Raw genomic sequence first — 288358 nt, 5'->3', positions numbered from 1 at the left:
GTTTTAAACACACATCCATGAATCGTGTGGGCTTGTTCTCAAATGGAGTTACTTATAAACTGGCCATGCAGTCTGCCAAACTTCCCTCAACAAAGCTAGCGTTAGGCACAATCAAGATTGGTTGATTGCACCCATTATGTCCTAGTTGTGAACTGTGTTAGTCCGGTGACTTGGAAAAAATATAGTCATTGCAATGTTAATTAAAAATGGCTGAGTTTGGTTGATAGTCAATGAAATTTGATGAATCAGAGAAACTGGGTTGGTATGGGGAAAGTCAGATTTTCATGTGTTGCCCAAGTCTTTTGCTAATCCAAAACAGCAAAATATCATCATGTAGACTCTGTTATTAGATTATTTTGAGTAAAATTTGGTCACATCATACTGAATATTTCAACCATTTGAATGTGAAAGAGAAGAAATTGAGAGATTTAGGAAGAACTTAATTTTTTAAAAAAAAGGAATGCAGGAGAAAGTGAAATGAACAGACTAATCCATCCGTATATGGTATTTTGTCATTGTCACAATTTCCCCACAGTAACCATTTTAATTTTTGCAAAACCATAGAATTGCAACATAGCTTTATCTCACCAGCTCTATTAGAAACCTTCTCTCTCTAAATTCTGGCTGATGGTAGCAGATGGCTGACTGCTTCATTTACTACTGCATGAACCAAAACACAATCTTATTTCACTACTTCAAGTTTTGTGATGTAATCCAAAATGGCAGCTATAAATGTATATTTTGGGGAAAAGCATGTAAAATTCATGCAAGTAAGGGACGGAATAACATCACACACTAGGCATGCTTTTTTCAGCAATGTGAAAATTTCAGGTATATTTGCATCCAAAATCAGGATAGGTGAATTTTTCACAATATCTATTTCAGAACAGACATGCCCCATGCCCCAAAAATAAAATGGTGGGGAGGGAGAGGTAAAAACTACAGATTTATAGTCTCAGGTGCTTTGCTTAAAAAACATCTCTTTTGATCGTATCTTTCATTTGTTGCATTTCCATGGTGAGAATGAAAGCAGCGTAAGCAAACTTTTTACTGAAGAGTGTGAAATTAGCATCTCTGTGGCTCAAAGCGAAACCTGAACGGCATCATAATGTCATGGACTAGAAACAGATGGATGTATTTTGTTTTTTAAACAACCCACCTCCATTCAGCTCTTCTACATGGAGGAATGGCTTAAAGGAATACTTCTGTGTTGATACGATGCTTCTGTTTTTCAGATTACACAACGTACTGAAGGAAGGTGACTGTAGCAAGGTTTCTGGGCCAACTTTATTCTTTAAACAGCACTTCTGACGGTTGGTTGTACTGTTGTACGAAATACTTTGTATGAAATACTTACGCTGCAAATCAGAATGTGAATGGAGATGTGGACCTTCACTGATTAACCTTCACCAATGCTGCTTCCCCTTGAAATCTGCAAATCTCCAAGGAATCTAGGCAGATACTAGGTGCTTTATCTGGCTTCCAGGTAGCTAGCCCCAGTTGTGAACTTACATCATAAAGCCTGGTTGCTCAGTGTGAACAAACCATCACCTTAAGAAAGGCCTAAACCATGTCTGCACCACTCTTGTCCTGTTCATTTGTATTGCCAGCTTGGATGTGCTTTGTATCCAAAGTGAGCTGCCAGCTGTAGGAAATTTAACACACAAACATCCCCTTAGACTCAGAAATGTATATTTAGGACATCTAACAGTTGCTGACAGTTGCATCCACATGGACTTAACACATAATACACATCTGTTTATTGGGGAGATGTGGCTAACCTAACCTATTATGCAGAGATCATAGGATTCTGTTGGGCTTCCTTTGCCAACCACGCTAACAAACCTTACAGGAATACCAATTGGCAAAGCAAATCTGTTTATTCATCAACTAGGGTTCAAAACACCTGTTGTTACTAATCAATCTCAGAAACATGCTGAGCAGTGCTTGATATTGGCACATTATTGTGCATGACAATAGCTTGTCACATGCAGCAGACCGAACAGTTAGCTCTTAAGATTAGGTTAGATAATAAACCCAATGTTTTATGTCAATGAAAAGACTCCCCTTACCAAGAAAACATATCACCCGAAGAGGTAATTTCTGTATTGGGTGCCTGAGGTGACTTCATCTGCTCATACTTTTCTTGTTCAAGTGATGCAACAAGATTAACTACCAGATCCAATTTCTCTGGTTGAGTCTGATTCTACCAGGGTTTCCTCCATTTTGTTGACAAGAAGGCTTGGATCTTGCATTTTTGGTACAACCTAGAATCACCAGGAGACACCATATAATAGATGCCCTGAATATCATGTCAGTTTTGGCCTTGCTAAGACATTTCATCTTGTGTCTTTGAAAGAGCTATGTATTATTTGTGAGAGAAAATCATAGCAACCTGCATTGTGTCTGTAATCTGTGTGTCTACGGAGGAGACATTAATTTATTTGGCCTTTTTGTGCATTTGGAACAATGATGATTAGAAAACAGTTGCCTAAGATAATGTCTAACTGGGGTGGGGTGGGGCTCAGAGGATCTCCTTGAACTTTCAGTACACTTTTGAGAACATTTCAACAATGAACCTCATTCATGCATGTGTTTGTTTAGCAGACAGGTACACACCAACGGTCTCACTTGTAAACATTCCTGTATTCTTCAAAATGTTCATAGAAATATTAGCCAATCAGGTTCTGAAAATACTGGGTCACAAATAAAGGCACCTGAAATCATCTTGCACAATAAAATGGATCCTAGCTCACCAGCCTTGGCAATACATTAATACATTATTGGCTCAAGAGTTATCCCCTCCAGAAATGTTAAGCTGCACGTACTTTGCCTTTCAGAATAAAGGAATTCTCTAATGAAAATAAGAGAGGCAACACAATTAGTTTTATATGATCTGAAGAAAAACCAGAATATATTTGTTTGAATATACAATTAGTTTTAGGTCCTTATTCTTCTCCCTCTAAAAACAGTTCTAAACTAAAGCCATCACTACATAATAAGCATCAGTAAAACAGCATCAAATAAAGCATTACCATCTACAGAATAAAGCCAGGAGAGCAATTTAATTACTGTAAACCCTGAAATCTGCTTGGAAACAGGGTACTTAAACTGTATGTATGAAACTTGGGGTCAGGATAAAATTATTTGCTGAATGCCTTCCAGAATGCTTTCACTTTTGTCTTCCTCACTATTCACCCTATAGAAGACACAGCAGCTTTAAAATGATTCGGTAATGAAAATAATCCAAATTAAAATAAAAGCCTTCGCCTCCACTAATGGAAGAGCTTGATCTCCAGCAAGCCCTAAATAAGGGAGTAAGCCAGAGTAATTTCTTCATCCTGAGATTCCCAACTGGAAGTCCTAAGGCAAAAATGGTCCCTCAAACCTTGGCTAGAGTCTCAAGAAGTGTCTAAAACGTGTTACAAAATTTTAATTTTTTAATGGGATAAAAGATAACATATATTTTTTACAGTTGGAGAGTCCTAATATCAGTTGAAGACTCAGTTGTTGTCCTAAACATTGAGGACAGGGTGATTGTGGAGCTCCCTTTTTGATTTTTTTTTTTTTTGGTTTGCTTTGTTTTTTTTTTAATCTTGTTTGGATTGCTTTGCTCTTCTGGTCGGTCGGTCGGTCGGTCTGTCTGTCTGTCTGTCTGTCCGTCCGTCTGTCCGTCCGTCCATCCATCCATCCATCCATCCATCCATCCATCCATCCATCCATCTATCATCTTTCTAGTTTTAGTTTCTAACTTGCCCCAGAGTCATATAGGGTTTGGGCAACCTATGCAACAAAGAAACAAACAAATTTAAAGATAAGTTAATGCAATGAAAACAAAGGTGACTTTTGTCCACCACCCACCCCTACCCCCATGGTGTGTCCCATGGCCTTGCCACTCAAAGGCCTGGAAAAAAATATGTGTCCAACTTTATGGTATAAATGTACATCAGATGTCTGAATGTCTCCCAAATTCAAACGATAATGAGCAGGCCCAGAATCTGGACTCGGTAGTTAGCCCAAGATGCTTTGCTGCCTGAAAAAGAGTCCAGGTAGCATATGAGCCTCTGTGCACAGATAGCCACACACGTGTCTGTGCACACCAAAGCAAACCCTTTAGATGACTTGCTTCCCCATTCCAACGCTCTTTGTTGCCATCTTCAGGATGGTGCTACCCTCCTCATTGCTTCAGTCTGGGGCACAGCCTGTCCTGACCAGAAGCTACCATCTGTCTGGGATTCATCCATTTGGTGGCTTTATCTTATTTATTTAGAAAAGTTACATTTCACCCCTTCAATGCATTTGCATTGCCCAGGGCTGCTTGCAACAATTAAGAACAAAATCAATCCCATAAGAGAGATAACACAACAGCGTAAAAACAAATGGAAACAGACCAGGCAGTAAAATAAAAGTACATCACAGAAAAACCATCTGCCGATGAAGACACATGCTTTCTAGAACAGTTGGCTTAAAAAACAGAAAGAAGAAAAAATGGGGCCAAATGGACCTCATGGGGTAAAGTATTCTATCACTCAGCATCTCCTTCATACTTGTTTCTTGGGTGTAGATGTGTTAGGACCAGCCCAAGAACAATGGTGAAGCAGTCCAGTTGAGTAAAGTTACTTCATTTGCTTACACCTTATAGACAGATCTTGCCAGACTAAATCTGTACTACTGCAACTAGTGGATATACCCTTGGAGATTCTAGGGAGTAGCTATCTTGAACCTCTTATTCTCCTCACGCTCCCCCTGCAGACTGTATTGTCTCTTGTCTCCTTTCCCCTCCTGGAATGCACCCCACTCCTTCCTGATAGCCTTGATCTCCCCCATCACCCTCCTCTTCGTAGATACGTTCCATCACAAGATGACAGCTCTAGAATTTCTAATCTGGGAATGGCTTAGCTGCTGGTGGCAACAGGTTGGGATTCTAAGCCCTTGGATGTTGACATGTTGATCATGTGCTGCATTACATCTTAGAAAATGGCCAGCATTCATATGAAAGTTGTACATATTTATCCTAATGCACATATTTTTGGATGCATTATTCTATTTGTGTATCCCCAAGTTATACACTTTTCCCAAGATACACTTTTCCTGACTGTGCACTCTAACAAATAAGGTTTTATGTGCACTTCTCCCTATAGTGTGCATGTTTTGAGCAACCTACTGTATATGTTTTCAATAAGAAAAAGGGTTAAATTGGACACATTTCCCCGGTGTTTAAGTGACACCCTGGGGCCACTCTCCAAGCTTCTTATGCACTTAAAACATTTTTTTGACCTTGCAAATCACATCACACATTTTGGGAAAGACAAATGCCAGGGCATAACCTGTGGATCTTCACTTATAGGATTGGGAAGTATGAAATTAAAACTTTATTTTTTTCCCCCAATGAGTCTGATTTCCATTCAGGTACCAGACCAATCATGATCAGATAAGAAGCATTTGCTCCTTCTGGAAGTTTTATTGACAAGTATTGATAAGCATTGCAGATAGTTGGGAAAGGTGTACTGTAGATCTTTTGAAACAGAGGGAGGAAATGAGAATATGTTAACGCTGAATATAAGGAGAAATTGTAAATCTGCAAGTAAAAAGTTACACCTTTAGGGAAACGATATACTCTGATTTTATCTTGATCTACAGAAAATGACCTTTGGTTATTACACTAGGGGAACTACCTTGATTTCTCAGGATGCTCAGTGTAATATCTTAACAATCTGGACAAATGTCCTTTTGGCAGGTGCTTTACTATGCAAGGAAGGATCTCATTCAGCTAATCAAAGCCAATCTTGATATTTCCTTTTAAGCAAATGAATCATGAATTAAGGAGATAACATGAAAAGGAAGCATGCTGGGTATCTTCAACTTTCAATTTATTTAATGTGAAAGAAGCTTATAGACAGAGACAGGAACTCAAAGGACCAAGCATGGTCTTTTATGCCCAAAGACCATCTTGCTTTTCCTGCCATTGTCATTAGGCAAGAAGGTTAAACATCCAGAAGAATACAGTACAGGGGAAGGGGAAGAAAATATGTGACTAATGTCTAAGCTGTATGTGTAGGAGGCTGTATTCTTAGAAGGAAGAAAAGAGGGAGTAACGTGGAAACTGGAAGGTGGATCTTATCAGGTTCAAACTTGCATAGCTTACACCAGGGATTGTCCCAAAGCTTTCTGGGAAGAAGAAACAACCAAATATAGACTCCATCTGTTAAAGTAAAATCTGTTTCCATCCTTGATGAGATGCACAGGTCCCTAGATAGGAGAAAAAGAGAAGAGAGATCAATTAGGCAGTCTTTACATGAACAAAACTGGAGATACTTTGTAATTTAAACTAGGTTTAAAAAACCTGTGGGACGATGTTTCCAGAATACAATTACAGCACAGATGGTATAAAACCCCACCTTGAACTGTATATCAACAAACATACTTCTGAATTCTGAAGATTGTTTTTAAAGCATTTACGTTAACACACACACACACACACACTCCTTTTCTTTCTTTCTTTCTTTCTTTCTTTCTTTCTTTCTTTCTTTCTTTCTTTCTTTCTTTCTTTCTTTCTTTCTTTTTAAAAGAAAATGGTGGTGACTGTCTATGAAGCCCATTTCCTTTTTTACACTTCTGGTATCTTGGGTAATCTTGAGTCAAGACCCAATATAAGGAATGTTGGAAATTACAAAGGGTAAGACAAAGGAGCCCGTTGAGTAAATGATAGGTGAAAGGTCCATTATGAATGTTATTGCTGATGTTGGCTTGATGTTGAGCTCCAGTTATTGGTACTCTGAGGCAGACAGAGAGCTTCTATCAAATCCAATTTGCTCACCCATTTGGTGACCTTCCTGCGATCTGCGTGTGGTGAGAGCTACCCATAGGTGGCTGAATATAGCCAACTTCAAAGGGCAATACTCAGAAGGAGATTCTTCTTTTCTGAATCTCAGATGGCAAAATGAGTCTTGATCTCTGGGGAGTAAATTAAATATTGGGAAGGCATCTGACGGCAACAGCTTGACTGAAATTAATGTGTCTTGCTTTGCTGGACATGACAAGAAGGAACTAGAATCCCCCTCTATCGTACTGTCCAGATTTTATCACTGCTACTGTCATGAAAAAGAGCAACATTTCTGCTTAATGAAAGGGAAAATGTAATTCAGGTGAGATTCTAAGGCACACCTAGCTGATATTGTTTCTGTAGACAGTTCTGACCTCCAGAAAAATGTATGGGATCTTCTAAAATAGGGCCGACCAGCCAGGAAATATCTCCCAAAAGAAAACCAAATGTTCAGCTAAATAGTTTCTGGACAAAGCCAAAGAGGGATGGGATAATATGTGACTGACATCATCTACAGAAGGAGGAAGAGAAGAAGAGGTGGTCACCACCATACTGTAGTCTAGCCTTTTCAAGCCATGATGAATAGCAATGTTTCCACCATCTTCATCCACTGGCAGAAGTTTATAGGAGTTCTAATTTGGCCTACTGTGAGTGAAGATCCTCACAACCTCTTGTCTCAGTTATTTCAGGTCCCTAAGCAAATACCATATTATTTAAATAAGGAAATAAAATGCAACTGTGCAAATTCAGCAATCAAACTACAATGAAATGAGAGGAGACTGTGAATGCACAGATAATGAGAACACTAGCTTGTCAAGGCACACAATGGGATAAAATGAAAAAAATAATAATGTACAAGAATTCTGTACTACAAGAATCCATTGCACATTATTTTCAACAAGGATAAAGACAGAGATGGAGAGATAAGTATTATCAGGTGCATTGTCCATATCCTTCTAGACAGAACATATCTGGAAAAAAAAAATCACTAGAGAATAAGCTTCATCTTTCAATAAAAAGAGCTTGGAAAAAGTTTGCATTTTCCTTTAGGACAAACTATGCAGCATCTTTTGTCTTATCTTGAGTACTTTTGCTCGCAATACAAAGAATAAAAAGATGCTGAGGGAAGGGAAGTGTCAAGGGTGCCCACATCTTTGGATTTTTCTTTCATTCATTCATTCATTCATTCATTCATTCATTCATTCATTCATTCATTCATTCATTATCAGATTGGAATGCTGGCCAACTCCCAATGACTCCGGGCAGCTTGCAACAACTAAAACAAGAGAAATACAATAATAACCAATAAAAAATGAAAATGGCTAAAATAACAAACTGGACAGGAGTGAGATAAAGGGGCTTCGTTATCCCTTGCCAAAGGCCTGGGTGAAGAGCCAGGTGTTCAAGACCCTTTTAAACAACAGCAGGGTAGGGGCCATCCAAATACCAGGGGGGACTTCATTCCAGAGGGCAGGTGCTGCTTCAGGATCCTGATAGGTGGCATTCTTTGATTGAAGGAACGTGGAGCATGCCAACTTACAAGATTGAATCAGCCAGGCAGATTCTATAGAAGACAGGCAGTCCTTTAAGTAACCAGGCTCAATCAAGGAACCAGGCCTATCAAGTAATCATCACTCTTCCTTTTGTAAAATGTGGTTGAAATCCCTCAAAAAATCAAAACTCAGGAGTCTGGTAGCACCTTTTCAGAACGTATGCTTTTTAATAAAATGTGTTAGTCTGAGAAGATGCTACCAGACTCCTGATTTTTGGCTACCATAGGCTATCACAGCTCTGCTCCTACATTGTCAAAAAATCAAAGCAAGATGAAGGACAAAAGAGAAAACATTTCACCTGAGCCCTGAAATGGAAGGTGTTCCATTTCCACTGTTCCACTGCTGAAGTTTATTGAGACCCAATCTATTTTTAGCCAGGCAGATACTCTTTTGGGGCAACAAAACTAGTTGCTTAGAATGATGCTGCAAGATATTGGCTGGATTTACATCTTCCACTAAGCACAAATTGCTTAACTGTAGCTTACTGAATAGGTCAGAATTGGCTAGGTTCAGACAATAGGCCAAAATCATCATTAACCATCTATTGACTGAGTTTATTGGGTGAATCAGGCCATGGTCTGGGTTCAAACTGTACTAAGCCAGAATGTGGTTACTTTGATTTTGGATTGGCTTAACGCATTGTTATTTGCAAAATCATGGTCTGTGGCTTAGCATTATTACGAACCATTGAATTATGGTGTATTCAACAATCTGTGGTTAAGCAAACCATGTCTTAGTGGGATGTGTGGACTATATACCACATGGATAGGAATTATAATTATTCTGACAATGACCAACGATGACAAGAGGAAAAATGAAGCCAAATCATGCAGCTTATCCTACCACACACCAAGGCCAAACCGAGTGCTTTTTAGCAAACCGAGTAAAGTAGCTACTTCCAATTTCATCAGCGTCTAAGCACTCTGAACAAAAAATGCATTCCTTCCTTTTTGAAGAAAAAAGAATAGCTCATTTTTATGACATTTACACTTCCAAGCAATGGATTCCTGCCTTTGAATAAAGCCAGCAGTGTGACAAAGCTGGAGAAACGTGGGATTGATTTCCAGTGATTAAGGTTGTTTCTGCAATTCTTGCTGTTGGCAGGCATTAGTTTTGCTTGTCTAAATGCTAACGTGCCCAAATGTTTAACGAGTAAGTGGGACCAGCTAACATTGCCAGGGCTGAGCTGAACCCCAGTCAATCCATCTCTGCCCCTGTCAGGGGCAGAGAAAGCTATACGTCCTATACACCGGATGTTCGAGTGAGCAGGGACTTGCCATTATGAATGTTTCGAGCATAACTCACAACAAGAACTGTTGTGTGAATGAACATTCAGGAAATGTAGTGATTCTACCGCAAGCCCCATTCTAAGGGATGCGGGTGGGTTAATGTATACTAATTGATCAGACTGACCTTGCATTTGTTGATCCGGTAAATTGCTCTGGCCTGACACCAGGAATCATCTAATATCATGATAAAAGCTCTTTGAAAAGCTCAACCAATGCAGCTGACAAGCTGGCAATTATTCCCACAGACTTGCCAATCCTTTTTTTTAAAATTCAGCATTAGTTAAAACATTCCAGCTCTACCCAGATGGTGAACGCTACAGTATCCTCCATCCCGTGCTCCAGATTGGATGGAATTGGAACTTGTCTAAAAAGCACCAAAAAAATGTTAGAGCCACAAAGTCTTCCTGCTGCTATGAGTAATGGCCATTCCTTAAGAAACCAGCTGACTGGGCGTGTCCTTAAATTTGTTTTTAATTCACATCTGCGTCTGTTGTTATTTTTTTAAAAACACCATGCTCCGTGGTGTTTTCTACTCCGCCTGGTTATGAAGCATCACTTGTAAGCCATCAACAGCCAAGGGCTTGCACCCAGATGACAACCCTGACAGCAGCCGATTCTAACAGAACACAACGAATACACAAATGCAGAGGGGGACACATTTGGTTGGGATCCTCTAGAACAGGCAATTGCACGCATTCCCTATTGTCCCATTTCTGAAGGCCATAAGAGCCACCCAGTAGTTGCTGATGCTTAGCTGTGCCTTGCTGGGTGTTTTGAAATAAGAGAAGTAAAAGAAGTGAAATAAGAAGTCAATAAGCCAAAGTAATGATTAAAATGACCCTCCCATTCTCTAAAAACTCCTCCATGGGCACTGAACGTTTTTGTCTCTGCTTCCTCCAGCAATGGCATCTCATTAACTCCCAGGGACCTTGGAAGGGGAAAATGAATGAATATCGGTGACCTGTTTCCATGCTACGGCACTGGGGAACGACCCCCCCCCCCCCCGCACATTACAATGACTTTTCTTTTTCATTTGGAAGAAACAGCTCTTATTTTCTTGTCAAAGGGAGCCATTTAGGGAGACATTTTGTTCACAGACTTATCAACAGGCTAATTTGAGAAGATACGTTTTATCGGATTCAACCTGACATGGAGATGAAAGTAGATATGCCCATTGAGCTTTCGGTTTGAAAACTAAGCCATGGGAATAATAAATATTTTTTTAAAAAATCATGCTTACCTACATACCTGAGATTTCATACAATCATGACCTTTCTGATCACAGAAGTAGCATGCCGTAGTGCCGGCTAGCTTCTAAACTCTCTTTCTGTTTATCCTAAAATCAATGCGTCTTTGATTCAATGGAGCTTCTCACCCACCCTTCTCTATACCTCTTTGATTAAAGAGAGTGATAAAACAAGCTGGAGTCAAGTACCAGTCGAATAATTGAACAATCAAAGGGAGAAACAAAAGCCATTGTGTAATCTTGAGCCATTAGCTGCATTAATTCTTGATGGCCCTCTGCCATGGCTAAGAAAGATCAAATTATGTTGGACGGGAAATTGGTTTGTATAAAGTTCCATCATTGCTTTGTCAACAAAACCGAAAGTCCCTTCTTTGGAAGACATAATATTCTTACTGTAGATGCTTCGTTTCCTTAAATATTATGAGTCATCCGGCTTTCATTCTTTGACACATCAATTTCCATAGTAGTGCAGACCTTTTCATTACAAATCCACCCATATTTAAATACAATTATCCCTGTTTGTATGCAACTTCCAGTGGCGTGTTTGTGGAGATGCTTTTATCATTATTTTTTTTTTTTTTAAACTGGGGAAAGACAAACTTTGGCCCTTTGCAAACTTTTTGATTGTGGAACGCCCAAATTTTCTTTGTGTACAATTATTTCCATACCTATACCTGGGTAGAAGTCATTCTTACTGCTCCTTACCAGAACCTTTATATCACAAATATTTACGGTTGGGAACTGAATCTAGAAATCATGGAAAACCTTGTTACTGGACTACGGTTTCTCCACAATTTTATCTAGGTAGCTTTCCCATTGCAAGTTTTTGCACACCATTCAGTCGGTAGCAGACGACTATTTTTATACCACTGAAAATCTCTCATGTTGGCAAGCCCTTTTGGATAAACAGGAATAAAAATGCAAATTTGTTCACATCAATTAAACTCATTACCTAATGAACCCCTGTCTTCTGTGCTTTTTAATTTCCTGGCTATTAAAAGAATGACTAAAGACTGACATGAAGGAGAAACAAATGCAGATGGAAAATACTTTGGAAGGTTTAAATGAAGCATTCTTATCTTTTAAATTTTTTAAAGCTTAATGGTAGGATTAAGACATTAATTCAAAAGAAAGAATGCCAGGCCGAAAGCAAGGAGTTTTTTTTCCTTGCATGAAGCCTTTCATAAGTGATAAACAGGCAGGTTAACCAATTCATTATTTCAATGCACTTGTTTAAATGTCACCATACTGTAATTAATTTTGAGCATCGTGGAAAGAACATGTCAAATATTGTTGCATGTGGGGAAACTTATGTTTGTGGGTGCTTGTGTGTGATGCAGCAATTAGTTCTTTGAATAAGCAACTGTATTAGATAACAGGGGAAAAGCTTCAAAAATGTGATCTCTGAAAGGCCTCGCCTATCAATTCCCCATAAATTGGGAAAATATATGGCCTTCTGAAAGGATGATTTTTTCCCCCTCTTTCTCTAGTTCTCTGATCCAGGTAACAGGGTAAAATAAAGGCTGAAAGAGTTGAAGAGGGGTGGACATATTTTGCAGGAGTGAGAGACGAGTACAGTCCTGTTTTCAGTTTGGAAAACAGGACTGTTTGTCCAGTGTCTCAAAAACCAGAGGGGCATCGTCCCTTTTACACCATCCAAACCACTGAGCAAGAATAACACTGCTTCAGGCGACACTCTTAAGCCAGAATAGGCCGTGCTTCTATGCGGAATATTGTGCAAAATATTCACAAATATCAAAAAATGGGCTTTGTAAATGAGGCTTATGGTTTGGTCTGTTATATGAATGCAGCTCCTTCTGATTTACATAGTCAATTTTGGTTAGATCTTGACTTAATGTGTTCTGCAAATTCAACCCATTATCTTTAAAAAAAAAAAAAAAACCTTTCGAGTCAGTTTTGACTCTGGGGGACTACATGGATGTGTAGTTTTCTTAACAACCTTTTTGGGAAGTGCTTTCCCATTGCCTCCTTCCTAGGGCTGAGAGGGAGGGACTGGCCCAAAGTCACCTAGTCCTTCATGCCTAAGGCAGGACTAGAATTCATGGTCCCCTGGTTTCTAGTCCTGTGCCTTTAACCTCTACACCAAACTGGTGCTCCCATCATCTACTGAATCAGAGTTACTGAGGTTTCATTGGCCAAATCCTAGCATTTCCGGAAAGCAAATTACTTTCGGAATAATTTTCTACACCATGAATAGTTTTATTAATCTTTAGAAAATATTACTTAGACTAGGGGCGTACAAACTTTTTCAGCCGGAAGACCCCACCATTTTTTTTCAAGTGCATTCTCCCCAAAAGTATGGGACCAGAACAAATGTGAACTTTTGACTGAAGTTAATCAAGTAATTCAATATGACTGTTCCTCATAATGAATAGTGTTCCCCTTCTGGTGCTGTAAAACTTGCATTTTATTGGCACAAGAGTTCCAGATCCAAAGCTTTGTAGAATTGCACATGTCTCTTAGCTTAGCCAGTGCCATCAATGGGTATGTATGGTGTTATACTGAAGCCACAATCTGGCATGTTTCCTAGAATCCTCTATCATGTGGAGAGATACTGTGACACAATTAGGACTGTCTAGCCTCATGATTGCTATGACAAGTGTAGGGAAATCTGATATAAAATCCCAGGCTGCAGCCTAAAGCTCTTATTCAGCTTTCTCTATTGGCATTTTCCTTGAGCTCACAAATGCCGTTTAGCAAAATAAATAATTTGAGGAAGGGGTGATAGTTTGCCTCTCGCCATCTTGATGTAAATTACATGACCTGCAGTGGCCCTATTTATCTGACATTCCTCATCTCATCTGTTGTTGGAACTGATCTGAAATCTGGTAAAGATGACTCTTTGAGGGTCTTCAAAAATAAGGCATTGACAATCCTGATATTTTTATGACAACATAATTAGACTTGGTGCTAGACTGTAAAAACTCAATTTGCAGAGAGCTGGCTGGGCTGGTTTAGGGCCAAATTCCGAGTTACAATTCATCTCTTAGTCCAGGTTCTATTGATTTCATTGTCCAGCTCAAAACCTTTCTCTAACATGCACTGTTCTACCTATGATCCCCATGGTGCAATTCTTTTTCCTTACTGCAGATTACTTTCAGAAAGAGCACGTAGTATAGCATAGATGTATCTGTGCTCATTTTTATTTTTATTTTTGGCCTTATGCTAACCTTGCTGTTTTTGGAATGTGTGAATTAATTAAACTGACCTTGACATAGATGAGAGAGAACTTCCACGCTATCCAGAGGCAACAGCAATTAAAGTGACCTCTATTGTCTTCATTCTCAGTTTTCTCACAGAATTTGTTATTCAAGGTGTTGTAAGCAACCGTTCAGATCTACATGAAAGGTAGAGCGGCACAATCACATGCACGTTACACTGACACTTCTCCCATTAGTGGCTGACATAACAGAAAGACCTTGAATGGTATATTGATGTGGCAAACTTTTCATGGAAAAGGCAACACTCCTTGCTCAGTGGCCAGAACATGTGAAGGCTCTCCCAGATGGTGTTGGAAAGAGAACTTCCTCTGATTCTTTTTTATACCAGGCTTCAATCAGCGTGATGGGAGAGAATCAGCTTCAGAAATTCTTCCAAAGAAAAAAGTGTTGTAGAAGTTCTCCTTGGTGATGTTGTACTGTATTTATTGAGTTATTACCTAGCTGTGTGAAAGGCATATCTGTTTCTTATTGTGTAATCATCTCTCCAGTGGTCTGCAGCCTTCTTGCCTCCCATGTTCCAATTCAATCCAAAAGGAAGACATCATGAAGGACCTCTTCCTGTTGCCCATTTAGCAGTGCTAAATCCTAACTCCCTCCCTATTTTTATCTCTCATCCTTCTGTGGGAGTCTTAATAAGCATTTATTCCTATGTGAGCTCATGTAGAAAAGACATGAAGTGTAAAAATATTCTCAATATGTGTCCCATTTCCAAGAAAGTTGAAATCTGTGTAAGGGCCTATCTGTTTTAGCTGGAGGTAATGCATCATGGTATGTCCTTCTGTAGTATGTGGTATCCTCCAGATTTCTTGGGTTAAACCTGCATCACATCTGCTTCCTGTGCTGACAGGCTGGGGTGGGTAGAGATTTTAGTTCTGCTCATCTGGAAGGCACCAGGCTGGAGCAAGGCCCTTCCAAGGTTCTTATAATTCTAAAAGAACATCCAAAGATGCTCTAGATTGTCTGGACAGAATGTATGACCTGGCTCTTCTTCACAATGGTATCAGTCTAGTTTCCATGGAAGGTTATGCTGGCATGGGAAGGCACCCTTACTGACCATTGGATTTAGCAAGAGGCTAAATCAGCTGCAGTTTGTCGATGTTGTTGCACCAAGAGGCAACTTTAAGAGTCACAAGTTTTTAATTGAGCTGAAAATGCTATAAAGCTCTGGCCCATTCTTCCATAATGGTCCTGTGTATTAAAGATGGTGACGCTTCAATGGAGGCCAAAGCAATTTATAATGAACTCAAGAGGATACATCTTCCACGTCAGCAATTGTTCAGTTTTCAAGCACTTTCAAGCATATTTTTGACTGTTTCTTCTTCATGTATAAGAAGTATTGAATGCCTGTTGAAATGGCAATACATATAAAGGTTTTAGCTGATGGATAGACAAGGGTTGAGCAATTTATTCCAAAGAGGGCATCGTGTTTATGGTGCTGTTCACATAGCCCATGACACACCAACACAAGAGTTAGGTGAAGAACGCCCCAGAGCACAGCATCCTTTCCTTGCAATTCTTTTCTAGCATTTTGTCATTCCTTGCCAAGAGGTATATGCTTATAGATCAAGCTGAGACAAATTTATTTATGCCCTGTCTAAAGATTTTACAGTGGGCAATCCTGGTATGGGTGGTCTATAGATAAAAAGTGCTATTGACAGAAAGCTATTGATTTGTGAGAAATCTGGCTTACTCTTGTAATTGAGGTGGCTGAGTGAAAAGATAGGAAGGATGAGGGCAAAACCATTTAGAGAAAGCTTCTGAGGACATTAAAGGAGGAAGAACAAACCAGCATTCTGGCACACACACACAACTCTTGTTTGTGGAAGTTTGCTTATTATGTCGTTCCAACCAGTATCCCTGATTTGCCTGTCCTAAAAGAGCCAGAGATCACAATCCAAGAACAAAGTACAGCTTTCTACTCAAGCAGAGGCACCATGAGGGGCAAGATTTTGAGGAAGAGCTATGGGAACCCTACCACATGAAGAAAGGCTACTTTATTACCTTTTGCTGTAAACACAATAATATGCAGTGCTGTAAAAAAGGCCAGCTTAGTTGTACCACGGAACCTGTCTCCAACATGATAAGGAACAGATCAAGGAGCTTCTGTGGTCTGCTTATCTATTCCTCTAGAATAGAAGTTATGTTGTGCTCCTCTAATTTCTCAGAAATGTTAGCTTAGTGTGAGGTATAAATAACACTGTTTTATTAAAAGTTTTAGGAGTGCTGAAGGACCTTTCAGAGGTCTTCTAATCTTGCTGGTCCCCTACCCTTTTGGTGACTCAGTTTGATCTCCCCAGAGAAAGGACGGCTAGTTGGAGATAGAGAGCTCCTTTGAAATTAGGAGAGCTGGCCAAACATCTCCTTTCCCCCAGCCATTTCCAAAATGGAAAGTTTGCCATCAGCGTAACAATTCTGCTTTCATCTCTTTCAGCCTGGGTTGGTAGAATCAAAACTCTGAGCTCATGCTTGTTGGCTTTACACCTTCCAAGACAGATTCTAAAATTCTAGGCAAGCTTCCTCCAGCCAAGCTAAATAATTTATGAATACATTAATTAATAATTTATCTGATGTCTTGATCCATATCTCAGCGTTTCTACTTTGATCCCATTGTGAGATTTTGAATAAGCAGCTCCAATCAGGAAGTGAATGCCACGACATTGATGATTTTATGCAAAGGCACTCTCTTGTTCTAGATAGAAACATTCATTTTCCCCTGAATGGCTGTGTTTTATCAACACAGGCGTCTTAGTACGTTTGTCACATTATGGAATGAGTTTGCTGTTCACTACAGATCTCCACGCACCCTCCTTTTTAAAAAGAAAATGCTAGAAATCATGTTGCCATGACAATGTGGTAAGTTTGTCAGATGAAGTTGTGACATTTTTTCACAGTGCAGTGTGTTGGCAGTGTAGTTGTAAGGCTTTCCCTTTCCCCATATCTAGCATATGCTGCATTTCAACATGCTAGGTTTAATCCCTCCCCGCAAAAAATCATGGGTGGGAACCACTGTGGCCAGCTCTAATGAACCAAAAAAGGGTGGGGGAATTGGGATGAGAAATTTGGCGTGTGGGAAGGTGTTAATCCTGGAACAGCTCCTTAAGTGCAGTGGAATTTTTACCAGAAGAAAGAATAATACAAACTATCATGAGAGGTTGAAGTGAAAAGCTTGGTGGCCCAACAGAAAGGCCTAATTCAGACCAAAATCCATAACCGGCTGATATGCAATTCCTTCTCCCTGGAAAGCATGGTGCAGTTTCACAAAAGTGATTTTTTGCTTGTATTCTTCCTGCAGAAGTTCTGAACAGAGTCTGCTCACTTTGGCCACAGTGCTAATCTGAGTAGGCTTTTCAAACTTATTAGAAAGTTCTCTTTTGCTGCTTATCTCTTTTTCCACCCTACGGTTGAAATCTGAGTTGGCGGTCTGGCAAGACATGTGCAAAACCATAAAATAAATTATTTACTAAGCTAGTACATGTTTGATGCTGTGGCTGCTGCAATCTATTTTGGCATAATTTTAAATTAAGCTGATTTGGAATTCAAACTGTAGGTGTACAGGATTAATTCAAACTATCTTCTCCCAGTTTGGCCATCATTTTCACTGGATGTGAAGTTGAAGGTGGTGCTTAAATGAGCTGGAAGGGATGAAAAGGGCTGGCACCAGAGGTGGTGGTCTTTCCCAGAGCTTGAATGATTCTAAACAATCTTTTATGGTTCAATGGCCCTGTTTCATGGATGGAAATTCTTCTGTAAAAGGAGTTCTCCCTCCTCCTGTCCCCCAACTTATTCTCAAAGTGTGCAAGAATTCCTTCTTTTATTACTGGGGGGGCGGGGGGAGCTTCTACCATGGCTGTCTTCTGTCACCCATCTTACCAGTGTACTATTGCTTCCTTGACTGCCCATATTTTGCAGTCTGAAAAGCCTCCCAGGAAGACCTGTGGTGTCTTGTCCTTCATGAAAGTGTCGGAAGTCAGAGAGGGAACAGATTGCTGAGGAGAGAATTGTGAAATGAAAAGCAGCACATTTCCACACATTCCTTGGCCCCTCCATACTTCTAAAAGTTCAAGAACATCATCTTGCTACCCATGAGAATATTTGTGACATTCTTCTGCCCTTTTAGAAGTCCTAGAAGAGAATTCTAGGTATGGGCAAATGTTAAATTTCATGGATTCTGGACTATGCTGACCCAATTGTTCTGGAGTCTGATCCATAGTTCTTCCAGAAGGTGACTTTGAGATGTTCCAGATGTGAAAACATTTAGCCAATGTGCTGAAACTGCTATGGAAAGTGAGAAAGGGAAACCCATTGGCTGTGTGGACTTCTGATGGCTAGTGACTACTAGCTAATGAACCTGACTTGCAAAGGAGAGCTGCTAGAGCAAATCGTTTAGGGTATGAAATAGGGTCAGAAGCAAAAACTATCAGAAAATCTTTATCTATTGTTAGAAAAATCAAACGGCTATAAAGTACAGCCAAAAAGAAGGGTTATACTCCATGTAGGCTCAGTAGCGGGGACTCTATGCTTGAACAATGACCTGAAGCTAGATATCTAGAGTTCATCCTTTCTTTTCCACAATATTATTTTCTCTTTCACCTTTTGAGAAAAGGAGTGGCCAATAAATTGTTTACTAGCAGAACAGATGGTAAACAACTCAGGTATTTCTATGTGCACCTGAGCACATAGGTATGCAAATGTGTTTAAACTGACTGCAAGTTTTTAGAGCTAATGAGCCTTGGTGAGCTTAATTTAAATCAATAGTGAGTTTAGGAACAAGTAAACAAATTAGCACAGTAAATAAAAATAACAGCAGAGTAGCAGAAAAGTGACTGAAGGTGCTGAAAGGCAACCCAATACTTCCAAAATTGTGGGAAATCTGCCAAAGAAAAGTGTGCGAATTACTCTTGATGAGATTCCAAGGTCGTTCCAAGGGCTTGATTTTCAAAGCTTGTTAAATCTTGCTCAGTTCAGTTCAGTATATTTTTTTATTTTCTGTTTGCAACAGAACAACGAACAGATAAGTAAATACCCAGTTAATTTTAAATGCGTATGGAGATAATTGGAGTGAACATAGATATTATATATGTGCTGATCCCAGCTAGTGATTAAATAGTGCATGTTTAAATCATGATAACCTCCTGGGTTCATACATCCCATTAACTCTCAATGTGGCTTGCTTAGTTGTGGTTTATCATATTATATGAACTCTGTATATCATAAGATATAAAATATACCATAAACTGTAGCTTATGGTTTAGTATAATGTGTGAATCCAAGTGTGGCTTATTAAACAAACCACAGCTAAGCAAACCATGCTTGTTAGAAGTGTGCAGGGAACCCTTCTCTCCTGTTACATTCATAGACTGATGTGGGTGGATAAATACATATGTAGTTATGCTTATAAATGATAAGCATGCCTAGGCACACACATTCATGCTCACACACAAAGCACATCTTGATTCTTAGTGAAAATTCATTGGCTCAGAGACTCTGTAGAACACCAGTAGACTTCTTATTACTGTAGCTTTAACACACACACACACACACACACACACACACAAGAACATAAGTTGAATTTTTAGAGCTGAATTTATGAAGCTTGCCATGTCTAGACTCATGTAGCCTGTCTGTCAACTTCAGATCAATATATCTCATACCTCAATCCATCCTATTACTTCTTGATGATCATGCTACTTTTTTCATGTGATTATACTAGCTCAGTGAATCAGTCGAGGAGGACCTTTCCCCCAAGGAGAAGGCAATTCCAGCACAATATACAAAAATGCATACTTAATTTGTGGAGAAAAAGCAGCTTAATCTTTGATGGGACATCACTTATGAAAATACTTTAAACCACAAATGAAAGGGAAAAAAACATAGAATATATTTCCAGCATACAATGAACAATTTAGCACAATGAACTATCTTGTTAACAAACAAATCCTTGATTTTTCAAAGTTTTAACTTTCTTGCTTTTCAATCCAAATCATTTTTGCTGCAGGTCATGCCTTCCTCAAAGCATGTCCAAGAACAGATGTTTGAGAGGAGCACTCGTACCAAGTCACTGTCAGTCAACTAAGGGTGACCTGTCCCCATATCTCCCTTTGCAGTTATTGCTGCAGCCGCCAGATTTCTGTTTCATGGCCTTTCTACAAAACCAAAGGACAGGTATGAATCCCCACATTTTGGGCCTATTGGGATTTTCTTACCCAAGGATAATTTAGGGGTGTGTGTGTGTGTGTACCTTCAAGTCAGTTTTGACTCCTGTCTGGACTAGGAACTGGCCCAAGTTCACCCAGATGGCTTCATGTCTAAGGTGGGATTAGAACTCACGGCTTCCCAGTTTCTAGCTTGGTGCCTTAACCGCTACACCAAACTGGCTCTCAGTTTAGGCATAGGAATAATTTTAAATTCTTTGTATTGGTTCTGGTTCAGAGTGTTTCCTTTTGATGCCTAAAAATTAATTGAAAATTCCCCAGGATACTTAACTGCGATAGCTCAGAGAAATACGGAGCTGAAAGCATGCATTTGCCACACTATTTATTTATACATCTGTCTGTGTGTTATACCACTGCCATTAAAAGTGATCCCTGGATGATGTTCATAAAATTGTAAACAGTAAAATTATACAGCGGTTTTAAAATCAGGAAACCAAAAAAGTCAACCTATGTTGCCCTATAGTTAATTTTAAAATAGCATTTTATTCTTCATAATTCCTGGACAAAGTGGGACATTTTAAATGCATGGCATAAAATAAAAATAGCACATTGGCATGGATTATGGTTCTTTTGTGGTATTTATGGTTTTGCTGGAACAAAGGATTCAATCAATTTAAAGCATCAGGAGTCTGTAAACCTTTAATAGATGTACAAGTAGTTATAGCCATTAAGCGGGGAGCTGGAATTTTAAAGCAAGGTTGTGGAAGATATAGTGGATAACTTAGATGGTGAAAAATACAGAATGGTTGCTGAAAGAAATGGTGAAAAAATTAAATCTCATAAAACTGGACTTGAAATTATATATTTCATATACCTGGGTGGGAAATGGATGGAAATGGATGGAGTTATATTAATAAAAGTATAATGTAAATGTTAAAAATATATCAGTGAGACTGGGTGCTCAATTGTGCTGTGCTTTTCTTTCGATTTGAATGGATGTGGCCCTCATTTAGGAATGATGTTTCACTTACTTACAAATTGCTTGGCCACTTTTCTGAGCAATTTTGGATTAGCAATGAAGAATTTTGAGCGAGAGCAAGAAGAACTTGCTGTGCATGGGAATGTATAGAAATGTCATTAAATGACATTTTCCCTCGACTTGGGAAAAGCACTTATTGCTCTGGGGTGGGTGTGCAGTTGCATTGCATCCAGGGCAAACAGTGGCAACAGGTGAAGGAGATGGTAAGCCTCTCAGAAGTGGCCTCTTTCCTAGATATCTATTGAAAATATAAATAAATAAAGCTGAAATGGGAAGTTCCTTATCTTTAGGTGTAATGGGCAGAAGGAAAAATCTGAGCAGGAGGAAGAACCATGGTCAACCAAGACAACAGTCAGATAAAAGACACCTGGGTCCGGACCAGAACTGTAATTTGAGAAAGCATCTCAGACGTGACCCTCTGTAGTTCTCATGCAGATCAAGGGAGGAAGGGGGAAATGCATTCAGACTTGCAAGATTCTGTTACTGTAACCTTATAATAAAAGTAGCATTAGCATTCATAACTTTGGTTTCCTAGTCTGGCCTACCCTGAAGGGTTGACATCAGGCAAAGAGACATATTTGTTGGTTGAAGGTGGTTATTAATCCTCTCTTCCATGTAGAGTGTCCTCTCTCTCTGGCCTTCCAGATGTTGCTGCACTGATTTCCAGCAGTCTTAGCCAGCATAACTAATGGTCATGGATCCTGGAAGTCATAATTCACCAACAGCTGGAAGGTCTTTAGTTCCAAAGACTGAAGAAATAATATGGATCAAATATATATCAATCACAGAGGGTGATTTTTCTGAAGGAGGTCCCTCAAGGAATATTGGGATTAACAGTAGGATGGATAGCACAATGGAATGTTCTGGGCAACATAGGAACGGGACCATTTCCAGGAAGATCTGAACCTAATGGTCCAGGAGGGGAAAAAATGTTATTTTGTTCCCTAGAACATTGACTTCAGACCAGCAGGTTTTGTATGTCCCTAACTGGGACCACTGTGAAGAGAGGACTCTTTGGAAAAGACCCTGATGCTGGGAAAGATGGAAGGCCAAAGGAGAAGGGGACGGCAGAGGATGAGATGGTTAGATTGCATCACTGAAGCAATGAGCATGAAACTGAGCAAACTCAGGGAGGCAGTGAAGGACAGGAAGGCCTGGCGTGATACGGTTCATGGGGTCACGAAGAGTCGGACACGACTTAACAACTGAACAAAACTGGGACCACAAGGCCCAGCGTCCTAGCCAGCATGGGAATATAAAGATAAAAAAATAAATAAATAAAAATAAAAATGTATTGCATAATAAATTAGCTGCTCTTGCAGGACAATTACTAGGAGCTGCCTGAACCATTGTCTGCTTCTGCCTCGAGATAGGGCTGGCTTGAACGCTCCGTATCCGCACCTGCGGTTAGCAGCCAAAGTCAGATCTTTCGCAAACAGGAAGCTTTGGAAAGGCGCAGTATTTTATCCAGTGTTATTCAGACACACCTATAAAATCTTAATGGAATATTGGACTTCCTGTTGTTTTCAGGCGTTCGCTTCGCACACATAAACAAAACGTGCCATCTGTCAAAAGGATGATATAAAGTAGGGCTGGAACATTGTGTTCTTGTTGAAAAAGCTACTTTTGGCTCAGAGGAAGAGTTATTTGCTTTGTCATCCCAGATGTCTGCGACGCAAACCCCAGAAAGAGCATAACGTTCTTCTTTTAATCACAGATAATGTTACTTACGAGTTGCATTTTCAAAGGGTGCATGCTTTACGGATTACATCTTCAGTGCAGAGGATGGCCTCCGTCGCATTGTTTTACTCTTATAAAATACCATCTAGGAAGCTAGCTTGTCTGCTAAACATCAGAGTTTTTAAGAACAAAGCGATTTGCCTTTCTTGAGGTTCCCAAAAATCAGCCCCCAGATTGCCCAAAATATCCTAAAACATTGTCTTTGGTTTCCAGGGAAAGAGAAATCTAATGTTATAAACCAGCTCCCTGAAATCTGTTTTTTTTTTTAAATATCAAAATGTTTGTGGCTCAAGGATGAAGGAAGCATGATAGAAGAAATTACATTGCTAATTCATTTTGTTAATATAGAAGAAAATTAATATGGGGAAAAGTGTGCCCATGGATTCCTATGTATATTTTCAAAGATACAGTACAATGCATTGGCTTAGCATATCTGTTTGCAAAAAACAAAAAATATGAAAGTTGAAAAATATGCCTCAAACACCAAGTTGCACAAACACCAAGTTTCCTTTTAAAGAAAAGGAAAATCTCAAATGAACTGGGAATAAACAGATAAAATTTTGAATGGAAAAGAGAAGCTGAGATAATCTGTTTTGGACAATAATAAGGAGCCTTAATTGACAGAGAATGCCTTGTGTTTGCATTTCAGGGAAGTATCTGCTGGTGTAATTTTATTTATATTTGGTAGTGAATTGTCCAAATCCTCAAAGAGAGACATCCCACTGTGTATCGCAGCTTGTTGCGAAGCGGTTTTGCAGTTCCTACCACAGGTATTTGGTCACCTGGATAAGATTTTTTTTAACACATTGCACTAAAGCATTATAAAAGATTTTCATAAATCACTTTCAGAACCTAACAAAATCTCATGATGTTCCATTTGGAGTTAACAAACCTGGCATTCAATTCCTTGTGGAGTTTTAACGGAGTGCAAAACAGTACCCAAGAGAGCCAGTTTGATGTACTGGTTAAGGCACCAGGTTAGAAACCAGGAAACTGTGAGTTCGAGTCCCACCTTAGGCACACCTGGGTGACCTTAAGCCAGCCACTCTCTCTTAGCCCTAGGAAATAGACAATGGCAAACCACTTCCAAAAATCTTGCCAAAAACACTGTAGGGACTTGTCCAGGCAGTTGGCAGGAATCAACACGGGCTCAAAGTGTAGTGGTTTAAGGCACCAGGTTGTATCTCCTTCCTTCCCCTTCCAATCAAATGTTGGTCAGAGTTTCATCAACAGGCTTGCTTGAAAATGCCATGGTTCTCAAAAGAGAGAGGGAGGCATGCTTAAAACCAACCTGTGAAAACCCAGGCTTCTTGATGCTTAAAAACTCATGCATTTTTACTCAGCCGGGTTTAATCAGAAGTCAAGTCATAGCTTGTGCTGTTCACAGACATGCCCTGAAGTGCAGAATCTTATTTCAAGCACTTTATCCAACATTTTATTTATTTGCTTGTTTACCAGATTTATAGTCTGCTGAAAACCTGGAGGACTCTTGGCAGTTTACAAGTTAAATTACACAATAAACAATGAAAAAATACACAAATAAAAGGTCTACAAACCAATTAAAAACACAGAATAACATTAGTTAACAAGACCAAACTGTAGCTCAACCAAGATGGAATCAAGTAGCTTTTGTATCAGTAATTTATTTCAATTATTAAAAAAAAAAAAATACTTGCCAGAGTGAAGGCATCAGGTTCCCAAAGTTGTAATGAAAACACCAAAGAAATACAAAAATCACCTAGTATCTCCTTTTGCGAATATACAAATTCTGAGCTTATTTTTTTCCTACTTTCACCATCATAGATTTGAAGATGTTTTTAAATGTGGGATCTGTGTGCATGGAAGTGTGTCAACGCTGAAGTCTCTCCAAATTATCTCCAATCAGTGACAGCCGGGACTGTTTGCAAAGATTTCAGCCTCTTCACCTGCTGAGTAGAGCAGAACCCAGATGGGGAAAACAGACAAAGTGCAATTCAACATAGAATTAAAAGATTTCTACTTACAGCTTTTCCTCTCCTTTTCTGAATTCTCTTCAGTGATCTTCTGAAATTCTCAGCCACGTGAGCGCTTGAGAGTATCAACCTGTCTGGAAGGAGGACATTGTCGCAACTCACTCCTATGACAAAAGGCAAACGTTCGGACTGCAGAATTGATGGGATTCCATAGCTGGTTTGGTGGATGTCAGCCTTAGTCAAGTTCAGAGATACACATATTTATTCATTAGATGTCTGTTCCCATTTTTGTCTGATGCTCAAGCTGGTGTACTTACAACTTAGTTCTGGTTCCCCACAACAGGACCCCTGCAAAGTAGACTGTACTGTGAGATGACTGACCCAGTTGTCCAGTAACATTCCGCGGCGGGACAAATAACCACTCACATTTCTGCTTTTTCGTGAAAACGCGGTGCCTAAGGCAACTACCTCATTCTGCTAAATAATAGAGAGAGCTCTGACATTCTGGAGGGGGTCTGGTTTTGATACAACATTCTGTAGCTGGAGGAGTTACAGGCAATGATGTCTTCAAAGATAGACTGATAGCAAGTTTGGGGTCAAATGGAAAAAGAGGGCAAGGGCCCAAGGCCAGGGAAGATACAGCAACTTGAGGGCCACTCCCTCAAGTTGCTGTATCACACATTATACAGGCAGTCCCCAGTTTAAGAATGAGTTCCATTCCCAAGGTCTATCCTTAAGCTGAATTTGTATGTAAGCTGGAACAGTATTATTGTACAATAGTGTATAAGTAATATTGTGAACCATTATAACTTGAGCCATTGTGTATTTAATTTGAATCCTTGTGTTTTAAACTCAAATTTTGCTACAATGGGCTCTGTTCTTAACTATGGGTCATCCTTAAACTGGGTGTTCTTAACCTGGGAACTCCCTGTATACAACCTTTATATGGTTGGTGTGGCTTAGCATTCTATGCAAACCCATCTTTGTGATTAGTAAACCATGGCTTATGGTTTATCATGGTGTGTGAACCAGTCTAATTGTGATTAATTCAAGAATCTGTGTTTAAACAAAACATGGCTTTGGGCATCAAATGTACTGTGCCCAAAGATAGGTCTAACAGACACCCCCATACAGTATCTCTCTTCCAAAGTTTGTGTTTTAAACTGCTAAATAAAGTCCATCTTATCAGGAAAGGGGGGAGCAAAAATACAGAGAGTGATCTAGCCAAGTTGGAAGAACTCATACAGGGGTGTGTTCTAGGCAACTTTTTAAGCTGGGCTTTGCTTGGTTATAATTTATTGAATAATCCACAGATGGAGTTCATACAGCAAGCAAACCACTTTATGGTTTGTGTGTAGCTAGGTACTGGGAATGTTGGGGTCTTTAATTTTCTGTTGCCCTGCTTTGTGGCACAATGTTGTAACCAGCATTACTTCCTTCTACTGAGCTGATTAATCACACTTTAAAATGTTCTGAAATCCCAGAATGCTAAGTTGTTAGAAATACCTTGACTGCAATAGTCTGAAAAAGGAGAAAGGGGAACTGTATTTTTTTTCCACTCATCATGTAGCTTTTCTGAAGCCAGCTGTGGTTTAAAAAAAAAAAAAACTTGTGAAGGAATCAACACTTTTGGGCATCTCCCATACCAAATTCAGACTTTTTCTCATCTTTGGTTTGTGTGTGTGTGTGTATATGTATTTTCAAGTCCATCTTGACTCCTGACAACTGCCTGCACAAGTCCCTGAAGTTTTCTTGGCCAGATTTTCAGAAGTGGTTTGTCATTTCTTCTTCCTAGGGCTGAAAGAGGGACTGGCCCAAGGTCACCCAGCTGGCTTCGTGCCTAAGGCAGAAATGCCATTAGACTGTTCATAGTTTAGCACGTTGTATGAACCCCTTAAGGCTTATAACCACGTGTCATGCCTTAGCGTGTTGTATGAATTCAGTCACTTGTGCTTTATTCAATGACCAGGTTAAGCAAACCATAGCTTGCCATGTTGTGAGAAGGCAGCCACCATCTGAACTCATGGAAGGGTGGCAAATCTGGTAAAACCATCCTGTATAAGATCAAGCTGTGTGAAAGGGTATTTAATGCTTATTGTCCATGTTGCAAAGGTGAGGATTCTCTATCCCAAAGGGATGGGCAGACTGGAACTACATGCAGATTTTGCTGCTGTTCTCCCATCTAACTGATCTATAGCATCCTCATGTATTGTTTAGCATCTACTGAAGTACCTACAACAATTATCCAAAGACATGAACTCTCTGTCACAATGTAATGCCTTTTCACTGCCCATCCTTCAGTTCTTCTGTAATGGTAATGAGATACTAATGGAGTTCCCCTAAGATCTGCGCGTCTGCTGCATGTCTTCTTCACTTTTTTCAGCCTTTACACGTTCGCTATTAGGCTGGTCCATTTGCTCCAAGAAGTCTATCTACAACCGCCAAATTCTAACTGACCAGCTATGCCATGAAATTGTGCCAAGTGTATCACTTTGAACAGGCTTTCGAGTGATTTGGTCTTGACCTATTGTTTAGCTAACAAGATCTGGGTCCAAACAAAGAAAAATCAAAAGAATTGCAAAGTTCTATTTATCTTGACATAGAAGGAATGCCAATGAAGGTCAGTGGGACTTACTCCTAGAAGAATGTATATAGGATTGCAGCCTAACACAAATTCTGTGAGGGAGGGTGCTCAGTTCTACTTCCCTTGGAGTATGACAGCTTGTTCAGGTACCATCTGGTTTAAAATTGCCATTCACTTGGAGAAGCATGTTAGCTCTTATTAGAATGCCGAGCAACGTCACTTATAAATCATCATATTTTCTCTCTGTTAAATATTCTCAAAGTAAATTGTGAAGTGATCATGCTATATTAATTCAACATAATCATTTCTCCAACTTTTCTAAAAGATGTGTGTGCATGTATATATATGGAAGTGGCTGGATAGCATAGTGGTAAGAGTGCAGGCATCATAGCCACCAGGCTACAGGACCATATGGGCTAGTACATGAGCACAACTCAGAAGGGCATTGGGAACACCAGAGGCTCAAAACACCAGTTGCTCATACAGCAGTTGCCCGAGACTCAAGGTCTAAGACAGGTCAATCTGAGCACAGCCTTGATTGACTGCAAGAAATCCTAAAGTCAAGGCCAAAGTGGTCCCAGTGGTGGTAGGAGCACTGGGGGCTGTGACCCCTAAGCTGGGAGAGGGGCTCCAACAGATCCCAGGAACAACATCAGAGCTCTCTGTCCAGAAGAGTGCAGTGCTAGGAACAGCTCAGATACTGCGCAGAATCCTCAAACTCCCAGGCCTCTGGTAGAGGACCCAAGATTGAGGAAGACATTGACCACCCATAGGGGTGAAAGAGGATTTTTTATATATTCCAAATTAACAATAGAGCACTCAGAAATATAAATAGGAGGTAGAGCTATGCTTTTATATTCCAGCCTTACTAGGCATTTGGATCTTCAGAAGTGCAATTCCTCTCAGCTTTGGGCAAGCACAGTGGTCTGAAATAAAGCCCCACTGAATTCAATGGATGAGTTTGTGCTGGTCACTGTTTCTCAGCCTAGATTATTTCCCAGGGTTGTGGTGGGGATGAAATTAAGGGAGGCCTCCACGAAAGCTTCCAGATGAAAGGCAGGATTTATTCATTTATTTGCTGCATTTCTATTCTGCCATTCCTCCTGGAGTTCAAAGCAGCATATGTAGAACTCTCATTTTCCCCATAGCAACAACCCTGTAAGATAGGTTGGGCTGAGAGAGAATAATTGGCTGAAAGTCATCAAGGAAGCTTCTATGGCTGAGGATGGACCTGAATCTGGATCGTGATGGTCATAGCTCAACACCTTCACTGCTATACCACACTGGCTCTTGAAGGTAATGCAGTAAGAATAATATAAAGATTTTTCAAGGAGTTACATTTGCATAAGTGTAGGCTACAAGGGTCATGTGCCTCCTTTTGCTATCACCTCTTTTGCTCCCTAACTTAGAAACTCCTTGAAAGTAATTTCTCTCCTCTAACTTCTTGTCCTTTATATAGCTGAATGAAGTTCCTCCCCCTCCTCCAGTTTTCATGCAGATTTCTAAATGTATGTCCAAGTTGCCCATTCTCATTGACACATTTAAATCTATCATTTTGCACTTCATTTTTTTCACTGCTGTCTTATTTATCTTTGACCCAACACTCGTTGTTTGTTTCCACTTGAATCATGGTGTTCATGGCCACAGTGTGAATGGTTACTTTAACCTTCTTCTGGGGGTAGCCTTCAGCAATTGTGTAGTGTATGTCACTTCTTCAATCATCTCACCACTGGAACGTTGGATGACACAGGAGGTATTTACCAAGGTTAGTGGGAGAAGTTTGTGCAAAAAATCTCAGTTGCCAAGTCTGCCGAGAACATATTTATCATTTATTTAATTACATTCTTCATTAGGTTTTTGATTAACCCAAATAGGGTAAAAGACAGGACGCATATCCATTCCTCTTTCCAAATAGGGAATCAGCATTGTCACAAATATGGCATCTGTTCCCAAATTGGGGAACAGAAATGTAAGAAATAGGAAAAACAATTTTAAAACCACGTCCCCATTTAGGATGTTTCAAAGACCTGCTCAGACCATCTTTCATTTAAGATGAGAAACCAAATGTATTTATTTCTTAGGTTTATAAAACTCCAGATAGAAAATGTTTCTATAGAAAGAAAATCCATAATTCACAAACTGAGCTAGGAAATCAGTTTTTTTTAAAATTAGAAATAGCTTCACCCTGCTATCCCACATGCATATTTTTTCCATAGAATGATTTCACACAATCAAATCATAAGGACTTTTGTGATGCTCAAAGTACATTAAGCACTCCCCAGGAGATACCAAGGTTTCTGGGGAACATAAACAAATTGAGTTTGGTGGCTAGGAAAAAAATAGTTGGAAGTTATACAAGTTTGGAGCAATTTCAGTTATACACCATATTCTTTATCCTTCCATGTACAATTAATTTTCATTTTCCACTCCACTGCCATATGTATTTCCATAATTTATTGTTGTCTAAATAAGGAATACAATTTTCCAATGACAGAAAAATGAAAATGTACATATTAATTGGAGCAGAGTTGGAGAGATCTTGCCTGCAGCATGTATATGAGTAAGCGATTTCTAATGAGTGGCCTGGCGGAACTAATTGTAATGCATTTCTGATCTGCATGATGTCTCTTCTTCACCCCAAAACCCATCCTACAACTTGATTCATAAGATGTATTCATGAATCTTCTTGATATCAACAGCAGTTGGATGGAAAATCCTGGTCAGATAAAAGGATTTTTTTTCTTTTTATACAACTTTATTAAAAATTTTAAAGAAGATAAAAACTAACAAGAACTAATATTTAGAAAAAAGAGAAGAGAAAAGGAGATCAGAGATAAGACAAAGACAAAGACAAAAGTGCGAAAAAGAAAAAGAGAGAAAGAAAATATAAAGAAGTGACTTCTGATTTTCTTTTACATCAGTTATAAGTAAAAATGTAAGTTGACCTCTTACTGTATGGTTACAGCATTACTTACATTTTTGTCTATAAGCTATTTTTTTCTAATCATCAAAAGCATACATCATAATTTCATTTTTTTTTCTGTTTCACTGAAAAGTCCACAAGGGGCTTCCAGTCAGCATTAAACTTAGACAATATCTTTTCTGTAATCAAAGAAGTCAATTTGGCCATCTCAGCAAGTTCCATCATCTTCACCATCCATTCTTCCATTGTGGGTAAGGTTGAATCTAAAAGGATTTTTTTTCTAATTACCACTAGTATATTAGTCTCAGAATCAGGACTTCTAAAGATAGGATGTCAGCAGTAAGAAAGTCCCATCTCAGCTTCACTTCCTTTTTAAATGTTTATGGTTCAAATAAAGGATTTGGAAGCTGTATAACTGGGTTCACGTGTTGACTTAAATGAGCGTTAAAATCTGTAGCTTGACCTACCTTCTGAAGGGTCAAGGTCTGTAGCTCAGCCTTACAATTTGCCGGTGCTGGGAGGCCATCTGATAAAATCACCAGAAGAATGGGTGCCACTTTTTGCCCCCCCCTTTTTTTTGGTTCTGGGGGGACTTAAAAGCAGTCAAGAGTTCCCATACCCATCTTACCTCAAAGCTTTAAAACAAAAGGTTGAAATTGTACCACTGAGATGTGGCTATTTCTAAATATCTTTGTGGATTCCTCACCTCATTGGATGGTTTCTAATTCCTGTGCCATTTTTCTGATTAGTTTCTGTTTCTTTGGATTCTTTTATTAAACTTCCCATCCTTAGTGCATCATTTTAGCTATGGTGGAAAAGGGTAATAAGCAACATTCTAACCATTCCTGAGATGCATAGAATTAATGCTGAAATGGATATATCCCTTATCCAGATATAAAGAAGGGACTTATAGATCTACTACTTTTGAGTTCCTAGGAATAAATTATTTGAATGGCTGGTTTCTTGCATTTCCTTCAGTTTTCCCTAGGGCTCTGTGCAAAGAGATGCAAATGGTGAGAGAATTGAAATAATGAAATCCCTTCCGTGTTTATTTATTTACACAATGCAGAAAAAACAGGGTTAAAGTGATTCAGAGGACAGCTATTGGGAGTGTGTGTTTTGTATGTATAGGAAGATCTCTTGTGAAGATCATGTCATTGTGTCTTCAACCATCATTGTAAAAATAGTTCCAAATGAAAACTTATTCAAGCTTTCATACTCTTCCAGATTGGGAAGAACTTCTACATGATGAAACCATCTTCTGTACTGAAATATTCCCTGTGCATATAGGAAACTGCTGTTCATCTAACCAACCTAAGACCTTCTTCCTAACCAACAGCAAACTAGAGTTGAAGGGACACCATGGCCAAGGACACTCTAGGACTTTCACAAAATCTCCTACACAATCGGACCCTTGATTTCTCTATTTTTCTCTATTCTTTCATCTCCTTTTCTTCCCATCCCCATGAACACATTGTCTCTCTTTTTCTTGCCTGCCTCCATAAGGAAATAGGATCCCCCTATTTTTCCTCCCTTCTTTTCTCCAGAGGGCAAAGCAGGGCTTCTGTGAAGAAGAAAGCAGAAAGAAGAGTGTGATGCTGAATTTGAAATTCCTCTAGGCTGTGGAAGTAAGAACTTATACCCAATTGTAAAAGAGTTGTTTAACAATTACTTGGAGAGCTAAAATGAAGTCATAATACACACTAGAGCTTTTTTCAGAGCTGGTAGGATGGGAACTGCAACTGTATGCTGCTCTATCACCAAGGGCCAAACAAAGCTGATTAGGTTATTTTGTTCCCTGCAAAAAGCACAACCAGTTGTACCTGATGGTGTTCCACACCTCTCAAGTGACTAGTTCACTTCACAGATTTAATGGCTCTCCTGGTCAAATTAAAAAAAAAAAAAAAAAAGGAGAAGAAGCGTAGGATGGTGCCTTCATCTGTCAAACCCATCTGTTTTACCACTTCGTCTTTCTCAGCGGGCCTCTGAGAACTTGCATACGAGTCAGAAACAGGAAGCTCATATTCAGCTCTATCAGAGGCTATAAATGGTCTCTAGGGAGTAGACCGCAAATTAATCAGCTCTGCCTTCCTTCCCTGCAAAGCAAATCTATCAGTGTTGAGGCAGGTACATCTCATTAATGGCAATGGTAGAATGAATATTGGGTGATTTTTTGTGCTGGTTGAAATGTTCAAAGTTGGGTTGCCCCTCCCCTCCTTTGATTGCATTGGGATTGCCTCATTTGGTAGCTTATTGTAAGAGAGAAGAAAAGCGAACCTAGAGATGAATAGCTCTGTGAAAGTGTTAGCAAGGAATGTACTGCAGTACTCTGATTTTCTGACTAATTTTTTTAAAAAATGTCCAGGGTTATGGAGTTGCTGAGATACATTTTTTTGGTTTGGATTTTTCTGCAGCTTGTGAGTTTTGCTGAACAACCTGTGTGACTACTCCAATTTATTTATTTTTTTTGCATGCAATGTCTCCGAATACATTTCTTCTCCCTTTATAACTTTTCCTAAGGTAGCATTTTTTTCTGCACCATTTCCCTTATTGGCAGACTTCATTTCAATATACCTTTTGCCCTTTTGCACAACGTTCCAGAATGTATGCTGACCTTTAACAACTTTCCCAAAGGTACACTGATCTTTAATATTTTTTCCTACTCAAACATGATGACCACAGCACACTTTCCTCTTTATTACAGTTCAGGTTGTGACCAAGTCCAGTTTGGGTGAATCACAGCACTCTGAATGGTAGTTTAAAAAAAAACAAAAAAAAAAACTCTAGGAACAGAAGAAAAATAGTGATTCCTGCTCATTTTGAATCCTCCTTACTATTTATTTCAATCAGCTTTGCAGGTTCTTCAACTTGTACATATGCTAAAAGGAGGATCCCAACTCAGCTGAAATTGATTGTGGCTAAATCCCATTGAAATCAAGATCAGGAGAACTGGACCATTCAGAGTTAGAAACAGTGCTGTGCTACTTACTTATCCTTGGCTTGTAGCCATACCAGTGTGTGTATCAGAGAGAGAGAAAGAAGGCTGGGAGGCAGACAAGGATGGTGAATTCAGTGTCTGCTCCTGCTTGGATTTTAACCCTATCCAAGAAAGATTCCAGGACCAACCCAAATGTGTATTTCTGAGTTTGGAAATATGCACTCCAGCAGCATCTCTAATATGAACCCAATTGCATCATTCCACCTTTGGGTATGTTGCTTTCAATGATATCGAGCAGTGTTTCTCAACCTTGGCCACTTGCAGATGTGTGGACTCCAGCTCCCAGAATTCCCCAGCCACATTGGCTGGCTGGGGAATTCTGGGAGCTGAAGTCCACACATCTGCAAGTGACCAAGGTTGAGAAACACTGGTATAGAGAGCTGATTAATTTCAGCCAAGTTACTACCATTGAAGTTTATGAGGATGAGAAAATAGTAGCAATGTTCCCAATGGATCTGTCTAGCTCTGGCACTCTTTTGTTTTCCTCTTGAAATGTTTGGGTTCACCCCCACGGAATGGGCCAATCCAAGTAAAAACCTATTCTTTAGCCGTTCTTTTTGCATATCCCTAGGAAACAGCTTTTCCTAGTTTACAGAAGTGTTGTAACAGCTATACAAAAGTACTCATTACTGAACATTACAACACACAGCAGCTTACAAACACTAATAAACTCCTTGCTTAGTGGGGGACCGAATGCAACCCTCACCGTTTCTAATTCCACTGGTAATTATGCTTGAAATCAGAACCATATTTAAGTGCGCACCCTCTTGAGGAGTGGTTCAAAATTATATGTTCTCCTCACTCTTAAAATTCAGTTCTATTACTTACGACACATCTTGGTTACGGTCTTTCAATACAAACAGAGGAAACATGGCCTAATGGTGCCTCCCACTTTTTGTGAGGGTGGGAGACCCTCCAAATTTAACTATGCAACCTGTCACTGTTTTCTGTGTGTAACTACAGATTAATTGCCCCGTATTTGTAATGATCCCACTTTATTATGCCTTCTTCTTTTGTACTATCGAAAGAACATGGAATAATGTTCTCCAAAGTCTCTGCAGATGGAACCAAGGGTGTTATCTGATCACCTTGTTCAGCTGACATGTATTATTCTGTTTTTGATTGGATTTATATTGATGTTGAATCTTATTACATCACATGATTGAAAAACATACCTTTCCTTGTGGAATCATTTCTCTGGTGGTCTGAATCACGTTGACATCCCATGCTTCAGTTAAATCTCAAAGGAAGACCAAGGAGAGTCCTTCCATTGGACTAAATTGGGGAGCAAGACAGCCATGGAGACTGCAGAATGATAGGGAGATGTATAACAAACCAGCCACCAATCTCCACCATCTCAAGCAAAGTTTGTTTGAAAAGACCACTAAGGATGAAATAAGAGGCCTCTTTTGCAGAGGGGAAAATTGGGTGGAAAAGCTGAGTCTAAATTTAGAATTGCTTCCCTGGGAAAGTAGATCTAGTGAGGGGGACTGATGCCTGATCAGCACAAAGTCCACACAGGGGTGGAAGGAGCTGGCCGTAGATATGAGCTTCCTGACATATCTGCTCACAACAAAAAGCTATCTGGATGAGTTATGAATAATTATTAATTGGTAACAGTAAGATAAATGATGGAGACAATCTGAGAAGTGTGAGCTGGTAAGAATAAAAATGCATGCTATGTCTCTAGGAGAAAAGAAAAATACATTCAAGAGAAAGAATGAGATAGAGAGACTTGTGCATAGAAAGATAAGTTCCTACTTACCATACTGTAGTGTATTAAACACAGTGTGTCATCAACAGTAAAAAAATATACTGATGTTACAATGGAAGCTGCAGTTGATCAGCATCTCTGATTTGGTTGTACGTTCTTGTGATGTTTTCTAAAAATCCAGGGGAAATGTTAGCCTATGAAGAAATACTACTAGGAAGGAAAGAACATTGGTTGCTCTTTTCTTAAGCAATGCTTGAGATGGAGCATTTCATCTAATGGATGAAACAACGTGAACCTGTGATTGTGGCATCAGACTGAGTCTGAGAAGACTTACTGTAGGATCAGATCAAAACTTTGGGCTCATTGGATGTCCTTACTTTTTCAGCCTAACTCAGCCTCAGAGAATACAACCAATAAGGACTTGTGTATGATGTCCCAAATTCCTTAAAGAAATCTTCCCCCAACCTGCCATTTTCTGGATGTAATCAGACAACAATTTTCAACACTTCCAGACAGTTTGTTCCAATTTGGTCCTCTCCACATATCTTTGAGAATTAAACTTTGAGAATTTCAAGTCAGCACATGTATATTTGGAGTTGTAGTTCCAACACATCTGGAAATCATGAGATTGCAGAGTATAGATCCGTTTTAAAAATGCTAACATTCAGATTCTTATTAATAGGAACAAAGGAAGCTCACACCAAATAGGTCTAATGGTTCATTTAATATGCAAATGTATATGTCTCTATGTGGAATGTATCTTATTCAAATATGTGGTGGTGATATCAATAAAATCTTATCCTCTGAAGCAATAGAGTAGCACTTACAAGAAAATGAAGAAATCAACCATTTATATCTTTATCATCATCTGTTGTTCATTATGTTTTAGAAGATAATAGGACCAAGGTAGAATGCTGGAGCTGAATGATCCAAGGGTTGTCCTACAATGTAACCATCTCAGAGAGTATTTACTGTCTTCTATTATGTTCATTATTTGATTCAGGAGAATAAAAAAATACACCTTTTGTATCTGGGAGTAATAGTCAGAGGAAATAGATGGAGGAAGGACTATAGCTTAGTAGTAGATGGTGTATCTTTGCATGCAAAGGTTCCTAATTTCAGTTGTTGGCCTCTAAAGTGAAGGCTGGAAAGAAGAAGCTATATGAGAACCAATTAACAATCACTATAGGCATTGCTGAGTTTGATGGACCTTTGATCTAACTTGGTACTAGTGAACTTCCTGTTCCTATATGTCTTAAGGGGAGGCATGGTGTCTGTGAAAGGTCTTGACTTTCCAGCTCCAGCACTACCAGTACAAAAAGATAATGAAGGAAGTGATGGAAGAGTGTTTTGCCTATTTCTCTTAGCAGCTGTTGCTGGTCAGTGCGTGTGTGGGTGACACTACTGGGACTTCCAGATGAAGACAAGAGTTGTCCTAGCGAGGTGTGACTGAATGGTCCACGACTTAACCAAAGTTGCAAGCCAGGGCTTGCAACTAGGAACTATGTTGATATTTTCTATTGTGCTAATGGCTTTGTGTGCAGAGAAATGTCATTCAAGACAGCGAATGTTGCTTTGGAAGGGCCAAACTGTCATTGCCTTATGTCTGAAGGAGTGGCCTGTTCTCCCACTGCAGAGGATTCTGGCCTTGTCTCAGTTCCTGGACCTCATTGTAGCAATAGGCTGGGATGGTTAGGAAAAACATCCCAAATACTGATATGCCAGCATTAGGAGTTCTGAAGGCCACAGTGGTTTGCCACCATGGTGAGTACAGAAACCCATGGGAACATAAGCAATATGTTGTTTTAATTTGAAGAAAGCTGTCCCGTTTCTTCTTTCTCCTGTGACTAGAGCACTGGCAAGATTGCAGCTTTGGTGCTCTCTCAGAGGGGAAAGAGAGTGCTCTTCTGTACTTTTTCCGAGGACCAATTATTTATTTTAACAGTTACCGGGCCATAACTATATTTTGGAAAATGCTGGTTGCATCACGGCTCCTAGATTAACCTCATGATTCCCTCAAAACCATCCAGGTGTCATCTTGTAATGACTTCTCTACTACATAGACAGTTCACATTTATATTGGCTCAGTCCAGCTTGAATCCACTCCCAATACTTTTGGAAGGAACCAGGTTGGGAAAGGCTGTTTAAACAAAATTAGTGTCTGCCCAGCTTGGACAGAACAGAGAAGGCAGTTTGTTTCAAATGGGGAGTTTTCTTTTATGGCCAGAGAGCAGCAGAGAAATGGGAGGACAGGGAGCACCTAATGATGAAGTCTGAACAAGCACATTCACAAACTGCTGAACTGTAGCTTACTGTTAAGTCTAAACAATGTCTCTGCATTACGACTGTTGTGAAACTCATAGAATCATGGAGTTGCAAGGGGTATTGGGGTCATCTAGTCCCATTTCCTTCTGGGTGCAATTCAGAGTGCTGGTTATTCCCTTTAAAGCCCGCTATGGCAGGGGCCAGTAGGTTATTTGTGGGACCGCCTCTCCCTGAGGGTATCTGCCCACCCTACCAGAACAGATAGGATAGACGTGCTCCAGGTTTCTTCCTTGTGGAGCCTTAGAAGTATGCCTTCTCCATTGCAGCTCTTGGAACACCTTCCCCCCAAGATCTGACAGCCCCCCCACCCTTTTAACTTTCAGGAAAGCATGTAAGATCTGGCTCTTTCCCCAAGTGTTGGGATAGGGTGAGGTCAGAGTGGGATGAGAATGTAATGAGTGGCATCAGGGAAGTGTGGATGCGGTGCCAGGTTTTTCTGTTTTGGTTTTACTGGTTCTTAGGTTTTTATTTATTGTGTTTTTATTGTTCTATATGTTTCAGTTTTGGATGGTAAGCTGATGTTAGCCCTTCAGGGATAGCCCAGACAAGAAGCACAACAGTGAATACCAGCTCTAACTTTATTATAAGGTTACAGTAACAGAATCTTGCAAGTCTGAAAGTGTTTCTCCCCTCCTCTCCTTTAACTCTCTGGAAAACTAGGGAGGGTCCCTTCTGAAATGCTTCCCATGCCCCTTTTCCTTCTGAGCTGAGATACATTTTACATTATGGCTGTCTGGTCTGTGGCTCTTCCTTCTGTCTCCCAAAGTCATTCCCACATACCATTACAGCTGACCAGAGTTTGGCTTTAAGATGGGCAGCTCTACAAATGTTTTAAGTGTAATAAGTGCATGACCACTCAACCCCTTACAGCTCAACCAAAAGACCCAATAGCCCAAGAATAAAAAACAGGAGTCATCTACAACATACAGTGTAAGGACTGTAAAAGCAGCTCTGTAGGACAGGCAGGCAGAAGACTAGCAGAGCGCATCCATGAACACCAACTAGCAGTCAGAAGACACAATGAAAAATCTTTAATCTGACAACATATGGACAGACTCAACCACAATTTTAACTGGGAACGTGTGAGCATCCTAGACCAAGCCAAATCCAAAAATGCTAGGAATTCCTGGAATCCTGGCATTCAAACAAATCAGCCATCAATAGACACATAGAAATAAACCATATTTACACACCATTCAAAAGAGACAACAAAAAGCTAAGAAGGAAACAAAAAGACCAGAACACATCCCCTCCAGCAGCCAACACCCAGATAACCAGACAAACAATCAAGCAGAAAACAATATCCTAATCAAGGAACTACCAAGGAGAAAACCACACCCCCACCAACACTGGCAGGGCAAGCTACTGTAGATAAACCAAGAGCAAACCCCACACTCACTAGCACTGATGATGTTACCTAGTTGGGCAATGAAACATTTGCAAGCAAGGAACCAAGCTCAGAGAGCACCAAAGACTCCACAATAAATAAATGAAACCACCTGCCCAGGACAAGGTCCACCAGAACATTTTAAGGAAATGATCATTTGGCCTCTGTTTGAAGACTTCTGATGAGCTGACAATTACATATAGCAACCTGACAGCTCATTCAATCAGGATATCCAGGCTGAACCTACTGCTTTGCAACTTGCTTGTCCCACTGTCTGGGGCAACAGGGAATAAATCCGCTCCTTCTTCTATGCAACAGCCCTTCGGATCAATGCTCTTTTCCTTCTGCTTCCCTTTGATGACTCTCATAATTAGCAGAAGGAATTATTAAGTGCAACCAGAAAATGACTCTGGTATGCATAGCACCACCGTCCTAATTTTTCTTTCTACCGACACTGCTGAAAGCAGTTCTAGCCTTCTGTTTCAGCAGTAATGCTGTTAAAAAGGGGGGGGGAAAGGCTTTTCATTTTCTAGGATGGCTGCCTTTGAATTATTTGTATTTAAATTTCCTGGCTTGGAGAAATAGAAGCATTAGCCAAACTCTCTGTGTATCAGTAGAGGAGTTATAAATATTTGATCATGTTAATTGGCATCAAGACAGAAGGAAGCTGAGCCATGTTGCATAAAAAGGGTGTGTGTTGGGCTTGTGCTGTTTTGCAACAATTTACTTTGTGTTAATCACGTTTGAATGTTTTGAAGGCTCAATGTGTTCAGCTTAAAAAAAAAAAAGACACCCCATCATTCTGATTAATGGTGGGCCAAAACTAAATCAAGAGATGGGCCTTGAGGAGGTTGGGCAATGTTAGGCAACATTTTGGTGGCTGAAGAGCAGATTTAAGATTTTTGGATGGTCCAAGGATTGCAGTTCAGTGTAGTGGTTAAGGTATTAGGCTAGAAACTAGGAGACCATGAGTTCTAGTCCTGCCTTAGGCATGAAGCCAGCTGGGTGACCTTGGGCCAGTCCCTCTCTCTCAGCCCTGGAAAGAAGGCAAGGGCAAACCAGTCCTGAAAACACTGACAAAAAACCTTCATGGATTTGTCCAGGGACTTGCCAGGAATCAAGAGTAACCTGAAGGCGCCAAAAAAAGAGGGTGAAAGATGCTATAGAGAGGGTGATAATGCAAACTGGGGGGGAGCCAGTTTTACTCCTCTGAATTTTGAAGGAAAGTCTTGTTTCTTTGTCTCTGTTTCTGTCTCTCCTTCTCTAAGATTATTAAAATTATTTAGGGTGTACTCCACAATTGCTGTGTTTCCTGCAGGAAGCTGCCACTGATTTATGACCATCATGGTTGGAGGGAACTCCAAAAAGTGGAGTTAGGGGTGGGATGCAGTTCTGGGGCCAAAGGTTGCTTATCACAGATAGTGGAGGTGGGGAACAACAGACTCTGCCCCATCCTGCCTGTATGCGTGTGCTAGAATGGGGATGTAAGTGTGCACAGGATTACATCAGTCCCAGAATTCTGGGAGTTGAAGTCCACACATCTTCAAGTCGCCAAGGCTGAGGAACCCAGGATTAAAGGATTGCTACTTCTCACTTTGAACTGCACTTGCTTGGATTTCAGTTTGGTTGGATAGCATTGGATGTTGCGTCATTCCACTTTCTATCTAAATTCTTTGGCTGGAACTCGCTAGGGTGCAGGTGAGGAATGAAGACAGAATTACAGTCCAAAGAAAAAAGTGCTGGATCATTGGCTCAAGGAAATATAAGTTCGCGCATCACCCTTGTAAAAAAAATCAGTAACGAGTTAACTGATCTTCTGGTCTGGCAGAATACTTTGAACTGTAAATGAATGCATTGTCTGAGTTTGCAAGAGGCAGATGTTTGGGAGTCCTCTGGCCAACCTAAACTCGCTCTCCCCTGGATTACAGCCTTGTTTCTAAACCTGTTTACCTGAGAATAAGCCACCTTCTACTCTCAGTGAATATACCTGGGAAAACTTGCTATGCAGCTGTTTTTGAGATGTGCTGTTCTCAGACCTGACCTTGCAGATGCTCCCAGCAAAATGCTGCGAAGCTTAATGTTGATCTTGGTCATCCCACAAAGACAAAGCAGACTTTTCTAGATTTTTATCTGGTCTCTCCCTTACCCAAATCCCTTTCTTTGAAGGCTTGCTTTGTGTGGTCCTCTTCAAAATCCTTGGGTCCTTGCTCTAACTCTCTGGAATCCAGCAAACTCACAGCAAGGATAAATTTAGTCTCTCCAATCCATTTCTCTTAGTGCCAACGGTTTCTATTTGGACACTTTGGAGACACACATTCAGGTGTTATCAAGGCATGTGTCTGCTTTCGCACTGTGGCAGTTTATCAGTCTGCTGGAGATTAAGTTGATGACCCTACGCAATATGAGGTTCCCTTGCAAATCCCTCTCTGCTCAGAAGATGCTGAAAAATGGTTCTGCCTTTTTCCTGGCCCTGTTTCTGAGCTGAGCTGGCTTTGCAATAATATGCAGAGAACATCAAAGGAAATCAAACTCATTTGTCAATTGGTAACTCCCCAAAGAGGAAGCAGCACTACACCTTATTTGTGTGGGTGTCTGGGGCCTGTTAAAAGTGCAGTTCTTAAACAGAATAAAGCAGAATATTTTCTACACAGTAAGGCTCAGCAATCCGTTTGCCAAAACTCAGGAACCCGGGGTAGTTTGGCAGAGTGAAATTGTGGAGAATTCCAATTTGAGAAGGGCCACGGTTTAAGTTATGTATTGATGACTTAAACAGCTGTGGTGGAGAGGGAGAGGTTTTTTTTTTAATCTCGTAAATCTTTTCCTCATTTTGATATGAAAAGGCTAAGGTTGAACAATCGTATATCTTTCTGAGAGGAACGAGCAAATTAGATACTATATAGATACTATACTGCTATTTATGCTTTTATTCAACTTCAGGATGTAAGACATTTTGCTTGGGAAGGTGATAATGGAGATGACATTTAATATTTATTATTATTGTGGTTGTTGTTATTATTACATTAGGCTGGAATCACATGTTATATAATGGCCAATGCATCTTCTCAACCAGCTTCTGTTTTTCCTTTTCACCAAACAATAGTTTTCAGGGAAGATGCAATTGGCTTTTTCTCCCTTTTATCTTCTTTTGAGAAGTTCTTGTTCTTTGAGTTGCACATCCAAATTGGAAAGATGGAGTTGTGGGTACAGAAGTTTTGAAATATTAACAAGGAGTTGAGAAGGTTACAAACCCTTCCTCCAGCCTACGGCTTCTTGAATGAAAGTCATTCCTTCATAACAGAGCCAGCCTGATCATTAGTGGGAATGAAGCAGCTGCTTTAAGTAGAAGAACAGATGGCGAGCAAATCAGGCCCAATCCTCATCTTGAGATAGGTCAGTGGGGGGAAATGGCCTGGGTTAACAGTGGCTTCTCCTCCCCTATGATGCAGTAGGATCACCTTGAACTGTTCCTCAGTGAGATAATGAAGCTATTTGAAATTTGAAAATCCTGTGGGCCTTAAGTTGCATGAAGTTATAATGATGTGTTGTGTGGGCTCCCCAGCATGTCATTTGAAGCCCTCAGAGCTCCCTGGAATGGTTGGCTTTCAATATAGAGGAGAGACTTGGAAAATGGTTGAGGGTCAAAGCAAACCCTTTGAGGCTTAAGGTATTCATTTTGCTTCCTAAAAATCTTACCTCTCTCCCAAATTGGATCTCTTTTCACCATTTTAAAAGTTTTAAAGCGACCAAATCTTAAGGTACCTATTTTCCTCTGTTAACTCTCCCAAAGCAGTGTGGCTTGGCTATCCCCAGAGCAACCAAGGAGGTCCATCCCAGTCCATACACCTGAATAACATGAAGGATATACATCCTTATGGGAAACTCTGAGTAATTTTTCGGAGCAGATAGTAACAAATGCTTCCATCAGGATGAAGCTGGTTCTAGTCAGACACTGAAGAATATGCTCTCACTCCTCTTTTAAAAATTGACCCCCTTGTCTAAGTGTGATGCAGCAAGCCTGTGTTGACCCTGCTTTGGCTCTTACAAGACCCTTTCAGCTGTTCTGCATAATGGGCAAGCATAGTTAAACATAATATGGAGAAAATTGTTCAGTTGAAAAGTCAATATATGGACAAGCCATGAATATAATCCATGTTTTGGAGTCTTCTGGGAGGGCAGATGTCCTATTGTGGTTCACAGTTGCCTCCTCTCCCCCCCCCCCACTTTGTTTGTGGGTGTTTATTGAAAGTATCATCCACAAGTCATGCCTTGAAACAAAATGTTTTATGACTTGTTTTAAAACAGGATAAGAATAATTCTAATGCCTCTAGGCTCTTGTCTGAGAGAGAAAGAACTGGCTGAAATATCCAGAAGGATAGAAAATTGACTGGTCATATCTAATGCTGAAATGGACCTACAAAGGGAGAGTAAATTAGATTGAGGATCTAATGGCTATAACATTGTGAAGACGAATACAAGCTAATTCTGTGTTGACAATTTCCAGGGTGGGGAGGGGGATCACTTGGATGGAAAAGCAATTACTTTTGATTTTCATGAGTGGGATGTGATTTGCATTTTCCTTTGCTATGAGATAGTCAAAGGCTGCCTTGAATGGCCTCTCTTTCATTGGACGAGCCTCTGACCAGTGGTGTGCAACCTCCCAAGCTTCCCATGATTCCATTCACTCACATGGGAACACATCAAGAGGAACTCACCTGCTTTAGACCCGGATGTATAGGCAGCTGCATGAAGTAGGATAAATGTACAGCAGAAAATGTTACCAGAAGACTCCGGTGCTTGTATCCTTCATCACTTTAGATTGGAAAGTGATCTAAAAACCACCCCTGAAGGATATTCTAGAGAAATTTTAAAGCATACTGAGAATAAGAAGAAACAGAAACATCATTGAAAGAGCAGTTGAAAGACTAGTCACAAGACTCATTAGATACAATATGTTTAAATAGAAGAGAATATCTGTAGATTGGGGTTGAACTGTGGAGTCCTTGGTGCTCTCTGAGCTCAGTTGTTTGCTTGCAGATGTTTCATTATCCAACTAGGTAGCATCAGTGAGAGCCTGACGATGTGATTCATCACTGGTGATGTTACCTAGTTGGGTAATGAAACATCTGTAAGCAAACAACCAAGCTCAGAGAGAACCAAGAACTCCATAAACCAGTGATGGCTACTGGTTACTTTTTGATTTTTACTTCTGTACGGAGCACCCATTTACTAATTTTAGAGAGCTGTTGTTACTTCTCCAACAGTAGCTCCACCCTCCCATCTTGTTTGCATATCTTAATTTGCAACAAGTGATGGTCAGGCATCCCAGGTCTTGGAAGAGGGAGCTTTCCCTAAGGATGATTCATTTCCATTAAAAATAAATAAATAAATAAATAAATAAATGCCATGTGTGTTCTTACGAGGAATGCGCTCATGTGAAATATTTGCTCTGAACATCTTTCCAAAAAGCTGTCAATAAACACAAAAGCAATAGCAAATGAAGCTTTGAAATTGGATTAGAGAAATGGTTGGGGTTGAAACTTGATGTATGTGTAGTTTCCATTCAATGCTTAAGGCCAGTTTCCTTTGAGGAAGTAGCCATTGTCAGACAATTGATCTATTAGACCTCACCATGAAAGCAATTTCTGTCCTTTAGTTTCCTAATACACATGTAGTCCACCTTGCCTTGCAGGCTAAATTCCCTTTTTGTGTGTGTGTGGATTCTCAGTCCTCCAGTCTGCCCCGTTCACAAACTGTACCATCTTGGCAGTCTGATTTTTGTGCTTTTTAAAAATCTCCCCCAACCAAGTTTCTATCCCTTCATTCAAAAGAACTCTCTTGAGTCACCCCACTTCCCCATAAGGTTCTGCAAATTTCACCCCTGTCTCCTCCACTGATTTCATTGAATCACCAACAAGGCTGTACAGATTCTTGGCAGAAAAAAAAAAAGTTTTAAAATGTAATGTGGCCCCTGGCAGAAAAAAAAAGTGATTCCTTGTATAGTATGTCACAAAAAATATGACTTTTAGCTGGGTTTTTCCTCCCAAGGGCTCAATATCTGAGATACAGACTCTCTATCCATTGTTAGGGAAAGCTTACCTAGAGAGGGGAAAGAATACTATATAGTCAAAGCTTTATGTTGGCTAAGAAATAATTCTCTGGACACTTCATAATTTAGTATTACAAAAATGAAACAGATCTGCCTATGTACCATAAATCACCTTTATGATAATGGAAGTTTGAGGTGTTATTGTGGTTTATAATTTGATCATAGTACAAATTCTCAGCCCTACAGAGGTCAATGATGCAGTACTTTGCAGCTTTCTGGTGATTTAGGGGCTCCCCCCAGTTCTTCCTCTATTATGTGATGATTTTTTTTAACAGTTACAAAGCTTGCTTCATCAGAAGCTCATCTGCCGAGCTGCCTCTCCCCTCCTTCCTCTAGAGTATATCCCCCTCATCTCGGTAACTTCCAATCGAGTGCTTCAATACCATTGGAGAAAGGAGCATTTATCTTTGAGTCCCTGCGGGAAAGGATTTGGAACTGAGAGTGAAACTAGCAATGCATAAAAGGGATGATTTGGACAGCTTGTTTGTTTATCTGCAGGGGAACAAAGAGGCGGGTGAATGAAAAATATAAAGAATAAATTAGATATTCATTCAGAAAAGCAATGTATTGATGAACTGGCTGCATAAGAGCAGTGTTTCTGCACCAGGAGCTTGTAAGGCCCCTCTGACATACGAAATCTGTGAACTGTTCGAGTGCATTATCCATTTGTGCAAGATGTAAACTTGCAACAAGAGATGTATGGATGCATTAAGCTCCTGGCTTCCCACGCAAGGAAGCTCTTTTTTTCAGAACATAAAGGGCAGAGCTCTCCCTGACTAGTGCTCCTCAACAGTTCAAAGTGACTTATCAACATAATGAGTAAGAAGGCTTCCAGATGAAGGCACAGTCCTAGCAATGATGTGAGCTGAGCATCTCCCCACCCCCACCCTGCAATTACATGATGTTGTAACCAAGGCTTTGCAATTGCAAACAATTTCTATATATCAATAGAGGTGAATATGTGTAGGTCAGGGTTCAACTGTGGAGTCCTTGGGGTTTTCTGAGCTTGGTTCTTTTCTTGCAAATGTTTCATTCAGTGCTACTGAAGATGTTACCTAGCCGGATAATGAAACATTTGCAGGAAAAGAACCAAGCTCAGAGAACCCCAAGGACTCCACAATTTCTATATATCCCTGTCCCAAGGGTGGTACTGTATACCCATGAAATGGGAAATGTCACATCAAGGCAGAAGGTGCCATTTCAGAAATGGCAACCTTAAAAGCAACTCCAACTGAATTGGACTCATCCTTTTCTTACCTCCTCAAATCCCTTGGAGTAGCATGATGACATGAAGGAACCCAAAAGCAGGACAGGGACCAGGATAAGGAGTTTTGAAGGTAACAGAGATTTACCAGCACAGCAAGATAGGGATTTTTATTTTGATTTTTGTGAAATGGAGGCATGGGTCTGAAAATAATAAAAGCTCCCAGATCAGTCTTGGGTGCTTCTCAATTCAGAAGAGTTGGGGTGAGGAAAGGTTTTCTAGAAGAGCTTTAAGACTACTTCTTAGATGCCATTTGCTTCCCATATGCCTTTGAGCCTGCTTGGGTGTTTCTTGGGCTCTTCTTTCAAACCTTTTGGTGTTGTGGAAGACATGGGGAATGACTGTGAAGGGGAGGAGAAAGAGCCACAGCCAAGGCAATGGTCTGATAAACGGGGCATGAGCCCAGGCCAAGAAAATAACTTGAGAAAAGACAAGCCCCTACATAGTTCAAATGAAGATAATGGGAGGGAGGAGGGAAACACATTCAGACTTGCACGCTTCTGTTATTGTAGCTTTTACAATAAAAGTAGTCCTGACCTATATGGCATGGGTTTCTTAGTCTGATCTACCTTGTTGGGCTGGCAGTTGTCTTGCAATGGTTTGAAAATGGAAAGTGTTCATATTTGTATAACTGGAACACTGATTGAGCCCCCTGATATCTAATTAAGACTGAAGATGTTAGTGGACTGCATCTCCCTCTATTCCTCACCAATGACTATGTTGGCTGAGATTGATAGGAGCTTGAATTCAGTAATTCTGGAAGGCCAGCTTGATTTAGGAGGTCTTTCATACCCAAGTGTATGAAGATTAACCAATGGACTTCATCTTCAGAAATTTCAGCCTGTAGGACCACAGCTGGGGAGATGGCACGTATGAATGGTCCTCCATGCTCTTTGCCACTAGTGCATAATATTTTTTGAGGAGAAGACCACACTTGGCCTTGAGGGAATCACATTCCAAAACCGAGGACAAACGTGATGTGGAATAGAATGTAATTATACTTACATTCTAGGATTCAATTTAAATTAATGAAATACAGTTAACGTAATTGCTCTCCACATATATTCAACCATTGACCCCTTTCCCTTCTGTGGCATTACAAATCACAGTTTTGCTCTATTAGAGGAGCTCCACCGAGCAAAGGCTGTCCCCCATCTCTGCAAAGAGAACCCACCTCTTTAGAGAACACTAGCCAAAATCATCTTGATGGGCCATCTTTCCACTGACATCTCTTCATCCCTTTTACAGAATAATTCAGAGTGAACTGGATTCCAGTCAGCTGATCTTTATAAAGTATTATGTATTATCTTGTTTAAGGGTGCCAGGGAAAAGAAAGTAGACTTATATGAGTGCAGCTGGAAAGCTAGCAAATTTGGTCATTGGCCAACACAAAGGAAGTGAGGATTTTTGAACATAATGGGTGATTTGGAAAGAAGAGAGTAAGATTTGAGTTGGAGGAGGGCTTCTGATGCTGTTTTAAGAGACATTCATAAAAGAAACACAGGCAAACAATCAGAAAAAGGAAGTGACAGGAAATGAAGATTTAAATGTTAAATATTTCAGGCATAATCTCTGTAGGCAGCGTTGCTGAATCGGCTTGCAAAAGACGCACAATAAAATAAAGCTTGTGGGAGCTAAGGAAGGGTTTTGTATATTTTAACAGCTGAGTTTTGGGGGAAAAAAGGATAGTGATACATCATGGCTAATATTCTTGTGCTTCCTGCATTTGTAATTGAACTGCTTTGGGGGGTTTTGTTACCCGAGTGTAAAATAACAGGAAGGGAGGTGGGAAAACAAGGTTTCCAGCCATGGCTAGGAAAGATTCCAGGGCAGGTAAACATCTATCAGTGTCTGCAGATTGAGGCAGAAGAGCAGGTTCAAATTCTAAAGCTTGGCAACTTTAATAAAGCAGGGCATTAAAGCTCTGGACTAGTCCTGGACTAAGTTGATCTTGAGGTAGGACATGCCAGCAGTTGCTTTGAGAATAGTTATAGTGGCTTTCAATTTTTAGAGAGTAAGCAAAAGGGGAAAAAATGAAAATGAACACTTATAGTTCACGATCTCATAAAACCTCTTTTCCAAATATTTTCTTATTATTATCTTCACAAAAATAATGTGTGCTTAAAGCTGATCCCCAGAACCAGTAGAAGCAGTGACAGAGGATGGCTCCAAGTAAGTGTTCTGAGTTTTTTGTGAACCTAAGAGCTGCAAGAAATATTTTCACAATTATATCACACTTTTTTTTCCTTTGCATTAAGGTAAAAGCCACTTGACTGAAATCAAAACAACACCCCAATATAATAAAAGTAATGTGGGTTCCTTAAATGCACTAAGCCACAACCGAGCATTATGGCTTAGCATTAGGGGACTCCTACAGAGGATTAATTGTGAATGAGTCTCAGCCATTATGCAAAATTTCATACCCAGTAACTGCATTCAAATAACACATTTAACCTGATCGCCAAATTAGTCTGTTGTCTGGTTTGCACACTAATTGCACCATAATTAGCTGAATCCTTGCAGCATGGTAAATAAATAAATAAAAACCAAACCAGACCCTAAACAAGATTAACCATCACAAGCTTAGTCGTTGTGCAACTGTAGCAGCCTGCTATATAACTTAGTTCAGCGGCATTCTTACTCTGATCGATTTTACTTTCCTCTCCTTCCAGTTCTGTTTTTTTAATAATGTTTTTATTAAAAGTTTTAACTACAACAATAAAAGAGAATACAAACTAAAAAGAGAAAGAGACAAAGAGAATGAAAGATGCAAGAAAGCAAAAAAGAAAAAAAATAGAAAGTGAGAAGAACAAAAGAAAAATAAGAACGTGACCTCCCACCCTCGTCAATGCAAGGATAAACAGTTTCACTTCCTCTTAGTTAACAAATAAAAAACTCTTCATCTCATAACTCAACTCTTAACTATAGGCAAGTCCAACAAACAACTTTTTTTTTTCCAATCCAGGGGTCAGCAAAAAGACCAAGCAGAGCCTCTCCATCCTGTTCTAAATAACATCCCCAAATAATCTCATGATGGGTTTGGTTGACTTTTTTCTCAGAATTATTTTCACAGAGAGAATTGCCCTGTCAAGCTGCAAAACAACTTCATTTTGTAGAGGTGGAATTGGAGAAAGGCTATGCGTGGGTTGGGTTTGCTTAAAGTAATGGAATGGCTTTAAATTAAGAGGCTAAAGGTCTCAGGCAACCAGCTGCACCTTATTTCTATTCTTTGATGGGAGTGTTGATACAAGAGACAACAACAGTGCTGAGCTCTAAAATCTTCCCCATGTATGCCTTTGTCTAACAAAGAATGAATAAAGCCACACATTTACCAGGTGGTAAATTACCATACTTTGCATAATCCAATCAGTTGCATTGTACATATGTTTCATATAAGTATTTTGGAAGAGAATGTTCATATTTTTATTTTTTATTTATACCCTTGCTTTCTGATTAGGAACTCAAGGCAGCCAGCAAGGGAAATCATAAATGTAACCATTCACATTTTTAAGAACAAAACCCACTAATTTAAAAAGAAAAAATAAACTGCAGAGAAGCAAAAATAGCAGCAGACGATGAAACGTGGCCAAAATATTTAAAATATTCAAATCAGCTGTGGTTTCATCAGCATTACAAATCTGTTTAGTGGCAGGGCAGTCACATTTCCTGTGCACTGGTGAATTGGCTACATTGTACCTGTGGTTTTTTTCTTTTCCTTAATTGCCTGCAATTTATGTTTTAGGTTAAGGGTGACAAGGGGCATTTTAAATAACCACGGAGCTTTGTGTTAAATTTCCTGAGTTGGAAGTATATTTAGGATGGCAGAATTATTGACTGTACTGGTTAAAATGCATTTTTTTGTGGAAGGAATATGAAGAATACATTTTGCAGGCTTCTAGTTCAGGCTTCTAGGGCTAAAATGACTTGGTTCAGGGATAAGCAGTCTCTAGAAACGTCATGCAGAAACAGTTCCTGGGATCCCCAGAGTTTCTTGTGAAGCCAAACATCAACGAACAGTGAAAGAATAGGCCACTGATCTTGGTAAGAAACATCCAGCTTGCCCACCAACATTTGTAACATTGAACATACGACAGCAAACATGCATACGTATCTGTTTCATTTATTTAATACTTGTGATATCTTATCCCATTTTTTTGTCTGGATCTTAAAGAACAAAAGGTAATATATGAAGCAGTGTATGGAAGTCTTGGAAAGAATGATGGTTTAGGAGGATATGAAGAGCCATAGTGAGTGGTCTCGGTGTTCACTAGTTTTAGTTATGTTTCTTTTCCTTTTTTCCTATTTCATATCTTTAACTCCTTCAGGTTACTCTTTCTGTGTCTCTCTTCTCTGCTGTTCACAATGTGGCTTCCCTGAAAGGGAATAGTGTGATGGGTCTGTTTATGTGCAGATCCTTTCCAGGAGCTCAAGGCTGTTTACAAAGCTATTTATCATACACTCACAAAAGCTCACTGACGTATGTTAGGTTGAGAGAGAAAGCAAACGATGCAAAGTCATCTTCTGAGTTTTCATGGCTGAAGTGGACATGAATGTCTCCTGTCCTGGTCTAACATCTTCACTACGTGGCATTCCAGTTTCCAATGGCATTATCCCATCACTGTTCTGTCTACTGCAATACTTTGGGTGTGTGTGTGGCTTCAGATCAGTCTTGATCCCTGGCGACTGCCTGGACTAGTCCCTGCAGTTTTCTTGGCAAGATTTCAGAAGTGGTTTGCCCTTGTCTGCTTCTCCTTCCTAGGGCTGAGAGAGAGGGACTGGCCCAAGGTCACCCAGCTGGCTTTGTGCCTAAGGTGGGACCAGAACTCATGGTCTCCCGGTTTCTAGCCAGGTGCCTGACGATCGTGATGGAATAAAGAGCTGGCGAATAAACTGGCTATTTGATAACTCCTCTCCAGACAAGAAGAGGACTTGAGATTGCCCACAGGTGCTCCAGACAGTTGCTCCTCATGAGGAGATTGCAAGATAGCAGTCCCTGGTGGGGTTAGAGCTCTGGGAGTTGAGGGACTAGCCATCTTGCTCAAACCACGTCAGCACCTTTGAAAGAACACTAAGTTCCAATATAAATACAAATGAGGAATGCCCCCTGAACTGAAACCACTATGCCTTAATATTCTGCTCCCCCAAGGGTTCCTTTTTATTTTCCTGTGAGTCAATCTTCCCCAGCCTGCATGACTTCCAAATTTAGCTCTCCAAATATTTCGGTCTTGGCCATATTATTTAGCTGGGAGATGAAATCCACACAACAGAATAACTCCCATATTAAGGAAGACTGCTGGAGGGCAGTTGTTAAGCCTGAATGAGTTAACACTCTGAATTTGGTGCACAGCGAACCAGACAATGGAAAACATTCCCACCTTCCCCAAGTATTTGCTAAATGAATGAAATATCGTTTGGGTTTTTCTGAAGGCAGTCAAAGCACCAGGGTCCTTTCATATAAATTTGGAAGGCCAATGAAGCTGAATCATTGCTTGAACTGCTAGATGCTCTCAACCCACAACCATAACGATGCTTTTAGAAGTGGAAAAAAGATAGATGAGATCAATTTTGTCCTTAGCTGAACTCCAGGGAACTCAATAATCTAGTGGCAGTTTCTTTAAAAAAAAAATGAAAAGGAAGGATAAAATAAAAAACACAAAACACCGAAAGCCACACTGGTTATAGCGTTCTCCAAGGCTCAACTAATCTAGTGGTGCAGTAAAACAGAAACTGCTTCACAATGAATTCATCCTGTGGTGTTCCCATAATGGCTAGAAAGAGGGCAGAATTACATTAACTCTCCATTTCAAGTTTAAGGTAATTTCAAGACTATTTTACTAAGTTTACTACATTGGTAAATTTTCCAAGTTCTGATTCCCAGCCATAGAGATTTACATGGAAGAAAATCTCATTGGGCTTAATGGGGTTTACTCCCATGTTGGTGTGCCTGGGCTTCCATGGCTAGTCTACAGAAAAGAGTGCCTTCTAACAAAACTAGCCATCTATCATATGTTGATGAAATTATTGTTAATGGAAGTTTAACCTAGCTGGAATATAATTAATTTCTACTGAACTTCAGTCACTCAAAATACGAGCATTTAATTGGCTTGGTCTGTAGTTTAACAGATTGCTTCAGTTTATGTATTTCTACAAGCTCTGCCAAGTTCTGCCAAAATTCGGCATCCAGTTGAAATGTTTTTCGTGTTCAGATGCCTCCCAAGTTAATGCGTTGGCTGTAATTGATTTATTAACCTTTTTTTTTTTTAATACGACTCATCCGCTCATATAGAAGCTGGGTGGTTTGCAAAATAAAAAAGAAATGCCAACATAAAATTAAAATAATCCTGAACCATAGCTCCCCCCCCCCCAATTAAAATGACATCAAAACAACCCTAAATGTCTACTCAGACAGTATTGGATCAATAACTGAATGCCCACTGAAACAGAAGTGTCAGCAACTTTTGGAATGCCAGGAGTGCGAGACTGGGTGCCTTCTGCGGGCAGCACATTCAATAACATTGGCACTGCAGGAGAATTTTCTCAGGGGTACCTTTGAGCCAGAGACCAGGACACGATGACAAGGAAGCACAATTTGGTTTACTGGTAGCACCGGAGGTCAAGACAGGCCTAAAGAGAGCAGGGGTTCTAGTCCCTCTTTAAATGTTTATGCAAATAAGAGTATACATGCAATTGGGTATAGCAGCGAAGTAGTTGACCAGGTATCAACCACAGCAAAGGGGCCAACTGGAGGCAGCTCATCATTAATCTAGTGAGGTCAATTAAGGCACAATTATAAGGTAATGAGGTAGGACTACAAAGGCAATGGGGGTTCTGAAAGAACAAAGAGGCAGTATTTCATAACAAGTTTTTTTTAGAGAGTTACTGTGATGAAATTTATCAAACTGTCCTGGGGTCTGAGAGTCTAGGTTCACATCCTGGTTTTTTCCCCAGCCTATCAGCTTTCCTTGGCCTTCTAAACATATTATGGATGAACGGACACATTAGTTTCCCTGGGAAAATGGATTTGGGGAGGGTAATTGCCTAATTTGACACCATTGCTTTGTTTTCTCTGGGAAGATGTATTTGGGGCTTTTTAGTTTGACCCCCATCCCAATTCTCCTCCAGTGAGAAGGCTGCCTTCTGGCCCATCTCCTTCCTTTTCAAGAGGGGGGACTCCTAACAGTCTGTCTCTGGGTAACCTGACAATCCTAGGCAGAGGCAGGATCATTCTGAGTATTATCTGATATGGTAATATGAATTTACTACAAAATTATTTGAAAGGATACCAAATTATTCATACCCAAAGATCACAGCCCCCTAAGGTCACTGGTTTCTCAGCAAGAATGCTGTGACATGGTTCTGATGTAGCCGAGCTGATTTTCCAATCCTAGAACTCTCCCCCTATTCAACTTCCAACTATTCCATTGAACTTTCCATCTTTTAAACAAAGCCTTCAGAGGCTACAGATCTGCTCCAAATCAATCTGGAGGGGAAAAAAATAAAACAAAAGGTATGTTTTAGTCGCTTAGGAAGATGGTATAGACTTTTGACTGTCAAAATCAAGCTTGGGGGAGTCATATCTATTTTAACATTACAGGTGTAGCTGAAAGATAGGGTAGACCCATTTTCTCTTCCATCAAAAATGAATAATCCAAGGCCCAGTGAAGTTTCCTTGAAGCTCCAGAGCATAGCCCCCAGAGACTATAAAGTTGTAACCAAATTATATAATTGTTAATGTGACACAGAGGGGAAAATATTAAGCATGTGGGAAGCGGTTTTATTAACTATATTTCATTTCTACTAAATTAAAGTCAAATGTATTCTAGTTCTTGTTCCTTTCCTCTGGCATGCCATCTAAAGAATTTGGAGCAAATCTCACCCCCCACCCCTTGCATGCCCTAGATATGAATGTTGGGTTTCACACTGTCATCCTACTAGATATGAAGGTTGGGCTTCATGCTGTCATCCTACTAGGGATCACTATGATATTTCATCACTAAACCATGGAAAATGAACAAACCTGCCAATGATGTACTTTTCAGTGCTAAATGGGATGGGAATGGAGCCATGGAAAAATCCAGAGATGCATGGATTTGGTTTCAGTAACCAACTGGGCGCATTATATCAGCTTTGTGAAAGATTCAGCAGTGCTACAGGAGAGGTGGGGGGAAAAAACCTAGGGGGTGGGAGTAAAAAAAAGTATCCATGATGAAATTGTTTAAATCTGATCTTATGGAGAGTTGACCTGGGGGGGGGTGCTCCTTGAGGTTTTAAGCAACAAGGTTCCTTGTTACCTAATCCTGCTCTTCATTCCTGCAAAACAAACAATTGAAAGTCAGTGGGCTGAAGGTGAACCTCCTTTTTGAAATGATTAAATATTAAAGATTTGTAAGCAATCATTTATTTCTTAGATTTAGATCTCATTTTCTCCTCCAGTAATTCAAGATGGTTTATATCCTCCTCCAGTAATTCAAGATGGTACTTATATCCTCAATGTTTTTCCCCCACCTGAATTCGGTGAGGTTGGTTAGGCTGGGTGCTTTGACCAAAGTTGAAATGTGAATTTCCATTGCGGAGGGTGAATTTGAACTAGATTCTTTCAACTGAATAATTCAGGTGATCAAAGCAAGATTGGTTCCAGTGATCAAAGGAGTTTTGGTCAGGCAGTCACAGATATTGTTCCAGCACTTGAATCAGCCTAAGCAAAGACTTTTACCCAGGAGATCACCACCTCCTTCAGATTCTCTTTGTAAGATTTGTTTTCTACCCCCCCCCATCATCATCCTTGTTTGCCCTTTTCTGCACATTCTCAGAATCATAAGACTTGCTACCCAGAATGGGACAAAATATGAAACAGCACATCTGGCCAAAGCAGAATAAAACGGAACTCCAGTTATTTGAAAACTGAACTTCTACTGCTCCAGCCTAAAATAGGAAAGGGAAGGATGAAAATTTATGGTCATGTTAAAAATGACTAAAAGCAGCATGGAATGAAAATACTTTCACTGTCTCAAAGAAATTCTTCTAGTTTAATTTTCAATAGGAGGAAATTTCATAACGCAGTGCTTCCAGCAAAAAGTTTGGTCTTGTATTATTGTCAATAAGCCTTTGAGGGGGCGGGGAGAGGGACATAGACAAATTGTCTACAAGGTTGATTGCAAGCTCTAGTTAGGTTATATGGGAAGGAAGAGTATTTCTGATAACCCAGTATTTCATTATTTAGCACTCTGAATAGAATCTGGAAACAAATCAAAAGCCAGTGCAACTAAAATTTTACTCTTATGGCTACTATGGTTTGTCCAAGTATTGCATAAATACATAGCTGTGGATGAATCCATATCAGAAAGTCATCCCTATCCAGTGTCAGATGCCAGTAATGATCTACACAATGACATATTTCATAAGTGCTGGAAGTCACAATATAATATTTCACCCATCCAGTGGAATTCTATCCCCACTGAGTGTTGCTAATGGATTCAAACCTTTCACATAAAGGGCATATTTTGTCACACAGAGAAGATAGTTTTATGTAGCAAGTGCTTTGCAAATGCTGATTGAGAATTCATTAACCTTGGGGATGTCAGTGACCCAATCCAAAGTGTCTCTTTCATGCAAGTCGCAATGTCTTTTCAAGTTTATTTTCCTCTAGTGGTACCATGGACAGCGACCAATCGATGGCCTTCTATCAAAATGTTCAGTAAAAGTTTTCTGATAAAGAAACACTGACAGGCCAATACACTGTTGGGCTGCTGCTGCTGTACTCAGCTTTTGCAACTTTTTTTTTTTTTAATTCTCCAGAGGATTCTTTATTTTAGTAGCCAAGGCCTACACTTAACACTTTTCAAAGAAAACGTAAAAGCGACAGCAATTTTGATGGACAGAGCCTTATGAAACTGGTCAACAAAGCTGGGATTTTTTTTTTCTTTTTCCCTCTTTGGGTTTGAGGAGATTAGGGGGAGGAGGATTATTATGATGTGCTTATTTCAGAGCATTTACTACTGTTTTCATAGGACAAGAGACAAAGGTCTTTATTTTCAATCATCATAGTCAGAAGAGAATCTGGGAGATGCAAAAAGGGATTTTGGGGGACATGGTTGAAATGTCATTGAATAGGCGCAAAGCTTCTCAAGCTGGTGGAAGACTGTAAGGTAGCCCTTCCAAACCCAGGCTTCTGTAGACTGAAGGCTCTCTGATTCTGAGCAGAGTGTTTTTTCCCCCCAAAGAAATAACTTCACAGCATCTCCAGAGGGCCATTTCTTGGTCTCGGTTGGGAAACAGGAAGTGGCAGTCATCTGTAAAGGAAGCCAGAAGTGGATGAGAACCAGAAGGCAACACTTCAGGACTTGAGGCAGCCAAGTGGCCTTGTTGCTATCTAAAATAAATAAATAAAAGCAAAATTGCCAGTGAAAATCCCTTCTTTTTAGGAACTCACTACAGTTATCCTTTCACATTTTTAAGCTTGCAAAAATCTATGTCAGTTCTAATTCAGAAGTAAATATTTTGCCTGAGTCATCAAAGGTTATATAAATTGATGTGCTACGACGTCTGATGTGATGTTTTTGGAGCAGAAAGAACTACATAATAGTAGCCAAGCCTCTTTTAATGTCCAAGGTAACAAAAGGCTGCTCCATTATGGCCTGGCAGTTCATCTTATACATTAATGGAATCATATGTTACAATATGATTGCTTAGGCATAAGCGACTGAACTACAAGTGCTCAGAAACAAGGACAAATGCACACTTTGGAGACAAAGCAATCTGGAATGCAGAATGTATATGATTCCAGCATTATTTTATGCCATTATGCCACAATGTATATTAATATTTTACTAACAATATCCACTCACCCTCTAGGATGGAAGGGGAATTCAGACCAACTTCAGTGCCATGTAGGGATAGGTGAGACCTATCATTGGCCACCATAGTATCAAAGATGTTTTCTGCAATGTGCTTAAGCGTGTCCATGGGGAAGATCTGTTCAAATTCTCAGTGCTGGCCCATGTTTCCATTAAGCATGAAGTGAAAGACTCTGCGATGATCTTATTGCTGTTTTTGGAATGGCTTGGAAGGTCTATGGAAAGCTTTCTTTGTATAGATCCACAGCCAGAAAGATTGCTGCCAGAAGGAGGCCAGCATGCAAGACATCATTTCTCTTGCAATTCAGAGGCTGAATCCCCTCCCCAGGATCAGACCTTTTCCCAGGATCAGATCCTGAAGCCCCAGGATCAGATCTTTTTCCCACTGCAGGTTCCCAACTTTCTGACAAAATCTTCCTCTCTTCATCTCCTGCCATGAGCAGTATGAATTGGGGGCTCCTGTCACTTCAGGCACACTCAGAATTGCTCTTATCCAACTAGGTTTTTTCATAATTTTCATGAGATGTTAATCGTTTGGCTGTCATTGTTTAGAAGCTTGAGATTGAGAGATTTTTTAACTCAGCAAGAAAGCAAACACAAAATTAAATTTGCTAATCTTTGCCTGTCAAGCCTGTTGTCCCCTGCCAAACTGTTTTAACCAAAACTGCATTGAGGGTATGGCGAGCCAACATTTGTCCTTAATAATAAAGGATCCTATCTCAAATTACAAACAGTTTTTGAACCAAGCTTTTGAATGAGGTTATATGTCTCAAGAGTGTTACTAATTAACTCCATCAGTTGGGCATAGAATGGTTTTTTAAAGAACAGCAGCAAAAAATCATTGCCTTACTGAAAACTGACCTTTCTATCAACAAACATACTACTTAATTTAAACAAGAGCCAAAACCTTCAGTGCTGTATGTTTACTCAATAGCTGAAATAAAGGTCAAGCAGTAACAATTATAAATGTGGCATTTAGCCTTTCATATTTTGGAAAACATTAATTAAATCTACACACACACACACATGCACACACACACACAAGATCACTTTGATTTGACCAGGAAGCTTTTAAATAAGAAAGACAGTGAACAGAAGAAGAGTTCTGGATCAAACCAGTAGTCTCTCTAATCCAGAATCTTGCAGTGGCTTCCAAGTGCTTATGAGACACCATTAATGGCACCTTACATTCATGCTCTCAAACAGCTGGTATGGAAAACAATGTGTCTCTGATCTTGGACAGGCTATACAGCTCTAATAGCTGGTACCCATTAATGGTTTTATTGTTCACTAATATACCTACTGAAACTATCTAGTTTGGTGGCCCATCAAATTCCGTTTCTTGCCTTTTGAAAGCATGATGCCTTCTACTGTTAGACAAAGGACATGGTTTGAATAAGAAGCTTTTGGGTAACAAGCATACACTAAAAGAGCATGTTAAGATGGTTTATTGCATTAATTTATCCATTTACAACTGTTGTAACCTGCCCTCGTCCTAAAATCTAGGGCAGCGTGCGACAGGCATCTTAAAAAGAGCATGATTAAAACAAATCAATCCATTCCAGAAGGAATCCCCAGAAAGAAATACATGAAGTTAAAAGCACAAAGGAATATTAGACCAAAGTATCCCTGCAAATATTCCAAGGAAAGCACTTGTGAAAGATGGGAATAAAGACTGGGACAAACAACTTTATTTCAACTAGATACTTTGTCATCCAACTGCTTTTTGCCAGATATGTACCCAAATTGGACCAAAATAAGAAATTGCATGACACTGATGCTGAAAGACTTGTCCAGCTTGAGATAGCATTCCTAAGTGTAGCAAGGACAAGACCAGAGAGAGAGGTTTCCCACACACAGTGCTGTTGCCCACCAGCTACTAACCCACACTCTCTCTGCTTTTTATGCCTCCTATTGCCTGCCTGCCTGCCTGCCTGCCTCTCTCTCTCTCTCTCTCTCTCTCTCTCTCTCTCTCTCTCGTACCTTTAAGTCAGTCTTGACTCCTGGCAACTGCCTGGACAAGTCCCTGCAGTTTTCTTGGCAAGATTTTTGGAAGTGGCTTGCCCTTGCCGCCTCCTTCCTAGGGCTGTGAGAAAGGGACTGGCCCAAGGTCACCCAGCTGGCTTCGTGCCTAAGGTAGACTAGAACTCAGTCTCTCGGTTTCTAGCCTGGTGCCTTTAACCACTACACCAACCTGGTTCTCAAGGACATAGTTTAGACAAAGCTAAAAAACACTGCAGAGAATCATAATTGAGAACCATACCAAGGCCCAGAGGCCATATTCATGGTCCTCATCTATTAGATAGCACAGCAGCACTTTCCTAAGCATTAGCTCATCCATGACAACTTTGTGCCATCAGCTCTTCATGAGTTTATATTTAACGTCACGTCTTTCCAGGGTTAGAGATGTGATTAGCGACTCTGGGGCAGGTGCAGAGTGATTGTTCCCCAAACTATTTTGCAGCCCTGAAGAAACAATAATTCAGCAAACAGACCCCCCTCCGTGAGCAGCCAGCAAAGGATGGATTTAGAAAAATCCAATAAAAAGCTTAAGTTTTTGTCACCATGTGATAACATTTCAAAGCGGTTTTGGGGAAGGGGAGAGAGAGAGAGAGTTAGAAAGTGCTTAATAGAATTAGCCAGGGAACTGGGATGCCCGAATATTTCAGTCAGATTAATGTTAATCATAGCATGATTTACAGCATAAAGGGAGCTTAGAGAATAAACACAGCTGACTTAATACATCCCCGGAGTAACTTCATTAACTCCAGTGAAGCTACTTTGGGCATAAATCAGGCCTGGGCTTCCAAGAGGAACTTTGAACACAACTTATTCCAGTGAGATCTTCTCTTCTCTTCTCTTCTCTTCTCTTCTCTTCTCTTCTCTTCTCTTCTCTTCTCTTCTCTTCTCTTCTCTTCTCTTCTCTTCTCCCCTCTCCCTCTCCCTCTCCTCTCACCATCTACCAGTACTGATCCCAACCCAGACATTACAAAGAAAAAGTCAGATAGATGGTCTCTGAAGGAGATAGAAGAGAAGTGAAACTCGCTGGAGAACTTGACACAGGTGCTTTGCTGCACCTTTCCATATTGACCCAAAAAGCATCAGTTGGGACCAGAGATTTCCTCAAGAAGAAGGTGCTGAACAGAGAAAGAGAACATCAAATGCAATCCAATCTCTTTGGGGCAGTCTGCAACATACAGGTTGTGTATAACCCAGATTTTATTTTGGCAGTCTCCAGACTTCTGAGCTTCCTGACCTTGTACTATGTAATTCTATGGCAAACTGCTGAATAGTGAGCACAATTATCTTTGCACAAGAACAATCTATGACGCTGCATTAAATCTCATTCAAGATTTTGGAGAGTGAGTGCATGCTGCTTAGAGCTTATGCAGAGTTCTCAACTGGGAAAAAACATTCTTCTCTTTCAAACCCAAACTTCCCTCCACTACTGTTCTTGCCTCCTTTTACACTTAAAAGGTGACGGAATCCAGCTGAGGTCATCCTCCTTCAAAGTTCATTTTATACTCAAGAATCTTGATTTTCCAGTATTCTAAATCGATAGGATGTTTCTGCCAAGGTCATCCTTCGGATCGGATATGGCTTTTTGAAATACACATATGTGTGAAATCTGTTGACATTTCTTTTGCGTGCTTTGTAGAGTTATTAGCACTCTGCAGAACTGGGAGGGGTGGCTTAACTTGGACGATGCCTGGAGCAAAACAAGTGCTTGAAACTTTGTGTAGCCAAAGGACTCTAGGATTTCTAACCTTGCACTGTGTGGTTTGACTTTGTCAGCTCCGATGGCCTCACCCAGCAGTTTCAGTAGCTGGAAAAAGCTTCTGCAAATGTATCTTCTGCTGGAGGTCTCCAAACTGTGCAAAGGAGAATCATGTTGCTTTTTTGGCCTGGATAAGAACAATTAAGCTGCCTCTGCAGTGCAGTGCATCTTGCTGAAGTGAAGGCAAGCTGGCTTGCGCAGCCCTAATATTTATATTAAAGTGTAACTTTTAACTGCCAGATTCTGATTTGCTGGACTCAGTCTTGATTGGTCTTTTTTCTTAACGGGATAAATGATGGCCCGTTGTTACCATTGCTGTGGACTTTTTTGTGACCTTGAAGGGTTAAATGTATATGAACCCTGGTAAGACGGAGTGGCTGTGGATACGGGGAGCCTCAGGATCTAGGAGTTTGTCATCCTTGGTTCTTGACGGGGTTGCACTGCCCCAGACAGACCCGGTGTGTAATTTGGGGGTTCTCCTGGACTCACGACTCCTGCTCGAAGAGCAGGTGGCAGTCGTGGCTAGGAGGGCCTTTGCACGACTTTGTGTTGTGTGACAGTTACACCCCTTCCTGGATCAGGAGGGCCTCCACACAGTCACTCATGCCCTGGTCACCTCCGGGTTGGACTACTGTAATGCGCTCTACATGGGGCTACCCTTGAAGAGTATCCGGAAGCTACAGCTGGTACAGAATGCAGCGGCGCGGACAGTTCTTAATGCCCCTAGGAGGGCACGTATAACACCCCTGTTGCGTGAGCTGCATTGGTTGCCAGTTTGTTTCCGGGTCCAATTCAAGGTGTTGGTCATCACCTTTAAAGCCCTTCATGGCATGGGACCAGGTTATCTGAGGAACCGCCTCGCCACGGTCATCTCAGCCCGCCTCACTCGGTCCAGCAGAAGGGGCAGATTGCAGACCCCACCGGTCAGGGAATTTCGATTGGTGGAGTCTAGGCAGAGAGCCTTTTCTGCTGTAGCACCCGCCCTATGGAACATCTTGCCGCCTAAGGTGCCCCCTCCCTCATGGCCTTCAGGAAAGAGATCAAATCCTGGCTCTGCCAGAAGGCCTGGGGGCCAGAGGGGGGCCCGCATCTGTGGAGATGCCTGGTGGGGTGAGGGATTGTTCCCCCCCCAGCATCTTACAGGTTTTTTAGGGCCAATTATAGGAGGTTTTTAGGCCATTTTTTATATATGTTTTTAACTATTTATAGATTATGTTTATGTCTGGAGAGTCCTGTGTTTTTTTATTACTATTGTGAGCCGCCCAGAGTCACCCATTGGGGAGAGATGGGCGGCATACAAATTTGAAAAATAAATAAATAAATAAATATGTTCTAGGTAAAACTGGGTGAAAATGTTGGAAATAAATAAAGCAATACAACCGACTGCATTCTACATATTAGATCCCTTGATGTGCTCTGTCTGATTGCAAGTACATAGAAGAAACTAAAAAGCGAGTGAAGGATGGTGCGAAGTAGCAATCATATCTCCTTGTACAGGGAAGTGAAAGGCATTTGATGTTCCTGCTTGCTGTCATCCCCTGACATATAATTCTCTAAAGTTATTCCACCACCCCTCCAAAGCCCTGGTGAAAAACATGAGTTCGACCTAGCTGCAATGGGAAATAAATAACAGTCCACCTTCCTGAAAATCAGCCCTTGGAGATGGACGTATTGCCTTTATTCTCTCCGGTCTACAAGGCTGAATATACTTCGTTTTTCTAAGGCGTCTGTCTCAGTGAAGATGCAGTCTCAGTTGCTTATGACAGATGGGGGAGGAGGAAGTTTAAAACCCCCCCAGAGCTCCGAGAAGCCGAGAAGCATCCGGACTGTCCACACTCTTGATACCAAGGGTTCCGTCTGGATGCACACACGCTGAAAGGCCTGTTTGGCATCTGGGTTTTCAAAAGTGTCAGGTATAAGCCAGAGGTTACGGCTTTTTAAATATACAATTATAATTATTACAATTATTTATTAAGCACCCTTACTAAGGTGTTCTACGAAAAGCAAGCAAGCAAGCAAAGGAAACCCCAAATTAGAAATCAATCCAATTTGACACCAAAGGATAATGCTTGTATTGTTAGGATGGAAGGGGAACATGGCTAAATATATGTGGGGAGAATTAGCCTCTTCACCACAATGACAGGGAGTCCCTGTTGAAGGACTACTCATTCAGTGACCATTCAGTTACAATGGCACTGAACGAGGGGGATTTATGATGGGTCCTCGTAGTTGCAGCCGTCGCAGCATCACCACAGTCACATGATCAAGATTTGGGTGCTTGGCAACCGGCTCATAATTATGACATCACAGCATCCTGTGGTCACATGATTGCCATTTGCGATCTTCACTGTTGGCTTCTGATAAGGAAAGTCAATGGGAAGCTGGCAGGAGGTTGCGAATGGCGATCACGTGACCGTGGGATGCAGCAACTGTGGGGGATTCACCTAAAGACGGCAACTGGGACTGCTGCAACTGCTGTTGTAAGTCAGTGTGGTCATGTGACATCGCGCTTTATGACTGCATTGCTTAGCGACGGAGTTGCTGGTCCCAGTTACCATTGTTAAGCAAGGATTACTTGCAAATGTTATTTTCGGTTTAATTGCATTTCGTTGTAAATTACATTAAATTCACCAACTACTTCTTTATCTTGCCCTCCTCCCCTTCAAAAGGTTGCCCATTTCTGCCCCGTCTAGAGGATAGCAATCTAGACAGTTATAGTTTGACTGGATGCAAGCCAAACTGCTATGAATCCCAGGTTAGTTTGTCCGATTATTGTCACTTTTTTAGCAAGGATGTCCACCAAGAGTCTAAAATGTTAAGATGGCAACATGTGGTTGCATGATTGAAGCCCCACCCCATTTTAAAATGTGCTGCCATCTTGACTTTTAACTTTTAACTTCCCCAACACCTCTGATTTTTAGCAATCCTCAAAATATACTTTGGTCCGCACAACAGAATGTAACTTACTCAAGTTATATCTGTGATCAGCTTCATGGTAAATGCAGTAGTTTTAAAGAAGAGATCCAGCTGTGCAGGTGAGGCTCATTGGCCAATGAAGGAATTGCCATTTTTAACGAAAGACTAAATGATTTCCATTTCAGGGTTAGAAATCTCATTCCACGGGTTGTAAAAATGCCTTCTTCACCCTCCCCTGTGACTCGATGGCTGCGGCCTTGGGTTGACAAGAAAGTATAAACCTCATATCTGTTGAAAAGATTGGAATAAGCATTCTGGGATTCTAAGAGAGGAAAGGAAAGGATTGCTATTATTTTATGAAGCCCATAAGACTCACACTGTAAAATGTATTCGACTGTACCACTTCAGCCCAATCGGTAAATAATACATTGCCATCTCAACTTTCATGAACTGTAGAATTCTGAAAGACCCTTATTTACATGACGGGCTGTTGGCCAGTTCTTTCAGAGTCAAAATTTGTAGAGCGGTGTTATAAGGAAATTTCAAACATGGCAGAAAACTATGGTCATAAAAGGGCTAATGAAACACAGTTCCAAGCTTCAGCCTGGTCACGGTCCAAGTCCTGATAGCTGGAGGGGTAAAATGAGCAGATGTTGGGAACATACAAACCCAAAAGCAAATCCAAGGCAGAAAAAAAAGGGAAACCTTTCCGTGGTTTTATCCTTTTCTTAGGATAAACATTTATTCTTTTGTGTTCCTTCTCTGTAATGAAAGCAGGTGGAAAGTAAAGATGTTTGGTCCAAGAAGGATTTTGAGGACAGCCAGCTGGTCAGAATTTCTTTTTCTTTCTTTCTTTCTTTCTTTCTTTCTTTCTTTCTTTCTTTCTTTCTTTCTTTCTTTCTTTCTTTCTTTCTCTCTCTCTCTCTCTCTTTCTCTCTTTCTCTCTTTCTCTCTTTCTCTCTTTCCTTCCTTCCTTCCTTCCTTCCTTCCTTCCTTCCTTCCTTCCTTCCTTCCTTCCTTCCTTCCATTTCAAATTTAGATACCGCCCACCTCACAAAAAGTGACTCTGGGCGGTTCACAATAAAAAGCAATAAATATTAAAATACAATAAAACAATATAAAATACAATAAAAACAGAATAAAAACCAAACACATACACAAATAATGTCTTCCAAGATGTTGATGGTCAGTAAGATGTTAACATATGGGAGCATCTTCAAGGTGCTAACCACCCCCAGAGTTGATTGCCCTTTTTTGTGCCCCATGCCAGTTGGCAGAGCCAGCTCTTGACTGCTTTCTGGAAGGACAAGAGAGTTGGGGCCTGCCTCACCTCTGGGGGGAGATGATATTATGATATTAAGCATGTCACACTGAAGTCGTGTAGTATTTATGCTTTGTCTGTTGCTTCCTGAGCAGTTCTGCGCTTTCATCTTCATCTTCATCTCACTTTTGATGAAGGGGTCTTGCGACGTTCCAGTGAAGGCCTACTGAATCTCCCCAAGGCAGTCTGAACTGAAGAAGAGAGGTTGTGCAGCAGAAGCAGATGTGGGCGATGTAAAGCACATCTCTATATCACAGCACATTGAATAGGGAGACAGCCTGCAGCCTGAAATACATTTCACGTCTTCCCAGACCATCCCTGGTTACTGTAGAGGAGGCACTTCCTTGTTACTCTAATAGGACAAGATCTTCTGCTTTGTGGTTCATCCTTTCCTTGGGTGATATTGGCAGAGACCCAAGGCAGACTTCTCAGTCATGATCCAACTTCTTTCATTCCACCTCCTCGTGGAGTGCTGAAGGGCCTTCTTTCACGCTTTTGAGATTCTATTACTATACCCTACAACAATAAAATACCATTCCTGAAATCCTTGTGGTCTTTGTTTCCTGACCTGGCCTACCTCGATCTTGAAAGCCTGTCAGAGTTTCCCTTAGCCCCCTCTTATACCAAACCGAATCAAGGTGGGGTTATTTTGGGTTTCTTCTCACTCTTTCTACTTTCTCAGGAGTAAATTGTTGGTTTTCCTCCCTTAATAGCTCATCCATTCCTTCATCAAGTTGATCTTGACATTTCTTTATCTGGTGAACACATCTGGAATGACGAGAGCTTGTCATGGGTGCAGTCTCAAAATGGCAATCAACTGAGCTTGTCCACCCACCTTCTTCACAGTGCTCATGTTCATCAAGGCCAATAAATATACCCCTAACTAGATCAGATTAGTAAAGATAATCTTTAGATCAGAACTAGATCAGATTAGTAAAGCTAATTACTAGACCTCCACATTCTCTAGCCCTTGGCAACAGATGCAGATAATAAGCTGGAGGGGCAATGCCTGGAAGAATGGAGAATGAAGCGCTATGGGAAACAGGTTAACTGTTAAAGAAGAGAGCTCAGTGTTGTAGGCTCCGCAACATCTTGTAATAACTTTTGACCCAAACACACAAGACTTATAAGCTGTGCCCAAATTACACAATTACATACAGTAATACTGTATGACAAAACACTCTTTGCTGCCAGCTAGTGGTCATTTAGATTTTAGCGGCCCAGGAGAGAGGTGCCCTAGGAGAAGTAGGGAAGCAAGACACGTTTTGGTTAACAAAATCTGGAACACAAAGGAAAGAGAGGTCTCTCTCTCTCTGATCCTCTAGGTGGCAAGCAAACTTAAGCTCCTGAGTTTGATTCTGAGAAGGACAAAGTGGTGTTTCTTGTTATAAGATTATATGGCCCAGATCTCTGAATGGGTCATTTCTTTTTCAACCACAGCTTTAAAGTGGTAGCCGAGTACTTGAAGTTCACAACAACCATTTGGAAAGACAGTTCTCTCCCTTCACTTGGTGGATACTTTGTCCTAACATGGCTAAGATGAACTTGATCGTTTCCATCTTGCACTGCGCAAACTTCCCATAACACCTATGGCTATACCCTTCATCAACCATAATTTGAAAAAATTAGCCCCCCTGGATGTTCCCATCTGATTTTTACTCTTCATTTACCTTTTTTCTTTTTTTGCCAGGCAGCCGGGCACACGTCCAGCCAAAGCGCTGAGCTGTAACCACCCACCTTTTTGTTATCTAAGAACGCCTGGTGGTGTCTAATTCTGAAGTTTGCAATTTGCTTTACAGTCTCTCAGCTTCCCATTTCCATAAAATAAAATAAAATAAAATAAAATAAAATAAAATAAAATAAAAGTCGCTAAACGATTCTGTAAGGCAGGGAGCCTAGCCGACACCAAAGGAAAGAGAGGTGGCCAGCAGGCTTGGGAGTTCAACCGTAGCCATCCGTGTATAGCTCCCCACGTTTAACAATAAAAGCATTTGATCTCTTTCTTTTGATGCCAGATCTGAGGAGTCAGAAATCTTCCCCAGACCTTTTTCAGGGTTCAGAGTTTTGCTTTAACATATGGTTTAGCGATTCTCTTCTCGGTGATGAGGCTCACAGAGCACCGCAGTAAGCCTGCACCTTTGTGCTAATGTGTGCCTCTGGCAACCTGGATGTCTACCTTCTGCTTGGATTTTCAGCAATGGGCAGGTTGTAAATCGTACTTTGGGCTTTAACTAAAGCTGTATTCCTGTAATCCAGAAGTGTACCTAGTTAAGGACTGCAGCATTTCCTTTCAAAGCTCGGCACCCCTGCCTAGAATAACACAGCTACCTACTTGCTAATCCAGAGATTCTCTCCCAAATTTGCAGCATATTTAATGTCTGTTTTTTCCCTGGTCACATAATTGTGCTTGAAACAAAGATAGTTCTGGGGCTTTCCTTGCCTAATTTAATAGGCCTGATCACTTTGCTAAAACACTGCAGCAGATCAATCGGAGTTAATTATTGTACAAGATTAAACAGCCAGGAAGGGCTGGGCATCGAAGAAGCATGACACAAATGGGAAAGGGGATTCCAAGGGAAGCCTGTTGTTGTTTTTAACTTGCCCCATTGCAACCAAGCAGCTTCAAGGGTTCATCTGATTATCGCAAAACTGAGGCTGAGATGTCATGCCTACCTTGCAAGAATAGTCTTCCTGATTGCTGAGAAAAGAAGAAAGTCAGGTGGAGGTCTTGGATAGATTATTAAATGCTGGGCAATCTGCCCAAGAATGTCCACAGGGTATGGTCAAAAATGTCAAGTGGGCAGCTGTGGTAGTGTGATGGAAGCTCCACCTGTTTTGTATCACACTAAAAAATAGGCAACACTTTGATCGCACCAGCATCTTGACTTTTTTGACCATACCCTGCGGACACCTTGAATCATCCGGAAGGGGCTGAAACCATTTTGGGAGACCTGAATTTAAGTCCCTGCTCTACCACGGAGCTCACTTGGTTGGGGACTTTGGATCTTTGGTTCAGATACTCTCTCAGCCTAACTTATCTCACAGGGTTGTGGTTATAAGAAGAAAAATGAGGGGAGATCTCATGTAAGTGAACTTGAGCTCCCACTGAGCGTGATATAAATATTATGAGTACATAAAGAAGAGAACTCTGGATTTAATTACAGGTAGTCTTCAACTTATGACCACAATTGGGACTGGAACTTCTGTCACTAAGTGTTGTGGTCGTTAACTGAGTTGTGCCTGATTTTATGAACTTTTTTGCTGTGGTTGTTAAGTGAATCACGTAGTTGTTATGAGAATCCAGCTTTTCCCATTGACTTTGCTTGTTGGAAGCCCTCTGAGAAGGTCACACATGGCAATCACATGACCCCAGGATGCTGCAGCCATCATAAATACATGCTGGTTGCCAAACGCCTGAATTTTGATCATGTGACCATGGGGATGCTGCAACGGTCATAAGTGTGAGGACCGGTCATAAGTCACTTTTTTCAGTACCGTCGTAACTTTGAATGGTCATTAAACAAATGGTTGTAATTCAAGGACTATCTGTATTATAGCATTTCCATAAACTGATGAAGTCTTTTTTTACCTTTGCTTCTGTTTTCCTATTGACTGTCCTATTAAAGAAGATGATAGGAAATGCTATCCTCTTTAAGAAAAATAAATAAATATAACAAGTTTTTGAATTAGTATCCATAAAATGCCAATTAAATGGGAGACAGGTTAGAATTAATGTCATGGTTAATTAGTTAATATATGTGATTATAGTAGCTCTAATTAAAACCCTAATTGACTTTTCATCACTTATCCTATGTTGGCACTTTGAACAATTAAACTCATAAATTTATACCTCATTTCTATTTGGGGATTTTCATGCTTAGATTACCCCCAACTCCCTTCTGGATATACTAAAATTATATTCTCTATTTTATATAAATGTATCATATATCACCACCATTTTTCTTATACTTTATTTTCCAAGCTATTTGGGTCATGTACGAGTTAGTGTTACAGCTAATATTATCAATGGGAATATTGCAAGGAGAAAAAAGGGTTATAAGGGTGATCCCAGAATGCTCATTTCATGTAGGTTCATTTGTGACTCAGCGCATTTCTCCAGGATTGCCCTGCAAAAATTTGTGCATCACGTTGCATTTTCGTCAAGAAGGCACACCATTCCTGAGCTGCAAATATTCCAGAGGACCTTCAGATGGCCCTTTGTTGCCATCTAACTGTCTTCTGGATTTCTGCGGCCTGGATAGAGCACGCCTTCTTAAAGGCCTTGATGTATGATGGCTATTAACTACCACACACCACCATCCCGTTTCTTTAGATGGCAATTAAAAGGAATGATTTAGTGGTGGTTAATGGCCGTTCCAATTTTTTTTTTCCCCTTCCTATGATTTCAGCTGGAACCAAACTAGCAGGATTCTTTCTCTGGATGTGTCAGTAATGTCAAGCTATTTGGAGGCAGCATTTGTGCATTGGTGTGGGAAGGATAATGAAAAATATGGCTGGAAAACAGGGTCCTCTGGCTGACCTACTCCTCCATCTCTGCTCCTTTGCCAGACTGCACTTGCAAGGCTCCGAAGCTGGAAAAAATTCATTTGGGTTTTGATTTCCCAAATGTTCAGGAACCGTGTGGACTTCATTCCCAGAATTCCCCAACCAGCACTGCCATTACTGAGAATTCTGGGACTTGGTTCATAGTCAGCCATATACCTAGATTGGAGAACGCTATTCTCAACAAAGTCATAAGAGGAGGAGCTTGCTGAGTGGGTTTTTCTCCAGGTTGGTGGTGGGGGATTATATTAAGGAGACCCGAAGAAACAATTCACTTAACGACTGAATCTCTTCCAGGGAGCCAGGTGGGAGCCCCAAAAGAATGACAGAAAGATGGAGAAAAACCTTCCCTTTCCAGCCACGTTTTCTCTTAGGCCCCCACTTGAAGTATGTTTGTGTGCACACACACAAAAGGAGTGTGATCAATGGGATGCTCAAGCTGGACCCCTGAGTCAGATAAATGTTCCTTCTTCCTGTTAACTAATTTTGCTCCCTCTGTTCATGTTGTTCTTTCTCCTTAATTCCCTTTCATCTTTGTTATTATCATTGTTCCCAACATGCCTGACTGCAAAGCCTGGCTTTCTTTGGAATTAATCAAGTTGTAGCTAATCAAACGGCTGGCATTAGCATAAAGTTCAGTTAATTGTCTCCCTTCCACTTTATGAGGAAATAACCTCATAAAGCATATTTCTGATTAGATGAAAGGCTCTTTCAAATAATAATAATAATAATAATAATAATAATAATAATAATAATAATAATAATAGTTGTTGTTGTTATTGTTGTTGTTGTTGTTATTATTATTATTATTATTATTATTATTATTATTATTTTAAAAAGCAGAAAGATACATCCACCAGCTATGGATGGTTTTAAGGAGAAATAAAGGAAAAAGATGACTCTTGGCTTCACTAATTTTTTTCTTTCTTTTCTATTTTTCTTCTAGTTTTTCTTCCTTTTTTGCACTTTAGCTTTCTCTCTCATTTCTTCCTTTTTCCTTCTTACTCTATTTTATTTTGTATTCATTTTTTCTCTGGTTTTTAAAACAATCAATAAAATTATGGTGATCATATCTTTCTCACTCTATTTTAGTGGGTATTCATTTTTACTCTGGTTTTTAAAACTTTCAATAAAATTATGGTGATACTTCATATCTTTCTCACTCTATTTTATTTTGTATTCATTTTTACTCTGGTTTTTAAAACTTTCAATAAAATTATGTTGTAAAAAAGCCAGTCTTTACCACTCAAGAACAGAAATAGGGAGAGGATATGGCGATCTTCTGAAATGCAAATCAATAGATTGCATTTTAGCCTAGTTAGTGTACTGGGTGTATTAACCCATAGAGTTTAATTTATGGTTCAACATGTCATGCAAACCCAGTGATGTGAGTTCACCATAAAACAAGTTGTACAAACAGAAACATGAAGATAGCAGACACCTTGTGTGCATTACACGTTTATACCCCTTTCTTTTTGACCCTTTCCCACAGTCAAGAGTTTTTGACGGGGGCAGCCGAGATTGTAATGTATACTGTGAGAATTGTGTCATTAAGACAATGTCCAATTTTTGTCTCTGAAATGTCAGAGCGTATGTAAACATGGACCAGATGATCAAAGCCAGGTTTTCTTCTCCAGGCAGACATGGTCAACTGTTGTCATGTGGGGGAGACGTAAAGGAAGGAAGGCCATGTCCAAAACAACTTCTTTGAAAGCCTTCCCACATGTACATACATACATACATATATTCCCATATATACGTCCAATGCTTTCAAACAGACCTGCCCTGTAATCAAATACTTACCCCCCCCAAAAAAGAAAAGAAAAATCTCTGTCATTCTGGATGTATAATTAATTCATTTTAAATGATTTGCCCTTAAATTCTAGTTGATGGTGAATTTCTGGCTTGGGCAAAGGGGTGGGTTCTATGGAAAAGCCCACCAAAATGTTCCATCTGCTATTGGGTATGTTTATGAAACAGATGCCATGATGTTTAAAGATGATCAGAATGACTCTCTAAGTAAAATTTCTTTTTTCAGCGGGCTTAGAAAGTCTTGAGCTTCCAGAAATCCAGCGTGATTTTTCTTTTGTTAAGGTAGAAAGGGCAGGGTATTACTTTTTCTAAAGAAAAGTTGGTGTAGCTAAGCACCGAGTACTCACCGAAGACGCCATGGAGAAGTCTTCCAGTTGAAGCTCCATCCTCTTCTCACATTCATGTGAAATGCAGCCTTCATCACAAGAGGCCCAAACATGTGTGTGTTGCAATTATGAGCAATTTCGTTATAACCCTAAATCAGAGGTGAAAAGACCATCAGTTCCGGGGGCGTCTGCAATCTGCAAAAGGACATTACGAGCTTGTTGGGAGAAGTCAACTTCTTCCATTTCTGTCAATGGGGAAAAAGTTTGCACTTGCACAAGAACAAGAGATGACTTGAGAAAGTGATCCTGTCTGCATCTTTTAAATTGGCTGCAGTTGTTAATAATAATAATAAACTGCTCCTGAATGTGTTAGTTATTTTTACTGTTTCCCACCATATCTATCTCTTGGTGGCAAACATACCTAATACTCCTTCCTCCTCCTCTTTTTCCCACAACAACAACCCTGTGAGGTAGGTTGGGCTGAGAGAGAGGGACTGGCGCAAAGTCACCCAGATGGCCCAATTCCTGAGTTCACACACAACACGCTAATTTAAAATCAAACCTCATGATGAAACTGAAATCCTTCATTTTTCTGTGGTTTACTCACTAGGCCAGCCCAACTGAGCAGGAGGTAAAAAGTTTTTTTTTTAACTGGTTTTAACTGCAGCTGGATTGCATGAAATCAGCATCTCCGTTTCTTTCAGAGCTCTAAAAGGTTCTCAGGAACTAATGTTCCAACTGCAATTAAAGACTTGTACCAATTAAAAGAAAACAGACCTATTTTTCATTGGGAGATATGCACAACACAGGTTGAATTTGTATGCCACTCTGGGTGTTAACCGGAATTTGTTCACTATTGGCTGGATTATACATTAAACCTGTGTTTCTCAACCTTAGCAAATTTAAGATGTATAGACTTCAATTCCCAGAATTCCCCAGCCAGCCATGCTGGCTGGGGAATTCTGGGAGTTGAAGTCCACACATCTTAAAGTTCCCAAGATTGAGAAACACTGCATTAAACAAACCATGTTAGCGGCTCAACATGCCAAAAGCCAGTTTGGTTCTGTTTAGTGCTGGGGTAGCAACATGGACCCATACCTTTCTTTTGGTATGCATTACCTTCCTAGTCCCGATTTTGAGTTGTTTTTTTTAACTCATATGGGAAGTTGGTAAACAGCAAAGCAAAATAATTTCCTCTGGCATCCTATTTATGTGCCAGAATGCTTTTGGGCTCCACAGAGGAATCACTGGGATGGGACAGATCATTCTGTCAGTGAATCATAGAAGATAACAGTTGGGGGGGCCTTAGAGATCACTTAGTCCAACCCCTGCCCTTTACAGGAATCCATTGTTGGGGGGTGGGGGTGGGAAAGAGAGCTAGTTTGTCTATTGGCAACTGGCCGTGACCACCACAGTGGACATTAAGTGAAAAGGGAAGTCTCCCAAGAAAGCCATTTTACAAGTGAACCCACTAGATCAGTGTTTCTCAACCTTGGCAACTTTAAGATGTCTGGACTTCAACTTCCAGAATTCCCCAGCCAGCATGGCTGGCTGGGGAATTCTGGAAGTTGAAGTCCAGACATCTTAAAGTTGCTAAGGTTGAGAAACACTGCAGTAGATGTTCTCAAAATTTCAAAGGTGGCCTTCTTTGCAGCCAGCCTTGTTCGTTTTAGCACAGCCAAGAGGTCCTTTTACGATTCAGAGGCAATAACCTCACCAGGGAGTGCAGGCAATGCAATAGCAGTTTATGTGATCGAAGATTGAAAATGCAGAGAGCAGCATATGGGAAATATTACCCAAATAGATGCTCATTCTGCTGCCAGAGGCTCCTTCAAGGCAGTACCCCCAGCAATACCCCCAGCTGATCCAACAGAGCCCCTTCTCAGCTTCTTGATGGTCTATGCTGAAACCCTCCTCCCACCCCTTGTGCCTGTCCTCAACAGCCTTTTATAATTTAAATCTTGTTTTCATCTCACCTTGGCCCAAGTGCCACACACATCCTTATCTGTGTACAAGGGGGTCTTTGCAGGGTGTGCTATTTGTGAGCATCCTGATGCTAGGCAGTAGATTCATCTACGTAGCTTTGTGCCAATTTTCTACATTGGAAGAAGTCCAAGTACAGACAAACAGGAAAAGAAGGGAGTTACCTTCAACCTGTTCATGTGAGGTGAACACTGATCATAGAGCTCTATGCATTTGCCAAATTAAACAGGTGTTTCTGCACACGTTTAACCTGAAGACTGAACTTAACCCAGCTTTGGGATTTATGCAGTCTACTGAATCCGTAACTAAACCAACAGGTTGGGTTTGCAAGACATGGGAAGTCACCAAAAACGAAACAAAACAAACAAAAATTGAGTTTAGGATTTATTTATTTATTTATTAAATTGATATAGCCGTCCATCCCACGCTGCTGACTCTGGGCGACCCATGTGATGAAAGACACAAAGCCCCCAAATCAACATAATTAGAACAAAACCATCAACATACAGTGAAAACAGTGAAATCCCATCAGAACGAAAAGATGGAATGGGTAGATGTAACCGGGGAGAGGTGGTCCCTCAAATAACCTGGCCTCATGTCATGTAGGACTTGAGGCATAACCAACACCTTGAATGTTACATACCCACCACTGCTAGCCTTTTTAACTAGCTTGGGCCGAGCATGCTGAAGAAATTCACCCACTGTATGGTGAGTCAGACCTATATGTCTTACCAGAACCTGCTTGTCCAATGTGACCTTTTTCTCTCCACCCTAACTTCCATTGTCCGTGCTCCCTCTCATCTTCCAGTTCTCCTTTTCAGAGATCTCACCTGATCTCTTGGATCACAAACTGGCTGATCAACATGGGAGTCCAACCCGTTGTGCAAACTCAGCTCTCGTGGTCCATTTCTGGTGTAAGGGGTGGAGAAGCTGCTCTGAATGGGTCATGGGAATGTTGCCAATGATGTTCCTCTCACCATCTCACTTTTCTGCTATCAGAAAGCTAAGCAGGATCATGTGGGGTTTAGTGCTTGGATGAGAGGCCACCAGGAACACTGGCTGTAGGCTCCATTGCAGAGTTGAAAAGCACCTCGGAAGAGAGCAGGAGCAAATCAATTCCATCTTGTTGTAATTAAAAAAAAAAACTTACCCAGGAATTGAGTTCAACAACTCAAGGTGGACTTTATGTTCATGACGGATGCTCCTCTCACCACCTCACTAGGGAATTCATAGGCTAGATTCCTCCTGGCTGTCTCTGGAGCTCCTGGAGCAGTGTTTCTCAACCTTGGCAACTTGAAGATGGATGGACTTCAACTCCCAGAATTCCCCAGCCAGCATGGCTGGCTGGGGAATTCTGGGAGTTGAAGTCCAGACATCTTCAAGTTGCCAAGGTTGAGAAACACTGTCATGGAAAATGATACCTGGGAGTAAATAAATGAGTAAATAATGGGCCCCAGCACCCCTCTTTGTGGAACTTAACTTCTACCTCCTGTGCAGGCAGGGGCTTTTTCTGTGAACCGGGCAAAGCGACATTTGGGGAAAAAAAAAGTATTTCTTCAGATTTCTGGAGGCACTCTTTTGCAGAAGTTTCTCAGACAGAACCCTAACAGTGCTTTATTTTGAAGTCCACCCCACTTCCTTGCCAGAGCAACCAAGTTGGAAGATCCTAGGGCCATGGTGAAGAGGCCTATCAAAGACTTCAAGAGGGCTTAGGTGAAAAACCTGCCTGGCTGTAATTCTTCCCTTCCAGTTTAAAATATAAAGTCCATCTTGAGTTGTTGAACTCAACTCCTGGGCAAGGTTTTTTTTCTTTTTCTTTTAATTGCAACAAGATGGAATTGAGTTGCTCCTGCTCTCTTCTGAGATGCTTTTCAACTCTGCAATGGAGCCTACAGCCAATGTCCCTGGTGGCCTCCCATCCAGGCATAAACCCCACATGATCCTGCTTAGCTTCCTGACAGCAGATGAAGAGGTCAGACTTGTGGCCACCTTCCCGGGCTAAAATGCCCCGTCTCCCGCGAGCCAGGGGCCACCCTTCCAAGGAGCAATAGGGAACCCCAGTGGTTTGCCAAGCTTTTTCCGAGCTGTTTTTTCAAGTCAATTTTGCCCGCAGCCGCGGGCTTTTACGTGGTCCGAGGACGAGCCACCCCAACGCCGCAGAGTGTTGCTGGAGCGGAGAAAGCCGGCTCTGTGGTGCCCTCTGCCGCAGGTCCCGCCCGTTCCCTCCCCGGGCAGAGCGCGCGGCAGCCCCGCTTCCCCCCTGCCGACCTGCCCGGACATCTACGCTCCCGGGAGGACAAGGGCTAGGATCGCGCCCCGAAAGGGGAGTCCGTCCGTCCTTCCTCTTTCTATCCCTTCCTTCCGGCAGGATACCCACTGGAAATGATCTCCCCCCCTCCTCCCCCTCTCTCTCGCTCCCTGCTCGGCTTCACACAACCCGTTCTGCAAGGCGGTGGGTTTCGCGTGTTGTGTGAACCCGGCCCGCTCGTTCAAGGAAGGCGAGCCGAGGGCGACGCGGGAACCCAACCCAGACCTTCTCTCGCCGCCCCCGCTCGCCCCCTCCTCTTCCTCCTCCTCCTCCTCCTCCTCCCCAGCAAGACCAGGCGGCGATGTCGGTGCGAGAGGCCAGCGGCGGCCGCGGCTTTAAAGCGAGGTCCACGTGAGCCGCGGCTGCCCCCCGCCCGCCTGCCCGCCCGCCACCTATTGCAGCGCCTCGCTCGGCTGCGCCCGCTGCCTCCGCCGCCGCGCCCCCAGCCCGAGCCAGCCCGGCGCCGCCGCGCTGCAGTTTTGCGCAAAGGAGCGGAGCGGAGCAGCGGCGGCGGCGGCGAAGGGAAGTTTCAGCCGGCCCGAAGCTCCCCGCGTGACCCGATCGGCGGGCAGCCAGGCGGGGCGGGCGGGGGCCGGGCGAGCGCGCCTGCTGCCTGCCTGCCTGCCTGCCTGGGAGGGCGGGCGAGCGAGAAAGAGAGAAACCCTCGCCGGGCGGACGCGCGGGTGCCTCCCGGGTTGGGCTGAAGAAGGCGGCGAGGGAGGGGCGGGAGAAAGCGGGGGATCCCGGCGGCGCCCCACCTTCCAGCTGCCGCCCCGCGGTGCGCCGATGCCGGCCCGGCCAGTTGAGTGGTAGCAGTCGCGGAACGGGCCAGGGGCCGGAGGCGCAGCCGACTCGCAGACCGACCGACCGACGACCGACATGGGGCAGCTCGCGGCTCCGACGGTTTTCCTCCTGCTGCTGGGGCTTCTGGCCGAATCGCTCGCCGGCTTCCCCAACACCATCAGTATAGGTGAGAAGCAGGCGCCCCGGGCTCCCCCCCCCCGCATGCTCTTCCTCACCATCTTCCTCACCACCACCATCATCCTCATTTTGAGTGTTGTTGGATGAAAGCTGGGGGGGGGGGGGTTGCTTCACCTGAGAACTCCGTATCCCACTGCCTCCCCCCTCCCCAGCCTAGGTGGCAATCAGCAGCTCGCCCGAATGAGTCGCTGATCATCCTAGGTGATAATAGGAGGAATAGGAAGGGAACCAGCCGAGAGGAGAGGCGAAGCTGCCCACTTTTGCCTGGGGGGATTATAAAATGGGGAGGGGGGAGGCGGGAAAGCAGGAATGCAGCATCCTCATCTGTGCTGTTATTTAATGCGGCTTGGGGTCATTTGGTACCATTCGGGATCTGAGCTGAAGTGGGGTATTTAAAAGCAAGCCTACAGATTCACACTGGGTGCAGAGGAGCGGATCTCTCCCCCGCCCCCCATGGATTGCAGAACAAAACTTCCATTGATTTTTCCAACCAGACCGCATGTCTCTGTGGCTGCTGCTTCGATGGCCACTGAACCCCGGCGAAACTTTTTTGCTTTTGAACGGAGCTGAGGTGCCTCCGTTTTAAGCCCCTCAAAATGCCCGGCTCCTTCTCGAGAAAGAGGTTCTCTCACTTCACCCTGGCATCTCTGGCTGACAAGCCCTGCTTTGCTCCCAGTGCGCGGGAGGGGCAAGAGAACCCAATGTGCCAGACAAATAAGATGAAGCATTCATGAGGTGCCCCCCCAAGCTGGCATGGGGTACACAGCCAAAACTGTGGGGGAGTGCAGGTGGATGATTAAAATAATCCGTGCCTTGTCTGCCTGTGTAGATCATCCAATCCGTGCTGCAGCAAATGCTTTTTTAACTGTTCTGCGTGTAGGAGTGCAAAAATTTCCTGCCCACTTGGGTTCTTCTGGGGCACTGAAAAATGCCAAGCTGCACTTAAAAATAGCATTTTGTTCATGTAGCATTTACCTCTTTGGGTTCGCCCCCCTCTTTTCCAGCTACATTTTTTCCCCTCCCCCTACGTGCTCTGCAGAAGGAGCAGGTTTGGGCTGCTGCGCTGAAAAAGAGTTCCGGTGGGGTGGGCTGGCTTGGAAACAGAAGGGGGAACAGTTACTTTTGGGCAGCTGATACTCTTCTAACCCCTTCCCTCCTCCTCTGCCTCAGAGACATCTGGGGTCTGCCATTCTGTCTTGTAGATAAGCCTCCATTCAGAGCCCTTCTAAAGTTTGCTTAGGCACCTCTTGCCTCTGTCTGACTTGGGCTGCTTTGGGGGGGAGGGGGAGGGAGCCCAACAATTGCACATTTAAATCTGGTGACCTTTCCATGTTATACCTGGAGATGAGAGAGCTAAGGTTGCTCGATCTCCAGTAAGCATCTGGGTCTCTGACCATAGTTTTTATCCATGTTTTCTAATAAGTCAATTGCATTAGGTTCAGCGAGGCAGACCCTCAAAGAACTGCACAGTTCTGGGATATAAGAGGCTTACAGTTTTATCCTCAGCCCTGACTGAACGCATTTAGGCTGCAGTCTTCTACCCATTTACCTTGAAGCATGCCTCCCTGAGTGCAGAAGGGTTTATTTCTGGTCACACATAGAGAGGGAGGGGAATTGCACTGCTACATTCTGCCCTGAGCCTCTCCCACTCTGAAGTATATCTATCTCACTGCTGCCCCCCCCCCCCCCCCGTTTTCCATCCAAGGAACAACACAGCCCTCTGTGGAAATTGACCTGGGGATTAAATCCCATTGACCGCCACCTGTAAAAATGCTCAGATCAGGCTGGGTTTTGGATTGTGGAAAAAGTCCTGTCCAACTTATTTGGGCTCATCCTGCAGGAAGCATATTGGGGACTCTACCACAAGCCCTTCCTGTATTAAATGGGTCGTGTGGGATTAGAAGCTGCAATTCTCTGCTCCTGGTGCTTCAGAATAACTGTCGGCACGCAGTGGGACACAGTTGAGAGTAAGCACAGCTAGAATTACCCATGTGCTGTTTGCTACTCCATCGGATCTGTGTTTTCCCTGAAGACCCCTGCTTTTTCAATGGGGCTGAGTTCCAGATTAGCATGACCAAGAATTGCAGCCTTGCATGATTCAAAGAGGAAAGTCCCTCTGTGTGTGTGTGTGTGTGCATGTGTGTGTTTTAACATAACTCCTAGATTTAAGCTGTGGATACAGATCTATGTGGCATGCTCCCTTTGGACATGGAATGTGGTGTGTGGGCTAATCATAAATGCCTTCTCAGACAGATAAAACAAGAAGACCCTTCTGTTCTCCACCCCCCACTTAAAAAAAATACCAAATGTCTTCTCCATTATAGGAGGACTATTCATGAGAAACACTGTCCAGGAACACAGCGCATTCCGATTTGCTGTACAGTTATACAACACAAACCAAAATTTCACAGAAAAGCCATTCCACTTGAATTATCATGTTGACCATCTGGATTCTTCCAACAGTTTTTCAGTGACAAATGCATGTAAGTAGCTGGCTGAATTTTCTTACAATAGCAGGTGCCTGCTTGTATTTCAACCCGCTTCTGTTCTCCCATCTAGCCTTCTCCTCTTTCTACCCCAATATTCAGAGCTGCAGTATGATAGAGAAGAAACTGTAATGCAACAGCCCAGCGTAAGGAGAAATTAATTTATTTTGCAGGGCTTCCTGTGTGCCAGTTACAACAAAATGGGTTGATTGTTATTGACCAAATATGGACCGGTTTCTCTTCCTTCCCCTAAAGCCCTTTAAAGGCTAAGGCAAAAAGATACATATGTTCGTTGTTGGGGTTTATATAAATGTACGTGCAGCATTGGTGGGGGGCATTATTTTACAAATCATGTGTTTGGGGAACAAACGTGGAGGCTGTTGTTTCAAGTGACCTTGGGAATGGGACCGGGAAAATGGATTTTTGCCCTTCTTCTGCCTTAAAATAGCCTTTCTCCTTGCAGAGAATGTGTGTGTGCACATACGTGTGTGTGAGAAACCGTGAGAAGACAATACAAACTGATGGACGCCCTAGGAACTGGAGGGCAGGGAAAGAAATAGTGTAGAAAGCTTTGATGGGCTGGAAAGAAAGGAAGAATTAGCACCACAAATGCATCCCCATTTTTCTTCTTTGGTGTGCCTACTGTTTTGCCCTGTCTCCTCCTGGGCAATCAAAATAAGAAGGGATAGAGTGGGGTTAAGGAAAACGAATCAGCTGATGTTTGATGTGCTGCAGCCGATACACCAAGTCCAATTAGGAATGTCCCATCTTAATTTTAGCACATGCGGTTTTGTTTGGGAGCAGGAATATTGATACAGATATCTTAGGGCCAAAGTCTGGGGCCCCTTGCTTAGGGGCCCAGTCAGCTGGAGAATGGGAAATGATGGATAAGCAGTCAATGAAGTCAGTTTCAGCACTGGGTTGGGGTGGGTATGTTGGGGCCCCAACCCAATGGCACCTGGTTAATGCAGCATCGTTCCCTTCAGTCATATGCATGAACGAACACCCATCTTAGCACGTACACATATCATAGCATATGGATGGCTACCGTTTCTTGTTTTATTGACTTGCTTTACTTGTAAGGATTTACGTGCATGTGCACACACACACTCGCGCTTTCCTACAGGTCACACCACTGAGTGGCAGAGCATCAGATCAAGATCTGTCTGTTTTCACAGCCTTTCTCAAAACCCCGAAAATTGGTTCAGGAAGCTGAGAATAGAAGAACAGCCTTATGAAATGCTTCCAGAAACCTTTGCTGCCTTGAAATAATGTCTTTTTAAATTTAAATAAAAGGCTGGCACTTATATTTACTCCTTCCAGTAGCGATTGTGTTATCCCCATAACACTAGAGTCCCACCCCAAGATGGACTATGGTGAAATAAGACTTGTCTGAAGTTGCTCAATATTGGGAATTTGAAATTAAATCTCTCCGGTCTCTTATAGCCTCCTGTTCACTACACTACCCTTCTCTAAACAGTCAACATTAACAATGTGTCTGGGCCTGTTAGGAATTCTGGGAGATGTACTCTCAAGACTTCTGGAGGGCCCCAAGGTTGCGGAAGGTCGTGCTACAAGTATTGTTGTGATATAGTTATTCCTCCATCTATTTTGACCCTTTTCTTTTTCCATGGCTGCAAGCAGATTAAATTTGACCCAGCCATTGATCCTGTTAAAGTTTAAAAAAAAAAAAATAATGTAGTCAATACAGTTTCCTGCCAACATTTCTACTAGAACTTTCAGCTCAAATTACTGGTCGCAATGGGAGAATAAGAAGATATTCCTGAAACACGTAACACTGATCAGATCATAGATTAGGTTGAATTTGGAACCCCCACTTAACCAAACTTTCTGCAAGCCAATGTCAGCAAGGGTGACCAGCGCTTTCATCAGGTCACTTGGTGTCTTTACTTGTGCTATAGAAATGGGTCTGCTGGTCTCTGAAACTTCAAACGCTGCTCAGCTGGCAACCTTTGTGTGTGTATGTGTGTGTGTAGGGGGGGGGTGGAGAGTTAAGATACCCAACACAAATTATGTCTATATTTGGAGTGTGATAAGACCATGCAAAGATTCAGATGAGAAATTCTCTTTAAATGAGATTTGATTGTATGTCCAAATCAAAAAGATTTTCTGGATTGGATTGGATCAGATCAAATCAGATGTGTTCAAATCAATTTGAAAATTTCAAAGGCATTGGTCCAGGGATAAAAGCTGTTTTTTCCCTGAACCTCTTCAGAAGATGGAATCAACCCAATTTGATGTTTCAAACTGAAGCATGCAGTTGATTTGATTTTCCAGATGCGTGTGGATTTGAATCATTCAACTTTACTTGGGAATAAACACCACTGAACATAACAAATAAAAATTTCTCTGATCCAGTGCTTCCTAGACATATGCTTCAGGAGGGCCTTCCAGCAGATCTTGGACCCCCTAACCCATCAGCCACTCTTTTGAGCTACCTTTCTGAGTCAAATATATTTTGTTAAGCCCTCTCCAAATTCAGAAGCACTGTTCTTAAGTCTAGCCAGGTTATTTTGACCCCTCAGGAAGGGGATCCCATGAATTCTGCCTTCTATGGCAGTGGAAATATAACAATAATCAGTAACAATTTGCTGTCTTTCCTTGATATTCCAGATTAGTTCCCCTTCTTCTAATTCCAGTCCTGGAAATTTTGTTGTTAACCATTCTTACAGGGAAGCAGTACCTTGGTGATTCAACTGCCAATCAGTCTGAAATTGAATGATATTTATACAGTGTCAGTCAATCTAAAATTGAGCTGTATTATATTTATATACTCAGTAGAGTTATGTGACTTGCTGTAACAATGCTTTGACCTTCCTTGGTGCATCCTTCTTCCATCTGTAACCCAATTAAAAAACAACACAGATAACACATGAAAGTGGATCTTTGACATCATTTAGGCTACAATCTGCATGCACTTCCTTAAATCTAAAGCCACAGCACATTTAACCAGGTCAGAGAGTGACCTAGTGGAGTGATTTGAAGGTTTTGGAAGGCTGACCATGTTGTGTGAAGCTAGCCCATCTCATTCATTTGTGGTTCAGTCCATTGTGTGAATCCAGAAAATGGGTGAATTCAATCCACAGGCTTAAGCGTGTTGTGTGAGCATAGCTAGTGGGTTTGATTTTAGAGAAGTATTGGTGGATATTGTTGGAGTATCTTGATTATGTCTTATTATTTTATTCAGCTGAATATGCAGGCAAGACAGGGATTGGCCAATCATTTATTTCCATTGGGTTGATGTGCAATGGCCACATCTGGAAACTTTTGGGGACCATAGCAGACTTTCTCCCCTACCAGTAGAACTCCAGCTGGCTGTGGGTTCTGCATATGTGATGCTAGCCCTACTCCTGAGAAAGAAGGAGGGGGAGGAGGAGGGGGAGGAGGAGGATAATATTTGGGCTGTGCTTCTTTCCTTCCCTAGTATTGGTGGGAGTTCATTGTAAATTTTTAGTTAGCTTTAGAACTTGCATCAGTTTTCAAGTTTTATTTTTTTATTTCTTCCTAAAGAAACACCTCTCATGCATATCATAGACATTTGGGATGCAGTTTTCCCTAAACTACACCTTATTCTTATTTTTTTAAGCATCTAATATAAGCCATTTTGAGATGCAATTTGTCTGAATGTACATATGTATTTGAAACTCAACTTGTTTCACCAAATTTGAAGATAACAGCATAAACACTGTAGGACCTGTTTGGTTTGAGTAGTGGCAAATACAACTTATATTAGTTCATATTAAAATACAACACAAAATTCTGTCTCATCTCTACTTGTAGGATAGGTCTCCCCTACATGTTCTACTAGGAGAATCTCTGTTTTAGCAACTATGCAGCTAGAAAGAGAGCTATTACTTTCTATTTTGTGTTGATTGGAGTGGTGGACGTGATATTCAAAGTCTTGGAGACTTAGTAAGAAGTTAGGGGGCAGAATAAGTCTTGCTTTACACTTTGGTTTTGGGTGTCCCAATTCCACTGTTCCAATCATCTGTCCAAAGCAAAATTTGAAGGTACCTAGAGGCAGAAGGTATGTGTTTTCTCTTCAAATTGGAATGTAATTTCCAGAAAGGTCCAAAGGTTTTTTTGATATGACCAGTGAATTATCTCATAGTTGCATTTGGAAAACCCTCCAACAAAGAAGCTCTGAAACTTTTTATTTTGAAGGTTCTCCAATCAAATCTTTATTATGGTCAAAGACCAACATAAGAAAGGTGGGGTACAATCCGTATTTTGAAGGTTCATCCAATGGTAACAAGTCACATGTAATTTCCCCCACATTCCATTGATTGCTTGTGATACATTACATAGATCTGTGTATTCTGTGGGGTTTTCTTAATCTGAGGAATGAAGTAGATTCGTATCATTTGCCTATAATCCAGAGTTCTGGAAATGGCAGTAATAGCCAACCTTTTATTTAGCTTTTAATGATGGTAACGCACTAAAATGGCCACCTATTTTTAATTATTGCTCTGCTATTACTATTAAGGATCTGGTGTTTGACCAATATGGAATACAACATCATCGTCTATGATCATTGGCATGCTGGTAAATGCTGATAAGAGTTAGGGACACTGACATATAGAAGGCCACTGCTGTTTTATAGAAGAACAAAAGACCTCTGTTGGTTGAAATCATAGGGGTGCCAGTCCAGGGACCCTCTTTTTCTAGCTGTGGCCAGATGAGTTTTTTTCTAGGAGGCTTAGCTGCAAAGCTAAATGTCCCTATTGGTTTATTTTAAATGTCCCAGGATTTGTAGGTCCCACGCCTTGGACTATGACAGTTCCTCATAGATCAATGGGATGGTTAGAACTGCCATCTTTGTTTTCCTTGCTCAAATTAGCCAGCATTGCAGGGCAGCGAATGCCCTAATTGAAAGATTCTTCGGGGTGAAGATGACATTTCCATCCATTTGGCAATAACTCCTCATCAGATGAATTGATTTCAGGCAGACAGTGCCCAGTTCTAACTTTTTATGAGCAAGTGGAAAACAGCAACAACTTCTTCTTTCTGTCCAATCTCTTTCCATCCTGCTTGGTGCAGCAGTAACATCTGTTGGCAAAGTGCATAGAGGGAGGGCTGGGAAAGGTGACCTTCTTGGAATAAAAAGCTTGTGCGGTGATATATTATAGAAGGGGGTGATGGTGGAAGTGTTATTTGTGGGCCTGCCCATGGAATACTGAAGGTTCTGCAGCTACAAATGAATAATCCAAATGGAGGCTATTCTTGCCAAACCTGAAAGCAATTGTCTTTGAGAAATCAGGAGATATTTATCCACAGCCATATGCCAAGGGTGACGCCCTACCTTTCTGCAATGTGTAAAAATGAGCTAGCCGTTGCCAGCTTCTGCTAGCTTCTCTGCAGATCCTTTACTTCTTACCGTCAAGTGGCTTTTCACCATTCTTCAAGGATTGTTGTCCAATGCATTTGAGATTTGTGGGTGATAGGTGATTTAACAGCAACTGCTTGTTGATATGGATAAGTGTTGTCCTTAAACTTTCCTAGGGAACTCTAGGGTTTGTATGTTGGGGATAGGTGGCCAAGAATCTCCTCTTGGACCATCTAGGTATCTTATCCAGTAGGATCCTGAGATGGGGAATGGGTGATCTACAAAAGATGCATAAAACCAACCCAAGTTTTATCATCCCAGACAGTCTGATAAATTTGCTGCTGGAGGCAGAGGAGAAGCAGGTGGACCCACCCCAGCCCATGTACAAAAGCCTTTCTTCCACTCTGACAGTGGGACAGCAAACATCTTCCACTGAACCTAAGGGAGAATCTATTATTTTGCTGCCCCTTAACAGCACCTTCTACTGCATAAGTCAGTAGAGGCTATCAATGGACCTAATGATGGGGCCACCCTTGAGCATGGTATGGATGATCTATGGATGTGAGTTTTATTGGGGCTTCAGTGTTGCCTTTCTAGATTTAATTTTTTTTAGTTGCTCATTGTATTGTGCTTTTATTCTTGTTTGCCGCCCAGAATTTCTTTTGGGTGATGGGCATCTATATACATTTGTCAAATAAATAAATGAGGGTGATTCAAACAGAGATTAAAGAAATAAATATCAGTTCTGGAACTGGGATGACAGAGAATGAAGGAGGTGTTTGTCTCAGGATGATTGAGCTAAAACATTAAAGTTTATCTTAAGAATGTTTCCTAAGATTGAATTCACCCACTATGTCAGATCAAGCAGCGATGTTGGCTTAGCCTTGAGATTATGCAAATCCAGCCTTTGTCAACCATGACTTATGGAACAGCATGTGTAAACAGAGCTGTGGTTTAGTCAACAAACTTTGGCTTAGTATCTTGTGTGAACTAGTCCTTGGTGTCTCAGAGAGCAAATTTACCTCTGAGTTTATGTCTGCTGTAACCTGCTGTAAGGTAGCGTCAAGCTCATTTGAAAAACAGAGAAGGAAAAATCCAGACACCCCCCCTCAAACACCATTTTGTCAAACCATGTCCTTTCCCCATCCAGTTCAATCATCATGATAGTCTATCCTACCTCAGCTGTTCATGCCTATTTTGATGTTTTCCCTACTGGCCCTTCTGGGAGAAGTGATGGACAATCAGAAATGCTCAAGATCATCCCGGTTGTTTTTTTCCCCCACTTAACCCTAGAGGTGATTGAGATGTTAGTGACCTTCTGCAGGCTTAGGTGTTTTGTGTTCCTTTGGGAAGCGGGGGAGAAAACCCACGGAGGAAGGCAGGAGTGAACTTGCTTTGCTAGTCCAAGCTGGGTAAGCCAAGTCTGTGCCAGCAGGTAGATGCTGAGACATTGCGGGGTTTTGGCTCACGCATGGAGTGAGACATCTTTGCTGGAGTACATTGCAACAGGGCAGCTGAAATGCGTAACTTTATCACGAGCGTGTCTCCGTCTAATCCCCCCCTCCTTTTTCCCTGGGTTTAAATTAACTCCTCCGTCAGCATCGGATACCGTTAAGGTTTGAATTAATGCTTTCAAGTTCGCTTGTTCTCACTTCCCTGCTGCTGTCTGTTTCTGTTTTGTGCCTGTAGTGTACTATACCATATTCCTGGAGCCACTGCAGTGTCAGCTCATTAGCAAACAGATCGCATATTTCTTTCTCCCCCCTTCTGCACTGTCATTGCAAAAAAAAAAAGGAAAAAAAAAAGCTGTTGTACACCTTTATGGCCAAGAGGTAGGCTGTTGGATCACGCACTATTTACAGAGAATATTTAGAAAAGCTGGTGTAATGCTTGAGTGACTGATTACCTCCCCCCCTCTTCTTTAGAGAGAGGGCTGGCTTTAATGCTTTAAAAAGAAACCCTGTGAAAGGGATCATCATGTCACTGAAATGTATGAAGCCACAAAGCTCTGATTTGTAAAAGGCAGGTGATGTCAGTCTTCAGTTTGAAGGAGAATATCTGGGATCTGTCCTTAGCCTTGGTGCACATTGCTTAACAACCATGGATCAGGCTGCTCTTTTTGCCACAGCTCGGTCTCCTTTGTTAAGCAAAGGGAAAAGTGCATGTGTTTTGAATTGCGCTTGTTTGCTGTGATAGGTTCTCACTGTTCGCTTTGTCTCGATGTTTCCAAGAGAGTTATGGGGGCTTCCATCCATTCATTCTCTCTGAAGGTGATTTGCCATCCATCTTGCAAAGGGTAGAGATTTTGGAAAGCGCAGAACTGGGGAAAGGTCCGCAGCTCCAGTCCTGGAGATGGCGTTCTAGGAATTCCACGCGTGGCAAGCTTGTGAACCAAGACTTGGAAGAGACCAGTTTATTTAGCATGCTTCATCCCATCTCCTGCAACACTTTCCTTGTTGCTGTAGCATGAATGCTTCTTCCTGCCAGTGGACAAACAGTTTGCTTCCTGTGCATCTGGCTCGCCCCCCCCATTCTACTTGGCAAAAGAATGGCAGTGCTCAAACTAGTCAATTTACAACTGTCTGAGATCTCTCTTATTGACAGCTTTGCATGGAACAAATGGGCCAGGAGAGGGGAAATAGGGTTAACAGTCCAAGAAGCAAATTGCTTTGGGGCAATGGCCTTCCCCAAACCCCTATGGGTTGTTCTTGTCACATCTCTAAAGTTTTCTGCCCCATAAGAGAAGCTTCCATTTTTCTACCTTGTTCTCCAGATGTTTAAGGATTTCTTTCAGACTTCTCTCCATGGTATTTTTGGACCTTTTTTGTTGTTGTTGTTGAAGGTGGCAGGGAATATGCTGTTCCTTGACTGGTTGTCATCTGTGTGGTGAAAAAAGTCAAGATGGCTGCCACAACAGTGTGATCAAAGTTCCACTCAATTTTGTGGGCATACATAAAAACAGGTGGGGCTTTGATTGTGTCTTCATGGCTGCTATCTTGATTTTTTTTTTACCACACCCTGCGGATACCCTTGCATCTGTTATACATCTTTCCATCTCTAAGAAGCCTTTCTGATTACTCATTTTCCAGCTTGGAAAGAGCCTCATGAGTGGAATTCCTTCATTTAATCTTCCCTTGTGATTTAATCGAAGAGAAGCGGGAGAGATGATTACATGGTCAGAAGCAGGATATTTGTGTATACTGCTTGGCCCCCTTTAAGTGAAGATAGCCCAATAACATCACAGACTTAACTGATGAGAATTTCACCAACTTTTCTTTTCCTTTAAAAAAAAACCACTAGAAGCAGAATCTCTTGCTTCACACTGAGTGAGAGCTGGTGAGGAAAATAAGTTAATGGAGAAGTTTTCTGCACAGTATTAGATTGTCCATTTCACTGAAATAATGCCAAAGGAGCTTCTGGAGTGTCCAGCTGGTTCTGAATCCAGACATTGACTCTGTTAGATACTGCAGTGCTTCAAATGACTGTGGTGTTGTGTTTCTTTGGACCTTTTAATTTTTTTTTTGCTTTTTATCAGCAGCCAAAGATGCCGCTGATAACCAATGTTTGTCCTGACCGGGGTGTTAAAACTTTTTTTTTTTTTTTAATGATTGAATTGAAGTAATCAATAAGAAGAAAGGTATAGACACATACTGTGGTAGGGAACCAAAGAATGTAATTTCAAAATTAATAATTATGATAAGAATAATAAAGAGGAAAGACAGGGAAACAAGGGGCTGGAAGCCAAAGGCACAAGGAAGATGCCATTGAGCAGTATGGCCAAATCTTTGCAAGTCTTTATTGATACCTTCTCTTCCATTGCTACAAACCCAAAGTAGATTTTTCCTTCTGGTGTTGTATAATAATTCTCTTAGCCAGGCCACATAGCTCATAAACCTCATACCAGTTCCTGATAACTTGATAGATTCCAAATATTGGGGATATAGCCTAGAAGAACACAGCATCTTTAACACAGCGCTCAGTCCAGAATCAGATGTTCATCCATGGTTGTCATTGTCATTGACTACTTGGTGGTGGTGGTGGTGGTTGTTGTTGTTATTATTATTATTTATTATTATTTTGCTTTAGAAATCTTATAAAATACAAAGGGAAAGCTAGATGGGCTTTCGACATGGGCTAAACCATGATTGATAGCTGGTTTGGTGTAGCAGTTAAGGCATTAGGCTAGAACCTGGGACACTGAGTACTAGTCCCGCCTTAGGCACGAAGCCAGCTGGGTGACCTTGGGCCAGTCCCTCTCTCTCAGCCCTAGGAAGAAGGCAATGGCAAACCACTTCCAAGAATCTTGCCAAGAAAACTGCAGGGACTTGTCCAGGCAGTTGCCAGGGGTCAACACTGACTCGAAGGTGCCCAAAACAAAAACACCATGATTAGTTTGACCAAGGTTTGTTTAAATAAATCACAGTTGGCTGGCTAGCACAACCAGTTAAGCCATAAACTTTGGTTGGTAAACTCTAGCGACTATGTTCCTCTTGCTCATGAAGCCCAAATCTGACTAAAGGAAACCCATTAGACCCTAATGCGATGCATGAATGTAGCCACATTTGTGTTGGGGTACATTGAAGGGAAAAAAGGAATCCATGCGGCTTATTTTCAGCAAGTATATTGAAAGACGGTTGCTCATTGGTTCTCTTAGGTTCCGCCCCCTTTCTTCATCCACTCTGTTTCTCTTGTTATCATTATCAGCAAGGGTGAGTCTCTGACCTGGGGTTAGGGTCAATACCACACAACTAGGGCTGGCTGTTCTGTTAGGAAAATGGAGCTAGCAGACATCGTAGGTTATCAAATGTTAGGCAGTGCCAATGAAGAGGAGAGAACATGCTAGCCTCAAAGAAAGATTCAACTACATGTCCAGGTGGTATTTGTACCTGAAGTGGGAAGAGTCACTGTCTTGTGCTTGCTTTGAACCATCTCTGTAAACATCATTTTTTTCAAAAAAATCCTCTGAACTGCATCACTTTTTTTCTGCGCCAAGAACGGACCAAACAAACTGGGGCTTTTCCATTTGTGTTTTGAGCGTTCTGTATTAGAGCAGAAAGAAGCTGATGTTGAGCTCTTATTTTAAGAAGAAAGACTGGAACAATGAAGTCCTTTGGTTTTTTATTTGCCATTGACTAGAGGAGGTACATGACCACAGTCCCCTGGGAATCTTCACATGAGAGAGCTGCAACAGCAAGCCAGATCTTTGACAAATTTGAGACACCGCACAGCAGTTCAGATCCAAGAGATATAGACGCTCATTGCAAGAAGAGGAGGAAAATCCTGAGAGAGTTTAGAAGGAGGAAAATCTACTTCTTGAATTAATAATGGGAGGCTGGATTTAGCACTGGGTCAGTTGGTTAGGGACACTGAAACAGATGTGCAAAATGCCACGTTCTCATTTAGTATCAACAACTTTGCAACATTTTCATGTTCTTTATTGTCAATTAAAGCAACCACCACCACAATCTTGTTATATGGCATCAAGTGGACAAATCTCTTGATCAGATGACTTACCTTCAATTAGCCTAAATGAATGTTTTGTCCTCTCTGTGTCTGTCTGTGTCTGTTTGTCTGTTGGTTTTGAATTTCACACAGGTAACCCCCAGTTTAAGAACGAATTCCATACCCAAGGTCTGTCCTTAAGTCAGTTTTGTATGTAAGCCAGAACAGTGTTATTGTATAATACTGTATAAGTAATATTGTGTAATGACCTCGAACCATTGTGTATTTAACTCGAATTTTGCTACAGTAGCCTCCATTCTTAACTATGGGTCGTCCTTAAACCAGGTGTTCTTAACCCGGCGACTATATTTTTAAAAATGGTCCAAGAAACTTACACTCTTAATAAGCCATAGTGAAAGCAAAAGAAAAAGGAAAATGCAATAGTAAAAGCAGGTATATATCCTTCAAGCGCAGATGTGTGAGGAAATAGAAAAGAAGATGACTGTGAATGTGCAGGAGAGCCCTTCATAACCAATCTGAGTTTATTAAGCCCTGGTTTGTTAAATCATGGATTAAAGTCAAACATTTTTGTCATATGGCCATAACAGATGGTACAACTGTATAAAATTTGGTTTGAGCCCATATTGGAGGAGATCCGTGTACATCAATAGATCACAGTGAATGCAGTCAACAACGGAGTTGGACAATCTTGAATTCTTTGGAAATTGCAGGAAAAATCTAGGTTTCCAATATCAAAAGAACAGTACTGTGTTAGTCTCTTTCATGCTTCAGAAACATTAAGCATAGTGTTAAACTGTGACTTCAAGCAGTGAGATTTTGGTTATAACACAGATGAGGACACCCTTGAAGAAACTTCCCATGAAATTAATTAGCCAACTGAGCAGGTCTCCCACATCAACTCCCCATAGCACATTTGCTATGTGTGTAGATAAGTAAATGCTCAACAAAAGGAGAGAGAAAAAAATCTCAAAATGTCACCCTGCAGATTGGCTTCTTTGCATTCTTCCAGCCAGTGGGTGAAATTTGGATTTGCTGTTGTCCCTCCTACCTGCCTACATGTTGATCTTGAATGTCACATTTCTTCATTAAAAACTGCCAGATTCAAGGCGAAACCAGTAACTTGGACTGTGGATTTCTAGTGGAGGGAGCAGTATGTTTCCCCAACTGCTTCAATGTAACTGCATTGACAATTCAGCATTCAGGTTTCATGTAGATGTGGATAAATTGGAAAGGCTAAATGTATCTCACAAGTAGGGCTGACAAAGGAAGGTGCCTGGAGTTGGGATTGAACTTAGGGCAGTGTTGTCCAAACTTGGCCACTTTAAGATGAGTGGACTTCAACTCCCAGAATTCCCCAGCCAGCCATGCTGGCTGGGGAATTCTGGGAGTTGAAGTCCACTCATCTTAATGTGGCCAAGTTTGCACAACACTGACTTAGGGGATGATGCATAATGATTAATAGGTAGTCACCGGAATGCTCTGATGTACCAATTTAGTGAATCCAGAATTTGGTTTTAAGAGATCACCACTTGGGTTTCAGTGTCAGACAGAGAACACAAGATGCTCCCTTTCTGCTGATTGTGAGATTTCTTTGAAAGAATCCAAAATATGTCCCTTAGTCGTTGCCAGATAAAATTACCATTGAGTTGAACTCAACTGCTTAGTGACTTACATGAACCCAATACAACCTAAGGTTTCCTTGCCATTACACAGAAGTGGTTTCCATTGCTTTCTTCCAAGAGGTCTTTTTGAATTTGCTATTTAGCCTGAGTCCCTGGATTTCCCAAATTGTCCCCCCCTCCCCCATCCATGTCCTAAATAGGGCTGACCCTGTTTGGCTTTCTAGATTCAGCCAAGATCTAGTTCAAATGAAATGAAGTAACTTTATTTGCTTATATTTATCCTATAGAAAGCAATAGAAGCTTGTGTTGGCCATGATTAAACTCCCTCTCCCTCTCCCTCGGCAAAAGGTAGTAATATCTGCTCTAGGCTAGTAGAAGTTTTATAAAATAGTTGCAAGAACTCTTTATTAGAGAAGATGGTTAAAATCTGGGGGGAAGGAGGAGGAAGGGAAGAGAAAAATCCATCTGAACATGGAGCCATGTCTTGCCTACTAGTATGCTTAGATGGACTGAGAGAGCATTATTAAGCCTTCGAAGGTTTAGAGTGGAAAGGTTGCCGGTAGCAAGACAAGGAGGAAGACATTAGTCTATCAATACATGAACAGAGTTGGATATGAGTCAAAGTCAAATTGGAAAGGATCGATTGAAGACTTAATCAATGGAATCTCGGCAATGGGATGTAAAGCCCTCCTCCTGTGTAGGATTTTTCCTGTTACTCATACTCCAACCCTGTAGACTATAAGCTTTGGGGGCAGAACCCCTCTTTTTCCTTTCTTGCTTGTTAGATTTATATATCACCTTATTTCCAGAAGGTCAAGGTATCTCATGCTGGTATCTCCTTTCAGTCTATTCCCCCAGCAAAAACCTGAAAGGTGGGTTGAGCTGAGTGGGAGCAAGTGGCCCAAAGTCACCTGTGAACTTCTGGGAAAGAGAGTGGACTAGAACCTTGGTCTCCTCTCCCGTGCCCAACACTTTCACTGCTCCCTCACCCTGGCTCTGCTCTCCAAGTGTCCCAGCCCTGGTTCTTTAAAAAGCTAACTCTCAAGCCAATAAACAGATTATAGCTATAAAGGGCCAGTGAAACCAGCAGAGGTAAAAGTTTGCCAGACTTTTGGAGGAACTTATATTGATTTTTATTTTTATTTTGCACTTGTATTTGTACAGTACTGCTATTGGGGGGTTCTGAATGATGCTGTCCTTGAGTGCCATAAAGATACACTTTCTTCCCTTCCCCTTTTTATCAAATTGGTGTTAGTGGCAGCTGTGATCAGAGGGCTACCGGCCACTTGCGAGTACTTGACCTACTTAAAAAGAAAGGATCCTAGGATATTTCAGTTTAAGAATCAAATGGTTAATATAATATTGTCAAAAAGAAATGACATGGAGAGAGAGAGTTTGCTTCTGTGACAAGCACACCAAAATCTATTGTTGGCTGGTACAAACCGAATCAGCCAAGAGATCAAAGAACTGTATAAAATAAAACAAAAAATAATGTTAAAAAAATCCCTTCTGTTACATATAGATTGCTCTTCCCTGTCGTAAATATTATCTGTTATCTTAAAACAGCAGTCTTCTGTATGCCTCCACCCCATTAGCCAGAGTTGCTGGGAGTCAAGTGTCATATAAAATGAATAAATTATTCTTAATATTAGCCAATCTATAACTCAGTTGGACATTAACAATTATAATAATAACTCCCATTCTCTCTCTTTAACTCTTGGTTTGCCATTATTATTGTTGTTGTTGTTATTGTTGTTATTAAATGGTACTTTTAGCTACCATGTTTCAACATGAATTTCAGAGAAAGACCACCAGAATGAAATGGAGCTAAATGAAAAGAAATAGCAAAATCTTTGTCTGATAATTTGGGCCTGAAATAGAGACAGTAGCTTTCTGTCCCTTCCCACAATCAATTTGACACTGCGAAGTCAGTTGCCATCAATTATGGTTGTAACAAAAAGTCGCTTGTGTTTACTTTGGACGCCTTCACTTTAATTGAACTGTCATATCCCGTCACTGCCACTTAACTCCGTCGCTTCTCTCGGTATATATCCCTGCTGCAACTGAGAAGACCGGCTTGTGAATCTGATGAGGTTAGATCTAGTCCGCATAAAGTTTGATGCCATAATAATTGTGCTGAAGTTGGAATCACACAATAGTTCTGACCCAGTCTGATGTTCCCCTGGGAGACCGTTTAGTCTTGCTGAAGGCAAATAATCACCGATGTCTTTGTAAAAGGGAGTAGAAGAGTACGAAGAATGGCCTTGAAGAAAATATATGGCAACTGTTAGGAATACATGGACTTACCCCAGGAAAACAGGAAGGGGTGAGAAAGAAACTCAATGTTGGCCCTGTTTGATTTTTTAGTATAAGAAGGAGGGAAGGGGAAACACTCACAGGCTTTCAAGATCCTGTTATTACACCCAATATCAATAAAGTAGAGTTCTAGTATTTCTTGTGTCTGTTTCCTGTCTGAATCTACCTCAAAGGGCTGACAAAGGGGGAGTATCAGTTTCCCACAATCTCCCAGCCATGGCAGAAGCGAATGGGAGGTTGTCGCTTCTCAGCTCCCCTTACCGTGCCCATTGTTTCTTGCAACATGTGTTTTTATAAACCTCTGTTGTGTTTACCACCTCCCATCTCTTTTTGCAATCTTGAAAGTTTTAGACTTTCCTCATGAGGGAAAGGCTCCAGGGAGCTTGTCTTCAAGCATCTGCTCTTTTTCTGTTTTTTTCCACCACCATCTCTTCAGCCTTGTCTCAGGAAAAATGTTTTAGCAGTAAAAGCAAAGAGGAAAGAGACAGAAGGATTTGGAGATGTGCCAAGCTGTGTATGGAGACGGAGAAGCTTCGTGCTCCAGATGTTGAGTTTCAGCTTCCAGTATCCCTAACTATTGGTCATGTTGCTTGGAATCAGTGATAACTGAAAGCCAAATAAAAACTGGAAGGCCACAGGATAGATCTTTCTGGTTTGCTTTTTCACGCTCCGCTAATAATTTGAAAAGCGGGTTTTAAAGGAGAGTGATGTCTGTCTGGAAAACATGCTTTGGTTTAGAGTTTTCAGCAAATGTTGCTATCACCTTTTTGACAGAGAGAGGGGAATATGCAATTGTGTCCAATTTTGTTGAAATGGGCCCTTAAAGGTTCACGTATCCTTCATGCTGTCATTTAACTAATCGTGTGTGAATCAATTTCTAAGCTTCTTCACTCACCTTCTTCTCTTAATTTTGAACTCTCCAGGGAGATGCAGAGCAGATGGCGGAATGGCTGCCATTTCTCTGTCTTTATCGTCTGCAATCTTTTTTTCCAAATCAGATTTTTCAAGCAATGCTTCCCCCGCTCCCCATGTCACTTTCTATAGAAAACTCCTGTGGAGGATGCCAAGGGGAATCAAACAGGATCTCTAGGATACAAGAGGCAAGATGCACAGAACACTCTGCAGAAGTTCTCAAATTCTGCAGTATGATGACTTCCCTAAAATGAGAAACAAAGTTGTGCATTCCTCCCATGAATAAAAATAATGATTAAGCAAACGGTGGCTTAGGTTGATGTGTGAATTCCGCCAGGGTTTCTACCATAATGTGGCAATAAATATCCTTGTTAATTTGAGGGCATGATGTGATTCTTCTTGACAAGGTCCTCTGCATTACTTTGAAGTCTTGACCAGAAGTTCCAAGATTTGTCGTGCCTGATTCTTCTGGTGCTCCCAGGAGCTTCTAACACTTCTGGGAGCTGAAGAATCATCAGATGTGGTTTTGATGCATAAACCTCTATCAGGCATTGCTGCTGCCAGAAGAGACATCAAAAGAGAAGAGAAGCCATGGGGTAATTTTGTTTGGATCTTAGAAATTAGGAGATTTCATTGCTTTGTAAAACCACTTAGAGGAGATGTGTTTCACGAGAACCCTCACTGACGTGTGAAGCTCTCTTTCAAAGTTCTTCACAGCCCTTACAAGTTACATGTGCAGTGTTTTCCTCTGTGCTGCTGGAGCTAAGATGCCATGTACTGTACTTAAATTTTACATCTAAGCATTCTGAGTTTTACTGAGGGGCAGAGCCATTGTGGCAAACAATGGGCAACTTTTATTCCATTTGGAAATGAGGTATAATTTATTCCTTTGTCTTGGACACCTTGGTGGCTTAGGTAGAAGGGATTAGCTATGCACTGTCGGGTAAGGTGACATCCTCTTTTTATATTTGCTACTTGCATGGAGCTTTGATGATTGACTGCTGCAACTAGAGTAGATAAATTCTGTGGTGTGTGTTCTGTGGTGTGAGTCCTGTATGTTTACCCGAACAAATTTGCAGCCTAAACGGCAGACTGTTGTCCTCATCTGTTGCTTCTCTCACCACACTTTTTCAGACTGTAAGAGCAAAAATGCTTTACACATGGTCCAAATCTGTAACGAGCAGGTGGTTATGCAGCATAGCACAAGAAAAGGTGCTGCATGAATTAATTGGCAAACTTCAAGAAATGTTATGATCGCAACTGCCAAAGCTTTTCCGGAGTGTTTCCCCAACTGAAACCCTGCAACTAAATATCTGCACTTAATGAACTTTCTCTTGCTTCTTGCACAGTGAATGGGGTAAGAGTATCAATGTAGTAACTGTCAGGATCTCTGAGTTTAAAATACATATCCAGATTTCACAGGTCACCTGTATTGTCCAGTTATTTCGAAAGCAGACTTGGGATTGGGTACAAATGTAGACTTGGTTTGAATAGATTTGTTGAGGTCAGTGCAGATGAACAAGTATATTAATTAGAAGCAAGGATATTATCCATATTTACTGAAGTCTTAAAAAAAGGAAAGACTAGTTATACTTGCAGGAGACCCACTGAAATCAGTGGTATTTAAGTTTACTCTGGCTTACTTAGTCTCTGCTGATAAATGGCAAGGAAGTTAGAGTCAAAAGTATTCCAAATGAAAAATCTGAATATTCTGTTCTTCCTCTGGAAGTAACTTCTGGAAAGCGGCCAGATCACACCAAGAATGGCTGCATTGACTGGCATTATGGAGTTCTTCAGAAAGTTTCATTCCCAGAATGGTAGGTCTTGCAACAAAGTTATTATAATTATAACATTTCAACGTGGTGGAAACTTTTTGGAAAACTCTGGGGTTATCCCCAATGTTTCAGAAAAAGGGCCTCAAGCAGGAATCTCTGGAGCCTCAAGGTGTGAGTCTCTGCCAAAAGGAGACACTACTTTTAAGGGATTTCCTTGAAACTTGGGAACAAAATGACTTTTCTTGAGGTGCTTCACAAAGCCATTAAACTGTCTGCAGTTCTAGGGTAGTTTCCCCATCAGATTATAGAATTGTTTCCCAGATCCTGCATTTAGGACAGAGGCTGTGGTCTTGTCCACCAATAAAATTACGTGATAATTGTATCCTACTTTTTGGTCCAGATGGATTCCTTGCAGTGCAGAGAAATGTCAGTATAAGAGTTCTGTGTTTCTGCTCAAATGGTATTTCTTCTAATTTCATTTTATCCCGCTGGCCAAAATTACTGCAAGTAGCAGATGGACCTCATGTTTAGTTTTCATAACTTCTGTGAATCGAACACCATGCTCTTAGGAAACAAGGAAGTGCCCCATATGGTCCGCTCACCCAATCTAATCATTTGATTGTAATCTTGTCAGTAGGATGACCTGAAAGGGGAAAGCACTGAAGTCAAAAAAGAAGAAAGGAAGCTGAAGGGAACAAATTTACACTTTTTCTCCAAAGCAGTCCCTGATCTGGGTTTGGGGAAGGTCTTTGGGCAATGTACCCACTTCTTTGTTTATTACCACTCATTCAACTTCCTTCTAAACCCTATTCCTGCTGCTTCCTAGAGATGGAAGGGCTGGGGAGTGCATTGCCAACTGTGGTTGTTGCTCCTCCATGTTTCCAACACTCATTTGTATTCCCTTTCAGACAGCAGCAGGACCAAGGTGCCCTACAGGTCCTTACCATAGATGCCCAAGCATGACAACTCCTCATGGTGGCCTGTACTTCAGAGGTTATTGAGAATCTTCCAAGCAGTACTGGAAGTTTGATTTGTTTCAAAGAAGCTTTCCACTTTGGAAGTTTTAGAGTTAAGTAGACACCTGTTGGGTCATCGTTTCAGAGATATTTCCTTACATGAACAGAGAAACAGAATGACCAAGGGCAAAAAAACAGTGGGAGTGTGAGCAATTCCCACACCAATAACCCTGTGGAGACTGAGACTTAGTAGCACAACCAAAGTCATTCTGTCAGCTTCCACAGAGGTGGGCAGACTTGAACCAAGGTCTGCCTGTTCTTAGTCAACCTCTCCAAAGCACCACACCATCTTGGGTAGGCAGAGAGAGGAATGGAGCCCTCTGCTCTGCTTCCTCCTGCCTTGTCCCTTGTTGACATAGAATTCATGCCATCTAATTCCTTGTCTCTTCTATCCCACTTCAAGAATTTGTCTATCTGGAGAGGAATTTGCGTTTTAAGCCCCTCCTATACTACCTTTGAACTGGGGTTGGTTGTGGGGCATCCCGAGGGAATGACTGAGGTGCTGGGTTTTGTTTTGGTTTTATGTTTTAAGATTTTTATAGTTCTGGGTTTTACTGTTGTTGTGAGCTGCCCAGAGTTGTGTTTTTAGATGGGCAGCCATACAAATATTTAAATACGTACGTACATACATACATACATACATACCCCATTCTCCACTCCTGATGTATGATACTAACAGATCTCCTTATTTTAACCTATAATTTGGTGGAGAATCTGTGATTTCTAAAAGATTCACAAAAAGATGGCAGTAGGTTGGCATTCTGGCAGATGGAGTAAGGCATAAGGAGCAGTGAGAAAGAACAGGCGGAGTTGTTTTGTAGAATCATAGGGGAGGACGAGGTCATCAAAGCCATCACCTCCAACCTTTTCCTCACAATAAGAATCCAAAATAAATTTTTTCCAAGAGATGGTCATCCTGCCTCTGCCTGAACACATCCAGGGACTAGACGTGCCACTTTCCTTAGTAATTCAGGAAGAGTGAGAAATCTTGGCTATGCCAGATGGCCTGGTGGGGGCTCACATCATTGGAATTGGCTCATGGGGTAATTGTTTCTACCCTCCCCCATCATCTTGAATGTTTTAGTCTTTTTATGTATATAGTCTTTTGATATAGTTTGATTTTTTAGCTAATTTCATGTGGATATTTATATTTTTAACTGTTTTGAGGTTTAATTTTAATTGTGAGCCACCCAGAGTCACGCTCTGGGGGAGATGGGCAGCAGAGAAGTTTAAGAAATAAATAAGTAATTGGTTCCACTGCCTTACTGCTAGAAAGCTTTTCCTAACCTTCAACTTGAATTTACCTTCCCAAAACATTAGAAGGATGGGTAGTATCTGGGCAGCCAAAATTGGTAGGGTACAAGAGACGTGGTTGAATGTTGCCCTAATGTATAAACAAGACCTCACATTTCTAGACCTGCATGCAGTACCATTGGGGGAGAAAAAAAAATCTCAAAAAAGTCAGATACCATGAAGCTGGAGGAGAAAGAGAATTTGGCCTAAATATATAGCAGAGTGTATTAGTAGATGCAGTGTATTTCAGCTGGTCAAAGCAGAGAGACATATGTCGCTGGGAATGCGAAATAGGATGAGCAGATGCTGGCTATGGACACAGAAATCTCTCTCTGCAATTTTTTTCCTGTTCATTTTCTCTCCATGTGTTGCATAAATTACCTAATTTGTAATAGTCATCTAATTAGATCTCTCTCTCTCTCACCCACACACACACATACATACACACACTATAGATGATATAGAATGCAAAAGTTCAGATGTGTCTCAGCTATAGTTTATTGTATTCATAAGTAGACATGAGGGTGGAAGGTGGGAAGTGAAGAACCTCAGACCCGACTAGACTTGTGTAAACATGGTGGAAGTCTGTTAGCATGAAATGGAAGGAGAAAGAGACCTAGGATTTAAACACTGTCACAGACATATAGAGATCTCTCTTCCCTCAGGCTGTATTCTTGATTTCTGTAGTAACTGATCTTCTGCAGGGGTATGACTTCTTTTAGTTTGCAACAAAGCGTTTATCTAACCTTGAAAGTTCTACAGATAGGTATCTGAAGAGTTGTGAATCAAGCCATGCCTGTATGAAGCCTGATGGTGCCCTTGTGACTTGCTTAGGTAAATTTTAATTGTCTAGAGAAGACCAGTTTGGGGATGGACAGACTTGTTCCTTGGCTAAACTTGTCAGGACTTTCTGCTGCAAAATCCTCTCCTGCTGCATCTTCTCCTAGTTCTTCAATATTATTTAAGGACTTTCTCAGATAGTTCCAACCACAGAATTTTATGGATAGTTTCCATGAATGGCTCAATACCATAAATTACTGTAGTCATATGGTCTCTGTGCATTAAGTTAGGATTGTCACTATGGGTTGGAAGACCACTACTTCTCAAATAGGAGAAGGGAAGTTATTGCAGCCTCTCTCCTTGACCAAGGAAGCATGAGATGCTAAGGAGTTATACCTCCTTGCATTCCATGTATAACATCCCATGCAAAGGGAGAGCAAACTAGCTCCATCCTCAAGAAGCCATCACAAAACACTTGGTTTACTCTCTCCATGTTAGGAAGAACATTTTGCTACAACTGCCATTTAGTCTAGGACGGCATATCTGAAGGGTGGTATGTCCTAACTTCACTACCATGCTCTCGATCAGGGGCCAGATACTTCTATGGATCTAGGGTTCCTAATTTGCTCATATGATCATACCTTGCTTTGGGATTATTTTATAAAATGGTGGAATACGGTTAATCTATTCAGAGGCGCGTTGATTTTAGATTCTAGATTCTGCGTCGTAGGCTCTTCCACCCGATTTGGAATCTTTCTCTATCTTGCTGTTTGCATGGCCGAAGCATGCTGGTGATGCAGTTCCATTTATTGTTCCTCACCAGCAGGGTGAGTTCTATCTATATATGTCTTTTGCCATCAAAACAAAAGTTTGTTTGTTTTCAGTTTCATGGGCTGTTGGTTGCTTCTGCTGCTGTTGTTCAAAGCTAGCATTGACTGATAACCAGGTTAGTTGGCTATTGGGAGTGCGTGGGGAGTGGAATAGTCATACAGTTTTGTCCACAAAGATTAAAAATGTGCAATGAAAATGGCAACAGGCACTCCAGGCCCCTCTTTCTCTTTGTGGGATTGATACTTACTGGGAAGTGAAGTCTTTTATTGCTCCTTGTTTGAAGAGACACTTCACTTAATCACTTCATCTACTGGTAAAATTGCTCAATTCCAGTTTGCTAAACAAAGGAGTGTCAAGGATACTGTTATTTAATGCACACTGGATGTCACAAATCCCTGCTTAGATGGAAGGTAGCATTGCAGTCATTCAAGAAAGGGCATATCATGACTTCCTTGGAAGGACCTTCATCTGAATGAGGAGAACAGGGGATAGAGTAGGCCCCAGGGACTCTGGGGAGATAAGCCTTACATCAGTCTCTTGACCAAACCAAGCCCTACCACTCTTGTCTCTGTGTGTATGAATTCTGACTCCAGTTCTGAGCCACCACTGTGTAGCCCATATGAACGCTGAAAGTTAAAGAACAGAGCAGTGTGAGGTTGCGTAGAAGTGTAGCTTAGGATGAGATCAGTTTTGTAAGAAGAGTGGCTGCATCAGCTGGGAGGCTGGGAGCTTCCAATATAAAAGCCATCAGTTGAGAGCAGTAAAGCAGTGGAACAACTTTTATAATAACCGGTCCTTGAACCTTCTGGGCCTTGTTTGCACAGCCTAATTATCTGGAAATATTTTGAATTTTACCAAATCCTTGACCAGACTGAGACTACACATCTACCTAATGACTCTACCATGAGTGTTTTTAGGAATACGTGTAGTCCTCACTTAACGACTACAATTGGGACTGGTAACTCCACTGCTAAGTGACTCAGTCATTAAGCAAGACATCATGTGACCATGCCAGACGTACAACGTCACTTTTCCCTGCAGTCATTAAGCAAATCACCATGTCGTTAAGCAGGACATCATGTGACCACAACTTGCAATTTCACTGCCAGCTTCTCCATTGACTTTGCTTGTTGGAAGCCAGCTGTGGAGCATGCAAATGGCGATCATGTGACTGAAGGATGGTGTGGCAGTCATAAACGCCTGCTGGTTGAGAACCACCTGAATGTCGATCATGTGACTGTGGGGATGCTGTGATGGTTGTAAGTGCATGGACCAGCCATAAAGTTACTTTTTCAGTGCTGTCATAGCTTTGAATGGTCACTAAACAGGGCAGTCGTTAAGTGAGGACTACCTGTATTAAACTTAGACTGTTTGATTACAAGGGTCATGGCCAATGATGTCAGCAGCAAACACAGGGGCAATATTTTATTGTTAGGGATTTTTGTAACCAAAATCGAGGCAGAAATGCACCTATTTTACAGATTACATTTGAAAAAACATGTTGTTGGAAAATGCTGTGTTGCTGACAAATTTGAGGAGTACAGTCCTGTGGCACTCTGGGAGCTGCTGAGACCTTTGAATCATGGTTGCTGAGCCCTGCAGTAAGTCATAAACCATGGTTAACAAACTACAGTGGCTGGATTACCACAATACAGCTGTCTGGGGAATTCTGGGAGTTGGTCCACATAGCTTAAAGCGGCCAAGGCTGAAAAACACTGCCTTAAGGTAATGTGCAAGGAAGGTCCATCTCTTTTCTTTTTTAAGAGAATGGCTGACTCTTCTATGTACTGACTCTAATGGCTTGCTTGCCCCAAAACTATCAACATTGTAAGCTCTCTACTCAGCTTGTAGAGAGAAAAGGGGGTTTTCCTATAGCCTCTTGCTGAGCTCCTTGGTTGGATGAGGGCCTGAATCTCGTTCTGCTGGTGCACCTTGTCTTTACCCCCCTTTGGCGGATGCATCAAATTTGTACTCTGCTTCTTCCGTTGAAATGTGATATATTCAGGAAGCCCAGCGACTTCCTGTTTCTGCAATCAGATGCTCATTGTATGATTGCCCTTCTTGTTTTTTGGCGTGTTCATTATGAATATAGTACTTCAGACATCGCTTTTGTTATGTGCCAATTAACTGAGCCTGATAAATACTGATTAGGCATAATTTACATTGAGGAAACTTTTATAATCCTGTGAATGGGTTATTTTTTTCTTTTCTTTTTTTTAATTTAGAGGAAGATGAATATGTAGGAAGAAATCCTTTTCAGTGGTATCGTTTTTGGTACTGAATGCATCATCTGGAGCAGACATCACTCATCTCCAGATGTTTTGGACTGCAACTGGACAAAACTATTAGGGTTGAGTGGAGTTAGCTCGATGCAGGGCTGAACATGGGACCCCTGGAAGATATGGGTGTGGCCCCCTAAAACCAACCGAGAATATGCCACCGAATTGTGATTTTAATGCAACAAGAAAAATATATCAGGAAAAGAGATGCACTGTGATGATCAGTTTTATTTAATTTCCATCAGGTCCATTTTAATTTTCATTCTTTGACCTGATCTCATTTACTTTTTGGAGTGCAATTCTTGGTACATCTGGGTCATTGCAGTGCTCCATTTAATTGTCTGGTAAGGCCCACTGCCCATAAAAGATTATGTACCCTGACCACTGCATCTGAAGTCTGGAGAAAGCTGGTCTGATCTTGGCTTGCTTGGAAAGGTTCCTTAGTGAACTGAACAACAACGACAAAACCTTCTTCTCCACTGGTGAAGAAACTATCATCTGTTTTCCCTGGTGCTTCCTTTGCTAAAAATCACACCCACAACCATACCTCAAACCCTCATTTAATGGGGCATTTGGGAGGAGGGGGTACATTAAATCAGAATGATCTTCTTTGCATCATGTTCCATCATTTGCATGACCATGTCATTGTGCAAATAGTCCAGTTACAACATTTGCATTAGTTACATTATTTCTTTCATGACGTTGTTGCACAAATGATATAAATGGACACAAATGATAGAATTTATGTGACTTGCCCAGTGTACTCTGACTACAATCAATTTTGCCCAATATTTGGGGGTTATATTGGGAGGAAAAGGTCTGCCAAGTCTGCTAAACTGAGGTCCATTAAACCCAGGGTTTACTGTGGGTTGTTTTTGTGTTGAGTGATTTCCCTATTCCCAGTCGCCTTTGGATGAAAACGTTTGTTCCTTTGATATGTTCCAAATTAAAAGATGGGCTGTTCAATCTTGCAAAATTCATTTTAGAAAATAATGGCTAATAATGCCTGGAATGGTTGATATTCAGGCAAGTTAATTATGAGCCAAACCAGACACTGAAAAGAAAATTGGCTGGGCTCCTGATCAGTTCTGCTTATAACTTGCAGAATTTTCATTTTTGTTTTAGCGTTGCTCCAAATTCTACATTTAGCACTATCCTTAGTTGAAAGAACAGCAGTATCCTAATTTCTTATCCTGAGCAGTGGAAGATTGGAACCTTAAGGGAGCACAAACGCTAATAGTGATGCTATCTGACCGATGTTATGAGGAATGCAGAATTGTCACTGAACATGGTTACTCTAAGTTTCATAATACAGAAATCTTTGTATTTAATTAGTCTTGGGGGAGTTTGCAACCAGAACAAGAAAAACTTCAGTTCACCAATAACTGTTGAAACACAACCTTGACTTTTTTCCCTTAAGGCATAAAGAGAGCCGGGGAAAAAAAATCCAAATTTGTAGTTTATTAGGACCAAGCCACTGCTGTAAAAGTTGGTATGAAAAGCACTTAATCCAGCTACCGATTTTAGAATTTTTTAAAAAATCTTAATTTCCTTCTGAGACTATGGGAAGATATAACTATATCTCTGCTAAGAAGCTTTTCAATGAAGATGCTTTGGGAGTTTGATGGAATCTTGCTGTATCATTTGAAGGTGCAAGTTCAACAATAGCTCCCTGTAGATATGCTTTCCTTTAAGAGATATCTTGGAAGAGATCCCTGAATGCATCATATGAGGTTGCATCAAAGTTTCCTCATAATAGAAATAAACTAGAATTGTTATATTCCATCCCCTGTCTAGCAGGTATCTGACATTATCAGCTGATTTTGTTTCTTTCCCCCTCTCTGTACTATAACATTCTTGTTTAACTGTTTGCTTGTTATTTAAAGCAGGGTTCCTTAACCTTGGCAACTTTAAGACGGGTGGACTTCAACTCCAAGGCTGGCTGGGCAATTCTGGGAGTTGAAGTCCACCGTCTTAAAGTTGCCAAGCTTGAGGAACCCTGATTTAAAGCATCAATCTCGGGTATGAGGTATGCTGCACTTGAAGGTCTCTTGAAAGGCTTCTTAGCAGAGATGTATTTGTGTGTGTGTGTGTGTGTGTGTGTGTGTATAATATTATTATGTATATATTATGATAGTATAGATATTTGTGTATAAACATGGTTTTTATTGTATTTTAATTAATATTTATTCTTGTTTTACTGGAAACCGCCCAGATTCGCTCTTGAGTGAGATGGGCGGTGACTAACTTTGAAATATAAATAAATAAATAAATAAATAAATAAAGTTATTACATCTTCCCATAGTCTCAGAAGGAAATTAATCAAGATTTTTTTAAAAAAAAGTCTAAAATCTGTAGCTCGGTTAAGAATACACAAAGGTTAGTTGAATGAGAGAAAGAAGCATTTGGCATATAAATGAGACGTAGGGGACATCTCGTCTTTCAGATCTGTACAAAAAGGAGAGAAGTAGATGCAAGAATCTTAGATCACAGCCTCAAAACATCAGCTAAATAACATCTTCTATCAGAATCTAACATTACCTGATTGCATTGCCCAGAATTCTAGCATGTAATATTTTACTGCAATTTATATATTGCTTAATCTAATAAAGCTCTAAACAACTTCTAAAATAATATATATATTCCTATATATATATATATAGGAATAAAAACAGGAACATTAAAAATTTAACATAAACCGGGCTAATCTTCATCACCATCTTCTTCCTATTAATCATCACGATGAGGAATAACACTCTTAATAGCTGCCAAATATCTACGGGCAAGTATGGTAATTTACCATTTTACCTGTCCTCAAAGGCTTTCCAAAAGAAGTCTGAAAGGCTTTTCTAAATGCCAGCAGGTTTGGTGCTGATTTGACCTCAGGTGGAACACTGTTCCAAAGAGCGAGACCAGCTGCGATCTTAGGTAGAGTGAGGTACGCGTTTCAAAAGCAGGAGATGGATGTCAGCAGAACCCAGCTATTTCCCTAAAACCTGCTCTGTTTGAACATGGTTTGTATGCCTCTCAGACAAGTCTTTTCCTAAGTTAGCAGCCTGTCCTCAGGGGCAGTAAAGAATGTTGCCCCATCCTTAGTATAATTCAACTGCCAGCCCATTTTGCCTTGGCACATGGAAAAGAAGCCCAATCTTGTTAGACTGTTTCAGATAGCAATTTTTTTTAGGGGAGGATTTGGCTAAACACATCCCCCAAAAACCCATCACGGCATTTTCCCAATTAGACTCCCAAATCCACCACCAATTTCTCAGTTTTTTTCTGCAGCTCAGATACCTGAACTGTAATAGATTGGCCTAGCTTTGTGTTTTAGCAAAGCCATCCATCTGTATACAGTTCCCTGCCCTTCTTCTTCCTCCCTCCCTCCCTCTCTCCCTCCCTCTTTTTTAATCGTCTGGCCATTCTCTTTCTGAGACTTTGGGAATTGATGAGATGTGCTTGCTGGCTGACAACAAGGAAGTTTCACTTGCACAGAATGGAAGATTAGATACAGGTAGTCACGCCTGGTTTAAGGACAACCCATAGTTAAGAACAGAGCCTATTGTGGCAAACTCAATGGTTTGAGTTAATTACACAATGCCACTTATACAGTATTATCCAATAATACTGTTCCAGCTTATGTACAAATTCGACTTAAGGACAGACCTTGGGAACAGAACTTGTTCTTAAACTGGGGACCCCCTCTATAGCTGTGCGGTTAAAAACAGGCTCTGCAATGGCCTAACTGCTGCTAAGTAGTTAAAACCTTAATCCATTTGCTTAGATACCCAAAATTGTCATATTCCTAATTGTTGGGCCTTCTGATTGATTTCCAGGGGATGAAAGAATGGTGGGTATTAAATATAAGATCCTCAGGTAAAAAGTGTAGCTTCCTATTGAAATAACAAGAACAATAATGTTATTAATATTAATACTATTAGTAACATTAGTATTAATATTAATTAATGCTAAGATTTCTGTTTGGGATTACAACAGAACTCTCACAAATCACCCTTGTGTCTAATTTGCATCACCTGCCATAGCCAGCATAGAACATTTTGCTCCTGAAATGAAATACAACATGGCATCCGTTCCCTGGTCTGCCAACAGATAAGTGGAATGATAGTTGACTCTTGCTTCAGAACTGATTGTGGGGCAACAGGATCATTAAGGTGGCCAAAGGATCATACAAAGGCCAAGAACAGCCCTTGTCCTGAAAAACAAAGTTGTGCACTTTTGTTCCAAAGATCTTTCTGGACATCAGCTTTGTGATCAAGAAGGCTCTTCTCCAGACCTTCATATGCAGGTCTCTGCTCTAAGTGAGAAAAAGGACAGAAGAAGAACATTTGGTTTATGCCAAGTCAGGCCACTGGTCCTTCTAGCTCGCTATTGTCTCCTGTGAGTTGAGCTGGGCGTAATCCTAAACCATGTTTTAGCAAGAATGAGAATGAACCTTAGGAGAGAATGAATCTTAGGAGACTTCAGATCCACATGTTTCTTCATATGGTCAGGGGTAAGAATTTAGAAGTTTTCATTTCCGATTTGGGTTATCCCCAGCCAACAACTGTTAATTCTAAAACAGTTTCTGCAACAAGAGAACTTCATACCATACTTTGAAGAAGCTGCCTTGTTTCAAAAAACTTGACATATCTATAAGATTAATCATGGCTTAATGTTACAGTTAAACTCTAGACTGAAGTTCAAATGCAATCAATCCACCTTTCACTAAACCATAGTTTGCTTAATAAATCACAGTGGGTGGGTCTACACAACATGCTAAATCAAAATCAAACAAGGTTCATTACAGGTTAGAGATGTAACAGTGGTCAAGCGTAATTTTCCATGGAATTCCTCCTGTTGACTGACAGTTTTTCTCCAAGGTTTCCTGTGCTAGACTTTCCCATGCCTGTCTGGAGGTCTTGGAACCAAACATGAGACTTTCTATGGCAAAGCATGTGTTCTACCACTGAGCCCCAACCTAAATCTGTTCTCAGCATGTATTCAAGCTAGAGTGATTACCAATTTCTCAAATCTTACAGGATATTATTGAACAGCTGCAATACTCCTAAGGATTCCATCTTTGCACTTTTTTGTAACTGTAACATTTCCATTTTAATGATACCAGAGCAAAAATTAAAAATTACATTTCAATTATTGGAGAAGAGTTCCTTCCCTCATTCATGGGAGGAAAAGGCCTGGCTTACCTGGATTAGAATGCATGAACAGGTATTGGAAAAATGGATGTGCAATCATTATGTGTTCAGATGAAAGGAGGGGCCTGGAATAAAAGAGAGGGGGAGAGAGAGAAACAGATTACACTACACTTTTGTTCAGATTTAGCAGGTTGTAGACCAAACCACCAATTTCACTCATTACTTTCTTCTCTCCTCCCCAATGTTTGCATAATCCTCATCATTCAGGCAATTACCCAGAGAAAAAAACCCAAGCAGAATCATGATTCAGAGTTGACATAAATTCTGGCTTTGTGAGCAGAGCTCCAGAATGAAAAAAAACTATATACCTATTTTTTAATATTATTCACAGATTTCTGTTGTTGATCTGCTGCAGTGGTACTTAAGATGGCTTACTAGCAGAAAATGAAACAAACAACTAATTCCAAGAAAAAATAGACAATGCAGGTCAAATGAAGCCACAGTATGCTGCCAGAACAAACTAATTCACCATTGACCCAGAGAAGTGAATCTGTTTTCATTTGTTTTTCAAATTTAAAAAAAAAAGGCTTCAAGCATAATTCTGTAGCAGAAGAGTATTTCACAAAGGAGACTTTCTGCATCATTACCTGCGTAGGTACTGGCCAGCATACTTAAATAAAATACAATCTCTGACAAAAATCTTGAGAATTGAGGAGGTTAATGCAGAAGGAGGTAATTCTAGAGTGATTCTTCTGGAAGATAAGAATATGAAAGATGAGAATATAACGCAGAAGCCCAAGTATCTTGTTATCTCATATATTTGTCTTTATACTCTTGGGAATTACTGATAGCCCCAGACGTCTCTTACATCCAAGGAATTTGCTAGATCGTGCTGCTTACTGATTAATCCCTCCTTTTCTGAAAGTGTCATTGGCTTCCCTCATGCCTGGCATTCAGACAACTTGGCCTTCGGAGGCTCGTGACACTTAGATTTATTTGTGGAACCTCCCCCCCCCCCCCAATAAATCAGAGTTTTAAAATGGGAGAAATCTCACAAGGTCACCAAATGCGGTGAGCTTTTGATGTTCTTGCGTGGGATCTCAGGAGATTTCAGGAGAGAAAGTCGCCATCACACAAGATGTTAATGTCTCCTCTGAGATTTCAGCATTTGCACGTGAGAAATGTAGGAGCAAAACTGTGACCTTGGGTGCTTTCTGCCTCCTGGAATATGGTGTCAACATTCACACTCAAGACTGCAAGCAACTATAACAACGGGGAGAGAGTCTCTGCACGTTCCAAGGGTTTACCACCCTTCCCTGCATTGTCAAAAGGACAATCCTTCTACTGTACTGTACTGGAAAGGCTAAAATAAACATTCGTGTCCTTATTTTATGTGGGTTTTAAAAAATATTAAGCCCTCCTGAAATAAGTACCAAATGTAAGTGCATAAAATTGGAAAGCATTTCTAAGGAGCCATAATTATTAAGGCGATGAGGCTGATGGGGCCAGGGTTTCTTCTAAAGAAATTTTATTACCATTTGCTCCACCTTGACTTATCAAGATTGCTTATTTAACAACCCATGTATGAGCTGTTTATTCTGTCTGCAGCATACTTTACCTAGAGGCAAGGACCTATTAATGCTGCTGTCCACCCCACCCCCACCCCTTACTTCTCCTGAACTCCACGGAGGCAGAGGAGAAAGATACTTGGCATTTTATGCCTGCAAGTGAGACGAGTGTGTCAAGTCCACAGGAGTTCTGTGTATTGGCGGTTGAAAAGCAAGAGAAAATACTTCTGTGCTTATTCCTGCTCATAAATAACCCTGTAACTATGAGCTCTTTAGATTGATGAGCCCTTTTCTCTAAAGCTCTTCCCATTCTAAACATGAATATTCATATAGTGTATAGATAACAGCTGAGGCTGGTGGGGTGGGAACCCTTGGTTCTCAGGCTAGAGAGAACTGTAATGTAAATGTAACACAGTTGCCCCCCAAGAACATCAAGTGATCCATCAAGTATCCACTGATTTGGAAGGGCAGGAGGAGGAATCCTAGAGTTTAAACACTGGAATGTTGATATGTACTTCTCTGACATATTTTGACTTCGGTAAACAATCAGCGGTTGTGTTTAAGATACTTGATGCTTGTCTGCAGATTCTAACTTAGCCAAGCAGGGTCTGAGAGTCTTCTGCCAAGTCAAGACAAATGCTAAATAATGGATTCAATGTCTGGAGAGCTGTGATATATTGTGGAATCCTGGTGTGAAGCTTGTCAGAATGAGATTGCAGGCGTTCATAGACTCATAGAATTGTGGACTTAGAAGGGACCCCAAGATCATTTAGTCTGATCTTCTGCAATGCATAGGAAAACCAATTAAAGCAGCTTCTTCTTAAAAAAAAACCCCTCTAAAGATAAGAGAACCCACAATTTATGTAGATAGACTGTTCCACTGTTGTGCAGATCTTACTGTTAGAAGGGTTTTCCTTATATGCAAATGAAATCTAGGTAGCTGCAACTTAAATCCATTATTTTTGGTCCATTCATTCTGATAAACATCAGAACTGGTTTTCTATAAAAGTCAAATGTGTTTCCTACAGTATTTTCCAGGCTCTCATCTGTCTATCTGCCTGCCTGTCTGTGTGATGTTAGATTTGACTCCTGGTGACTACATAGACAAATCTGGAGTTTTCTAGGCAACATTTTTAGAAGTTTTTTGCCATTGCATTCTTCCTAGGGTTGAGAGAGGGTGATTAACCCAAAGTTACTTATTGGTTTCAGTGCCTAAGGCAGGGCTAGAACTCACCTTGCCCCACACCTAGTCCAATGCCTTAACCACTAGACCAAACTGGCTCCCTATATATAATATATATTATCATTATATAGTGTAACATATAATGTAATATATAATTACAGTGACTCTATGCCCTTTATTATAATGGACAGTCCTTTATTTCAATAAGCTGTCCTTTAGATTTATTTAATTTAATTTTTTATTTTCTTGCTTTTGCACTTGAATTTTCCTTTGTAAAGCAAAGTTACAAACATAAACATTTTTTTTAATCCTTATGAACCTCTTTCAGATTTGCGTCCTTTTCAGGTTTGTCCTTTATTTTTTCCAAGAAAATATGGTCACTGTATATATATAATGCCTGATTAGCAATGTACAGATCAGATCCAGTTGGAATAGTTGATTCTCTTTGAATTGTCAAACCAATCTGAATTCAATTGTCAGTTCACTTTCAAAATTCAAATCTCCAAGTCAAATTGTTCCAATTTGAAAAGTCAGTTCAGTTTGGAAAGAACCTTTTTGTGCTAATGCAAAAAGCCATGAGATAACTGGGAGGCAACCAGGTGCGCCTTTTACATACAGACTGTTGGTATTATGGATGTAATGAATCCCCTGCAGATAGTACTTGGAAATGCAAAACTATGTAATTACTGTATAGTTTATACTACTGTATCGAGTTCATGTAATTATTCCACCATGTATCTTGCATAATAAATATATTGTTACTAGGAAGGAGTTGGTTCCTAATAACAGTAGAAATTACAGTTATGAAGAGGCTAACATTTGATCTTCATAATCAATGTTCAGAATCAGGTGCTTCTATATATCAACATCAACAATTCATATTTTTTTCAACTGTTGTGGAGTACAAGGGTAAGGGGAAACTTGCTCAAAATTCTCAACAAATTTTGTAAAAGAGGGGTATGGGCCATTCCATTCTAGAATGTTGTTCTCTTTGCGATCTAATGACAAAGCTAAGGGCAATCATTGTTGTTCTTTGCTTTGCAATGAAAACAATTACCATGTGCTTTGCTTTTAAGTAAGCATAATTGCAACGTCTTGTTTTTTCCAGTCTGTTGGAATCATTCCTCCTGGACATCCCTCCATGGTAATTACTTTGTTCTTCTGTTTCCTAGTCTGTTCACAGTTCTCCAGGGGAGTCTATGCCATCTTTGGATTCTATGACCAGATGTCAATGAACACACTGACGTCTTTTTGTGGGGCACTGCATACATCATTCATCACGCCCAGCTTTCCAACTGATGCTGAGGTGCAGTTTGTCATCCAGATGCGTCCAGCTCTGAAAGGAGCCATCTTAAGCCTTCTGACATATTATAACTGGGAAAAATTTGTATACCTCTATGACACTGAACGAGGTAAGAATACACTTTTTCCAGGTGATTTCCTTCCTCCTGCCTCTTATGCAGACATATTTCGATAATAAGGATCTTGCTAAGTTAGACCTCAGCAACTGACAACCACTGACAATCAGATCTGGAGGTGTCATCTACTCCCTCCAATTGTTGTAAATGCATCAAAGGGTTCTGGCACGAAAGGTGAATTTGAGGACCTCCAAATAATGTTGACTTACACTTCCCAGCACACTCCACTATTCACCATGCTATCATAATTGTTATCTATATTTCTTTCCTCCAGGAGCTTGGCAACTTCTGTGGGCTCATCTTATTCCCATAAAAGTCCTGTAAGATAAATTGGGATGAAAGAGTATGACTGTTCTAAAGTTCCCCATTGAGTTTCCATGGCAGAGGGTGGACTTGAAGATGGGTCTTGCCAATCCCTGTCTGAAATTTTAACCCAAGTGCTGGCTCTGTGCTAGATCGAGTTGCTACCAATAGTAATACAGCAACATTTTGAGGAGCATGAGCTCTGTACTGCTCAATTATGGAATACATTCCATTCACATGGCAGCTCCTTGAGAGACTAAAGAGGAACCTGGTTGTTGATGAAGGAGATAAGTCAAGCAGTCAAGCATCTGCCAATCTGGTGATGTAAATAATACTCTAAAAAGCACTGTGTCTTGGGATTCTATTGTTGCTTTGTCTTATATCTTTTTTTAAAAAAATTGTTTTATTATTTGTCTTATAAACCTGGCAGGATGAGTTTGGTGTCAAATGTCAGTAACATGCCATCCCATTAACACTCAGCAATAACATGGCAGAGAACTTTGAAGCCTATCTTTTTAAGTTGTGTGATCATCGAACTTTCCAAGCATTCTTTTGGTTTTCCATAAAGTAAGCCTCACCCTTATTTAGAATGACTAAGTTGAACTTAATCATTCTGGGAAAAGTGGCAAGGGTGTGAAAGTTCGGAGATCTGGGGTTCTTTTTTCTAAGTTGAAGTTAGGGAGAAAGAGGCATTGCTCTTCTGCAGAACATACCCTAAAAAAAGGTCCTTGAATTTCAACTAATGTTTTAGAACCATAGGCCAAGAAGTAGTGGGACCAGGACAAAAAGAAAATTGGGTGTAACTTAACCTGCATCTGCATTTAATTAAGCTAAAGTTGATAAGATTGATCTGTCGTTTATTCCCCTTTTCTGCAGGAGTATGAGGCAAAATCTCATTTGAATTGTTGATTTGGTTTAGAAATGAATTTGCTTTGATTTGAAAATCAGTTTAATTTGATTTGGAAGTTCAAACCAAATTCTTGAATCGATCTGATTCAGCTTTCTGGATTGGTGTGTAAGAAGCCATTTTTGTTCCTCCAGACCACCACGCAAATCAATATGAAGACAGTCAACCATTTGAATCGACTGTCTGATTTGGTTTGGAATGCCAATTTGATTTATCAGTTTGATTGAATTGCTTTGGAATTGAATTTCCAGATCAAACGTCTGCAGCACTCCTACTATGAATATACAATTTCTGGTTGCAGTCTTTAGGGGTTTCTGACGAATCTAAGACTTTTGAGGCTGTTACGATGCCTTCGTGCCTTAAGCTGCACCCCTCAGCCCCAGATCTTTTCTTCTGGAGGGTTGCAATAAACTTTGTCAGCATCTTAAACAACTGGCGATTTGGGGCAGTCTATCCTAATGTATTGTAATGAGTGTTCAATCAGTTTTCCAGAGCCTCTCCAGTCATAGTAGTGAATGATTATTTGAATTAGACAGTGGAATAAAAGATCGCACATATGTTGCTGCCAAGATGCCATTGAAAGGAAAAGGGAGGGGGAAGATCCTGGAACTGTCATACTTTTTAATAATTTGCACTGTCAATTTTTTGCTGCTTCAGGGCACAAGCACTACTGGAAGACAATACAGAACAATTTTCTGTCAGTTCTGGAAATACATTATCATTTAAATATCTCCTCTCTCTCTCCACATGTGTAAACATTATTAGCTTACTAGGGTGTTGTTAAAATTGGACAATCGGTGAGAAATTGCAGGGATCCCAGCTTAAATATTGAGTTACCGGGGAAATTACGTTTGCAAGCGTTTTCATTGCAAGCAGTTGTGCTAGCAGCTGCCAGAGAGGAGGGAAGCCTGAAGCTCAGTCTTAGAATAAGGTGTCACAGAAGGTCTGCAGATTGGAACGATCCCTATTTCAGATGATTGGGAGGATGGTAAATTGTTTGCTGGCTGGAGAGGGACTTATAGCACAATGGCATTATAATTTATTTCCTATCTTTGTGTCACATTTTAAGGTGGCTAAGGAACATGCCTCAGAAAGGTTGTCTTGTCTTGATTTTATATTGGCTTGGGCTACCATGGTTGGGGGTTTGAAGTTAGACTGTGTCCTGGAAGACATTGTTTTACTTTCCTCCAGCTACATGAATGCCATTTATCTTTTCTTATGAACTGAGGGGGTTAGAACATTGCAGTTCAAAAAAAGGCCTGTGTTACAGGCTGATTGGACTTTGAAGAAACAGGCTAGGAAGAGTAGTGATACTTTTGAACTTTGGTGTTGGAGGAGACTCCTGAGAATATCATGGACAGGCAAGAAAACAAGCAAATGGATCACTGAACAAATCAACCCAGAGTTATCACTAGAGGCACAGATGACCAGGCTCAAATTATCCTACTGTAGCCACATTATATGAAGATCTAGCTCTCTGGAAAAAGATCTAATGGTGGGAAAGGTGGGAGGAAAGAGAAGAAGAGGATGACCAGCAGCAAGGTGGATGGACTCAGTTACAGTGGAAATGGATACATCTTTGGAAGATGTGAAGGACCCAGTTAGGGTCAGATCATCATGGAGGAAATCTGTCTGTGTGGTCACTAACAGTCAAACTGACTTAACAGCACATAATCAATAAAAAAAAACCTAGGCTAATGGCCCATAAAACCCAGTATTCAGTATACTGAGACAGTAGAGTTGCTCTGGGCTTGCTCCTTAGAAACTGGAATTCAGTTTATGGCTTAGTCTTCTATCTGAACCATGGCCATTATAGTTGGCTGCTCATGATAAGCCATGATAAATCAGCCATGGCTTATTATAGTCTGTAAACCCAGCTTAAATATCAGGTAAGTAGCAGAGTTTGATTGAGGTGACCAAGAAGGCTTTGGGTGAAGTGAGGATCAAAGAGAAAACCTGGTGGCAGAATTAAAGCAACAAACCAGAGTTCAAGAGTGAAGAACAAGTTGAGTGTCCCAAGCCTAGAACAGAGTGCTCAGCCTGGTACAGAAAGATCTCCTTGTATTCCTGCACAATCAGTGAGGAATCCAGCTATGAAAACTGCCATGAAACAAGAGGTGAAAAACCTCCAGATCTTCCTCTGAATTGACCAGGAGAGCAAACAGAATAGTAGGGAGTATCCAGTAGAAGAGAATATCTGAGGCTCAGAGTTGAACTGTGGGGTTCTTGGTGCTTTCTGATGATGTTGGGTTGGGTAGTTGGGTAATGAAGTGTCTGGAAGCAGACAACCAAGCTCAGACAGCACCAAGAACTCCACAGTTGGGAGTATAAAGGAGAAGGTGTGCTAGATGCAAACAGTCCCGGGCATAGGAAGCCAAGCCTGGTGCTTGCAAAAATCTGGCCACTTGAGAATCTGAGCCACATGCTGTTGATAAGCAAGCTCCCATTTTAATAGATTCTCATTTAAATTTTAATGAGAGCATAAATATGCATGCTTGAGCTCCTCTTTGCATGTTTAATTTTCATAGAGTGTATAGATCTGTAAATAATTTAAGTAAAAGATACTTTGTTCACTGTGCAAGTTGGATTATAGCTCAGGTCTGCTGTTAAGGACAAACTCTTGTGCATCCAAGATGAGATGAAGTAATTAATGCTTCCATCCCCATTCCCTGGTTGTTCTGGTGGTTTCATAGAATCAGAGTTGGGTCAGGGTTAGGATCTTATTGACATCAACCTGTTAGCTTTGTCTTGGAGATCCAGAATTAGAGGACTAATTTTTTGTACTGATGTCATCTGAAGTTTTGTTTTTCTCTTTTGGCAGAAATGACTTAAGGATCCAGGGTTGTTTCAGCCCCTTTCCTAAAATTCCTCGGAAAGTTTCCACTGCATTGTTATTTTATTGCAGTGAAAGAGGAAAATGTGTCACCCCTTCAAGGTAGATCAGGTCAGAAGAAGCTATCACAAGAAACACTAGAACTCTCCTTTTTTGATACCAGCTATATCTTGAAAGCTGACAGCATTCCTCTATCTCTCCCTCTTATACCCAAGATTAAGCTGATGTTTTTAATCTCTGTACTTCTCTACCAAATGATTAAATAGCTGGGAAATCATTTTATTGGGAAACCTATCATTCTAGGAATAGAAATTTCTGGAGAACTCTGGAAGGTATTCCTTTGGACTATACCAATCCAGCTGTGACAGGGGTGGTCTGGCAGTCTCCAGTATTCTAAGCCACTCACCAATTACCCTACCCATAGGAATGCACTGGGGGGATTTTTCCATTTTTTTTTCTCCACAGCCCCCTCCTGCCCATCTGATCTTGCTCATTTTGGAACTTGATTATACTTTTGCCAGCTTCTCCTCCCACATCAAATTTGGTCCTGTTCTTTTCAACTCTTAGAAAATTATCCTACTGATGGATGGATAGGTGGACGCCATCCCCATTCCCTTTCCATAATTCCTTTCCAACATTCCATTGGTTTGGAAAGAATTTTAAAAAAAAAGACAGTGTATGTACTTGGGTGAATAGGGCAACTACAAGGGAAACCTGAAAAATCTAAATTTAGGAGGAGGAGGAAGAGGAGGGTTATTTCCAAATGGACTGATCAGTGAACGTGAATGTTCTAGTTGGTTTTCTCATTCAGAGTCTGGTGCTGGTGTGATAGCTCTGCATCTTTCATAGCTTGTCCCAAATTCCCATACATAATGACAATATAATAGACTGAGGTACTCATGAAACCCCTTCTGAGTTCATCCTATTCTTTGCCCATTAAAATAAATAAATAATGGAGGGAATTTTTAGAGCGGCTGTCTGTAAACGCCGTTACAGTGCCTTTCATATATCAAGGCGACAGAGAGAAGATAAAACTGCAGGTGCTTCATCAAGTATTGCTGAGTTAAGACACAATAACATACAGATGGAATAGGCAGCGGTGGATGAATTCCACCATCCAGCCTTGTATAAAGGCGCCCATTACACGCACCCGCAAAAGATGATGGAATCTGAAATCTACATCGATTGTTAATCATGGCAGGAGTCCCAGCTGATTTCAGTCAAACCCTGTGCTTCAAATGTAAGAAAAGGACTGAGCGTTTTACAAAAGCTTTTTCAATCAAGTACTTTATACAGAGTTTTTAACATTAAACAGATTACCTGCTGGATCCAACCAGACTCCATTTGTTCACCATGTTGTTTTTTCCCCCCAGCAAGAGATCTTTGGAAGTTGTTCAAAAGAACTTGAAGTTGGCCTTCCTCTCCTGCTTCGTGCTCCCAGGAGTGTCCTTCCTGCTATTTTTGATGCTTGGTTAGTGCTGTTTCTCATGGTGTATCACCCACCCACAACTGAGGAGATGTCCAAGAGTACCAAAGGGAGAAAAATGGGGGGGGGGAAATCCCAAGCAGGGGGGATACATTTTAACCATATTTTAATAACTGACCCGTCAGAGGCTGGTTTCTGCACTGTACACAGCCATAAACCATGCTCTACAAACCACCATGGCTGGGTTCACACATCATGCTAAGCTGAATGAAACAACCTGGATTAGTGAAATGCCTGAAGCAGACTTTGAGTCATCAGTAGGGACAGATCTACCACTGGAATGTAAGTGTAGCTTCCCAACTGGTCATAGTGGTTAGATTGTTTGAAACTGGGAGAAACTTGTTGGTACTCCTAGCCCCATGTTTTCTACACTTTCTGGCATCAGCTTTCCCCAGGTTCAAACCTGAGCCTTTCTCATCCTTAAAAGTTACAACTGTTGAAGCTGGCACCTTCTACGGACTTCCCTCTCTCTGTTTTCAACTTTTTATACCAATGGCTCCCTGTGTGAGATGAGGGGATGCAGACACATCATGTGGACTTCACCTTTTTTAATACCAAAAAGGATAACTAACTAACCTTTTCCAAAGAATGGAATACATGATTCTTCTTCTTCTTCTCCAAAATTTGCACAATGGAATCAGCTGCTTTTCTCCTACCTGTTTAATTATCCATGCCATGTTTTCTGGGAAAGCATTATTTCCCTTTGCAGAGTATAATGATGTCTCAGATATTTTATAAGGACTATGAGAGGAAGGGGGAAAAAGGGGGCGGGCGGGCTGGAGAAACACGAACATGACACCAGCTTCACTGATCTGGAGATTGAAATGGTCTCAGTTTGAATTAATTTCAAAGCAATTTATATGAAGCTTCCTACTTACAACGATAGATTCAATTTTACATTCCAGTGATACAAAAGAGATCAACTCTTGTGTGTTCCTTCCACATGTTCTTGCTTCTGGTAACCCTCAGTTAAGATTTGGTAAGTAGATACTGATGTGTTCCTCATTCAATTATTTTGGCTGTGTTTCCAGTTCATCCAGTCTTGGCATATTGAGAATTGTTGGGATGCAGACTTAATGCCCCTTTTGCTAAGCTAGCCATCTTGTTAGCCCCTACTAGGTAGAGCAGACCATGAAATCAACTCCACAGGATGACTAAAACAACTTTTATTGAGATAGGCTATAATAACAGAGTCTTGCAAGTCTGATTGTGTTGTACTTCATCCTCTTTCTTATAGTTCAGTGAATGAGGGAGTTGTCTGAGCTACTTCCAAACATTAGCTGGACATTCTGGACTTAAAAAATGTTTTATTCCCTTTTGCCTAGGCAACAAAGCCTTCATATCTCCATTAAGGCTATCTTCCATATTCCCTACACCAGTGTTTCTCAACCTTGGCAACTTTAAGATGTGTGGACTTCAACTCCCAGAATTCCCCAGCCAGCCATGCTGGCTGGGGAATTCTGGGAGTTCAAGTCCACACATCTTAAAGTTGTCAAGGTTGAGAAACACTGCCCTACACAATTACACATTCCTCCCACACCGCTCGAAAGAGGAGTGGTTCATCTGGAAGGCTATTTGTTGTCCATTCTTGGACAAAGAGGACCAGAAGTTACGAACTGACCTCTGTTTGGTGCATTGTTTTGAAAAGGAAGCCTGAACAGAGAATTCATTGATCCAGATGTGGTCAAAATTGAAGCTGGCTACACCTAATTGGGGGATACAAGCTGGCTTGTAGGACTGTTAACTAACTTAATGTGAAGGAGACCTGAAATGGGGACGGACTTCAGAATTCTACTCAAGGGCCCAGAATTGTGGGCTGTGGGTTGGATGGAACATTGGAGATTGGAGAGAACAGAGGAGATGAGTGGAATGAATGGAAGTTCTGGAAAAGGGCTTTGCTAGCTCAGTGCATGGAAGATTGAACAAGAGTATTCCATCCTGCAGCCTTTTCTTGGCAGAGCCCACTTGAGCCAGAGGTTATTTTTAAAGTTTATGTTGTGACCCTTAGCTTGGGTTTAGCTCCCCATTCATTTTTAAAGCCTGCTGTCAATCAAAGTTATGGGGAGCACCAGGGCACTTGCAGAACCATCAAACTTAGGAGATGACAGTGCAGCAAATGATCTCCACTGTTTTTGCTGAAGGCTATCAATGGAAGAGCTTTAGTTGGACCCCGAAGATCTGTGAAGTTTGAGCATCGGCAGTGAAAATGGGGGGGGGGGGTGTCAGCTCTTTTGCAGAAAATTCTCCGGTGGATGAATAGGTTATTTTGCAAAATCTCACCCCAAAAGAACTGTGGTGCCAAAAAATTAAAAATGAATCCTCTAGACATCTGGAAAGCCCATCGTGGCCAAGGGAAATAATTTGTTGTATAGTGTAGCAGAGGGCCAACAACCGGAATGGTAAGTAATAAAAACATAAAAGTCTGGTTCTATTTTCTCAGCCCCGGTGGGAGCATATTGTATTAGAATCATAAATCTGAGCTTCAGGGCTGGGCTTGCAGCTGCAGCCTGGCCTGGCCTGGCCCTTGGACTGAAGGAAGAACCCCTTGGAAAGTGAAAGAAGCCTGAGGAGTTAAGGAGTCTGCAGAAATCAGAAGACTATATGCCACAAGATCCTTTGTACTCCTTTGCAATATGCAAGCCACTGCATGGCATCGCTCATGCAGGACATGTAATATCTGCAGAAATGTCTCTGGGATTTGAGATGTGTATTTAATTCCATTTATAAAGCTGGCCTTTCTTCCTTTCTTTCTCTCCCCTTTCTAATGTACTAATCAGCACTCAGTTGTCCCTGGATGAATCTGTCCTTCCACACACACAGGCAGTCCTCAGCATTGCATGTTTGGGCCTTGGAGCATCTTCCGAGTAGGTGAGACCAGGGTTTGGGGGATGGGTGGGATTTTGGAGCAACTAATAGGTACCTTAATTCTCACAAAAAAACCCAACCCTGACTATAGAATGCCACTAGTTTGTAATTTTCTTGCATCTAAAGGAGGATTCAGGACCAAGTGGTTCCTGGCTGAATCTGATTCTCTACACTTCAACGTAGGTGCCCCAGGAAGCTCTCAGCAACTATATTGAGTCTCCCCAAGAGGGCAGGGCCAAATTTGGGATCCATTTCTCAGGAGGGAGAAATTCAGAGGGCACTTAAAGGGTAGAGTGGGAGAGAAAACTTAGACAAATCAGATTTGCCCTATAGAACACTATAATTTAGGTCACTCCTTCTTACCCTTACACAGAAATACCTGAAGAAATGTAAATCAGTGCAGCTGGAGGGTTGAGAAGGGAACTGAACAACGTCAGTGATTTCTGAGTGAGTCCCTACGCTATGGAATAGCGATTCAGATGGCCCCAACCCTGTTAGCTTTTCATAAGGCTCTGAAGGCCTGGCTGTTTCCTCCAGGCCAGGAGACTAGATAATCTTCACTGTTGTTGATAAGCATTCTTCCTTCTGTGAAGGGGGTTATTGTTTTTCCTTGGCCATCACAGTTATATGACATGGTTTGGGGTGTTTTTAATCGTTATATACTGCCCAGAGTCTCCTGTGTGACTGGGCAGCCGCATAAATCAAATAAATAAAATTAAACTTGCAAAAGGATGCAAGAACAATAACCAAATATAATGACCATACTTTCCCCCCATTGGGTGATCTTCCTCAATTTCCACAAAGAAATGTTTTAGAAAATCTATGTACTTGTTGCATGTTTCAGGTAATTATCTTTACCTGACTATACCCAACATCCAAGTTTGAGATGGGGGCCTATCTCTGCATTGTCTGATGTAATTTGGGCAATTTTTTTTTTTGTTGTGGTGGTAATGCCATTATTTTTAAAGAGCAGAGCATGAAATTCAAAGTGTCAGCATATACAGTATATTATCACTTCCTTGAGGCACTGTTGCCTTGTTTATGGATTATTTTTCCTCCCCCTCCTTTTTTGCCAATATATGTCTTCTAAAAACTTCTCTCTTTCCCTAAGACAATATCAAACTCTATTTCTACCCTTTGCTACCTCTAGTTTCCTTCAGGGCAACCATTAGCCGGTAACAGGTGAAGGAAAAAAGTAGTAAATCGAAGAAAGAGTTTATGAGAGAGCAGTGGTAACCTCTGTGTTCTAGGTAGGGATGTGACACCCCCCCCCCCCAATCAGCCACTTTTTGTTCTGCCATTATGGCATGTTGACAGGCAGACAAAGACCATAATTAGATTTTTATTTTGTTAATAAAAGAACACCTTGACCTAATTGCAGGCCAGTCACTGACGGGCAAGCAAACTTCTCTGGCTAATCAATAAGCTTATATTGCTTACTGATTTCTGTCAGGTTAAATGAAAGAGAAAGCTTGGCCTTGCTGGAAGGGAAGGGAATGCAGTAAGGGCGGCAGAAAATTCAGGTCAGGATGTACAATTTCACGTTGGGCATAGACAAAAGTTGCTTCTACTTCAATTGAGGTGGTTTGCAAAGTAGAAAAGAAGACTCTGTAGCCACAAGCCTTAGAGGCTGGTTGTTAACTCCCAATCACATCATAGTTTAAGTTCCAGCTGCTAAGGAACAATAGTGACAAAGAGTAATCCACTCTTCTTTCCTTCTGGTGAGCTTTGTAGAGGCTCACACTTGGGGATTGTAGGATCTCAAATGGTGGATGATCTGACCCAGCAGAGCTCCTCTTAAGTTACATTCTTACATCTGTGTGCTATCTCTGGATCAGCATACCTCTGAATGCCAACGGGTGAGGAATCAAGCCTGTGTGATCTGTTTGTTGGATTCCCATAGACACCTGGTTGACCACTGTGAAAACAGGATGTTAGATGACATTTCATGAACTTAAGTTCTTCAACTTAATCATTTTACCCTTCTAGAAAATCGCAGAGGGATCCTTAATTCTCTCTCCCATTTCATGTCCTGATGAATACCTGTCCAAGATCTTCAATTCAGGGACAGTTGGGGAATGCATTCTGGGGTCTACCACAGGACTCGCTCTAGACTGTTGTAATTACAAGCTGGAAGACTGGTGTGTGTGTATGTGTCTTAAGATATACTGTTTGTAAGAGGGCAGAGATGTAACAAGGATATTTGAAAAAAATGCAAAATGGAAACCTGGAAAGCATCACAATAGAGAAGAAAGCTGCCTTCTCACATCAGGTACATACCTTCTGTGGGCTTTGGAAATGGAAATACTGCTTGAAATTATCCCTAGGAGAGGGATAATTTTGCAAGGCCAGAACTAATTAATTAGATTGGAAAAGAAAAGGCTGTATCGTTCTAGATTAACTTGGAAGGGGGAGAATCCAGAGATATCTATAAGACTTACAATGCTGTTGGCAAATTATCTGCAGAGGTAGGTTTTCTGGGAAGAAAAAGAGGTTCTGTACAATGAAATTGAGACAGCAAAGGACAACTGAGCCAATATATGAATGGGTCATACAATTATGCCTAATAACTAAAGATTATGCTTTTCAAGACATTGATATGATAAAGGACAGGATATTAATGGCATCCAACTTATAAAGAGTGAATGTAGAAGGAAGGTCTGACTCCAGAAGAGATGTTAAAAATAGCCCAGGCATATGAAATGTCCGAGCAAAAATGTTAATACTGCAGAATTAAATGCCAAGAAAGGTGTACAATGAATGGACCAAGGGCAAGTTACAAACAGGCAGGAAAGCAGATAAGTAGGCCTCAACAAGGGGACTAAATATGTAAAAAGTGGAGAAAGAAACAAAACAAACAGGAGAGATGCCCAGGCTGGAGAGATCTACAGAAAGTGAGATGTACTTTCCCTCAAATTTGAAAGAGATCCAAGATGCAAGAACATGAACAACCAATTTCCTCTTTCTAGCTTCGGTGACAAGGCCTTTGAGGAACATGGAGAAGCCAGCATGGTTGTAAAAGCATGTCAAGACAAGAAGGATGGTTCATTGGTGCTGATATTAACTGCACGTGTATATACTGTAGATGTTATCATAGCGTACCAACAGAAGGTATGGACTTGTGAAAACAAATATATCCCAATCTAATTGCAGCATTAGGGAGTGCATTTGTTCAAGTGTACTCTTCTGCATACATTTCCATGCAATTGGAATATATCTCTTGCAGGTAGAAGCACCTAATGATTTTGTCTGAGCTTGAGAAAAACCAGATGAGATCAGAGTTGGTTAGGGCTTGGAGGAAAGAAATCCCAGGTTTCTAAGCTATCTTGGTAAGCTGAAAAAACATCTTTCAAGAAGGTAAACCACTTTTGCATTGTTACTCAAAAAACTGCAAGGAGGAATTGGTGTAATCACCAGAAACATGAGTTTGAACTGAGGAATTTTACAGTCCTTTGGGATGTGATGGGTTGTAAGCCACTCAAGAGCCACTTTTGACTCGAGTGGCACAGAAATCTGAGCAAATAAATAATGCATTTGGGGCCCCTTTTTTTGCTAGCACCAAATTAACATTTTATTGCAGGATGAACCTGGAATGCATTTGAAAATGACATGCTTAACATTTTTCTTGTGTTAAAGATGAAGCCAGCAAAATCCAATTACAGTAATAAACTAGGTCATATCCTGCAAATTACCAGGGTGTAGTTTGGACCAAAAAGTGATTCAGGCCCCTAACAACAGAGTACAATCCAAAAAGAAAGTATGCCCCAAACAGAGTCTCATTAGTTAGAGTTATGGTCAAGAAGGTAAAAGATTCATGTACAGTTTGAGAAACCGAGTAAGTCTAAATTGTAGCCCTCATTTGTTAGTGAATTCATTAAGCTGGGAATTTTTTTGAGGACCATTTGAACCTCTTTTTCCCAGAATGTGAAAGTGAAGGGGTAACTCTCCTTTTCCTAGATAAACCTGGCACTAAAACATCCATCTGCTCATTGTTATTAATATTTGAGATATTCCCATTTCTTCCCTAGCCCCAGGGTCAATTGCAGAGCTCTTTCTTAGAAAGCGATACATTTCCGAAGATGCATAGAGGTATCTTTGGATCTCACTACTGTGAAAGTTGTGGTTAAAATGACAGATCTGGCACTAAGGGAAATATTTGGGAATATTAATCACAAGACAAAATCAGCTTCAAGAAGATTTGCATGCATTCAGTTGCTTGGTTTGTTGAAAGTCTTGCTTAATGAACAGGGCTGACCTTTTCTGAAGGGCTTTTCATTAACTTTTCATATCTTTTGTAAGGACTCATGGAAACTACGTGAGCTTTAGGTATAGTGAAACAGAAGTCAAGTGTATTTTTTTTCTGGCAGTAAAGAAAAAGATGTGTGTGTGTGTTTAAGGTAGGCCAGCATCAGCACTGTAACCCTTTGTAATGGTATGTGGGAATGACCTTGGGGAGAGGAGGAAGAGCTTCAGACTAGGCAATGGTCAGATAAGTGGCAGCTGAGCCCACAGAAGGAATGGGGAAGTGGCAAACATCTCAGAAAGGACCTTCCCTGGTTTCTTGGGCCATAAAGTTGAGGAGGGAGAGATGTACTTTCAGACTTGCAGGATTCTGTTCATGTAATCTTACAATAAAGATAGAGCTAGTACTCCCAGGTGTGCTTCTTATTTGGACTTCCTCACAAGGCTGACACCCTTTGAGGTTCACAGGCCTAGAGCTGGTGCTCAGCCTGCTTGCTAAAAATGTTGTTTCCCATTAACAACTTCTCTTGGATTAGTTCAAGCAATATTGTCCTCTGCAAAGGTCTCCCAAGTGTACATTGCTCGGTTTGTTTGGTAGTAAATTATAGTGAGAGAATCTGAGAACAACTTTCAAATAGCAACATGTATACAAATGGAAAATTGATAAAGATCGATACTCTAAACGAGAACAGTTTTGATGATTTAAACTGAAGATTTAAGTCATTGACCCATCTTGATTTGCTTGAATCAGTTCTTCATCTTGATTTCAATCGTTCCATTCCAAGAGGGGAGAACTCACATCTTCATGCAGAACCTTGAGCATGGAAGAAGCAGAGGAAAAGAATGAGAAAGCAGATGAATTCTGGGAGTGCGCTTGCTGGCTTGGGTTAAAAGAGAAATAGATTATAAACTGTCTTCATGCCCTCATTCTCAGTGTTCCAGGCTGATGGCTTTTGTTTTTCTCCAATGCTTGGTGGTGAACTCCAGATGATAGATGAGAGGTTCTTGACCTGGTTGCATTATATGCGTCCCTCTCCCATTTATCAAAAGGATGAGCTGAAAGAATTGCAGAGCCCACTAGCTCCCCTTTTTGCATGGCGAAACTTTTTTGTTTCTTGGGGAAGGTCCACGTGATCATCCTGGGGATAGGATCAGCAACCGTTCTACACCATCAATGTGCTCCTTACATCAGTGAACAAATGCAGGAGATGTGTTTGCCCTGTTATTATTGACCGTCCCTCAATTAACATTTCCCCATCAGTTTGTGTTAATTTCTTCTTCTAATGCGCACCTTTGTCTTTGCAGTTTTGCATTATTATGATGGCAATCATTTTTGCCTGGTATAAACATTTGGGTCAGTAATTTTCACCCAATGCTTTTTTTAAAGCATTCTTTCCACAAATGCAGACAAAAATATCAATAAGTCCACGCAGTGATCCGGATTCAAAGGGGAGAAGCTGATTCAGGATCACCAGGACCTGCACACAAGTAGCCCTTGTTGGCAACTCCTTAAAGTAAACCTGTGTTTTCCTGGGATTGAAATGGAGGAGCTTCAGGAGCCCAGGAAAAAATGCAGTTCTCTAGTTGGTGACAACTGTTCCGGGTCTATCTTGCACTCTCCAAATAATCTTTTTGCTATTAGCATTTTTGCAGTGGGGGGAATTCATAATCTAAAGTTTCATGTTTGACCTACGCCTCTAAAATGAATATGAATCACAGTTATATATTTATCTATATTGTGCAAAATGAGATCTTGATTGTACTCAGATTGAGATTTCTATGAATAGCTCATTTAAATTTCATAGCACCTTAATTACAGGTTGACGAATACAAAATTCAGCCTTATGTGCTAGTTCAGAGAGGAAAAAATATTATATCACTAGTACAAAGCTGATTACTAACGAGTAACATGCTCCCTAAGGAAAGCTGTTTGTGGCTGCTCCTTTTTTTTTTTACTGGATATCTTTTTAAAGATAAGTAACTTATTTAAATGAAAATTCGCAGAAGCAAAACATTTTTATTTTCCTGGGGTAGCTTCAAAATATATATTAAATACAGATACAGCTTAGTAAGGGGGAAAGTGCGTATTTTTTAACATTTGCTGATGAAGGTTAGACTCTTTTGATGACACAGGAAGACAATTCAGATAGTCAAATATTTGATTTTTCTAGGACATTTATCGAAGACACAGTAAGCTAACATAGAAATTCATATTTAATATGAATTTCTATTCCTGGCTTGATTACCATAATCTTCTATGATTGTTTCTTCAAAGGAATAATGTTTATCATTATTTAAACTCAGCAGTTGGGGGACTTTAATTTTTTAAAAGAGTTATCTAGCTTTATGCAGGCACAAGTATCAAAAAATTAATTTGCTCTGTAAGTAATTTAAGATGGTATATGCTTCTGAAATTATTTTTATTTATTACAGTTTTGTTGCATATTTTTGCCAGTATGAAATTCATGACTCTCTCCTTACCACAATCCGTGTGAGGGAGATTCCATCGAGCAGTGTAACCAAACTAGAATTTGAATCCAAGTAATTAAAAAATATATTAAAAATGCTTTTATGATGAGATAGAAGGAAGGCCCATAGTAGTGCAAGTTAACAGATTTATAAGTGCTCCAGATTTTAGCTGGGGTGCTGGGAGTCCATCTGAGGAAGAATGGATATACAGTAGAGTCTCGCTTATCCGACATAAACGGGCCGGCAGAACGTCAGATAAGCGAAAATGTCGGATAACACACAGTAACGATTGAGTGTGGTAAAAAAAAAAAAAAAATGATCCACTGCGCCTGTTGCAATCGATTTTTGCGTTGAGGTGCCGCACCGTCAGGAGCAACAAGAAAGAGTACACTCACACTCGCAAACAAGCAGCACACTTTTCTCGTCGCCGATTTATGCGTGTTGTTGTGTTTTTTTTAGGGGTGTCGGATAAGACGGAATGTCGGATAAGTGAAGGTCGGTTAAACGAGACTCTACTGTACTGTAAAATGAGATCAGTGGAGATCAAGGGTCAGCAATGTCCTCTTAGTTTCTGTTTCTTGACTTTTTAATATTTAAGGTCAGTCTCAACTGAATCCGAGCCATACAGTCTAATGTCGTCTTCCTAATCTGGTGTTGTCCATGTGGTAATGGATTAGCGTTCCCATCTTTTCAGCCAGCAGGGCTACTGGGGATGCTGGGAGTATAGAATGGGAGAAGTTGTGAGAAAAATAAAATGGTAGCTGCCAAGCTTTCAAAGTCTGTGTTTGTCTGCAACGCTTGTACCTGCCTTTTTTCTGGGAGCCTAAACATTCTCCCTTTTATTTTATCCCTTTAGTAATCCTGTGATGTAGGATAGATTGAGAGGTCAAGACAGGTCCAAAGTCCTCCAATGAGATTTATGGCAGGCTGGAGACGAGCCTGGGTCTCTCCAATATTAACCCAATACAGTAATACTTTGGCCCAACTAGGTCTTTCTGATTTTACTTTCATCTTCTCTCCTACTGTGGAGATCCCCCAAGAAGATAACAGAAGGAAGGGAGGGAGGGGAAGGGAGGGGAGGGGGGAGAGGGAGGGAGGCAGGCAGGTTCCTAAAATTGCAAATGTATCATTAAAATTTTTCAAATAAGGGAATTTTATGGAATCCCAATCTTTTTTTTTTTTAAAACAGAACAAGGAGAATTCTGCCAAATAAGGAACACATTTTGTAATTCAATCAATCAACTCTCTCTTTGCCTTTCCTTGGATATATCTTTTGAGGGGCTTTGAACAGACTTCAGTTGTTTTCTTTTTAAGCAACAATAGCTTACCTCCTGCTGAAAGCTACCTGATTATAGGGTTCTGCAGCTCCTGACTCCAAGCATTCAGCCTTCCTGGAACAGAGATCAACTATCTCCCCCAGCGACCTGGGATTGTCCTCCAACCCACTAATTACTAACTGCAGGATTCCTAATTAGATCCCTTTTCCTTACATAAATACATAAACAGGGGCAGCCATATATACATTTGCATCTCTACTTAGGCGCCAGCCACCACCAATTGTTTTTTCAACCTCCCCTTTGTGATTTTGTACTTGCCAAGTTGACAAGCACGTTGTGAGTTCTTCATAGCTTAAAGAGCAACTATCCAGCCAGCAAGTTTCCCTTCTCAGTTCTCATGCATGTCATACTTTTCCATTTGGGGGCATGATGAAAGGCTGGGCCACAGTGAGAATGTGCCTGCAGAGAGACGCAAGTTCATTCTCTGCTATCTCCCGGGAGTGCTGAAAAAAAAAATCAGCCTAAAATCCTGCCTGGCAGAGTGGACATTAGGGGCTACATCAGGAGAAGATAATCTACATCCTGCAGGCCACATGGAGCCCCTACCCATTTTTATCATTCTAGATGCCTCCAAGGTCATACTTCTGGTATCTGGCTACAAAATTGAACTTTTCATCAGCACAGACCTTTCTTTCCCCTCCCTCTCCCTCTCCCCCTCCCCCTTCTTTTGCCCTAAAATATAAATCAACCTTTAATCATCTTTACATCTCTACTTTAATTAAATCCCCTAAGCCCTCCAACCTTCTCAGAATGTGAAAAAAATAAATTCTGCCTCTGCCATGATGTCGCCACATCACTGCCATGCCCACTGTGGCCCTCAGAGGCTCAAGAAATAAAAATGAACAGATCCGGGTCCCTATCAGAGGACAGGCATCTTCACCTGGGGTAGCATCTGACAGTATGAGATACATTATCTCAAGAGAAACAGACAGTTCCTTCTATCTTGCCGATGATAAATGGAGGCAAATCAAGAAGTGTCAGAAAGAGTGAATCGTCCTTCAGCTTGGCTACCCCTGAGCAAGTAGATGTTATTTAACCTAAGATGGTAGCCGTATTTACATTCTCTCTGTCCGATTAGCTCTTAAGGTTGCAGCTTCTCCCATAATTCCTCAGTTCCTTGTGTGCTGCTTGAAACAGGAGCAAGTTGAGAAGCCCAACATTCACTTCTCTCTGTTTTAAACCCTTCCTTCTCTCTCTTCATTATGGGCAGTGGAAATATGCTGGAGCTGAAAGACTAGGCACCAAAGGCGAATTCACATTGCCCTCACTTTCTTACGGGGATATTCCCAGTGCCTGTCATAACAATGTTCATACTCCTGTAGATATATGTCACTGTTGCCATTCAATGGAAGGCTTTCATGGAGTCTCTCACTTGCTCTGTTGTTTTCGGTAGGCGTTACACTGCTCTGTGATCTTTGATCAAGCATGATTTGTGTGTTTTTGTGCTTGTGTGAGTTTATTTGGCCCATCCCTGCCAGAGGGAGAATAAGAAGCAAGGAGTCAGACGCTTCTGTCTAAGGTGTATGATCTCTATTCCAGCTTTTGAAAAGACAGATGTTTACAAGCTTTTGGGATGTGACTAAACCAGGTGCAGGGTTCTTTGTAATCTATTTGTGTGATCTTACTGGAGATGTATTGGTCTCAGAGGAGATGGCTTGAAATAGTAGATCAAGTGTGGTATTTATTTTTCTGTTTGCAGCTAGATATCGGTTTTGTTTCTGTTTAACATGTACCTAAGACAAGTCAAATGCTTGCTGTGCAATTGATGATCCAACCTCTTAGAAGGTGGTTTTTAATGCTCAGCTCAGCAGCTGTTCTTTATTTTATGCATGTTTATTTAGAGCATGTTAGCTTTCTGGTCAAGAACCACCACCACCAAAAAAAAAGTTCTTGTTTTTCATGCTAATTTATGAGTGATCTGCTGATGTACTGTGGTGAGGGGCTTGGACAATGAGCATCTGGTTTCCTCTAAGTGCATACTGTGCTCCATTGTTGGTCTATTTGATGAAGTACTAGCTATTCAAGACCCTAACACTAACACTAAATTTTCCTGGAGGACTCTTTGTTAAATCTGAAGGTTTCAGGAAACTTTTGCATGGAAATCTTGGGTTTTATGGGTGGTCATGTCTCTATTTTTAATCTTTCTGAAATGCTGGACAGTCTTGCTTCAGAGAATAGTTTTGCAGCAGTGGGCCTTCAACTTCATGTGCAAGTTGTCTTAGGGATCAGAAGTACAATATTCAACACTTTTTATAAAGCACAAGCAATAGAAAAGCAACCTTTCTCCCCTTAGTTTAAAAATGGGTATAAATTTCTCCTTTAATTGCAGTTGGAGTTTTCAACTATCAAATGAGTCATTTGAAAGCTGATGAGTAACCAGGTCTTGTACCTACTCATTCTCCGACATGTAGTGGAATTGTAATGTTGTCTCAAACATCACAGCCATCTTTGTAAAATACGATGTTAAGGAAGACTGAGTTCATTGTACTCTACATATGTAAATCTTCTGTTTTACCAGTCTCTGGAGAGTGGGGAAGACAGACAGTATTCCCAAGCACAACATGTATTAATTGTAAGGTAATAAAGTGCAACTCAAGAACATCTAAGAACCACTGAACTACAAAAGTCAAGGCATCATTAAGGGAGCCTGAAAGCCCTGCTCAAAAGTTATAATTTAAAATATGCTGTGCTTCAAAGAGCTGCAGATTGGATCTCTTTTGCAAAGGGCAAAAGACTTAGTCTGTTAGCACCATTATACATCATGAGGGTGAAATCCCACATCAGTACTGGAAAAAGTTGCCACAGATTGATTGTGCAGGCTTGGTTCCGTGTAGCCAATATGACCTCTGAATATGCCCAGATGAGATATGGAGCATTCGGGTGGGTTTTTCTAATGCATCTTCTTCATCATATTCAAGAACAGGTACATAAAACAAATAATAGTCGTCTAGCTGAGACATGACCAGGCATGAGCCACCCCCTTAAATTTGTTGGATTTCAACTCCTGACATCCCCAGTCAATGGGAGTAGCAATGACAACATCAGTTGGACCACAGGTTCGCCATCCTTGCACAGAAGAATGGTCTTACGATAGCAGAGAAACTACTGAGCTGAATGTCCCATAAGGGGAGAATTATTCAATACACAGGGCATAATCACATTCACTTATCCTAACATTTGTATCCTGGTTTCCCTTGCCCCATAATTTGTTGTATGGGTCCCTGCATACCATTCACATTCCTTGACCCCCACGAAACCTATGACTGCAGTCTCGTTTTAGGAAGTGATAATTTTTACCATCAAATCATGACGTCTAGCATCACATAGTCTTCAGGAGCTGTGATGGAATGTGAGAATAACCTTGGAAGATTGGGGGGGGGGAGAGATGCTGCCTAGGGAACAATCAGATAAAAGAGGGTGGAGCCCGCAACAGAGTAATGGGCAGAGAAAGAAACTTAGAAAGGATCTGCCGTAACTGATCAGACGGTAAAAAGGGACGGCGGGAGATTTGGACTGTCAGACTTGCAAGATTGATGTCAGCCTTCCCAGGTAAACCAGACAGAAAACATGACCAGATGTGCTAATTCTGCCTTATTGTGAGGCTACATTAACAGAATCTCCATCACACCAGCAAACTGTACTAAGCCAGACCAACAAGGTTTCTTTGGGTGAATGGACAAAGTAGAGGGGAGTTAAACATTCTGGACTGAGTAAGAGAATGGATGGAAAAAATCAACCAAAATTGTGTAGGGGAAGTGCTCTCCTACTTCTGACCACAATCTTTTTCAAGTTTTTTGGCTGTTCTCCTTGCCCCCTTAAGTTCTTCCTTTTCTTTTAATTTCTGCCAAGGTTGGCACTCTCCTGAACCTGAAATATTGTCCTCATTTTGCACCAGACGTTGCTGTTTGGTTAGCTAGGGAACCGGCAGTTGTAGAACTGAGTGGGCAGTTTGCACCAACAGAAGAGGCCATTGCATGGCTAACATATCCCAGCAAGAATACAAATGGTTTTTCCACTCCCTGGGGGGGAAAAAAATCTTCCACATAGATAGCCTTCAAGGGAGAAATTACACTTCCCCGTTGCTCTGCAGTTAGCTCTCAGGAGTTTGACTCAGTCTGCTTAAATCCCATCCTCCATTGTTCATGAGGAATGAATTGCCCACTTGCAATCATAAACTTCCCACTGTGATGCGCTTTGTTCCTTCCCTGCTTCCTTTCTGCTCTGTTGAAGCTGCTAAATGAGTCGATATTACCTTAATATGAGCTTTAGAAGTGTTATTTAATATGATTACTTTTTTTTTAAACACACCACATGAAATTAAAAAAAAATGAATCTTGGTAAAAGCACAGGCTCCTATTTTGTGCCTTGGATTATTCACCATAATAACTTAATTGGCATTTTCCTATATCTGGGAACGTAGTCGGCGCCATTTTTAAGCCTTTCATTGGTTCTCATTCTGTTCCAGTTTTGGAGGTCTGATAACCCAAGACCATGATGTAAGTGCTAGGATAAATACCAGGTTAAAGCATCCTTGTGCCCTCCAGACATTTGGGACTTCAATTCCCATCAGCCCTAGATAGTGTGGTTGATGGTAAGGCACTGTGAAGCTGCTGTCCAGAACATCTGGAGAGCATCCAGTCACCTACTCCTAGTCTATCAAGTCCTGGTAGTGGTCATCAAAAAATTTAAGAGTCGGATGCTTATCCATCTGTTTTGCTACTTGTGCTTTGCTTTTACTTGTGTTTTACTACTCATGGCTTCCTTCCTTCCTTCCTTCCTTCCTTCCTTCCTTCCTTCCTTCCTTCCTTCCTTCCTTCCTTCCTTCCTTCCTTCCTTCCTTCCTTAATCCCCCACCCATCTCCCCCCAATGGGGGACTCTGGGCAGCTCACAACACATTAAAACAATAAATAAATATACAATTAAAATCTACAACCATTCACATTCACAAAAATAAAAGGGAAAAAATCCAGGAGGCCGATGGTTCAAGACTAGGCTCAGCCTGCACGTGGGGGACGGGATTTTTTTTTTTTTTTAGCTCCCTAGCCTAGGTGCCTGATCTCCTGGTGATCTCTGTTCTGAGTAAGGGTTTCTTTAAAACAAAAAGACAAAAACCGAGTTTTCATTTTTTTTTAACTCCTCCCACCCTCTTTTTTTCTTTTGCCCTAGGTTTTTCCATCCTCCAAGCAATTATGGAAGCTGCTGTGCAAAATAATTGGCAAGTGACTGCCCGATCCGTGGGAAGCATCAAAGATGTTCAGGAGTTTAAAGCAATCATTGAAGAAATGGACAAACGGCAAGAGAAAAAATACTTGATAGATTGTGAAGTGGAAAGAATAAACATCATTTTGGAACAGGTAAGCACCAGTAGTGGGTTTGCTTTCTGGTGGACATATTTTTTGCCTATCTCCTTAAGATGTTCATTGCCCACTGTCTTATGGGATGTCATCTGGGTGAGGGTATGAATGGCATACCTTTTATTAGATGTCCCAGGTCCTCCTCCAAGGAGAGTCAGCGTTGCTGTTTTGAGAGATATTTGTGGCTCCTTTGCTTCACTTTCTGAATCTGAATTATGTCAGGAATGTTTGCCCTTTCAACCAGGTAGCTGGAGTAATGTTTCTGTTTTGCCCCTTGTGCTTGGATCCATGCTCCACTGTGATTTGTGCTGGATATTCTTTTCAGCTGGATACTTCGGCCCAAATTCTGGCAAAGGTCAGCCATTGGTGGTACCTGGAATAGTGAAGGCCACAAGGCTGGTTGGGGTCTGGAAACACAGTGAGGGATGCAAGGTGGCCATGCAGGAAACAATGAACAACCTGGAATTATGTCTCTGAGACTCTCTGGTTCTCAGATCCAACAACTCATCACCAGTTTCTTATGGATTGGAGTGAAGAATTGGAGTCTGATCTTTAGAACTTCTCTCTCAAGTGCCTGATGCTTCTGAACACACCACAGCTCAATTGCACTTTTTAATATACAGTATGCCAGTAAAACTACAAAGGCAAGAAAACACCGTGAGCGAGAATTGAAGCCAGGCAACCTTTCTTTGACTTTCTCTTCCATGGGCACTTGATATTTTATGTTCATTCCTCATTGGGCTTTTCAAAAGAGCTGGACCCCCCCAGGTTTCTTCCCCCACCAGAGATCTTTTCAACTCCTGCACACCAGTGGAGGAAGGATCCTTAAGCCATTTCCTGACATTTCATAAGAGCTGTGGTTTGATCGCCCGGCCCTTGTAACTCAGCGTATAAATTCCCTATCTGTGCATAGATCTGATTCAGTAGATTATTGTCTTAAGGAGGAGGAAAAAGGAAAACAACCCCGTTATTTTTTTAAAACCAGCTCTGGGTCAGCTATGATGTCATTGGATTGAAATTATTTATAAAAAGTTTAAATATTCTATGTTGCAAATGGGTTTAAACATTATTTATGGATAGTTTAAATATTTTATAAACCCACTGCATAGGGGGCCTGTCCCTACTGTTTTGTGAAGCCCCATGCATGTTGCAGCTCTATAAATAAACCTAACTCCAGCTTTATGGCTTGGAATTATCCAGAAGGAAATATGGACAGTCCAATTGCATCTATTTTATTTAGCAAGACGTCCGTTCTGAGGAACTTTAGCTTGAAATTTCACATAATATTAGAGAATTCATTTTAAGTCAGTGGTGGAATTGACTGATGGCAATGATCGGCGAGTCTTCTTCATTATAAATAAATTGGAAGGAATGATTCCGACTGCATGCGGTTTCCAATTAAGCTTTGGGATTAATCTCCTTGGGTAACTTGGATGCTTGGTTTACATTTTGCTACAACTTGGGATGAGCAGAAAGGTTGCAAAACAGTGATTATTATGGGGTCCAAGATATTTTTTCTTCTGGAGTTGCACTGTTAAAAGTTAGCAATTGTTAGCAATTGTGCATGCTTGGTCTACATCACACAGAATAGATGTGTATCTAGTAGGCTACTGAAACACTACTAGAGATCTGCATTCTTACACATCCTTCACAGATTGATTGATTGATTGATTGATTGATTGATTGATTGATTTTTTGCTGGCTAATCATTTGGAGCACTGAAAGATCCCTGGGAGATTTGACTTAATCGTTATAAACTTAGCTCCCTTCAGCTGTGCACAAGACTCAACATACTTGTATTTGTAGGGATACACATATTCTGCCAAGGAAAGTCATTTCACATATAACACCAGTGAGAAGATGTGTTTGCTATATGGTTTAATGGAACATTCTTTTTCCGAAAGCAAAAGATTCGTGTTTGCAATGGGTAATAATCACCGCTCCAGGTAAAAAGAAGATAAAGAAGGAAAGTTAAGCTTGCCAGTTAAGCTTGCCTCCTAGTGACTACATGGATGTATCTGTGTAGTTTTCTTGGCAGCCATTATGAAAGCGGTTGGTTCTTTCCTTCTTCTCTTGCCTACAACTCTTGGGGTTTCTGGTAATCTTCATTCCTTGCTCCAGGGGAGTGGAATAAATCCAGATTGGCAGCTGAGTTTGATTTTCCCTTCCCTTCCATCGGATGGGAACACATTTGCTGTGTGCGGCTTTCTGTCTTTCACCAGCTCGGCGGGCCATCCCCCTGAACATCTGCTGATTCAGGAGGCCATTTCACTTGGGCTAATGATAGAACTTTAGAAGCCAGTTTGGTGTCGTGGTTAAGCCATTGTGGAAGAGCAGGCTGCTTGAACAACATTACAGGCACTGGTGCTACCTTCTTTCCCTCCCACCTGAACCTTCTCCCCAGCGTCAGCACGGCAGAGGTGCCAATAAAGCTGCAACCTTGACACAGGTGTGGGGAGGAGAGCGAAGGAGACGTGTGTTTTGGGGCTCTGGAGTCACCAGCAAACAGAGTACAACAGATGAACAAAAGAAGGCGTTTTTCCTTCAGAAGGAGTGGAAGGTCCAAAAGAGAAGAAGAGAAGTACAGAGGCCCAGCAAGGCAAAACATAGTGTAAAAAAGGTGCAAGAGCTCTACATGTTGGCCATTAACAGGAAAAGAAGACATCTCAGAGAGAGGGGACTTAAGGCAGAACAGGCTTAAGAGAGAAATGTTGATGCATACCTGTAATCGTATAGAGCAGTGTTTCTCAACCTTGACAGTTTGAAGATGTGTGGACTTCAACTCCCAGAATTCCTCAACCTCAGCATGCTGACTAGGGAATTCTGGGAGTTGAAGTCCACACATCTTCAAGCTGCCAAGGTTGAGAAACACTGGTATAGAGCATATAGTATATAGCAAATTGTAATAGAGTATTAAGTAATAGTATATAGTAATTGTCACAGTAATAGTATTTAACATAGTAATAGTATAGAGATAGCAATAGAATAAACTGTAGGAAGCACTCACATATCACTTTTTTATGTTTGTTTTTATGAAATAAAACATCTCCCCAATCATTATAAGGAGATATAAAGAAACCACCTGTCTAGGATCCAGTGCTTTTGTGTCTCTCTTGAGCGTGGGTCAGTCCAGTTGGACATGGTTTAAAAAAAGAACCCATGACAGGCACTGGGCTAGAAATCAGGAGACCGCGAGTTCTAGTCCTGCCTTAGGCACAAAGCCAGATGGGTGGCCTTGGGCCAGTCCCTCTCTCTCAGCCCCAGGAAGAAGGAGGCAAGAGCAAACCACTTCTGAAAAACCTTGCCAAGAAAACTGCAGGGACTTGTCCAGGCAGTTGCCAGGAGTCAAGACTGACTCAGAGGCACAAAACAACAAGGATAGAGCTGACCCTGCTGGTTTTGGCAGAGCTCATTTCATTTCATTCTGCCTCATGGTAGAGCTGAGAGCCTGTGTGATGTAGTAGTGAAGGTGAAGGACTAGGAAGCAAGAAAATCCAGGTTCTAGTCCTCCCTCAGGCATGGAAGCCAACTGGGTGACATTTTCATGTCTAGACTGGGAAGTTAAAAGTCATCCCTGAAGAAGGCAATATGACATGTCTGTAACATGCCAAAGAAAACCGCAAGATCTTGTCCGTGCAGCTACTTGGAGTCAGAAAGAAAAGTAGAGTCAGGCCTGCTTGTTTCAGAGCCAAGTTGAGGAACCCAGTGATTTGCAGTCTGTGATAATCACAGTCTGATGTCTGATGGTCTTGGTTGAAACTTGAAGAGCAACTATTTTCTTTTGGGCTAATGGAAGTCAGATGTGTTTAGCTTAGGCTGAGCGATTTTGCATAGTCTGCCATAAGCTTCATTCTTTCCAGCTTAATACTCTATTATCTGACAAGATAATTTTCAGAATGCTTCTTGGATCTCTATGGTTAGGGACTCTTGAGGGAAACGGGAGGAGTCTTTCTGCTAGACAACTGTTGTGGGCTGATAACGAAGGATATAACTTGGGATCCTGATTGTTTTTCCCCTGAGCTTCAAATAGGATTTATCCAACTGAAGGAGGGGAAAAGGAAAGGAGGCCAAATATAAACAAAAAGAGAGATCATATAATTAATGCTTTGCACTACCTCTGGAGAATTAGATAGGTATTATCCCAATCTCCTAGCCACTGTAGCAAAGAGTTGTTTGTTTTCACTAAAATGGAAAATAGATTTCACTTTGGGGTTCTAAAAGTCTTCTTCAGAATTAGAAAATATGAATTATTCAAACCCAGAGCAGTTGCTGGGATCCAGTCCAAGTTGAAATCCTATACATCAGGGTAGGTTTGGTTGTGGAAAGGCTAGGTGGTGACCTGCCAGGCCCCAATCTACCACTCTTCCTAATTTGCCATCTGTGGCAGGGGTTTCCCTCTGCCTCATAAAAGAGCAGAGGCCAGGAGTGGGGTTATAGGAATGGCATCAGTCGGTTGAGTCACCTAACTAGGCAGAAAGTCTCCAGAAGTTTAGATTCCACCCAGTGATGGAACATGAGCTATCAGGGTTTCTCAATCTCAGTGACTTTAAGACCTGTGGCATTCAATTCCCAGAATTCCCCAGCCAGCATGCCCTTCCCCATGTAAGACATTTCAGATACCACTAGTGTCACCTGTGAAATTTTGGACAGCAGACCACTATTTAAAATTAGCAATCCATCAAGTTTTGGCTCTCTGATCTCAAGAGACAATTCTGCCCATCTACCCAAAGTTCTCTCCATCCCTTGTTATAGTTGCAGTTGTTTCTTCTGTCTAATTTGTCAGACATCCCCCAAACCCATTTAGTTGGCCTCAGAGCTCCAGTTATGGAGTGCCACAAGGATCTATGCTTTTCCCCACCTGTATTTAATGTATATATATGAAACTGCTGGCAAAGGTTCTGTATCAGCATGGGGTCTGGCACCATCATCATCATTTATTTGTTTAAGTAGTAACAAGATAGGACCTTTCTGCTGACCCAATTAGTAGTCTAGTTGTAGCCTTCTGGACAAGATGCTGTATCCAAACTATCTTCAAAAATTGCAGTTTACAGCAGGAGCAACTGTTTATGGAGCTTTGGCGTAAAGGGAACATGGAGGGAGCAAGGAGGGAGCTTTGGCATAAAGGGAGCATGGTTTATGGAGTTTGGAATAAATGGGAGCAATGAATGCTGCATAAAACTTGACAGTAAGACAATGAAATTTGTGTGCCCCAATCCTTGTGGCAAGAAAATGAGAAAATCTATCAGTTGGGGCAGTGTGTGTGTGTGTGTGTGTGTGTGTGTATGTGTAAGAGGGAATGTTGATAAGTAAATTCTCATCAACATCTCTTGAAATTCCTTCCTTTGAAGAAATAAACCCAATTGGCTCTAACAGTGATTTCTTTAGTTTCTTTTGTACAGCATCGTATTTTTTAAGGGTGATGCTCAAGGAAGGAGAGCTAATTATTATAGACATCTTCTTCCCCCTTGAAGATAAATATGATTGCAAATCTAAGATGCTCAACAAAAATCTTCATGTGATCGCTATGGCTTCTCTCCCAATTTTCCCTGGGCTTAAAAATAAAAATGTGCAAGCAGTTGAAGAAATTTATATGTGTTTCTGCTCTGCGGGAAGACATGATTAAATTATTATTAAATTCATTTGCTCCTGAAGATCTGATGCCGGTGTAGTTGATTGGTTGTGATAAGCCGGTCTCTCTTTCTATTCTGATCCTCAAAATATTTTTGATGACTTACATGCCATTTGCCTTAAGCTAGAAGGCCGGGCTGATTTTTAAAAGCACTATTTTTGGTTCCATTAAGCTTAGAGTCCTATTTTAAAAAAAAAAACAACTGGCTGTGCTTCTTCTGGAAATGCTGCATTTTCTTATGCTGCAGCTTCGTTGTTTAATCCTGTGTGCAACCCTTTGAGTCTCTGCTGGAAAGCTATTAGGTTTTGCAGAAGCTCTGCAGAGTGTCGGGCACCTTGTGTTGTGGATCCAGTAAGGTGGGGTTGGGATGTGCAGATCTGCAGCAAGGAAGGAAGTGGATGAGTTAGGCAGAATAAAAGAGATAATGGGGGAGGGATATTCAGCCTAGTAGACCCCAAAGGACAACCCAAGTGCCTTATAACAATGTTTCTCAACTTTAGCAATTTTAAGGTAGGTGGATTTCAAGTCCCCAGCTGGCTGGGGAATTCTGGGAGTTGAAATCCACCCACCTAAAATTTGTCAAGGTTGAGAAATATTGCCCTATATGACTAGAGCAGAAATAAGAAGTTGCAGGACCTTGTTGACTTTGCCTGATTTGGAAAGTTAATAAAGAGCAACTCTGGTTATTACTTGGGATGGAGACCATCAGAGAATCTCAGGGCTGAAAGCTAGACTAAGAAGGGAAATAGAAAAAAAATCCCAGAAAAAGACAATAGCCATTCCATAATGTGGCCAAGAAAAGTTCATGTATGTGTCTACATAAATCCCCAGGAGTCAAACTTAACTCAAAGATGGCTTGACTTTATTGAATTATTTGTCAGATTTATATCCCACTTTTCTCCAGGAGCTCAAAGCAGTATATATAGCACCCTTCTTCTTGTTGTTCCCCACAACAATAATCTTATGAGCTAGCTTCAGCTGAGGATGACTGACAGGCTCAAAATCACCCAGGAAGTTTCTGTGGCTAAGTGTGGATTTGAACCTCTCTCTCCCTGGTCCTAGTCCAATTTATATCCCACCTCTTTTATTAGTGAATTCATTAACAAGGAATCTCTTTGAATGTTCTGAATCCCTTCTCCCTGGACTTTCTGCAACCCAGACTGAGCTGCTGTTTATGCGTTAAGCCACTAATCAACTCCCCTTCCTGTCTCAGCTTCCTCCCCTTCTCTCATGGAGAACTTCCTATACGTGCAGTGGTTCTCCATGCCAGTGAGGGATCCAGAAAAATCAGGTTCCTCAAACAGTGGAGAGTTTCCATTGGGAAAATGGCACTTACATGTGGAGGAGAACGAGGCTTGTGTGATGCTCAAATAGGGCTAGAAAAGCTAACCTCTGTAAGACCTACAGAACATTTGTGAGATACATTTCAAAATAAACAGGCATAGGGTGCCTTGGGTTTGCAATCCAACCTAAAGCCCCTCCTGTAAAGAGAAGAGAGACCAAACTGCCAATATCCCCCAAGGATCTTTCCCAGTTTCCAACCCAGGTTACATGGAGGAGACAGTGCAACCAGATCAGCATACAGTAGTCCTTCTGTATTGACCTTTGGCTCTGTCTTTGAAATGGCTTTCATTGGTACCCTCTCTTCTGTTGTTCCAAGCCCACTGGATTTAGTCTGGGTCTTTTTTGCTTTGAAAACTGGGAAGAGATTCTTCTGAGACAGCCGAGCTGTTCATTTTCTTAATAACTTTCAGATGTGCTGCAGCTAGAAGAAGACTCTTTTTTTCCCAAAGACAGGCTGGCCAAAGAGAAGTAATTAATGGCCTGCTTTCCATTCGCCCACGGGAGTGACTGAACTTTGGGGTGGGCAAGGGGGGAAACTGCAGATCTGTGTGTGGGTAGCAAGCATTTAAAGACCAGCTGCAAAAGATTGCTCCCACTTATTCCCGGCAGGAGAATGACACACTAACGATAATTTATGGATATGCAGAAGCTCTGTTTTTTCTTCCAACTGCAAACTAGCTTGCAAGAAGCTCTTTCTCCCCCCTGTCAAATTGAACACGACTTCATTCTGACATTCATGTCCATTGCTCTGGCCAACCTTCCTACTCCATCTGCCTTTTTTTCTTCTGGAAAAGTCTTTTGATTTGAAATCAAAAAATGGGAAACTGGCTCACTGCAAAGCCGCTTTCTGGCACAGAGGTGTCCTTAGGATATGGTAGAAGAAGTCAAGATGACTTCTTGTTCCATCTGTTTTGTATGTACATTTTGTGCCATCACCTGTGGACACCTGTATTCTTGGGACTTCATCATTTGGACTGGTGCATCAGGGAGCCATCTAGGCCCATAGGTGTCCTTCAAACATGAAAAGGACCAAGGCAAGCTGGGTTGTAGAAAATGTCCTGGGAGGCTAGAAAAGGGGAATCAAAAAGCAACTTCACCAGTTTACCTTCTGGAAAATGGGTGTTTTGTGGCTGGTTATGTCCATTCTGAAAACCCCTATGTGGATAAGCTCATGCTTCCCATTGCAGCCATTTTTTCAGTGTGCATAGAATATGCTCTTAGGGAACACAATGCTCTTTTTGTAATCCGGGGACTCAAAAAGGTGGCCTATCCATGTGCTACTTGGGAGATTCCAAAGTGAAATGTCCTGTGGAATTTCTGTCCCTATTATTTGAAAATGATCTTAGGGGCTGGGCAGCCTCCCTCCTTTCTCTCATAGAGGCCATCAGGACCATCAGCCCTGTGAGGAAATGTGATAAGGCAATCTCTTCTGGAATTGGGGGATATTAAGTAGATGTCTTTTCCTTTCCCTTACCTACAAGGATAAGAAAGATGAGAAGCCATTAGATTCCAGGTAGAAAACCAGGTAGCCTGAAATTATGGGAAATGTGTGTGTGTGTGTGTGCACGCGTGCCTTCAAGTCAGTGTTGACTCCTGGCGACTACCTGGACAAGTCCCTGCAGTTTTCTTGGCATGATTTTGGAAATGGTTTGCCCTCGCCTCCTTCCTAGGGCTGAGAGAGAGTGACTGGCCCAGTTGGTTTTGGGCCTAAGGCGGGACTAGAACTCAGAGTCTTCTGGTTTCTAGTCTGCTGCCTTAACCACTGCACCAAACTGGCTCTCATGGGAGATGTAGTCCAGCATATCTGATGACCACCAAGTTGGTCAGGTTGAGTTAAAGCAAAATACTTCTCCTAGAGTACAACCCATTGGCATTATCTTAAAGTTTATGGTTTAACTTTTCTTTTTGTCAAAAATCAAAAAATCAAAAAATTTTTGTCAAAGATTGATTGGTAGGATGATTTCAGCTGTGTTCCGTAGACCACATTCCAGGAGAAAGTGAACAGTTGTGTGTAAAGTTCTTCACAACATGTCTCATTCCTTAGCAACTGTAAAGATTTCTCCATGGATACCTGACACATCTTGCATCATTGTGCTGTTTGATACCATCAACCTCCTGCAATACTAGACACATTTAAAGCAAATTCTTCTGATGTTTGCCTTATTATGCAATATATTACAATGGAAAGCATGAATACAGTGTTAAGATGATCTTGTAATGTGGCCGTTAGCGTACAATACAATGACTTGGGGGTCAGTGTCATCCGATAATGGAAATCCATTTGTGAAGTTGCTCTCAGCATGTCTATGGATAGGAGCTTGGTGGGAAAACTTGTAGTCCTTAGATGTACAGTAAGAAAATTGCTTTTGTGATATAGACTACCTTCTAGCAGTGCACACTTCCAGATTATGGACAGAAAGCTCTGCAAGATTAGGTAATGGGTACTTGGATGGAGTGCTAAACATCTCAAGAAGATCATGGAATCCCAGCTCTCAATCTCACTGAGAGCAGCTCCTACCATTAGATGTGTTCCTTTACAAAGGACTATTAATTTAAACATGGAATGTGCATGAAAACTGTCCTTCACTAAGGGCTTTGTGATGTGTTCCCCAGTTTGTGGGTTTCAGTAATGGAATCCATGCGTATATTGCTCCCAAATCAACAGTTGTTTACAAATCCCTTTTCCTTTAAAAAAAACAAAACAACCCTCTTAATGAAAATAATTTTATTTCTGCAAAGTGCTTCATCCTGTTTTTTTTTTCCTTTTCCTTTTATGCAGGTTGCAGTCCTTAGTAAAAATTCCAGAAGTTATCACTATATGCTTGCTAACCTGGTAAGTCCTCTACACACACACACACACACACACGCACATGTACATGGATATAGACCTGTACACTTCCAAAAGAAATCCAGTGCATTCTTTTCTTATTCTGAATATAAACCTACCTAATTTGTTTTTTTCAAAACCTCATAAACAAAAAGTAAAATGCAATGATCCCTTGATATTCATCATATGTCTCCAAATTTTTCATAGTGTTGCCCTCTCACACATATACACACCCCAAAATCAGAACAAAAGTTCATACATTAGCAAGTATACTGATGTACATATTTATTAAGGGAAAATATTAACATAGAAAATATGAATATTGGTGAAAATAATTAGAAATATATAAGGGGACGTTGCTTGCAAAAAAAAAAATGGTTATAGAGACCCATGGAAAACACACATATTTGGATATACTCTACTCTACTCTACTCTACTCTACTCTACTCTACTCTACATCTTTTTACCAGAGACTCTTAAAAAAAACAAAAGCACAACCAGAGAAGTGATAGAATGAGAAGCTGAGCTAGATCAAACTGCAGTGTCAAGACTATCAGGCCCTCTGTTGTTGACCAAAGAAAGGTGACAACATAAGGATAGTCTTTTGTTTTTAAAGAACCTAAGCTATTCAGGGCTTTAACAATCAGCACTGAAAATTAAATCCAGAAAGGAAGATGTGAAGATTTAATGCATGACAAACTGTTTTAGTATTTAAACAGAGATTCTGAAGTTCCCTTTAGAATGTATCCAAAGTACAGTAGCTCTTTGGATCTTGGCCAGAAACAATTTTTCAGTTGATAAAGAAGCTTCCGAACCAATACTTGGTAAATCCTTTTTTCGTACAGTGAAGCGACTTTTTTGTTCTAATCATTTAAACCTAACTGTATCATTTGTATTTCCTCTCAGATTATACAGTTTGATAATGCAAATCTCTTTTTGATAATACAAAACTCATTCTTGGGAAATACAGCATTAGTCTTAGTTACTTTATAGTTTGTTACAAAAAGTCAAAGTTAATCCATAATTCCATCTAGACAAGTTGCCAGGCTACTTAACAACTCACGTCTCCAATGTTGGCAATACAGCTAAAGCTTATTGTGAAGAGGAGAGATAACGGGCTTCTTATTTAATAGTTTGCACCTTTTGTCTAATTTTTGAATGTAATTTGCATGCAAATGCATTCAAGTGCAGTTTCCAAGTGCCTCCCTTGTTATATTCTCTGTATAAGTGTGTGCAAAGCACAAACAAACCTTGTGGGTCCATGCAGCCTTGGGACTTAGGTGGTGCATCTCAATATACTTCTGATATGCCTGTCAGCCAGTTTGGTCTAGTGGTTAAGGCATCAGGCTAGAAACCGGGAGGCTGTGAGTTCTAGTCCCACTTAAGGCACAAAGCCAGCTGGGTGACCTTGGGCCAGTCCCTTTCATTCAGCCCTAGGAAGGAGGCAATGGCAAACCATTTCTGAAATCTTGCCATGAAAACTGCAGGGACCTGTCCAAGCAGTTGCCAGGAGTCCAGACTGACTGAAAGGCATGCCCTTGCCCCCCCTCCCCCAAATGCTTGGGTTATGTCCATGCCAAAATATGTATCTCTGATGTGTAAGTGTATATCAACTCAATGGTCATGGACACACTCATATAGTTCACGTGGCAGTGTATGGAAATGGTTTGCCATGGCCTTCTTCTAAGATTTTTTTCAATCTCCCTGTCTAGTCTACCCCCTGGAATTTTCTGGTGGTTTCCTGTCCAGATACTAACTAGGGTTGACCCTGCATAATTTTTTTTAGATAAGGCAAATTTGGCTAAGATGCTGCCATATTGTTGGGCAATGGCTCAGTCTTTCAGTCAATGCTGAACATACCCATTGATTGCAACCTGGGACCTCAAACTGCCAAAACTGCTAAAAGTCAGTGATCCTGTTTCTCATTATTTGGTGGCAAAGTACAACATCAACCTTGAGACAGGATTAACACGCTTTTCAAAAAAGGAGAAAACCCAAATCCTAGGTTTGCCTAGGTGTATGATAAAACTCTTCCCTCTTATCATTGTGCCTTTCAAATGTCTCCTTACCACATGGTTTATCAGAATGGGAACCCACCAACTGGATTCAGCAAATTAATGGCATATGTAAATCTGTGTTTCTTTTCCAAAGTTGGAGGCTGTGTATTTGACTGCTTCCAAGCTGAAATAAACCATTAAAATGTTTCTATTGCCTTTCAAGGGTTTTACAGACATCTCTGTGGAAAGAGTGGTACAGGCTGGAGCCAATGTAACTGGATTTCAGATTATTAACAACGAAAACCCATTGGTCCAACAGTTTATGCAACGTTGGGTAAGACTCGATGAAAGGGAATTTCCTGAAGCTAAAAATTCTCCATTAAAGGTAAGTGTTGCAGGCTACTGGAAAGTAGTGGGGAGGTGGCAGGGGGAGGAAAGGACTACCATTTTCAGAAGGTATAGATTTGTTGAGTCCTCTTTGTTTGTAGCTCAGCTATGGATGTTGTGGATTGAGTACTAAACGATCACTTGTTTTGAACAAGCCTTAGGGATCTAGTAGAAGACAAGATTCCACATCACTGGTTGAACAACCTCTAACAAGTCTTAAATGTTGGTTTACAAACCGCAATGGCTTGACTCAACTCAAACAATCTATGTTATGCTGTAGTGAGACATTTGAATCAGGCCATGCTTTGAATGTGGAAAGTCACCGTTCCAGTCCTGGTGTCTTCAGAAGTCTACCTTGAAATCCTGGAAACCCATTCCCTTCAGCTTTGTTTCTCCAAATTGATGCCTCCCAGACATGTTGAAATTCAACTTTCCTAAAGCCAATACAGTGTCTGGGAATTATAGGAACTGAAATCCAATAATCTGGAGGTAACAAGTTGGAAATGACTGCTGCAGATAATACTGAGCTAGTGATCTGATTCAGGGTAGATCATTTTCCTGCATTCCTCATACCCGATCACGTCAATGCATTCAGCTGAATATAAATAGCTATACATTCAGCTATATAGTTTATTTTCCCTTTTCTGTGGAATGGAGGAAGGGTGGTGGACAGGATTTTTGCTGTTCCATGACTTACTCCAGTGATAGTTTACAAGGTGCATTCTTCGTTGGTCAGCTGGAGGAAAATGGTGTGAGATTGATTGACTAACAGCATTATTTGGGAATTCCCTTCAAGCACAACAGAAATGAAGACTACTGTGGATTGATTGTTAGCTGCTTTATGAGGTTTAGGAGCTGATATGCTCACCAGAGCAGGAAGGCATGATATAAATCCATCCATCCATCAATCGATCAATGGTGGCCTTTGCTCTCTGATGCAAAAATAAAATAAAATAGTAAAATAAAATTTTAAAAAATGTCAAGGAGCCAGATTGGATTAGAGAAATCCAAATTACTCTTCTCTACAAGGAAGAATAGCATGGCATCTTCCCTCTGGCCATATCTGTCCTGTCCTGTTGCCAGCAGGCAGCTTCATAACAACAGTAACCTGAAAGAGCAGTTATGCGTAAAATCCTACATGCATTAGCCCAGATTGAGTGAGCAATTCTTATATTTTATCAGCTGCATAACTGGGGCCTGTGCATTTCAAGTGCTACGTTTTTGTCTATAGACAGAATTTTTTATGTCCCTGCTTATTTCTTGATTAGATTTGTATCCTGCCTTTATTCAGGAGTTCAAGACTAGAGTACACACTACTCGCCCCTCCCATTTCTTTCTCCCACAACAACCCTATGAAGTTGGTTGGGCTGAGATTGAGTGACTGGCTTAAGTCACCCATGAGCTTCTCTGGCTGAGGGTGGACTTCAACCTGGTGCTTCCAGGGCTCAATCCAACACCATAGGAAATTTCAGAGGGCAGAAAAGTATGGCTGAAGCTGATATGAACCAAGGTTGATTGCACATTGCCATAAAGAAGAGCGCTGAATCATATCTTAATGCTCTTTAACTACAGTTAATTTAAGAAATGGCTTTTTCCCAGAAATGAACTCGTCTGCTGTTGTATTTGTTTATCTACTTATTAAACACATTTCTACCCCGTCATAATGAAAATTACTCCCAGCGGCTTACGTAGAAAATAAAAAGAACATTTTAAAACCTCCACTGTCCCATGTAAAACAAACAGGAACTAATAAATAACAATGGTAAAGACAACAATCAGCCCCCTCCCCCCCAAAAAAAGCAGTAAAAAGGAAAAAAAGGAAGGAAAAGATCTCAGGGGAAAGTCCACTTTAAATACTCTTAACGTTGGGAAACACTTTGGATTTGTAATACATGAACAGTGTTTATTAAACTGACAACCCCGCCCCTTGGGGAAAAAAAAAGTAAATTTGATTAGGAAATAAAATTGGCTAGAGATGAGAGCCTGGGTGTTTTAATTTATTCAATATTTCATCAACTCTCTCCTTCCCTCACTGGCTTCGCATGTTCATGCATTTGTTAGCAGAATATGAATAAAATAGAAAATTAGATTTGTCTCTTGGTGTGGTGTGGAAGAGATGGCAGGACAATTTCTTATAACTGAGGCAGCCTGATTGGAAAATTGGGGGGGGGGGCCAGAAAGACAATTGCAGGTTTATGTAATGCTTAATGGGCCAGCTATTGGAGAACAACAATTGGAATGGGTTAAGCAGACAGGCAATCCGTAGATCAATCTCTAGGTTGAGCTGGTAACCGGAGAACTGTGTTGGTCTATGGTAGAAGGCATCTGCCAACGCTTCTCAGACCAAGAAACTTGGGATCAATTGTCCATTCTTATTTGTTGTGTGGAAGCATTTAGCAGCTGACTGTTGAAAGGGGGGAACTGAACCAATCTCATCCATGGGGGGAGGGAGCAAATTACAAAAGCATTGTCACAACCTTGCAACAGAAGCCCCATCCCTTGCATATGTGTATCGTAACAAGACATGCATATTCAAAAGGGGTGGAGCTTATGGCATGACACGGCAGTGTTGCTCTCACCATTCTCATGAAAGCAGCAAGCTCCTGTGGACGTCCACATCGTCTCTCCTGTTCCTATGAGATTTTCCCTTGTCAACCTTGTTGAATTGGTTCACCCTGCCTGTGACTGTTCTACAAATCCTGCTGACTGTTTTGTAAGGTTTGGGGAGTGAAAAACACAAATGACCCTGTTCATGTTTTTATTTGAGTTTGTTTTTCTAATAATGATATTGTTACTAGTGTTTTGTTCAATTGATTCGTTTTACAGCTTTATTTTTTCTGATCTTTGCAAATTCATGGTTCGGTCATATTCCATGTAACACATGAGAAACAAAACAGCTACATTCATAATCGTTCTTGCCAACAGAATGCTGTTAGTTTTGGATGGGTGCTAGTTTGCAAAAACTTCTTTCAGCTGGTGTCACAATCACCAATATTGTGCAAAGAATTCGTAGCGCTCTACATAATTCGTTGAAAATTAAGGGTTGATTTCCTTTAATGTGATAACAGGTCTGGCATTATCTTCTTTTCCAAAAACAGACCTGCTGATAGTTCTGTTATGAAAAGAACTTCTTATGGCCTTTCTCCCCACCTTCCACCCCAAGTGACATCTATTCTACCCTGCGGTTCAGTCTCATCATCTTCCTAGAATTGAAGGACTAGATTAGGCTGATTCATCTTTTGGGCAAATGGACAAATATCCCTGTACAAAGTATTCACTTCTTTGTTAATTTCCAGTAAATCATCCATGGGTTTTAGCCACAATGGCCAGTTAATTTTGCCAGATGTGTTACCCAATTATTCATAGATGCATGTGATGTATAGTACAAAATGCTGGCCCTGAAAATACAATTTATTCAGGAAAGAGACAAACCTCTAGTTTCAGAAAGTCCCCTGTCTCTTTATCTGAAGTAAATATAATGCATTGGGGTTTTTTTGGGAAAAAAATGGGAGGGGGAGAGAAAAACCATGTAGAGATCTTACCTTCCTGTGAGTGGGAAGGTTTATCAGATTTATAAACTCAAGGAGAACTGTAATTCTGAACAGCATGAACAAGCTGTGGAAGTGTACTGTGAAGACATTTTAGGGTAAAAAAATAAACAGAATTATTGCCAACTGCATATGTGAGTTAATATGAAATGTAGCTCAGAGAGATACACTTCATAGTTGTTCTGATTTTAAAATCAGACAAGTGGTGTTGGCTAATTCATTTTTTAACAAAAGGAGAAGGTTGCTACAATTTCCCCCCGCGCCCCCCAAGGGAGAAAAATGGTGTCATATAGTCTTGTCTTTGTTAACATTTGGAGAATGTTACTGTGATAATGCCACAAGTAATCTAAAGAAATTTTAAAGCTTCTGGAGAATGGGATTGAAAAACAAAACAAAACCTCTTTCTGGAGAGTAAATTTGCATAAAATTGGAAGATGCATTTTTGGCACAGTATGACTGCGTGTATCAGCTCTTCCATTCCATGTGGTTTGCTGTGGTGTGTTATAAATAATCCTCTTTTTAAATGGAATTTTATATGGTTACCCATATCAAGGATTTATATGTCTTCTGGCATACTCATGCTTTAAAATGGCAATGTTGGAAAGAGGACCATAAATGAGGTGTGGACAAGATATGACAACTCTTTCCATCTTATCTTTCTTTTTTTAGCAATAATATAATTTCAGAATGATATTTGACATCTCAAGAAATGTGGAGTGGTTATTATGTAATTTCGTACTGTGCACACTTAGAAAATGATCCAGAAGAAGCACTTCAGACCTCCATGAGGGCAAGCAGAGAACCCTCTCTAGTATTGGTTAAAACAGCTGGCTGCTTTGCTAAGTTGACTCATTAAAGCAACTGCGACTCTTAAAGCAGCCGCATCTTTTTGCTAAAAGCAGAAAAAAGACAGGCTGCACACAAGGTCTTAAGAGTCTTCCAAATCATTTTTTGAAAGTTGTACAGCTGTAGAGGGCATAGGGAATGGCCTTGAAGGACAGGAGGAAGAGGTGTTACCAAGGCAATGGTCAGATAAGAGGGACTGTTCCAAGAAACTAATCTGAGAAAACGTCTCAGGCATGCCCCTCCGACATGAAGATAAAGTGAGGGAGGGGGAAGCACATTCAAACGTGCAAGATTCTGTTCCAGTAAAAGTAATTCTGACCTATATGGCATTGGTTTCTTAGTCTGGTCTACCTTATAGGGCTGACACAGCCTTCCCAGGTATTGTGATATTACTCAACACTGTTTAAGGAAGAAAAAAAAAGACCTGAAATATTTGTGGGATGAAGTTCACTTACTTGTCTCTTTTACATCTCCTTTAGTATACATCTGCATTGACCCACGATGCAATACTTGTCATAGCAGAAGCGTTCCGGTACCTCCGAAGGCAGCGGGTAGATGTATCCCGGAGAGGTAGTGCTGGAGATTGTTTAGCAAACCCAGCTGTGCCTTGGAGCCAAGGAATTGATATTGAGAGAGCCTTGAAAATGGTGAGGATTTAAGCAACAGCATCTTATATCAATATTCCACGAGTAGACAACCTACATTTTTCTTGTTTTTTCACTTACTTACCTTTCTTATTTACTTACTTTAGGCTGATCCATCCATCCAATATCCAGTGTTTACAAAGTTACTTAAACCATTAAAAGTTTCTAAAAAATGCTTCACCCCCCCCCCCCAAAAAACACCACCCAGATGGTAATGGAAGTGATAAAATAGCATTAATAAATAAATAGCATAGGAAATACATAAAGCACAGAAAATCAACTGCGCTGTAGAGTAGGCGCTTAAAATCAAAATGCACTTAAAAACTGGGAGAAGAGAATGAGCTGTGTGGGGTTTGAAAAGATATTAAGGTGTAAGCCTGGCATATTTTCTTGTGAAGGGCTTTTCATAAATGCCCCCGTAGCTGAAAAGATCATCCCCCTTAGGAGGAATGGGGTGGGGGGCAGATCCAGTTGACAGAGGTAGCTAAAAGTAGATAGGTCACCCATTCTCTCTCTTTTGGGTCTTTTATGTTTCTCTTTGTGACATGCTTAAGGACAAATCCATCTGTTCTTTGATTTTGATGGAGTTGCTGAAAAATGAGTTTTTATGGAACAATGGTTCTTGTATACTGGGCAATGCATGGATACCAATTTCTTTGCTGCTTTCTATATATCGTTATGTTGCAACTTTATAATTGTCAAGGTTCAAGTTCAAGGAATGACAGGAAATATCCAGTTTGACACCTACGGACGTAGAACCAATTATACGATTGATGTGTATGAAATGAGACCTGGCGGGCCACGGAAGGTAAGCCACAGTTAGATAAATGTAGAGAGGAAATCACTCTCTGCCCCCATGTTGTTATAGGAACAGATCAGTTGGATGGCTGTCAAAACATCAGATGAACCCACGGGATGGAGAAAGGAATGGACAGATTTCAGGTTTCTTACCTTCCATTCCTTTCTGATCAAAATCTTGGCTTTGTTCCAGCTCCCAGGTATCTTTATTTTGACAGTTTGCAGAGTAGAGTTTTTAAGCAATTAGGAGTCACAAATTTTGTTATCTAAAATAAATTACCCAGTGATCTACCACCAGATACTAATCTCCCTAAGACACTGTTTCTCAACCTCAGCAACTTGAAGGTGTGTGGATGTGCTGGCTGGGGAATTCTGGGAGTTGAAGTCCACGCATCTTCAGGTTGCTGAGGTTGAGAAACACGGCCCTAAGACTTGGGCCTGCTACAGACAATAAGTCTTGGATTCGGGAAACTTGGCTACAAATAGTTGTTGCCCATGGAGCTGACCAGATTGACTTGGGGATTCAAGAGACTGAAAGAGAAAAGACAAGGGAAAAAAGTGGGGAAGCTTCAACTAAGATCCCTCTCAAAGGTTTTGGGGCTCTCCAACTGTCGGAATGAGTCAGATACTCCCCACTCACAAGAGGCAACATCATGCTGATCCTGGGCACTTTCCAGTTCTACTCTTCAAAAGTATGCCATACAGGGCTTGTTCCCACCCTTGTTACTCCTACAATAGTGCAAGTATTATTAAGAAGTGTAGTATGTATGCGTCTGTTTACCCCACCTGCAGGGCAGAACAAGACCCAGTGAGGATTGAACATTGGAAGAAAGGATGGGATGAGAGAGAAGGTTGCCAACGGAAGCCATAACCTGGATGAAGGCAGTGGACTCTTGCTAGAAGTCTTCAGGGAGGGGTTGGGCTTTTTACATCAAGCCAAGACTAGATTAGAAGGCCTGTTAACTCTGTATGTTAATCGTATATAAATGAGAAAGTGGAAAAGGAAGGAATTTTAAAGACATGTTTTAAAAAGGAAAACGGAAACCTACAATTTTTAGGCTGAGAATGTCCAACAGGTTCTAGTTACAGTGAGAAAGGAGAGAAGAGAAGAAACTGTTTACCATTGTACAGTAGTATCTATCTATCTGTCTGTCTGTCTATCTATCAATCAATAACACAAATTCACTATCTTAATTTGGCAATGCTCTCTTCAATTATAGGCTGGTTACTGGAATGAATATGAGCGATTTGTGCCTGCAGTTGATCCTACCATTTCCAATGATACTTCCTCAGTTGAGAATAGAACCATTGTGGTGACTACCATCCTTGTAAGTTGCACCCCAGTCGGTGTGTAATTAGCTTATAGAATAAAAACTTGACTTTCTCCAAATTGAGCATAAGGTAATTTACATCCCTTTAGTCATTGTTTTCTAAACTAGACTCCTTCAGGTCAAACTCTTCTCCTGATGGCTTCCTGGACACACCCATCCATGTAGTTTTCTCAACAATGACATGGAATGGAGCAAGTTGGCTGTTGCCCTTATATCAGTAGTTTAACCTGGTGGGAGACAGGACCTAAAGCTAGATTCCTTGTCAGAATGAGAATCACTGATTCCTTAAGAATTCAAGTCTTTACTATGTATATCAGGGTTAAAGAATTAGAGGGAGTTGCAGAAAAGCAATATGAGAAAGGGGAGAACAAAGAAGAATGAGCGAAGTACCCTGAAGAGGCTGAATAGCTGTTAGCTGTTACCCTAATCTGTACATGCATGGTTAAACACACAGAGAACAAAGTAATTGCAGCTCCGCTTTAATCAGCCCAGAAAATGTTCCTACAGGAACGAAGGGCAAAAAACTCTTCCCCCTTTTAAAAGGCTTTTGAAAATCTCCCCTAAGAGGAATACCTTCCAGCTTCTGATCGGATGCTCAGAGTTTGATTTTCTCAAGCTTTGATTGTTCTGCCTACTCTATGAACTGACAGGCAGATCCGGTTTTCCTTAACTCTTTTATGTTTGAACCTCTTGGGTTGGGACTTCTCCCCATTTGCTCTGTCTACCCCATTGAAGGGACCCCCGCCCTTCCACCTTATTTTCTCCTTGTGTCATTTTTCAGGAAGCACCCTATGTGATGCGCAAGCAGTCTCCTGACCAGAAGGAAGGGAATGAGAAATATGAAGGCTATTGTGTTGACCTTGCTTATGAAATTGCAAAACATGTTGGGATTAAATATGTCCTGTCCATTGTACCTGATGGAAAGTATGGAGCAAGAGATCCTGAGACGAAAATGTGGAATGGCATGGTGGGTGAGCTGGTCTACGGGGTAAGTCCTTGTATGTTGTGGTTTTGCTAATAATTTGCCTTATAACTATGTTGCTAAAATTAAATGGACCTCCTTTCCATCTGTCCTTCTTGGCACAGCTCCTTAGGTGGACATGCAAGAATGTCCAGCAAAACTGAACTAGATAAACTACGGTGATTGCCCAAAATAGGGAGATGGTACCTATCCTTATGGATGTCCTTAGCTCTGTGATTTCAAATATTCATCATTTAGTTGCCTTGAACAGATGAAATAGACAAGTTTGCTGAAAATGTTTAATCATGTCTCTGTAGAGGACAAACACCTATCAGAGTTAATTACTGTGGCTGCCCCAGGAAATAATGGGAATTCTAGCAAGAATTTCCTCTTCATGGCAGCCCTGAAGGAATTTTAGGAGTGAAAATTCTCCTTGTGGTGGCTCCCTTTGTAATTCTGAGAATTAACTGTGAGAACGAGAGATTTTGTGATTTGAAATCTCGTTGTTTCATTAGCGATGAAGGAATGGGATTGGCCGTCAGTGGGCATCAGGAACAGGAGATGTGGAACTTTGAGAAGTCTGTATCTTGCTCCCACCTTCCTCTCATCTTTTCTATTAATTGTGCTTCATATTCTCTTCCCCTTAAACGGCTCTTGGCATTATTCCCTGTTGAGTGACAGAAGAATAACATCTCTTTAGAATCTTTGTTTAGACAGTCGACAGCTTTGTAGTATTTCCATTCATCTTTGGCTTGGTTTTGACTTCTAAAAGGAGGCCCAACCCTTCCCACAAAAGTACATATGATAGCATAGCCTGAGGTCCCCCTCCTGGCATTTCTAGTGTCAAAATGTATGGTATTTACATCCAGAAGGAAACTCTATCATGCAAAATGTACTCTTAGCATTGTTGAAAGGATCTCAGATGAAAGAAACAGATGCTTGTTCTAAAGGCAGGGTACGGAACACAAGTGATGCTTTAAGATTACAAGGATGTCGGTGTAAGTTAAGCCAGAACAAGTGCTCCCTTGACATCCAAGCTCTTGAGGAATTAAAATAAATGGAGAAGAAGTCGAGGCTGCCTTGCTCTGTGCTGGCCCTTGGGTTAATGTGCTGAGTAATATTTGGCCAGATATTTAACCTCAAGGAACCTGACATTTAGCCACAGTAAATTGTGGACGAGTGATATGAGCTTGATCTCACCCAGCAAGGATTTGTAAGACACCTGGAGTCTTTGTGATGTAAATGTTCACACTCAGTGTGAAAAAGCAATTCCTCGCCATTCTGAACGTCACCATTCAGATTGTTTCTGTGCACACCTCAGGAAGCTGTGTCTGCATGGACCGTTGCTCAATCATCACAGCCTCCAGAAAAGTATGCAGGGTGCTCTGGCATCTTGTATACGTGTTTACTAAAAAAGGAGTCCCACGTTATTTAAGAGGCTTTGCACTGAAGAGTATGATCTGATCTTATGCATCTTTACTCATACATAAGACCAGCAATAAGGGATTGTTTCTCAGTGAAAGTATTTAGTAGAGCATCTTCTAGGTTCATTCCTAACCACCGAGAGTCTCTGGGAGTCAGGTGGCATATACATTTAATAGATGATGATGATGATGATGATGGATGATGATGATGATGATGATGGTTGGTTGCACAGTCAGCCAGATGTTTAGGCTGGATTTGGCATTTTTATCCACCCATCCAGTCCTTCCCAAGCACCTGGGATAGGCGGATGTTGTTATTAGTGTTAGCCCTGCCCAAGTAGGTGTATATAGGTTTGGACGCTTAATCATTTTAGTGTAAAGTTAGGTAATACAAATGCAATTCCTCTAATATCAATAAGATGGGTTATTTTTTTTTTCTTGAGCAGAAGCAAAAGACTTCCTACTCTCTTTCCCCCTTCCTTGAGTGATTTGCATTACTTTGAGATACAGTAGCTTGTAAGAAAAAAAATCATGGCAAAAAGAAAGCGAAACTAAACTTTAAAACCTGGTACTCTAACAAACTAAATTCAGCAGAGGTTTTTGTTTAATAGGTTGTTGTTAATGTGGTCCTTACCCGACAGGAAGGTTGCTCTTTGAGTTCCATTTATATATTCTTTAGCAAAACCATGTTGTAACCAAATGTACTTCACTGTATCTAGTGTCAGAAAACGACAGACACGGGTTCGGTTGTCCAGTAGACAGAAGTTTTTATTGGGCACGTTTGCAAAGGTGGGTCCCTCCCGCAGCAATGGAGGAACCCCGAAGCAAGGTCTGACAGGTTTTTATACCCCCTATCTGTCCTCCCCCTCCTGCGAGGGCTTGGCTCACAATCTCACCTTTTTTACCGCCCCGGAGCGCCGCTAATTAACCGCAAAACCGCAGACATTCCACTCAATCAGCGCAATACACATTCCAATCCCCACTTGACCCGACAGCCGCCCCCTGCCGTTTCTCTTCACTCTGGTGCGAACGTGCCTTTTGCCTGCAGTCTTTCCTCCCTCCTGCCGTCCCTCTCCACTCTGGTGCGAGTGTGCCTTCTGCCCATCCTCCCTCCTGCCGTCCCCCCAAGGCTGCCCCATGGTGCACAGCGCTCTCCCCTAGCAAACATGGTTCGTTTGAGGCCCTCACTTCTCCCTGCCTTCTCACAAGCCCCCCTTTTTCTTTTCACGCCTCTGTTGGGCCTCAAACCTGGCTAACAGGATTGCTCCCTCGTCCCGGACCCGGGGCTTCACACACTGGGACAGGTAATTCCCACAAGCAGGGAGGCATTGCATTAAGCAACATACTAGGACCAGTAAGGCAATGAAGCCAATAGTACAGAAAGTTGTTTTAACCAAGCAAAGTTAGGTAACCAACTAGTGAGCCACGACCAATTCCATCCCTCTGGATCCTCGGATATGCGAGAGGCTAAGGTCTTCAACTTGGCTAGTTTTGCTTCAATATAGTTCTCATTGTTGGTTAGGTTAAAGCAACAAAGACCTTGAAAAGATTCACAGCCTTGTCCTGCCCTTAATAGGAGATAGTCTATAGCTATCCGATTCTGAATGACCACCCTCCTGATCTCAGTGACTTCTTCAGTGAGGGCTGCAATGAGAGAGGATGTAAGGTTGACACTTTCAGCCAGGAGGCAGGCCACCTTCCTTAGGTCCAGGTAAGCCCTTCCACTTAGTGCAGGAACCCCTACTAAGGAGAGGGCCAGAGCCATGGCTTCTGTTTCGGACAAGAGTGTCACATCACTCTCACAATCAGATGGCAGCTCCCTTTTCTTTTCTTTTGATGGGTGCGCTTGTATTGGAGGCAGGGCATATAGAGAGGTCAGGCGCCCTATGGCACAAGGGCCCCCTGAACTATAGGCTGGAACATAGGTGTAAGCTTCATGTCCACATAACAAAAAGAAACCTTTAGGTAGGTATAGAGGGGTTGAGGCATAAGGGATATTATAGACCCCTCCACAAGTGAAAGCAGGACCTTTTGAGGGCAATGGGGGGTACGGTTCTGGGTATTGTTGAAATATACACATTGAGTTGCATTGGTTATCCCCAAGAGATTTAGAGCCATTTGCCTTTGATTAGTCCAGGGTCTTGGTATGGGAGAAGACCCAAAATGATAGAACAACCCCCCACGGGGATCATCCCCAGTGATCAAAGCTGTCTGTGCCAATTCTACGCCTTTATGTTGGTCATCTCCTCCCCTGCCTTAGTTCAGTTCCTTTTAAGTTTTACTTTGAGTCCGTCTCCCGAACCGCTGATTCAGTTGTCAGAAGAACTTGGTATGGTCCCTCCCAAGACGGCTTCAGCTTCTCATCCTTCCACGTCTTTATCAGGACCCAATCCTCTGGCTTGTGGGGGTGTTGGTCTTTCAGCAAGGGGGCCGTTGAGCGAGGAGTCCCTGTTTTCTTAGAGACAAGAGAGATTGTGACAGTACCAAGAGATACTTTCTCAGGAAGGCATCCTTTAGCTCGGGGATAGGCTCTCCCATTGGAGCCAGGAAAGGTCTTCCCATCATCAACTCGAACGGGGAGACCCCCACATCCTTGCGAGGGGCTGTCCGCATTCGAAGCAGGGCAACCGGAAGTGTCTTTGTCCAAGGTAGCCCTGTTTCCAGCCCCAGTTTGGTGAGATGTTGCTTCAACACCCCGTTGGCCCTTCCCACAGCTTTACAGTGTCTACCAAAGCCTGCACCCCCCGTGAGACCCTTCGTGCAGTTTCTCCACCATCCCCCTCATGTCAGCACGGCTCACTACTGGGGTCCCCTCAATTGTAACCCAACGACCTGCTTCCTCCCTGCAACCTTCCCTTTCCAGCAGCTGTGAGTAAACCCCGTTCCAGCCAAATTTTCCCGAAAGTGTGCACTACTCCCCAGGCGTATCGCGAGTCTGTGTAGACGGTGAGGGACACTCCCTTTCCCAACTCTAGTGCCCGTTTCAAAGTGTGCACTTCACACAGCTGAGCCGACCAATCCCCTGGTAGTGCCCCCTTCTCTATTGTCTCTCCCTCCGCCGTCACTATGCGTACCCTGACTTCCTTTGTCCCTTCTCTACTCGGCTAGACCCATCCACAAACCAGACCTCACCCTCCTCCAGCGGGACCTCCTGCAGGTCCTCCCGGGTCTTTGTTTGCAGCTGCAACAGGGTGGAGCACTCGTGCTCCGCCGGCTCCCATTCTTTCCGCTCCCCCGCAAGAAACTCCGCTGGGTTCAAATTCCTGTCTGTTCCTACCACCACATCAGGACTTATCCGGAGAACTGTCTCATATTTCAACATCCTCCCTTCTGTCATCCAAGCAGCCGCCTGCTGACTAAGCACACTTAAGATCTGATGGGGTGAATGGACAATCACGGGGCTCCCAAAAGTGAGTTTTTTCCCTTCTGTCACTAACACAGCAGCGGCAGCCACTGCCTGCACACAAGTCGGCCATCCCCTCACCACCGGTTCTAGGGCTTTGCTCAGGAAGGCCACTGGTTGATATTTCCCAGCCCGTCTCTGAGTCAGCACTCCAATGGCAGTTCCCCCATGGGCTGTAACGTATAGGTGAAAGGGGGGGGGGCAAGTTCGGTAGAGCCAGAGCCGTCACCAGGCTCCTTCGTAATTCCCCCCACTTCTCTGTGTCCCTGTCTGTCCATTCTACCCTGTCAGATGATCCTTTCAACTTCTCATACAGAAACTGAGCCTTGCTCATGTACTCATCTATCCATAGCCTGCAATATCCTACTAGACCCAGAAACCGCCGCACCTCTGTTTTAGTATGAGGGGGCTTCAACTGCATTATCCCCTGTATGGGAGAAGGATCAATCAACTTCTCGCCCTTCCGGAGTACATGTCCTAAATACTTGACCTCCCTTTCCACAAATTGGACCTTCCCTTTTGACACCTTCAATCCTTCTTCAGCCAACCAGTTCAATAAAGCCACTGAATCTTCTCTCACCTTTACTTCCTTCTCTCCAGACACCAACAAATCATCCACATACTGCAGCACCCGAGAACCCCCAGGGGCCCGGAACCCCTGGAGTTTCTCTTCCAATGCCTGTCCAAACAAGAGGGGGCTCTCGGTGTACCTCTGGGGCAGCACCGTCCATCTCAGTTGTTGCGTCAGCCCACGCCTCCCATCCCGGGACAGCGGGTATTGGGCTTGCCGCAAACCCGTCACCCCTGGTTTCAAGGGGATGCTAATTGGGGCTATGCGAAACCGCCCCACCCCCCCTTCTCCTGCCCATACCTCAGGGTTCACAACCTCCACGTCTGCCTCCCGCAACAAACACATCCTTTCTGCCTGTTCCACATTCCACAGCTCCACTACTAGACTACCCATGAGATCCCTTCCCAGCAAGTTCACTCTCGCCTGTGGGATCAGTAACACATCTGCAGTTACCTCCTTCCCATTCCACTCCAGTCTCACTCCCTCCAGTACGTCTGCCTTGACCGGAGAGCCTCCCACCCCCATCACCGATACCGATGCGCCCCGGGATTTCGCAATCCCTGGGATGTTCGAGAGGCTCTGGTGTCCACGAGGAACTGCCGTTCCTCGCCGGTGGGACCCACCGTGATGTTTACCAAGGGTTCCCCGTGGGTCCCGGTTGGGGAACCATGACCCCCCTAGTCGTACAGGGGGAAACTCCTCTCATGTTCTCCCGATGTTCAGCATTATTGGGATCCCAATTTGGGTCTGCCAGAGGGAATTTAGTATCTGCGGCCGGGGCATTTGGGACATTTGCATTCCTTCGCTCCCAAGCCCAGAGCGCAGCTCGCCGAATCTGGCCCCTCTCTTCTGGCGTATAGAGGTGGGCTAAAATGTAATTCAGTTCCCCCAGGAGTATTCCACCGGGCCGAGAAAAAGTTCCAATTGTTCGGCGGCGGTATGGGCGTTCTCTTGCATACGAGGGAGGGTCCTTTTTAATTCCCTCAACTCACTGGGTTTGATGGGAATCGTTACGTAACTGGTGACGGCCACCCCCTGTGCGTTCGTTCCGTTCGGGACTTCCCGGACGGGGAAGGCACTGGCCGACCTTAGAATAAAGGGCAAGTTCTGAATGTCTTGGTTCAGCTGGTCCAGCTCTTTCCGCAGCCCGGGATAGGGTGGGGGCGCCGGAGGGGGAGCGATAGGAAGAGGAGGAGGAGGAGGAGGTAGCGGCCCCCATTGGGGTCCAGTCAGCCAGAGGTCCTCCTCATCCTCCTGTTCTTTTTGGACAAAAATTTTGGCTAACTTGGGTCGAGGCCCCTCCCAATGAACATGGAACCAGACTTCCACATAGGGTTCCTGTGTTAACATTTTATGCTCCACAATGTAGTTTTTTAGTTGGGTCACCCAGTAATTACTGGGGATTCCAATGGTAGGGGAATTCGGGGTCCACTAGTGGATATTTTCGCCATTCTTTAGTGCACAAAGTTATCATGGTCGGTTTTTCCAGACCCCTGGTGAATGGACACAACCAGGGTGTCTCCCACTGTTGCAACAATTGTCCTAATGGAGAATCCGTGGGGATTCCCCCTACTGCGTTTTTCCCATTGGCCCCTGGCCTTACACTCTTACTCTGCGCCTTACCCGTCCTTCCTGACTACGTTTCCCACCTTACAGAAGGTCCCGGACTCTTCTGTCCCCTTGCGGCGTCCAACGCCTCGTAACCACGCTAATCTCCCCGAGATTATGGGTAGGCTGTACTCACCAGACCTCCCGGAGGTCTCCTCGTCGGCCGACTTCCTCTTTACTTCTGTCTGACTGGCGATTGGAGTCCCGTCCTGGACCCGACTCCGGGGAAAACGGGAGACACCTCAACGGGGTGTTACGGCCGATTACTCACCGGTTCCCCACAGTCCGGTCCACGTCGAGGACTCCTGCCTGGCTCGCCAATTTTGTCAGAAAACGACAGACACGGGTTCGGTTGTCCAGTAGACAGAAGTTTTTATTGGGCACGTTTGCAAAGGTGGGTCCCTCCCGCAGCAATGGAGGAACCCCGAAGCAAGGTCTGACAGGTTTTTATACCCCCTATCTGTCCTCCCCCTCCTGCGAGGGCTTGGCTCACAATCTCACCTTTTTTACCGCCCCGGAGCGCCGCTAATTAACCGCAAAACCGCAGACATTCCACTCAATCAGCGCAATACACATTCCAATCCCCACTTGACCCGACAGCCGCCCCCTGCCGTTTCTCTTCACTCTGGTGCGAACGTGCCTTTTGCCTGCAGTCTTTCCTCCCTCCTGCCGTCCCTCTCCACTCTGGTGCGAGTGTGCCTTCTGCCCATCCTCCCTCCTGCCGTCCCCCCAAGGCTGCCCCATGGTGCACAGCGCTCTCCCCTAGCAAACATGGTTCGTTTGAGGCCCTCACTTCTCCCTGCCTTCTCACACTAGGGAAACAGCAAGATTAAACTGATCTTAATAGGCTAGAGAGCCAGTTTGGTGTAGTGGTGAAAGCATCAGGCTAGAAACTGGGAGACGGGGAGTTCTAGTCCTGCCTTAGGCACAAAGCCAGCTGGGTGACCTTGGGCCAGTCCCTCTCTCTCAGCCCTAGGAAGGAGGCAAGGGCAAACCGCTTCCAAAATCTTGCCAAAAAAGCTGCAGGGACTAGTCCAGGCAGTTGTCAGGAGTCAAGACTGACTTGAAGGCATAAAATAGAATAAAAGCTACATGACTGCACCTGTCAAAGGAGTTTACTGCTTTCAGATTTAACTGAGAAAGGCACCTGGTATTTCCCATCTAACAGAGCCAGTTTGGTGTAATGGTTAAGACATCAGGCTAGAAACCAGGAGACCGCGAGCACAGAGCCCTCTCTCTCAGCTCTAGGAAGGAGGCAAGGGCAAACCACTTCTGAAAACTTGCCAGGACTAAACCAGGCAGTGGCCAGGAGTCAACACTGACTGGAAGGCACCAAAAAAAAAGGGGGGGGGCTAGTCACTTATATGTGTTAGGTAACCTTTTTTTCCCATCATAGGAGCATAAACAAGCAATATCCCAGCTCTTGAACTGAATCTGCTCATCCCCCTTCACTCAATCTCTCCCTCCAGGTTCAGTTGCCTATAGGAACACAAGATAAGGGGAGACGTGGCTTGCTTTGGTCTCTACGATGAGACCTTGATTTTATGCCCTCCACCATTCAGTGAACTTCAGATATAATGGACAGAAGTTTTGTTCAGACTTCACCCCTCCATAACAAACAAAGTCTGTTGTATCTGAAGCAGTCCAGAAGATTGATGGCAATTATGCAAATGAAATAACTTGACGCAAATGAGTTCAGCTGATGGGAATGACTTGTATTATATCAATTTGTTTTTAATGGACATTCAGCTCCAGTGGGCGTCCCTGCCATTTACTCTCTTTGCCCATTCAGGAAAGGTAATAGCAACACAAAGATGTGTAGAACCTGAGGTGCCTCCTGGGAGCTTGGCATGTGGCTCCCGGGGGCTATTCCCCAAATTGCCACCAGATTATAATTCCTAATGTGACATATGAGAACATTATTAAATACACGGGTAAGGAATTACAGCTAACAGTTTTTAATGAAATACTTCAAATTAAATTAAATTTGGCTTCTATTCTGACCCCACTCAGGTCTTTTTCCCAGCTCCACTTATTTTTCAGAGCATGTCATTCAAAGATTAGATGTGGTTAGATATAAGTCTCAACCTGGAATCTGAGAGCTTGAGTTGCCTGTTGGTACTGCTCCCTTTTCATCTTCCTTGGAATATTTCTAAGCACATGCTATTCTTATGATCCAAGTAGTAATATCATCTACAATGAAGATATTTTGATCTGCAGCAGATATATCTTGTGAATGGAGAAGAGTTTAGAGCTAACGATACTTTTCTGCAAGTGCCAAAGTTTCATAGAGTGATTTGGCCCAGGTCCAAACTCTTGTGACTTCTTTTGGGATTAGTCCAACTCAGAAGGCTGTTGTTTGAATGCCTTACTTGGAGCCCAAGCATGATTGCACTCCTCAACTTCTCTCTATGGGGACAACAAAATTGCCTGGCAAGGGGCCCTGCCAAGCTTTGCTGAACTGAGCAGAAAAGCTGATGCTTTTGTCTAAGCTAAAGATTTTTTTGTAGGATTTTTGAACTGGGGAACGGCCAAGGAGAGGAGAAAACAAATGCAAGATGTTTGCTTGTTCACTGCCATTTGCTTAAAAACGAAGAGCATAAAACAGGGAGACTCACGGTTTGTAAAGTTCAAGTGGGGCAGGTAGGATTTCCAGAACAGGAAATCATGAAGCCCAAATGGCAAAACCACAGATAGTTCTAGCGTCAGCCTTTGCTACTATTTTTAAGACTGCTCAGCTGTTCTAGTGGAAAGCTAGAAGTGAGCCACAACGGATCACCTCTGGTGGAAACCTGCAAAAGGGTTTGGCAGTAAGAGTCCTGCAAAGTTTTTGGGAGCTGGGGCATCAAAAAGGGCTGTTGCCCCAGAGTCTTCTGATAGAGAGGATCGTATGCTTAGTACAGTCTGGGTTATAGAGTCATCAAATGGATGCGGGATGCTTTTAATTCAAGACAGTAAAATAATCCACTCAACTACCATCCCAAGACTTTACCATATACTCTCATTTATTGGGCCATTGACATCACAAGATAAAAAACAAGAGAGGAAAACCATATAACACTAGCAGAGGTTGGAAGTGTGGACAGAAAATTCAAATGGCCATTTTGTCCCTAGCTTCAGAGTCTTGAAAAAGCCCTGCCTCCCCTCATATAATTCTTCCTGTAATTTGGATGTAGCTTCTCTTCCATCCAACCTCCTGTTGCTCCTCTGGGGCAGATTGTTCCCTCTTTCTGTTGCTGCCATGTGGTGACCCAGCTTCTGTTGCCAAAGGTGTAATTTAGTTGGTCCTTAAGAGCTTTGGGCAGTAGCAGGTTGAATAACTTCTTTCAGAAGCTAAGCAAGGTTGGTCCTTTTAGTACTTGCATGGAGACCACCCCAGGATTCCAGGGCTGTAAGCTAGACTGGGAAGTCAAAAAGCTTTTCAGAAGAAGGCAGTGGTGAATCACTTTGGTAACACGGTCAAGAAAACCGCCTGGAGGCAGTTGCAAGGAGTCAAGTTTGATTGGAGGGTGTATTTACTCAGATGAAGAACATTAATTGTCTCCATTTCACTGTCTGAAAGGCTCCTTCTACCCCCAAATCAGGAGCATTCTCATTAGTCAGGGGTCTGCCTTGACAAGGAGAAAGAAAGAGAGTTTAACAAATTCCTTGCCCCAGGTTTCTTGCAAATTAGGGAAGATGACTCTTCATTTACAATAAAGTTATTGTAAATAGCTATATGAGTGAGCCAGTTTGGTGTAGTGGTTAAGGCATCAAGCTAGAAACAGGGAGACCATGAATTTTAGTCCCACCTTAGGTAGAAAGCCAACCGGGTGACCTTGGGTGAGTCACTCTCTCTCAGCCCTGGGAAGCAGGCAAAGGCAAGCCACTTCTGAAAGTCTTGCCAAGAAAACTGCAGGGACTTGTCCAGGCAGTCTCCAGGAGTCAAACATTGACTCGAAGGCACATGCACAAATAACTATACAGGTAGTCCTTGCTTTAGCAACCCTAATACGGACCAGCAACTCTGTCGCTAAGCGCCTGGTCGCTAAGCGGAGAATTATGTGATCACGATGGACTTACATCGCTTCCCATTCAATTAAGCGAGACATCACATCCACGTTCTTCATTAACTCTGCTTGTCAGAAGCTGGCTGGGAAGCATGCAAATGGCGATCACGTGTCCGCAGGATGCTGCAATGGTCATAAATGTGAGGATTGGTTGTAAAGTTGTGTTTTTTTACACCATAGTAACTTTGAATGGTTGCTAAGCAAGGCAATCAGTCAGTGAGGACTACCTGTAATTTTGGCATATTTTGCACAATGCATTCTTCTTCCTGGCCCTTGAAAGGGAAAGAGAAGCGGGGGGTGGATCCTCAAGCTAATATTTGGTGGCCAGCCATCAAAACATCCCTTCTTCTATTCCTTCCTCACATATGTTCATCTCTTACCTTCTGTGCCATTGGGACTAGTAATGTTGTTTTCTGAGCTTAAATGGAAGCTGGATACATGAGAAGTTTTACCCAGCATCAAATTCCAAAACACACACAACCTTTCCCGAAGAGTTATTTTTCTTCTAGCAGCAGACAAGAGAATCCATATGGCAATTCACTGGGAAGAAGGAAGGAGATGGCTTAATAATAAGTCCATAACACATTTTGAAGATTAAAACTTTTGATCAGACTAATATACTATTCATTTGCAATGTGCTTTTGCTTCCTCTCTGGAACTTAGAAATTTATCACAAAAGTCAAAAGCAACAATCAGGGTGTTTCTCCCAACACTCTCCCCCTGATATGCATTGTGTGGAAAAACGATTGACACCGGTTGCATTAGCAGATATGGGGTGACAGATCTGAAGAAACTTGGCTTCTGGTGGAACCAGTCCACCCAAGAACAGCCAAGTGGAATAGGTTTGGGCATTAGCAGGTTGAATACCTACAATCTCACCTTCTTTCAGGTGCAGATTCCTGTGCCATATGGATTCTCTTGTCTGCTGTTGGAAGAAAAAGAACTCTTGGGAAAAGGTTGTGTGTGTTTTGGAATTTGATGCTGGGTAAAACTTCTGATGTATCCAGACAGTCCATGGTTTCATCTTGCCTGTCATAGATTTGACAGTCCCATAAAACAAGCTATGGGCAAGCCATATGACCAGTACCTAGATGAATTGAATCCATATTATTAATACTCGGACCCTTTTCTACTCCTCCATTTCTACTTCACTCACAGCCAGCATTAGAATTTCCCTAGATTTTCTCTGGGAGGTATTTTGGATATCTATGGTTTTGTTTCAATTATGTTAATCGTTTGGCATTGCATTTTTTATTTGCGTGCACCGCCCAGCGTCACAAGCGTGAGATGGGTGGCTATATACATTTAATAAATAAATAAAATAAATGTATTGCCACAGTATGGCAAAGGGAACTGGTGCAACTGGCTTTCTCAGTTACGCATCTCTCCGATGTTATGCAGCCTCCGTGGCTGCTCCTGCTTCCTAAAACTGCTTATCTTCAGCCACAGGTGATTTGCAGGGAAGGGTCTCCCCCACCCCATTTTGCTGCAGCGGGCTCAAGATGAGAACACAAGGAGAGCTGTGCTGGATGAAGCTGAGGACTCCACCCCTCCAGAATTCTTTGCCCCCCCAAAAAAGATGACCAACCCAGCCATGTTTGGGAAGCACATAAGCAGAGGCAGGAACATGGTCACCCTCTTCTACTGCTTCTTAGATTCTTGGTCTGGCCAGTCTATCACAAGAGTGAAAAGTGCTGCCTGCCAATCTGTCAGAGACATGTAGGGTATTTGGGTCTTCTCCAGAAAGAGAAAGCATAAGGAGCTTGCAGATGGCCAACCAACAAGAGCAACGTTCCCATGAGGTAGAACGTGCTAAGAGCTAAGGATTTCATGTCAGAGATGCAGAGAAATGAGGACTATTGTTGTTTTAATAAAGATGTCTTACTGTAATTTTCTCTTCTTCTTCCTCTTCCTCTTCTTCTTCTTCTTTTTTTTTTTTTGTATCTGTGTGTGTTCTGTCTTTCCAGAGAGCAGATATAGCTGTTGCCCCACTGACTATAACACTGGTCCGAGAAGAAGTCATAGATTTTTCCAAACCCTTTATGAGCCTGGGCATTTCTATCATGATCAAGAAGCCCCAGAAATCTAAACCGGGGGTCTTCTCCTTTCTGGATCCTTTGGCCTATGAAATTTGGATGTGTATAGTCTTTGCTTACATTGGCGTCAGCGTAGTTCTCTTTCTAGTCAGCCGATTCAGTCCTTACGAGTGGCATTTGGAAGACAACCAGGAAGAGCCGCGGGACCCTCAAAACCCTCCTGACCCTCCCAATGAATTTGGAATATTTAACAGCCTTTGGTTTTCCCTGGGTGCCTTTATGCAGCAAGGATGTGATATTTCTCCAAGGTTGGTTTTAACTTCTTTCTTCTACCTATCACGCACCCATCACCTTTTTGCATTTTATGGTTTGTTGGCTGATAACCATGGTGCATATATGTTTCTCAAAGACGTGTCTCAATTGCTCTCCAAAGTTTTCTTTCTATTATACCATTCAGTGACATCCTCCACCCAACTATAGTCGCAGATGGATATTGCTGATCGATGCCTTTCTCTCACACGCAGCGGCCAGAACTTATATACACCATGTTGAGACTGTAAAATGCACCGGGTTTTCTTTTTCACATCTCTCAGCGATGCTTGGAGAGCTACCGTGTTTTTGCTGCATAGCTCATTTTACGGTCATCTGCTTGGTGCATGTAATGCTTTTCTGCTTTGCAAGATGATGGCTAATGCTTTATAAAGCCCACATGTGACAGCATTTAAAATTAAAACATATACATGCATGCTTCTATGCTGTTGCTCATGCTCGCCTCTTCAGTCCTCTGTGGTTTCTCTTTTTAATTTTGTCAGATGTTTTTCTTGTCATGACCCTTTTGTCTTTGATGTGTATTATTCCTGACATTTGTAACACACTCGTTCCTCCATAGATGCCCTCTCAGAGAATTGTTGTGTATTGAATTTTGGGTGTGTGTGTGTTCTGCAGAGTGATTTTGGCTGAGTCTCACAGCTAGTCCACCAAAGGTCAGTGAGCCAGAAACACAATAGTGGTGGGGAAGGTCCAGCCAAGAATCTAAGCCCAGAAGTCTAGCATGTTTAAACAAACACTGTTTAATAAATCATGAGTCCCTTCCTCATGAGAATTCAGCCTCTGGAGGGATAATTGAGCAGGTACAAAAAAGGCAACATGGAATGAAGTTAAAAATGGGCCCTTCTTCTGAATTACAGAAGTTTATTTGGAGCTATTCAATCAACTGACTTTCTTTTATTACACGTGGAACTGGGCAATCCTCATCTTCTCGGCTTGAATGGAGTCTGTTGGTTAATGGGCACTGGTCAAAGGGCAACACTGTAGGACAATGTTTCTCAACCTTGGCCATTTTAAGATGTGTGGACTTCAATGCCCAGAATTCCCCAGCCAGCATATGCTGGCTGGGGAATTCTGGGCATTGTCGTCCACACATCTTAAAATGGCCAAGGTTGAGAAACACTACTGTAGGAGATGAAGGAATAGTATCTCTGGCCACCACCTGAGATCTATCCACCAGTTCAAAATTAGCTTGCGGTCTATTAGATCACATGACATCAGCTGTGTCCAGGAACTGAGTTAATTACTGGCTCAGCTGCAGGATATTTGAAATTTCAGCAAAGCTTTCTAGTTAAAGGGCTGTCAAAGCCATGGCTGGTCTTGCCTCACTCCTAGCTTTTTTTCTTTTTCTTTCCTAGAAGTTCAGCTGCTTCTCAGAGTTAAGGAGAGGGAAGGTGAAGGTGATTATGGGCTGGCTTTCAAGATGCTTTGGAAGGCCAGGGGGATAGAAATGGTGGCAGTATGGAAGTATATTGGTCATTGCAGACAAACTAGAGGAGAAGCTTGTTGTCCAAGAAGTCCTCTTGTGGTTTAGAAGCATCTGATTGTCCATTTGGGGGAAGTAAAAAACTGGATTAAGTAGAGGTCATTTCAGTCAGCAAATGCCATTAGGATTAATCTGGATTAGTTGCAGGTGGATCCCATTAAGGATACAATTAGGGTTCTTTGGGGGCAATTACAAAGTACTGGAGTGGTGGGCCACCAGGACTTATTTTATATATGCCCATAGACCTCCTTCCCCAATCATTCTGTTGACATCTGAGAATAATTATTTCGGGGGGGGGGGGGTGTTTTGCAAGTGGCTTTACTTTCTAATTTTTTTCCCCAGTAGCAAAATAAGCAAAGACACATTTCTGTAGAGAACTTTCAGTTTAGATGGAACTGAACCTTTCCTTTGATCTATTTCATCCTGGGTTTTTTCTTCTGTCAATGCAATGTTTTACAGCCTGTCCTCCAAGCTGAGACTTTTTTTAAACCTGGATTTAACTTGGAACCCCAGTCAACGCATGTTCTGCACTGCTAAGCAATAGGTCATTCTACAATTGTTCCTCAAATTTCCAATCTTTATGAGCAAAATGGATGAAGTTGGATTATCCTCTTCTCCCGTCATGGCAGTAGTTTAATCCACTTTGTCCTTTGATAAACAGTGCCATATTTGAAACAGTCTTTTTGTTATTCACAAAGAGCTCTGTGTATGAGGTTTATCCAGGCCTAACATGTCTGCTTAGAAATACAGCACCAATGGATTTCCTTTTCTTTCTTTTCCTCTTTGACCTTTTAGAAACATTTGTTTTTCAAACTAGTGCTTTCTATGCTCAATTAGACTGGAGTGTGCCAAGCTTTCTCTCTCTCAACGGTTACATCATTTTGATGAGATCTGTCAGAAGCGATGAATGTTCTTAAATTGATACTTGTGGCTCCAGTGGAACATTAGAATAAAGTCATGTTTTGCAAATGTACGGTTTACCTGAAACAAGAGGATGGGACAATCTTGGATGTGCAAAACATCAGGGGTATCCCCAGGGGAAAGGGCAGTCAAAAAAGTCAAGATGATGGCTGCATCTACACCACTGAAGCCCAGCCCTTGCAAAACATTCTCTTCTGGGCAACTGCAAAGGTTCCATCTGGGGGGTTGATCTGGCAGTGTTTGGATTTCAGTCTTCTAGAACAGGAAATGGTTTGCAGTACTTTGAATGGCTGGACTGGAGGAAGATTGCCCCAGAATGTTCTGTCCCCAGAACAAAATGTTTGCTAGATATATAGAAAAAGTCCAAGCGGTATATAGGCATTTACTTTACCAAGGCATTTGTAATAAAGCCATTTGCGTGCTAGACAGATCTGTTTAATCCTCATTTATCAGGGTCATTTAATTAGAAAGTCGTGATAGCGTTCAGGTATCTCAGTAAACAATGGCTCATCACTACAAGGATCAGTTTAGATGAGTCTGAACTTACTGCTGCTTTCCTTCTCTATCAACAGGGGCATCCACTGGGAGGGCAAAAAAGTCAAGATGTCACCTGTAGCTGTGGAGTCAAAGCCCTCTTTTTTTATGTGCATCATTTATTTTATATTGATTGATCGATTTATATTTCAAATTTAGTCACCGCCCATTCACTCAAGAGCAACTCTGGATGGTTCATGGGCTTCAGTCATCATGGGCGTCAGTCACATGGTTGCATATGACTTTTTTGACCTCCCTGCCCAACCTTCTAAGCAGCTGTGAGGACAGCTATAATGGTTGAACTAACCACATTGGGTGTTATGTTTGAACCAAGAGAAACCGTGATGAGAGTCAGCTCTGGTATATTGAAGGAAGTTGTACCTTTTTTCGTTCTTGAAATTGCAGCCCAAAGTGAACTGAAGCCAACTTAGGGAGGGAATTGCTGTTCCTCCAAGCCAGAATTCTTGGGTCTGGCTGGCCTGTTTGGGCACCCAGTCCAATACTGCTGAATCTTATTGGATATTGGTTCCAGGCGTATGCCAAATCCATGGCCCATCCCAGAATTTTCTCTTGGCTTCTGGTAACTATGGACTACAGGAGAGATGGATGTCCAATGGCACCTAGTTCATTCCCTCCACTGGTTAATAGAGGCTCCAAACCCATCTTGTCTTTGTAACGTAGATAAACAACCTACATTTAAACAGTGCACAGAGCAAATTAACACAATGGACTTAGGCCAGATTCATCCAGGTTCCCTGGAAGTTTGTTTGTGTGCAATGCTTCCTATCAAGCTTTGTCCTTTTCCAACCAAAGTTTTCCCGTCGACCCTCCTGTCTGAGCCCAACTTCCAGCTTTGTCCTCGTGCGTGAATGCTTTGCAGTTGAATCCTAAAGCCACAAATGCAATTTTGCTGTTTGCTTGCTCTAAAGATAATGTGTAGTGCTAGCATTTTAAATTGCTGTTGACCATGTACTTAGCCATTAATGGACCGGGAAAATAAGCATAGGACATCATGTGGAAAGCTGTGGGCACTCGGTTGGTTGGCTGGTTTCCACTAGACCTGTTCTTCTTCAGTAAATAGAACCTTGTAAGATTTTTGTTAGTCTCTTGAGACGAGCTTAATAGGGCTGTGTAGCACTTGGGATTCAAAGGTAGAAAGCTGCTTTGGAGCACAGGGGGTGGAGGTGCGGGGGAGGCTCACCCAGCATCTGTCTGCAGCTTTGCAAGGCAGCCACCCTCTGCAACTGCTACATAATCCCGAAGAAAGATACATTCAGTTTATGGAATTGCGGACAAGTGTTTTCTTCATACCCCCAAGCACTCGGAAGCACCTTTTGGCCTTTGAATTTGAAGCACCGCACAGCCGTAATGTTTACATATTTGGTGAACTCTGTTTTTCATACTGGATGGGAGGTTTTCTGCAGTTGGCCTCCCCCTCTGGGGAGGTTTGAGAAGAAGAGTCCAAAATCTCAGGATGACCTTGTAGAGAATGGATGTCCTTGAAGCCAGCGGTCAACTCTATCTGTTCCCCATTGGCTGGAAGTTGCACACTTAGCAAGGATATACCCACACCTGCTTCTGTCCAGGATGCAAAACAGATCTCTTAATTTGGCCTGTGAGTCCATTGATTTGCATTTATTTAATCACAAAAAATGCACAGCAAGCTGACAGACAGACAGATACATACATATATACTATGGAGTCCTTTGCGAAGAGAGATCTCTTTGGAGAAGACCCTGATGCTGGGAAAGATTGAAGGCAAAAGGAGAAGAGGACGGCAGAGGATGAGATGGTTAGATAGCATCACTGAAGCAATGAGCATGAAACTGAGCAAACTCAGGGAGGCAGTGAAGGACAGGAAGGCCTGGCGCAATATGGTTCATGGGGTCACGAAGAGTCGGACACGACTTAACGACTAAACAACAACAACAACAATGGAGTCCTTGGTGCTCTCTGAGCTTGGTTATTTGCTTGCAGACATTTCATTACCCGACTAAATAACATCATCATTGCTAGTGAGTGTGGGTTAGTGAGTGTCAACAACAGACAAACAATCAAGCAGAAAACAATACCCTAATGAAGGAACTACCAAGGAGAAAACCACACACCCACCAATACTGGCAGGGCAAGCTACAGGGAGCAAACCCCATCCTCCCTAGCACTGATGATGTTACCTGGTTGGGTAATGAAACGTCTGCAAGAAAACAGCCAAGCTAAGAGAACACCAAGGATCTCACAGTTCAACCCTGAGCTACAGAGATTTTCTTCTATTGGAAGGTAGGTAGATATATTGATAGCACTGAGCAATAGGCTGGAAGAGATTGGATTGTAAAGAAAAAAAGGAAATCTGTTATTCACTGACATAACAAAACAAAATAATTATATTTCCAACATTATAAAAGTCTGGTTCAAAAAAATTAGATGTTATTCTGTTCCACACAGAATGTTATAATATTGGTGATGATTTCACTTTGGCCTATTATCTGGGTGTCTCAGCTGGTTGGACTGATCTTTGCCTGGATTCAGAAACTAAGTAGAGTCAGGCCTGCTTAGCATTTGGATGGGAGATAGCAGGCAATTCTAGGGCTGTGGCCAGATGGAGAAGTCAACAAAACAGCTCTCCTAGCTAAGCTTTATATGGGACAATAATTATAACTATTGAATTAATAATTATAGGATATTTCTTGGCCAGTATTTAATAGAAGCTGGCTGAAGAATCCATCTACAGAGGACTGTACAACATATGATTGAGGTTTATATGGATGAAATGTGCACTTGATGCTCAATTAAAGGAAAAAAGAAAGATACAGAGAGATACTTTTATGGCTGACTATCAAGTTCCATAAAACTTTGTCTATCTTGAGTGATAGAAGTCATTTTTACATTTTTACTCACTGCAGAATTATAACTTCTGAAATCCATGTTCTTCTTCTTCTTTAAAAAAAAACAAAAAAACCACAGTCCGTTCTGTGGCACAAACAGTTGGGGACAACCAGTCCATCCAACAGTTCGAGGCCTGAACATGTTTCTTCGCTTCCCAGCCAGCATCATTACATTTCTGCATTTTCTGCAATCCATTATGGAAACCCTTTGTGGTTTCGGGTCTCCAGGTCCCATACTTGATGACTTCAGAACAAGTAGATGGAATTAGATTAGAGAGCTCAAAGCCAATTTTCAAGGATGGAAAAAGTGTGTCCGTGGGCTGGTGTGATTTAGAATTAAGATTTCATGCTGTTCCCAGTAATATACTCTGCGAAGAGAATGTAACAATTACTATTAACGAGGACAAAACAACAACGTGCTGTTGTTTTGTCCTTGTTAATAACATCCTAACGTTTTAACACAACGGCCCAGATTTTTCTCTTTAGATATCTCTGTGTCCTCTTTGATTTGACAATTATCAGTGAAATCCCTTTATTGATCCTTTAATTGCTATTGATATTTGGATCTTGCTTCCCCCCCCCCCCCCACTGGTCTCTAATACTAGGCAGGGGATGTTGCAGTAAAGGGTTGTGGAAACCCCTTTAGGGTGACCCTAAAATTGCATTTTGGAAAAGGGCTTTGTGGTCTAGGAAGAAATCTGTCTCTTCTGACCATACGTGATATGACTAATACTTTGGGGCTCTAATAATGACCATTTGGAACAACTGAGATGTCTCAATTCAGTATCATGGGTGCAGAATAAAACTAAATTTATCCATACTCGATTGATGTAGAGACCCTACTGAGGCTGTTCACGTGCTAGACAAGTGGTTAGAAACGTTATCAAAACAACCCTGTAAGGTAGGTTGGGCTGAGAGATAACAAGAGCTTAGAAGCAGCTACAGAACATTTGATGAACCCCAATTCCCCCCCCCGACATTATTCTTGCTGGCGATTACATGCTGCCTGAAGTCATCACAGCAAAGTAGTCACAAAGGTGGCCCATCTCTGGCTTTTTAAAAATGCAGTTACTATGGAAAAGGAAGAAAATCAAGACGTTTGCAGGTCTCTCCTGTGAATTACCAGCTGAAATGAAAATCTGAAGCTGGGTCACTAAATAGTAAATCAGATTTCTAAATTATAAATGTTTGTGCTTTGCAACCCTGAGTTGCAGACGAGTGCACTCTAATTAACACTCTGTCATGTCTCCTTACAGAAGAATGCAGGGCCCTGATAAATGGGACAGGAATTTGGAGGGTAGAAAATCTTGACTTTCTTTTTTTTAATGCATAAAATGACAAGGGGATTGCATCTTACTGATAAGGCTAATATTAGGGTTACTCTGCATTTCCATCACTGCCTCTAATAGGAAGTGCTGTGGTAGCCAATAGAATTGGAGTCAAAAGAGAGCCGCTCAGAAGCAAGAGGAGATGCGGGAGTTTTGCAGAAATACAAGCAAACCCCAAATAACCTATTAATGAGCAACAATCATGTTGCCCAACGTGCTTACCCCATGGTTAAGTGACCCATGGTTTATTCAGTTTGGCCCGTTTTCTGGGTTTTCATGATGCATTGAATCATAGGCAGATGACCTGGGCTGGGTTCACACATCACACTAGTCTCTCAGAGAAAATAGATAAATGCAATCATTCAATATGCTGTAGCAAGGATTTTCATCTTCTCCTTCACACAAGACTTAAAGTCTTTTGTTATTTCCATGTCATGAATATAATTCTTGGTGAATTTCTAGTCTCCAATAACTCCAGTATTGGTTCTCTTTCTTTTTATTCCCCTCCTGATTGGACCATATGGGATTTTTCTTCCTGCAGAAGACTGAAGACCAGCATATAGCAAAGTAACCACCTCTCCAATTTCTTAGGTCTCTCTCAGGGCGAATCGTTGGAGGCGTTTGGTGGTTCTTCACCCTCATCATCATCTCCTCCTACACTGCCAACCTTGCTGCATTCCTCACCGTAGAAAGGATGGTGTCCCCCATTGAAAGTGCTGAAGACTTGGCTAAGCAGACCGAGATAGCTTACGGGACTTTGGATTCCGGCTCAACCAAAGAATTTTTTAGAGTAAGTGTTTCTGTTTCATTCAAGAGGTTATGAAGTCCTGATTTGGGGAAAGAGCCTGGATGTCTATCAGGGTGAGGTGAACAAGTGTTGACAATCCCACCAGCATGGCCTATGGTGAGGGACTGTTGCTAATTCAGCAACATCTGGACAACCACACGTTCTCAATGCCGACTGACACTGAACATGTGGAGGCAGGAGGTGAATCTGTGCAATGCAACCTTTATATGCAGTGCAGCATTATTGAGTCATGTACTGAAATGGGTGGCTACATAAATTGATTTAATAAATAAATGACCATCTAGAGAGGGATTATGTATGTAGAGGAGGAACTGGAGCTCAGTGATGGATCATCTTTGCTGCCCATGTAGAGAGCCAACACAGAGGCTCCTGATGGACCAAAAGCTGGCCAATTGTTACGTAGCTTCCTATCTTCCCAGTTAAGATGTGAATGGTAGATTCCATTTAGTACATAAACTTTATGCTGAGTTTGTGGGCTAAGTCAACAACTAAAATGTTCATTTTTCCTTGCCTTCAATACATACTGATATGTCCCAGAAACTAAGTTCAAAAGAGATTTACCATATAGGGACAGTGGGATTTAATTTGTTTAGGCCTAATGTACCATATTTTAAACCTTTTATGCATCTGGGTTTGAGACAACAAGGGAATAAGGGCTTACTACTACCCTCTAGAGTCACTGTTTCTTTAATGAAGGAAAGGGATAGCATGGCATGTAATGTTTGTTTATTTATTTATATATCACATTTATATAATGTTGTAGGACTAAGCTGTTGGCAGCTTTAACTTATGGACAGCCTATGCCACACAGGATTCTCCTAGAGACTTCAAAATTTGCCTCTACAGTCTAGTGGGACTAGTCTAGAGGCTAATGGCTCTAGCTTGGTTGGACCTGACACTCCTCACACATCTATAGGACAGTTGGGATAAGCTGTGTAGGACAGGAATTGGACGAGAGCTTTCCCACTTTTGCCTCTCATAGCATCATCTCTGCTGGGAACAACTGTTTGAGTTTTTCATAGCCAGTTCATGCTACTAAAATTGGATGGGCAACTCCTACTGCTCCAGCCCATTTTTTTTGCAGTCCCCAGAATTTCTTTAGGGTTGACCTATGGAAAGAAAGCAAAATAAGTCCCAAGCACTCTCTTCAAAGGACAACAATGCTTCTCAATAAATCCCAGGGACAACACCATGTCACTGTCCTGCCCATTTCAGTTTTTGATTATCCAAAACATATTTTCAAGGTATGTCGCCCCCCCAACCGTGTAAAATCTGCCCTTCTTGATTCAAATAATGCAAAATATAGCAATCAGTGCATCTTCATCTTCAACCTGGTGTAATGATGACTGTCCAAATGCTTTATGTGACATGTTCCATCTGATATGGAGGAAAATCTACTAAAGCAAGTCCAATTCCAACATGCAAGGAGTATTCCTTTAGTAGCTAGTTGTCTTGGTCTTAATCAGCAAAGAGTTGCTTTCCAAGGTCCTTCAGCTATTTTCCAACTCTGATTTAAGAGGAAGGGAAGAAGGACAATTGCCAGCTGAGGAGATATCATGAATGAACATGTGCATGCATTTCTCTTCCAGAATCTAAATAGAAACCTCTCTTTGAGGAAGAAATGAAAGCAAAGGATTTTGTTTTGGTGACAAAAAAGACTTATATTTTAAACATATCTGCTCTCAGTTAAAGAGGTTAACCACTCTGATGCAGTTTTTCTTCAAGCAAGGAGAATCTGGAATTTGAAATGATCTGTAAAGTGAAATAGAGTGGAATCCAGCCTGGAGTTTGTGTTGGGAGAATTGAAATTAATTTACTCTGACAGCGGAGCTAAAATAAGTCTCGGGTGTCTGACAGCTCAGGTCAGGCCAAGACTGGGTGCTCCAAATTCCATTCCAGATGCATCAAGAATCTCCTGGGGATGGAGACTAAATATGTACTGGGTGTGTGCTCATGTGTGCGTGCAAGGGTTTATTTTCTAGTGCACTTGACTAAATGTAGGCAGAAAGCCAAGTTGTGATTTTTGTTATTACTATGCAAATTCTGTGGCCTCACACTGCCCGCCTATGCATATAGTCTTAAGAAGCATCATACCCAACTGTTGTTGACTTGTTTTGCACACCATACATGTAGTCCTCGACTTATGACCACAATAGGGACCAGAAAATTTGTCATTAAGCAGTGTGGTCGTTAAGTGAGGCATCATGTGTCCACACCCAATTTTACAACATTTTTTTGCAGCAGCCGTTAAGCAAATCACTGTGGTCATTAAGTGAATCACTTGGTTGTTAAGCGAATCACATGGTTGTTAAGTGCATCACATGGTTCCCCACTGATTTTACTTGTCGGAAGCCAGCTGGGAAGGTAAAAAATGGCGATCATGTGACTCTGGGACACTGCAACTGTTGTAAATACATGCAGGTTGCCAAGTGCCTGAATTTTGATCACATGACCACAGGGCCACTACAATGGTCATAAGTACAAGGACCAGTTGTAAGTAACTTTTTTCAGCACTGTCGTAACTTTGAACAGTCACTAAACAAATGATCGTAAGTTGAGGACTACCTGTATAGAGACATCTCTAGGAAGCTCATAAGCTGCAAATGCAGCCATCCTCTCCCACTGAGCTGCAAATGCCTCTCTCCCATAGCAACTCTGGACACACTGCCTCTGTACATGGGTACTGCTGGTATCGTTATCTGTGGCAAATTTGTTCAGCCCCTTTTTGAAACCAGCTTATATGGTGGCCTGCATCATATGTGGTAGCAATGAGTTCCAGAGATGAATTATGCACTTTAAAATTAATGCTTTCTTGGTGGTGCTAGCTTGCCCTGCCAGTCAGTTCAGATTACAAGTAAACTCTCAGTTTAATAGACTAATGAGGTGAAAAGAAATCTGTTAAAACAGAATGTGTGTTAAAACCGAATGGATTTTTGTTCATGTGTCAAATAGCAAATGAGACTTTACACATACATGTTTTATATATTTTATGCATGCTTAAAACGGAGAACAGAAATTTACACATCCAGAGAAGCATAAAGTATACAGATTTTTTTTTCCTGTTGCATCCAATGTCCACTAAACAGAAGTCTGTTAAATCAAGAGTTTACTGAATTGGAGAGTGAAGAAGAACCACAATAGTTTTTGCATGCAACACTTCATTTAATTCTACTGTGTGAGTCTACCATCATCTCCACCTTTGCTTCAAACAAGAACAAATCCTGAAACCTTTAGCCCTTTTTCTTAGACCAAAGGATGGCCTTTTAGATTTTCGTTATTTTTCAAAGTTGGCTATGTCCAGACAACATGCATAACAGTGGTTAACCCCTTTTTCTCAGTTCGTATGGCACACTCAACCAGAAACTAAACATAAAACCTGGGTTTCCAAATACACTTGACTGAATTGTGGCTGGCTAATTTGTGAACACAGTCATGTCAACTAGGAACCCACTGAGTACTTTTTTTCTGCTCCATTAAGAAAGGCTGTGTGACTGGAAACACACAGGGTCATAGCTCCTACGTCTGGTTCTACACCTGAAGCATGAAGATTCCAATTGGTAACACCTTCAGGGCCACACCACCAGGTGGGGGCCCAGGGTCCTTCAACATCGATGGTCCCTAGATATACTTGTCAGTTGCCTATGTCTCTCTGCTCCATTTGTTCTGCTCTTTTTCTCCAGCAGTTCTGTTTAACAGACGGCAACTTTTCTGGCCTTTATATCCATAAGCCTGTTTGCACAACACTCTTAGCAGGATTATTGTGGGAGTGACATACGAACAGGAAAACTGGGTCAAATGTCCTTGCCAATTAACTTGGAAGGAATTAGATTTAGCCCCAAATTGACCCAATCCTGTTTGCCGTTAAATTAGCATGCCTGGTAAGCTGTATCATCTACATAGTTGACTAGAGAGTTAATTAATTCTGTGATTGGGAAAATGTCCTAAAGACGCCCTGTGAAAAATAGGACTTCTCTAGGCATTCCCTCTCTGTGGCTATTTCTGCTCTCTCTGTCTCTCTCACACACATGCCCCGTAGCCATATGGAGACTTGAGAAAGTGGGTTGGTTACGATCCTATCCATAATATCACTGCAGATTTTTTTTTTTTTTTTTAACTGTGTCAGCCCTCTACATTCTGGGGAGATGGGATCAAACTAGGAGGTAGGAAATGAGAGCCTCCAGCATCCTTTGTTAGAAGACTGTAAACTTGGCTGTGGATTGATTGATCAGGACATCTCTGATTGTGCACTGCTGGTGCGTGGAGTTGAGGTAGGAACCTGGGCGAACAGATGTTTCTGTCAGTTTAATGCAAACGGCCAAAGTGAATGGAAGAAACAACCATCTGGGCTCTAGCAAATTATAGCATTTTCAGGACCATGGAGAGCTCCATGCACGCAGCTACAAACTGAGTTGGCTGTTGCTAATATAAGAGCTGTTGTTGCAGCATCTCTTTGTAAACTATTAGAGATTTACAGCTGGCTAAGCAAAGACATTTTTAGCTCCACTCAGCCTGCTGCTGTTTCTAAACTTACAGAATCTCTGGCCCTTTCTGAAGTCTCCCAACTTTGCACAGCTAAGAAAATGCAGAGGCTACAGGAAGGTCATCTTCTGACTCTTAACTGTGGAAGGTTTCTTATGGAAGACCTGGCTAGCGCATGAGAACAGATGCTGATGGCTTTCTTTCAGTTTTGAGTGATTTCATCCTATTCGTGGACTTCTTCAAGGGCTTTGCTGAGTTCTTGACCCTGAAGCCATGACAGCAACCGAATAAGAACAAGTGGTAAAAAAAAGAGCAAGGGCATCTTGTCCATAGTCCCTTCAACTTTGGCAGCAACATAGTCAACGCTGCCCTCTTAGAGAGATCACAAAAGTGGTGCTCTCTAGGTGTTACTTGTCAATGATATTTTTTTAAGGAGAAGAAATAAAGACAGTTGAGATGAGACTCACCCAGCAATTTATTTTGAATGAACAGATGGTAATGAATTTTATTCTCTCAATACTGGGCCATGATCCAGACAGCAACCTGTTTTCCAATGCTGGCACTGTCCCCATCATTCTAATGGTATGACAGCAATTAGAATGGAAACGTTGTAGGTCAGACATTCCACCCGCTCCAAATGTGTGCCCTGAATTCTCACCATTCAATCTTTTGGTAAAATTTAGGCATTGCAAATAACTGCCATCTTTGTGCCTCTTCCCCAACCAAAGAATCTGCAGTTTTCCATGTTGATAATAGTGGCTTAACTCTGACAAATTGCCCTACGTCCTTTCTGGCAATATTAATATTTATGAAGGAGGTGTGCTATTAATTGTGATCAATAGCTTCTGTCGATATTCAGCCTGATTTCACAACTCTTTTGTCCTGACAGTATGGAGAATGGGACACATTTACCTCTCTTTGAAATTATGCTGATGTTTGTAATCTGGGCCTTGACAAGGAAATCTTGCTCTCCTTTTTATAAGCTCTTTTCTGTCATGGGCCTCAGACCACTGGCCCTCATGGATCTGCCTACTTTTGCTTTCTATTTGACAAATTAGTTATCTTTAAGCTTCACCAATTTGTTTTTCTGTGAAATTGGCTCCCCTCTGGAGGAGAAAGCTGTGGGTTCAAGAGCAGGTTTGCATTTCATGCTGAGAGCATGTCTCAGCATCGCACTTGGAGAGTCAAGCAAGTTTCTTTTCCTCCGCAGCTTGCCATTTTGGGAGGGCAACCGTGACATTTCCTCCAAATTCCAGATAGAGAAAATGCTTCCTCCTAACAGAAGTAGCACAAAATAAAGGGCATTTTCATTGGGACCACAACCTGGGAAGTAAAAAGGGACAGGCCAATTTGCAGCCCTTGTTGTAATTTCAAAGTTTCATTGCAAGAGATCTGTTTGGGCTTCTGGTAAGACCAACCTGCCCCAAGAACCCCCCTTCCTTCCAGTATATACCTTAGGGGTGATTTTTTTCATGTGCTGGGTGCATCCTGTGTGATGATCAGGTATCCACTTCCCCCCTCAATAATTAATAAGTAATGATTGATCCAGTCATCAAATCTTCCAAGCTTTCAGCAGCCTCTTGCATGACCGTTGACTATCTAGAACAGTGTTAGCTTCTGTGTGCACCAGATTCTGGCAACTTCACGCAAGCTTGTCTGAAAGAACAGCCCCAACTTGTTTGATTTGAGATGTTGCCCATTTTTCCTTTTTTTCCATGTTAAATTTAATTTGGGGACTCTGGGTATGTTACACAGACCAGTATCTAAGGATAGTCCTTTGCCAATATCTGCCTCCAATGCAGGAGCCACAGATGACCTTATATGATGCTTTAGGTGGAAATGTACTTACACAAAGAAGTTCTGGAAGCCTCATAATGAATTGAAAAGGAAGCTACATGGGTATGCTAGTTAAGAAAGGCACACCATGAGATGGAGTCTTTTGTACGATAGCTTGAGTTTAGTAAGATTGAGTCTTATTTCTCTAAAAGCAGTGAAATCTTTTATAAGGATGTGCAACAACTGACATTTCCAGGGATGGCACATTCCCATTTCTTCCCAAAAACATGTTAATTCTGCATTCCTAGGGGTATCTCATGGTTCATGATATTCTGGACGTACTTTAGAGCCAGACCGTATTGAGAACGTCACTGAACATTTCCTGTTCTTGAAGGTTTACCCCCATCCTTGGAACAGCCAGATTGGCATGTTCCAGAAGAAAAATGGAAAGTTCTGCCATCCCCCCAACCATGAGTTTTGCACACTATTCTTAAAACTCTTAATTAATTAAATAATTAGAACTCAGGAAGAGGGGCAGTTTGTCCCCTGAGCTTTACAACTTGCAAATGGTTCCTTTGGCTAGCGATGGAAGTGATGAGACTGTTACTCTTCATACCTGGCCGCCACCCATTGCAATATTCACCCGATCTGGGTTGGAAAGCAGAAGGCAAGCGAAGAATCAGCTAATGGGTTAAGTTGGAAGCTGGGAAGTATCACAGCAGCAATCCAGCCAGTGCCCCAGGGAAAGCAATCATGTACTGTTTCAGTGCTCTACTTTTGGGAGAGCTACCATGAGATAATGATAATGACATTGCCCGAAACAACTAGGGCTTCATATCTTCTTTTTTCCTCCCCCAACTTACTGTACTCTTTATATAACTGTGCTGTGTCACATGAATAGGTACTTGTTAGAAGAAAATATATCGCTTCTAATTAGGGACACCGTGTGCAGCCAGCAAAGTGTGTTCGCTGATTAAAAACCTTTTTGGTCACCTCCAAACCTAACTGCAATTAAGAGGCCAGCAGGTAACTTTTAAAGATGTAAAGGGTTTTCAGTATGAATCCTTGCTAAAACTACAGGTGGGTGGTACTTTTTGAGAAGAGGCATTCTTCCCTGGCCAGATCATTGTGGAATGCCTGTTTGTTTGTGTGTGTGTTTTTAATTAAATTTTATTGAAGGTTTGTTTTTTTTTACAAAACAAAAACAATACACGTTTGAAGAAAAAGGAAAGTAAAAAAGGGATAAGTAAATAAGAAAGAAAGAAAAGAAAAAGGGACAGAAAAGAGAGAGATAAAGGAACAGCTTCTGATCTTCTTTACGGCAGTTATAAATGCATTTATATTTTATCCTCTCTCTCTTGTTATATCATGGCTTCCTTCTTTCCATATTCTACCCTTTCTAATCATCAAACCCATACAAGTTCATTTTTTCCATTTTCAGCAAAAAGTCCATAAAGGGTTTCCAGTCTTAACAAATTGTCTTTTCCCTAATCAAACAAGTCAATTTTGCCATCTCTGCAAATTCTGTCATCTTCACCCACCATTCCTCCATTATGGGTATTTCAGAGTCTTTCCATCCTTGAGAATATAATAATCTCCCTGCGTGGAATGCCTGTTTGAAGATGGTGTCTGTTATACCTTAACAACAAAACGAAAATACACAGGTACATACTAAAGTTTAGGCACTTCTGGTCAACTTGTATGTTTCACTGAATCCTTAAGTGAACAGAAGCTGATACAGTCTCTACCCAGTACAAAGTTAAACCCAACATCGTTTTGCAGATTTGATGTGCAGTTGTTTTCAGATGCAAAATATTCAAATGGTAAATATGGCAGATAGAGAAGTTTAAACAACTTTCCAGTTGATTCAGTGCTATTTTTTACTGTAAAATTATCAATAAGTCCCAAAGACAACCCTGTCTTTCTAATCTCTCAGGCTATGCTTGCAGGTCTCTCTTCTCTCACCAAACATGGGTTGTCTCAGCATTTGAAAATGAAAAAAAAAAATCATTTTCAAATTCACCCTTTCAAAGCAGGGGAAGGCTATAAAAAGGCTGTAAATGCTTCTGGCTAGCAATGACAACTGTGAGAAATGTTTTAAGAAGTAGAAGTTACGTGGAACTGTTTGAAGTCAGTCAAGGAAGATCTAGAAGGCCAAGGAAGAAGCTTTGTCCTAAAACTGGTTGAGTCTGCAAAGCAGAACCCACAAATGACTGCAAAGTATCTGCTGAAATGTTTAGCTTAGCTGACACTAGAATAGTCATTCACAAGTCACCGTACGGCACTGCTTATACAAAGATTTGCATGACTGCATTGTCAGAAGGAACTCTTTTCCCACCCTTATTGCAGAAGTCATCATCTGAAGTATGCAACAGAGAATGTCTGTGAGCCTGAAATGTTTTGGAACAAAGTGTCTTTGAGTGATGAACCACACAGGGTACATTTGGGGAAAAAAAATATTGAAGCAAACAATATCTTGCCAACCGTTAAACACAGAGGTGGATCTATTAAATGTGGGGGTTGTATGGCACCCACTGGTACAGGAAATATTGTGCAGGTGGTAGGAAGAATGGATTCAACTAAGTATCAAAATATCAAAGAAACTAATGTCCCATAGCCAGTGAAGAAATTGAGGCCGAAAATAAATTGGCTATTTCAGCAAGACAGTGGTCTGAAACGTATCTCCAAGCTGTCAGTAAACTATTCACAGGAAGGAAGGATAAAGATACTGGAAGGGCCTTCACACTCCCTAGACTTTAATATTGTTGAAAATTGGTGGGAAGATCTCAGATATGAAGATTGAAGTGCATACAAGATTTATTTGGATACAGGAAACATTGGGAAACTCTTATTTCAGCCAAAAGAGGGGCTACAAAGAATTGACTGAAGCTTCACCTGTTATGTGCCTATTTTCTTACTATGAATCTGTAAGCAACTGCTCATATATAGTAAATGTGCGTTAAAGTTGCAGAAATATGTGCTTAATTTTGTACCCTATAATTTTGTACCATATAGTAGTTTTCAGCTTCATAGCAACATAGGTGGACCAAGGCTGTCTAAACTTTAGCATGTAACAGTGATGGTATGCGTATTAAAGCTGTGCAAGAGAAATTCTGCCAGCTTTTCTCTCCCAATTCTCATTCATTTTGCTGAAGGATAAATGGCTTTCAAAGGAGAGGAGAATTTCAGTGAAATTCTGACACAGTAAGATTCTCTTGCATTTATTTAGCTCCCAGCTGGGTAAGTGTGTAAGTGTACTATCTCTGGCCATCTCTCCAGCACTCTGCAACTTCTCACGCTTCCTTTAAACCCCAAAAGTAGACATCCCTAAGGAATTATTGCCAAGGGACTTTTTCAAATTGGGAAATAGGAGCATCCAAAGAGGGCCAGGGTAGTGGGGAAAGGTTTGAACAGAAGGTGACTCTGTTGGCTGTAGTCATCACTGCCACCTCCAACAATAAAACAATGAGAATGGTGTCAAGGCTGTAAGATCAATAACTTGGACCGTATGCATCCTGTTCTCAAATGGCTTTTTTGTTAGGCTAAGACTTACTTCTGCATATAGAAATGAACTGATTTGTTCCACCAGGCTTCAGTCTTCACCTTGCTTATCTAAGGTGTGAGTTGCATTGTGCTTGCTTACCAAGGACTGTAAAACAAGTTGACTAATCAACTAAAGTTCAGACAATCCATCGATTCAGATCTTTTTTTAAGGACTGCAAGAAAGTAGGAGGCGAACTCCAAACAAACAGAAACATTGCAGAGATTGAAAGGGAGAAAACGTGACTTCTTTTTTTCCAGTGATTTTTTCTCTCTCTCTATTCTCTGGTTCAGAAGAAAAAATGCTTAAGTTCTGAGAACACTGGAGAATTGCATTTGATACCTAATATGGTGTACCGTACTAAGAGCTTAGGGGTCAAATGAGGTCCCCTGAGGCTCAAGAGATCTACTAAAGAATTCAGATCATCAGTGCTTTTTCATTATGTGTTGTGGAAGCGTGAGTTGCTAAGCATTGAATATAGTGTGTTAGTCAAAAGCTGAGGATATGCTGTACATTTTGCTGGCAACGTTTTCCATTTATTCTGTGAAGTTTGAGATAAATCTGATTTACCATCTTTTATATTTACCATGAACTTGTAAGGTAGATCAATGCAAACTTGTACAAGGCCACCCAAATCTCACCATTGGGAAAGATAATTAGTTTTGAGCTGAAAACCAGGGGAAATGGTGCAGTCTCTTTACCCATTCCTCTTCAGTGTTGTAGTACTAGTAATTTTATTTATTATTCATTCCAGAATAAAACAATTGAAACAACAATATATTACAATTAGCTATAGTACCATTATATTTTCAAGCAGCTCAGAGACCGGTTGTTTTTATAAAATGTAGACATGCACTCTTAGCTGCTAATATATATTTTTAAAAGTTAGCTAATGGATGTGTTATCTCAAAATGTTACCAAGGCTGTGAGAGAATTGATACGAACTCAGTAGAGAAAATGATGTCCACCGTAGGCCATTTCAGAAAATTCCCCCCTTTTTTTTTCTTACATCCAAAGGCCATATTAACCTTTCCAAGGCAGCTGATTATTGCCAATCCTTAGTAAACCATAGATGTTTTTATTTATGTATTTATTTATTCGATTTATATAGCCACCCATCTCATATTCGTGACTCTGGGCAGCTTACCATTAAAGCATAATGGTAACTTTGCCCTGTGACTCCATGCCATAGAGCAGTGTTTCTCAACCTTGGCAACTTGAAGACGTGTGGACTTCAACTCCCAGAATTCCCCAGCCAGCATGCTGGCTGGGGAATCCTGGGAGTTAAAGTCCACACATCTGAATGCTGCCAAGGTTGAGAAATACTGCTGTAGAGGATGTTTGGCATGTCCTGTTGCACTGTAATTTCTATTTGAACCTGCATGAGGTATTAATTGAATAAATAGGTATAAATTGAATAAATAAAAAATACATAAATACATAATAATTCAGCCTCTCATAAAGGAATTCCAAAGGAGAGACGACCACTGGTACATCTCCTATCTTTTAGCAGACCATAAAAACCCTACCGCCCATAACATAGCCAAATTTTGCCTCGCTGCTACAAGAGCGAGGCAATAAATGTCATCCAATAAAACTGCATTTCTTTGAACTTCTGAATTTTTCTCCCCTGCCCTGCCCTTCCCTTCCTTTCTTCCTCTCTAACTTGTGTAACTTATTTTTTATTGCTTTTTAAATGTATATTTTATATATATGTGTGTGTGGGGGTGTATACGTCCATACATACGTTGGTCAAAGGCCACAATAACTACCAAACTAACCTTTGGAAATCTGAAACGGGAGTAATTCCATACCCTTGTTGAGGTACAAACATCTTCCCCAAACGCTTCTCCCTCCATCCCTGTTCTTCTGTGCATGTTTTAGTTCCTTCAAAATTGGACGGAGAAGAAAAATCACCCACCCCAGTGAGTAGTGAAACAAGGCAGACCGTTCTGAGAGTTATTTTTTCCTCCGTTTTCCATTCCTAATTCATAATGCTTCACTTGGGTTGGTCCGTGGACAAGTTGGATGTTCACCCTTGCTCTCTTCTCTCTTGGTTTTCCTTTGGCAGAGATCCAAAATTGCTGTCTATGAGAAAATGTGGTCGTACATGAAGTCCGCAGAGCCCTCGGTGTTTGCCAAAACCACGGCCGACGGGGTGGCCCGCGTGAGGAAATCAAAGGGAAAGTTTGCATTCCTGCTCGAATCCACCATGAATGAGTACATTGAACAGCGAAAGCCCTGTGACACAATGAAAGTTGGTGGGAACCTGGATTCCAAAGGCTATGGTGTAGCAACTCCTAAAGGCTCAGCATTAAGGTGGGTGGAATAATATAACAATCTCCATGTTGTTATAGTATTCCACCTACCCTGATGTATTGTGTTGTCTTTTTTTTCTTTCTTGTGGATATGAGGTAAACTTAAACAGTTTTTTTTTTTAAAAAAAAAGATCTTAACAGTATTCCATGGAGTTAACTAAGATGGTAAATTATGGTTTTGTTGACCTGAATGCATCCATATTTTTTTCCTAAATGTTCTCTCCGTGTTGTCCCTCCTGATTGTCGCTGTTTGTTTGTTTGTTTAATTTTACAGTCCAGTGGCTTTTTTCAATTTAAATGGTAAAAGCCCACGTTTAAAACCGCCCTATGTGATGAATCTTAAATTGCATGAGGTGGTGTTCTCGTTGTGTTTTTCTTTTCTTTTTCTTTTTCCTCCTTTTTTTTTCTTCCTTCCTTTCTCTCTCTGAAGACAGTTTCCCCATCCTGCACACTTCAGGTTTTTCAGCAAATGGTTATATCCACCCAGCCACCCCCCCAATCTTTCACCCCGTCGTTTGCTGTGACCGATCCATTCTCTGTAGCGCCACCTCCCAGTGGAAAAAACACAACCCCCAAACCTAAAACCCCAAACCAAATAATTTTTTTAAAAAGCATCGACCGAACAGAACAAAACAAATCAAAACCAAACATTTTTTTTCTTCTTTCTGGCCAATTTGTCCTTCTGCTCCTTTCTTTCTGCGTTTGAACACCTTTAACCGAGCATCGCTGCATTATTCTTACGAGTTATGTTTTATCGTTTCAAGAAATGCTGTAAACCTGGCAGTATTAAAACTGAATGAGCAAGGCCTCTTGGACAAATTGAAAAACAAATGGTGGTACGACAAAGGAGAGTGCGGCAGCGGGGGCGGTGACTCCAAGGTCAGCCTCAATGTCACCACAATCGGGTACCTTAGTGACGAGTAATCGGCAAAGCTGTTATTTGATGTATCGGGGGGGAAAAAGAACTTGTCATGGAGACCATCTTGAACCCATCACGGTCCGGTCACTCACTTGCCTTGCAGCTTGTTCCATCAGACAGTCTCCTCTTCTTCCTCCTCTCCTTATTTAACTAACAGAAAGAACTGACTTACTTGCTTATTTATTTATGAAACCGATTTGTATAGCCGCCCATCTCACCACAGGCGACGCTGGGCAGTGTACAACAAAGTTAAAAACAATCCATCAATACATTAAAAATCGAAAAAGCAAAATAAAAGAGAGAGAATCAAAAGAGGTTAAGAATAAGGGAGCCACTTACCCTACTGGGTTGGCCTTGGCTGGTCGAGACCCCAAGATACGGACGGTGAAAAATTCAGGAACCGTAGTAGAGGGCTGATGGGGATTGATTTATTTAAACGTGTTGGCCGCCCAACTCCAAGGGACTCGGGGCGGCGTACAAATCTAGAAAAAGCATAAAAGCAGCTAAAAACATTAAATCCAATAGACAGCCCAGGCTGAAATAATCCAATGACAAAATCAGCAAAACAAAACAGGGGCCTTAAATCATTCATCTCAATCCCCGGCCTGGGACTGCAGCCAGGTTTTCAAAGCTTTCTGGAACTCTAGGAGGGAGGGCGCTGTCCTTATCTCCAGGGGACGCTGTTCCAGAGGGTGGGGGGCCCAACAGAGGAGGCACGTTTCCTTGGCCCCACAAGATGGCAGTGCTTAATGGAGGGGACCTGGAGCACATCCCCTCTGCTGGAACGTACTGGGTGGGCAGAAATGATTGGAGACCAGCAGTCTCTCAGATGTCCAAGCTCTGTGCCATACAGGGCTTTATAGGTAATAACCAGCCCCTTGAATTGTACCTGGAAGCCAACAGGCAGCCAATGCAGCCCACATAGCAGTGGTGACACATGGGCGCACCAAGAGGCGTCCATAACGGCTCGCGCTGCTGCATTTTGAACCAGCTTCTGGCTGGTCTTCAGGGCAGCCCCATGTAGAGCATATTGCAATAATCCCATGGATTATTCTGGTGGAGGATCACTGCTGAAGCCCCATCCCTAATGTCATTAGAGAGTGACCCTGTACTCCCCAATTTAAAAAAAAAAAATTAAGAAAAAAATTAAAAATGGCCTACATCTCTCAAGTTCAGTGTGTGCTTGTGTGAGACAGGAGACTTTGGCTGGTTTTGATGAGTTGATTTTGAAAAAACCAAACCAACTAAATACCATAGACCAGTGTTGTCCAAACTTGGCCACTTTAAGATGAGTGGACTTCAACTCCCAGAATTCCCCAGCCAGCCATGCTGGCTGGGGAATTCTGGGAGTTGAAGTCCACTCAAAGTGGCCAAGTTTGGACAACACTGCCATAGACGTAATATTTCTTGTTTGCTTAATTCATTGAAAAGAAAAGGTTCGTGGTTGTGCTAGACAACATGAGGTTCTTCAGATGCTTTGGAATTCATTGCTGAAGCACCATCAGGACCCATGAAGGCCATTGAGCATAGCCAATGGCAAGATATTTGGGGAGCTCTAATCCAAGATATCTGAAAAAAGTATCCGGGTTGCCTATCCTTTAAACTCAAAGGGTTCATTTATTTTTTTACATTCCTCATCAGTTCCTTTGCTACTTGTTACCAATTTTTTAAAGCTTCACAGGAGGCCCAAAAAGAGTGCGCATGAGCCAAAAAGCTTGTACCTGTACTCTGCTGCCTAACTTCCACCACCCTTTGTCAAATCTAATACCTCTGCTGGCAAAAAAGGAATTAATTCCATTAATTGAAAATAATGCCACAAAAGACTCCATTAAATTTTTGCAGATTGCACTGGGAGGGAGAAGAAAACAGCAATCAACTTCCTTTTTTTTTTTTTTAAAGGAAAGAAAGTATAATCACTTTCTGTTGTTAAGTAACCTACTTTCAGTAAGATTATTGATAGTGAACTGTGCAAGTGAGTTAACATGGCTCCCGCCTGCATCTCTTCCTAAAGGGGCGCTTTTATCAGCAAGCCCCGTAATCATTTCTTTTAATCATATTTGAATAACTACAAAAACTGTAACGTGATTAAAACCGAGGAAGATGCATGTAATTTCCTTCCGTTTACTAGTTGTTGCCTCCAGGAAGAAAAGTCAAGTGGCAGAGAAAGGAGATATCTGTATCTATTGGCACTCAAAGAAATTGTCTCCCCACTTAATCTTTCATGTAGGGGTTCCTATGTGAATAAGTAAAAAATACTTTCAGCTTGCTCATTCCTTCCTGTATATTGAAAAATGCTGGTGGCGTAGGTGAGCTGGTGGGTGGATGGGTTAAGCTGATCACGGTTTATTTGAGTTTCTTCCAAGAGAGAAGAGAGGAGTAAGACTTTGATGGCAGAAGAAGTTGCAATCACTCACCACTCATGGACAATGAATTCCTCAGATTAGTCATGTAGGGGGTTGCTAGGATTCAGAGGGTCTCTAACAAAGAGACTGCCTAGGCTCTATGTCCCCACATCTTCTCTCTTCCAGTAGCCCCCAGTTCCCCTTCCCAGGAGGAAGTATGAGAATAGAGGGGAAAAAAATGAGGACCTCTCCAAACTTAGAAGCCCTGCCATTCTTAGAGGGACCTCTGAAGATCTAGAGAAGGAGCCAAATAAAAACAAGCAACTTTTTTTCACCCTGCCCCAACATTAGGGTGCAGCAAAGATGTTCTTTGCATGCCACTGGATCTGACACACACAGCTCTGTTTTTGGAGTTGTGGTTGATTTGATCCTGATTTGGTTTTGCTAAACCAGTAAACCAATCATATAACTTCAAAATGAATAATCAGAATAATTGTCATTGGAAAAAGTCTGGAAACTTCTGTTCCAAATAGAACAGCTCCAGAAACATTGACCGTATGGCTCAAAAGCATTTTTCCTTGCCCCCTTGGTGAAAATCACAATCACAATAATTAATTAATTAATCCGATACATGTTGGCAAACAGACGTCGTTTTCCACATTATGAAATGAAGATGGAAATAAGAATTTTTCTTTTCCTATTCCATCGCTCCAGATTGCTCCCATTTGCTTGCTTGCTTGTTTTTGCAACGCAAAGCTGCTTTTAAGAATGGACAGCCTCATTTTCAGCCTTAAAGCTCCATCATCCAGGCCACCTCCCCTGGGAATACAATATGGGTCATGCCATTCTGTTCTCATCAAAGGCTTGAGAGCGGCCCATAACAGCTGTGTAAGGGGTGGCAGAATTTCCGCTTTTCTTTTGCTTTATTGTCTCCTGTAAAACAAGGATTCCCATGCCTTCGCCTCTCTCAGTAGATTACAAATGCTTCATGTTCATCTTTTAACACTACCTGTAGCATTTGCTCAAGACAGCTTCAGTTTGTCAGGTGAGATTTTATATCATTTCCTCTGCCAGGCTATAATGTCTTCATATCCATGACTTGAAAGGCATTGATTCCCGACCATAAGACAGCTCCATTGCAAATATTCAAGAGAGATTTCTTAGGCAAGGGTTAGATTTTTCATTCTTTTCTTTTCTTTTCTTTTCTTTTCTTTTCTTTTCTTTTCTTTTCTTTTCTTTTCTTTTCTTTTCTTTTCTCCTTCTCTGTGAAGATTGTTTATCCTTGGAGGAATGGCTCTTGGACGGAGAAGCAGAATTCTAGCTGAACACTTTAAGTTTTTCTGGATGAGCTATGCAAGGTTACGTAGAAATTCTCATATGTATAATAATCTTGCAGACACACATGCGGTGGTTTACAATCTGATGCCTTCCAGCTATTTTGGACTACAATTCTTGTAATAATTTCTCACTAGCCAAGATGACTCAGACAAATAGAAATTGAAGGCCATAATATCTGGAGGATGGCTAAATTGTTGAATGATGAGCTATTTATATGTTGTTTGTTTTTATTTAAATTGTTCTATCCTGCCCTTCTGTTTTGGAAGCAGTTTATGATATTTTGAGCTAGTGTCCAAAGTCGGACATGCCACCCACCAAAAGCACATTTAAGAAGTAGACCATTGTCAAAAAATAACACATAACTGCCGTACGCTGATGATGTCACCTAGCCTGGTAATGAAATGTCTACAAGAAGAGAAGCACGCTCAGAGAACACCAAGAACCCAACAGTTCAACTCTGAGCTACAGTATGTGTCTTCTCCACTATGGCAGCAACACATAACATTCAAACACTGATGAAAAGGAGATCCTTGTCCTTTTATGGCCATATCCTTATTCTTCTCTATCCTTCCATGCAATGTGCTGTAAATAGGGTTGAATGTATGTAGGGTGGTTCCATCTCTTCTCCCCTTAGAAGGAATTCCATATCTTGCTGTTTAGCTTTATCCTCCCCACTTCTCTTGCTTGGCATTTTATAATGTTGCACCTACCTACACAAATATTTTATGTCATGTTCTTATTATGACCTTAAAAAAGCAATTCATAGCCTACATATTTCCACCCACTCCACTTTTGTCATCATTGTGAAGCATTGGTAATAATAAAGTGTCAGGCTGATTAAATGTGCTGCTTAGGGATTCTGATGGGGAAAAAACCCAGATCTTCTACATAGCTTGTCTCTTGAAGAGTTATATGTGCATGTTGGCAACATCCATGCAGTTGTCTCGTTGGGGTTCAGGAAGGCCTGGTTCTTACTCCATTTTGGGGGGAAGTGAGTGGACAATAGCAGTGCTAGAATACATCCTTGCATGGAGAAGATCTAAGGTTCAGCCTTTCAGGCATCTTACTTTGAAAAGTTTAATCCTTTCCAGTGAGCAAATGCAGCGCCTAAAGACTACCAAGATCCCTCTGCAAAAAATGGCAAAGCATTAAACCTTAATGTTTTCAGCAGAAAATAGATTACCTGTCTATTGTTTTTCCTTTGAGCTGTGTGGATAGATCTATGTGGTTTTCTAAGCGATGTATTTGGAAGTGATTTGTTATTCCCTTCTTTCCAGAGCTAAGAGAGAGAGACTGACCCAGAGTCACCCAGTTGGCTTCCATGCCCAAGACAGGACTAATACTCAAGTTTCTCTGTTCTTAGCCCAGCACCTTAAACCATTAGATCAAACTAGCTCTCAGGCATCTGAAAAGCTGAACTAAAACTAAAAATGTTCCTTATTTCCTCCCCACAATGGGAAAAAGAGGCCCAAAATTCCACTCCATCCTTCTGGTGAAATGATTATATCAATTCCAGGGCCCTTGACCACCAAATAGTAATTTTTTTAAAAAAGTGTTCCTGGTCATAAAACTATTTCCCATCCAATCACAGAGTGCTAGTATTCATCAGAGAAAGTATGAGATGGAAAATAGATGCACATCTCTATAAGGAAGTGCTACATACCTATTTACGTGTGATTACATGCTTCTACCAGGTGATGACGGTTAAGATATGGTTAGTGACAATCTCAGGCAAAACTTTCAAAACTTGGAGATGAAAAGCAACTAAACATCATAGAAAGCAAATACTTCATTCAGCCCAGAAAGTTGGGGGCAGAAACTATCTGTTATTGGATATTCCCCAAACGCATCTTAATTTGTCTGTATTTACAGGAAAGTGGCAGTGAGTTTCCATAATCTGATGCCTTCCAGATGTGTTGGACATGCTAGGCTGGGGAAGAGAATGCTAGGTTGGGGGAGATTGGGATCAGCAGCTTGATTTCTATGCATGGAAGTAGAGTATTTTTTCTTCTTTTCTAGAATTTTAGAAAGTCATTAAAAATGTCTTTGAGTTCTTGGTTCCCATATTCTTCTTCTCATAGGACTAAACAACTTTGTGAGCAAAAAAATGGAACGTATGAACCTGTTCTTAGATTTATTATTATTTTAAAGGAAGAGGTTTCTGGGGCTTCTTTTCGATCTAAGATACCCAAGTTAGGGATCTTGAGGTGTTCAGCTTTGCGGGTGTTCTACTCGGTAGTAGGATAACAGCCCTTGCTTTGAAGGAATTTGAATGTTAATGTTTAATTCAATATTTCATTTTCATTCATATGTCAAAGCTGCAGATTTATGTACAGTTATCCTGGAGTCAGTCTGGGCTAAGTTCTCTGTGTGTGCGGCAACAGTGTGGTTGTTTCTTCCTTTAAAAGAGCATATTCCTAAGGAAAGAGCTTTTGTGTTGTATGAATTGTGCTCTTGAAAACGAAAAACAAACTACCACGTACCAAGTAGCAGCTTCTTATACGTTCCATGAGATGGGCAAACTCCCCCAGGGAGGATTTAATTGTTCATATTAACCTCCCTGCGGTGAAGCTGGAGTTTGCTGAGATGTTTCCTAAGCAACCATGTATCATATATATATGATTTACATAGTTGTCTGGGTCTACCTAAAAGATATTCTCTCGCTCAAGCAGCGTAAAGAGCATTCTCCATGGAGGATTCCAGGCCCATGTGGAGAGATTAAAAAACCACTTGATCAAATCACATGCAAATGGATAAACTGGGATGAAAAAGAAATCTTTTGGGGTTAATCAGATCATCTGAGAACCAGTCAGCAATGCTTAGGAAACAGCTTGGGGTGTTGCAATAAGGCATAATTTGGCTTGTGGACTTTGGCTTAGTTTATAAGCGCTTGCGTAGACAAAAGGCAAGGTATAAATTCAGCAATAAATGGATAAATGAGCATGTTCGATGAACCCAGTTAATTGGTTAATTCGGCAAACCCTAATGAAGCAAACCATGTCCTACGGATTGCATGAACCAGGCCTAGGAATCTGCCTTCTGATGCATCCTGCACATTTCATGCTTTTTCTCTTTTAACAACTAGGTCTGTTAGCTTACTAACAAAGGCTCCCAGCACTTTGGATTGATTAGATGTTTTAATTTTATACTGTTGGAGTAAAATATTGAATGTATCTGAGCGCATAGCCTTACAGATTAATCCTTACCGTTCTTGGGGCAAATTGATCTTTCTTTGGCTGAAAGAATGGGAGGTAAGTATATACCTCATTTACTATAGATGTATTTCTCCCTCCTATCCCCCCAAAGAAATATTGAGGCTGTTAGACGTTTTGTTCCTGACTACTTCGCACAATTGGGTGGAAGGTAGATTGCAAGCTGTCCTGGTAGAGTCCCAGATATTCCAGGTAACAGTGGCAAAGACTCTTGTTTCCCAACATGGAAAATTCCAGATGTATGGACTTCAACTCCCAGAATTCCCCAGCCAACATGGCTATTGTGGAGAATTCTAGGAGTTATAGTCCACATTTCTGGAAGTTTCCATGTTGGAAAGCACTGCACTAAAGAGATCAATGTTTTGACTCAATGTAAGCTGGTTTCCTATATTTCTAAATGTGTCTCTTTTGAATTGTTGGCCACCTTTAGTCATTATGTTTCATTCTTAGATTGTCCAGTGGCTCTGCATCAAGATTTCATCATATTTATCACGGAAGACACGGCTATACTTTTATGGTTTTGCAGACCCTTTAAGTGTTGTAACTGAATAATGAGATCCTTCTATTGAAGGTTGCTAGGTGGCTTCTAAACCTACAGAAATAGGTGGAAAGAGGGAAGCCTCCCTCTGAGGCTTCCATGACAGCCATGCAATCCTGGAAATTGATATGGCTGCTTTAATGAGTTGCAGGCGTTTGCTGCACTCGTGTTCCTGCATGTTTCAAAGCAGTTCTTCCAACCTGAATCCAAAGCATTCCACAGATCTATTGTATATCCTCTTGCGTTTGTACCACGTTTTCCAGTTAACATGGGTTTTATTGGTTTGCAGTTCCATAAAGGATAAACGTGGATGTAGGTCCAAGTCTGAGGTTGTTGAGTCTCAGCAGGTGGTAATACCTGGCCAACTTTGTCTGGGCTTAGGAGCTAAGAAAGGTTTTCCTGATTAGTACTTGAAACACTAAGGACTATCAGGGTTGTAGGCTAGGCTAATCATGCAGAAAATAGAAGAAGGTAATGGCAAACCACTGGGGTTGAAACCTGCATTGCTGCATCCATGAAGTCAGCAGATAAGGCAGTTTTACCTGCTTATCTCAGGGATGCTGATGTCATAGTCTAGGTGCTTCGTCTCAGAAGATGCTCCAGAAGATGCTCCAGAAGGACTCAGTGGCTGCTAGATCATAAAGATGCCAAGCCACCCTTCCGCTGAATTATAAAATCTTTGAAGCCCAAGACTGACTAAATAATTGGCTCATGACAATTAATACTGTAGAACCATATGCACCAATTCTCTAGATGATTTTAAACCCAAACGGCCAGCATCCCTGAACGTAGGCCATGTTGGTTGCCATTGACAATTCTAGTTCCTCACCATCTGGTGAGCTATTATTCCTAAAACGAGTTAAACCTTCTTTGCTCCTACTGCAGAAAAACTCCTTTTTCTGTGCAATGTTGAATAATGGATATACACCCTGGTCATTATTTTTTCATTTCCGTGTTTCCTCCTTTTCTCTTAGGCAGCTGAAAAAGTTCTTACATGCAAGCTTGCTATTTTTGTTGTCTAGTACAGACTTGAAATCAAATTTTACAGGTGGGATATTCATGGGCTGAAGAATCATTGCAGATCTGCCAGTTTATAATCCACTTCACCTGATACGTTTACTTAATTATATTGTTCCGTAACAAGCAATTGAGTACAATCGTAATTCTGTGTTTTCCTTTACATTAACACAAGTCAAAATGCCCAGGGGACTTTGCGTTGTTTTGAAAAGATTGTGGAATATCCCAGAGGAAGGGCAATTGGTAGTTGGAATGTTTAAATATTTTAATGCATACACACATACACAATAAAAGAAAGCCATCTACATTATATCCTTCAAAGAACTCTTGTTGGATCTCATCAAAATTAATGCAGCTTGCTCAAGAGCAGGGCTTACCAAGTTCCCTCTTTGGGTTGCAATTCTGTCCAATTATATGTGTGCAAAGGAAGAGGGGTGAAGTGATTGGTGCATCACTGATGTTTCTACTGAGCAAACCCATGAAAATTTACCTTGACTTCTCAACATTTGCAGCAATGCCAGGAAGCAGATTGATGAAGCAGATTTTCTGAGTCTGTTAATGAAATTTGTCACCTTATTTTGATGGAGCTTGAAGTATTTCACAATACCCTGACAATATCCAAATTGTACTTGGTTTTGTTTTTAAGGAGCAGCAAATACGCGATTGAAAGACTGTCCATAAATCATTATTTGCTCTGGGAGATAGAGGGAGAAAAAGGGAAAACACTTTTTTTTTTTTAACAAATGGCACAGTATGGATCCCTTTGTTCAGTTCTTAACACCCTAAGAGGCAAACAGATGCAAACTCCAGAAGGTTGGGGAAGAAGACAACAAATAACAGAACAAATTTATTTGAAAACTAAATTCAAGTGAGAAATGTGCAGTTCAGCCCCCACCCCCCCATGAGACTTGTGTGGACTTGCTGAAACTTTTAAGGAGGAATGAAAGATAGTTTTATAAAATCTTGAACCTCCACCCAGTCCATATCTATAGGATGGTTTTTAAAAAGAACACCTATAAGATTTGGATGGAGGATATTACAATGAAAAAGGAGGAGGAGGAGATGGATGGATAGATGGATGGATGGATATAACCATATTTTCAGAAACGTTCATGTTTTTGAAGTCATCAAGGGTAGCATCCAACAAGGGTACCATCCTCCATGAATTTGTCCAGTCTCCTTTTAAATTCATCTGAATTAGTAGCCATCCCCATCCCTTCTGTCAGTAAGTTCCACAGTTTAAATTAAGGACCAAGAAAATATCTTTGATCAGTCTAGTCCACCATTTGGTGTCATACAGCGGCCAACTGCGTGCATTCAGGAAGCTCAGAAACACGGGTGGCTTTATCAATTGCTCCTTGTTACTTACTCATGGCTGTGCATCCTTCTGCATCCATCTGGCTTACTATGTATATTAATCTAAAGTTCTGCACCCAAAAAGCATAACTTTAGATCCATATATATAGTACATTGACACTACATTCAAGACATCCAAGAGTACAGTATGGATCAAAAGCTAAATTTACACACTGGGAAGAAAACAAACAAATGTGTTCCATTGCAAAGAAGGAAACTCATTGCAGGAACAAATACATTAATGGGAAATGGAACCGAACTATTGAGAATGATGCTCCAGGAACTGCAGCTCTTCTCTAGCTCATTTTTCTTACATTAGAAAAGCACCGACGACTAATCACAGATATGAAACGCTACACCATTCAATTTAAAACTCAGCAGACTAATTGAGATTTCTTCTTTCAGGAGATTGAATGCTGATGAATGACTGCATTCAACTTCTGTCTTTGAAAACTGCTCGTGAAAAGGAAGTGAATAAGCCATCAGCAGCCCACATTTGCATTCGCTAGGCCCCCCCTCCTCACTAAGGATGGAAATACAAAGTAACATCTGTTTCAAAAATTCACAGGGTGCCCACGTGTCATCAAATGCCAGCACCTCGATACAACTTCAGATCATCACCCCAAGGTTGCTGCTGCCACTCAGGAAGGATGGGAAAAAAACAGCATTGTTTTTCCTTGTGCTTAATTTAAAACAAAACAGAAGGAAACCCAAGCCATAAGAATGTAGGAAGAGCCAGGTACATCCAGAAAGTTCACCAGCATGAACAGGAGGGCAATAACCCTGCCGCTGTGAAGTCTTTTATGAAGTAATGTTTGGAAGTTAGTTCAGTGCAGTAGCAAATTGAGAAGAAACAGCCTGCAAAAGACAATATTGGAACCTGACTGCCCTATAGCTGTGAGAGATGAAGAGCTGTCAGGAAAAAGAAGAAGAACCCCCCCCCCCCAGCTTAATTCAACCCTGGAAGCATAGTATAGCACCCTAGGATTTTAACCAAGAACTTTTATGAATCTGCTGGTTGGGTTTTTCCCAACTTTTTTCCCTCTTAAAGCCACACGAACAAACAAGATCCAAACCTGTTTCCAACCCTGTTCAACATAACCAGCACTCCTCTGTGTCAGACCCAACTCATCAGTGTTAGCATCTTCTTGTCATCCTGATCAGACTTTCATTTTCCTGGGATTGCAAAATAAGGCTTGATCATTGAGCTGGTCCAGAAAATCTCAAGAAGAGCAAAAGCTTGCATTAAACATTTCTTACAGATGAGCGAGTTTCAAAATTCTGAGCTTTGAATGGAAGGACCATCTGTCTTCTTCTCAGTAGAAATGAATCTGTATTTCATCAGATTAGAACATAAGAATCTTCTCTTATTTTGATGGGAGAGAAATAGGTATGGATGGGAATCATCCTTAACTCTGAGGATTCTGTCTGATTCAATGGGAAATGGGCACCTTTACAAGACCTTGCTTCTTGCTCTTTGCATGTTAGATTTTTTAACATCCATTTTACAAAACTAAGTAAATTAACTAAAATAGGAGTGTGTTTCAGAATTCAAGAGGGGTTGGCCATTGGCTAGGGGTTTTTTTTGTTTTTGTTTTAAAGCTTAATTTTGGTCTGTAATTAATTTCTTCAGCTAAAAGCCCAACAAAATTGGAATGATATCATTTGTTGTTGACATCCAACCTAGGCATATGAAGGAAGGAATGTTACAGCCAACCTAAACAACAAAAAGCATCTATATTTTCCTAAGGGGGGGTTGTAAACTAGGAGCACATGCTTTGCATACCAAGCATCTTAGTTCAATCCCCTTTGAATCAGGTAGCAGAAGGAAAAAAAGCTCTCTCTGCCAGAATAAATCAAGAATAGACAGATTTTGTGGGAAGGTGGACATATCGAGAAGTTTTTTGAAAATGTGAAGGCTCTGGCAGAAGAAATTGCCAGGAAGGGGGGATGAGGAATTTAACCACCTTTATCATGTGGTTGCCAAATACTGATTTGCCAAGAGACAAGCTAGTGAGAGGGTTTCCAACCATGTCTTCTACTATCCCAGCTTATCTTTGTCTTTTGGAGAAGGAGAAGGACATGGCCATCTGTGTGACACAACCCCAGGCCCGAGATTTCTTCTGTCAAGACTAAAGATTGCATGGAAGATGTCAGCCTTGTGAGGTAGTCCGGACAAGAAGCACACCCAGGAGTACTAGCTCTGTCATCATTGTAAAGTTTTGTTAACAGAATCTTGCAAGTCTGAAAGTATGTGACTCGCCCTTTGCCTTCACAGTTCAAGAAACTAGGGAGGGTCCCTTCTGAGATGTTTGCCATGCCCCCATTCCTTCTGCAGGCTCAGCTGCTTCTTATCTGGCCCTTGCCTAGTCTGTGGCTCTTCCTCCTGTCTCCCAAGGTCATTCCCACATGCCATTACATCAGGGCCCTGCAGTGTCAAGTGTTAATTGCTTGCAGACAGTTGATGTTGCCTAAAGATTTGAATTTTACTGAAACTATCCTGAAATCGCTACAAGGCTGACCCTGCTTTTTGGCTCAGTGATGCAGCACTCAGGCGGTAAGTTATAAAAGACAGCAGGATGATGTGAAAGAGAGCAGCCTTCTAGTTCTCTCATTCTACAGTTCTATGATGGTTTCCACCAGATACAGAGAGATGGTTGAATTATCTGCTTCTTGGCCAGCCTCAAATGCTATGCATGTAATATTGTTGGAAGGTTGGGAGGCACAATTTTCTGTCTCGCTTTGATAGCAAAGCATGTCAGATTGGCTTGAAGAATAGGAGGGTGCACAGCATTTCATTTCATGGAAGGCTGCTGCTGAATATTTTCAACTGATGGTAACATATTGTAAGCAGTTCTGCCTTTCAAGGATACCGTTAGCCAAAAAGGCAGCCCTGTCTCTGGATTTTTAAATCGGTGTTGGGAATCCTTGAGCAGAATAAATAAATACAGCTTATTGTTGGTGGAATTAAAGCAATGTGGACAAGCAGAGGTGTGGAGTGGTTGGATAACGATGCTGGAACTAAAGCTGGTTTGTTGCCAATGTACCTCGGAGTAGTTCCATATTTCTTCCCATTTGGCTTAGCATGTCATGTGAACTTGGCCATTGGGAGTTGTAAATCATACGAACCTGTTGATTGGTGCTTGCTAAGTAAACCATGGTTGAATAAACCCCAAAAGCTTCCTAAAGGCATTTGTACTACTAGACTGATGCGGGTGCAAAATGTGAGGAAACAGCTACCATCTTTGTGATGTACGTTTTAGGGCACAGATTGATCTAAGGGGGTTTATGGCATCTGAACGTAATGCAAAGGCCAGACTATGGATTTGGATGATCTTAGAAACTCAGAAAACCATGTGACTTTGAGCCTTGAGTTCTGCTTTGGATGGAGGATGCTGTGACTAGAAGCCACAGAAGTGGTAGAATGGATTCATGTTAACACAGGAATACATTGGGTTCCTGGATTTATTATTATTATATATATTTAAGACTCAAGGCCACTGTCCTCAGTAACTACTTCTTTACTCCCCTTTCCAGTGGGAACAAGAAATCATGACATTGTGACTATGATGGGGAATGCAACCATCTAGGGAGGTTGTCTTAAATGGGTGTGTGTGTGTGTGTGTGTGTGTGTATTGTCCCTAAACCAGAGAATAAACAAACCCAAGGAGCTGTAAGCTAATGTCTTTGTGCACCGGGAGAGAAAATGGTATTTTGATCTCTTTGGGCACTCCTGTGTAGAGAAATCTGGCTATTCTTGCCCTCCCGCTAGAATTTCTCTGCAGATAGCACGGGGGTCTAAAAGACACTTTGCCCCAGCAAGCCTCTTTTCTTCTTTCTGTTAGTTCAATAAGACAGCCTTTGAGGATAAAGTTTTCTTTTCCTTCTAAGAAAAGCTACTACAAGCTGACTAACGGTATCCATCGCGAAAGCAAAACACCAAACGGGGAAATTGGAGCCCACGCTTTCCACGGAACGGAACGGATTTAACAGCAGGTGCCGATTACTCAAAGCGATATGGGCAGGACCTGGTGATCGAGTGGTGTTCTAGAAGTTTAAACTTTCTTTAAAGGGGTTTGATCCAGTTTGCCTGCAGTGCGAGCTAAATATGCCTATATATACAGCTAGAGATCTAGAGATTATGTCTTTGACGTTTGCGGCCAGGAACCCTGCTTTATCGCTTTGTATAGTTTGAAAGTAGTTTAAAGCTTGAATAACATAAAATAACATAATATAATGTTATTTATGTTATTTCCCACGTAAAGAACTCCTGTAAACCTTGCAGTATTGAAACTCAGTGAACAAGGCATCTTAGACAAGCTGAAAAACAAATGGTGGTACGATAAAGGTGAATGTGGTGCGAAGGATTCCGGAAGCAAGGTCAGTTTGCTGAAGGATTTTCTGTAATCGCTTTTTTTTTTAATTATTATTTTTGAACCCCCCCCCCATTTTATTTCTCCCCAAAGTTAACTCTTTATCTTCCGAAGGTTAAGCAGTGAACTATTTTTATATAGAAAAGGAGAAGTCCATTGAAGGATTTGCCAAAGGGATAGTCTGACTCTTTTTCCTTTGCAATAACCTGTCCTCCCCCCTCTTTTTTTTTTTACATTTGATGCAACTTTGTTCTTTCTTTCCTCTCTCGCTCTTTTTAAAATCAAGGGTTTTTGGGGTTTTTTTGTCCTTGAAATTGGCCAAAGTCACTCAATATAAATAATCTCCAGTGGCTTCTCCGCTTTGCACAGATAAATATGCATCGAGAGAAAAGTTTGCTGTTGAATTCCTCTTTGATTGTGATCTTTAGTTGCTCTAAATTTGCAAAAGGCAGAGAGTTCCCTAGAAATTTTTTGTAACTTCTTTCTGAATACAGTGATGGGGAAAAGAAACAAACCAAGGGACACGTGAGGGCTAAAGATGAATCTTTTTGAGTGGATCCTTTAAAAAGCATAAAACACCCCCTTCCCCCCCCCCCCCCAGAAAGACTTGGAGGGTTTTTACAATCTAGTAGTCCATTGCCTCGTTGCAAATTCATTCGATAAATTTTAACTCTCTTTATCTTCTGACGGTTAAGCAGTGAACTATTTTTATATACAAAAGGAGAAGTCCATTGAAGAATTAGCCAAAGAAATATTCCGACTTCCTTTTCTTTTTCTTTGCAATAACTTGTCCCCCTCCTCTTTTTTTGCGTATAATGCGACTTCTTTGTTTCCTCTCTCTTTTTAAAATCAAGAGGATTTTTTTTGTTCTTGAAATTGGCCAAAGTCACTAGATATAAATAATCTCCAGTGGCTTCTCCCTTTTGCACAGATAAATAGGCATCGAGAGAGAAATTGCCTTTGGTCGTAATCTTTATCTTCTCCAAATTTACAAAAGGCACAGAGTTCCCTAGAATTTTTGTAACTTCTTTCTGGATACAGTGATGGGCGGGGGGGGACAAACCAAGAGACACATGGGGGCTAAAGATGAGTATTTTTGAGAGGATAAGCATTTAATTATATCATAAAACATCCCTTATTTTTTTTAAAGAAGGACTTGGAGGGTTTTTTAAATCGAATATTACATTGTTTGATTGCAAATTCATTCCATAAATGTTAGCCATTTGGTTTTTTTTAATGATTATTCATCAAACCATTTTGCTACTGTATTGCCACATTCCATACCAAAAACTTTTGCGACCTCTCACTTTGATTTCCTTTTTTATGGTACGGCTTTCAGCTTATTGACACCCAAATTATGTTGCGGGGGCGATGGTGTGAAGCAACCCTGGGCCGGCTTCTCTTGTGGAACTGCCTTACGCTTGGCGTGTATGTTCCATGCGCAGAAGGAAACCCGGGGCTTCGATTCCCAGTTTTCTTTTTTTTTTTTATTTGAAAGGAAGCATTCTGCTTACTTGTTGTGATGCAACATGGAGATGTATTTAATGGAACAATTTCCAACCCTCCCCCAATTATCCAAATCACATTTTGGATGCACTTTTCAAGGCACAAACCACAGTTTGATGTCCAGTTCCTGTTGTAAACGAATAGGAACGGCATGTCTATATTTTTATTGGTGCCTTTATTAAAAAAAAAGAAGAAAAAAGACTGTGGTCATTTTCATAACCAGCATTCTTAGGAGTTTTTCAGAAGGGTTCATCCCCTGGCCCTCCTGAAGTCAAGAGAAATGCATTGGTTTCAGGAGGGCTAGGATATAGCCTTTTAAATTTAAGTTGAATTTTGGGCCGATGGATGTTTTAATGCACCATTGCAGGATCAGCCTCTTCGTAACTCAAATTTTAAATGTAATCAGCAAGAACTTAAAATTCTATGAAGACAGTCATACCCAGGCTTCTCAACATGGTTTTGTCTTTCTCCGGCTACAATTGATATATTTGGGGAAAGATCATTAGGGGATTCGATCTGAGGAGCTTATTCGATAGACCTATTGCAAAAACTACTGCTACGACTGTTATTCTTATGGTAAGCTGAGGCTTAACCTGCAACTTTTGAAAAGCACCAGTTTTCTGTAATATCTGCCAGATTGGTCTGGAATCCAGATTGACATCAACCACTCAGGCCTTGCCTACATAAGAGAGCTGTGTTGGTTTTAAAATGAGTCCGTTGTGAAGCTGGGTCACGCCCCTTGTGCGGACAGTGCTTTTGGGGTTATAGATTTTTTTAAGCACGGAAGAACCCACGGCTTCTCTTCATTGCCCTCTTCTGTGCACTAAATTGGATTTTGCAGTCCACCGGTTGTCTGATTTGGTGGACTCCGTCCTGCAACGTTAAAGTTGTTAGGTGCTTCATGTGGGCTGACCAAGTAGGCTTTTGACCCGCGTCAAGAGATTCACTCTTTGAAGTCCAAAAGGGCTCTGTCCACCTTGGGACCTGAATCAGTTTGACTGAGTTTTGAATTCATACTCAGTGGCACCAGCACAACTTTCTCATGTTGACAAGCCTTCTGATTTTCTTTGTGTCACAGCTCAAACTATAAGGAGTCAAAATAACTGAGAACCAAGGGATTTGGTAAATCCAATCCAGCAGCAAAATGGTTACAATGACGTTTCAGACAAAAAAAATGAGTTATTTTTCCCTTTCTGCCTTAAGGATACAGCTTAGAGCAGGGTTTTTCAATGCTGGAAACTTTCAGATGGGTGGGCTTCAACTCCCAGAATTCCCCAGCCAGCAAGGCTGGCTGGGGAATTCTGGGAGTTGAAGTCCACCCATCTGAAAGCTGCCAAGATTGAGAAACATTGGCTTCGAGAGTAGAAATTCTTTTTATTTTTTGCTGGGTTATTGTTTGTTTCTTGGTTCAACTCCCCACCCTGAAGTTCAGACTGAAATTAGCATTGGTTAGCTCAGCCTGAAAGTAACTGACCAGCTTCTTACAACATGGCTATTGGTATATCAACAACAAAGTCCTTTGTCTCTTCTTTTTTTTTTCTTCTTTTTTTTTTTAGAAAAAAATCTCTAAATTCACCCTGCTTTGTTCAGCCCCACTCCAGTGGGAAAATCTGACAAATTCCAAGGAATGGTTAGATTATACAGTCATATTCACCATAACAACTGTGGCACATGGTTAATAGCACAGAGCTAATGTTCTGTCATGGTGCATAATTAGCACTAAAGGAATGATGGGGGACATAAAAACTTTCTTTTCTGGGTGTATTCCTCTCATAAAACTTTTTCTGGGGCATGATTTGTGACATGAATCGGGCAAAAGTGTTGACAATAGTATCTGGAAAGTTGTGGGTGCAAAGAGCTTTAAGCTCTAACGTAGGAAAAGTCTTCATAGTAGTTCCCTCTTGTACTGTTGCACAGTAACACATTGTCCATCTGTCTGTCTGTTTTCCACTATAAAGCTAACCGACTGGTTCGTTTTCCTTAGGACAAGACAAGTGCGCTCAGCTTGAGCAATGTGGCGGGGGTTTTTTATATCCTCGTTGGGGGCCTCGGCCTTGCCATGACGGTGGCCTTGATAGAGTTCTGTTACAAGTCTCGAGCCGAGTCCAAACGAATGAAACTCACAAAGAACACACAAAACTTTAAGCCTGCTCCTGCACCCAATACCCAGAATTATGCTACGTACAGAGAAGGCTACAACGTGTATGGAACAGAAAGTGTAAAGATCTAGTGGTATGGATAAAGGTTGAGTAAGCAAATCCACTGGTATATGTTTGGTGTTCCTTATGTTGATGTGCTTTGGTGTTGTCTTCTCCCTCTTCGTGTGGAGTAACATTTTAGGATCTTACTTCTCAGACATTGGACACAATGTAGCTAGAAACACCATTTTTAATTCACGAAATGGATTGGATTTTTCCTTAAATCGCTTGTCAACCAACACTTGACAGAGTCTAACAAAGGAGGGGGATAATTCAAGCCATTCATACGCTTCTGTCTATTTCTGGTGGAAGGAGTTGCTGTGATAAAGCACAGTATTTAATATTAAAGTTGTATTCTTTACGTAAATGGGGTATTACCTGGAGATGGCATGATACCCCTCTCTTTCATGGTGTGACACCTTGTCCTCAGTAAATGGACATAGGTTATTTATTTATTTCTTGAAAATGATAAACCATTTCCTCTCTTGGTTTAATTCCAAGAAATTTCAGTAATGAGCAGGAAATTCTGACCACTTGATATTTATTTATTTATTTATTTATTTATTTATTTATTTATTTATTCGGCTTGTATGCCGCCCATCTCCCCCACAGGTGACTCTGGGGGGCTCACAATAAAAAAGAAAAAATACAATTCTCTCCAAGATGGCTAAAAATTATAAATAATTAAAAAACGTATTAAAAATACCCTAAAAAACCACCTCTAATTTTGGCCCTATAAAAACCTGTAAGATGCTGGGGGGGGGGGCAACCCATCATCCCACCAGCCATCTCCACAGGTGCGGGCCCCCCTCTGGCCCCCAGGCCTTCTGGCAAAGCCAGGATTTAATACCTTTCCTGAAGGCCACGAGGGAAGGGGCACACCGGACCTCAGGAGGCAGGATGTTCCATAGGGCGGGCGCTACAGCAGAAAAGGCTCTCTGCCTAGACCCCACCAATTGAAATTCCCTGACCGGTGGGGTCTGCAACCTGCCCCTTCTGCTGGACCGAGTGGGACGGGCTGAAGTGACCAAGGCGAGGCGGTTCCTCAGATAACCTGGTCCCATGCCATGAAGGGCTTTAAAGGTGATGACCAACACCTTGAATTGGACCCAGAAACAAACCGGTAACCAATGCAGCTCGCGCAACAGCAGTGTTATATGTGCCCTCCTAGGGGCATTAAGAACTGTCCGTGCCGCTGCATTCTGCACCAGCTGTAGCTTCCGGATACTCTTCAAGGGTAGCCCCATGTAGAGCGCATTACAGTAGTCCAACCCAGAGGTGACCAGGGCATGGGTGACCGTGTGGAGGTCCCCCTGATCCAGGAAGGGGCGTAACTGCTGCACGACACGAAGTCGTGCAAAGGCCCTCCTGGCCACGACTGCCACCTGCTCTTCGAGCAGGAGTTGTGAGTCCAGGAGAACCCCTAAATTACGCACCGGGTCTGTCTGGGGTAGTGCAACCCCGTCAAGAACCAAAGATGACAAAGTCCTAGATCTTGAGGCTCCCCGTATCCACAGCCACTCCGTCTTACCAGGGTTCAGCTGAAGCCTGTTGTCCTCCATCCAGGCCCCCACAGCCTCCAGGCACCGCGAAAGGGTAGTCACAGCATCACTTAAGGCACCTGGGATGGAGATGTATAGTTGGGTATCATCAGCATGCTGATGATACCTCACTCCATGGCGCCGGATGATCTCACCCAGCGGCTTCATGTAGATATTAGATAGGAGCGGTGAAAGCACTGACCCCTGTGGCACCCCACACAGTAGGGGCCGGGGGCTGGACCTCTCGCTCCCTATCAACACTGATTGGGTTCGGCCTTGGAGAAAGGAGCTGAACCAGCACAGCATTGTGCCACCCAACCCCAACTCCTGCAGCCGACCCAAAAGGATACCATGGTCGATGGTATCGAAAGCCACCGAGAGGTCAAGAAGAGCAAGGATGGATGCACTCCCCCCATCCCGCTCTCACCAGAGATCATCTAAAAGTGCGACCAATGCTGTTTCTGCCCCATAACCAGGCCTTAGCTTTGGAGAGTTGAACATTAAAGAGAAAATTATGAAAAAGACTGAAGTTCGGTCCAGTTATTCAACAGAAATGCAATTATCCAGAGCAGCTTTGCATCATAAAATGAACAAGAGATTTTTTTATAGAATATCTATTTCCCTCAAATTGTGATCTTCAGCTATCACCTTGACACACTTACATCTAGTTACATAAAATCCTTAGTTTGTTTGTTGCTTTCAAGTAGAGAAAAGTCTTATATCCCCCAACAAGATTTTGAAGCTAGCAATTTAAACCCAAATTTACACTAATTTCTTAAATAACATGAAGCTGTTGCTCCTTCACCGAGTCCCCAAATCTGGGTCCTAAAGCAGCGGCTTATTTTCTTCTCATTAGTTCTGCAGCCATAAATTCAATCTGGGTACTGAACATCTTGTTGATAATATTGACCCATCCAGAAGCGGGCATAGAAAGTTATGCTGCTAATAGTTTCCCTCTGCCTTTTTAAATTACCTTATATATATGATATTCATTTGTATATATTAAAGGGAACTCTGGAGCAGCTAGGTAAATATTTTAGAGAGATCTTTCTCACGTTGTCCAACAAAAGAGAACTATAGAGGTACTGAAGAGAACTGGCCAAAGTTCTAAAGTATACTTGTTATTTAAATCATAAAAATCATACCTCTCCTTTCCATAAAGCGGAGGGCAAGAATTCTACTTTCCTTGATCAAAAGAGCAGTTTTTGTATCTTGTTTTCTATCCAGTAAGTCAGATTTATGTTGATGTCCCCGCTGGTCATTGCTACCACATAGGCCTCATGTTAGGGGAGTGATGGCTTTCAGAGAAAGTAGCTTCATTCAGACTTGGAATGTGGAGACCTATTTAAAAAAAAATCTGCTTGATTTCTCGCAGGTAGCACATGAGAACTGGAGAGCTGTCAGAAAGATTCTTCTTTTTCACCTTTGCAATTTGTATCCCAAGATTTCTCCAAGCAGGTGTTCTCCAGATGGGTGGAACTAGAACTACCATAATGCACAGCCACTGTGGTTATTGGCCATGTTGTTTTGAAGTGAATGAGAGCTGTAACCCTCTACCCATACACCAATCCATAAATGGATATTTCTGAGTTGTACAATTATCCAACACATTTGGGGGGGCCCAGCTGACCCTGGGGAAGACTGTGTTTGAACAGCAGACTCCATTTTTTATTTGGCAAGTTCTTGTTGGGACATTTACGAATTTGAAAAAAAAAAAAAAATCTTGCCATTTTGGTTTTAAGAGAGGACACTCTTGTGTCAATCCAAAAAACCGCTTGAAGATGCAGTTCTTTGGCTGCTGGTCTTAACAATGAAGGCTAAACTGGGACGTGATAGCTTGTGATTCAGTGTTGAATCCATAATGTGGTTTATATGTTTGGGCAAATTCACATGCTTTGGGAATGCAAGAATTCTATGTCGTTAACTTGGGTTGAGGTTTAGCAGTATCATGTGAATTAGATGTACAATGGTCCTTTTCTATAGAAAGGAGACCTTACTCCAGAGGATAGCTTTAGATTCATACCAGTGGTTCTGATGAGCAAGTCTCAACCAACTTAAATTCCATTGGATTCAGCAGACCTAAAGCATGACATACATAAACTGGATCCCAACCCAGTGTAATCAAGATTGCAAAACCTTAAAAGAGTTGTCCACAACAAGAGATAATTCTGCAAACATGTGAATAAGATTGCATTATTAGCATCCCCTTGATGTCTTGCTCATTTTTGTCCCATTGAGGGGACAAGTCCTTCTGAGTCCCTGGGCCTCCCACAATGCTTCTGCTTCTCCATCTGTACTGTGTAAGTAGCAGCTGACTCTTTCTCTCTCGAAAGATGCTATGCCCCAAGATGCTAATTTCAAGTATAGGAAATGAATACCTTGAGCAGCCTTTTCTGGCCAATTATTTGGTCCTACCCAGGTCCATAGCTAACCCCAAAATCTTAAGGGGGCAGCCCCAAAAAATGGGGGGAGGGGACTGCTTGTTTGAGCCAGCCTGGGCCATACCATTTAACCAGAGGAAATTAGGGGGAGGGGAAGGAAATTTAGTGGTGTGGTGTGGTGTGATGGAAGACATGAGCAGGGAAGATTCTGGAATGGAGCTTCAAGGTTGCCGGGAAGGGGAAGAGAGATTCCAGGGAAAGTGTGTGACTTTCCCACACTCAGCCCCCAGCTGGAGTGTGGGAAAGTCAAGAGAAGGAGCCTGGCCCCTCCCTAAGGGCAGCATGGTTATAGTTGCTGTTGTTGGGGATTAGAATTAGTCTGGTGAGATTGATGTCAGGTTCAGCCCAAGAACAACAGCGAGACAGTCCAGAATCAGTTCAGCTCCTTTATTAGCTTACACCCAATAGACAGAACCTCGCCAGACTAGTTCTAATCCCCAACAACAGCAACTATAACCATGCTGCCGTTAGGGAGGGGCCAGTCCCCTTCTCTTGACTTTCCCACACTCCGGCTGGGGGCTGAGAAGATGCTTTCCCTGGAACCTCTCTTCCCCCTCCCAGCAACCTTGAAGCTCCATTCCAGAATCCTCCCCGCTCATGTCTTCCATCACAGATGGTCCTCTACCTCTTCCTATGTTTGTTTCCTGAACCCTTCCTTCTATGGGACACAGCTGAGCTTTTTGTAATCTCGTTACAGGTCCAGCACTTATCATGGCTTGCAAAGGGAGGAACAACTGAGATCCCCGGTTACTTCAGTGATCCTGGTCACCTGAGCCAATTTTAGTCTCTCCTGGGTGTCGGTTTTGACACATTACTGATGATGGTGCAATGAACTTTTCATAGGATTCTTTTTTTTTTCCTTCAGTGCCTTAACAGGAGATTCTTAAGACTTTAGAAACAATGCAAACCATCAAAAATATTTTTGCTTTGCTTGAAAACAAACAAGATGTGGCAAGAAACTAGTCCGTTCAGCAGACCAATATTCATAACAGGCAGAGACAGAAAAGAAAAGACATGAAAAATATTCTTGTAAAAAAAGAAGATGAAGATGAAGAAAAGAAAAAAATATATCAGCAAGTTCAACAGAAGCCATGCTTTGATAGCACTGCACAGAAAATATGGACGACTTTTTGGGGGAAAGAAAGGGTTTTCAAGTCCCTTCTTTCTCTGCTTATTAAAATATTAAGCTGTTCCTAATACACCTCAGAATTCCACTGCTTATCTTCCTGGAACGGTCTGTTCATTGAAATTGGGGATATTGTCACACTATTTTTCTTCCATTTTATGCTTTCCAGTATCAAGGATACTCTTTTTACCATGGCTACTCTAGACCTCAGCGTTTTAAGGAAATGTGCACACAAATATATATATATATATATATATATATATATATATATATATATATATATGCATTTCATTCCAACTGTTCTATAAAAAAATCACTTTGGAGAGAGACAAGGCAGGCAGGTGTTCCAGCCATTTTATTGATCACCTACAAGTGCTTTCTTGAATAATAGTAAATCGATCCAGTAGAGCTTTGAGAGGAAGGCAACCCAAATTTCGTTCCCTGCTCTCTGTCCCCTTAGAAATGCACTTACATTAAAAACAAAGCGAAACTTGAGATCATTGAATATTGAAACCACAGGCTGGAGAGAACGATTTGGCCCTCCTCGTGCAGTTTTAGAAACCCTGCTCTGTCTTTTTTCACCTTTGTGATTTATACAGGTTAGCTCTAGCACTGTGCTCAAATGAAGCTTTGTGGCTCAGCCTTGCTTTATGAAAAAAGAAAAAGAAAAGAAAAAGACAGAATGGTACTTTAAAGGGGACCAGTTTCTGTTCTTTATTGTAATTATTCTCAGTTGCTTCCCACAGCTATTTTTTTTTAAGTCATCTTGAGTTTTATAAAGAATATAATGCATTCCAGAATTCAACACTCAAGATAGTGAGTTAGTGTTACTGCCTTACAGTTTTTCAGACGTAGCAAGTGTTCAGAATGTGAATCTGTCCAAAATCAACTTACATTGGAGGGCTCAGCAGTAGGGCGGGAGGATAGAAAATTCCAGGTTTAATCACCGGTGATGCTAATTTAAATAGCTTGAAGGTTTTCAGAGTTGGGTATGAAGATCTTGGAAAATGGCAAGCAAACTAGCGTAGGCAGAATGTGGAAAATGAATCAGTATGATCTCAAATGGCATAATGAAGCCACCTCCTTCCACTTTGTCATCCATCTACTGAATAGATAAACCACAAATAAGTTTAAAAAAAAAATCTGCGTACTAATTACCTCTAATACGACACTATGTGCAGTGTGATAGTTCTGCAGCATTTCATTTCATTAATTACATACTGGATATTAAATAAATTTAAAAATGATGATAAGACATAGATATAGATATATATATTTTCTTTAAAATTAAAAAAAAAAGAAAACATTTGAAATAAGTCACTGGAAATATATTTGATAGCTTATTCAAAGGGGAGAAAAGATCACTAATGATATATTTGATAGTTCATTATAAGGCAAAGGTTAGCCTATAGAAGTAAAGAAAATGGGGGAAACACACATTTCATTTTCACAAAAATGTAACATGGAAAAAAAAAATCTCGAGAAACATTTTTCCGGTAGAACAAGCTGGCACTCACGTTTTTACAGAGATGTTAAGCAAAAAGAAACTGCTCTTTTTCCTGAAACTGTGATTTTAAATTTCTGAATGCTATAATGTTCCAGCAAAAGGAAATGCAATGCTGTGCAAAAACATGTTGTATTTAAGTAAAAAAAAAAACAAAAACAAAAAAGGGGGGAAAAAAGTCATTTTCTTAGAAGCTGTATAAAAAGAAATGTATGTTTATCAAATGAAAATAACTTTTTCAGAGGGAAGGCTTCATGCTCGTGATCAGTTTGGTAAATGGGTTGTAATTTTTTAAAAATGTGCATGTTAATTTAAAAATGGAAAAAAAAAAAGTATCAATTGCTTAAAAAATCTGCTACTAATTTCAAGCTGTGGAGGTTCAGCAGCAACTATTCCAGAGGCATTTTTAAAACTGTTTTGGTTTTCTCTTTCCTTTTATTTGCCTTTTTTGGTTCGAAAAGTAATTTTAGGTTGTTTCTTGATCGGTTGTCAAAACTGCACTTCATGAACAGAAGAAAACAAAAGATAAAAAAAACGTGACAACAACTTGCCAAATGAACTCATGGCTGTCAAGTGTAAACTGCATGCGTGGGCATCAATTCCTGAGCCTCATTTGAATGAGGCATTGTACAAAGAGTTTTAATACATTTTGTAAATAAAATTGTAAAGGAAAGGTTTTTCTTTAAAAAATCCAAAAAAAAAACAAAAACCCCAACCCAGCTCATTTCTGCAATTTTTAATTTGAGCAGACGTTCAGAGGAATGGTTGGGTGTCGGAAGATTCCTCACCAATTTTATCCATGCAAGGGTGTTGTTCCTTTTGAAAAGAATGTCTAGCCTAAAATGCATTGGGTGCGTTTGTGGGAGGGCAGAGGTGCCCACATGCCAAGTGTGCGTGTCAATTAAGCCAACAGTGGCTTTTTTAAAACATGCAAACATGCAAATGACTCACCGTTGCTTAGTATAACTTCACTGAAGGCAGTTGTGTTCAAAGGAGCTCTTGTGCCCTACCCAAACTTTGGAATTGCTTGTGCAAGTCCATTGCTACAGACCAAGAAGGTAGGAAAGCAATCATGAGGTCATTTTAGCCCGGGGCATGGAGGTAGGGGTGAGGTACAATGACATGCAGGTCATGACACCATCATGCAAAACGTCACAACTTAGGTACTTGGTTGGAGGTGGTGATGCAATGACCTAATTGTGTAATTTGCAGGATGGCATCATGATCTGAGTGTCATTTTGATTTTATTGTGGGTTGTTATGGATAGCTGAGCATGAAATAGCTAAGTCATACCAACTGTAGAAGAAGCTGGAATCAGACCTCCATTGCAGCTGCCGTGGACAGGTTGGTCAGCCTTTGCTTTCTGCAAAGACTGTGGAAGAGGACTATCTGAGCAAACAGTAGAATTAGCAGAAGCTGGGATCTGGTGCAGGAAGCAAGTAGGACAAGCATAGGAATTGCACTGGAAGGTAGTCAAACACCAATTGTACCATAAATGGGGATCGTGCCCCCCAGCTGTCTCAGATGCGGTATGTGAAAGATGCCACCATTGTATTGACAACTATGATGGACTTTGGGGTGTGGATATGTGGGGATACAATGGAAGCAAATTGTCCTGGCCCCATATCCCCCACATCCTACAGAGTGGGGGGATATGGGTATTATAGTGTAAAGTGTATTAAATACTACTTGGTATTTAATACAATCAGATGCATACACTTTTTTTTTCATTCCAGCTTGCCATTAAAATGAAATCTTGAGTTATTTCAATGGAGTTGGTGTGGTGAGTTGGTTCCTCCCCCTGCTCTGGGACTCAAACTGGTGGTCTCTGAGCCTGTCTCTTGGCTCAAACTGCTTCATGGGGTTATTAGGAAAAAGTGGAAAACTATAGCCCATCCAGGCCAACTCATGCTCAAGAGGAAAGATCAGTTGAGCACATATTTTGGGCTTCACACAATTCTGGAAATATCAACATGGGATATAGAGGAGGAAGGAGATGGGATACACAAATGAACACTGTGGTCCCGCATCTCTCAAGAAGGCCCTGTTTTTCATATGGTATGGGAGAATCTCCATTTTGCCTATCTCAGGCATAAAATGGCATGCATTAGCCATGCCCAGCCCTTTTTTTTGGTCCCTTGAATTTGCCAAATCCTCTTAAAGCTGCCTCAAGCTGGAGCCATCATCACATATAGACCCGCTCTGGCTATTCCACAGAGAACATTTGCATGCAGTCTGTCCCTCTTCCCTTATAAGATACTCTTCTCCTTTTCTTCATCCTCTTGGCCTTGCAGAATTTCCCTGCTAAAATGTAGATGAGAGCTGACTAGCTCCTTTGTTCTTCAAGAATGGAGAATGACTGAATCGTCTCGCTACGGCAATGAAATGGGATGGAAATGTTTCAGCTGTTGCATTTAATTTATCTGGGGAGGAGGTCAAGGCTGCAGGGAATGGGGCATATCCCCTATCATATCTTTTCACCTGGGCTGGAGCAGATTTTCTGTTTTCGCCTGGATTTTGAAGAAGTTTTTTTGGAGAGAGAGGGGATCTCTTTCTCTTCTTACTTTTAATGATGCTGTGGTTTATTTTGACCCATTGAGGAGTAGTTTTAGTTTCCCCTGAGTACTCCAGAACGTAAAAACAACCCATGATATAGCTTGCCTGAGATAAAGCAGCATGAGTGTTAAGATGCGTAGTTCCCCAAAACATGGGTGTCTTTGCGGGGACAAGGGAGGGCAAGTGACATCATATCTATCAGGATCTCATCATGCAAATGCCACAAAGCATAACATTTTCGTCATCATGTGATGACACCATGGTGCATGATATTACGGTGGCTTCTACAAGATGCCTGTGCCCAAAACTATTATGGTTATTGTGGCTAAGAGGCTGAAAACCTCATAAGCAGCTCCTTGCTTTGCATTCTTGAAAAAATATAACAAAGCCATTGGGCTTATTTTAATATTCCCAACACACTTGGCCTAAGGCAGTTTTTTCATTGGGTTCAGTGATGGATCCTGCTTTACAAACACAGAACCCAGCAAGCAGAGGAGGAAATAGAATCTCTAGCAATGGAATAAAACAGAGCAGAACAAGGGTTTTTCAAGCTAGGGTCTTCTAGACATCGTGGACTGTAATGCTAATCCTTCTTCAATTGGTGATGCTGGTTGGTGTGATAGAAATTACAAGCCAAAAGCTCTGAGCTTGATGACCCAATGGAAACTAACTTCGTCCAGGGCAGCTTCTCAAGTCAGGTCAGAGTCATAGATCAGTGGCAAAGAACTAAGACCTCAGCTTTAAACCCTGATCGAGTAGAGTTGGGGACCTGGAGATCTTCTCCCAGCATGACTAAGAATAATGAACCAGGAAAAGGCAGTTTCCTAAATTCCTATGACTCAAGTCAAAATGCTCTTAGCCACCTCCAGCATGTATTCAAGTAGCTGAAGGGAACAACCTTTATAGGAAGACCCAAGCATCTCTAGGTAGGGTTGGAAAAGCTCTGCTCTTAAGACTGGGAGAGTCCCAGATATCTGGACTGGCCTCTGGATCAGATAGTTAAAAAAAAACAAAAACTCTGGGTACAAGGCTTAAGTGGAGGCTGCTTGTGTATTGAACTTTTAGGTAGCTCTTCAGGTGTTGACAAGCAAATCCTGAGTTTTGGTTGTAAAAAAATTCTTGGCTGAATTATTTTGCAGCAGATGTGATGAGGCCTCTTGGTGGGCAGATTATGATGAGAAGAGTTCTCCAAAGGTAGACATTCAAAAAGCCCTGCTCAGAGATAAAATCTGAGTAATGTGCATTCCTTGACATTTGTCAGCTAGCTACAGTCAGCTGTGCACAACATAATGAATCTATTTATGTCTTGACTCTCCCACACAAAATATATTGTATGCAGGAACGCCTGTTAGGGGATAAAATTATATTCCTTGTTAGCAACTTCATTTCATGCTTAAAATTAAGTTGGGCTTAGGTGGGTGTGTTGGCTATTTTCCACATTTCTCTGAGCAGAAATCTCCTTTCTTTTTTGCTTTTCTTATTCTCCAGACCCAATACAAAAACATGGAAGAAACCAGCGAGCAGAACTGACCGTGGGTCTGTTGACATATAGTCTAACCACCTGAAGCACATGTCAAAATCTCCAGCATGCCACTGAGAAGGGGGCTGTTAATTTGTGGACAATTCACACTGAGCAGCAATAGCTGCGTGAACGGGACTGTAATGACAATAAATAAAGTCTTGACTACACAAGATGCTTGTGTAGAGAGATCCCAGCTGCCCTGAGAAATAAGGAAAACTGGCTGAAAGAGAATCAGTTGGCCAAAAAGAGATGCAAAGGTCATACTGTGGTTGACTCAAGGGATTTCCAGAGAAGAGGGTCCTACGCTTTGAGCAAAGAACAGTGATGATTAGGTACACAAGTCTGTACAAATCCAATCCATTTTACTGGTTCCATTAGTAAATTCCAATCATTTCAGAGTTTTGTTTTAAAGGACTTAAAAAAAAATAATCACAATAAACTCAACTTCTGGAAATAAAAGACACAGAATAAGAACAGTTTATGAGTGGCAGAAACATGTCTTGATAAATATGATCACTGAGCCTTATCTTAAAATCAACTCTTCCAATCCCAAAATGCCAACTGTTAGAAGGAAGCGATTAAGCTTAAAGTGTTCTTCGTAGGTAGGTAGTTTCCTTTTCATGTCATCCAATACCAAATAACATTTCAAACACCACTGGTTGTAAACACTCAGAGAAGAACTGGTGTGATGTGTTGTGCAAAGTTTTATTTTTAATCATGGTTTGTTGGCAAAGCCAAGGTGGGTTGATTTGTATGCTAGGGCTCCGAACCCCTAGATTAAGGTTGATCAATAACAACAGCTGGCTTTGCTTTACATATCATATTGACCCCATTCACGCTATGCGATTTCAAGACACCCCTTCAGGCACAGAATAACACTCCTTAGATATAATCACCCAGGGGTATCATACAGAGGAAGGCCAAAACTTGTTCTCTAGCATCCCAGAGAATAGGCTGAAAAATGATAGTCTTAAATTGCAGCATTCCTAGCTGAATGCTAGGAAAAAATTGTATTGGTAAGAGCAGATTGACAGTGGGATCAGTGAATGAGGAAGGTGGTAAGCAGCCCATCATTCTTCAAGAAGACACGGGACCACCATCTGCTGGACATGCTGAAGTCCGAATTCATACACTGAGCAAGGTTCAGTCTAAATGGATCCTCTAGGATTCTGTGGCTTTATGCAATGTGTAAAGCAAGTCAGATTTCAGTGGTATTCAGTATTCAGAGTAATATTTCTCAGTTTCCATTTATTCATTTAGATGGTTGTCATCATCTAAACATGCACACCCTGAGAGAAGCTCAAAAACACAAAACCACCAGAACCTTCCATTTCAGATGAGCATTAACATGCTTAGGTTCCTACACCAGATCTGTTCTCATAGCACACGGTGCAAGCTGAACAGCTAAACTTTAACCTAGCTTGTGGTCTGATTATACTCATGGTTTATGGTTCTATGTGCCATCCAAACCCACCCAAACTGGAGTAATGAGTAAAGCCCACCTAGTTAACCCTGGATAAGATGGTTGTGCAAATATAACGTTTCAGCTGTTGCAAAGAATGGGCTGAAGTCTCTGGCAACTCATCATTCTTCAGCTGAACCAACAGTCTTGTTGTTCGTTGCCCTTCAGTTATACCTGCAAATGGAGATGCCTGATGCAGAGGGACAGAGCAACTGCAAAATGCCATTTTTGCATTGAGTTTGCATTCACTGGTTCAGGAGCAAAGTAATTCTGCAACTGACATTAACGCCCTCCTCTGAATTGGAAATCTTTCTGCTATAAATCATTTTTTTAAAAAAAAAAGATGCTTACCTATCTGTTTCAGGCCTTGATTCTCATCCATAAAGTTACGCTGACATACGCAAACCGTTGCTGACGTCAATACTATTTAATGTCATAATTCTGCTTAGGTAAGCTGAAAGCCTTTCTCTATACTCTGCTTAAGAGGAGGGGGAACCCAAATCCTCGCCATCACAGACAGAGTGAATTCCAAATCACCAGTAATTCCAGATTTCTTTTTAAAGCCCCCTTTGAACACGATCAGAAGATCATTATGCAAAATAATGTTCCTGCCTCCAAATTCTTTTAGGCTAAATGATCCTACTTTGGGCACATTATGCAAAGACCCAGCTCTCTGGAAAAGGCTCTCATGCTGGGAAAGGTGGAGGGAAAGAGAAGAAGAGGACGACCAGCAGCAAGATGGAGGGACTCAGTTGCAGTAGTGATGGGGGCACCATTGGAAGACCAGGGTTAGGGACAGATCATCATGGAGAAAACCAACCTATGTGGTTGATAGGAGTTGAAAATGACTTGATGGCACATAATCAATCAATTAATTAATCTTCAAGTTCTGTAGAACGTTTCAACAGGTTAAGGGGTACTCGAGCAGGAAGAAAGAACTGATTTTGATACCACAAAATCTTCATTTGCTTATCAATTGTTTTAGCATGACCACAACCACAAACAAACAAACTACATGGCTGATGTGGGTCCTCCGGGCTGTGTGGCCGTGTTCTGGAAGTTTTGGTTCCTAACGTTTTGCCAGCATCTGTGACCGGCATCTTCAGAGGACAGGACAGTTCAGAGGACACGGCCACACAGCCCGGAAGACCCACATCAGCCATCGTATTCCTGCGGTGAAAGCCTTCGACAATACATCAAACAAACTACATGTTTAGCTTAGTGTGTTGAACCCAGCTGATGTGCTTAAATTATAATTGGATATGTTGAGTAAACCCAGAATATTGGGTGAATTAGTAAATCATTAGTAAATCATCAGTAATATAACTATAAGCCGAATCTGCAAATTGCTCTAAAACCAAATGTAGCCTGCCATGTTATGGAAACCTAGCCAATTGAAGCTTATTCAATAAATGATAGTTAAACTAGGTCACGGTTTTATATTGGGATGAAGAAGAAAGTAGCAGACATTTAAATCAGGCTTTATCTGTAATGGTTCCAGGTTGTGCCCAGAAAGTCATCTCGGATTCTCCATTTTCACAAATATAAAATGCACCCATTAACTCAGAACTGGCTTCATCTTTTAGTAAAGTAAACAGGTTCCCCAATAGGTGGGAAACAGAAATAGAGACAAACCAGGCAAATTAGCTTGGAGTAATCTCATTCCATCCAGGGTCTCCTGCATAACCCAATGATTTCATTAATCTAAATGAACCCAGAGTTCAGCTTCTTGGGATCTGCTGGGTTCTGTTTATTTCTATTTTTTACTGGAATTTTGAGATCTACCAGCCTAAGATCTCCAAACATTTTGAAAGTATTTTCAACTGGCAATATCAAAAAGCTTCTTAGATGGGAACCAAAAAACCAATTAGAACATTATTTAATTATCCTGATAATGACTCATATCAAGACATAGCATTGGTGTCCTCCCCATCCAAGGCTGAGAAACAAGCAGCAAAAGGCCTATTACTATGTAAGGGTAAGAGAAAGAGACCCTGGATTTAAATTCTGGGTTGGTTCTAAATAGGGGGCTTGATTCTGCATGAACTGATCTTCTGCATGATTAAGTCTTCTTGGAGTTGCAATAAATGCAACTTGTTTATCTAAGTTCATGTTTCTCAACCTTGGCAACTTTAAGCTGTATGGACTTCAACTCCCAGAATTCTCCAGCCACCATGCTGGCTGGAGAATTCTGGGAGTTGAAGTCCATACAGCTTAAAGTTGCCAAGGTTGAGAAACACTAATCTAAGGGCTCACCTTGACGCTTCACTGCTAATGCTTGAGTTGCAAGCCTTTGGTGAAACCCAAGAGCTGAATAGCTTCTCAGCAAAACAACTGAGGCTCCTAAACAACCAATAGGGAGTGAAAGTTGCCAGGCATTAACCTGTGGATAATTTAATAAATGGGGACAAAGCAGATCTAGACAGGCAAGGTGCCATGGGAAAGTTTGGCAGGGAATGACCCCCTCTCACCTATAATGCTTGGCTCTGAATGGTAGAAATGCGATGGATAATTCTAAGGAGGAGTCAATTCCTGCTACCAGCAATAAGGGATGCATCCAGTCAAGATCTGCACTGCCACCAAAACCTGCTTGGGGAAGCCCTGATCTGATTTCAGCACTGCAGTGACTTTGTATGGTTTTTGCTAATAAAAGCATTAAGGAACAGCCCAGGCAAAAGCGAGTTGGCAAAACCAACACCACTAAAATATGGGTGTTAGAAAGCCTTAGCAATCCAAGGATAAGCTTCAGGACCAGAACCAGCCCTATCACTGGGCACACGGAGGCTGTTACTCTGGATGGCGGGTGCTAAGCATGAAGAGGGAAGAGTTATGGCAGACCTCCAGATGGTCTTTGTTAAAACAGAGATCTGGGTACTCTAAGACTGGTTGACATTCCCAGGAATCCAGTGAGTTACTCTTGAACATAATTAGTGTTCAAGCAAGATATGACTCCAGAGTCTGTAGGCCTTTTTGTAGAAGTAATTACGGCTGTATGTGTACATCCATCCATAGGTTTCTGTGTGCATGCCTGTGCGCACATGCGTGCAAGCACCATCTTGTTTGGTTCCAGCAACTGAGTCCCTTAGGGAATTGTAATTTGTTTCAAAGCCAGACAAAGGTAAAGGCTAGCTTGATGAGGCTTTATTCCAAAGGGTGACAGAGCTAAGCTGTGATGGGGCTTGCTCTGTTTTATTTACTCATCTTCTACTTCCTGAAATTAGCTGAACTCTTGGTGGTTTGCTTCAATCCTATACAATAGCTCTACAATAAAACCTCCCCAGAAAATAAGGATTCATAAAATAAGTCACAAAATTAAAGAACAGTAAAGGAATGAAAATAAAGAAAACCATCAATCCGTTCGTAGGCATGATCTCAGCCAACAGTCCCGTTTTTAGCAATTTTCAGAAGACAACAGTGTGATGTCCACAGGGAGGCCCTTCCAAATGGAGTAGTAGTCAATGAAAAATGGCCCCCTTAAACCTCACCCCTACTTCCGTTCACACAGACACCACCAGTGGTTCCTCTGGGGAGTGCAGATCAGATGGGTTCAGTCCAGCCTGCAAGATGGCCTCTGTAGTCTTTGGAGCCTATGGTTTGAAATGGTCTATAGCTTAGTGGAATGTGTGCAGCCATGCTGAGTCAACTGACCATGATGAAAACAAACCATGACTTAGCTAGATATGTGGGGCCAGCCACATTCTCTTCTCCCATTACTGTCTCTCTCTCTCTTCCTTCTACCCCTGTCCTGGTTAGAAGGTAGGCACGACTAACATTCTTTCATGCTTTTAAAGAGTGTTCATGGTGACAATGGAGAGCTGAAATTCTGATGTGCTCGTTTTTTAGGTGCAGGGATTTCAAAATGTAGAGTTTGTATGGAGGGCTGCTTCATAAAGTATCTACCAGAGGTCTGAAGTGGTACAGCTTTCCCACAGCTTGGCCAGGACAGCGTGAGCCAAGTCTAGGATGATGGTGCTAGAACAGCTGTACCAGAAGAACCAGACCCCTCCAGATTTCAATGTTCTTGCTGCTGATAAGTTTTTATCCGTTTAATTATGGGGGGTCCTGAAGGTTTGTTGCATTGCTAATGCCTATCTTAGGACAATGAGGGAGCCTGGTCTTTGCCCGTGGAAACAGGGCAAAGGGCAGAAAAACTTGTCATCCACTTTCTCCCAGTATAGGCAAGATGATAACTTTGTGGATTAGACACGTTTGGTGAGAAGGGGCCAGTTGTAAGCTATGCAACTTCTGTATAAAATGATCATCTATCAGATGATAGGGAGAAAAAAAGTACACTTGAAAACTTGGATTCCCTCTTTCTTTATTGGGATTCAGACTGGGAATGACTGGTAGAGTCATGCAACGTGGAGAAGACTGCAGCGGACAGAACTGTGTTTATTGATTGATTTCCAAGTTTCCTTTTGGCTTGGAAAAAAATCCCTGTGTTTTTCTTGGTGTAAGATGCTGAGCAAGAGGCATTTCATTAGAAAAGAGGTAGGGTTTAGTTTAAAAAAACGAAAGCAAGAGGAAAAAAGTGCTCCCTCTAATATTCCAGGTACCGGCTTATTTCACAAGATCCAAAGTAGAAGGAACAGCATCGTAATCAAATAGGTTCACAGTTTTATTGGCTCTGATCCTCTCTCAGCCTTTCTGGAGCTTCTATCATCCCTTCTTTTCCTTTTGTATTAATTTGGAGCAATACTGACATTCAGTGGCCAGTTAAGTCTGCCACCAAATATTGATCTCCTTCCCTTCATCTCTTTTTAGCAGCACGAACCCCAGAACTAATACATCAAATAAAGGGGCCACCTATCTTCAATTGAAGAGCTTTGAGTTTAAGGAGCTGAGCATACAAAGGCTACCATTTTTGCATCACACATACAAAGAGGTTTAGAATTTGAACAGAAAAGGGTTATGGCAAGTTCCCTTGAAGGCAATACGTTTTGACCAGTCTTTGGCTGGATTAACCACCCCACCACATTCAGCGATCCATTTGTTTTTCTTGGGTGTCCATGGTATTCTCAGGAGTCTTCTCCAACACCAACGTTCAAAAGCCTCAATATTCTGCTTCTTCAAAGCCCAACTTTTGGTTCCATAGAGTGTCACAAGGAATACCGTGGCTTGCATGATTCTTATCTCATGGCATTTGAATAACTTTTCCAAAATTTCATGGCTGCTTTACCAAGTTTTAGTTTGTGGCTTATTTCTTGATGGCTTGTTCCTTTACTGTTGATGGTTGATCCTAAAAGGCTGAAGTGCTCCCTCTATCACTTCAATATCTTCATTGTCAGTTCTAAGACTGGTGGTTGTACCTGTTGTCATTAAGATGGTTATTTTTATATTTAATCATAGTCCCATTTTTTCACTGTCCTCCTCAACTTTAATTGCTAGGGCTTCCAGATCATTTGCATTTTCAAATATCAGAGCAATGTGCATAGTGCAGATTGATGCCTCTTTCTCCAGTTTTAAAAATGCGTTCATCTTCTTCCAATCCAGCTTCCCTTAATATACAGGGTGTACCAAACGCCAGGCCCCATAGATGATTTATTATATAAATTACATTAGATGTTTGAATTGGTTGTTATTTTCTTCTAAATACTTCCTTACTCATTTGGCACATGAACTTTGAACATTCCTAAATACAGTAACATTTTCTCTGATGTTCGCAAGTTCTAATGTGTTGGTCTTTAGATCTTCTATTGGCCTATGGGGGCCTGACTTTTGGTACACCCTGTATATTCAGCATACAGGTTGAATAAATAAGGAGAGGGTAAAACTATTGCAAACAAATATACACAGAAAAGAGTAACATAGGTATAATTACTAGCCTGGAAACCTAGGTGCAATTTGGTCATTAGTTACCTAACAGCCATTAATTTTCTAAGTCTATTTTAGAGTAAGCAATTTCTTGCTTGCTGTCTACAGTAGGAAATCACCAGCTATTTTCAAACTCACTGGCTATGAATTATTAAACACACGTATAACTATCTTGTAAAAATTCCACCAGCGGTTCACCAAATGTTACTTTATGGATATAACATAGTAAATTCCTCCCAGACAAATTTGTATGATAATAACTCCAGATATACCCAGGTTTAGAGTGCATCATCTGGGCCTTCACCTGCTTGTTTCTAGTAAAACGATACTTAAATATAATTTAATATGTTGGATTTTCTTCATGTCAATTTCTCTCTTGTATGATATGAGGAAGGCAGTAGAAATGCCACTTTTTTATCCTTACTTTGCAAAGACTTTAAGACTTCAAAGAAACCAATTTAAGCACCTGCTGCATTGTAAGATTCTCAGCCATATGGCCTTATGATTTTATTCAACCAGGAAAGAAAAAAACGAACCAAATACAATTGGGCAAGTACAAGAGGAAGACCTATGCAGCGTCAACAAGCTATCTGGGCATAACTTTTTCCAGTGTTCCTCGACTTGTGACCTCAAGATGGATAGATTTCAGTTTCTAAAATTCTTGTCAGGTTATGGCCATGCAGAGGTGAAGTCCACCCATCAAGAACGTATACAGATTGGAAAAGAGAGATATCTACATTATAGGCTTTTTTGTGTTGCCTTAGTGGATTGACATTAGTTGTATTATTTACGGTTTTACACAGTGGTATAAATGCATATTCTCTTTCTTTGAATCCGGGGTCGTGTTGGGCCATTTTATTGCTACAACCCGTCTGCAAGAATGTTTGTTAATTTAGATTGCCCTGTATTCAAGGCTTTTAACTAGCAACTCATTATCCCTCTACTTATTTTTTAAAAACTCCTTACCATAAATGAAGTTAAACGTTTAACTTACCATATAAATTTTCTCAGCAAGAGAAATCATTACAAATTGATCTCAAAGTCTCAATGGCCTTTTCAGCCATTAAAAAAAATCATTCAAACAAACAATGAAGGCCTGATTATATCTTCACTTAAGGGGGGGGGAAAAAGGCACGCCACTTCAATTGTTAAATTAAACCATCATTGCTTTCTTCTTGAAATGTTTATGGCAAAACTGTGCAAGCCAATGGGATTTTAAAGGCTCCTTTCCACCCATTTCAAAAAACCTGTGTTCCCTTACCCTTTGCATGAAATTGGGTAGCTGTAAAAAAAAGCTTTTTTGCAGAATCTTTTACTGTCTGAGGATAATTACTTTGAACGTCCAGATTCTTACAAAGCTTTCCACAGCGAGTTGCTGTGGAGATATTGATGGTTTCTGCCTTCGATTTTTTTTTTATTGTCCCATCATTACGAGGTTCTGAAGTCATGCATTTCCTTACAGCAGCTCTTCCAGTACTTCTATGATTGAAAAGCCAAAATGGATTTGTTGAAAGGGGGGGGAAAAAAAGCTGGATGAATTTTGCCTCTTCTTTTGATCAAAGTAATTGGGTTTATGGGTAAACCACAGGAATAATACTTTTCAGCAACGACATATTTGTTACTGTGACATCGCTCTAAACAGCTTTTTAGATATCTGGAACAGAAAGTGTAATGAAATTGACTAGGCCAAGAATACAGCAATAGCCTTTGGTACTTTTGATACTAAAAGCTAACCAACAGATTTTTAAAAAGTAAACAAAGATGATCAAAGTACAACTTGAATTTCAGCCCATTAAACACCTGAATAAGCACCACACACAAGATTTACGACCCATTGAGAAAACTATTTTTTATTTAGAAAAAAGATTACACTGGTAGAATTTCAGATAAAAAAATTGTTTTTGTTTTTTTTAAAAATGTCATTGTGAAACGTTTTTGACTAAAGTCCAGCGATACAAAGTTCCTGTAGCTGTAATATTGAAACCTAATTTGTCTGAATTTCTGTTTGGAAGAAAGTTATTTCCCAATTTCTCTAAAAACATTATGACAAACGTAAGGAGTATAAGTGAGGAACAACAGAGCGTGGGGAATTTCTTTGCTTCCTTTCTTTTTTTAAACAAGTCAATGTTGTGCACATAATATACAAATAATTCCTTAGCATTGCTTGGAAACAGTGCTCCCACTTGGTTTTAGTTATCAATATTAAAAACAATAAATAAAAACTGGATTTTTTTTTAAATGAGGTAAATTCCAAACGTTCAATAACTGTTTATTTGTTGGTTTTCCAAACACCTAAAGTAATGCATTTCCAATTGAAGAAAAAAAAATGCTAAACGGAGGAAGTATTTTGATAACCTAAAGTAGAACTCTGTACATATGAAAACCTCATTTGCATGATGGCAACTGTTGGCAGCACATTGTGCTAAAAATATGGAACAGGTAACACTTCCAGCCAGGTACTGAAAATAAATGTTTAAGAAACTTAAGCGACAAGTTAAAATTACAGTAATGTACAACTCAACCATCAACATCTTCAGCAATGGGAGGGAAATAAAGCAGAGAAGTGAATAATTTAAGGAGATGGAGACAGGTCCTCTTCATTCACAATCTTCTGTGCAATCAATACTCCAGAAAACACATGTCTGGTCACAGCTCACTATCTTCTTGTCTGAACCTCACCTAAAAGGGGGATGATTGCAATGGTTAAGATACATGTCCTGAAAGGAGCAGGAGCTGAAACCAGGTTAAGAGACAAGAATGGCCTACCGCTGATCCAATTTATTAAATAAAGCAGAGATAACGGTGCCATAGGGTATGGAGCTGAAGTGAATTTAGCCCCTGATGGAGTTTACATGTAGTCACAGGTTGGACTTTGGAGATCAACTCTAATTTCCTCCTCAATCCAGGATTCTCGTGGTTCATCCCCTACAGACACCTGCCTGACTTCTGCTTCAACACTTCCTGGTAAGCCCAAAGTAGTATTAATGTCAGGTTTTCTACATCACTGGTACGGATTTCATCACATTCTCTAAACAAGGACTTAGCTCTTTTGGCATTCGTACATCTAAAACACTAGCGTATGGACAAATCCTGTCCCTCAGTACCAGCTGAGAAGAGGGCCTAACGTCTGAGTGTAGTACCACCCGCATTGCTGCATTTAGAATCAGTGTATGAGTATGCAGCTACCACCGTTGAGAAGTGGGAGCAAAGCAGAGAAAAGGAGATGTGGGGCTACAAAATAGAGCGATGAAAATAACTGTATGAATTAATCTAAGAGCTCCATCATCTGCTACCAGAATGCTTTTAATAAGGCATAAAATGGCCAATTGTCCTGAGGTCAGGTTGATGGATTAGGGTTGAATTATGAAAGGATCTTCCCTTCTTCTCATAAAATGTAGAGGCTATACACTGTTTGGACATTTTAAAAAATAATCCTTTGGGGCAAACAGGTAACTGGAAAAGAATGCTTAGCTCTGACATATCAATACATCGACTAATCTCAGGCAATTATGAGAATGGATTAGCAAAAATATCGAAATACTAACTTTACCTTTCAATTTTAAATACAAAACTATCACACAATCATCTCAGTGTTTATCAACATCTCTTCAAAGAGAAACTCCAACTGTATTAATAGAGAACACTGCCCACAAAATATGGGGCAATCTCTGCTGTGTATCTCCCTAAATCTACTTTTGATCTGACCATCTAATAGCAGGATAGTTTGAGCAGAAGCAGTCTGGTAGGCCTCAACCAATTTACACTGAATGGTCAATTCTTTCAAAGCAATTCTCAACATGACTGACATTCTCCAACGAGAAATCAAAAAATTATGCTCACCTTGGTCAGAACAGTGCTCATTATCTGTGTTTGTCTGAAGATTTATGGGTAGATCAAATATTAAGGGAATTATTTTTGAAAATAAATTCTCAGAAAATAATTTAAATTAAGACTCATGATAGCACAGCAAAAGGATATTGTTTCTTTTCTTCTTTTCCGCCAGTACTATCCCGTTTTTCTTTTTTCTCTGTTTTTTCTTTATCATGCCTGGACTCCTAGACAAAATGAGATAAGGGGAAAAAAATTTAAACACATCCTATTTTAGCAGTTCTTTTATGGGTCAGGGAAAACCTGTGTTTTGTTTTTAACCAGTGAAGGAATTTACTTCTCCTAAACAAAACTCCATATTTTTGCGTTCCTCTTCACTCATTCAATAGTTCCAAAATTATTAATTGAGTTCTGGTCAATTAATTCTGGTCCTGAAGAGAAAAAATGCTTTGGATGGTACTGAATGTCCAATAAGCAACCTAACCAAACCGAGGAAGGGTTTGGTTACAATCAACCAGAAAAAGAAACAGTAGCCTTGCCTTTTTGCTACCAGAAGAGCTTTTCTCCATCTTTTCAACTTTGATGGAATCTCCTTTCTCTTTGCTCGAAGATTTTGATTTGTTTTTCTCCTTTTCCTTCTCATTTGAACGAGGAGGAGAATCGGAAGGACTTTCACTCTTACTATGTTTGGAGGAACCAGCTAGATGGAACAAACAAACAAATGCTGTCAATAAGCCATCCATGGCACCAACAAGGCGTTATCAAGGAGAGGAGAAGCAGGAGAGACCATACTTGTTCCATTTTCCTCTTTCCGACGCTTGATTGAATCCTGGGTAACTTCTCGGTCATTATTTGAATGATCCTAGTTGGGTACAACATCAACATAGATTTCTTTTAGAAACACAAGTTTGTCAATTTTATGCTTAAAAACAGCTGAGCTGTTAAAGCTGTTTCTTCCTTTGAACTGCCTTTTTCCTCCCCAGCTCCTTTTAATGATAAGTTTCTTGGACAATTATTCAAAGCAACTTTCATTAGAAAGGCTCAAGGTGAGATGTGAAGAATCCTATATTTAAACTTAGTATTCAGAAATCACAAACCCTTTTTCGGTCTTTCCTTTCTTTTTCATCTTTCTTTTCTCTCTCTCTGGATCTTTCCCTTGATTTGTCCAAATCTTTCTTGTCTACTTCTCTCTCCTTACTCTTGGACAATGCTGGAGTGGAGTGGTTAATGTAGTGCTGTTAAATTAAAGCAATAGCAAGGATTACTACATCACTTCCGAGGCAGCCCATTAAAAGAAGAGTCTCTTGCACCAAAATGCTGATATATTTCTCTCTCTCAGGTAGGTGTTTCGTATTATGCTGGAAATCTATGGCATGATCGCAAATGACAACTACAAATTCATTTTTTTGCCATGAAAATAAAATCACCTCTCAAAATAGTACCATGAGATTGTTTTAAAGGCACCCTAAATTTCATGAGCCTGTAATCAAGGAAAGGCGAGGAAGAAAACAGGTATTTGGTCATGCTCCAAATATGGACTGTGAGTTATTTAAACAAGAAGTCACAGCAGGGGGCATCAGTGGATTTTGACGGATCTGAAAAAGCTAATCAGGATCACCCTTGGTTAGTACTTGGAAGACGAACAGCAAACCTCAGAGCTGTAGAGTAGACTGAGAAACTGGGGTGGGGCAGGGGGAATATCTGCTTTGTTTCAAGAAAATGACATGAATGTATGTATGCAGTTACCAGGGAGAGAGACTTCAGCTTAATTTGAAATAATGAAACAGCCACACGCATGGGGAAAGCAATTCTGACTGGATGTGGGAGCTGGTGAAAGATTCCTACCCCCTCTCCCCAGCTGAGCTATCTTCAAAATTGAGAGACCCCCCCCTTCTGCAAGTAGCCTCGTTCTCCCTCCCATTTCTTCCAAATATGATCCAGATCATGTCCAACTGCCCCAAGGAAGAGCAATGAATTCTACAGTCCAGTGGTGGGCCGAAAATGGATGTAACTCCAGTCCTAATTGGAAATTGCCCAGGCCCCTGTTATTATTGCTTTTCTGCATTTTTACCCAAATTTTAAGAATCTCCCAAAATGGTTCACCATGAATATAAAGAGACCCCCCTACCTGCAGACGAAAAATAAATTAATTAATAAAAGAGGACAAGACTCATAATGGAAAGGTGGAGGGAGAAAAAAAAAGAAATGATGATCTACTAACAGGCCGCCTGTATTTTGCTTCTTTTTAAAAGTAGCACTTCTCACTGGAGCCATTCAGGGAAAGACTTCTCTAGGTTTTCCTCTAATATCACCTAAAGATACAGGAACTTGGGGTCCTCCATATCTCCCTAGCACATTGCATCATTCTCCATGTGCGCCGAGGATGCTGGGAGTTGTGGTTCAGCCATATCTGAAGGCCAACAGGATCTTCAGTTCTGTTCTAGCCATATTAGTTCCCAAGAGAACTTTTTGCTTCTGGTTTGGTTTTGTGTAGAGTGGGAAGACAATGTATCCTTAGATATATCCATCAGCAAAAACATTTGGCTTCTTCCTAATGAAATCATAATGCTGCAACCAGGACTGCCATCATTACAGAACGAGCTGCAGACCCCATTGTTTGAGGCCATCTTTGGCCCTGATAGGACCAAAGATTCCTTTAGATCTTAGAAGGCAGATTCTGAGGGGTTAGGGATGCCACTCAGCCTCCAGATCTTCTGGAAGGTCACAAAACAACACTTATTAATGCTATGAAGCCACTGGGGGTGGCTGTTGTCTTTGGGCCTATTTTTTGACATTGTAGGAGGGGTTAGTGGTAGAAATGGAAACAAAAAGCCAAGCACTCCATTCCTTCCCTTATAATATCCTAAACCTGAAAAAATGGCCACAAATCATGCTGCAGAAATTTAGACATTTTGCCCTACATGCTAATTATGCAATTTGGGGGAGTTAGGGGCTGCATTTGGTCCACAAATCACTCATGTTTTAGTTCATGTTAATCCTACTTTGTGTGTGTGTTTGTGTGTGTGTATATATATATGTGTATGTGTATATATATATATGTGTGTGTGTGTGTGTGTGTATGTGTGTGTGTGTGTGTGTATGTATGTGTATGTGTGTGTGTATGTATGTATGTATGTATGTATATATATATTGGCAGGCTGCCTCAGGATGGCAGGAAACTGGGTCATGCTGGCTGGGGAATTCTGGGAGTTGAACTCCATACATCTTAAAATGGCCAAGGTTGAGAAACACTGCACTAGACTGTGCCTTCTATGGCTTCACTCCATCTACCAGTCAGTGAGATGCTGCTGCTAAGCACAAACAGGCTGCTGTGAGTGACAGAAATTCTTCTCAGCATTCCTCATATTTTGCGGCAGTGAACTCCATCAATACACCCAAGATCCTCCAGAATTCAGTGGTATTAGCTTGATTATTAAACATAACTTTTTCTTATTGGATCCAGAACCCGTGCCATGTGGCTCTTTGCCCAAAATTTAGATCTATCATGAACTGGATACAGGTGGGGCCATAGCCATACTACTGGAGTTACTCAGCAGAAGGAATCATCAAGTTCAGCACTTCTGATTGCCAGCTTTCTGATGCTCCCTGATCTGCTTCTGTTTTCTAGCTGGCTTTTCACCAGCTTCACCATCAAACAGCTACAACCTGCCTTTCACATTCAGAATCCATAGTCTTTAAAAACGCCCTGAGAGACTTTCCTTGAGATAGCATAAAGATTCTGGCGATGCATGCGTTGGCTGAGCTCTACAGCTGTTGGCTGAGCAGAGAAATAGGTGCTAATTTCCTTTAGAGATGTGGCAACTGTCCAACTGAAACTCAGTGGAAAAGGGATAAAATATCCGTAATAAGAGTTTGAAAGAAAGAGACAAATGAATAAATACATAAATAAAGGACAGGCAAAGTTTTGATTCAAAAGCCATTCAACACTTGATGCGAATTTGTTCATGTGCAATTGGATCTCCTCCCCCATCCCCAATATATATTAGAATGAATCTGCATTGACTCTAATCAACAATTTGAATTGGATTGGGGGTGAGTTGCACATACTGTCTCTTCATCCACACATACTGTTTGAATAAGTGAATATATACAAACATATGCATAAGCATACCCAATATGATTCTTTCATCAGACATATTTTCAAATAGTAAGTGGCTAGCAGAGGGAGGGATCAACAAGATTAGTCTTGAGTTTTCAGGGAACCTTTTCCACATCACTGTGGAATAATCTCTGCAGATCTTCCCTGGAACTCAAGGTTTGTTACAGGGAATTGCAAGGCATAGTCTCCAATAGGGATGACAAATGAACAGCCTCTAACATGACATCTCCCATCTGTCTGCATGGTCAATGAGCAAGGATGATAGTCAACAGCCCAACTTCTTCTGGAAGGCTATTGTTTCCCACTCCAGCTCTTTGAGGAACAGCTATTTAGTTCATGGAAGGGATGGGCAGAAACTACTGATACCTTACTTGAATTGAGAGAGGAAGACCATGCCTGGTTGAATTCACACACTACACTATGACATTATGTGGTCTATGTAGTTTCAGCTTAGTATGTGGTGTGCATCCAGGCCTGGAGCCATAACCTCTGGCTCTGTAGGCTATGGAAACAGGCCAGCTATGTTTATTTAATAAACCATGACTTAGCACATGGTGTGAATCTAATCATTTTGTGCAAGTAAACAGGCTAAAAGAAGATCAGAGAGCTTGCAAGCTGTTAGATAAACTTCATGAGAGACAGCAGTAGCCTTCTCTGTAAGGAATCACCAAGTCTCTGGAACGGACTGTGAAAAGCAGCAACACATCAAATTAATACAACATTGTCCGCCACATCGGTTTATCAACCGTACACAATTTGCAATATTGCCAAGCTGCACTTTACTCATTTACCAAACCTTTCAATATGATCAACTACATCTGCAAAAGCAATGTTTAAAAATTGGAAGGTGGGTGAAAGACTCAAACCTTAACTGCAGAGTCCTTGAGTTCGCTGAGATTGTCCTGCAGAAAATGAATGGAGATGACACATAAGCTCACAGAGTTCTCAGAAACCACTGGAACGTGGGGAAATCAGGGCTAGAACCTCAAAACAAACAAACAAAAAACAGCTTCCCCTCTGGGAATAAATACAGCATTAATATTTCTTAGACAATTTTATGCACACATTTAGGCTAATTACATAAATCCAATCAGCTACAAAGCCTAAGTGTTCTTAATTTTTTTTAAAAAAAAGACCCCCCCCAAACCCATTCTCTATCAAAAACTATCTTTTAAAAGTTACAGTTCTAGCCCAATTAGTGGTGGTGGGGAAATCTTTCCAACTTATTGCTAACTAGGTAGATACTGTTCCACTTAACAGCTTCGATTATTCTGAAAACAAATATAAAAACTGACATCAGATTAGAAAGACTGCCGTGCTTTCTACTGCTAAGCTAGCTCTCCTCATTATGACTCGCTCCCAAGAAATGCAGGAGCACAAGCCCAGAATCAAGGCTTGTTCTAGAACCACAATGCAATGGAATGCCCTGCTCTAGCTCCTCTCCATTTCCAGCCAACCTCTTCAAAGAGCTCGCTTTCTTAAAAGTTGGCAAGTCAGAGTGACAACCCCACACACAATCCAGCCCAGTGCGCAGACGAAGTATTGGTTAACTTACAGTTGCAATGCTTCAACGTACTGCAAACTCAAAGATTCCATGAGCTTAGGTGGTTTTAAGAAATAAAAGAAAATAAACATGGAGCAAGGAATTGCTACCCTGAGTCTTCAAGAAGGCTGCAGCCAGGGGTTTTGGGTTTGTGCTGTGCTCGGCTGCTGGGGGTTTTCTCTTGTTGAGTGGAAGGTTTGGCTGCCACATCTGGTTTAAGCATTGCGCAGAGCTCAACAGGGTGGGACCCCACTGGAATATAAACAAACCTCGCAGGGAAGGTGGTACACAGGCTGCCTGCTCACTGAATATACACAACTACAGGAGAACTGATCACCAAGGAGACTTTTTTTTTTTTAAACGGGACTCCTTTTCAAGGCTTCTCTTTGGAAGGCACACAGCAGGAAGAAGCTCAACCAGCAGCCTGATGAATGTAGACGCCTCGGGTCTCCCGGCATCCTCCGCGAACTCTTCAGGGCTTACGGATCGATTCTTCCCGATCAGGGCAGGGGGGAAAAAAACCACGCTCCGCTCGGCGTGCTGCAAGAGACTTGCTTGCTTGTAGCTACCACTGCACTCCAAAAATATATATCTGACTGTTTAAAAACCATGAGGCACTTCTGGCTTGTTTGCACTTTTTTTTTTAAATACAAAAAAAAAAAAAAATTCTTGACATTTCCATACTCTATTTACAACATTTGCGCTAGGTCCTTGAAGCTTTAATTCCTTTTTTTTTTTCTAATAAAAAAAAGAGATTTCAATTTTATTTACTTTTTAATGAAAAAAGAGTCCACCAACCAATCAAAAGGAATGCATTTTTTTTTCAAATGCACTGGGAAAAAACCTCCAAAGGCTTCAACTCGGCACCAAACTTGAAGGAAGTCGACATTGGCATTCCACATGTGAGAGCCTAAAAAGTGGGCGGTGCCTTCCTCAGGCTATACTAACCTTTACACTTGAGGAATGTGATGGAGAAGAATGGGTATCTACTTTGCGGCGTTTTTGTTCTGAAAGAGAAGTGGGGGGACACAGACACAGAAGTCGGGAGGTTAAACCTTTCGCGTCCACGTGAATCGGGACTCCGTGTTGGAGATTCTACAGAAGTGAGGAGGCCCACAGCTGCTGCTTTTCCGATCAACAGCTGCTGAAGTGGTTGGCCGGCCAACTAGACACCGCCCTCCCACGGTGGGTGAAGCCCAGACTGCAGGGAAATTGGACTGAATCCCTTTTGGTTTTCCTTCACTAGAGATGATCACATCTCCCCACAGGTGTCCTAATTTCCCCTTGAGGCGGGGTTTAGAATTCCAATTCAGTGACGTTTGGAGGGGATCTGGAGAGTGCATCAAGGGGTTTTTTTTGGGGGGGGGGCACAGATTATACATTTGTGTTCCAGTCCCGGCTCAGGAGCTCATTTCAGCTGCTGCTCCCCCCTTTGTTCATTGGAGTGCCCTTTTCCCATGAAAATTAAATTTGACCAAAAAAAAAAAAAAAAAAAGGATGTGAACATACCCCTTTCGGAATCTGAGGTTTCTGACCGGGGAACAGGTGACTTCAAGGACCCAGCAAGTGGAATCTTGTCTCCTCCTCCTCCTCCTCCTCTAATGGCCTCCTTGGATTTCATCTCCTTGGTTACATCTCTCTCTCTCGATGGTTCCTTCTCTCTCTCCTTTTCGGCCATTGATTTGGACTCAGCGTTGGTCACGATAACCTTGGATTTTTCCTCTTTTGATGATTTTTCTTCTCTCTTGATCTTTTCCTTCTCTTTGTCAGCTTTAGGTGTCTTCTCCTTCGCCTCTCTTGCCTTCTCATCTTTGTTGGCCCTCTCTTCCTTCGGCTTATCTTTCCCATCCTTTCCGAGTGCTTTAGCTTCAGGAGTGGCAGCTGGAATTTTCTCTTTCTTCTCCTTCTCTTTTTCCTTCCCGCATTTCTCTTTGTCCTCTTTTTCTTTGACAATTTTGCTGCGCGCAAGACGGAGGAAGCAAAGGTTAGGATTGGAAGAGGTTAAACGTTCCCCTTAGCAATATCGGTATGGTTCTGCTGAAACCAAATGGGTAACAATTGCAAGACTTAAGCAAAAGAGATGTAATTTCTAATCAAGATTTCTCAACCTCAGCAACTTTAAGATGTGTGGACTTCAACTCCCAGAATCCCCCAGCCAGCTGGGAGTTGAAGTCCACACATCTTAAAATTGCTGAGGTTGAGAAATCCTGCTCTAAGTGTTTCTGGCAGGAAGGTCTACTCCGCTTCTGGCATTTATTAGCTTAAATGACAATAACTGACTTCATTATGTGACATTCATTTTGCACATTTTTAGGCCCGGGAACACGGAATGGACTTGTTCCCAGGACTTGCTGATTTGCAAATGGCTGCTGCCGCGGGTATCACTGCTTTACAGGACACCAAGACATGGGTGAACCTGCTCTTCTCATCACCCTGGCTGACATTTCGGGAGGGCAGTTGAACCCACTTCCCAGCAGAGCCCAAGGGGGTCAACCACCACCATTTTTAATTCTAAGCATTTCTATGGGGCCGACAGAAATGGGATCGGGCGGCCAATCAGCTGGAAAGAGAGACTCGGCGGCAGCCCACTTATTTCTTATTTTTTATCAAAATCATCTTAAAAAAACATAATAAAGTGAGTTGGAGCAGATTCCCTGGTGGGCTCCAAAGGCAGTGGCCATAGCTATCATGCTGCTTTCTGCAGTAGCAGGAAGCATCAACAAAGACGGATGTGTTTTTTCCGAGGCTTTTTTATCGTCAGCAACGAACGCTTCCTTCTCCCCAGGAGATTCTGCATTCGAAAGATACAAAGGCTGCGGACTCTCACCTGCTGTTTCCGTTGCTTGCAGTCACTTTTGGAGTCGCATTGGCAGCTTTGTTGACCACTTTAACAGCACCCTGAGACTTCTCCTTTAACTTATCTGGTTGAAAAAGAAGGAAAGACATTACTAACGTTAAGTGGCAGTGTAAACATTTTAAAATGAAAAACGTTCTGTTAGCATCCTAGTAAATCCCATGTATTGTACTGAGCAATTCACAATGATCAAGAAGGTTGGTCGTGGGGTGGTTTTGGGGGGAGTAGCAATGAAAAATGACACCACGGTCATACTGAAAATAAACCCTGCAAATGTTATTCAAGCCACAGCTTTATGCATACAGAACGATTATGCGGGCTTCTTTCATTCATCAAAAGTTATAGTCCACTGAGTTCGAGGCATAAATCGTTCAGATCCATCCTTATTCTAACTCAGTCTTAACAAAGAGGTAGACATATTTTCCTGTGAATGCAACAATGTATGATATTTCACATATATGGATCTTTCCCTTCAGGTCAATACTGTACTAGGAGGGTTGGTTCACACATACCGTACATATGTGGGTCACCCATTACATTAAGCAATAATATGCTTTGGTTTCTTGCATTATGTGAACCCAGTTTGTATTGTTCATCAACTGAAATCAGGGCTGATCCCAGTCATTTGCTTGCAAACCATCACCTAATTATTAATTCAGAAATACAGCACACACAGGAGTGTGAACTTGCCCTTTTTAAAACCAATTCTGAACACAGCGTGGTGGATTTTCTCCTATGCAGTAACAGTTTGCTTTTAGGGACCCTTGCACAGCTGACCTCGGCTGTGAATGGAAAAACGTTAATTCAGATTCTATCGCCAAAGGAGGAGCAAAATCCGGACAACCGGTGTCATTTAATGTAATGTGTTGGTATACTGGTTTTTAATTTGTTTTTATGGGATTGTTTTTACCTGCTGTGAGCTGCCCACAGTCACTGAGATAAGATGGGTGGCCATCCAAATCGAATCGATAATAATAATAAATAATAATAATTGGGGTACATTTATATCATTTGAGTAAATTTACATTAGTTTATGCAAATGATGTGAGCGTACCCCAATGATGCAATGTGTACATTTGCATTTCAGCCATTCAGCAGATCTCCCACCTCCCCATTTAGTCCATAAAAACTGAGGGGTTTACAGGGATCGTGGCAGCCATACCCGTCTCCTCAGTAGTGCTTTCTTCTAGTTTAGCTGCGTTTATCGTGAGCGGAGGCAGTCCTGTTCCACCTGGCCCATTTTGCACCATTGTGGGCACTGCGTTCCGGGTGGGAAGGTCCTTGTGGTGGAAATCGTTTTCAGGAACCATGCAATGTTTTCTACTTTTCAGCTGCCCAGAATAGCTGAAAGCCGCACAAAGGGTTAAATATGCACAGAACACACAGACAGAAAAGCAAGAGAGACGCTCGAAATGCTGCGCGGGAGAGAAGAATTCAGGGTTTTCACGACCGCATTCGGACTGTCTTTCTACCAGGTCAGAAACAAATGTGGCTGTGGCTTTGCAGAATCATTCTCTTAAGTCTCCAGTGACTCCTTAATCCTAATCCTAATGAGACCTTGACTGTCAGAGCCTCAACTTGCCCAAAATATCCTTTTGCCTGCTCTCAAAAGGATAATCTAAACTGCTGGTATTTTAACGGAAACATATGACTAGCCTAAAATGTTTCCCAGAATATAAAGGGGAGATAATGTATCTAAGAATACAAGGTAAAAGGCAACATATATGGGCCTGTAGTAGCCATCCCACCGGGACAACACAGAGAAAACAAAAATGGAGGATCAGTTCTGCAGGAAAGATGCAATGTCTTCCTTTCCTTCAGCTGTTACCCGGCATTAGGTCTACCAGGTGACCTAAAGGAGAGAAGGGAAGCGAAGCCACTCCTATTCAACCTCCTGAAAGACTGTGAACTTCAGCCTTTCCTCTCCTTGGGCTGTTTCTAAAGAGTTGGCTTTTACAAGAAGTTTATCAGAAAAGCTCTATTTCTGTTTGCTTTTTTCCTCTGCCCTCCCAGACCCTTTTCCTCTTGTGTGATTCTTGGAAAACTGCAAGTCTGTGGGAAGGGGCTGTCATATTACCAATCTTGATGAGCTACCTGGGTGATTGGTTAATCAAGAATGATTGCAAATTTAAAGCGATTGAACTTTAATTGTGCAATACTTTTTCATTTATCTCTCCTCTGTCAACTTCATTAAACCTGAGGATATACAATATCAACTTTAAAAGGTTTTGCTTTGAGAAAAAGATTCTTGGGTTGGTTAATCCAAGACACTTTCCTATATATGGAAACCATTTTACAATGAAAACAAAGAAAACAAAAACTCACATTAACCCCCCCACCCCCAGATTACTGAAAACACAATTTTTTTTAGCATCAGGCAAAACCAAACTCAGATCAAAAGCTTATCTAAAAAAGTGCTTCTGCAGCATTAGGACGTCCTTCCGATACACTATTTAAACTCGTTTTTTTAAAGGAATGTTTTGTTACCCCATTGCTAACGCATATAGATCAGGTCTCTTTTCTTTCTCTTCCTGGCAGATTTTATGGACTCTTCTTTCCAAGGCTTGGCCCAGGTTCACAACTTTTGGATACCACGGCAAAATTTTGGTCAGCACGATAAGGATATTTCTGATGTGCGTATATTCCCCTGTTTCGAGGCAGTGTACAGACGCCTGGAAAAAACCCCCCCATAAAAATAACATCAGACAAGGCATTCCTCACCACTGTTCAGCCCCAGTTCAACGCCGCTCCTAAATTACCTTGGTTAACTTATAATGCCATTTGTGTACCACGTGTCGAAAATTTTCGTAGTCTAATTGGTCAGCTTTATTCACAGCATCATAACCACTGGATCGCAATACAGTGATGAAGCCCGGATAGTTCCCGCATTCCTGCATGGAAACGATGGAAAAACTTATGATTGTATTTCACCAATATCAAATGATCTCCACTGACTCCTGACTCCTTTCTAGGCCCAGTTTAAGATTTTACTATTCACCAATATCACCCCCACCTCCCTTTGGATTGATTGCTCTGTCGCTAGCAGAAATATTTTTATTCTCCCAGGCCTTTTAAAAGTCACTGTATTATACTACCCTGGAGTTTTTTTCATTCAACCTATTTCTTGGTTTTAGCTTCTGTTCTTTAGTGGCTCTTTTAATCATTATTATTTTGTTTTGTATTGTTCTGTGTTTTATTTACATTTTTGTTTTAGCTGTAATTTTAGATTGGGGTCTTCGACACATCTGCAAACATCCTTTGCAAAACTCTTGCTCTGAAGAGCAATACACACACACACACAAACATATCCCTGAATAAAATCTACTACTGAAAATTCACATCTTATGAATTTTAAAATTAAGCTGCAGATTGTTCTTAGATGATGACCTAATACCTTCTAGAAATTAATCAACAGAATATTAAAAAGTCTAAGTGCGCTGTTTTACAAGAAAGGGTCACTGGATAAGACATCTGAACTGCATTAATATATGAGTGTTATTCTCTAAGCAAGTGTTTCTCAACCTTGGCGACTTGAAGATGTGTGGACTTCAACTCCCAGAATTCCTCAGCCAGCAGAACTGGCTGGGGAATTCTGAGAGTTGAAGTCCACACATCTTCAAACTGCCAAGTGTGAGAAACACTGCTCTAAGCCCACAAGCAAAAACAAATAGGTTTCCTCCACTGAAATCACCTGGAAATGCTGGCAGAACTATACCTTTGCATCATGCCTTTCTCAACTGGAACAGTCTACCAGTCCATGATGCAAGTCTTCAGCATGACCAAATTAAGTTGTTCTTATTCTGGGCAGTACTCATCACCACATGGCTGGACTGTCACAATGTACTCTACTTGGAGCTGTTCTTGAAGACCAGCTGGAAGCTTCAGTAGTCCAGAATGCAGGGGCTGGGTTGGCACCACCCCCGTATTCACCACCATGAATACATTACTCCTGTGCTTCCAGGTCTGTGCTAGTTTCTGATTAGTCTCTAGGTGCAATTCAAGGTGCTCTGGGTTACTGATAAAGCTCTATATGGCTTGATACCAAAGTATCTTCACAACCACTTTTTCCACCAGAATCAAGCTGCCGAACCAATCTGTCCTAGAAAAACTGATGGCAGTTCCACATTTTTGCAAGGCGTGTTCTACGGAGGCTCACGGGCACTGCTTTTCTGCAACAGCGCCTATCGCACGATGCTTGAACTTCCAGAAGCTACTGGAAACAGAGCTGTCCTGTAGAGCCTACATGGATGCATGATGTCTAGGACAGATAACTACTGTGGCCTTGGGAGTGATGATTTTACTGTTACATAATTTAAATTTTTTATGCTGGAGATTTTATTTCCTATCTTTTATTCCTGTAAACCACCAAGAGACTCGAGATTGTGGCAGGCGGTCAAATAAATCAATAAACCTCACCAGAAAAACTCCTACAATCCAGTGATGTCTCTGCAAACTCCCTCCCTTAAATACATCGGGTCTTCCCGTCAGTATTTTAAACGTACCTTTTCATATATGCCTTTATCACTGTGCCACTGGGTTACAGTATCTAACATACAGCATAGGAATCTCCCGTATCGACTAGCTTCATTTTCAGTGCAGCTGGCTACTGTATAGATAATATCGGAGAACACCTGTAAGAAATCCGTGACAAAAAAAAAGTTATGCTAAAATATAGAGGTTTCAATATTCCTAACACTTGTTTGGTTTTTTCCCTTAAAACACATGCTGAAGACCATTTGAAATCCTCCCCTTTGAGTTTCCTGGTTTTATATCTGCCTAAACTGAGGTTAAAAGGCTACTGAAGATAGTTTTGTGGATGGTTATAATAACTGTATAGTCCCTACTAAAAATGTTTGTTGAGAACTCACTGTTCCGCTTTGATCTTATTGAACTGCCAACTTCTCACTTTCTGAAATCTTAAGTTGCTAGGTGAGGGATCCCCAGCCTTTTCAAACTAGAGGGCTCCTGTAGAACTCTCACAAAATGGCTGCCAGGAGAGTCACCCCCAAACACCACCCAACATAAAGCTTCCACTGATGGAAGGCACACCAGCGATCCTATTTCCTATCATCTCCCTTTGCCTCAGGGCCTTCTTGGCTTCGTTAGATGATTTTTCTCCTTGAAAGGTAAGCCTGTTTCCAAACAAAGCAATGGGCTGCAAACACCTATCTCCCCCCACCCACCGCCAGGGATCTATCTGGGTCACACATGCATTGCTGAACAGATGATTTCTTCAGTCTGGGATTTTGCAGATTCCTATTTTGTTAAATCGAAAGCGTCTAAAAAGGAGACAGAGGCAGGGAAGGTGGGGGGAGAGAAAGAGAAGAGAACCAGGTGAAGGCAAAAATCTGACAGGGAAGTATGGCAGGGTAAATCAGGTGTAAAACCATCATGTAAGTTTGCGACAACTTTCATTTTTGCTCACAGCGACACTACATCTTCCACTGCTAGTCTGCTAAACTGCTAATCTTCCAGCAAAATACAGCATTTCTGTCCTTGACAGAAAGGGCCTTTCAATGATTCTAAGGCAGTGTTGTCCAAACTTGGCCACTTTAAGATGAGTGGACTTCAACTCCCAGAATTCCCCAGCCAGCCATGCTGGCTGGGGAATTCTGGGAGTTGAAGTCCACTCATCTTAAAGTGGCCAAGTTTGGACAACACTGTTCTAAGGGAATCAGAAGCCAAACTAAGAGTTACTTACCCTGTCATAACAAAGCAGTGTGGAAAAATTGGGTGTTTTCTGTTGATGCACCAGTTCTACAAAGCGGGCGCAGTAAACAGCATCGATGGCCGAAAAGATACAGCGGGGAAATATACACAACTGCAGAAATTTTGTTATGGTCTCATTTTTCGTTGACTCTTAAAAAATTTAAAAAGAGGGGGGAAATGGTTATTGTTATGGTACCAGCAGGATATCTTTAATTAAAAAAAAATAATTTGGGTTATTATATTGTTATAAGACATACATAATACATTATATATTATTTGAATACAGTGGTATTTATACAGCATTGACTAGAGATTGTTAACACTCTAAAGTTTAGATAACTTAGACAGTTAAACATAAAGAAAGGTATTATATCAGTATTAAGTATGATTTAAAATGTTGATGTTGATGTTAAGATTATTTAGCTTTTATCTTTTAGTAGGATAACTTTAGATCTATTTAGGTTCAGCCAGAAACGAATTTGGTAGACATGAGAGAACAAATTTCAAGTACACCCTTACTGGGTAAAGCATTGTGTGTGCAAAAGTGTGTGCCTAGGCTGACAATTCCATCCATTACTCAAACTGCAACTGCAAGGCAGGATTTAAAATGTCCTTTCTCTCCACTTCCAAAGGAAATCTACCTCTTAAGGTGTATCAAAGTTAAAGCAGTTAAATCGACCTTCATTCCCAGCCCCAGTTGGGAATCCAAATGGAAATTCTCCAAGACAATTTGGCTAAGAGTTACTTAATACAGAATTTAGAGATATTTCGCATCAGTAGGGGAGAAACTGCAAAAAACAAAGCACGCAATTCTGCAACAGGCCACCAATCTCTGAACTACATTTAAGACTGAGTCATCTTTACAACCCTCTAGGCCTAAGACTGGCCTTAGTCTGGTTAAAAGTAGGGAAAATCTACCCCCTTTTGTCCATGTCTCAGAAGAAATGCATTACAGAATTCAAGGTGATAGTGAATCCTGTATGAATCTAAATCACTGCAAAGGTGAAATGCATACAAGCCCCTCCAACGCTGCCCACGTATCTATGGCAGTGTTTCTCAACCTTGGCAACTTTAAGATGAGTGGACTTCAGCTGACTCAACTTAAAGTTGCTAAGGTTGAGAAACACTGATCTATGGAAAAGACTGAAGAGCACCCTCCACCACTTACTCGCAAGAAGCCAATTGTCCTTTTCAAGCTTCAGCCTTTGCAACACCCTTTCCACGTGATCCAACTGTTTCTTTTCCTCTTCGAGAAGTTTATCCTGAAGGGCTGTACAGCGTTCTTTTTCTTTCTTCTTCTTATTTGGAGGCTATGGAAAAGAAACATTGCATTCACAATGTGTTTCTTGCTTGTCACGAGAACAGCCCTCTTGCAAAAAGCGGACTTCGACAGGCAAAAATCGGACGACCTGCTCTTTGATCAGGACCAGATTCTGCATTTTTTTCCTCTCTCTCTGCCATTATTCTGCTAACAAAAGGGATTTAAGAGAAGTCCACCATCTTCCTCTAGAAAGCTAACGACCTGTTGGGGAGTCATTTATTCCTAGCATTTATTCTTCACTTCCCCCATCCGGTATCATCGAAGGGAGGGTCCTTTCGAAAAGTGGCTATAATTAAACAACGATTTATAATTAGCAGCAGCAATCAGGCCACACTTCTTTGGGGAGCCTGTTCTAGATTCTGGGCCCCACGTGAGAAGGCCTAATTGTTGTCTGCTTGCTGTCAGCGAGGGATGAGGCAGGAGAGGATTAGGCAGGCTAGTTTGTGGAAATTCCATTCCATTCCATTCACCGACAAGAACAAACAGGGCGGAATGCAGGTGGAAGTTAGAGTCAATCCCAAGCCCCACCCAAAGCATCACCCCCCGCCCTGCAGTTATCATCCTTGAAGTGACAGCTTCTTACAGAGACAGCTTTAATCACCCTACAACTTTCCCAAAGAAAACCTATTTTAAGATATCCCATGGAAAGGAAAGATGGGGATTGGGGTGAGTAACCTCAACTGAAGACACAGGTATTGGATGAAGCAGGCTGGTGGGCCTACAGGGTAGCAATTTCCTATCCATGTTACCCTAGAACAGTGTTGTCCAAACTTGGCCACTTTAAGATGAGTGGACTTCAATTCCCAGAATTCTGGGAGTTGAAGTCCACTCACCTTCAAGTGGCCAGGTTTGGACAACACTGCCCTAGAATATGGTATTATTTCACAAATGTCATTGCGTTTGCCCTGTATCACATATTTTCATGATCTAAGTATTTTTTAAGTACTTAAAAGGCTTCAGGAAACATTCCCATTTGAGGCACAATACATACCATATCCTGATTGTCGTCAATTGCTTTCATTTGGATTTTGAGTTTATTGACTTCCCGTTCGTAGCTACCACGGGGCACCGCAAGGTCGTACATTGTCAGGGACCAGAAGGTGGCATAGAACTGTGGGCTGATATCATCCCAGACCTTCGGAAGGTGTAAGGAGATCACCGCGTCATGAACAGGCGCCATCACAAGCTCGCAGGATGTGATGTATTTGTGAACTTTCTGCTGCTGCTTATTCCCCTTCTCGGCTTTCTTCAATTCATCGTACTTTGACTGTTAAAGAAAAAAGAGCACAGGCAAATATATAACCTGCTCTGTCAAGTCTGCTGCGCTTAAGCGTAAAACGTAAAGCCTAAGAAGTTAAATTATGATGGCTGTGGATTGTGTCAGACGGGTTTTGCCACTGTTGGCAATTTTCAAGAAAATGGTTCTGGGTATGCAAAATTTGTACTCACTGAAATATGGTGCGCATACATAGGCCTTGAAAGGAAAAAGGCAGCATCATGAGGAGTGTGAAACTCGTTACAGAGAACATCGATAGAAGGCACTCGCTTAATATAATCCTCTGTGCTTAAATTGGATGCTAGAAATCCACCGAATTGTACCAAAGTATCATGGCACTATAAGAAAAAAACACAAAGGTGTAAGGGGTGACCAGATTCTTATCAGCAGAGAAAAGACATAATTTCAAATCAAATGCAGTATTTGGAAAAGAGGGGGAAAAAAACGACAACTCGCTATCATTTGTAACACCCCCCCCCCAAGAATATTACTGATAAAACCATGTGTCCTTCAGCACTTATATTGGTTGTTATGCTGGTACTAGTCTGCCCGTAAGAAGGATTTTAAATGATTTAAGCTAATAAAAAGATACGATTCCTTTCTACTTGCCTGATCGTATAGCTTCCCCACCAGCTTCAAATGTTTCTCCCCACCTTCTTGAAAAATCACACCGTTGCGCTGTTGAGCCATGAGAAGGCACAGGGGAAGGGCAAGATCGTGGTCCAAAAGTGCATCTTTTAATCTCTGAGAAGATTTCTTAGTGTTTCTGATCTGGCCAAAATATCCTCCCTGAACAAAGGAATTAAAAAAAAGGTTAAGAAACCCCAACGGGGAAAAAAACCTCCTCCCCAATGACTGCAACTCAAAACCAGGTCTGGTGTCCAAAGAACAAGCTTTCAATCACCATGCCTGTTGTTTCCTAGCCTACTTGAAAAGAATCTGTTACTTTCTGGGTTACGACAAAAAAATTGTTTACTTGTCCACATGGCGACACGACTGTTTTTCACTTGTCCTTCAAAGCAGACTCATAACCTAGCTTGCCATCCTGAACTGCAGAGGCCAGCAGAAACCGGACATTTTGATTTTGGAAAAATTCTCAACTCTGGTTTTCCAATAAATTCTCAATTGCTGAAAAGCAGTAATTACTTGGGATGGGGTGGGGGCACTCCCCAAAGATCTGCCTTTGATACAATTAGATAAATCAATCCAGCTCTTGAAACTCCTGAAATACTAACCCTCTGGCATTATACAAAGAACATCATCTGTAGCACAGTATTTGGCTATTCTTTCATCACTACAGCAATATTTCTTGCTATGTAGGGCTAATGTGCTTCTTTTACAACTAGAAATTGGTGCATGCGTGAAGTTCTTCGAATGTACGTTCCCTTTACTCAGTCCATGCACTCTCCAGCATAAGTCTACCATTTATAATTATTAATGCTTATGATGTTGTTATATGCTTAGGACAAACATTGCCATTATTCACTGTTAATCAGCATATTTAAAATCCGGTTTGAAGATAGGTTTCAAGACTCAGCTTGACAGCCAACCCTGCCGATGGTGTAATTTGTTAAGGATTCTAAAGGATTAGTACTGAAAACTTATGACAAGAAGGAAAGAATTCAAAAACTTCCAGGTGGCTTCTGATCTTGTAATCCAGGCTAATGGCCATGAGCTTTATACATTTATAAATGGTCTCATTTAAGTCCTTTTCACAGTTTAGACCAGTGTTTCTCAACCTTGGCAACTTGAAGACGTGTGGACTTCAACTCCCAGAATTCCCCAGCCAGCATGGCTGGCTGGGGAATTCTGGGAGTTGAAGTCCACACATCTTCAAGCTGCCAAGGTTGAGAAACACTGGTTTAGACAATTTCATCCACCCTTGCTTTGAGATTACACTGAATTAAAAAGAGGTTTAAAAATGGTGATAGGTAGGTATGGAGTGACTGACTTGCCCTGTTAGTTTGATGCCATCTTGCTTTGAAATCAATTAAATGTCTCATCAGGTGAAACAGTAGGTGAAATATCCCAAACTATCACTGCTGCATTTTTAATCCCCTATATTTTCCCTTCCCTTCAACATGCAACACACCTCTGCCTTTAGCTGTTCCCCACCAGTCATGGCTTCTAGCTGTTCCATTGTCATTTCCTCAGTGATTTCAATTCCGGCCATTTTTTGTACCACTTCTTTCAAAATAAGGAGGTCAAAACTATAGAAAAGAACAAGGGGGAAAAAAAAAATAAAGCAAAAGCTAAGCACTGAATTGTATGGAGACAAAACTGATTTACAGTACAGTATATATCACCTCCGATCACATCAAGATCTTTCCATAACACTTTCTGAAATTGCTTTACATCTGAAGCACAAACTGCTTTTCTCTGCACTGGGGTAGAGTTACAAAATGAGGATCGCTCCTGCAAAAAACAGCCCCAACGTAACCACTTTGCTGGGCATTGGGGGGGACTGCAGGCATTCCACAAATGTTGCAATACGACTTTACAAGAAAATGCAATTTGACCTGCACGACTCAAATCTCCCAATCCAGCACCGAAAGACAGCCAAAGACCGCCCAGCCATCCATGCTTTGAGATATTAACGTGAGCATATTTACTCCTATGTCAGTGATGGCGTACCTATGACACGTGTGTCAAAGGTGACACGTCAGCATTCACCAACGCCCGACAACAACTATTCTCCCTGTTGGAGTTACCAAAGAAACTGAGTTTGTTTTACTCATATTTCATTTTTGTAATTATTTGATGTTTCTTTATATAATACATAGCACCACACTTGATTGGACTGTATTTTTTTAAATAAATGAGTATATAAAGAATTGTTTCTCTTTTGTTTGGTGGGGGGAAGTGACATGCCAGCAGACTCAAGTTAAGCATTTTCCGAATTTTTGACACGCTGAACCCAAAAGGTTTGCCGTCACTGTCCTACGTGATGGTACACTTAAACAGTTTAACATGGATGGCTATGAAAACAAATACAACTACATTCTACTTACCTTTTTCCTGCCTTGAGTTGATTTGCCACATACTGGAGGAGTCCAGCAAGTTCTATAGGGTATTTTCGAAAAACAGCACCACAGAAACTTGCTAAGCCTAAAGTAAACAGGAGAAAAGAAATGGGTCTGTGCATTTGGTAACTACACAGCCACCTAGTCCTGAACTTAATAAGCCAGAAATCAATACTCTCGGAATCCGTCTTATGTACTTCCCAAATATTCTAGCAAAAGACTTACAGGTTACTGACCACAACACTTCCTTGTTTCCTTTGCTGCGCTCACCCCAGAACAACTAGTAGATTATAAGACATAGGACACAAGCAGAGGCCCCCAAAGATCTCCCCAAATTAATTAATTCTTTCTTTTGTATGTGACAGAAGGGGGAAAGTATTAAATATGTGCCTGCAGAATAAGAGTGACCACTGAACACAGATATCATGGCATCCTGGACCAGCAGAAATTTCTGGGTGGCCTTCAAATGCAGCCCCATGTACTGTGGGTTCTACTAATCTAATTTAGAAATAACAAGGGCATGAGCGACCATCTCCAATGCATCCTGTTCCAGGTAAGGCTGCTGTTGGTGCACCAGCCAAAACTCTGCAGAAGCCCTCCTGCCTACAGTCTCCATCCATTCTTCAAGTAGGAGCTGAGTCCAAAAGGCCCCCCTGGTTGTTACCCTGCTGTTTTAGGGGAAGCACAATCCCACTGAGAGCTAAAAATGGTACAGTCCTGGAACTGGTCAGCCTTTGAATGAACAGCCATTCATCTTCTTTGGGTTGATCCTGAGCCTCAATGGAGGTTGGCTGCTGAAGGGGAGGTATGCGGGAAAGGGGTGTATGGGAAGATGGTGGGGAGGAACAGGCAGGGTGGTAGGCCTGCCTGGCAATGTGGAGGAGGCAGGCTGGCCAGCTGCATGTGTGGGGAAAGCATCTAATGGCAGATTTTATTTAAGACGGCTTTTTTCATTTGTCGTAAATCCCTCCCTGCTCTTCCAGAAGACTGCTGTAGGAATAACACTGGTAAAGGTCAGCTGCCTCCAATCCTTTTAGATGAATAAAAGATACAACAGACAAATACTTACTCTGAAGCCAACTGGAGATCGTAGTGTCATCATGCTTCATCCTCTCCTTCTCGGGATTCGCCAGTGCTTCAATTATGCAATCTTGGATGACGTTAAGCAAGAGTTCCACTGAGTTGTTAATTTAGCATTAAAAGACATTAGAGCAATGCTTCTCCACCTTGGGCACTTGAAGATGTGTGGACTTCAACTCCCAGAATTCTGGGGAATTCTGGGAGTTGAAGTCCACACATCTTCAAGTGCCCAAGGTGGAGAAACACTGCATTACAGGGTGCTGAGAAAGTCAGTCCTTAAGACAAGGCCTAAAAAGGTTTGCCTCTGCGCTGTTCCCATATGGAAACCTTTAAACTACAGCACAGGGAACAGGATGACACATAGGACTCCCCAACCTGCTGCTGTCTGGAAATGGGAGACTTGGGTTCTCTCAATTCCCAAATGGGGATTGTGTGAGTTGGGGGTCTTTTGCTCCTGAAAGGGACCAGATTGGGAACGTTTGCTTGAACTGCAGAACAAGAGAATACTTCAGTAAGGCACCATGGGAGGAAACTATAGGAAAAGTGAAGGTTACATATAAATCACCTTGAACTCCTGTATGAAAAGCAGGATATAAATCTAACAAATGTATAAATATACATTTCTTAGTAAGCAAATATTTTTCTATCCCTCCCATCACTTCACAGAACTGCGAATTCTTAAAATCAAGAACCAAAAAATATGCTTAAGGAGTTTCTTTGGGAAAAACTGCAGCTTTCCTGATTTATGATGGCGTATAGATGATTTGATTGTATCTTAGAAGCTTAGTTGTACTGAACAATTACACTAACTGCGACATTTGAGCCCCCTTAGTTAGAATTTAATAACATTTGTGCCACATGGTCAAAACAAACTGTTACCACCTTAAAAAGGTGCAAGAAAAACTTTTGAAATACTTTAATTAACTTACCAAAAGAAACTTAAAGTGATATAAGTCACTATATAAGAGATAAAATTTCCAAGTCTGAATTCAATATAGTAAGTACTAGCAGCCCTAAGATGATTATCAATGGATCATCCTGGAGTCACTCATGAGAGAACAACGGAGACAGCAGAAATGTAAAATACAGCTATGCGGTAAATACAGTTCTAGGAAATTGACAAAGGATACAGGCCAAAACATCATAGTTTAGTGAAGTGAGGTATTTCAATGAATCAACAACTGGAGTTATTAAGTTATCGTATTTCTGTATCTGGGACAAAATCTGAAAAGAATAAATAAAAATCAAATGTTTCAAGATCTATCTGTACATTCGTAAGTCTTTCACATTCTTACAGAAATTATTTCCGTGATATGCAGGTAGTCCTAACAAGTCATAAAGCACTTGTTTGGCAACTGTTCAAAATTACGATGGCACTGAACGAGAAGGACTTATGACCGGTCCTCACAGTTCCCGCCATTGCGCTGCCCCCATGATCATGTGATTGCAATCCAGGTGCTCGGTGCCTGGCTTGTGATTATGTCACAGTGAGCTGCAGTCATGTGATCGCCATTTCTGACGTTTCCTGCTGGTTTCCCATGAGCAAAGTCAATGGGGAAGCCAGCAGGAAGTTGGAAGTTGCTCCTACCACTTTTTTGCTCACTCATGCTCCACAGCGCCTGCCCCTGACACCCCTTCGCCTGTAGCTCTCACCCATAGCTTTTACCCGCCAGCCTGCTTGCCAGGGACTCCCACCTCTTTTTGCTTATTGACCCATGCAGTCCTGGGGTTACAACGGCAACTGGGACTGCCAGGATTGCTGTTGCTAAGCAATGTGTCAAGTGATGTTGTGCTTTACGACCGCATCACTTAATGACAGAAATTCCGGTCCCAACTGGTGTCGTAACCTGAGGACTACAATTTCCTCTAACTCAACCATTTCTTTTCATTTACACCTCTAAAATCAAGTTGCAGTGCATTAACAAGGCAATTCATTGTAAAATTTTGATAAACATATGCATTTTGCACTCAGTATGTTTTAAACTATGAAGCTTCAACACTTTTGCTACAGCGATAGATACATATTGCAACTTATCTTGCCACATACATAGTCAAATAAAATGGTTGGATTGCTGTGACTCAGTTTCCCAATTTGTCTTCCGGAAGGCTTTACATTTTCCTTGGTTAAACGCCTGTAAGAGAATACTGTACTTTAGTTCCTTTCTTTTGCAGCTTTCTTTGTTAATTACAATTGTAATTTACTCTCCTGTGAATAAAGTCTAAGATGGTCCTCTCCAAATCCTGAGGAACACTGTATATATTGTTACAGTTCATATATAATTATTATTAATTATCTTAAATTTAAGGGTGTAAATCAAAATAGGAAATCATACTTGTGATACACCAGTGAACCATCTGACTACATATCATACTTCTAATCCAGAAAAAAATTAACCAGGTTTTAGTTCATTGCTTATTTTGTTATTTAAACTAGCATTATTTAAACAATTCCTGAGTTTCACACTTTTTATTATAGACTACAGGCTCAATGTAACCCATTATACGTTAGGAAGTATAGAAGCTTGACGCCCTTGTCAGATATTTAGCCAGTGATCCTACATACAATTATCTTCTGAATAATCTCCCCTGAATAAAGCATGCAAAAGAGTGAGATATGTCCAAAACGAACTTTCTCAGAACTCCAAGAACTGCTTTGGAACTAAGGGATTAACTTCTGCAAAATGAGTGACCAACTGTATGATGGCCAGACCAGCGTGGTTTGGAGGAGTAATGGAATATTCTAGACTTCTCCAGAACATTCCATTCTGGAGCATTTGGTTTTGCACATTCTTAACAGGAATGCTTGCTCAAATGAATATTTAACTTACTTCATTATATATTTGGCTCTGTCAATTGTCTGAGCTTTAACTTTTACCAGCAGTGGATGACTATTGTACGTTTCATTCTTCCACTGGCCGTAGAGACGATACCTAGCACAGGATGCAGGGAGAAAGGAAGCCATTTACGTGTTTTTCCAAAGACACTGAAATATTCTATTTAAAACTTTCTGGGTAATTACTCACCGGTGCTGGTATGGAAATGTTTTAAACATCCCCCAGAGTTCCTCAGACATGCATGCATTGCAGTCCATCAGCGACAGCGAAGGAAGCAAAACCTGGTCAGTGATACTCAGCAAACAGCTGAATAATACCTCCTGGGGAATGGGGAGAGGAAGGGGAAAAACAAAAGTGATACGTTCAGACCTCTCTTTTTGCTGAACCTGACTTTCTACAACTTTATCAGGCATCTCTCTCTCACAAGACTCATTTCTATTTATATGCCAACTGTTAGAAAACCCCAACCCTCATTTTAAATCCTTAAAACAAGAGGAAACAGGGACGCTTGGTAAGATTGCGACTTTTGAAGGACATCTCTGTCCCATCTTGGATAAAACTGCAACGGAGAAAACTAGGGAGCAACCCTAATCAAGTCCGCAAGATTACAGAGGCCCCTTTCGCTTAACAGTATGCCAGAATTGTGGTGAGTTGGAGCTTCTCAGTAAAGACAAAAGTGCAGCTAGGAAACCCTGGACTCATTCCGGGCCTAGAGATAACTTCTGGTATTCTGACAAGGCTAATACTGACATGGGATTTGTAAGCATTCTCAAGTAGTAGGCAGCATGAGCTGATTTTAGGGAAGAGCACAGAGAATCCAGGAATATATACGTGGTATCCTGAAATCATCAGCATATTTATCCCCCCTCCCGCCTTCCTTAAAAACAGCTTTGTTCCATGGTCATGCAACCTCTGACTTGTTGGAGTATTGTTTTCTCAATTCCATAAATGGAAGCGGTTTCTTTATGAAAGCACTGGGCTCCTACCCTGGATTAGAGAGACTCTGAAATAGATAAAGCCTGTAAAGAGATTGTGCTTCTTCATCCAGAAGACAACTAGAACAGCAGGCGATAGAGTCAGCCCTATGGAGTGTTGCTTGTACAATGCCTATGTCAGCCGACAATGCATAAGAGTACCTGGAGAACTCAATATTAGTTCTGTTTTGCATCAAATATTACGAGTGTGGTCAAGAAGATATCTTAAAATAACTTACCATTTTCTCTTTGTCCTCTTGTTTGCTTCCGTCAGACTGGTACTACAGGAAAAAAGGAAGGTAGGTTAATTGCTAAAATATAATGGCTTCAGACCAAAGAGACATTCCAGAGCAAGTTAATGAAAACCTTTCCTCTACCCAGTTTCAGAGGAAACCATCTGAGTCAGAGCAATCATGGCAGAACTAAATTCTTTTGAGCCTCTAAAAGTGAAAGAATGGGGTGTGATAGCTCCCTGCATAGTGTGGAACGTAGGAGAAGTAGCAGCTGAACTATGGATCTCCATCCTCAATTGTCTACAAATAAATTACTTTCACAAATTCCTGCAAATGATCTGCCTTGCACTTAACACTGAACCATAGTTTGGCATTATTAGGTGTAGTTTTGCACATACACATCTCCCTCTTTCCCTCCCCAAAATGGCTGCAAGAAGACACACTATGGCAGTATTTCTCAACTTTAGCAACTTTAAGAGGTGTGGACATCAACTCCCAGAATTCTGCACTATGGTCTTGGCCAACCAAGTCTTTCAACCAACCTTCCAAACTTGAACAGAGTGTCCATACAGAGCTGGTTTAAGCTCAGGACACTTCCAGGTTGGTTGAAATGGCCCATGTTGAACCTGAAAGAACTGTTTGGATTCACTCCCCTCTTTAATGTTGTGTGAATCCAGTAAATGAATGCAACCAAACCTTGAACAAAACAGAGCTTAGTGTTAACCAAGCCAATTGGGGGGAGGGGGGGTTACTTTATGCCAGGAAACAGATTTTTCTAATTAATGTTAGTTCTAGATGAGTGCTGTGATTAAAGTGTGTTTTTAATTATTTTGGTCAGCCAGTTTGAATTCTTCTTAGTAGAAAATTGGGATAAAAAGATTTTAAATAAACAATCTGTTTCCTCCTCAAAGCTGTATTGGAAAAGGAGAGCATAAACCCCAAGGCTGCTTATTCACATTACCCCAAGCAGGATCCAGTGATATCTCCAAATCAGGGAAATGTGACAATTAGCCCCTCTTCTCCAAGAAATGAGCAGTTAAGACATTTTGTACTAGCAAATTAAAAACAAAATCAGCTCTCAACCTTATGTTGTCTTTTATTTTGCAAGACATCTGGAGATAGTTCTCAGCAACCTGCCAAATTCTGACTTAGGTTTACAAATGCTTATCTGAGTAATTAACAGATGTTTAGAAGATAAATTTCACTGCACTTTGCACAGAATCTACTGTAACTGCCTGTCAGCTATTTAACAGTGAAATTATACGGGGCACTTTTGCTGTATAAAAAGGATTATAATTTTCTCTCACAGTAGACTGACAACAGCATGGTTTTATTTATTACACGTTATTTGTAAGTGCAACTACCAGCAACAAAATTCCCGAAGAAACATGACAGGATCAGAATGACATAAAAATGTTAACTTGCTTCTACACTTTTAATATTCACTGTTTAAACTGGCCATTTAAGGCAGCAAAGCCCTACATTAACTCAGTTTTCTCTTTAGCCCTCTGCCTTTGAAACAGCTTATGAATAAGAACAAAGTAATTATAATTTTAAAAATGAAAAATAAACAGAAAGAATGAGAGCGACAAGACATCTACAGATACCTTAATGGAAAAATGGTATTGAGAGCCTCTAGAACTGCTTCCTTCAAGAGCAGAATTGCTAAATGGGGTTAATTCAGAATTATAGACCAACTACAAAGAAAGATCTTTTGAGCACTTGTAACATGGTACAATGTCATAAAAAATTAACGCATCTCAAAGTTGGGTGTTTTTTCTCCTCTCCTAGTTTCATTTTCCAACTTTGGAACTAAAAGTGACCAATCCTTTTCCTAGACTAGCTAAACCTGAAAAACTTGAGCAGCAATAGCTTTGTTTTGGTCCTTCTGTTTGGACTGCTGCGATGTGCCATGCATTAGGGATAAGCAAAGTGTCCAAACGTGGAACTTTCTGACCCTGAAATAGATTGAAGTGGGGCTCCAACCTCAGAATGGGCCCATTTCTGATAGTCCTAATGGATCGATTCAGAATCAAAATGTTGCGCAATGAATCATTTTGCACACCGTGAATATACATGGCTTTTTTGGGGGAAAAAGGCTGGAAACTCCAGATTACTGCTTAAAATACATTACATGCTAGAATTCTGCCATCATCGTTTGCTTCTGTGCCTTGACTCATCTTGATCTTTTAGGCCATGCAAGGAATTGATCCAGGGCATGTTTTTTCCCCCACATACACTATTGAGACCTTTACATCTTCTCCAAATTGGACATACAGAACCAGTAAAGGGTCTTTCAGACAGAACTACACTTCCAAGTTCACTCAGCTCACATTATCTTTAAAACATTAGACAATTACCAATGTTTTGCAGTTTGCACAAGTGTTTAAAATCTGATTTAGCTGTTAACTCATCCATTTATTTTTCATTCCTTTTCTTTCAGGCTGCACCATCATTATCACCTTCATTATTACACTGAATGATTGTATTTCTCTGATCCAGAGAATCATTTGTTACAGGGTGGCTTATAAATATTGTCCATCTTTTGTTACGTAGCAATCGATAAAAGTTTTATCTTAGATGTAAAGAGTGCATTGTTTCATATTTGTAATCAGTAAGAACTTATTCCCTGTTCTACTTTTAGGAGGCTTATCTCTCTGTCTTCAATTAAGTCAATGGCAATTTTTCTTTTAAAATCTTCCCAGGGACTCTCTGCTTCCCTTCGGCAGATGAATGGGTGGGTGCATGTCCGTGTGTGAAGCAAGACGCATAGGCAACATGCTGCACTTGGCAACCTCATCCAAAAGGAAGTGTTTCTGAGCATGTGCAGAGGCCACTTTCTACAAACAAAAGAGTAAGGTCACTTTGTGGCCTAGATGGGGGGCATGTTGCTCATTTGCTCTGAATGACTGCCTCTCAAACACCCCTTCAGAGCTCCATATACCCCTAATAACGATAAGGCATTCAAGGTACATTGAAATGTAGGTCAGCCACAGAAATAGTGTCTGGAAATAATAGCTTAAGCTGACCTACCTCTTTCATAAATGCTTTCCCAAGACGCAACACTTTTGCAAACAGTATGGGATCGTGGGAGAGGTGTGGACCTAGGTAGCAAAGCATATTGAACACTTCTTTTCTTAAATCTTCAAAATGTTCTATTTGCTTTGGAGCTCTCTTGTTTTGTAAAGGGGGAATTGGTGTTCCTTTGGCCCCCTTGGGGACTCCAACTCTGAAACAGGAAAAAAAAGGTTATTCAATCAATTCTGTAAATTTTAGTTTCGTGACCCTGTCAAAAATGTCACCCGTGCAACACATAACCCTTTTCCAAACCAAAGGCCTTAGCAGTAAAAATATTTATAAACTTCCCACAGAATTTCTGCCGTGAATTCAAAAATGAAGGAAGTTTCACTCAAGCAAGCTTAACGTTACGCAACCACCAGTTCGTGAAAGTATGCGTAAAACAGTACATATTATTTAATCAATTTATTCGGCATGCAGGCCCTGTTCACCTTCGATAGAGAGGTTCAATCATCACGTGAAGAAGCTGGCAAAGAGCAACCGCAATAGGTTTGTGTGAAGTTGCGTAAAACGGAGGCATCTGGTCCATGATGTTTTGCGCGTGCTGCCAGTCACCAATTTTTAACATGGCTTCTAATAAACCCAGCTTCTGGTTATCTGGTGGCTGAAAAAACAATAACCAAGCAGAGGAAAGTAGTTTTTAGAGCAGAAGCCTACCCTTGTTTTCTCCCAAGACTGTTACAGAAAGCACGTTTTCCAAACATCTACAGTATATATCAATTATACAGTTATTCATTCCTAAATATTAGAGTTGCAGTAACCTGGTTAAAAAACCCTGCATTTTAAAAACAAGATTTCTGATTCAACCATACAGTTCCTGGTATCTAGACTCCATGTATTTGGGTTCTGACAGCCTAGTACGAGAGACAGTGAAGCCCAGCTGCTGTCTGTCAGCAGCAAAAATATTTTATATTCAATTTATGTTTGTTTCCGTGTGGGGCTAAAATAGAGAATATTCCTTTTCCATCAGCCACATCTTCTCTGCAAGTCGAAGCAAAACAGATTCGCACCAGAACTGTGCTAGTTACGGTTTGTTAAAATGGCTGCTAGATTATGTAAAGCATTGCTAACCTAGGAAAGTTCTCTCTAACAATATCCTGCTTGATACTGAGGTCCTCAGAGCTGATGTCATGGCAGGAAGTCTGTGCTGCTGGTACTAACCTTTTCTATTTTCTCCTCTTCCTTCTCCTTTTCTTTTTCTTTCTCTTCAGCCTTTTCAGAAGATAGTACAACCATAGTGAGTTTCCTCACGATTTGTTTAGCCTCTCCAATTTCCCGTCTGTGTTCCTCGAGAATCGCGTGATCGGCCGGAAGGAGCTAGAGAGGGGATACTGATGTTAACTTTCACAGACTGGCTTTCTCTTTGATAAGTAACCCTGCGGTAAACCCCGGAGCGCTATTTGGCATGAACTAAATAATTCTATACCTTCAGATTTATTCCGAACTTGCGAACCTTGAGTTTTTTTGAACCTCATACCATTGGTCTGAAAAGGGACACTGTGTACTTTTGTGACTGTAAAAAGGAATCTCCTGATACTGGAGACAGGAAGGTTATGCATTCTTCTTCAACTCACTTCTCTTTCTATAGCTGAAGAAGCATTTTACCCTGGGAATCCCATTTGGAACACTGCTTGGAAATGTGAGCTGCATAAAATAGGTTTATAAGCTTCATTTCCCCCTATTGTTAGATAAACTGTTAAGTGTTAGTAATTTAACTATTTAACAATGACATATAGGTAAGATTTGTTTGGAGTTTGTTTGCATGGGTCTTACATTCCGCCCAGAGTCCCCTAGTGTGGAGGAGATGGGCGGGGGAGTAATCCAATAAATAAAATAAATAAATAAATACATTCCAACTCGCCTCTTTTATCCTTGCATTGGCCAGACCTACCACATGGCTACAAAGCTGATTTTCATCTTAAACCTCTGGTTCATGATTGTCCACCTGATCTGCCTAAGACAAGAACAGGCAGAGCTCATCCTGACCTTTGGGTATCACACCTTTGTGGAAACGACTGGCAATCTCAGGCAGCAAAGCACCATTTCACTTCCCTAACGTCCTTCTCCTTCAAACGCTCATAAACCTTTGAACTCCCTCGGGGAACGATCTACTTATTTTCATGAAAATGAGGGTCATCAGCATTACTAATCAATATTAATACATTGTATCTAAGTCAAAGAAGGGAGAGTTACTGGGCACTAAAAGTATGTTTTTAACATTTCTTTCCTGAGAATGAGAATGTCGTCTCTTCACTGAGAGAAACTACCAATATGGTCGTAATTCATCTATCATCACAGATTAGACCAGTGTTGTCCAAACTTGGCCACTTTAAGATGAGTGGACTTCAACTCCCAGAATTCCCCAGCCAGCCATGCTGGCTGGGGAATTCTGGGAGTTGAAGTCCACTCACCTTAAAGTGGCCAAGTTTGGACAACACTGGATTAGACTGAAAAGCCCAGAATCTGGGAGAGGCTGCCTTCTGCATTTAACAGAATACGCATGTTATTGTGAAAAGCAAATAAATAACTTACGTGCACATAAAGGTCTTCCAGATCTATTAGGTTATGCTGTAAAAGGACTGCGGCAACTCTGTACAAAGAGACCGGGGTCTCTCCATTTGGTTCCTAGAGAGAAAAAGTATACTTTTAGGATATTTATATTCTTAAGAACACGACTGTAGGCCTTCATTATTAGTAGGTTCTTTTTTTTAAGAAAGGTTAAGACATCTTACTTTTTGATAAACATTTATACAACCTTACAATGAATCAAAAAACAAGTTATGGCTGCTTGAAAGCATGTTCTAGTCCTTCTCCCTTTTATTTCCTAGCATCAGCTATGTAATCTGCAGTTTCTTTAAGCTAATCCTGGTGCAACAAAGAATGCCTCCCCCCCCAACAACTATATTGCTTTTTCTTTCCCTTTTGGTATTTCATAGTAAACAATAAAATCAATAAATCATTGAAATAATGGAAGGATTTTAAGCTGTGAACTTCTGTGTTACCTGATAGAACTTGAATTTGAATCCAAGTATATGGCAGAGTGTTTGAGGTTCACACATATACATGTATGACTCTATCAAAGGTACAAAGAATTCATCATATTCTGGTCTACACTCATAGACTTCCAAGATAATATCCAATACTCGGTTAGGATCCAGGTTAAAACATCCTATTAAACACATGTGAGATATTAAAAATTACCTCAGTCCAAGACAACTAAGCAAACCAAGTTAAGAAAATATAACCTCTACTCTAACGTTAATTTACCAAATATCCTTAATAGTCATTAATATCAGGAATATTTCTTTTAACCCAGGAAACTGTAAGTTATAGAGGAAAGTGTGAGAATTTATTTTATTTATTTATTTTATAAATCAAATTTATATCACTGCCCAACTCCCCCACAAGGAGGGACTCTGGGTGGTTCACAGCCAAACAGTTAAAACCAATAAAAACATAAATAGTATAGTATAAATACAATTATTAAATATGATACGAATTTAGATGACACTTTGGCGACAACTGAATGAAGACAAAGAAAACTCAAAATGTAGTAAATCTAAGATGTATAGCAATATAGGGAAAATACAATCAGAGAATTTGTCTCAGAAAACATGCCTTACCTATTAAAGATTTGATATTTTCTAGGATCAATTCACTAGTGATATTTCCAGATAAATCCTGTCCTAGTTCAGCAATCAGTTTTGCATAGCCTTCGTTCTCTTCTCTTAATAAATTAAATTTCTGTTGCTTATAACTGCAGTTCAACAAATGAAGACCAAAGAAAACATGCATACAGTTTAGAAGATTAGCAGCTGGAGTAAACTGATAAACCTTTGCATTTACACATCTCTAGACTTTTCACTCTCAGCCTTTCTATCATATAGAACCCTGAATCTTGATATTCCAATAAACCTCGATGTTGGCTTACAGCAGAAGCTTCACAATCATGACGCAGCTAGCTAATATGCTTTCCTGCAGACAAGAAAGAAGCATATTTGAACATAAACCTTTGCTTTTGCAGTTTTAAAACAAAAGACTTTGGGCTGTTCTTTTCCTGGCCTTGAGAGAAATCTGTTCAATGTTTCCATAATGGTTCTGCCTAGTCTGAGATTTGCTGGTTCCTGATCTCAGCAGTTTTAGCCTTTATACTTTGGAACAATTTGCTCTGCATTTTCATAAATGTAAAATGTGGCTTCATTCATTATTGAGAACAATTATGATCCTAAATGCTTCAAGCATTTGGTTAGAAAGCTGTAAAAAAGACTTATGTGGTGTTCTCTTTAAGAAGAAACATATAGACTGTTCATATATGTCTGAGACACTCAGATGTAGAAGATCTTGACATGTCTGGTGCAAAGGACTGGTCACTGCGTAAGAGACTAATATAGAAGCATTAGCATTCAGAGTAGATATTTTATAAGCATATTTTAAAGTGAATGAGAACAATTAATGAATCTAGATATTATTTTCGAGGTGTTTTTGCTTCATGTTACACAAATTGATAACATATTTGTAACTAACAGACAAAATATTGTGCCTGAAAAATGATGCAAAGACCAAATTCTAAAGGATTGTGTTGAGTGTTACACAAACACACACAAAAATTTTCTCTCTCACACACAGGATCCTACAAGTTAGAACATTTCTCCAGAGCAGCAGCTGAAAGAAAAAATGGGCAACTCTTTCATGCATACTGTACATCTCACTGCCTCTGCTATACAGCAGTGGCTTTTCAATGTTTGAAAGATTTAAAATGCTATTTAAAAAGTATTTCCTTTGTAGAATGTAAAAATATACTTACAAAAGTTTTGTCTTTATTTTCACAGATTTCTGATTAAATTGCTGAGACTGCTTGATAAGCCCTAATGATTCCAATGTTTCTGGGTCCAAACGTTCTTTTAATATAGTGTCGGAAACCAGGTACTGGAAAGAAAGAGAACGTGAGTCTTATTTACTACCAGATCTAAGTTTATGTTATCTTTCAGTAAGGATGAACCACTTTCTGGGACCAGAGGTTATATCGTCTTTGAATAGCATGCTAGAAGTTGCAACCCTCCAAAGACAGGCAGAATAAGGGCAAATACATGGATGAGGTCAGGAGAAAAACTAAAATTGATCTGATCTCACTGACCCTGAATTAGCATTTAGAATTACAGTTGGAAGGGATTTCAGTGGTCATCTAGGTCTAATCCAATGCCCAGTGGAGGATCTGTTAATACCGTTACTGAAGGTAAGACAAACCTCCGGTGAAGATCTTCATAATGTAACTTATTCCATGGGCTGACAGCTGTTACCATCCTCCTAATATCTAACCTGGATCTATTCCTTGCAGTTTCAACCTAATGGTTTCAACTCTCCAGGCAGGATTTAATAAAACACATTTAATACTGTGTCCATGTGTTCAATAATTTCTCTCTTCTGGCACAGTAAAAATTACAATAACTTTTGGCAGGAGTCTGAGAGTCTCTCCTCTTAGAGAGCTGCATGCAGCTTGGTGGGTCTTTGTTACAAGGGATACAAAACGAGTCCTACTGATGGATCTCTCCTTGTATCTAGGCCTGTAGTCGGGAGTTCAGACAACTGAATGGTAGGGATGTCACATGGACCTTTCTTTAACATTAAACTTTCGTGATTGGTTTACTACCTACCAGAACCAATGGGTTAAAACTACAAGGAAACAGGTTCAAGCTAGACATCTGGAGGAACTTCCTAACTGTAGGAGCTGTCAGCCTAGAGATCTTCAAACAGAGAGTTAGTCATCTGTCAGAGACATACTAGCAGATCTTCCACTGACCAGCGGAAGGCTGGATTACTTCTGAGATCCCTTCAAATATTATGATTCTACCTACCTAAGGATTAAGCACAAGTCCCCAAAAATTGTGCATTTCATTTTCTGTATGGAAATTGTTTAAACTACTGCACTCAAGAGATGGTGACTAGAAATAGATTTACTTCTATTTTATGAAAAATGGTCTGTCCAATATAAATTGGGCAGTATTAAACAGTAAAAAAAAAAGTGAGGGAACAAAAGTCCTAAAAATCTCCAACATGTATATTTTGATAACTTCTCTTCCCCATAAATTAATTAAAAAAAATGAATAACTCACCAAACAAGCTAACACCAGCTGCATGAACTGATCTCTCTTGCTTTTTTCTTCTAAACAACTAGTTTCAATGTCTACAAAAACCAACAAACAGCATTAAACTATTAAGTACTAATATTCATCATGGAAACCGTTGTCTAATTGCTCAGTCTTCTGCCCTGTGAAGAAATCCATTCTCTAATATAAGGAAATGTCCTGGAACAATTACTCATATTGATGCCTGGGACTAACTGATAAAACTGTACCATGGAATTTACCATTGATCTGACTGTTTCAGTGATTAAAAAATTAAACATTGTACAGAAAGCATAAAATTATCTAGCACAGTAAATATGAAAAAGAATCTGTTGGCCACTGAGCATGTTCTGACTTCAAGATGCTTTTTACATTTTTTTCTTTTCCTAAATGTGTGTGCTTCTTCAGACTTCATGATTCCCTGCCAATGGCCAAGATTTCTTTTTGCACCCTTAGCGCCTATGATGATGATGGTTTTGAACAAACTCTTTAATATATGCCTTTCAAACAAATCCCTTGAGTCTTTCCTATGGATTCTTCCTTATAACTGTTAAAAGTAACCAAACTGAGAAAGTTGAAGGAAGGAGACCTACCTAATATGCAGAATACATCAGCTAGAATGGAGGGCATGTCATCCCGAAATTCCTGTTAAAAGAAATCATTAGGTGAGAAATATTTTTATTAAACATTAGTTAGATTAGGGCCTGAAGTTAAGGTAGACTGATACAAATCTTAAGTCGCGCAAGGCTCTCTCATCTAAACTACAATGGCAAATGGCTTCTCCAAGATAACTGAGGTCGTCAGCCATAAACTATTATAAAAGATGAACTGTTTAAGAATTGCAGAGAAAGCTGTATCAAGAAACATCCCCTAAAAAGACCAAATAACATGCTCTTAACCTTCAAACTCAGACCTATTAAGTTTAGAGCATGATGGGAGTTAAATTAAGAACTGACTACAGTGGAAAAGTGGAGCATGACCACGTATCTAACTATCCCTTCTAAATCAGGAATATTTCAGTGTTTGCTTTTAGCAGGATTGCATCTTCAATTTGGTTTGATTTCTAGTCTAAGAATAGTGACCGCTTAATTAAAGTGCAGATATGAATTGTGAATCATAAACTATTGCAGTGTTTCTGAGTCCCCAAAGCTAAAACAATATAATTATGTCAAAATGAACATGAATCAGTAACAGCTTCTAGCGTAACAGGCTAAAATTAATAGGTTAACCATCCAGTCCTTAGAACTTTCTGTCCCAGTATCTTGGAAGAAGAATTATGACAGAGCTTCATTTTCTAGTGTATTCAGTTTCCTTCTCAAAATTTAAAATGAATGAGTTTTTGCATAGAAAAACTTTTCTAGTCTGTTCACCAAGAAAGCTAAAGGAACATTATAGGCTTAGGATGCTGCTCTTCAACTGGGCACCTTCCAAATATATTCAGGCTGCAGCTCTCAGAATTTCCAGCCAATATGTTCAACATCCATCCTGGCTGAGAATCTGGGGAGGTTACAATTCCCACTAAATTGGAGAGTGTTAGGCTGAAGGAGGCTGCTTCATGAACTAGTACAAATAAATACTTACTATAACATCATTAAGAACATTAGATGCTTGATCATGTTTTAGATTTCCTTTGACAACATGATATGCAAGCTCATAGAGAGCCTGCTGGATACCTGTAAGATAACCAAAAAATGGGACTGAATAATGTAACATATGCAGTGTAATTTTATTTATTTATATATATTTCAAATTTGTCACTGCCCATTTCACTGCAGAGTGACTCCATAGTAATATATTCAAAGGAATAGTAGTGATACATATTTTATGACAGTATTGTATTTCATAAATGTAAGTCATTTCTAATTATTTCTGAGTTGTTGCTGATGATTACTGAAGGGTAAGTAACAGTCAGATTTTTTAGGTCGACTTCAGTTATGAAAACCCCAAGACATTTACTCACCTCTAAAAGTTGTATTTTCAGAAAGAGTGCGACATAGCTGCAAGCTAAAATGAAACAGTGAACATTGTTTAGTATCCAGAATTGATAAGAGTTTGCCTAGAGAAAGATATTCTTGTGGCTATACACAATCTTTTAACATTCAACCAAATTTTGAGGAAAAATCAAAAAGAAAAACTATTAGGTCCATGCCCTGCAAAGGATGTCATTAAATAGCTACCTGTTTGTGACTGATTAAATGTCATAATACACTAGACCAGTGTTTCTCAACCTTGGCAACTTTAAGATGTGCGGACTTCAACTCCCAGGATTCCCCAGCCAGCCTTGCTGGCTGGGGAATCCTGGGAGTTGAAGTCCGCACATCTTAAAGTTGCCAAGGTTGAGAAACACTGCACTAGACCATTAAATTAATATAGTCTGTAATTCATTAAAACACATTCCTTTGTAATAAATGTATTCAGACTTAGGAAATGTTTAAAAGAAAATAGAACTCTGCCTTTTGATTGTTACACACAATTGGTATGTTTACTCCCTTAATACTTTGAATACAGAGATTTAAAAGATGATACAAAGCTTTAATGATGATGAATAATTTAGGTTAATTTTAAGTAACAGAATGAGGTATTCTGGTTGTGTACTGGAGATACTTCTTTAAATGCTATCAAGACCTTATTTCTTTTTAAACTTTTAAGTGAATAAAAAGTCAATGAAAGTAACATTTCTTCTTTATGAAGAAATGGGATTCCAGAAAAATATGAGTTGTTTATATGTGAACTCTAAAAATAAAAGCCTTCCAAATTAAAATAGATACATTCATTTGACAGTCATTTATAAAATGTGACTCAAAAATAAACTTTTTTAAAAATAAATTAACACAGATTTTTAACTCTATTATAGATTCACATCAGGCTCAAGTGATCCTACTTTGGACACATTATGCAAAGACCTGGCTCTCTGGAAAAGGCTTTAATGCTAGGTGGAAGGAAAGAGAAGAAGAGGTTGACCAGCAGCAAGGTGGATGGACTCAGTTACAGTGGAAATGGGTACACCTTTGGAAGACATGAAGCACCAAGTTAGGGCCAGATCGTCATGGAGGAAATTTGTCTATGTGGTCACTAACAGTTAGCACTGACTTAATGGCACATAATCAATCAATCAGTCAATCAATTCACATTAAGTGTGGCATAAAAGAGAAAAGTTAGTGATATTTTCAAAACAGATATGTGTTATAAAAAAAAAATAGTCCTGAAATTTTCATTACAACTTCTCCATCAAGAAAATACTCCAGATTACAGAATGCTATGAAAAACCTAAAGATTGGGAGAATCATTAAATTTTAGGTTAAGCTTGAATTATTTAATTATTACATTTTAAGTTGCATTTTCATACTAGACATTTTGATCCTAAGCAACATACTTTTAAAAGCCTTTTAATCAATTGGCATTACATCTATGTACCTGATGCTTTCAAGGCTGAACTATGCTTCTTTAATGTAGTTCATCCAAAATGTGAGCTTTTAAGCCCAATTTGATGTTCGGAAACTAACACTTCATTGCATGTGCCATAATCAAAGGTCTAACTATGAAGAATCATGGATTCTTTGCAAAATGTTGTATCATAGGCAGATTCTCAGTGATTCCAAGAGTCTACGAGCAGTGTCTAAGCAAATTACTGCTTAAAGACAAACTCACTTTGTTTGCAACAGTTTTATACAAACAAAGTAAGTTTGCCTTTAAGCAGTAATTCTAAACATGCCAAACATTTTTCCGTTAGCAGAAAGGGATCTTTGGACATTCTGTCCTATAAACTAAATGAAAAATAAAATCATCTGCTGGACTTGCACTTCTTGCTTTAATAAGTACTAAAGAAAAACACTGAAACTGTCGTGTAAAATTATGGAGGAATTGCCGTTACTCACAGTCAGTCACTACTTATAGCAAAATTCACAGCTGCCATCTAACCCAGATAAACAGCTGTTCTATCAACTGACAAATCAGTTAGCAAAGAGGCTGGGTAAAAAAAAAATGCGACCGAAACAAATGTTAACGGTTACATTCAAAAGGAAGACAAATGGAGCTTGACCAAAGTTGCTTTTAAGTTTTGTTGCTGTTAATGTGGTGCAGCTCCACTCCTGATTTCCACCAGATGAGTACAACGATTGAACATGAAAATGTGTTGTAGCGAAGAAAAGAGTTCATAATTGTGCCCTCCCCGTTTTAAATGACTGGACCCTTCATGCTTGTCAACTTTATACCTTCTACCTCCCTTTCCCAACTTCCAAATGCCAGTTCTACTCTACTGTCCTCCCTTCTCTCCACACTAGCTGAAATTTACAAGTGCCGCATAAAAGGAAGGGCAACTATTTTCCTTTCAAAACTGACTGTCTTAGAAAATGATGAACTCTCTGTGTTAGTTTTGCGAGAGAATTAAAACAAGAACAAAAACAGAAAAGCAGTAGAGGGTTTCTTGTATTAGCAGTGATATAGATGGACTAGTCCAGTGTTTCTCAAATGTGGCAACTTGAAGATGTGTGGACTTCAACTCCCAGAATTCGCCAGCCACAATGGCAATTCTGGGAGTTGAAGTCCACACACCTTCAAGTTCCCAGGTTTGAGAAACACTGGACTAGATGATATAAGAAAAATAATCTTGGGGATAGTGAATGCACTTGAGATTGCCATCCTGCAAGCTGGAGGTTATGTGCACTAAAGGACTTCTTTCACCAGCATCTAATCTTTTAGGAACCTAGTACCTATGTCATGACGGAATTGCTTTAATTTTGCTCTTTGTTCCCTTTGGAGATTATACACTTGGATTCTAAATCTTCATCCAAGGAGGACCTACTTGCAATATCAGAATTAAGGGCTATATCTAATAAACACGGGAACAATTCTTCAACAGTTACTTTAAATTTTCTACTAATGACAACATTAAAATTAGTATATATTTGCAATCCCTAGTCTGGTTATGATGAAGAGAAGGCAGTTTTAAAATGAACACATTGGAACAACTTAGTTAAAGCCTCAATTCAAAATGAGAAAAAAACAGATAACTGAGTCAGGCCTAAACCTACATGGCTCATTTTAATTACTGGAATTCACATTAAGAAAATCCCAGTTCTTTGCTAACATTTAATTACTAACTCCATAGTTCCCAAACTGTACACTGCAGCACCCTGACTTTCCACAGGGTATTTTAAATTTTCAAGGGAAATGCAGCAATACTCAACATCTGTTGGACACTGTGCAAACTGCTAGCCTAGTGTTGCTGTTTCCTTCAAAAATGTAAAATATCCTGTGGCACCCCTGTAAATTCAGAGTTCTGTTAAGCCCACAATTCCCAAACTGCACTGTCACACCCCGAGTACTGATGCAAAGTTTGGGAACTATGAGGCGCCATGGAAAAACTAAGGGTGCCGTGAACTGAGAAAGTTTGGGAACCTCTCTACTAATTAATATTCCTTAAAGTATAGATCACAAATAATTGCAGCATGTTACTTACTGGAATTATAATTGTCAGTTGTTTTAAAATGCCCATTTCCAGCATCGATCTGCATTAAATATATATAATCTAGATCCCAACAATCTGCACGCTAATTCCCATATCAATCACAGTATACTTTTCCACAAATGAAAATGTTCAGATCTGTGTTTTAAGCAAGCACACACACTAGATCTTAAATTGGTATCAGAAGCTATTTTAGAATGTGGATTTATTTTTCCAGTACAGAATTAAGAGGACAAATAATATAGCAAGCAGGAGAGTTGATAATAAGGGACATCTGGGGAATAGCAGCAGTTGTGTTTGTGAACAGAGAAGTTACATAAACAAGTCAATGTTTCTTATCCAGCTTAAACCTATTTAGAAATGTTCTCTTGTAGAAATTTAAGCATGGAAACAGTTTCCACAGCTGTGTTTTCTGGTTTGAATCCTGTCACATAAAATTGGGGTGGATGACTTAAATACAGTCAATCAGCACATAAAAAAAGAAAGTTTCAAAGCATTTGTTTAAATCAACATATCCACTGATATGTTGCATATACTTTATAAAAGTTGACTTTCAAGTAAATAAGATGACCATGCTTATCCATGGGTTCCACATTTAATCCACTTTTCTGAGCATGCTGAACCCTTAACTGATCAGAAGGGCTGAGTTTGCACAATACAGGCGACCAAAATATGGTGACCTTGTGGTTCAGGGTCACCTGGAAATATAGCCAAGTGGCAAGTCATCCATACCAGTAAAACATTGACCAGTCCATATTTTTAAAGCTACTGACCAAAGAATGCTCAAGAATAACACTGTGACTAGGAAGTACACCATGATTTGGCCTCAACTTACATGTATGCATGCTTCAAATTTTCTAATCCAAATGTACTTTTGATACTTCCACTGGGGGAAAAAAAATCTAACACATCTTTCTATCTGGGAAGTCACTGTTTCCGTAATCATCTTACATCACAGTAGGACTGCAAAGAAGTCAGGCATACCGTGATTTGAAGAATATTAGTGTGCACAGCTTCATCATTCATACTTTTCTCTTCCTTACCAATAAAAGCTGCTAAAATAAACCAAATGATTGTCTATGGCTTGTTAGTGTTATGTGCAAACTAGTTACTTTGGATTGTTCTTGGCTAACATGTATGATTTTGGATTTTTAAGAGGAAAATATTACAGAACTTCTGATTTGCATATAAATCAACCACAGGTAGATTTAACGAATAAGAAAAGCCAAAAGGAAACATTCAAACAGCATTTACTTATTCACTATAAGCCAAATTTCTTAAAGATTCTAGCTTTTTATGAGATGCATGCACAACTAATACGTTCTCTGAGGATTTTTTTGCACCATGGGAACCTTTAAACTGTGGGATTCATTATTTCAGAAAGTGAGACAGGCAACACCTTTTCTTAGTTGTAAGAAGAAATTAAAAAAGGTTCTATTATTTTTAATTTTATAAATAACCTATTAATGTATTTAATACAATACATTGATTCTGTTCTGGGATTTTAATGGTAATACTGGTATTAATTTGGTATGTTTTTCCAAAGTTGCTGTAACTTTCCTGTGTGGAACAAAAGATGGCCTAAAGATATTTCAATTAAAGAGAAACTAGCCGGGACTTGAGGGTGACTCCTAAGGTGCCCAACTGAAGAAGGCATGCTCTGCATGGCAATAGCATAAAATAAATTTGAATAGATATATGAATGAAGCTTCCAAACTATACAGGGGAATGCAAGTTTTACAGAACAATATTAAACATCAGAAGTAATCCTCATTGAGCTCAACTGGATTTAATAAGAACATTTCAGATTGTAAAAAATCCTTTTACAAATGTCACTGATCCTTGACTCTGATTTTGTTAACTCAACTGCTGTGTTAAGACAGACACACAATCTATTAGCCTTAAAATCTACGAATCTCACTAGGAGGATGAGACAACGTAAGCCCTCGGAAACATCAAAGGTAGGCAAAGAAAAGGGCTCGTGTACTAGCACTTCATTTTCACAAGAAAATTTTAATAGACTGTTTTCCTTTCTGTTCATTTTTTTTTTTTAATGTGGGAAGAAAAGGAAATGTTGGGAAGCGTACAAAGCGGTGGAAGTAAAAAGGGGAGAGAAGAAACGCCATCCAATCTCAGGCTAAGCGAAGTGACAGATTTTGACACGTTTAGTCCTGAAAAAGAAGACAAACGAAAGGGGGTGGATGCTCAACGGGGCTGGGTGGGCGTGCACAGCTGGAGTCTGCAGGGTTGCAAAATAGGCCCAAGTAGACTTGGGGGGGAGAGAAAGAAAATGGGGGGGGGGGGAACGGGACTATTCCAAGCGGGTGGAAGGATGAAAGAAGCGTCTGGCTCCCCAGCCTGGCGTCTTCCCGGCGGGCTGGACTCCAACTCCCAGAATTCCTGGCACGGCACAGCCAAAGGCAGAGCGGGCTGGGAATCCTGGGGGTTGTAGTCCCAGCCGTCGCGAAGGCAGCCGCTGGGGGAGGCGGCCTCGGGACTCGGGCCCGAAACGAGGGAGGGGGCGGAACAGCTGGGGCTCGGAGCGGGAGCCGACTTGGGCGCTCCCCGGGCCAGAAGGCCTAGCCGGGAGGGGATCGCTCGGAGAAGAGCCCGGCCCGCCCGCCCGTCCCCACGCCTCCCTCCTCGCCCCCCCACTCACAACTCGCTCTTGCCGGATTTCTCCCAGTTCCTGATCCATTCGGCCGGGAGCGCCGCCGCGGATGTCGCCGCCGCCATCTTCCCCGTGTGGCGCGGAGAGCCCGGATGCGAGAACGACGACGGGCCGAGGTCAGAGGGGACGGCGGAGACGGCCGCGCCAGGCATGCCGGGAAGGCGAGCCTGCGGCGCGCAGGAGGGGGAGAGCCGCGGCGGCGGGGACGTCAAACAGCACCGCCGCGGGCGAGCGGAAGGGAAGCGCCGGATACGCCAACCAGGGAATCAATCCCAAGCCGGAGAATCCGCCTCGGTCCGTTCGCCGCGTTTGCGCCCCGCTCGCCGTCCGCTAAATCGGGCCGCTGGGCAAGCCTCGGATCCTGGCGCGCAACGCGCGTTGGCCGGACTGACCCAGGCCCAGCCGTGAGGCAGGGTTGGCCGGCCGCAGCCTTCCGAGTCGGCGCGCGGAGTCCAGCGAGCGCGCGCGGCGGTGATCGGGATTGCGGCGCACCCCGACGGGGCCCCCTGCGCGCCCGGCCCTCAGGAGCCCCTCCGGACCGGTGCGTTCCCTGCGCGGCTCGGTCGGCGTGTGGCCCAAGCGCGGGAAAGCGAGCAAGGGAACCATGGCCAAGCCATGCGCTGGCTGTAGCGTAGCCGGAGGGGTGAACTCGTCTTTCTCGGGGGGGGCGAAGGCGTCTGCGCAGGGTCGAGTCCCACGTCCGTTAAAGCGAGCCTGCCCACCCTGCTCGGCTGGCGGCCCCGCGGGGTGCTCGGTTGGCGGAGTCTCCCCCCAGCCAGACCCAGGTTTGGGTTCCGGCGCGTCGGGGACCCCCAGCCCTGGTTTCAGCCCGTCGCCGGGTCTCGTCCAGCCCGCGGCCGCCTCTTGCGTTGGGGGACGCTCCCCGCGGGCTTCGGGGCGAGGGTCGGCGGGAAGGCGGCAGCCCGGGCCGCCCCGCGCCGGGCCCAGCGCGAGCCCGCCGGACGGCCGCCGTTCGCGGCTCCTCCTCCCGGGGCCGGCCGCGAGCAGCCATTTTCGGGCGGGCGGCCGTGTGCGCGTCCCCGCGGAGGCAGCGGCGACGGGTGAGTGCGGGCCGGGGCGCCCGCGCCCCTCCTGCCCGGCCGGACCCTGCGTGCCGCGGAGGGGAGGCTCCCGGCGCCGCGGCGCCCCTTCCTCCCCCGGTTTCCCCCGCGCCCTTCCCGACCCCGGGGCCGCTTCGGGTTGTCCTTGCCCTGCCGCCCCTGGGCCGCCGCGGCGCTGGCCCGGCCGGCGGGCCGTGCGGGTCGCTCTGGAGCGCGGGCTCCCGGGGCGAGCCCTTCCCCTCGGCCGCGCTGGCTGGGTCGACGGGGCGGTCGAGCCCCTAAGCCCGGGGTTTCCCGCGCGCCCGCTCCTTCCCCGACCGCGGGGGCGAGTCGGCGGGGACGTCCCCAGCCGCGGGCGCTGCGGTGCCACCGCCACGCGGATCGCAGGTAGCCTTCTGCAGTAGGTGCCCCCCCCCCCGCCTTCCGTGTTGCAGCTTTATTAGACGGCGCCGTCTCGTAAAGAGAAGCGAGGGCGGGGGCCTTTCCGCGGGGGTGGGCTGGCTTGCGCTTGCCAGTTGCTTGGCTGTTCCCCGCGAGCCTGATTTGAGGCTTTGGGGCTCCCGGGCCGCCCACTGACGGTCGTACAGGGGCTCAGGGGCTACCCGGGGTGGCTGGATAAAGTTCTTCCTGCCATAAAGCCCACGTTAGAGATGGGTAGAACTGCTGGCGACTTTGCCCCTCCGCCCATCATTTCCTGCTGGCTTTTTCCCCACCAATTGGGGGGGGGGGGGGACCAGCGTGGTGCCAGGGAAAAACCTTGGCATTTCTCTTTCTTTAGAGAGCGGTAAGGGGAGGCATTTTAAGGACTTTCCCCATTAGATTGGACCTGGGTGTTAAAAGAAGGCAAACTTGGGAGTGGAGGGTGGAACAGGCAATCCAGCCCCTTTTGATCACGAGTAGGTGTAGGGCAGTTGGTGGTAGGGAATTTCCAAACCTTTCAGAGCCTCTTCCGTTTCTCAGCTGGGAAGGGGGGGGGGAATCTGGATTTTCAGCCAGAAGGGTCAATTCCAGCAAAATGAGCAGAGCTCTGTGTACGGTCATGCCGTGGTTGGGTGCCCAGACAATCGGTTCTTGTAGTTCTTTTAGATCCAGAGACAATAAACACACCCCGGGAAGTAAGGAGATTTCAGGCTTCATTGCAAACAGATTTAAACAGGAATATAAAACTGTAAGAGACAAAATTAGCAGATAGAATTAAACAAATACAAAAGCATAGTATAAAACCATGTTTCTCAACCTTAGCAACTTTAAGATAGGTGGACTTCAACTCCCAGAATTCCCCAGCCAGCCATGCTGGCTGGGGAATTCTGGGAGTTGAAGTCCACCTATCTTAAAGTTGCTAAAGTTGAGGAACACTGGTATAAAAGCATAATGTACCAAGCAAGATGATGATAACTCTCTCCCTACTATCGGGAGCCACAATAAAGCGACAGTGGAGAGACCCCAAGATGGCTTAGATAACACAGCTCCTGGTCCCAAGGCCACACTCCACGCTCCCTATTCTGGGGCAATGCCAGGGCTTTTTAATCAAAGTCTGGCACTGCAATCCCATGACTCTGTTTTGGGGCCAGGAGCTTTGAGAGTGACCTTGACTGGATGTTATACCTGCTCATCAAAAGAATCCAGAGTCCTGAAGGTTTTCCTCCCCCCCTCCACTTCTAAGTAAAAGTGAAAAACAAGCCAGCTAAACATTATTATGATTCAAAGTGAGCTTTCTTAATATGTGCAGGAGAAATCAAACAATGTCACCTAAACTCCTTGAAATAACAATGGTCTTCCGCATTGCCACTACACTCGGTTAGCCATTAAAAGAAATTCCAAAGTTTCTGTTAGGCAAACGCACTTGATGATCAGGGAAAAAAATGCAAGCTTTCCAGGATGACCTCTGACCTCTTTACTGGACCAGATTTTATTTAAAATAAAGCTGAAGGAAGGGAAGGAAGAAAGTTTGATTTGATGTTGAGGTCAAAAACTTGCAGAGGAGTTCAAGGTGAGAGAAGACTGTTTTGGGTGCATAACACTAAGGTAAAAGAAACCACATTAGGCTTGGTGTGATCAGAAAACTAGAGAAGGGATTTAAGTTCTGCCTGGGGGTGTTCACCCCGACTGTTCTGGGGCTGGAAGCGTAGAAAAACAGAAAAACAACCATCAACTTGAAGGCAAGACACAATGATCAGTTGTCATTTGAGCTTTGATTGACTTAGCTCCATTTTCTGGAGTTGCACAATATACAGAATTACAAACGAGTCAATTAATGGGCAGGATTCGGAGAAGGCTTTCTCAGATGAAGCCCTGTGTTTGTAATAGGGATGGTAACGTCTTGTTCTGAACTAGGATGGGGACATTTTGGTGCTAATGTGTTGGGCTTATAAAAAGTATGCCAGAAGCGACAGTCCAAAAAGTGGGTGGGTGCAATGGGTAGGATCAGGACAGAAATTCCATTGAGTTGAGCTTACATCTGATTTTAAATTGTAACAAATTAAATACAGCATATTTGCTGAGTCCCAGTGCCTTTGATGAATACAGAAATGTATTAATCATCATTCTTCTTTCTGTCACATTAAAAACCACAGAAACATTCGGTGGAGTTTTTTGGGAGGAACAGTGGAGGTGGCATTAAGGTTTGGGGGGGGGCACTAATTTGTCCAACCTTGCCTCTCAGATTAAAGGGGCTTTGAGGGTGCCCTACTAACATTAAGCATTATCTTCATAGTGCCTCTCTGTTTCTAACCTTGCATGTGTTTTTTGTTTAGGAACTTTGGGGAAGACTCCTTCTTCTTAAAGAGGGATGACATGTAACGGCCCCACTTCCGAGGACCTGGCCCAAGAACTGGCTCAGCTGGATTCCAGACAAGAAACATTTGCCAATTTTCCAAGTCATTGCCCAGTTTCTTCCTCGGCTCTAGCCCAGGCAGGGTTCTTCTACACTGGACAGGGAGACCAAGTCAGATGCTTTAGCTGTCTTGCAACCCTAGAAGGATGGAAACAGGGGGACTCGGTGTTTGGAAGGCACAAAAGCGTTTCCCCAAACTGCAGGTTTATCAACAGTGTTAACTTTGAACAGCTTCCTCTGCTTTGCACGGTTCCAAATGGCCCTCCTGGAAGAGAAACTGGCTTTGCAGCCACCTCTGTCCCACCAGATCCTGATCTGTCCCCTGATCTTGAGGCAGATTACTTACTGAGAACCAGGCAAGTGGTGGACCTCTCTGGCTCCCCTTACCCCCAAAATCCTGCCATGTGTAGTGAAGAGATCCGGCTGAGATCTTTTCACCGCTGGTCTCCTTACGCGCCGGTCACTCCGAAGGAGCTGGCCAATGCTGGACTTTATTACCGAGGCATTGATGATGAAGTCGAATGCTTCTGTTGTGGGGGCAAGTTGAAAAACTGGGAACGTGGTGATCAGGCTTGGTCAGAGCATCGCCGCCATTTCCCAAGATGTTTCTTTGTCCTCGGTCATGATGTTGGCAATGTTAGGACCGTTCCAAATCAATCAGGGGATGCACAGCTGGAGAGAAGCAACAGCCATCGGGCCCACCCTCCACACAACCCATTGATGGCAGATTTTGCAAACCGCATCAAGACTTTTGTGACGTGGAACTACTTGGTTAGCAAGGAGAGGCTTGCTCAAGCAGGCTTTTACAGCCTAGGTAAGTGAATGCAGGACTTTGCAGTGAGTCTCCTTGGCCGGTGAGTCTCCCAATCCCGTAATCTAAACCCAACACACCACCTTCTTTTCTGTATTGATTTGTCACATTTTATACCGCCGGCTCCTGGTGGTCGGTCGTCGAAACCTAAAGCAGAATCGAAAGAAAGTAACCATTCAAGCTTAAGAATATTCACAATTAAAAGATTGCACATAAACATACATTATGAAAGCATTGTTAAGGCTGAAGGGTAGGCAGCTCCCTCTGTTCAGGGGAGAGTGCCTTTTCAGAAAGCCTTGATTTGTAGTTGCAAATGAGACCACAGCAGCTATAGGTAGATCTTCCTGGATGATCTTGCAGGAGAAATTTCTCTCGCAAATTCCCCCAAGAGTTAGTTTAAAATAGAAATCAGCACCCCATGCTGTTGCAAGCACATACTGTTGATTGTAGTACTGGAGGCTGCAAAAGCAAAATTAAAAAGGGGTGGGGGACACAACTCCTTTATATAAAGTTATACCCATGAGCATATACATATGATTGACCAAGATGACTGGGTTAAGCATACATGTGTTTGACCAGAGATGGAGTGGCATCTATGAGGTATAGGGTAGAACTACAAAAACAGTGGTATATTGAAAGAACAAAGGCAGTATTTCAGAAGCATAGTTGTCTTCTAGGAAAATACTTTTAGGAGTTTATTTTATACTGGCTTTAATTTCCAGAATCTTTGTTCACCTCTAGTATCTTCTTATAGTTTCTTCAACCTTCCTTGACTGCCTAAATGCTTCATGGTTGAGCCTACATGGTTTATTGTTTCTCAGGTTCCTGGGAAGGGGGTTTAGGGAAGTAGATGTTTTGCTTGTCTTAACCAACATCGTATTTTCTCATGCAATCTTAGTGAGAATCATATGGAGCAGGGTTTCTCAACCTTGGCAAATTTAAGATGTGTGGACTTCAACTCCCAGAATTCTGGAAGTTGAAGTCCACACCTCTTAAAGTTGCCAAGATTGAGAAACCCTGATATAGAGGGTTCCCTTAAGGCTTAATGTGTTGAACGAATCTAGCAAATTGTAGTTTATTTGATAAACTGGTTAAACTATGGCATAGTGAAGGGTGAACTAGGTTCCCCCCCCCCCAATTTGGATAATCATATAATGGCCATATTCAGGTATGGACTTCTTTAAGACAAGCACAGTTATTCTGCAAATGTCCTGCAAATAAGGATCTGGGATGCATTGCTTCTGAACAAACCAGAATTGGAAGCTGAGAACAAACCACAACTTCTCACTTGTTAAGAAGGAGAAAACACAAGTCTTGCTTGAAAAGTCAGTGCAAACAAACCACCAAAGTTTACAGACAAGAGACACCAACTTGGAACAATTTTCTAGTTTATGGCTGTGACCACTCGCAGTTAATAGTATATGTTCTCGATCGTTTTAGCAGTTCTTGATCTTGAAAAAAGCCGTTTTTGATCATTTCAGCAGATGTTGAACTAAAAGTAGTTTATTTTTGGACCATTATCACAAGAAAATATTGTATAGTGAGCACTTGAGATAAATCATGCAACAGGAGACTAAGTTATAGTGCAATTCCCCCCCCCCTTTTTAATGCATTAATAGGTTTACACATTTAACAGTCCTTGCTGCTGTGCAGTTCTTTTTATCTCATTTGATTTAGAGTCTGCTGGAAACTAAAAATAGGAATCTTTAGAAGGTTAATCACAAAATTCAAAACTGTTCCAGAACTGATTTGCACTGAAAGATCTAGTGTTGACAAGGAGTGTATTCATACTCCAGTGTAGAGATGAAACATGAGCTTAGAAATGTTGGGACTCAATGATGTACTGTAATGTCCTTTGTGGTACTCACTGGTTTATTTTTTGCATCAATAAAACGGATTTTAGGGTGAGGAATTGAACTAGGATCTCCTGTCTTTTCTAAGTTGCTTTGTGGATTTTATTTGGGAACCATCTAAACTGGTTTTCCTCAATCAAACGTCATCCAGATATAGCAATGGTAATATTTTTATTTGATATGCGCTTACGGATAAGTGCAGTACAAACAAAACAAAACGAACATTATGATGCAATATCAACCCTAAAATGATATAATGATCAATGTAACACGATCTATTCCCAGCACTACCTTTGTTTAACCAGTGTCAATATTGCTACTGAGAAGAAAAGGTCTTCCAGCTTCATAAAGGTCCTCAAAAAAGAAGCATTAAGGGCCTTTTTAAAACGTAAGAGACCAGACTCCAGACTGATTCAAGGGGGAATCAATTTCAAAGAGCTGGAGCTGGATTTGGACTATAATTTGGGAGTATTTATTTGGAGTGGTCTTCTCCATTGCATTTGCCACCCCAAGGCTGGGGAGGGCTGATCTAAATCTAAGTTATTCCAGACACTCAAAAGGAATGAAATCTGTTTCGTTTGTCTGGTTACTGATTGTAAGAAGTGTGCTATAATAGACAATAGTCTCTAGAGCAGTGTTGTCCAAACTTGGCCACTTTAAGATGAGTGGACTTCAACTCCCAGAATTCCCCAACCAGCCATACTGGCTGGGGAATTCCGGGAGTTGAAGTCCACTCATCTTAAAGTGGCCAAGTTTGGACAACACTGCTCTAGAGGTTGACTAGAAAAGTCCACTTCTGAATGGGAGTTTTGTCAACAGTGCAGAAAGTATTTGCAGACCCAGTTTGTTTTCATGCACAAGATGCTTTTTTCAGGTACTGGCGACAGTGTTGAATGCTTTTCCTGTGGTGGAGGATTGAAAGAGTGGAAGGCTGGTGAGGATCCATGGGAGGAGCATGCAAGATGGTTTCCTGGGTATGAATATTTCATTTCTTTCAGATTGTATCTTGGGAGGGTTGCTTTGCAATATTTTTACCAGATCCTCAGTTCAGGGATGTGCAAAACCAAATGTGTTGGAAGTGGAAAGCTTTGGACAACTCCAGTTGTGGAGGTAGCCTGCTGGCTTCTGAGAAGTGTATATTTTGAATTGGAAGCAGTTTGTGGGGTTTTGGATGTAGAAGAGCCAGATTTATCATGGTCTGGAGGAAGGACAGGATGTTCTACTCCTGGAATGTTCAGCTTTGCACCTCTTTCTCAGCCTTGAGAAAAAATCTTGGAACAGTTTAAGAAAGATCAAGAAATGGTCAAAACTAGCCCAACCAGAGGAAGAAGAATTGGGAGGGAGCAGGAAAGAGTTTTTCTTGGCTGGGGTTTCTGAGAATTGGAGTCCTAACACATCTGGATTGGAGAAAGCTAACTTAGATACCTGTGTGTAGGCAAGCATGCACTCACATGAATCAGATTCCCCTACGAGGGATGTGTGACTGGGCAGAACCCCTGCTCACCATGCAGAGGCCCCAGATACATTCCCCATTATTTCCAGATAGGGCTGGAGGCATGTTTGTTGGAACCCCAGATAGCATCTGTTGGTTAGTTGAATAGGAAAATGACAGGAATCTGACTTTCCCTCACGTTCTGGATGTCAAGCTCCGTGCAGGGCAAGATCAAGGAAGCAAGAACTACACAGATTTCAGCAAAATGCCTCTGATGCAAGTGTGAGGTAAATATATAACTTGGAAACAGAGGAATTTGCCACCCTCATTTATAGTGCATTCATTAAGGTGGAGCCTTTTTGAATGATGTGAAATGCTTCTTCCCAGGTTTCTTGCCACCTGGGCTAAATCACTGCTTATAAGATAAGCTACCAATGGATTCATCTACATCTTGATCCTCTATTATCTCCTCTTCCTTTCAAACTCTCACAAGAAGGGACTTCTTCATGAGCAAGGTTACCTCCACCACTAGGGAAAGTCCTACCTTTGAGAAATAGTTCACATCTTCGGCAGAAGGTGTCGTGTACACACTAGGCAAGATCACTGCCAGCCTGGAGTAAATAAGAGAATATTGGAAATGGTAAAAGGAATGTCCTACCATTATTTATATTGAGTTCACTAAGGCAGAGTCTCTTTGAATTATTTGAAATGCTTCTTCCCGGTTTTTTTTGTCCCCTGGGTTGAGTTGCCATTTATAAATAACGTGGCAACAGACTCCCCTTCCCTCTCTTGATTGTTCATGTCTATTCTCCCTTCCCTTTCTTTCCTAGCTTCCCCATAGCCTCTCACCCATATCTATTTGCGACATGGTGGGACACTCTGAAAACAAATGAAACCATTTCTGTTGGGGGGGAAGGGGTGAAACCACCTGCTGCTTAAAGCCTGAAGCCGTCCTGGAGTTGATGGAGTTGGTGTCCTCCTTGACTCTAGCAAGCAGCAGGCAGGACAGGAAGCAGAAGGAGATGCAACTCTGCATGTGCTTCAAAAAAGGATTTGAAAGAAACACTCTGGGCCTCACCTGAGCACAATATTTTTCTGCAATGTATTAAAACAGCGTGACTTTTTTAGGCTTGATGGGTGAGTTGGGGGGGGTAGAAAAGATGCTGCTGCTTTAAAGAGGCAAGTTGCTTCATTGAATGCTAGTCATGGATGTTTGGGGGGGGAAAGCTTTCACGAATAGCAAGAGGATGTCTCCTCATCCAACTTCTGCTGAATCAGTTTTGAAGGTATGTGCAGCCTGTCCATCATGCTTCATGGCACAGTGTGTTGTGTGAGTCCAAATAAGGGTGGTTTATTCACCAAAAGAAACTTAACTTCCTGTGATGTGTGAATTAGATTATTGCCTTGCTTAAGTACCTTCAGCTTTGGCTAATTTTGTTCCAACATTTTGTACCTAGGTGCAAATATCTGGGCGAAGAAAAAGGCCAGGCCTTTGTGAACAGTGTTCATTTAAATCCTTTGCCGCAGGAATCAGCCGTAAGTGTCTCTCTCCTGGTCCTTTCCCGTCGCTTCCGCCGTGCATTCAAGCTACCTCCACAGGGACTCTTGTTTTCGGATGAATGTAGATTTTAAATCATGCATGCATTGAGCCAATTAAATTAGTAGAAAGGCTTGGGTTACTACCCTGCGGTCTCTCCAGCTGTCTTTGCGCGAGCAGATGGTGTTCCCATGCGCAGCTGAAAAGGTTAATTGCTGCCACGGAAAAGGCCGCATTTAACTTATTTGATTTCGGTTTTCTTGTTGACGGCGAAGAACAGTCCTGGCCCTGCTCTTCTTACCGGCGTTTGCTCACGGAAATGAATTGACAAGTACAAACTGTGATATTTGTCACTTGAAGACGTCAGGAGCTGCCTGTGTGTAAGAGTGTGTATATCTGTCGATTTAGATAGAGGCGGAGCAGGAGGTAGAATGGCCCAGTCCGGATTGAAGGACTGAGAGATTTATAGGTCAGCTATAAATATTCCCCTTAGATTTGGGAGTGTCTGCTTTCAGAAGGGCTGGTTGATGCTTGATATTCAAGGGCTTCTAGAGGAAAAAAATCAGCTTGGCTCTGGAATATTGTCGTCAGATCTCTTACCGGCATTCGCTCTTTGTCTCCTTCCCTCTCTGAAGTGTATTCCTGCAACCACCAGCATTCCTCTGGGTGGTTTCTCCTTGGGAGTTGAGACCATCTGGCCACCTGCCTTAGTTAGGCTTGGATTAGCTACTAGTTGGCTCATCTCCTTCCCTCAACAACATCTCCCCCTCCCATCCTTATGGGACATTAGTATGCAAAGTGTAAGCCAATGAGGACCCAGAATTGCTTATTTTCCTTTCTCCTCTTTGGGTTGTGTTTTGAAAAATATTTTGATTGTAAGCTCTTATTTTAAGCTGGGAAAGTTCCTTCGGGTGCCAGTCTACACGTGGCTCCCAGGAAGCCACTAGCTTTCCTTTCCTACTTTATCTTTTTTTCCCATTTTTTTTTTAGTTAAAATAAATAATTGAAAAGCTGATGTGCTACAAAGCACCAGCCTTCACGGAGCTGGCAAACAGAAGAAGCAAGAACCACAGGGACTTCTAAAAGGCATATTTAATGCTGGTCGGGGGTAGAAATATAAGCTTGAAAACTAACAGAGTAAATTCCTAGGCACGCTTATAGCAAACTAATTAAGACAGAATCTCTTTGAAGCATGTCCTTCCCACAGACCCGCATCTGGGTTGGGCTGTTTCTTCTTATAGTCAGTGAATGCTTCCTCTGCCTCCTTCCAACAATCTCTCTCAAGTTTTAGCATTGGCTTTATTTTCAGGAAGATCTCAAGGCGTTGGGGGCTACTGGACTTCCAGAGGAAAAAATGGCAGTCTGAAGATGGCTCTGCAAAAAGTGGAGCCAACGACCATGGAGAAGAACGAAGAGCCGGTGAGTAGACTGGCTCTTCAGACCTCTCCAGATGAAGAGAGGACTGGAGATTGTGCAAAAGTGCTCCTCGCAAGGAGACCGCAAGACAGCAGTCTTCAGCGGGTTTTGAACAGTGGGAGACGAGGAATAGCTATCTAGCTCAAACCGTGGTTGGTGCCTTTAAAAGGACACTGGGTTCGCCTACTTCTTTTTCTAATCACTTTTAAAAGTTGCTTATTAACTACTTTTCAGCTGTTAGAAACCTTTGGATCGACAAGTCTGAAAACACTGAGCAAGTCTGCCTTTGATCCTTAATGAAAGAAAATTTTAACTACAAGCTTAAGAACTTAAAAACGTTGCAATAAACAGCAAAAAGCTAATTAAGACTTGGATTTTAGAAAGTTATAAACGGATTAAGAGTCCAGATAAATTTGAAATAAGATTTTGGAATTAATTATAAAGCATCCTTCCCATGGGAAAGTTGACTTGTTTTGAATTTTTTCTACGACATAAAAGAGAGAAACAATTTTAAAAATTGGACACTAGAGGGAACTAAAGGTTTTAATTAAAGGAGAAGAATACATAAACCTGATTAACAGCTACAGAATGATGCAAAATATTATAACTTTGGAAATACTGAAGGATATTTTTGAAAAATGGAATCAGAAGTTAATATCAACAGTCTCAATAGCGATGTTTGCATTTACGGATAGACCATGTCCAGAAGATGTTTTGGAAGAAATGGCAGAAGAGGAACTTTATATGACAAGACAGAGACTGAATTGGCATCGAAAGCGAATCTACAAATGACAGGCTATAAGAATGACATGGAAAAAGATGTTTCATTGGGCATACAAAAGAAATTGGTTGATGCTTTAAAAATCAAAAGGGAATTACAAATAATAAACCAAGAGAGTGACCTGGATAATTCTTTTATATTGGATTCACAAAAGAGGTTTGTTAAAGCTCGGATGAATCTTATGAGGGCATAAAAAAAGAAATGAAATCAAGTTCTAAGACATCCCTTGAATGGACTAAAGATTAAGATTGTTAGAAGTAAAAGGAAGGAATATAAAGTTGGTTTATTTGATCAAGGTTAAAATAGGTTGTTATTTCTGGCAACCCTTAATGGACTTTTGCTGACACCAGCATTCAAATGACAATGCTTTATGGATTTGTTTATGGATAAGACATGGGATGAGGAGATCATTGGTTGTACATTAAGAGGTGGTGTAAAGTTGCCAAAATTGTTTATACTTGTTGTGATGAAGGTTGGAAGTCACTTCTGTATATCTGCCTGCCCGCCCGCCTGCTTGCTCTCCCTCCCTCCTTCCCTCCCTTCCTTTTGGCTATTGCAATTATAATATTTAATAAAATTATTTTCAAAAAAGATCTCAAGGTGTTAAATGGGCCCTATAGACAATAAAAATGGGGGGGGGGGGTTGGTCAATCTGGTGCTTAATTGGGAAGTCTGTCCACTGTCCAGAACAAAAAACGAATGTAGGTTAAGCGTGTCTTAGGGATGGGTAAGGCTAAAAAGGGTAATAGCAATGAAGTATCTCACCAGCTTGCTTTCTTGATAAGTGGATGTTGTGTGACTGGCCACACCCACCACTTTGTGACTAGTTCAGCTACTCTGGCAGCCATTTTGTGAAAGCACCCGTGATGGGGTTTCAAAATTCCAGATTTTTTTGCCAACTCAAAATGTTTGCCTATCCCTGCTTTGACAGTTAAGTTGGTAGGTCAGTGTAAATAAACAAACTGTACTGGAAGCTACTGATTGTGACACTACATCAGCTCTTTCTATTTACTGAACGAACCTAGCAGAAATTGTTCTTTGATTCTAATCGAGTGCAACAAGAACCTTAACATCACATTTATTTATTTATTTAGACAGAAGAATCTGAGGAAATGTCAACTATTGAAGGTATGTATACCCTGATCTATTCAATTGTGATCAGTTTAATTCCTTGCTTTCATAGGTCAGCTGAAGAATAACTCCAAATCTGCAGTCTTAATTCAACAGCCTTACATCTTATTTTAATTGCATTTACAAGTGTTTTGCAAAGAAAAAAAAATCATCTGTTGGTTTAGTTTGGCAAAACTTTCAGTCTAACTTTATATAGCTTCATTAGGCAGGATGATGCTATATAAGATCGGACCTGACCCGGTCCTAGGTCATTTTAAATTTGCAGCAGGAAAAATACCGGAAGTAAAACACTGAACCTTAGGTTAGAATATGCTGATATTTAGAAAGAAACAACAGTTATTTTGGATTTTATTTTAATTCAATAACTTGGATTCACAGTCAGAAATAATGAGTACATTTATTTCCCTGAGAATGCAGATTTTGGAGATCCTAGTGCAAAATTCAATGTTTATATAGTGGGCAGTATTTAATTATCCATTAATTAAAAGTTGTGAGCATTTTCGTATCAGGTTGGGAATTTGGAGTGGGGGTTAGTCCCAGCTCACCTGAACTTCCTCAGGCTTAAGATGTAGAGCTATATATAAAAAACATGATACATAATTGATACCAATTTTTTTTTATCATGGTTTTGAACTTAACACAAAACTGATCAAGGTTGAGTTTTCTTATTTTAAGGCGGAATGCAGGATCGAATAGTAGTTTTATGTCATTTGGACCCACTTTCTCATTGAGTGGGTCAATGCTATATAATAATAAGCCTGTAATTGAATGTGCTTGTTTTTGGTTTAATGTGATATCTGACCCAACCCAGCATGGCTAAATGTAATATCCAAATCTAGCCACTGTCATAAACCATTGATTAAATATTCTGATTTAGTGTAATGTGGTAATTCAACTGTCTGTCAAGGTCTGCTTGTATTTTCCTAGCTGGGTTTTCTTGCTTTCATAAAGCAAAAAGTCTCTTGCTTTTTGCAGATGAGGAACATTTGCAAAACCAGATGGTCCAGAGTGCATTGCAAATGGGATTCAACATGGAGGAAATTAGGAAAACAGTGGAAAGAAAACACCGCCTTTCGACTGAGTGCTACCGATCTGTTGAGGCTCTTATCACAGACTTAATCAGTTCCCAGAGAGAGAATACATCCAGTGTAACTTTAGGAAACAACCTGCAGAAAGGTGAATGTTGTAGATACCAATGCTTGGAGCCAGGCTGTACAAAATGATACTGTACTAGAAAGTGAGTAGGGTAAACTCTGAGTTGAGGACAGAACTTTTGCTCATGAGCAGATATTGCATAGAGTTTCTACAGTAAAACACATAGTAAAGTTGGTGGAAAGACTGGACAAATACAATTAGTTGACCTGATGCCTGAAATGTAGCAGTGAGTCATAAGAGAGCTTCTTGGAAGAACATGTTCCTTTAGCTAGGCAATGGCACCATTGTAGGAAAACCCTTTCTTCTCGGGTGCCACTTAATTTTAAGTTCTATGGCAGAGCCTAGGTTGATGACTTGGGCAGCTGCTGGGAATTGTGGGTACTGCCTTTCTTCCTCCTTGTTGATGGTGTCTCATGACATCTCTTTCCCCCAATAGATCTCAGTACTGAAGAGAAGCTGAAACGTTTGGAGGAAGAAAAGATCTGCAAGATCTGTATGGATAAACCCATCTCAGTGGTCCTCATTCCTTGTGGGCACCTCCTGGCTTGCCAAGATTGCGCCGATGCGGTGGAGAAGTGCCCGTGGTGTTGTAAGGTCATTGCACACAGGCAGAAGATCTTTATGCCCTAGTTGGATGTGCCCGTTGTGAGATTCCATTAAAAAACAAGCCCTGACCCAGATAACGCAGGTGTTGACTCAAAAATGGATTTGGTGAGAATAAGCTTTAATTGGATGCGCAGGGTTGTGGTATGAATCACTGAGATGGTGTTGATTGGATTTTTAATCCTACTATTACATTGTATACACTTTTAGCCTTAGCGCCTGAACTTGAGAGCTTGCAATCAGGCATTTGGGGCCAGAATCCTTTCAGCGTTCATCGCAGAAGAGCCTTTTCAATAGTGGAGAGTATCTGCAGCTCATGGTGGAACTGTTGGGTTCTTGATGTTCTCTGAGCTTTTTTTCTTGCAGAGTTTAGCCTGGTAATGAGACGTATGCAGGCACACCAAGAACTTGATAATAGCCGTTGTGTTGGATACCGAGGTGTTTCCCTACTGCCCTTTCCCCATCAACTTTCTTATAGACTTGCTAAACTCGCTCCTGAAAGTTTGACAGCAGTCTGAAAATTGCCTTTTATTCTTTTTGCATGCAGTACCAACATCTTTCCAATCTTCTGTCTGTCCCAATTGCAGTCTGAAGCGGTATAGCCCAGACCCAAGGCCAGCACTTTAGTAAAAAACAGCTGGATGGAAAAGGGTGTGAAGGATATTTCAGAACAAGGGAAGAAGTAGATGTAGTACTTACCTGTTTTTTCATCCATTCAGGATAGATTTTTCAAGTGCAGCAGCACCAATAGCCATATTTTGCAAATCCAATCACCTTTCCTTTGTCTTTCTCTTGGAAGGAAGATGCTAGTCACGTGGCTTCTTTCTTAACATGACCGTCTTAATTGCAGAAAAGAGGGACCACCCTCTTGACCCCCCTTCCTATCCCAATGAAAGGCTTACCTGGGCTTTAGCATGTCATCCATATGTGGAATGGCTGGAATTGCAGAAACTAGAATGGAACCCTACAACCTGACTTAGTTTCACATTCCAGTTTCCACAAACGCAGCCTGACAGATGCTTGGATCCAGAGGTCAGGGCAACGTTCTGACTTTGGGTAACGAGCTGCAGATCAATTTGGATAAGATGGTGGTACGCATGTCCTCATTCACTTTTCTCAGTGGATAAATCTGATGCGTGAACCTAGCTTGAGGTTTTATGATGTAAGTATAGAATTGAGTTGCTGTTCTGGTATACAGGGTACTTCACTAGAATAAAGGGAGCATCAGATGGATTGCTGGTATTGGTATGTGTGGCTTTGAAATAACATTGTAACAGGTGGAAGCAATACATCAGAAATCGGTGCAAATCCTTTAATAAAACAGTGAAGTTTAGATTAGAATTTGAGACACAGATGACCTGCGTTTTCCACTTGCATTCAAACAATCAGGCAGCAAAACAAGCCGAATGGAACATTAATCAAACACCATCCCTGTTGCCTCCTTATTGAAGAAAGAGTGAGGACTAGGTAATCTTTTTTAAATTCCAGAAGAATAAATGCGATGGTGGTTTTTAATTTTACTTCAGGGACTCCTTCGCCTTTGTTAAATTGCTAATAGAGAATGCTAGGATGCAAAATCTCTAAAGTACTAGCTCATAATAACTCTCCTTTTGAGATTAAAATATTCTCCCCCTCCTAATTTTGTGCTTTTTGATCAGTGTTTCTCAACCTTGGCAACTTTAAGACCCGTGGACTTGGGCTCCCAGAATTCCCCAGCCAGCACAGCTGGCTGGGGAATTCTGGGAGCCCAAGCCCATGGGTCTTAAAGTTGCCAAGGTTGGGAAACACTGTTCTTGATCACCGACATCAGCGTGACCAGATTCCTTTCCCCGTAGTAAACATGTACATTGTTATTCCTGTCTTGCTAAAATAATCTAGCCGTTTCAGCACTTTTTTGGTCTTAACGTGGCATGCTTCACTTTATTTATTTACTTATTTATTTGAAATGCCTTTAAAAACAACAACAACAAACTTTCGCAGCACTAAGATGGCCAAACAGCTGTCCCAAAGAAGCAACTGGGTAAGAGATCCCACTTTGCCTTGGTCTCTTGGTAGAGTCGTGGGGAAGCTGCTGTTTGAGGGGACAGGGACCCTCCTAGGCTTTATGATTGTGGAACACTACATTTGCAGTTCAGCCCAGAGGGGCAGATCTAGAACCTCTGGTGATGTTTTATGGGGATTGCACAAGGGGAATGAGATACTGCACTGTTTGGGCTTCGTTCCGAATGCTGCTAGAATTACGGGAATGGCTTCCTCTGCCATGCCAGATAGCTCCAAGGAGCCACAGGGGCCTTTAAGCCCCTGGATGGCTGCCAATTCTTTTTTACAATTTTAATTTGCTTTTCATGGAAGGTCCCCCCATTTCTCCCACTTACTTTCCAGGTATCTACAAGTTGCATATTTTGAAGGGGATCTAACCCAGTTCTTCCTCCCGAGTTTGCTTGGTGAGATCTGGGCTAAAGCCAACCCCGATGAAAACCGTGCAAGAGTTGTGCTAGGGGGACACTGTTCTTCACGTGGCATCTTTGTGGCTTTGGTTTTAATCCCGTTGTACACATAGAATAGCAAGAACTTGTTTTACGTGGATAGTTATCTAGGGCCTTTCTTCACAATAGTCTGCTTTTTCACCTTTTAAA

General features: G+C 41.4%; 3 protein-coding genes across 7 annotated transcripts; 2 read left to right on the top strand and 1 right to left on the bottom strand.

Annotated features, from left to right (window-relative positions):
• Positions 1-76804: 76804 nt before the first annotated feature.
• Positions 76805-212398, top strand: GRIA3 (glutamate ionotropic receptor AMPA type subunit 3). The gene is made up of 16 exons (XM_088151613.1): positions 76805-77167; positions 79503-79661; positions 112369-112608; positions 134224-134411; positions 144164-144217; positions 146432-146593; positions 151469-151636; positions 152337-152441; positions 153652-153759; positions 154544-154750; positions 167746-168122; positions 175884-176082; positions 187968-188215; positions 188979-189093; positions 206800-207047; positions 211693-212398. Exons 1-15 carry the CDS (start codon positions 77077-77079, stop codon positions 207043-207045), a joined length of 2667 nt encoding a protein of 888 aa, XP_088007739.1. The 5' UTR covers positions 76805-77076; the 3' UTR covers positions 207046-207047; positions 211693-212398.
• A 14415-nt stretch (positions 212399-226813) lies between these two features.
• On the bottom strand, positions 226814-271298 carry THOC2 (THO complex subunit 2). Of its 2 annotated transcripts, XM_088151695.1 has the most exons (39): positions 271098-271298; positions 264935-264978; positions 264556-264647; positions 263568-263619; positions 262963-263033; positions 261657-261778; positions 260476-260609; positions 259855-260021; positions 259385-259477; positions 258014-258169; positions 257284-257456; positions 256808-257003; positions 253781-253822; positions 252757-252887; positions 252562-252663; positions 251781-251865; positions 250864-250957; positions 249723-249803; positions 248642-248738; positions 247723-247840; positions 246240-246419; positions 245804-245968; positions 245346-245621; positions 244202-244343; positions 243026-243183; positions 241827-241955; positions 240084-240215; positions 239812-239996; positions 238487-238668; positions 237298-237391; positions 235980-236428; positions 235419-235477; positions 233794-233829; positions 229905-230042; positions 229600-229669; positions 229347-229507; positions 228958-229034; positions 228820-228867; positions 226814-227658 (listed from the first exon to the last, which is right to left on the bottom strand). In XM_088151695.1, the coding sequence occupies exons 1-38, from the start codon at positions 271259-271261 to the stop codon at positions 228840-228842; spliced, it is 4875 nt and encodes a 1624-aa protein (XP_088007821.1). In that variant the 5' UTR covers positions 271262-271298; the 3' UTR covers positions 226814-227658; positions 228820-228839. The 2 variants fall into 2 exon arrangements, 1 of the variants encoding a protein (XP_088007821.1); XR_015798090.1 differs by lacking the exons at positions 226814-227658; positions 228820-228867; positions 228958-229034; positions 229347-229507; positions 229600-229669 and having other exon boundaries at positions 229940-230042; positions 234483-235477.
• A 213-nt stretch (positions 271299-271511) lies between these two features.
• Positions 271512-287433, top strand: XIAP (X-linked inhibitor of apoptosis). 4 transcript variants are annotated; one of them, XM_088151696.1, is made up of 7 exons: positions 271512-271650; positions 274924-275817; positions 278542-278641; positions 280557-280635; positions 283928-283961; positions 284940-285140; positions 285556-287433. In XM_088151696.1, the coding sequence occupies exons 2-7, from the start codon at positions 274959-274961 to the stop codon at positions 285747-285749; spliced, it is 1467 nt and encodes a 488-aa protein (XP_088007822.1). In that variant the 5' UTR covers positions 271512-271650; positions 274924-274958; the 3' UTR covers positions 285750-287433. The 4 variants fall into 4 exon arrangements, with proteins under 4 accessions (XP_088007822.1, XP_088007823.1, XP_088007824.1 ...); XM_088151697.1 differs by lacking the exon at positions 271512-271650 and adding an exon at positions 272087-272170; XM_088151698.1 differs by lacking the exon at positions 271512-271650 and adding an exon at positions 272423-272557.
• The last annotated feature ends 925 nt before the right edge of the window (positions 287434-288358 follow it).

Source organism: Python bivittatus, unplaced genomic scaffold (genome assembly GCF_059951505.1).
Source record: "Python bivittatus isolate LINGU-HERP-01145 unplaced genomic scaffold, Pbiv_v1 ctg000670_np1212, whole genome shotgun sequence".
Lineage (NCBI taxonomy): Eukaryota > Metazoa > Chordata > Lepidosauria > Squamata > Pythonidae > Python > Python bivittatus.
This window is presented reverse-complemented; position numbering and strand designations above follow the sequence as displayed.

Excerpts from the sequence above, each read along its gene's own strand:
- GRIA3 (XM_088151613.1), top strand. The coding sequence starts at position 77,077 with ATGGGGCAGCTCGCGGCTCCGACGGTTTTCCTCCTGCTGCTGGGGCTT. Across the intron at positions 144,218-146,431 it reads ACTATATGCTTGCTAACCTG|GGTTTTACAGACATCTCTGT; the intron begins GTAAGTCCTCTA and ends TTGCCTTTCAAG. Across the intron at positions 176,083-187,967 it reads CAACCAAAGAATTTTTTAGA|AGATCCAAAATTGCTGTCTA; the intron begins GTAAGTGTTTCT and ends TTCCTTTGGCAG.
- THOC2 (XM_088151695.1), bottom strand. The coding sequence starts at position 271,261 with ATGCCTGGCGCGGCCGTCTCCGCCGTCCCCTCTGACCTCGGCCCGTCG. Across the intron at positions 264,648-264,934 it reads TGAAAATACAACTTTTAGAG|GTATCCAGCAGGCTCTCTAT; the intron begins GTGAGTAAATGT and ends GTTATCTTACAG. Across the intron at positions 248,739-249,722 it reads GATCTCCAGTTGGCTTCAGA|GCTTAGCAAGTTTCTGTGGT; the intron begins GTAAGTATTTGT and ends TGTTTACTTTAG.
- XIAP (XM_088151696.1), top strand. The coding sequence starts at position 274,959 with ATGACATGTAACGGCCCCACTTCCGAGGACCTGGCCCAAGAACTGGCT. Across the intron at positions 280,636-283,927 it reads CTTTGCCGCAGGAATCAGCC|ACAGAAGAATCTGAGGAAAT; the intron begins GTAAGTGTCTCT and ends TTATTTATTTAG. Across the intron at positions 285,141-285,555 it reads AGGAAACAACCTGCAGAAAG|ATCTCAGTACTGAAGAGAAG; the intron begins GTGAATGTTGTA and ends TTCCCCCAATAG.